A 210844-nucleotide genomic window follows, 5' to 3' on the forward strand; every position below is an offset into this window, starting at 1 on the left:
AAGCTGAAACCCATACCTGGCAACATTATCAAGTCAAAATTTGTGGTTACACAAGTTATAGATGTTAGAGAAGAGCCCATTACCATTGTTCTCTTTACTGGAAATAGTATGAAACTACCTCCAAATTACTTATTATTAAACCTATATAGGTATATCTCAACTATCATAACAGATGCTTCTGTTGCAGGAGATGAAAATTAACACAGAGACTCACAACTAGCCAAGGTACAGAGAATGACTGAAGAATGCTTATTCCTAAATAAACATTTGTATTAAACATCCTCCTGCCAAGATTTGGGGATTGTTGCAGAAGAGAGAATAGAAAGCAAGGAAGGAAGGAAGGAAAGAAAGAAGTAAGGAAGGAAGGAACACAAATAGTGAATGACTTTAAGGAAACTACTTTCTGAACACAGCAGACAGTGGCACTTTTAAATACACAGCATTTGCAGAGGCATGAACAAGCCATAGGAAAGTTTAACTAGACAAAACCCTAACATGGAAAGGGGGCACGAGCACTAAGTACTACCTCTAATCCAGGATTGGCAATTGGTAGCTACGAGGAAAATATATCATGAATCCATTCTAGAGGAGAAACATAGAAGTGGAGAACTGGAGTGGGATGAAGCTGTGTCTGAGTATTACTTTTGCTTGTTTGCTTGTTTTCTATCTGTGATTCTTTTGAAGTAAATAAGCCTCACTAACATTTCATGTGTCACCATCAATAGCATCTCTGTACTGGCTGGTGAATTTATCTTTAATGAGACCACCACTAATTCTCTAAATGAGAATGCTGTTTGTTTTTAATCCATTGGTCGCTGACATTTCGGTCATCATTTCTGTCACTGTGATGTGATGTTCTTACACACATGCAACCTACTGATTCAATGCAATCCCCATGAAAATCCCAACACAATACTTCACAGAACTTGAAAGAACATTACTCAAATTCATATGGAAAAACAAAAAACCCAGGATAGCCAAAACAGCTCTGTACAATAAAGGAACTTCTGGAGGTATCAGAATCACTAATTTCAAGCACTGTTATAAAGCCATAGTCCTGAAAACATTTTGGTATTGGCACAAAAATAAACAGGTTGACCAATGAAATCCTATTAAAAATCTTAATATTAACCCACACACCTATGAACACCTGATTTTTGACAAAGAAGCTAAACTAATACAATAGAAAAAGAAAGCTTCTTCAACAAATGGTGTTGGCAAAACTGGATTCGGGCATGTAGAAGATTGCAGATAGATCCATTTTTATCGCCATGCACTAAACATAAATCCCAATGAATGAAAGGCCTCAACATAAATTCACACACACTGCACCTCCTAGAAGAGAAGGTATTGGTACTCTAGAGTAAATTGGTACAGGAGACTGCTTTCTGAACATAGCACCAGTAGCACAAACATTGAGATTGACAATTAATAAATGGGACCTCCTGAAACTGAGAAGCTTCTTTAAGGCTAAGGACATAGTCAGCAAGACGAAATGCCAGCCCACAGAATGGGAAAAGATCTTTACCCACTCCACATCTGACAGAGGGCTGATCACCAAAATATACAATGAACTCAAGAAGCTAGCCACCAAACAACAAACAATGCAATTAAAAAGTGGGGTGCAGAACTAAACAGAGAATTCTCAACAGAGGAATCTAAAATGGCTGAAAGACACTTAAGAAAGTGCTCAACATCCTTAGCCATCAGGAAAATGCAAGTCAAAACCACTCTGAGATACCATCTTACTCCATTCAGAATGGCTAAAATCAAAAACACCAATGATAACTCATGCTGTAGAGGATGTGGAGAAAGGGGAACACTCATCCACCACTGGTGGGAGTGCAAATTTGTACAGCCACTTTGGAAATCAGTATGGTTTCTCAGGAAAACGGGAATCAGTTTACCTCAAGACCCAGCAATTCTGCTCTTAGGCATATACCCAAAGAATGCACATTCAGACATTAAGGACATGTGTTCAACTGTGTTCCACTAGGTTCATAGAAGCATTATTTGTAATAGCAAGAACACAGAAGCAACCTAGATGCCCCTCAACTGAAGAATTGATACAGAAAATGTGGTACATTTATACAATGGAGTACAACTCAGCAGGCAAAAAAGCAATGGAATCTTGATACTCTCAGGCAAATGGAGGAAACTAGAAGAAACCATCCTGAGTGAGGTAACCCAGTCACAAAAAGATAAACATGGTATGCACTCACTCATACATGATTTTTAGACTTAGAACAAAGGATTATCAATCTACAATCCACACTGAAAGAAGACCTAGGAAACATGGAGGACCCCAAGAGAAGATTGCATAGTCCCTCGAAGAAGGGGAAGAGTTAAGAACACATGAACAAAGTGGGATCACTGGGCATGGGTGGAGAGGTAGGAGGTGGGAAGGGAAGAAGGGGAGGTGAGAGGAGGACAAGAGCACTGTGACAGGAAGGAATACTTTAGGGCAAGAAAGGAGATGCCTTGATAGAGGGAGAAAGTACAGGTATGGAGAGAGGTCTGGCACAGGGGAAATGTTAGGGGATACACAGGGATAACCTCAGCTAAGAATCCAAGCAGTGGTGGAGAAAATGCCATTGATGCCCTTCCCTATAATGAGATTGGTATCTACCTTGGTTACCATTCCTAGAGGTCCTATTTATTGTCGATCTCATTGTCTGTGCTACAGGTGTAATGTTCAGGATGCTGTCTCCTTTACCAGTTCCTTCAAGGGTACTTCCCACTTTCTCTTCTAAGAGGTTCAGTGTGGCTGGATTTATGTTGAGGTCTTTCATCCATTTGGACATAAGTTTTGTGCATGGCTATAGACATGGATCTATCTGCAGTCTTCTACATTGCAGTATCCAGTTATACAAGCACCATTTGTTGAAGATGCTTTCTTTATTCCATTGTATATCTTTAGCTTTTTGGTAAAAAAAAAAAATCAGGTGTTTGTAGGTATGTGAGTTAATATCAGGGTTTTCAAATCTATTCCATTGGTCTATGTGTCTATTTTTGTGCCAATACCAAACAGTTTTCAGGACTATAGCTCTATAATAAAGGTGAAAGTCAGGAATGGTGATGCCTCTGGAAGTTCCTTTATTGTACAGGGTTGTTTTGGCTATCATGGGTCTTTTGTTTCTCCATATAAAGTTGAGTATTGTTCTTTCAAACTCTGTGAAGAATTGTGCCGGTATTTTAATGGGGATTGCATTGAATCTGTAGATTGCTTTTGGCAAGATTGCCATTTTTACTATGTTGATCCTACCTATCCAAGAGTATGAAGGATCCTTCCATTTTCTGGTATCTTCTTTAATTTCTTTCTTTAAAGACTCAAAGGTCTTACTGGACAGGTCTGTCACTTTTATGGTTAGCGTTACTTCAAGATATTTTATGTTGTTTGTGGATATTGTGAAGGGTGATTTTTCTCTGATTTCTTTATGATTGTGTTTATCATCTGCATATAGTAGGGCTGCTGATTTTTTTTAGTTAATTTTGTATCCTGCTACTTTGCTGAAGGTGTTTATCAGCAGTAGGATTTCCCTGGTAGAGTTTTTCCAATTCACTTATGTAGACTATCATATCATTTGCAAATAGTGACAGTTTGACTTCTTCCTTTCCCATTTGTATCCCCCTTGATGTCCTTATGCTGTCTTATTGCTCTAGCTAGAACTTCAAGTACAATAATGAAGAGATATGGAGAGTGGACATCCTTGTCTTGTTCCTGATTTTAGAGGAATTGGATTGAGTTTCTCGCCATTTAGTTTGATGTTAGCTGTTGGTTTAATGCATACATAATTTTATTATGTTCATGTATGTTCCTGTAATCCCTGATCTCTCCAGGACCTTTATCATGAAGGGGTGTTGGATTTGTCAAAGGCTTTTTCAGCATCTAGTGATATGATCATGTGGTTTTTCTTTTTTCAGTTTGCTTATATGGTAGATTACATTGACAGATTTTCTTATGTTAAACCAACCCTGCATCCCAGGGATGTGGCCTACTTGATCATGGTGGACGATTTTTCTGATATTTTCTTGGGTTTGGTTTGTCAGTATCTTATTATTTTTGAATCAATGTCCATGAGAGATATTGGTCTGTAGTTCTCTTTCTTAGTTGTGTCTTTGTGTGGCTTTATTACCAAGGTAATTGTAGCCTTGTAAAAAGAGGTTTACAATGCCCCTTCTGCTTCTATTGTGTGGAACAATTTGAGGAGTATTGGTATTAGCTCCTCTTTGAATTTCTTATAGAATTCTGCATTGAAGCCATGCGTCCCTGGACTTGTTTTGGTTGTGACACTCTTGATGACTGCTTTTATTTTTAGGTTTATAGGTCTGTTTAAGTTACTTATCTGTTCTTGATTCAATTTTGGTAAGTGATATCTCTCCAGATAATTGTTCATTTCCTTTAATTTTTCACATTTTGTGGAGTACAGGTTTTCAAAAATTTACCTAAAGATTCTCTGGATATCCTCAGTGTCCATTGTTATGTCCCATTTTCAATTCTGAATTTGTTAATTTTCATGTTCTCTCTCTGCCTTTTGGTTAGTTTGAATAAAGGTTAGTCTATCTTGTTGATATTCTAGAAGAACCACCTTTTGTTACACTGAATGTCATGGGCTGGCATGTCTCAGCCACAAGCCACAGTAGCCATGAGGTTCAGCCTGAGTGGGGGAGCATGGACTTGGAAACTCCTAGCAATCCAATGGTGATAAAGACCAAACATAAGCATCTGGTCATCTTTAGAGAGCTCTCAGTTCCATGCTGCAAAACTGGAGTCTCTTCTTCATTCAGCATTTTCCTGGCTGTAATCTAACCATGCTTCACTAGCCATGAGGCTATTTCTCTCTCCTCCAGTAGACCCCAGTGTCAGGTACCTCCTAACTCTATCTGTCCCCACTTGTCACAAACACCTAGCCCTCTGCCCTAGTGCAGGCCTATTCAAATGCTTAGTTCTGTAGAGGTGCAAACTAGGAGACATTCTCCACCTAGGATATGCCATTCAATAGCAGATTAGCTAGCATCTGCAAAAGAATTGTAGACCAGAGCTACTGGTTACTGGAATAACAGGAGGTTTGGACCCCGAGACACTTTCTAATAGCACAATATTTAGCTCCAGACAATTCCACTCTCTTAAATTAATAAAAAGAAATGAATGCTTCTGCAATGGGACAGTTGGCTGTGCCTGTCTTTGGTGGCTCCCTTCAACCAACAAGGGGGCCTACCTTGGAGCCATGCATTCCTTCATTTGTGTTCTGTCTTAGGATTCCCTGAAGGCATGGAAAACTCTACCCATCTCTGGCTGGAATCAGTCTCTATCAAACAAATAAGGTTAATGGAAATGGGCCATGATCCAGATCCAAATAGTTCCTGAATCAGAAAAATTCCACTGGCAGGTAGCACCTGAGCTCTTGCAGCCTCAAAAATTCTCCTGCGGGATGGAGAAGTATAAATGTTAGAATGGCCTTTTAAAATCTGTGTGGAAATGCCTCCAGTGCCTCTGGTACAGACACTACTTAAGTTTGCACTCTTGTACATGCTTCTATCCTAAGGCTTGTAAATTACATGTTATATATTCCTGGTAGAATAAACTCTGACTTCTAATTTCTAATAACATTTGCATAACATATATAGCAAGGTTACAGACATTAACAATTCCATCATGGACATGCGTTAGGGTGAGTTACAATACAATCAAAAGACAATAAAATATTCTCATGATCTGTGGGGTGTGAACAATTTCACAATTCTATACCATTTTCCTTTATTCCCTGCCTGGGGCTCCATGCCCTTTGAAACTTTCTATTTTTGCTTAAAGTCCAAAGTTCTGAAATCTGTAAAGTTCTGAAATCAGGTTTGTAATATCATACATATTTTGAATGTTAACTGAAAATTCTTTTGTCCATGTCATATTTAAGCATTCTGAAGTGTAGTGGCTTCTGCCACTCACTCTGGATTATACTAGTATCCAACTGTCCTAAATGGGTCCTTTTTCCCAATGGGAAAACTGGCAAAACAGTTTTGTATGTCTAGATGTGTCAAGAAGGCAAGCTGTTTGTTGTCCAGTTTTTAATTTGCTCCTGGATGAGCATTCATGGATTCAGAGAGGTGGATATAGTCCATCTGTAGGAAAGCTGAGGCTCTGGAAAGCATTGCAAAACTGAAACTGGGTGTCTCCTATCCTCCTCTGGCTGTAGGTCTGATGTCCTCAAAGTTCAGGAACAAGGGTTCAGTATTTAATTCCAGCTGCTTCAGATGGTCTCCCAAGGCCTCAGGTCCAATTGCTCTCTGCTCCATGCATCTCACCAACCTCTCTGGCAGCCAGCATGCCTCATTCTCCACCTCGAGAAAACAAAGACAAGCCCTCGACCCCAGATTGTTATGGAGTTTGGTACATGGATCTCTCCATTTGACCTGAGCAAAATTCACTAGAGTTCCATCATGCCAGAATCTGTCTGCAGCAGATTGCTCACTGGCATCCATACTTTAAAAGTTTAAGATAAATAGTGGAAGAATTAATGCATCATGTGGAGAGCATATCTCTCCCCTTTTTTATCTTAGAAGCTGTGTTTTTAAGGAGATATGAGCATGCTCTAAAATTCCTTGTCCTGGAGGATCCCAAGGAATATCTGTCTTATGATCAATTTCTCAATGAGTACAAAATAACTGACATGCCTCATCATAATATCGATCTCTAATGTCTGTCTTTATAATTTCTGAGACTACCATGTAAGCAAAAACATCTTAAAACAGTGATTTATAACATCAAGATATCTGAATACATGTCAGTTGCCATGTTTACTTATTTTCAACTTGCCAAACTCTGTAAAGAATAACATCCATTTGCTATAGATGACTGGGGAGTATGCCTCGAGGATTCCCCCCTAAATTAGCCACAGATAGATACTATGTAAAAGGTTCAGGCATTATGCTGGCCTGCCCCTGTTACCTGGTGGAACAGGCAGCCCAAGGTTCCATGGGAACTAAGTCTGCACGCAGATACAGAGGACCCCTTTAAAAGATAGGCCCCTACCCATTTACACTCTCTGTTTCCTCTGTTTCCCCGCTCTGCTTTGTCTCTGCTTTCTCTTTACTCTGTCTCCCACCTATGCTCTCACTCTGTCTCTCTATGGTGACCGACCATGGCGGTCAGCCATTACCCTGTTCCTCTTCTTAGTCTCCCCATTCTGCCGGGCCTTATAATAAACTTATAGTCTTATGTCTCATGTCTCAGCATTTCTATTATTTTTAAACAAAAGAATAACATTTTGGTGCCCGACTTGGTTTAGGCTCTCTCCGTAGACCCTCTCCCAAAGCTAGCTGGTGGGATAGTCTTTCTTTGTAACTTTTCCTGCCAGGAGCACGGGAAATCTCGGAGATCCTAAATTCTGAACTCATAGCCCACTTCCATCTCCGCTTTTCCTGGTACTCCCTCCTGCCTGCAGCAGCCTGAGATGCCGGAACTCAAATCGTCGCTTTTCCAACTAAGTATCTCTGGAACTCACTAATCTGCCTACTCACTGCAATCCGGTAAGATACCCAGAACCTTTCCCATGGGGCAGACCCAACACTGTTCACTCTGGGTCCAATTTTTGGTTTTGGGCCGGGTGCTCTCAGACAGGGCAATCTGTGTCATTTTTGGCCTTGCCCACGGGAAATACATTTTTATGGGATCTTTCGGTTACTGGCAGCAAGTAAGTAAATGAGCGGAGTTCTGCCTCCCAGTGGGAAATTACTTTCACCTGGGAATGTCCCTCATTGTTCTGTTTGCTCTATCTCTGACTGTGTTTCTTCTTGGTTGGCAATGTCTGCTTGAGACGCTCTGAGAATTTTTTGTTTGTTTGCTGGTTTTCATTTTTCCACATGAATGAGGTTTGAAACTTTTCTGGAAATTGAGAATGTGCTTACGGGGGTCGCCATCTCGACCATGTGCGCTAAGCTGGAGGCCGCCATCTTGGTCATGTGCCATCCTAACCAGATGATCTAGCTTAGGCCTGCCCACTCAGTTCACTGACTTGCACAGGCAAGCACTGCCACCTGACATTTTGATTTTTATTTCTTCTTTCACTTGTTGGGTGCATTTCCTGAAGGTCAAGCATGGGATCCCGCTCCAGGAGCAGTGCTTTTTTGCTTTTTCAGCTTGGACCGCTGGATCCTATTTCGGTTTCAGGACAGCTGTGTCCCCTTCTGTCGCGACCACCCTTGACCAGCGAGAACGACCCAACACCGAGGAATCTTCTTCTCACAGTTTATTCGGGAAACTTGATTTACAGGGAGTGGCCCCGGGTGGAGGAAGATGGAGCCTGATATAGTCTACAACTACCAATCACCTAACCCCACGTGGCGTGCCAGGATAGGTTGTCTCCAAGCAGAATTAAGAGGATACGTGGCCTTTACCAAATTAGGAGTTGTTTACTACAGAGAGCTCTCGCCGTTGGGCTGGTGGAAGGCGGAGACCGGCGCCATCTTGTAGGCGCGGTACCCTGCAACTCCAAACACCCTTCCGGGCCAGGCCCCTGGCAACTCCCACGGGCAGACATGCATCGTAGAGGAGCTTTTTGCCGGTTTTCCACTTGCCTCACCCATGGGAAATGCATAGAGGAACCTTTCTGCTTTCATCCCACAAGCAGGTAAACAGACAAAAGCAGCTTACGGTTGCCACCGTTTTGGTACTGTGCCCTACCTGTAGACACACCCAGCTCCAGCGGCCTGTGCCAGCAAACCTGCCTGCCAGATTTTTGATTTCTGTCAGATCTTTTTGCTTTTTATTTTATTTTTTGTCTGTGATTTCTTCTTTCACTGGCTCTGCTGTTCATGGCTTGTTTACCAAATACCGTGTCTTTCCAGGGCCCTCTGTTTAAATATACTCTCTCCCTTTAAATCTCCTGTCCATTTGCTACAATGTACGGATCAGAGATTACATTCTGGTTCCCCCTTTACTGTTATCCAGTCCTGCTTGTCTTTGTACCTGTAATTTAATTTTATACTTATCTAGCTCTATATACAACTTAAATTAAACTGTTATGTCTCATATTTCTAAATTGCTATATATCTTTAAATGATGGTAAACATTTAAAGTCATAAAGGTCTAATTTAACTATACTTAAAATATAAGCTAAGTCTATACAACTTAAATTTAACTCATGTATCTTTAAATGATGATGAAAGTTTAAAATCATAAAGGTCTATTTCAAACTAACAAAATATTTATACCACTCAGTCTATCCTGTAAGCCGTTTACAAAGGTACAGCTTTTATTGCAAAAAGGGATTTTTCTCTAACTAAAGGCAAACTTTTAAACAGACGACAGCCCTCAAATGCTCAGAGATCTAGAGAATATGGCATTTAAAATGTTTTGTTAAAAAGCTTTTTATAACAGAGAGATAGGCCAGCTGCTGGCCCCACCCCATTTCCTCCAAGAAGACTGATGGGCACTGAAGAAGCTTCATCTTGAGTCAGTGACAATGCTAGTCACAGAGCAACCCTGCCCTTCACCTCAACTACTACAAAGTATTCCAGACCTTGGACAAGAGGACAACAGAATCGACTTTCCCGAGTTGCTTAGGCCAACGGTAGGTGAGTCTTCCCAAAGTCTGTAATCCACAGGTCACATGCTATCAGCAAGAAGGCAGGTGTCCTGCAGTCCTCTACTATAGATGGAGGACCTTGGGGATGGCTGTCCATGCAGCCTGCTGACAAGTCTCTGTTATTCTTTAATCATTGATTCAGGTAAAATCTTATCCTTCTCAAGAACTCTGATGCTTTTGACGACTGGTAGTCTTGCCAGCTTAAAGCAAAACAGATTCCAGGAACAGGTATTTTAGGGTTTATCTATGTGAAGATAGGAAAGTCTAAGATGTGTGAAGGTCTGAAAATGTAGTTATAAAGGTCTGAGGATAAAAAGGCTTAAGTGATGACAAAGTGAGTTGAGACATTAAAAAGAATAAAATATGTTCCTGATTTCTCTATTTGTCACAATACTGTTCATAATAAATTTCATCAATACCACTATAGGATCATAACTACAAAATAAAGATTAAGATGCTTTTCATTGTCCAAAAAAAAAATCTGTCTAATGGTAATACTTTCAGCCAAGTTGCTTCTAACATGAATATGCTTCTAACATGTCTAATACTTATGTTTCCACAAACTCTAAGGACTCTTGTAAGTTCCAGGGAGCTGAATTGGATCCAAACAAACAGGTCAGATTCACTCCAGTTATTCAATCTTTCCCTGGTTCCAGGACTCCCTTCCCTCATGTTAGGACTCCTCGGGAACCCCTCCCTCATCTTACAATCTTCCCCTCAAGTGACAGGACCTAAGAAAAAAATTTTTTTATAAACTTAACCTTGTCCTCTGCTCTGTCGACATCTTCCTAGGTCTAAGAGGCACCAGGGAGTTCCATACAGCCTGGACTGCAAAGAAACAACCAGCTACCCCAGAACGTGGCAGCACCCCAACCTTCTCGGGTCCCCCAAAGATGGTCAACGCCCCCCACGTCAGCAAGAAGCAGTCTTGAGAATTCGATGCCCTTATTCCTTAACCTGCCGTGTCTAAACACCCCACCTTTTTTTTAAATAATAAGTCGAGGTGGGAATGAAAGGTTCAGGCATTATGCTGGCCTGCCCCTGTTACCTGGTGGAATAGGCAGTATCCTGGTCAGCCCAAGGTTCCATGGGAACTAAGTCTGCATGCAGATACAGAGGACCCCTTTAAAAGATAGGTCCCTGCCCATTTACGCTCTCTGTTTCCTCTGTTTCCCCGCTCTTCTTTGTCTTTGCTTTCTCTCTACTCTGTCTCCCACCTATGCTCTCTCTGCCTGTCTATGGCGACCGGCCACGGCAGTCAGCCATTACCCTGTTCCTCTTCTTAGTCTCCCCATTCTGCCAGGCCTTATAATAAACTTATAGTCTTATGTCTCATGTCTCAGCATTTCTATTCTTTTTAAACAAAAGAATAACACTGTGGACACACTTCATATTGTTTGATGATTTGACTGGCAGACTCTCTGGTTAAGCCAACTTGTTTTCTTAGACTTTGGCTATTTTAATGAGGAAACTTATGAGATTGTAGAGCTCTCTATTTAAGACAAATCAACAAACTTTGTTAATTAATTTTTGACTCATTTCATTTGGCTACTAATCAGGAAAAGGCCTTATTTAATAGGTTCCCCATGTGACCCATAAACCATGGTTATTCTCTTAGGTGAATAATGGTTTGAATTTGCTCAAATAATATTCTAAACTGACTATTACTGGATCCTATGCATAGAACTGTCTCAATTACCTTAAGAGCCTTAAAGACATAGTGACTGTCAGTATACAAATTAAATGAATTATTTGCTAGGATCTGAAAGACCATTGCAACAGCTCTCAATTTGACTATTTGAGCTGAAGCCAGAGCTGTCTGTTCCACTTATTCCTTTCCATCAATAACCTGTGCAATGGCTCTCCCATTACAGGAGCCATCAGTAAAAACTAACAGCATTTTTTTATAGGACTGATTTTTACAATTTAGGGGATACAAGGATGTATCAGAGTAAATTCTAACAGCCTACAAGCTGCAAACTGATTATCAATTTTTCCTGAAAACTGAGCATAGGCAATTGCCCATATATCACTGTTCTGAAACAGTCAACCTGCTGCTTGGGATAAGGAACATGTATCATACTTGGTTCTCTCCTAAGATACCTCCTAGAATCCACATGACATTTCTGCACCATGCAGGCTACTGCTTTTAAATAAGGGTTTAATAATTTGGCTGGCAAGACAGGTAGGTGTAACCATGGTACTGGTTCCCCCTGCCACAGAACAAAAGTCAGACTATGCTTTATGGGGAGGAACTAAGCTTCCAATTGTTTTGTATAGTCAATATAAGATATCTGTTGATGCTGAATCACCTCCTCTAATTATAGGACTTGTCTACCTTCTTAGTTAGCTGTCTGGGCAAATTGGGAACACTACCTCCTAATAGAATCTTATTTAAAGGATTTAAATCATCATTAGATATCCCCCAAAAATGGAGTTAACCATTGAATATTTAACAACTTCTAAAAAAATCACTCAAAGATTGTAAACTATCTTTTCTAACTGCTATTAAGTCTTAATTTCTTTAGAATACAACATATGTGCCAAGCAATTTTTGAAATTTACTTAAAGTTTCTGAGCAGCCTTTTCTAATCTAACCTTCGAAGCTTACAAGCTGATAAGACTTCATTTTGCATTTTATCTGACCTGGGCTAATTTGCATTTACACAGACAAATTCAGGCTGTGAATCTAAAAGGGCGGCAGTCTCCTGAGGCTTTTCCTCACAAACCCTTTTTTAAAATCATGTATCAACTTTTAATTTTTAGATTTTCCTTTTTTAACCATAAAGTTGTGTTGTGGCCCGGCATGTCTCAGCCCCAAGCCACAGCAGCCAAGAGGTTCAGCCTGAGTGGGGGAGCATGGACTTGGAAACTCCTAGCAACACAACGGTGATAAACACCAAACACAGGTATCTTGTTGTCTTTAGAGAGTTCTCAGTTCTGTGCTGCAAAACTGGAGTCTCTTCTTTATTCAGCATTATCCTGGCTGTTTCCTAACCATGATTCCCTGGCCATGAGGCCATTTGTCTCTCCTCCAGTTGACCTCTCTGCCAAGACCTCCTAACTCTCTCTCTGTCCTCACTTGTTACTTACAACCCTAGCCCTCCCGACAACTGAACCTTTGGGTTGTTTTCTTTGTTTCTACATCATTGATTTCTGCCCTCTGTTTGATTATTTCCTGGAGTCTCTTCTCCTGGGTGAATTTGCTTCCATTTGTTCTTGAGCTTTCAGGTGTGATGTCAATTCTCTGGTGTGTCTATTCTCTAGTTTCTTCATGTCAGCACTTAGAGTTATGAACTTTCCTGTTAGTACTACACTCAAAGTGTCCCATAAGTTTTGGTATGTAGTCTCTTCATTTTCATTGAATTCTAGGAAGTCTTTAATTTCTTTATTTCTTCCTTGACCCAGGAATGGTGCAATTGCGCACTGTTCACTTTCCATGAGCTGGTAGATTCACCACAATTTGTTGTTCTTGAATTCTAAATTTAAATCATGGTGGTCTGATAAGACACAGGCAGTTATTCCAATTTTTTTGTGCCTGTTGAGGTTTGCTATGTTGCCGAGTATGTGATTGATTTTAGAGAAGGTTCCATGTGGTGCTGAAAAATAGGTATATTCTTTTGTGTTTAAATGGAATGTTTTATGGATGTCTGTTAATCCCAATTGGGTCATAACTTCTGTTAGTGAAGGGACCAGCTCCCCATTTCAGCAGCCATGACAGTAACACGTGCTTGCCATAACCTTGCCTTGGTCACTAGGAGGTCAGATGCCTGCCTTGTGACAAGGAACCAATCAGAAGTTATTTGGTGGCACTATGCTTTACGACCCTGGGTGTACTTTATGTACAAGCACACATCAATGGCACACAGAGCATAGCAACAACCCTGGGAGGACCTATGGGCCATAACAACCAGTTGACCAATTAACACAGGGTGAGCCCTCCAAGCCTGGAGGCACACCAATTGTGAGCCTGTGCATACCCCTAGACACTCCCCTTACACTGCCCTATTAGATCTCTCGGCACAGGGTTCAAACTGTCCTTTGTAGCCAACCGCCATGGTGGGTGGACAAAAGACCCGAGCTAAGGAGTTAGCTCCTTAAATTACAATGAAGCCTCATGCAGTTTGCAGCAAGCTCTCGAATCTGCCTGGTGATTGGGGTGACCACGGTTGTGGCCTGGTACCCCGGATACCTGAATTTTCTGGGGGTCTAACATTAGTTCTTTTATTTCTTTGTTAAGTTCTGTGTGGTGGTTCTGTCCAGTGGTGAGAGTGGAGTGTTGAAGTATCCCACTATAACTGTGTGAGGTCTTATTGTGATTCAGTTTTAATATTGTTTCTTTTATGAACCCTGGTACCTTTGTATTTGGGGCATAGATGTTAAGAATTGAGACTTCTTCCTGATGGATTTTTCCTGTGATGAATATGAAATGAACTTCTTCATCTCTTTTGATTGATTTTAGATTGAAGTCTAATTTGTTAGATACTGGGATAGCTTCCCCAGCTTGTTTCTTGGCTCCATTTGATTTGAATAACTTGACCCAAACTTTTATTCTGAGGTAATGTCTGTCTTTGAATTGAGGTGTGCTTTTGTATGGAGCAGAAGGATGGATTTTGTTTTTGATCCATTCTGTTAGCCTGTGTCTTTTTATACACGAGTTAAGACCATTAATATTGAGAGAAATTAAGGATCATTGAGTGCTTATTCCTGTTTGGTTTTGATTTGGTGGTGGTGGTACATTTATTATGTGTGGATTTACCCTGCTTCTTCTTTTGGGTTTTGGTAAAGTGTTATCTATTGCCTATGTCTTTGTGAGTGTAGTTAACCTCCTTAGGTTGGAGTTTTTCTTCCAGTACTTTCTGTAGGGCTGGATTAGTGGTTACATATGGTTTAAATAAGATTTTATCCTGTAATATCTTGTTTTCTCCTTCTATAGGTATTGAAAGCTTTGCTGGATATAGTAGTCTAGGTTGGCATCCATGGTCTCCTAGTGTTTCCAGAATATCTATCCAGGCTTTCAGTATTTCCATGGAGAAGTCAGGTGTAATTCTGATAGGTTTGTCTTTATATGTTACTTGGCCTTGTTCCTTTGCTGCTCTTAATATTCTTTCTTTATTCTGTATGTTTTGTGTTTTAATTATTATATGATGAGGAGATTTTATTTTCTGGTCCACTCTATTTGGTGTTCTGTAGGTTTCCTGTACTTTCTTAGGCATGTCTTTCTTTAGGTTGGGAAAGTTTTCTTCTATGATTTTGTTGAATATGTTTTCTTTGAGTTTGATTTTTTCCCCTACTTCTATACCTGGTATTCTTATATTTGTCCTTTTCATGGTGTCTCATATTTCATGGATATTTTGTGTTAAGGATTTGTTGGACTTAATATTTTCTTTGGTCGATGAATCTATTTTTCCTGATGTATCTGCAGTATCTGAGATTCTGTCTTCCATCTCTTGTATTCTGGTAGTTATGCTTGCATCTGTAGTCCCTGATTATTTATCCATCCTTTCTAATTCCAGCATTCCTTCAGACTGTGATTTTTTTTATTATCTCTATCTCAGCTTTCAAATACTTCTCTGTGTGAATTGTTTCTTGCAATTTTTGGTTTGTTTTTTCTTCCATTTCTTTGAAAGATTTTCTCACTTCCTCTCTTAGGGTCGGTCTCTATCAGTTGCATAAATTTATTTTTAGGTTGCTCTCTTCTGCTTCATCTGTGTTGGGATTTTCAGGTCTTGATGGTGTATAGTCCCTAGACTCTTGTGGAGTCATATTGGTTTTTTCTGTTGTTGGATGTGTTCTTTTATTGTGTCTTCCCATCTCTTCTTCCAGTGGGTGCCCATGATGTCTCTTCCTCTCCTGGTGTCTATGGTTCCAAGGTTCTCTTATGGTGGGAGCAATAGGGTTCAGTACTCTAATAGATCTCAAGGTGGGTGTGGGCAGGTCTGAGGCACTCACTCTACAGGTAGGTGGGAGTGGGACTAGCACAGAGATGTCAGTAGACTCTGGGTTGCTTGGTCCTCAGGAGCCATTTGACCTGCCTGCAGACCCCAGGACATGAGTTCCCAGAGTGGGCCCAGGTCAGGAGCTGAAGCAGCTCACCTCTGCCCTGAGTGGGGGGCAGGAGTAGCCCAGCAATCTCAGCAGACTCAAGATTGGTTGGTCCTCAGGTGCCAAGTCGACCTCAGCTATTAACATGTAATTCCACCACATTATCCCCATGTCTAACACACTGTCCTGTACACACTAATCACTTATCACATGCCAGTAATCAACTATCTAAAGAACATTTTGAACCCTTACTGGAACTGCTAGCTGAGACCCGCAGGGACCCTGATGGGAACCGATGGCCAGCAGCAGATGCTGTGATTTTCCTGGTGGCCATGGACCAAGGCTCACCTCTCTTAGTCTGCTATATTGCAGAAGCTGATGGTGGTGCTTGACTCGGGACATCAACAGGGCTGCAGGCAGAGACAAAACAGAAACTGGCACTCCAGGAGAAGATGGTGTTAAACACAAAGAGAAGGAACTGTGTCAGCTTGCTGGCACCACCACTGACCCTAATGTCTTCAAGTGAGAAGGTGAGGGTTAGGGCTTTGAGCTCATACTACCTGCAGATAACCCTCTTCTGCAACTCTCTGATGTGTATACACCACTCTGAAAATGCCCCCACCTCTATATGGATTTTCAGGGCAGTGGACCAACTGACTGAACTCCTGGAGCAGGTGCCTCCTGCTTCTTGCAAGGTTCACTAAGCAAAACATTTGCATTTGTTTTCACAGGATCCTGGTGGACTTGCTAAATCTGAATGTGGCTCTCTTCTCATTCTTACAGGTGTGTGCTGGGCAGCAGCTGGTATTTGGTGCCCAGGAATGAGTCTTCACATCTCCTTCTACATCAAAGGGTAGAGGTGGGTTGAGTGGCAGTGATGGGGAGAAGTGTGGGGAACAACAGGTTGTCTTGGTTCAGAATGGGTGAGCTTTCTGCTGGTCTCCTCCTAGATTCTGCAGATGAATCCTCTTTCCAGTGAGCTTAGTTGGCTCTAGATTTGGGTTTATACTGCTGGGTCAAGGACTAATCCAAGCAGACAAGGATCCTTCTGTCTGGCACTTTCCCACCTCTTCACCATGCCTTCACCCCATGGGTGTTAGAATAAACATGGGTTTCATCTCTGTCTACCTGACAGTCACAGAATTAAGGGTGTCCTCAGAGAACAGGGCAGACAACTCCTTATCTACCCTTTTAAGGCCCAGGTATAGATCACCTTCATTTCAGGCCAGGCCTGCCCACATTCTATCTGTGGATTTTTTGGGTTGCAGGAATAAGCCATCTTACTGCCTTGGGACATAGAGTAGAGGGCCAGAAGAAAGATTAACCCAGTACTCAGGTATAAAGTACTCTTCTGCTCATTACTGGGATGGGGTTTAAGCAGGGTATCAGAGTGTAATAGAGGAATCTCAGGTTCCATACCTACCCATACTACCTATTGAATCTGATCTCTTTGGTTGTTGAAACCCTCTGAAGTACAGCTTGTCCTCCCAAGAAAGTGTATGGAGATCCAGTGCTGCTTCCCTGGTTTTAAGCATAGAAACAACCTGGAAGGCATCCAAGTCAGGTAAAGTGCCAACTTGGCCCAGTTAGTGGAGACAGTTAGGCCTGCAGACACAAATATACCCACTGGCCCAGCCTCTTTCTGCCCATTTTGTGTCTCTCTGGCTCTCTTTTCTCTGCTAGGAACAGAGGCAAAGCCATCCTTTTCCTCTGGCCACAGACTTTTCACTTCTCAGACCTGCTGCCTCTCATGTAACAAGTATGTACATTGTTGACTGTAAATGTTCTCAAGATTCTGGGTAATATTCCCCTGCATATGTGGTTGTACTAGTAGTGCCAGATTATTAAGCACATACTTCATGTTCCTAAATGCAAAACAGGAGCACTGCACTAAACACCTTCTAAGACCCTCAGTCAGCTACCAACATGCCATTGTACATTCCAAAACACTCTAGATGACTAATTAGTCATAAGCAAACAGGTAGCCCAAAGTAAGAATTTCAGGACAGTGGATCAATATGGCACAGCACACAGGAGTGGAAATCCCCTTTCAGTTCATCAATAAGAGTTTCCCTTCTGTGCTGTGGGTCAGCTTGAACTGCTGATGCAAAGGGATTCTTCTCTTTAGTGGTGTAGCCAGCTCTGAATCAGGGCCAACTTGATGCATTCAAAGATGCAAGTGGCTATAGTAGCAGAATTACATCACCAGGCAACAGTTTACTTCTGCCAGTGATCCACAAATCATTGGTTATTGGGTTTTATAACCAAATAAATTACTCAGATAGACACCCATGCTGAGAAATGACTTTGGAACCTGGGGATTGGCTTCTTATCCTGACTAATAAGTATTGTAGGACTAAGCTAAAGAAAAGTATCATACACTTAGGGTCACAAAGTCACAGTGCTGATTGGTGGGAGATAAATCAGACATTTTCTGAGAAGTGCAACTGAAAAGGATAACTCCAGGCATATAAAGCTACCAACCTCAGAGAAAAATAGTTACGTGTCAATAGAAGAGCAGATCCAAGAGGAGGTAGCTCAGTTCTGGTATTCCTGCTTTAGGTGTCCAACAATCTCAGAAAAGTGGCAGACAGAAGATGCAGAGAAACTTAGGGAAAAGTTGGGGAGGGCAAAGAAAGCTTGTGAGGACCTTGTCTGCAAAGTGACATGTAGGCAATCATGAGCCCTTGACATCCATTTCCTCTTTTTAGAAACACCTATGGTGACATATGCTTGGAAGCCCAACATTGGCAAAGAGGAGACATGCTTCTTCCTGAGTTCCAAGTCATCCAGATAATCTAACTTAATAACTGAGACTTTGATATAGATATGAGACCCAGTCTCCAAAAAACAAAGTGAGCATGTCTGAGTAACAAACAGAGAGGATTTTTAGGTGCTTCCATGTGTGCATATACCAAATGTATGTATATATACACAAACTCAGAAGGGTAACTACACACACAGATAGACAAACACACAGAAAGACAGACAACTACACACAGAGAGACACAGAGGGATGGATGGAGGGAGGGAGGGAGGGAGGGAGGGAGGGAGGGAGGGAGAGACACAGAGAGAGAGAGAGAGAGAGACAGAGACAGAGACAGAGACAGAGACAGAGACAAAGAGAATGAATATGTCGACATGCTTGGAAAGGTCTCAACAAATAGCCACATAGCCAGAATGGAATTGTGGTTCAATAGATCATTAGATCACACCATCCAGCTCAATATAGTGTCTATGTTCCAGCAGTCATTCATAAATTCATTGAGGAAAGAAAGCAAAGAGCATGTCAGAAGATATAAAGCTCTCCTATGCTAATGGACTAGTAAGATTAATAAAAATGGCCACCCTACAAAAAGCAATGTACATATTTAATGTAATTTCTATCAAAATCCCATCACAATTCTATATAGACCTTGCAGAGACGATTCTGAACTTCATATGAGAAAACAAAATACCAACTGTAGCTAAAAACTATAGTAACAACAACAAAAACTCCTGGAGTGATCACCATCCCTGATTTAAAGTTGTATTACAAGCCATAGTAATAAAACCATATTTTTTGAATAAAAAAGATTCTTTGATTACTGGAATTTAATTGAAGACTGAGGCATAAATCCACACACTTATAGATGCCTTGATTTTGATAAAGAGGCCAGAAATAAATACTGGGACCAAGACATCATCTGTAACAATTGGTAAAGGTTAAAGTGGATGACTGCATGTATAAGAATGCAAATAGAAAAAATTTTAGCACCCTGCACAAAACTATAGTCCTAATAGAACAAAAAGCCTCAACACAAAATTAAACTCACTGAATCTGATAGAAGAAAAAGTGGGGAATAGTCTTGAACTCTTTTGGCATAGGAGACAACTATCTGAACAAACACCAATAGTACAAGTTCTAAGATGAACAATTAGTAAGTGGGACCTCATGAAACTAAAAGCTTCTGTAAGGCATAGGACACTGTCAACTGGACAAAGAGACAGCCTATGGAACAGGAAAAGATTTTTTTGCCAAACCCATACCCAATAGAGGTCTAATCCAAAATATATAAAGAACTCATGAAATTAGATATTAAAAAACAACAAATGATCCATTTAAAAGATGGGGATAATAAAAGGTGAAAGATTTATAAGATCTGAAGAGAAACCAGAGCATATCTATCACCAGGCACAAAACTTAAGTCCAAGTGGATCAAAGACCTCAACATAAATCCAGCCATATTGAACCTCTTAGAAGAGAAGGTAAGTGGTACCCTGGAAAAAAATTGGTACAGGAGACCGCTTCCTGAACATAACACCAGTAGCACAGACACTGAGATTGACAACTAATAAATGGGACCTCCTGAAACTGAGAAGCTTCTGTAAGGCAAAGGACACAGGAAGCAAGTCAAAACCACAGCCCACAAACTGGGAAAAGATATTCACCAACTCCACATCTGACAAAGGGCTGATTTCCAAAGTATACAAAGAATTCAAGAAGCTAGTCTCCAAAAAGCCAACTAAACCAATTAAAATTGAGGTGCAGAACTAAATACAGAATTCTCAATAGAGGAATCTAAAATGGCAGAAAGACACATAAGAAAGTGTTCAACATCCTCAGCCATCAAGGAAATGCAATTCAAAACAACTCTAAGAAACCATCTTATACATGTCAGAATGGCTAAAATCAAAAACAATAATGACATTTTATGCTGGTGAGGATGTGGAGAAAGGGGAACATTCCTCCACTGCTGGTGGCAGTGCCAAATCATACAGCCACTTTGGAAATCAGTATGGTATTTCCTCAGGAAAATGGGAATCAATCTACCACAAGATCTAGCAATTCAACTCTTAGGCATATACACAAAAGAATCACATTCATATAACGAGGAAACTGCTCAACCGTGTTCAAAGAAGCATTATTTGTAATAGCCAGAAACTGGAAGCAACCTACATGCCCCTCAACTGAGGAATGGATGGAGAAAATGTGGTATATTTACACAATGGAGTACTACTCAGCGGAAAAAATGGAAACTTAAAATTCACAGGCAAATGGATAGAACTAGAAGAAACCATACTTAGTGAGGTAACCCAATCTCAAAAAGACAAAAATGGTATGCACTCACTCATATACAGGTTTTAGATCCAGAGCAAAGAAGTAGCGGATTACAAAACACACCAACAGAGAAGCTAGGAAAGAAGGAGAATCCTAAGAAAGACACACATGGTCCCCCGGAGAATGCAAAGGGACAAGATCTCCTAAGCTAATGGCTATAATGGGGGGAGGTGAGAGGGAGTTAGAAGAAAGAGAAGGGGAGACGGGAAGGTGAGAGGAGGACAGGAGGGAGCAGGAAGATCTAGTCAGGGGAGGAGTGGAGGAGAACAAGAAAACAGATGCCATCATAGAGGTAGCCATTATAGTTTTAAAGAGAATTCTGGCACTAGGGAAATGTCCACAGGTCTAGAAGGTTGACCCCAACTAAGAATCTAAGCAATAGTTGAGAGGCTACCTCAAAAGCCCTTCTCCGATAACAAGATTGATGACTACCTTATAGGCCATCCTAGTGCCTTCATCCAGTAGCTGATGGAAGCAGACACAGACATTCACATCTAAACACTGAGCTGAACTCTGGAATACAGTTGCAGAGAGAGAGAGGAGTGATGAGCAAAGGGGTCAAGGCCAGGTTGCAGAAACCCACAGAAACAGCTGACCTGAACAAGGGGTTGCTCATGGACCCCAGACCAATAGTTGGGTTCCAGAACCCCTGAAAAGGGAGTCAATTTGGAGGTCTAGACAATCTCTGGGGCCACAGATAGTGGATCAGTATTTACTCCTAGTACACAAACGAACTTGTGAACTATCCCTTATGGAGGGATAGTCTAGTCTCTCAGGCTACACACACTGGGGAAGCTCTAGACCTTGCTCCAAATGATATGACAGACTTTGAATATCCCCAAGGAAGGGCTACACCCTTCCTGGGAAGCAGAAAGGGATTGGGATAGGGGGTCGGTAGGGAGCATGGGAGGAGGGAAGCAGAGATCGACATGTAAAAGAAGCTTGCTTCTAATTTAAATAAAAAATGGAAAAGAAAAAAATGGGATACAGAGCTAAACAGAATTCTCAGTAGAGGAAATACAAATGACCAAAACACTTGAAATATTTAATGTCATTAGCAAACAAGGAAATGTAAATCAAAACTACTTTGAGATTCCATCTTATACCTGTCAGCACGGCTAAGACCAAAAACACAAGAGACAGTTCATGCTGGTGAGGATGTGGAGCAAGAGGAACACTCCTCCATTTCTAGTGTAAGTGCAAACTTGTAGAAACACTATGGAAATCAATACGAAGATCTCTCAGAATATTTGGAATAGAACCACCTCAAGCCTCAAAGCCTCTATCCAAAGGATGCTCCATCTTTCCACAAAGACCTTGCATTACTACGTTCATAGTGGCTTTATTCATAATAGCCAGAAATTAGATGCCACCAAGGTGTTCCTCAACTGAAGAGTTGATAAAGAAAATGTGGAGCATAACCTAGCTTTAAGAAAATGACATCATGAAATATTCAAGCAAATGGATGGAACTATAAAAAAAATCATTCTGAGTGAGTAACCCAGACTCAAAAAAGGCAAACATAGCATATGTTCATTTGTGAGTGATAAGATACAATCCATAGACCCAGGTCTGGTAAAGAGGAGGACTTCAGGGTCTTAGAACTCTCTTGGAAGAGAAAATCGAATAAAGTTTATGAGTGTATTAGGGGCAGGTGAAGACAGGAGCAATAGGAGTAATATAAGGTGTGGTAGAAGAAAATTCAGAGAAAGGCAACTGGAATTGGGGAACATTGTGGAGGTGGAAACAGTGCAGTAGAAACCTCCTGGATTCTGAGTGTGACCCTACTTTGTACTCCTAATAATGGAGAATATAAAGTCTGAACTGGCCATCTTTTGCAGAACTTGGAATAGGCAAGTAATGTTTTACTTATCTTGAAGCCCATACCATGAAAGGGAGCCCATGACCCACACTTTGTGGAACCAGAGACTAGATAGCCCAGATACTTACAATAAAAGCAAATGCAAATGGCGAAAAAAATCAATGAAACGATTCCTTACAATACTCTGCTCTACTCATAGATCATTACTTTGTCCAGTCATCACCAGAGAGTATTCCTCTGGAAGCAGATGGAAGAGGGTTCAGAGACTCAGAATGGAGACAGATTCTAGATTGGAGGTCTCCATCAGGTCCCACTCTTAAGAGTGAGGAACCCTGCAGAAGAGGAGGATGAAAATTTGTAAGAATTTGAGGGAATGAAGGACACTAGAAGAACATGGTTACCAAGTCAACTAATCATTCTTGCATGGTCTCACAAAGACTGAAGCAGCAAGCAAGGGGCCTGCATGGGTATGCACTGAGTCTTCTACCTATATGGTGCAGCTGTTAGATTGGTGTTTTTATGGTACTCTTAACAAGAGATGCTGTAATTCCTCTGTTTTTGCTTGCTATTGAGACTCTTACTTCTACATGGCTGCCTAGTCCAAACTCAATAGGTAGCCTTTGCCTTGTCTTATTATATCTTGCTTTGTCCTGTTTGGTTATCAGCTCTTGGAGGCATACTTTTTTCTGAAATGGAGGTGGAGGTGGAATAGATCCAGGACAGAGGGCACTTCATGGGTGGGGAGGATAGAGAAGGGAGGAGTGGAGGGAAACTCTGGTCATGATATATTGTAGGAAAGAAGAATGAATGTTGAATACAATTTCTTCAAAACAAGGACAACTACATGAAGGAATTGATCCATAGGTAAAAGCACACACACACACACACACACACTCACACACACACACACACACACACACACACACACACACACACAGGAGTGAATGAGTGTGAGAGGAGAGAGAGACAGACAGAGACACAGAGAGACAGAGACAGAGACAGAGAGATGCTTGCCAGATCTCATCAATTAGACAGGATGGAATTGTTCCCGAGATAATACCAGCCAATTGAACATGATGTCCATGTTCACAGTGGTCACCCATAAGTTTCCCCTGCCGGGAGTTAGAGTCCTTTTTTCATTTTCATCTTATTATTCTAATGAATGATCATAAACAAAGTGATTCACACAGTCTACCAGGTCCAGACAGAACAACAAACACTCAATTCATTTGCATTCTGGTCTGTGTGATCTACAAAATCCACAAAGAAACTGCAAACCTACAGAAACAGGTAATCCAGTGCCTCAATACCTTTTTGCAAAGACTATTTGTTCACTATTATGGCCGGTCCTGTTCCAGGAGACCTGTCAAGCCTGGTGACACATGGTCTTCAATGTAATAATATGTCGCCCATTTTCCCTGGTTAAAATGCTAAGTCATTTAAGGAGGAACTCCCTTATTTAGGGGATGCCAATACCTCTCACTCCCTGATGGGGATGCTGGAGAGACAGCAATTCCATGATTGGAATCTCAAAAAAAGAAAATGGGGCAATGAAGGGACCAGCTCCCCATTTCGGCAGCCATAACAGCCAAACAAGTATTTGTCTGACCTTGTCTTAGTCACTAAGGCCAGATACCTGCCCCTTTCAGGAGCCATGACAGTAACATGTGCTTGCTATGACCTTTACTTGGTCACTAAAAGATCAGAAGCCTGCCTCATGGCAAGGAACCAATCAGAAGTTAGCTGGTGGTGCTATGCTTTATGGCTCTGGGTGTGCTTTATGGACAAGTGCACAGCAATGACGTGCAGAGCATAGCAACCAACCTGGGAAGGCCTATGGGCCATAACAACCAGTTGACCAATCAGCACAGGGCTAGCCTTCCAAGCCTGGAGGCTCACCAATCCTGAGCCTGTGCATACCCCTAGACACTCCCCTTACACTTCCCTATAAGATCTCTATGCAGCCGCTTTGAACTGTCTTTTGTAGCCATCCGACATGGTGGATGGATGAAAGACTGGAGCTAACATGGGGTTAGCTTGTTAAACAACAATAAAGCCTCATGCAGTTTGCAGCAAGCTCTCGAATCTGCCTGGTGATTAGGGTGACCGAGGTCCTGGGCTAAGACCCCGGAAGCCTGAGCTTTCGGGGGGGAGGGGGGTGTCTTACACCACCATAGCCACCTTGGTTTCATGGTTTAGCAAAGTATTGGCCTCCACCACCATAAGGACCGGAGCTTCTGCCTCCAAAGTTTCTTCCATTCATTGTTCCAAATTTTAAAGACTAATTGTTATAATTGCCAAAATCATTGTAGCTTCCACCACCTCCAAAATTGCTTTCGTCATTACCAAATCCATTATAGCCATCCCCACTGCCAGCATATCCACCACCACCACAGCTACCACCAAAGCCACCATGACCACTGAAGTTTCCCCCTCGACCAAAGTTGTCATTGCCACCAAAACCACCTCCACGACCACCACCAAATTTCCAGAACCACTTTGACCTCTTTGTCTGGACGAAGCACTAGCCATCTCTTGGTTTGACAGGGCTTTTCTCACTTGACAGTTGTGGCCATTCACAGTATGTTATTTCTGAATAACAGTCTTGTCCACAGAGTCATGGACAAGTCATCAAAGGTGACAAAAGCAAACCCTATTTTTCCCACTGCATCTGTCTGTCATTATTTCAATCACTTAAGTTTTCCCATATTGCTCAAAATAATCTCGCAGATGATGTTCTTCAGTGTCCTCTTTAATACCTCCAACAGAGATCTTTTTCACAGTTAAGTGGGCCCCGCGTCTTTGAGAATCTTCTCTTGAAACAGCTCTGAGGTTCCACAACTCTGCCGTCCACTTTGTATGGCCTTGCATTCATAGCGGCATCTACTTCTTCCACAGTGGTGTATATGACAAGCCCAAAGCCCCTGGATCGCTTCACATTTGGATCTCCCATTACCACACAGTCGGTTAGTGTTCCCTATTGCTCAAAATAGCTTTTCAGACTCTCGTCGGTTGTTTCAAAAGTCAGCCCTCCAATGAAGAGCTTCCGCAGCTGTTCCGGCTCCTTGGTTGACTCCGACTTAGACATTACCACAGGGAAATGAAAGCCTTCAGTGATGCTTCCTCTGCCTTGTCAACGGGCAGAAAGGAGTAAGCCAACAAACATATCCCGTCCTTTAAATTCTTTCAGACTTATATTGCACAATAATCTTGGGGGAATTCTCCCATCCTCTTGAAAGAAAAGAGAATATGTTTTCCTAATTGTTAATTGAAACAACTCAGAGACATTTTCAATTTCTCAAGTGTCCTATTTCATTTACACTTTGTCCTTGTCTAGCTATTCTATGTATTGTACAGAGGGTGATGTCAGGTGTTTCCTATGACTTTCCCTATATCCCCAAGTCTTAATGGTCTCACTAAAATGACTTTGAGGAGATGCAGAAGGTAACTCTTACACAGCCAAAGTATATTTTTATAATTGTAATTAGAAAAATTTTAAATTAGAAACAAGCTCCTTTTACATGTTAATCCCAGTTCCCTCTCCCTCCCTTCCTTCACTGGCCTCCAAAGACCCCCTATCCCATCCCGTTTTTGCTCCCCAGGGAGGGTGAGGCCTTCCATGGGGATCTTCAGAGTCTGTCATATCCTTTGGAGCAGGGCCTAGGCCCTCCCCCATGTGTCTAGGCTGAAAGAGTATCCCTCTATATAGAGTGGGATCCCAAAGTCCATTCCTGTACTAGGGACAAATACTGAACCACTACCAGAGGCCCCATAGATTGCCCCTAACTCCAACCTGACATCCTCATTCAGGGGGTCTGGAACAGTCCTATGCTGGTTTCCAAGCTATCAGTCTGGCTTCCATGAGAAACCCCTTGTTCAGGTCAGCTGTTTCTGTGGGTTTCTCCAGCCTGATCTTGATCATTGGCTCATCACTCCTCTGTCTCTGCAACTGGATACCAGAGTTCAGTTCAGTGTTTAGCTGTGGGTGTCTGCTTCTGCTTCCATCAGCTACTGAATGAAGGCTCTAGGATGGCATATAAGGTAGTCATCATTCTTATTATTGGAGTAGGGCATTTAAGGTAGCCTCTCAACTATTGCTTAGATTGTTAGTTGGGGTTAAACTTGTAGATCTCTAGACATTTCCCTAGTGCCAGATTTCTCTTTAAACCTATAATGGCTCCCTCTATTTCCTGCCCTCCTCAATTATTCCACTGACTGAATCTTCCTGCTCTCTCATGTCCTGCTCCCCGATCCTCTTCTCCCCTTCTCTTTCTTCTAACTCCCTCTCTGCTCCCCCATGCTCCCAATTAGCTCAGGAGATCTTGTCCCTTTCCTCTTCTCCTGGGGACCATGTATGTCTCTCTTAGTGTCCTCCTTGTTTCCTATCTTCTCTTCAGCCAAAGTATATTACAGAAGTATATTCAGCACCATCAAGAGTAAAACGAGCAGTGGTCCCAGGGCCTATTGTACAGGAAATCATTCACACTGGAGGTTGACAAGATGCCACAGACCTCTCTGCCTATTGACATAGGTTTCACACTGATTTGTAAAGTGCTCAGAATAGGCAGCTTTCACAAAGGGATATTTCATGTTCATGGGTTAATTGGCCCATTTCAAGGTGCAATTAAGGAAATTTTTCTAAGGAATGGAGTATTTTTCATATTGTCTCAGTCCTGTTGATGAATTATACAGAAAGAAAGCAGAGGATCAGTGTTAAGAGAGTTTATGAGAGAAACAAAAAGCTATATTTACCCACAAGCTGTCTGGACCAGGAAAGAGAAAGAAAGAATTGTGTAGCCTTTGACTTGAGGTAAAGCAATGGGGAAGGACTTTCTTGCAAGTGTAAGTCTGTATCTCAGCATGCATATAGTTTTGACTTTTATCACAGGGATGCTGTAACAGAAGACAGCTAAGGCAGCTCTTCTGGAAGCCAGACCTACATTATGGCTTTTGTTTGGAGGTTGGGGAAATTGATGGGAAACAACAAGCATTTTTCACTGTGATGTGGCATCCTTCTGATGCTCCATCCAATGTATACCACTGGCCTATGGGGACTTTAGGAACCGCTTGGGATTTGTAGATCCACCCAGAAATCTTCCTGCAAAGATCTTTTTAGAGTCTGGACTCCTAATCCCTCTCAAGCACTCTGCAACAACAGCAGGATTTGTCTTATGTTTGTGATCTCTAAGCAGCAGCATGAGCTTCACAGTGGGAAGGTCTTCTCTTCTCATGTCTACTTGTATTTTTCTGTGCATTCCTTATTGGTGCATCCTTAGTTGCAGAGACCTAGAATTTGTCCAAAGACTAAGGATGTGGTCCCTCAATACATCCTACTGAGCTTTTGCATTTCATCCTACCTCAGGTCACTCTTTGATAATTGCTGCCAACTTCAGGTTCCACACTTATATTCTCTGTGCTCCTCCCTCTAGCCTAAATACCTCAAGAAAGAAATCTGACCTTGTGAAGTTTGTCTATGTGTGTACGTATTGTTCATTTAAATGTATATGTGTGTGACAATGAATATATGTGGTTGAATGTGTCTGTTAATACATATTTCGGTGTTTGTGAACACATTTCTACTTACTGAGTTTTCTGTGTATGGTTATATTATGCATTTAAATTTCAATTATCTGGGGACACACACTCTAATATATTTATTGGCAAATGATCAATATCTGAAAACAGTAATTGTTTAAATATCGTCCTATCATGTTTATTCATGAAATGAGAGCTGAAGCTGAAGAAAATTATTGCATCACAATGAGAGGTAGAAGGTGGAATGATCTTTGCAAAATTATTTGACTGAAGTTTTGGGATAATATTATTGATATGTCTGATATTTTATACTCACAATAGAAATAGGAGTTTTGATAATGCAGTGGCTTATTCCATTTTGTGCTAGACACCCATTCTAATTCGTAGAAGATGGGTTTCTAGAAACTCTGACTCTTTGCCCTCTCCCTAGAATTCTAAACTCATATGAAAAGATTAATTGCCAGGCGTTGGTGGCACACACCTTTAATTCCAGCCCTTGGGAGGCAGAGGCATGTAGATCTCTGTGTGTTAGAGGCCAGCCTGGTCTCCAGAGCAAGTGCCAGGATAGGCTCCAAAGCTACATAGAAAAACCCTGACTCGAAAAACCAAAAAAAGAAAAGATTAATCACTGCCATGGTTTCTGTAAACTCCATATGTGATATTACATGGAGAGTGAGGTAGTTCTTTAAGTAACTGTAATGGTTGAAAACTAAGTTGTCACATATAAATAATGAAGTCAGCAGGACCTTATACTTAGTCTAAGGTTGTTAACCACAGGACATTTGGACCAGGACCAGGTCAGTCCTATCAGCAGTTGAGTCTTTACAGCAGTCTAAAGAGACAACTGACCTCAAAGCCCTGTCTTGTTTCCAAAACCTGGTCTCTCCTACCTCTTATTGTATAATTGTTATTCTAAAATATTAACTGGCTGCTCATTATGTTTCTGAACTCTAATTTAACTGATGCTTGCTCAGAAAAAATGCAAACACACACATAAACGAACAAAAACAAAACAAAAATGACAATGCAGAAAATCCCAGAGTAGGAACAATTGTGTTTTAATCCCATTAAAAACGCCATCCTCTGTGATTCCTTTTGCAGCAGCTCTCAGATTAGCAAGGAGACTATTGCACAAGTTTGCTGTAAATGAACTTTTTTTCTAAATTCAAATGTAGCCTGATGGTCTTTGTCAGTGGTCTTGAACTCCACAATAATAATTATTAGATAGAGATCACGTGAGAGCATAGAATTAGTGTACCTCTCAGGCTCTCCTAACTGAGGCTCTCAGGCTCTGTTTTAGGATACAACTTTGACTATCCATAAGTCAAGGTGTGCAATTTCAAGCAATGAACATTGTCCTGAACATTTCATAAGACTTCTAGTTTTCCAGGAATATGACAACATGCATCAATGCCAAATACAATGGTCACCAGAGTGCTTAGGTCAGCATTTTCCCTATCTGATCAAACATTTTCAGTACCAGTCAGTCCCTCTAGCAGTTTTAATGAACACAGTGAAACAAGAAATGGATCTATTTGATTAAAACATACCCTGAGTTAACTGACATTATAGAAATGTTGATAATTAGATTTCTGAGAGCTGAAAACTTTGAAAAGACTCTACATGCTCTCTCTTATTGTTTGTTTCTGTTAGTTTAGTAGTTATCCATGTTTTTACTATGTTCATATAGATTTGTGATACTTGGTGTTGAACAAAGATCTTATATGCCCCAGATAAGTGCTCTACCAATGAGCTATATTCTTACCCTTTATGGTTTCCTTTCTGGTCTTTTTCTTTTAAACGTCATATTTTTATACAAAGTATCTTATACATATCAATTTCTTACTTCTTCACTCTAACTACCCAACACTTTCCCAATATATCCTCCATGCCCCTCCCAATTTCATGTCCAATTAATAATTCCCACAAACACAGTAGGGGTGTCATCCACTTAGCAACAGGCAACCAACCACTCCCAAAGTTTACACACTGCCCTCAAACAAAATTGAGCCTTCAGCATCCTTTAGCTACTCAGGTAGATGTGACACCTCTGGAGCACTCTATTCCATGCTGAAATCTTTAAATGGCTTGCTCTTATGGTGGCCTTATGCAGATAACCACAGTGATAGGAACTCGTGTTTGCAAAACCAAGAGACCACACATTCACAGCACCTGTCCTCATCCTCTGCTATTTTACATTCTTTCTTTCCTTCCTCATTGCTCCTGGATTCTTTTGTTTTTTATTTTTTATTTACTTTTCTTTGGTTTCTCGAGGCAGGGTTTCTCTGTGAAGTTTTGGAACCTATCCTGGCACTCACTCTGTAGACCAGGCTGGCCTCAAACTCACAGAGATCTGCCTGCCTCTGCCTCCCGAGTGCTGGGATTAAAGGCATGCACCACCAATGCTCAGCGCTCCTGGATTCTTAAGGTATGGAGTGATACAGATGTCCCTTGTATAGCTGAGAATTCAGTCACACACTCTCATCAATAAGAGCAGTTCCAAATCTCTGAATTAATCATTACAGTATTAGTTTGAGGACGGTCCCATATATATATTTCTATAGGACTGTCTGGGAAGGATTAGAAGATGTGGCTGTTTTGGAGAATGTGTGTTGCTAAGGGTGAAATATGAAGTTATAAAAGCCTTTACCAGTTCAAGTTAGCTTGCTTTCATCCCCCCTGTTACAATAAATCTTTCTGCAAAAGCCTCCGAGCTTTACGCCAGCCACCTCAGTTAGGGCCCAAATGAATACACAGAAACTTGTATTAGGTACAATGCTGCTTGGCCAATGACTAGGATTCTCATCTGTTAGCTCAGTCTTAACTATCATAAACCTATATATTTTATAAGACTTATCTTATCGGACGCCTTATTGGCATCCCTCCTTGTCAGTGGATCACATTGTGCTGCTGGAGGAGAAAGGGGGAAAAGGGGCCCTTCCTGTTTCTCCTTCACTTAAAGATGAGTCTCCTTGCTATGTCACTTCCTGCCTGGATCACCACTTCTCTACTACATTTTCTAGAATCCTCTTTGACTCCTAGTCCTGCCTAACTTGCTGTTTCATTGGCCAAACTGTATTTTATTCAACAATCAATACGATAAACATACACAGTACATTCCCCATCACACCCCATCCATTTTCTCCCTCTTGTAGTTGTTTAAAAAAGAAAAATTCCAAATCACTGCTCTAGCTTTGTTCCTGCCTGCTGCCATGCTTCCTGCCACGTGGACCTAGACTCAAGCTCTGAAAGCATAAGCAATTCCCAGGTAAATGCTTTCTTCCAGAACATGCCTCCCCTATGGTGTTTTGTCATGAAAAATAAAAACAACTAATATAGACATCGGTACCAGAAACTGAGATGTTACTGCGATAGACTGGACCATCATGTTGTTGGGATGTTCAACTCGAAATTGGAATGAAGTTGAACACTGGAGTAGGGTCTTATGAGCCATCCTGGTGGGAACTTGGGAACAGTAGTTCTGAGCAAAGTGGACAATGGAGGACAGATTAAGATCAAGAGACTTCCAATGGAGACAACTAAGCAACTGGATTAGAGATTATCTTGTAGAATTTTGAAAAAGAATATACCTCTTTTGACACTGGTTATTAGAACTGACCTGAGGCAAAATTGATTAGTTTATGACTGATTTTATTACCCTTGGATATTCTAAGACAACCTAAAATTGGCTATATTGTCTGATTATTAGTGACTACTCTTACAATGGGCTACAGTGTTTGAAAAAGAGCAACCAGAAAAATAAACACAAAACGTAGTTTTTTGTGGAGAAAAATATCACTAGAAATACGATTTTCTCAGTCCGGCTTCACACAGTCTTGGACCCAGTAGTGTATGGGAAGGCTGAGAGTCAGAGAGAGAGAGACAGAGACAGAGAAAGAGAGACAGAGATGGAGGGACAGACTGATAAGTAGATGATAGATAGTTGATCATGAGAATAGATAGGTAGATAGATAGATAGATAGATAGATAGATAGATAGATAGATAAAGAGAGATAGACAGACAGAAAGTAAGTTGTATTTTAGGAAGTAAATGGGACTACTGATCAAAAATTTCCAAAACAAGACAGAATGGCTAGATTTTTCAAGGTTGAAGGAGGTGATGCTCTAAAGAGTTTTTGTCTTAGTTCCCCATAAGTCTGGTTCTCTGTGTGAAATAGCTGTCATAACTAGACAGACAATAGTAGTCACCTTCATCCTCAGGCTGCAACCTGGAGATAGTTAAAATTCCAGAGTTGGAGGAGGTGTCCTTAGAGCCAGAGAACCGGTCTGGAATGCTAGAGGGTCTTTGATCATAACGGTAAATGAGTAGACGGGGTTTGTTTGACGAATGCTGCTGATACCAGTGTACATAATTACTTCCAATGCTTCCACTGCTGCGGGTGCAGGATATGCTGATCTCCTGGCCCAAAGATCCGGACACAGATTGGGGCTGGGTGAACACAACCTCAGCACAAGACCCTGGGAGGATGGAATGAAACAGAGTATTAGTGAGGACCACACAGGGCCAGTTTCTAGGAATCTGGGAAGAGACTATCATTTCTCCTGTTCACACTCTCAGAATCCCATGGAAACAGCCACCTGTGCAATAAGCGAGGAAAGTGAGGAGAACTGGAGCCCAGATCATGATGGAGACACCTAAAACTTCTCCTGGAGCCATACAACATACTGAGAGACAGTCCCTTCTTATCTGTCCCTGTCCTCAGAGAAGATCATTGCTATGCAAATGTCCCCTGTCCAGGAGGCTGTGAAAGTCCCTCCTTCAACAGAAGCTTAGGCCCCATCTGAGGAAAAAAAAGCTAGAGAGAACTTACTTTTTAATGCACAGGAAATGCTGCTGGGCAAGGAAAAATCAGCTGAGAGCCTGTCAACACTAAGCTAATATGTGGCTGGCAGTGCCCCCTAGTGGCTGGAGAAGACATCTATCCTGGGCAGGTGCCAACGCTTAAGGTTTCTGCCCTCCCTAAAACATCTTTGACTCTTACAATCACTAGCCCTGTGGGTTCTGAACAAAACCCAGTGCTTTCTGAACAACTAAACCTTCATTTCTATTCAGATGCACTAAGAGTTACTACTCTTACTCTTTCTGATGTATTTATTCCTTTTGTTGTTGTTATTGAGGGTAGCAAACATCAGAAAGAATGTGAACTCCAGTCTCAACAGTTGCTGTAGAAGATAAGATTTCTGAAGATGGTAAAGTTGAAGGAGACTACCTCCTCCATTAGAGGCTCCAAACCCTCCTAGATCACAGGATAAAGCGATTATTTGAGACTGTTAAAGCACATTCCATACCTGTATTCCACATAACTGGTGAGAGAAGAGGTTAAATTTTCCAGTTACCAAGTAGAGAAATTTGCTAGAACACTCCTAGCTGTGAATCTGTATGTTCCAGCCTGAGAAATAGGATTCTAAGTACCCTGAATAGAGGAAAGAACAGCCTAACAAATAATAGGCTTGGGGGAATTGAGAAGAGTGAGCCCATCTTCTCCATTAGCTCCTACCAGGAACAAATCCAAGTCTGCAGGTTTCCATATATGTTTGTGGAGAAACTAAGCCCCTAGATTATATATTTCCCACTTCATTTTTTAAATCCTAAATTACTTAGAAATGGAAGTTTGTGGGATTCTGAGAACTATTATATGACTCAAGAGACAATCCATAATCCGTAAGGTCGAGATATCTTTATTGAGATAAATACCAGCCAAATGCAAGCCAGAGCGTGCCCAGGGCAGCTGAGCAGCGAGGCCAGGGAGAAGGGGAAGGAGAGGGGCTTCCATGTGCTCGCTGTTCCTTAGGAACCTATCCCGAGTGATTTTGATCTCACCTTGATCATGCCTTGACAGGCGTGGTCAGGCACACCTGTAACCAGCCTCTAACAGGCGAGGCTTACTGTCCCCTACAATTCCCCATTTAGTCGAAAAGAGGATTAAAACATAACAGTGTAAACTTTCCAAAATTAACAATCATAAAGGTGAAATACAATAAGATGCAATAATCTGCTATTGCACATCCTAACTATGTCTATTTCAGCTAAACCCTAAAGTCATCTGAACGATGTGTCCAAACATGAATACCTCCTTCCAATCCCAACCCTAAACAATAGGAAAGTTATTCCTAACTAGGCTTTCACTACCCTAATAGACAATAAAGGGGGATGGGGGCATAGCATCCTCCAAGTTACTTCCTGCTGAAATGGGATGATGGTAGCCTTGTGGGGCCTGTGGGAAGAAAATGTTAGTATAGTGAAAGTCTATAATGGATTATATCCAGTCCATGTTAGATGGGATTTGCTCGATTGAAGATGTAGGTTGAAATCATCAACTTGATTGAATTCAGGACTCGAAGCTCTGGTCGGAGTGTCAGTTGAAATGGAATAAGTTGGATCCAGTGCAGTCTAGGAGGTAAGGCCCAATTCCTTTTCCGGAGCATCCAGGGATTGCATTGGCTGTGTGGGACTCAAACACAAGTCTTAGCCGAGAAACATTTGCTTGTATATGTATGCATGCTGGAAAAGGCAATCATGGAAAAATGATGATTTCGAGACGGTGTACACCTTGAAGGAAAGAGACGAGAAAGACAAAGAAAGTCCCCAAATTCCTTTCTTGTTCTGTATTACATCAATTGGCTTCTTAATATAATACAGAATCTCTAAAGTTTAGTTAAACAATGTGCTTGGATTTTAGGGGAGGAAAGCCAAATCCAACTCTAAATCCAGCATTGATTTACTTGAATAGGGACTAGGAAATAAGGAGAAATAGAGTTATTTGAGAGACAGCTGTAAGTTTACCATATGGCACGTTCCTTTTGTTTGATGGTTATAGCTACCTTCTCTTCTTAAGCATCTACCCATGTAGTGTTCTTGGACTTCTGGAGATGAGTTTTCCTGTGAAGATAGAAACCAACACTTCCCTTTCCTTTGGGAGGTTCCTATTTAGTTTATGAGATATACCTCAGTAAACACCTGTCACTCGTCCTTGTCAAGAGGTTTGTCTTTTTCAACTCGAATCTTGATCAACTTTGATGGTATCCAAAATTTTTCTTCTCCTGTGGAAACAAATGCAAAATCCCTACCTCAATGTAACACATGTCCAGGCTTCCATACCAAGGTTAGTACATCTTTGAAGTATACTGGTTGATTCAGTTCAGTAGTTTTTTTTTTCCATAGCCCAGTGTCTTTCTGCAGCTGTTTGTCCTTTTTCATTGGCATTAAGAAAGTTTAGTGTCAATAAAGCAGTGTGCAACCTATGTTTGGAGGTTTTGACTTAACAGCTTGTCTACAGAGCATCTCTTTGAGTGTCCTGTTAGATCTCTCAATAACTGCTAGTCTTGTAGGATTGTGTGGTATACCGGTGACATGCTTTAGGTTATAATATTTGAAGAACTGTTCCATTTTTGTGGACACATATGCTGGAGCATTGTCAGTTTTTATCTGTGGAGGTATACCCATAACTGTCATCACCTCTAATAACAGAATAACAGAATCAGCTTTTTCAGAGTTGAGAGCAGAAGCACATTGGAACCCCGAGAATGTGTTTATAGTATGATGCACATATTTCAAATTTCCAAATTCTGTAAAGTGAAAGACATCCATCTGCCAGATCTCATTCCTCCGAATGCCTTTAGGATTACAGCCTGCTGGCAGTGGAGTTTGGTTATAAAAAGAACAAGTAGGACAGTTTCTCACTATCTCCTTGACTTGTTGCCAAGTGTTGGAGAAGTCCTTTTTTAAACCTTTGCTATTTACATGATGTTTCTTATGAAATTCTGAGGCTTCTAGCACACTTCCAATTAATAAATCATCAATCTCGTCATTGCCTTGTGCTAGTGGGCCTGGAAGACCTATATGGGATCTGATATGTGTAATGTATAGAGGATTAATTCTGCTTCTGAATGGTTTCTGTAATTTTAAGAACAACGAGGTTAATTCTGTATTATCAGGAACAAATTCTGCAGTCTGAATGTATAAGATGACACTCTGCATATTGGGCATCAGTAACTATATTAAGAGGTTCTGTAAAATCCATAAGCACCATGAGAATTGCATATAATTCTGCCTTCTGTACAGATGTGTACGGACTTTGAACTACTTTACTTACCTCGCCTGCTTTATAAACAGCCTTACCTGATTTGTTAGCATCAGTGTAGAAGGTAAGAACTCCAGAAATAGGAGTTTGTCTTACAATATGTGGAAGAATCCAGACTGTCTTTATTATGAATTTAATTCTGTCAGTTTTGGGATAGTTGTTGCTAATTGTTCACAAAAAGTCAGTAGGAGCTATTTGCCAATATTCATTAGCTTCCATAATGAGGAAATTTCATCATTAGTTAAAGGTACTATCATTTCTGCTGGATCTTTTCCAGTCAGTTGACACAGTCATAATTTTCCCTTTAAAATCAAATCAGAAATCTTTTCTACATATGTCTTTAACTGTTTATTCTGTTTATTTGGCAGAAATATTCACTCCAATATAGTGTCTTTCCTCTGCATCAGAATTCCAAAAGGATATTCTCTGGATGGCAAGATTACCAGAATACAGTCTAAATCAAGGTTTATCCGATCTACAAGGGCATCCAATACTCTGTTTTCTACCCATTGTAGTTCTTTTTGTGCCTCGGTGGATAATATTTGTGGACTGTTTAGGTCCCTATCACCTTTAAGAGCCATTTTTAAATGTTTTAAGTCATGAACTTCTACCACAATAATAGTTTGTAATTGAGAAATTTCTCCTAGCTGCTTTTGAAGACTATTAAGAGCTTGATAATGATCCCTTCTAATTTGCACCTTCTGTGGCCTGATTCTTTGTAAGTCTATCTTATAACCTAAATAGCTAATAGAATATCCTCTTTGTATCTTTTCCGGAGCAATCTGTAACCCCCATCTAGGCAGAACTTCCTTCACCATGTCAAACATATGTTCCAAAGTTCCCTTATTGTAATCTGATAAAAGAATATCATCTATGTAATGATAAACGAGAAATTGTGGAAATTGTTTATGAATTATTTCCAAAGGTTATTTTACAAAGTGTTGACATAAAGTAGGACTATTTAGCATCCCCTGAGGTAAAACCTTCCAATGATATCTCTGAACTGGCTGTGAGTTATTAAGAGTTGGTACAGTAAATGCAAATTTCTCTCTATCACTTTTTTGTAATGGTATAGTGAAAAAAAACAGTCTTTCAGGTCAATTACTGTGATCAGCCATCCTTTAAGTATTAGGGAAGGCAATGGAATTGCAGGCTATAAAGAGCCCATAGGGTAAATTACCTTATTTATGGCTCTCAGGTCTGTCAACATTCTCCAGTTACCTGATTTCTTTTTGATAGCAAATACAGGAGAATTCCAAGGGCTGGTAGACTCCACTATGTGTCCATCCTCTAGCTGTTCCTGTACTAACTTTTCTAGATCCTCTAGCTTCTCAGAGGTCAAAGGCCATTGCCCTATCCAGACAGGTTCATCTGTAAGCCATTATAATGGCAGGGCCTTTGGTTCCTCTGAAGGTCTATCATTTGTATTTAATTTCTGTACAGCCTGGATGGTTGGTAAGCATTTCCCATAGTATCTTACCTGATCTTTTCTACTATCCAGTGACTGTACATAATTCATATCTGACACTGGAGGGATGTTAATTTGAGTTTTCCATTGTTGTAAGAGATCATGACCCCAGAGGTTTATATCTATATTTGCCACATAAGGTTTTAGTCTCCCTTTCTGTCCTTCCAGTACAATGCAGACCACTGAGAGAACAATCTGTTGTACTCTAGATGGTGTTCCAATTTCAAAAATTGTACATTTGCTTCCCTGAGTGGCCATTACTTCAGCCAGGACTTGTGGGTAATAATAGTGACATCAGCGCCAGTGTCTACTATGCCATTAATAATTTTATCATTGGCAGGCAGACTGAATTGGTCCCTGAGGACCCTGGGATACTGACTCTGCTGAGATCGCTGGGCTATTCCAGCCCCCACAAAGTGCAGAGAGTGTAGAGGTGAGCTGCTTTTGGCCCCTGCCTTGGGTGCAACTTCCTCCTGACCACCCTGGCAAATCCTGCCCTGGGATCTGCAGGCAGAATGAATCAGGCCCTGAGGACCCTGGGATCCTGACTCTGCTGAGATTGCTGCAATACTCCGGCCCCCACAGAGTGCAGAGAGTGCAGAGGTGAGCTGCTTTGGCCCCTGCCTTGGCCAACTTCTGCCTGCCCCCCCCCAGGCAACTTTCACCCAGGGGTCTGCAGACAGGAAAAATCGACCCCTGAGGACCAAGCAACCCAAAGTCTGCTGAGATCTCTGCAGCAGTGCTGCTCTCACCCACCTGGAGAGCAAGTGCCTCAGACCTGCCTGCACCCAACTTGAGACCCATCAGAGTATCAGAGCCAATTGCACACACCTGAAGAGAACACCAGACCCATACACACCAGGAAAGGAAGTGACACCACTTGTACCCACTGGAAGAAGAGATGGGAAGATGATAATATAAGAACACATCCAACAACAGGAAAAACAATATGACACCACCAGAGTCTAGGGACTCTACACCAGCAAGACATGAACATCCCAACACAGAAGAAGCAGAAGAGTGCAACCTTAAAAAAACAACTTCATGCAGATGACAGAGACCCTAAGAGAAGAAATCAGAAAATCCTTCAGAGAAATGGAAGAAAAGATGAACTAAAAGATGCAAGAAAGCAAGGAAAGCCAAAAAGCCAAGAAAATACAATTAAACAGATGAAGGAAACATTTCAGAACCTGAAAACTGAATTAGAGACAATAAAGAAAACACAAACTGAGGGAATGCTGGAAGTGGAAAAGCTGAGTAAACAATCAGGAACCACAGATGCAAGCGTAACCAACAGAATACAAGAGATGGAAGACAGAATCTCAGACACTGAAGACAAACTAGAGGAAATAAACTCGGCAAGCAAAGAAAATCTGAACTCCAGCAAATCCATAACACAAAATATCCAGGAAATATGGGACACCATGTAAAGACCACACCTAAGGATAATAGGTATAGAAGAAGGTGAAGAAACACAACTCAAAGGTGAAGAAAACATATTCAACAAAATCATAGAAGAAAACCTTCCCAAGATAAAGAAAGACATGTCAATGAAAGTACAAGAAGCCTACAGAATGCCAAATAGAGTGGACCACAAAAGAAAGTCCCCTCATCACATAATAATTAAAACACCAAATGTACAGAATAAAGAAAAAATATTAAGAGCAACAAGGGAAAAAGCCCAAGTAACATCTAAAGGCAAACTTATCAGAATTACACCAGACTTCTCCATGGAAACTCTGAAAGCCAGAAGGACCAGGATAGATATTCTACCAACTCTGAGACAACACAGACGCCAGCCAAAACTACTATACCCAGAAAACCTTTCAATCACTATAAGTGGAGATAACAAGATATTCCACGACAAAACAAGATTTAAACAATATGTAACCACTAATCCAACCTTACAGAAACTACTGAAAGGAAAACTCCAACCTAAGTAAATTAACTACACTCACATAAACATAGGTAATAGATAATCCCACTCTACAAAAACACAAAATAAAAGGCATGGTAAATCCTCATACAATACCAGTATCAACAACAAATCTAAAACAAACAAGAATAAACTCTTAATGGACTTTAATTTCCCTCAATATTAATGATCTTAACTCACCTATAAAAAGACACAGGCTAACAGATTGGATCCAAAGACAGAATCCATTCTTCTGCAGCATACAAGAAACACACCTCAACTTCAAACACAGACATTAACTCAGAGTAAAGGGTTGGGATAAGATATTCCAATCAAATGCTTCCAAGAAACGAGCTGGGGTAGCTATCCTAGTATCTAACAAGTTAGATTTCAAACTAATTTTGAAATTGATTTTCAAATCAATCAAAAGAGATGAAGGCCATTTCATATTTATCACAGCCATTGATTTAATGGCATTGTCCAATTGTTTAAACCTATCCTTAGTATCCAGACTACAGGACAGATAGGCTATCTGAGTTTCCAGTTGGTTACATATATTCTTTAGTTCATCACGGTCCTCTGACAGCCAGGCCTCTAAAGCCTCTGAAATGGAGCATCTCTCTGCGTTTATTTTATCATAAATGTGCTGCATTTCAACTGGGGTAATAGACAGCTCTGTCCATATCTTATAAAACATAGAGCAAAGCATATCCTATCATCTAGCTTCTGTTCTACATGCTGCATAAATGTATCATGGGTCAGTCTGGTCTCCAAAACCTCATGTAAAGCTTGCATGTCCTTAGGCAGGTGGTGAAATTAGCTTTAACCCTGTTCCTGAGGCCTCTGGCTAATGATAATACGTGTATTAACATGCTAACAGCTAACAAGGCATATAGGCAAATATTCAGCAGGTCAACCTCTTCCTTGAACATTGAATTTACGTAAGAAGTGAAAATGTTACCAATTGAGACCAACGACAGATACCCGGCCATATTCACCAACAGCTTTCACTCCAGATGCGGTAACCACTTTTGACCAGCAGGTGGCGCAGGTGGCAGTCGTTTTGAGTAGGACCTGAAATTTCCTGAAAAAAAATCCTTATAGAGCATGTTAAGAATGGATTGGGGGTGTGTTTTCACTAGGTATGGGAAAACCTTCGAATGGTACCTGGTGGAGACCAAGCTTGGCAGATGTAGCTGGATAGGCTGAGCCTGCGCAGCAGGCAGCACAGCTTCGGGACCGGGAGCCATGTGGCTCTTGATTCTGGGCCCCAGGCATGCACACACAGCTAGATTTGAGTGAGAACATGCGACTGAAAGTGGCGGGCGGTAGGTGCACAGTTTTTCCACCAGTGGCTACAGGCCATAGAAACTATAACGGCCTGCACAGAAAGGGCAAGCCTGTGTTGGTAGCAGCTCAGGGCCACTGGCACATGCACGTGTCTAGCGGTAAATGAACGTGCAGCTGCGGTGCAATATTGCTGCCTGGAGCAATAAAACCTGCAGAGAGGACTGTGGAAGATTTAAACTCTCCTAGGCGGGTGGATGGCGGACGGGAACTGAGTGCGGGGCAGGGGAGATGGTTGGGAAGGATGGTTAACTCACTTTAAGTCTACTAGCAGGGTCGGGCCGGGTGGGCAGGTTGAAGCAAAGTGGAGACTTTGAAATGCAGTGGTATCCTAGGTCCCTTGTCCCTGTGTCACTCAGCTTCTGGGCTGTGCCCAGCAGGCTCATAGGGAGCTGCAGGAAGCCGTAATGGGCCATGGATTTCTGGGCTCCACTTATTAAGTGACTCAAGAGACAATCCGTAATCCATAAGGTCGAGATAGCCTTATTGAGATAAATACCAGCCAAACGCAAGCCAGAGCGTGCCAGAGCAGCCGAGCATCGAGGCCAGGGAGAGAGGGAAGGAGAGGGGCTTCCATGTGCTCCCTGTACCTTAAGGACCTATCCCACGTCATTCTGACCTCACCTTGACCACGCCTTGACAGGCATGGCCAGGCACACCTGTAGCCAGCCTCTAACAGGCATGGCTTACTGTCCCCTACAGAGAAAAATCAGCTTGAGTGAAGTAACAGAGATCCAGATAGACAAGCGAGGCTTGCTGTGATAGTTTAAAAGTAATAGGCCCCCATAAGGTGTGGCAGTATTAGGAGGTATGGCTTTGTTAGAGCAGGTGTGGCCTTGATAGAGAATTTATTTCACTATGAGGTTAGGCTCTTGAGGTCTCCTGTGTTCAAGCAATGCAGATCAAGAACCAAGCTCTCACCTCCTTCTACAGCACCATGTCTGCCTAAATACTGCCATGTCCTGCCATGATAAAGGACCGAACCTCGGAAATTGTAAGCCAGCCCAAATAAATGTTTATTTTTTCTTTATAAGCATTTCTGTAGTCATGGTGTCTATTAACAGGTATACAAGCACCAACTAAGTCTCATGTTTCATCTGTAAATGTTAGCTTTGAATCAGATGTCCATGTTCATGTAGAAAATCCATATAGGTCTGGAAATTAATAAAGAACTATAACAGAGAATTTTAAAGAAGGCATGATAAAACTCAGTGGTATAAAAATTAAAGGGCTTAGGTACTTCTCTGGTATCTGGGGTGAAATAGTATCACTCCATAAGGAATGGGCTCCCAAAGTCCATTTGTGCACTAGGGATAAATACTGGTTCCACTGTTAGAGCACCTATAGACTGCCCAGGCCTCCTAACTGGCTCACACATTCAGAGGATTTGGTTAGGTCCAATGCTGGTTCCCCAGAATTACAACTGGGGTCCCCGTGCTCTCACTAGGCCAGATCAGCTGGTTCTGTAGGTTTCTGCAGCATGGTCTGGACTCTTTGCTCATCAGACTTTTCTGATCCCCCATGAAAGGCCTCACCCTCCTTGGGGAGTGGGTGGGGGTGGGTTTAGGGGGTAAGTAGGGGACATAGGAGGATGGAAGGGAAAGGGAACAAGGGGGATTGATATGTTAAAGGATTGTAAATTATTAAATAAATAAGTAGAAAAAAGATTAATGGGGAATAATAGAGCAGGAATGGCTAAATTAGGTTTGAGCACAGAAAGGCAGTATAGAGGATGGAAAACAGAGAGGGATACATAACAATAAAGGCATTTTGAAAAAGGCATGTGGAAACCTACTACTATAGAGGCTTATGCATAAAGATTAAAAATAGGTTGTCTTTTAACAGGGTGACAATGCTTCTATAAGACATTAGAGACTAACAAATAAGCACCCAAGTTCCAATGAACAGGTTATATGCTTGGAGACTCCCAAACATTACAGGTTATTGCAATTGATTTGTTTCTTTTATATAACATGACAGTAAGACCCTCCTGTGCAACATACAATATAGTTGAGGAATGAAATATGGAGAGATCCAGCTGGTACTCACCTGGAAGGTGTATTCCTACTGTAGCATACATGGTGATTGGAGGTGTTATGTGTGCTACCAGAGAAGAAAAAAAGGCTCAGTGTTACCCATCTGTGAACTCTGAGAGCTACATTACAGACTTGCCTAACTAGACATCTCCCCTAACCCAATGTGGCATGAAATCCTGAGAGTAAATAACCCCTTTGTGATTGATGCTTTCCACAAATGAAACCCAGACCTGGGGACAGTATTAGGCCAAGAACCTGTGACTAGACAACTCATAGGCTCAAAGGGAGTTCCTACTACTATTATTCTATTAAATCATGCTCTGCTTCATGCTCTGCTTCAAATTACAACACAACCGTACATGAGGGAGCTTGTAGTATTTATTTAGTATATAATTACCTAATTGCTCCCTCCCTCTTAACTTCCCATGTTTTCTACCTCCAAACTCACAACCTCCTGTTTTTAAACATTGGGGTAACCCAATCGCAAAAATACAAATATGGTATGTACTCACTCATATGCGGATTTTAGACATAGAGTAAGGATTACCAGCCTACAATCCACACTGCCAATGAACCTAATAAACATGGAGGTCCCTAAGAGAGACATACATGGTCGGTCCCCTGGAGAAGGGGAGAGGCTCAAGATCTGCTGAGCAAATTGGGAGCACGGGAAGAGGGGGGAAGGAGCTAGGAGAATGAGAAGGAGATGGGAAGAGGGATGCTGAGGACATGAGGGAGCAGAAAATATAAGTCAGGGGAAGAATACGCGATAACAAGAATGGAGATATAATAGAGGGAGACACTTTTGGTTTACAGAGAAATCAAGCACTAGGGAAATGTCTGGAGATCTACAAAGATGACACCAGCTAACTATCTCAGCAATGGAGGAGAGACTACCTCAAATGGCCTCCCCTGATTATGAGATTGATGACAGACTTATATGCCCTCATCAGCAGCTGGTAGAAGTAGAAGCAGACACCCATAACTAATCACCAATCTGAACTGGAACCCAGATGCAGATAGCTGGAATACCAGCATGGGACTGATCCAGACCCAAGGAACATGGGTTTCTGTGAGGAAACCTCGGAAATCTACAGGACCTCCTGTAGAAGCCCAGTATTTATCCCTAGCATAGGTGTGGACTTTGGGAGCCCAGTCCATATAGAGGAATACTCCCTGAGCCAAGACACACGGGGGTGGGCCTAGGCCCTACCCCAAAGGAAAGGAAAGACTCTGATGACACCCTATGGAAGGCCTCACCATCCAGGGGAAGCAGAAAAGATATGTGACAGATAAGGTTTTAGTGGGGGGTGGGTAGGGGAGGATGGGTGGGAGAAGGGAAATGGGATTGTCATGTAAAACAATCCTGTTCCTAATTCAAATAAAAAAGTTGGAAAAAATGTAAAAAAATATTGTTATTACAAATATATGTAATGCTAACCACATAAACATAACCTGCTTAGTCTGTTCAGTGTTGCTTGCATGTATGTTTCTGGGGATGATCACCTGGTATGGGGTAACCAATCAGGGCACTCATCCCTGGGGAATGTTAATTCTCTCTCTCTCTCTCTCCCTCTCTCGCTCCCTCCCTCCCTCCCTCTGTCTGTGTATGTGTGTGTGTCATTCTTCTCATTCTCTTTCAGCAGTTGCCAATTGGTTTTTAGTTTTTCATCTAGGATTGAAGCCCCATGAGACTTTCCAAATCTAAAATGGTTTGTCAACTGATAATAGAGCTGTACAGTTTATGTTTACACAGCCATGTTGTTGAGATTTTATGGATGTAACTTCCCTGTCATAGGTGGAAGGCACAATCTCACAGCAGACTTCCACGGCTCTTACAGCCTTTCTATCCCATCTTCCATGATATTCCCTGAGTGGTAAGTGAATTGGTCTCCTTACAAATATATCAATTTGAACTAGGCAATCCATGGTCAGTTATTGTCTGCATTTGGACCAGTTGTGGCTTCCTGTAATTATTTCCTTCTGCTGCAAAAGGAGCTTCTTTTATGAAGACTGGGAACAACTCTTATTTGTGGGTATAAGGATAAGTATTTAGAGTACAGTTAGGAATTAGACTGGCTTAGGAAGATGGAAGTTTTAGTACTGTGAGTCACAACACATATTTCATTTAAAAGGAATAGGGGCCAATAAGAAATGAGTATTAGTGAAAAGCCTGGGAATGTGGATGTGATGAAGTTCATATGGTATAAGGAGCACTCAGTTCAGGAAAGAGCTTTCCCTTTATGAGCTTTCTGTGGCCAAAGTACTGGGATTCAGTACTGACTAATGCTATTTCAGTGGCTTCAGAATCTCCACCTTTGTCTCCTACTTAACTCAAGTACACAGCTGAGCTCAGATGGTGACTGTAGGATCTGACTGTTTCTCTGTAGCCCAAGTAATAAAAACCCAGAGACAGATATTGGGGTTCGAGTTGAAGACCAGAAATGCAAAACAGCCAACTGCTAGAGAGTTCTCATCTCTAGCAAGGCTGGGGAAAACCTGTCCTCAACATGACTGAAGACTGAATACAGACTGAGACCACACTGAGCTCTTGTCTTATATTCCTTTGTAGTGCTGGGGTTAAAGGAATGTCATCCCAAATACTGGGGTTAAAGGTGTGAGTTCAGTTTCTCTTTTAGGATGATTGACTCTCACATAACCCAGGGTGGCCTTGAACTTGAATCTTCAGGCAAGCTTTATTTGTTATATCATAAACAAAATATCACCACATTTCTCAGTACTCTTCCACATGTACACAATTCAAGTCCATGCTCATCATTCTCCACAGACCTCAAAAGGTCCCCTTCTCATCACAAATATTTTCCAGCAGTCAAAATAAACTTTTCTCAATCTGTCATATATTATCATTTTATTATTCTCTAGATGCCTGTATTATTTCTAAAGAAAGGCAGAAAGGGTGTTGATTTTGAAAGGAAATGGGATGGGGAGGATCTCAGAGTAGTTGGGAGAAGTAAAACTATAACCAGAATATATTATATGAGAAAAAAGCAATTTTCAATAAAAGAAAGAGTAGGGGACAAACAAGATTTCCATGTATTTAATTACAGCCAAGATTATTTTAAAGGCCTTATGCTACTTATACTTAACTAACACTAATCCAACTAAAGACCTAGACAATGAACACCTTCAAATTTTCATAGTCTAACATGAGATTGAGTCATGTAAAGGCATTGGAACTTTTCTTACCTGTAAGGTCTCATCTGTACTTTGGAATCTAGGAGGTCCTTCAATGAACAACCTGATGTAGAAAAGAAACTCAGTCTCATTAAGATTTCAGAATTCATGAAATAATGAGCACATCCTCTCCTGGGATCACAAGACAAATATGGAATCAGTCAGAGAGCCACATCTGCTGAACCTCTGCTGTCTGTGCCATCCCATCCAGTGTATCAAGGAAAATTTCAGCTTTTTAAGATGAGGAAAGTACACTTGTATTTGTTGACTATTTACCACTCTAAAGGTGGTGGAAGGTGAAGCTTAAAAATTAGGCAGACTAAAGTCATACACCATAGCCAACTTTATTTGGAGCATCAGACATACCCTGAGAGTTGGAAAAGGTCACACGAGTAAAGTTGTAATGAGTTCAAGTTCACAAGGACAAGCTGCACATGACAAACATATGGGCATTTCAATGAAGGCATATAAATAAATAGCAATTGTCAGTTGTAATGAATACTGTAAAGTAAAATCACCTCTGGAAGGAGCATGAAACAAAATTCCATTTTTTCAGAGAATTGAGGTCCACAAGACATGTGTTTTTATTTTTTTATTTTTTCAGCTTATTCACCAGCACTCAAAATTCCCTTTCCATTACTGCCTTCTTGAAGCATGTTCAAATAGAAAATTCCTATTTTCCTGGATCCCATAGGAATAAATTGAAAAGGTCATATAATATCCTTGTGTTTCAATAACACAAGGGATAGCAGAAGCCTAAACTGTGGGTTTGGTCATGAGCACAGATAGAGAAATTTTGTATTAGACAACAAGGGTAAGGATATTTATCTCACCAAACTATGGATGTCTTTTTGGCATTAAGTATGTAGATATCTATATGAGAGTTATAGTCACTTGTGGGATATTTGTACATTGTGTGAGGATTATTGCTCTAATTGGTGTAATAAAAAGTTGAATGGACAATAGCTAAGCAGAAGTTATAGGCAGGAGTTTTGTGTAGGGAGAAGAGGAGATAACTGAGGTGCACAGAAGAGACCATCTAGATGTGGAATAAGACAGACACCTAGAATGGGAGAGAGGTAAAAGTCGCATGGGAAACTGTAGATTAATAAAAATATGGGTTAATTTATGTTATAAAAACTTGTTAGGAACAAACCTAAGCTACAGGCTGAGCTTTCATAATAAATAGGAAGTATCTGTGTCATTATTTGGAGGCTGGCAATCCAAAGATAGTATGACAAGAAATCACACACAGCCACTCCCTTACTGGAAATGAAGCCTAGAGGTTCTCAAGAATGCCATGTTGTCAAGTGTAGAATACTATAATTGGAATGAATCCTCAATTGTCAATTTTTCATTTCTGAAGACACAATCTTAGAGCTTCTTCCAGTAATCTCTTAGTACCTATTGACATAATAATTTCCCACATTCCTGCTGTTCCTTATACAGAAGAAACTGAACTTGATATGTGATGTATGCTGTCTGCTTCATGGGGTATTTTTCATTTATGCTTACTGAAAATCCAACATCCACTCTTTTCAGTGATCATTGTTGAAAGGCTCCAGTGTCCTATTCCTGACTTGAATTCCACCCCTGGACCTCAGGAAACCCCATCCGCTAGAGTCATTATTAGCTTTGGTGGTGTCAGCTGCAGGAAAATAACACCCTGGTGTTGGATTTATTCAGCAACTCAACTGGCACATCTATGGTGGTCCCTCAACTATGACCTGACACAACTTTCAAGACCACATCTGTGCTGGTCTCAGTCCTGAGCCCTTCTCTTCCCAATACCATACTCACCTCCTTGAAGGTGCATATACCCAGATAGGGAGCTAAGAAATTAACTTTCTCTGGCTCCTGAATCCCCCTCAGAACATATCACATCTTGGTATCTTCCAAGAGCATTAAATATAAACAACTCCTGGATTCTAGTCCATGAAAATCCATAATAAATGTTCTCATAGAAATTGGAGAAATTCTGCATTTTTCTTTTTTCTTCTTGTTTTAGTCTTTTATTTAACGTATTGTATATTTTCAAAATGTTAAAGCATATACTAAAAATAAAAATAATGTGTATATATCATTTTAATTTTTATTCATCTGTTTCTTTATTTGGTACCTCAACTGCAGTTTCTTTTCCCTCCTCTCATCTCACTCCCTCCTCCCATCACCCCTCTGGCACCCACAATCTACTCTTCCTCTGTTTATGTTCATAAAGGGGCAGGACTCACATGGGCATTAACAAAACATGGGATATTAGTCTTACCACACCTTGATTCTTGATTTCTAGAACCAACAGATTCTAACTGGAGGAATTTGAGAATGAAGAGAATAAGTTTAGAAATAAGAGTGGGAAATTAGAGCACTGGGCATCCAGAGTATTATCTGGGTGAATAGGAAGGCAGAGGTAGAGAGAAAGTCTGGTGAGTAGCAATGACTTCTCAGAGTTCTGCTTCTGAGACCAAAGTTGTAATGTGAATGTTTCTGACCTGTAAGGGTCCCATGGCCCTTGAATCACAAATAAACACAAAGATGCTATGTTAATTGTAAAACTCTTGGCCAGTGGCTTGGGCTTTTTATTGGCTAGCTCTGTCTTAATTATTAGCCCATAACTACTAATCTATGTGTTTCTACATGGCCTTATCTTACTGGAGAAGGGTCTGGACCTCTAATTCTTTTGGTGGCTCACATGGTGACTGACTCTGGAGGGCTCTCCTGCCTACCTTTCCCAGACTTCTCCTCCTCTCTTCATTCCACCTATCTTCCTGCCTCATTGGCCATTGGCCCAACAGTGTTTTATTCAACAACCAATAAAAGAAACATATACAGAATGACATCCCCTATCACAAAGCTGACTCTGAGCACCTGTAGGCTGTTTGCTCCCCAATCCCTGAAAGAGTTGTGCCTAAAGCAAATTGACCCTAGTGCCTGTTCACCAATCCTACATAGTGTAGATTTGGTCTAACCTTCTTTGCTGGGTACGCTTGTTAAAGAGTCTTATTGTAAGCAGTCTAAAATGTCCCATAAAATAATGGGTCTCTTTTCCTGAAAAATATCTTTTTTTCTTATATAATATATCATGATTTTGCCTTCTCCTTTCTCTGCTCATCCCAGTTCCACCCCACTACCATGGCCATCTGAAGCCGCACACTTTCTGTCTCTCATTAGAAAATAAACAGGCTTCCAAGTGATAATAAAATAAATAAATTATATAATACAATAAGAAAAACCAAAAACTAATACACTGGAATAGGACAGAGAGACCAAGAGAAAACACCTGAATTGTATATAGATACAGAGACAAACTCAAGACACACACTAATGTAAACATTAAACTGGAAGGCATAAATCAAAAGGTTTGCAAGGTAAAACAAGAGAGAGAGAATTAAATATATATATATGTATGTATATGTAATAAAATCATAAAATGAAAAATAAAATTTTAAAGACAAAATAAAAATGAGCAAATTAATTAATTAAACAAATCAAGATTTGACATTATAAGACAATGTATCTCGAATGATGCCATCATGTTTGTTTTCTTTCGGCCATTTAGTGTTTGACAAGCAGCCTACCATTAATAGTAACTGAAGAGTGATGTTCTATTGGGGAACATTTTTATTTAAAGTGAATATCAACTGGAGATTACTTCTGGGTGAGGGATAGAGGCATGTGCTCAGTTCTATTTCACCTCTAGAACCACATATGGCACAGACCCATGCAAGATCTGTGCATGCTACCTCAGTCTGTGGGAGTTTATATCCAGTTGTGTTACAGGGCCTTGACTTCTTGTTGACATCCATCCACTCTAGCTCCAATGGCTCATTCCACTTTCCTTTCCACAGGGTTCCTTGAGCCCTGAAGAAAGGGATTTTATGGTGGTATCAAATTTAGGACTAAGTATTTCATGGTCTATCATTCTCTGCACAATATATGCCATAGGTCTCTGAATTTGTTCTCATCTGCAACAGAAGGAAGCTTCTCTGATGATGGCCAAGGAAGGCACTGATCTATGAGTATAGCACAATGTCATTTGGAGTCATTCTATTGCTATATTTTTTTCTGTTTTGCTTTTTAGAGAATAGTAGTATTTAACATAGATCGTTGGGTTATCTAGTGTCATGTTCTTTGTTAACCAAGCAATGTTGGGTATGGATTTCATCTCCTGAAGTAGGCCTTCAATAAAATCAGATATTGGTTGGGTATTCTTACAAGCTTTCTGCCTGCATTGTACTAGCATATCTTGCAGTCAGTACACCGTTGTAGATCAAAGGTTATGTGACTGTTTTGGTGTTTATGTCTCTCCTTTGGTAGCATGCATAATACATTTTTATAACAAAGAAGCTGGAACATAGGAGTGAATACTCTATTTGCATACAAAATCAGATTCTCCATGTTTAATGAGTTGTGTGAATATTGTCTTCAGCAATGGGGCCTTGCCATCAGATTGTGAAGAGCAACCTATAGCTTCCCAAGTGTCTGGATTGTTGGGGGATTCCCACAGGAACTCTTTGGCCAAAAATGCAATTGGCTATAATCAATTTTTAATACTGGAAGCTTCACTTGGTGAGAAGAGATATCCAGTTGGGACTCTGTCTCTCCCATTATCTGGCAATTATATTTAGACCTCTGCCATACATGTATATATTTAACAAAGTTTCTACTACAATAGATCTTCATACTATTTATCAAGGGACCCTTAATTTTAATTTTTTGCCCATATTCCCTGCCTTGACCCCTCTTCCTTCCCACTCTGCACTTGACTCTCCCATTCCTGCCTCCAACCCAATGTTCTATAGCTATCTATTTTATCACTTTCCTAGGGAGATATTTATGCCCATACCCTTAGTCCTTTACTCTATATGTAACCTCTGTGACTATAAAGATTGTAGCTTGGTTATTATTGACTCAACAGCTAATATTTATATATAAGCAAAGACAAACCAGATTACTTTTGTGTTAATTTACTCAGGATGATTTTTTCTTCTTTTATGGGCAAATTGCATGATATCATTTTATTACTGGCTGAGTAATAGTCCACTGTTTAAATGTACTACACTTTCTTATCAATTCATCTGTTGTGGGACACCTAAGTTGTTTCCAATTACAGGCTATTATGAATAAAGCAGTGATTAACATGGTTGAGCAAGTGTCTCTGTGATATAATGACACATTCTTTGGGTATATTCCCAAGAGAGGCATAGATAGATCTTAAGGTAGACACCTATCTAACTGGGGAATTTAGCACTGATTTGTATAGTGGCTGTTTCACCCCCACCAGCAATGGATGAATGTTCCCCTTTCTCCACATCTTCACTAACATGAATTGCTATTTATTTCATTGATCTTTGCAATTGTGATTTGTGTAAACTAAAATGTAAAAGTAGTTTTGATTTGAATTTCCATGATTAATAAGGATATTGAAGATTTCTGTAAGTGCTTCTGAGACATGTGAGTTTCTTCTCTTGAGAATTCTCAGTTTATAATTGTGATATTTTTCTTAGTGTGCAGAATTTTGCCTATAGGCCATGTATTCAATGTGGAGTTGGTAAAGCTTTTCTCATTCTGTCCATATTGACCATATGATAGTAACCTTTGTCATACAGAAGCATTTCAGTTTCATGCGGTCCTATTTATTAATTGGTATTCTTAGTGCCTGTGCTGACAAGGTTCTGTTCAGAAAGTATTTTTCTGTGCCAAGCACTTCAATATTATTCCCAACTTACTCTTCTATCAGATCCAGTGTACCTGTTTTTGTCGTTGTTGTGGTCTTTGGTCAATTTGATGTTGAGTTTGGTGCAGAGTGATAGGTATGATCTGCACTCTTCTATATGCAGCTACCCGGTTTGACCAGCACAATTTATTGAAGATGGTGTTTCTTTTTCAGTGTGCTTTACTGGGTTGTTTATTTTAAAAATCAGGCATGTATAGGTGTGTGAATTTATATTTGGGTCTTTAAATCCATTCCAATGGTTAATGTGTCTGTTTTTGTGCCAATATAATACTGTTTTTATTACCATATCTTTATAGTATAAATTGATATAGAAGGTAAAACATGATAGTTCTTTTATTACTCAGAGTTGTTTTAGCCATCCTCAGTCTTTTGCATTTCCATGTGTAGCTTAAAACTGTCCTTTCAAGATCTGTGCATAAATATGTTGGAATTTTAATGGAGGTTTCATTGAATATGTAGATTGCTTTTGATAGGATGATCATTTTTACTATATTAACCCTACCAATTCATGAACATGGGATACCTTTTCATCTTTTTTTTTAATGCAAACTGCACGAGGCTTTATTGTTGTTTAACAAGCTAACCCCATGTTAGCTCAGGTCTTTCACCCACCCGCCATGGCAGATAGCTACAAAAGACCCCTTTTCATCTTTTGATATCTTTTTCAATTTCCTTTTCCTTGCCTTAAACTTTTATCATACAAGTATTTCACTTCCTTGGCTAGAGCTACTCCAAAATTTTAAGTCGTTTAGGCTATTGTAAATGGTGTTGTCTCCCTAATATCCTTGTCAGTCCATTTGTCTTTGCATAAGAAAGATCTTGATTTTTGTGAGTTAATGTTCTACCCAACTACTTTGCTTAAAGTGTCTATCAACTGTAAGAGTTCCCTGATGTAATTATTACGGGTCACTTATGTATACAATGGTACCATCTGAAAATAAAGATAGTTGGGCTTACTTCTTAGCATTTTTATACACTTGATCTCCTTTGGTTTTCTTATTTTTCTAGATAAGACTTTAAGTGCTATATTGACTAGATTAGAGAGAGTGCATAACTTTCTCTTGTTCTTAATTTAGTGGAATTTCTGAGAGATTTCCTCCAATTGAGTTGATAATGGCTATGCAGTTGCTCTACCTGCATTTATTATGTTGACGTATGCACCGTGTATCCCAAAAGTCTCCAACTGTTTTATGGTGAGGGGATATTATTTTTGTCAAAAGCCCTTTCTGCAACAAATGCAATGATCATGTGTTTATTTTCCTTCTATTTGTTTCTATGGTGGATTAAACTTTTAGATTTTCATATATTGAATTACTCCTGTATCTCTGGGATGAAGTCTAATTGATCACAGATGATTCTATTCTTGGATTCAGTTTCCAAATATTTTATTGTGAATTTTTGCATCTGTGTTAATAAGGGAAATTTGTCTAAAATGATTTTTCTTTGCTAGGTCTTTATGTGTATGGATTATCAGGGTAATTATGACATCATAAAACAAATAGGCAAATTTTTCTTTTGTTTCAATTACGTGGAATAATTTGAGGGGTACTGTCATTCAGTCTTCTTTAAACATTTCATAGAATTGCACTAAAACCATCTGGTCTTGGGCTTTTTCAGTTTGTAGACTTTTATCTGTAATCGTCTAGTTCACTGTGTTATAGGTCAGTTTAAATTGTTTAGCTGATGTTGATTTAACTTTTATAAGTGTTATATCAAGAAAAGTATCCATTTCTTTTAGATTTTCAGTTGGTGAAATACCAATTAAAGTATTCCCTTATCACTTCTTAGCATTTTGGCTAAGATCAAGTGTAAAGTATGTCCTTATAATTCTCTGGATTACCTCAGCATCTTTTCCTATGTCCCTCTTTTTACATCTAATTTTATTAGTTTGGATATTATATTTCTGCCTTTTAGTTATTTTTACTAACAGTTCTTCAATCTTATTGATTTTCACAAAGAACCAACTTTTGTTTTATTGATTCTATATGTTCTTTGTTTACATTTTATTGATTCCATCACTTAGTTTCATTATTTCTTGACATCCACTCCTTTTGGTGCAATTTCTTCTCTGTGTTCTTGAGTTTTAAGGTGTGCTGTTAAGTTACTAGTATTAATATAGACACTTAGTGGTATGAAATTGTCCATAAGTTTTGGTATGTTTTATTTTCATTTTTATTTCATTTTCATTCAATTCTAGCAAGCCTTTAATATCTTTTGTAATTTCTGCTTGGCCCAGTTTTCATTCGGTAGTGAGTTGTTCAGTTTCCCTGAGTTTGTATGGTTTTTGTTGTTGATGATCTGCAGTTATAAACAATGTTGGTCAGATAGATGTCAGGCTGTCATTTCAATTTTCTTGTTTCTGTGAAACTTGGCTTATGTCTGAGTATGTGGTCAGCTTTGAAGAAAGTTTCATGAGCTACTGAGAAGTTATGTTTTCTTTTTTTATTTGAGTGAAGTGTTTCTTAATTATCTGTTAGATGCTATTTCAGTTGCTTCTAGCAGTTTTTATTTTGCTTTTCTTTGCATGACATTCATATTGGCAAGATTGGGGCATAGAAGTCTGCCACCATCACTGTGTAAGAATCAGTGTGTGATTTAAGCTGTAGTCATGCTTCTTTTATGGACTTTGGTGCCCTTAGGCTTGATCTATAGATGTTCAGAATTACAATGTTGTCTTGGTGAATTTTTTTGTTAGTGAGTATGTGGTGACTTTCATTGTCCTAATTAATTTTTTGTTGGAAATCTATTTTGTCTGATATTAAAATAGTTACACAAATTTGAGTCTTAGATTTATTTTCTCTGAATACCATTTTCCATCCTTTTACTCTGAGGTGACATCTATACTTAATGTTCTGCTCTGTTTCTTGGATGCAACTAAAATGTGGATCCTTTCTTTCATCCATTCTATTAGACTGTGGTTTCATACTGTGGAAGTGAGACCATGGTTGTTGAGACCTATAAATGAGCAGTTTATTCATTCTTATTATTACTGGTTGTTGTTATTTTGTATTGTTTTTGTGCTTATGTCTATGTCTGTGTTTGCCTTGTTTTGATTAACAAGGGATGGTATGGATTTTTTTCTTTCTTTTTTTGTCTTTGGGACTGGTTAACCCCTTAGGGTTGTAGTTTTTCTCCTAGTGACTTCTGTAGGGCTGTCCTTGTAGTTGGATATTGTGTAAATTTGTGTTTAACATGAAATATCATATTTTCTCTATACAATATAATTGAATGTTTTCCTGGGTGTAGGAGTTTGGTCTGGTGTCTGAAATAGAACATCTGTTCAAATGCTTCTGAAGTCAGGCATTATTCTTATAGGCCTGACTTCATATGCTACTTAGTCTCTTTAATATTCCTTCTTTGATTCATATTCATAGTGTTTTGATAATCATATTCAAAGAGAAATTTCTTTTCTGGCCTATTTTATTTGGAGTTCTGTATACATCTTTATTTTATAGGTGTCTTTTCTTTAGGATAGGGAAATTTTCTTCTATCACTTTGTTGAAAATATTTTCTGTACCTTTAATCTGAGTTTCTTTTCCTTCCTGTATTCCTTCATACCTTGATTTGATCCTTATAGAGTTTTTAGATATCCTGGATGATTTGTGCCTGGATTTTTCCTTATCATCTATCTTTTATTTAAAGACTGAGATTCTTCTTCCATATTGTATTCAGTAGGTGAGACTTGCAAAAATTTTTCAGTTCAGATTTCTCTCAATTTTAGTTTTCTTTATTGATTACATTTCCATATTCAGGTATTAAACTACTTTATTAATTTTTTCCATTGTTTGATTTATTTTCATAAATTTCTTTAAGAGGTTTACTCATTCTCTACTTAATGACCTCTATCTTAAACATAAAGGCTATTTTAAGGTCTTGGCTTTGTGCTTTTCTTATTTTATAATTCCCAGGTACTACTTATATTCTTTTCTCTACCCTACATATACTTTCCAAGAATTTCATGACAGAAACTACTATACAATTGACTTTGCCCTTAAGGAATAATTTTCTATTAGTTTGAGATAGGGAGCATTCCTTTTCAGAACTATTTGACATCTTATATAACAAGGAAGGCAGACACAAATAAGGCAGTGACCGTGGAAAACACTGATGAAAGAGTGACTTCCAGACACACCAATACTGATCTCACAGAGATCGCTTCATCTTTGAAGGATCATGTTCATGTATGCTGCTATGATAGAATTGAGTACCAATATGTACTACGGCATGCTGTCCAGTAACTGTAAATTTCCTCCCTAGTTTTTTCAAATAAATTGTGTTGATACTCTGAGGTTCTGCCTTTATTTGGTATATCCAGTACATCAAGAGAGAAAAGAAACAATATTCCAATCATCAATCATTTGGATAGCTGTGTTTCCCATACATACTTACAATACTGTCTACACCACATAAGTAGTCAGGCTCCTCATCAAGCTCAATATTGGAGATACTTAAATAGAGATTAACCCTGGAGATGGACTCTAAGACATTCAAGGATCTTGTCCCCTTCTCTTAGGTCTCCAATACTCTGAAGACCAAGATGTATTTACTGGAAGCTACTGGGGTCATGCGAAGGCATATGAAAGGTATATGTGAACTTGACTGAGGCTCTCAGTGAGGCAGAGGCATAGGGTAACTTGCATTTACTAGGGTTAAGAACCCTAAAAGTATAGAAAAGTATTGTGTCCCAAGGGAAGAAAATAGGAAGGCATTTTGCGCACATGGCTGTCATATTGTTGTGCTAAGCTGAGGATCAGAGTGTGGGGGACCCTCATAACCCAATAATAAACAAGAAAGAAGAATGACATCCCGGCCTTTAGTACAGATTCTCAGGTTATTCTGAAAGAAACATATGTATTCCTGCAATATTTTTGTCGGTTTCTGGAAGAGTGAGATTAGCTCTTGATTTTCATGTAAAATTTTCTTCTTTTCCTGGCCAATGAAATCCATGTTGTACATCATCTGAAGTCTAGGTGTCATTTTGGGCTGGGTCTCTAAAGAGATCCATGCTTCCTAGCATGTTAAATTTTGAGCTAAGATCTTTAAATTCTCATATGAGAGATTCCCTATTCCTGAGTAGCTGCTCCACAGCAGCTCAAACTACCAAGGCCTATGTGCATTACGTTTGTTTCCACATGATAAATGATCCTGGAAAATCTCACTTAGACCTGACTACTGCCTACCTCTTGACCAAGGACAGAAGCAGGTTTCTACATTGGGAAAGTTTTCTATACTGTCTCAAACTTCTGTTCTTCTGGGGTTGTTGTTTTTTGTTTCTTGGTGGGAACACTAATCAGAATTCATTCCAAATTATAATGATGCCTTCATGGCAGGGATTTCTTATACACAAACACTACCAGGAACATAGGAACTTATGTCATGAATCCTTTCTCATGTTCCTCAGCAATCTATGGCCTCTCTGTACTTGATTCTCCACTAGAGCAGTCTAAAAGGGCATATTGGTAATATCAATGGGCATCTTGGCAGACAAATTAGAGCACTTCCCAACACCCTGAAAGCAATGTGAATGTTTCTGGCCTGGCTAGGCCCCACCACTGCTTCAGCCCCAAGTGATCACACAGATGCTATATTAATTATGAAATTGTTGGCCACTGGTTATGGCTTCTTATTGGTTAGCACTGTCTAAATTATTAATCCATTTCTAATAATCTAAGTATTTCCACATGGTCTTATATTAACAGAGAAAGGGTCCAGACCTGTTACTCCTCCCACATCCTATATGTTGACTACTCACCTTTTCCTCAGAGAAGAGCAAAGGAGAGTGATTTCCTGTTTGTCCCTGCTTATATTCTGATTCTGCCCAGCTATGTCTCTTCCTGTCTGGCCAACCAGCCAATCAGTGTTTTATTCATTAACCAACAAGAGAAACAAATATACACATAAGAACATTCCCCATCACCTGAATTCATTAAAAAAAAATTTTAAAAGATGTAGAAAGAAAAAGATATAAGTGGTTGAAAAATGCAGTAGCACCAAGTTTCTTAATAAGTATTGAATAAGCAAAGATTAAAACATAATAATGGACTGCTGCCAGGGAATCAGGTAGGCTGACTACAGATCTTTAACTCTTCTTCTGCTCCTCCAGTTCCAATCACCCAGATCCACCCCTAACTCTATAACAGAACACCTGCTGTGATCTCCATTTCCTCACTGATCCCATCCCCAATGGATCACAAAAATCTTTGCCACCAACCTGCCTCTGTACCAATTTATCCCATTATCCCAGCTTCCTATACCAGCAGGCATTCCCTAGGAACCCACCAGTTGAGTGGACCAGAAAAATGGGTAAGTTAACTGCAGACCTTCACCAATCCCTCCTCTCTCCCAAACCTAATCTCTCAATCTCATCCCTAGCTCTGCAACAGAACATGTGCTACAGCCTTTCTTCCTCTTCTGCCCACATCTACTGTGGACTACAAAGACCTTCCCCACATAACCTTCTGCTCCCAACTCAGTCCTTTATCCCAGCCCCCAACTCTAGCAGCACTCTTCTTGGGAACCCACAAGCCACACCTTGGAGGGAAGCTGTTGGACTATCTGTAGATCTTCCCCTCTCCTGTTGTTCCTCCATCTCCAATCACCCAGTCTCATCCCCATGGATATAGAAGACCTTCTGAGGTGACCCCACTTTACTGTTTACACCCAAGGAGACTAATCAATCAGATCCTGATTAGATAAGATATTCTGTGTTGATGTCCCAGGCTCCTGTTGATATGTGTCACCACCTGGAGCCAGGGCATTCATTATATGGGCCTGAGCTATGGCCAGTGCCATGTCTGATTTTGTAGCTCTTCCATAGTCAGGGTCTGCACTACTGTCTGAGGCTCCTCTTGTCATGGAAGGACTTGGGGATGTCTGTGATCTGAGTCCACACCTAGGGCCATGTTTAGGTTCTCTTCTATGAGGTTCACCTGATGCAGCAAGGGGTGAGGGGAGGAAGGGCAATTTTTCCTGACTCATGCCACTACATGGCAGATGAGGGGGGAAGGGTCAGTCCTCCTGTTTTCATGCCTTCCAGTCCAATTCACCTGTGTTTCCACCAATAGGGTCATCTTTGTTATGCTTCCCAGGTGAGATGCAGGGCCTGCTCTCCTTAGTGCTGCTACAGTAGTCAGTGCAAATTTTCCCACTCTTATGACCTCAGAGCCAAGTCTCCCACTCACCACAGATGGCAAGGGGCAGGGAAGGGGAAGGTCATCCCTCTGTTTTGGTCTCTGTCTCTGTCTCTGTCTCTGTCTCTCTCTCTCTCTTTTTCTCTCTCTCTCTTTCCACCATATGAAGTGTGAACTGGCTGTTGACATGTAGATAAATGCAAATAGATCCATATTGCACAAAACTCAAGTCCAAATGGAACAAAACCTCAACATAAATCCATCCACACTGAACCTCATAGAAGAGAAAGTGGAAAATACTCTAGAACACATAGGCACAGGAGACCACATCCTAAACAGAACACCAGTAGCACAGACACTGAGAGAAACAATAAATGGGACCTCCTGAAACTGAGAAGTGTCTGTAAAGCAAAGGACATGGTCAAAAATGCTAAAAGGCTGCCTATAGAATGGAAAAGATCATCACCAACCACACATCTGACAGAGGGCTGATCTCTAAAATATACAAAAATCTCAAGAAAGTAGACACAGAATAACCAAATAATCTAATTTTAAAAACTGGGGTACAAAAAAACTGGGGTACAGATATAAACAGAGAATTCTCAACAAAACAATCTCAAATGGTGGAAAGACACTTAAAAATTTCTCAACATAATTAGTCATCAGAGAGATGCAAATAAAAAGAATTCTGAGATACCATTTTACACCAATCAGAATGGCTAATATCAAAAACACTGACGACAGCATATGCTGGAGAGGGTGTGGAGTATGGGGAACAATCCCCCATTGCTGGTGAGAGTGCAAACTTGTACAGCCACTGTGGAAATCAATATGGCTATTTCTCTGAAAATTAGGAATAAATGTACCTCAAGACCCTGCAATTCCACTTTTGGGCATATATCAAAAGGACACACACTCACAAGGACATTTGTTCAACTATGTTCATAGCAACATCATTCAATATAGTCAGATATTGGAAACAACTAGATGTCCCTCAACAGAAGAATGGATAAAGAAAATATGATACATCTACACAATAAAGTAAAAAAACAATCAGTCCTAAAATTTGCATTCAATTGGACAGAACTAAAAAAAAAAAAAAAACAACCTGTGTGAGGTAACCCAGACCCAGAAAGATGAACATAGTATGTACTTACCTATAAGTGCATACCAGAAATAAAAACCAAAGATACCCAGCCTACAATACACAACCCCAGAGAAGCTAGAACCATTTTCCAGAAACAGATGGAAGCAAATGCAAACATCCACAACTAACCATTTGGCTGAGTTCCTGGAGTACAATCAAAGTGCAGCGAAAGTGATAATGTGAACAAAGGAGTCAAGATCATGATAGGGAAACGCACAGAATCAGCTGGCCTAAATTAGTGAATTATCACTGATTGTGGCCTTACAACTGGGGAACCTGCATCAGAATAAACTGGACTCACTGAATATAGATGACAATGGCATATCTAGAGCAATATATGTGGCCACTGGCAGTTTGTCCAAGATCTAACTCTAATGCACAAATTGACTTAGTGGAGCCCCTTCTGTGTGGAGAGATCCCTTGCACAGTCTAGTTATGGGGGGTGGTCCTGCATCAATGAGATGATGAAACAGACCTAGTAGACTTCCTAGGGGAGACCTCACCCTCTCCAAGGAGCAGATGGGAGGTGAGGTGGAGGGAAGTGGGGAAGTGGGAGGAAAAGAGGGAGGGGTAACTGGGATTGGAATGAAAAAATTAAATTAATAAATAAAAAGACAAAATAGGAAATACTACCATTCCCACTAAACTTATTATTACAACATTAGGTGGATTCAGATTTCATATACAGACATGTGATACACATATGTAGTCTCAGAATTCATTAGGTTAAGATGGAAGAAGACACATTGATTACATGTTCTCACAAACCTAGAATAGTAATCATGAATTTGTCATGAAAAAAATCCAATTGGCAAGTATATTCTCAGACAGTTACTAGATGGTTTCTGTCCTTTAATTTCTTAATGCAGGATCATCTTTTTTTTTTTTTTTTTGGTTTTTCGAGACAGGGTTTCTCTGTGTAGCTTTGGAGCCTATCCTGGCACTCGCTTTGTAACTCATGCTGGCCTCGAACTCCCAGAGATCCACCAATGCAGGATCATCTTTAATGTACATCAAGCTCACAAACACACTATTTTCTATTCTTAATCTTTCCCTTTGTTAATTTTTGAAGATTCTGTGATTGAAATGTAAGATAATAGAATTTCACTGCTTGTGTGAGGCTTTTTATTTAACTGATGACCTTATAAACTCATAGCTGAAAATGTTATCTTAAATCTACTAATATCTGTGAATCATTTGGTTTATTTCACCATGAAGCTATTATTCAGGATTTATTCCATCTTCTACTTCATTCATGAGGTTTTGATACTGACTATGTGGTGACTCAGCATTTTCTCTTCCTTTTTTTCTACATGAATCTCTGTAACCTGAGTCATCATATTGGCCATTTTCATACATGTAACACACACACACATTCAGAAATGTGTCTGGCATTATGAATGATTGTGCCCTCAATCAAGTGAGTATAAAACCAAGTTATTTACTATCAGAGCAGCATTAAAAAACACACCATAAGTTCTCTTCTTAGGATGATCAAATTTCCCTTGTAGAAAAGTGGGATGCCTTTGCAAAGTTCAGAGCCATTTCACACTTCTAGATTACACATGCCTATGGAACACCACCCAAACCTTTGCACTTACTCCTCTTTGCATGCAGATGGTGTGAAATGAGTAAAATCCACCAAGACCATTTGTGCATGTATGACAATGTGGTTAAGGGTCAAGTTTGGTAATCTCTATGAAATTATGTGATGCTCATCACTATATGGCACACACACATACACACACATACACACACACGATTAATATGGGGGAAAGTCACCATAGATGACAGCAGGTATTACACAATGAATTAACATGGGGAAATGTCTATAACCTATACAGTAACACTCCAGGAAACTAGTGATTGGAAGTAATAACATGTGTTTATACATAAATTCAACTATTTCAACCAATACTGAAAAATATTTATGCAGATGGGATTATTAAATGTTAATTTCATTTGGAAAATAGAAAATATCAGGTAACATCAAGAAGCTCTGAAAACTCTTAGTAAAGACAATGGGGAAATCAGAGAGCATTGGGCATATTAACCAAGTTTTTGTCTCACTTCCTTACTGTCTGTGACACTGTGGGTTACACATAGTTGCTTCCACTGCCATGATCTGATCCACAGTAATAGACATTCTCATCATCATCCTGGACATTCTGGATGCTCAGATATCGAACGAGTCCAGAGCCAGAGCCTGAGAATCTATCAGGAGTCTCACTTCCTATGGATACTACATTACCAGTAGTGCCTACTCGCATCAAAAACTGTACAGTCTTCTGAGAGCTTTGCTGGTACCAGTCGACATTATACTTATCGTAGCCACTGCTCAGTGTGCAGGTAAGTGTGACTGATTTTCCCAGAGAAGAAGATGAAGATGGTGACTGAGTCAACACAGGATGAGAAACAGACCCTGGAAACAGATATGAGTTAAATATCTACTAAGGAAGAAGGTGAATAATTACTGGACAAAAGGATGGGATGAGGGAGGTTGGTGCTGAGCATTAGTGGTCACTCTGGAGATCGTGACCATTGTCCACAACTGACCTTTGAAAAAAGTAAGGATGATGAGGAGAGGAGTCCAGGCCATGGTGGATATGACCAGTTCTTTAGACACTAAACCTGGGATCCCAAGCCTCTTATGCCCTTAGCTTCAGTGTGTCCAGGACCTAACCTCCCATGCAAATATGCCCACTTCCTACACTTGGATCTCTTAAAAGTTCAGAGTTCATAGAGAAAACCCAGTCTGCTTCCCCCTTGTGGCCAGACATTAACCTTCAAGACTCAAAAGCTACTTTTGGTGTCCATCTGAAATCCTGGTGGTGGAACACAGGGCTGTGTCTTAACTCAATCTCCATTTCTGTTGTCCTCGGAAATCTTCACAATGCTTTTCCCTTCTGGTAACCCTCAGTGGGGTGCTGGAGCTGTCTGTAGCCCCTGTCATGTGGTCTTCCAACATAGACTGGAAAAATCCATTTATTATCGTTCAAATAATAAGGGTGTGATAACCTCGAGCTGGTATCCCGTACTTCATAATGGGAAAGCAGCATCAAGAAGATTCCACACACTTGTCATGGGAGTTTTGTCCTTTAAAGGATATGTCCTTCCCACAGTCAACATTTTTTACTAAGTGTTGCCTGGGGGACCCATGACAGCTTTCCAGGGAGACACTGGACACCTCACCTTGTGAAAGTTATCAAAGATTTCTCAGAGTTAATTTCACATACAACTGTACTGGTGAGAGTCAACCCTGAGAAGAAAATAGGAAAGGCATCAGATATTTTTAAGAAGCAGGTTTCTCAGCTGACCTGAACATCGGGGAACTCTTGCTACCCAGACTGATAGCTAGAATACCAGCATGGGACTGATCCAGACCCCAGGAACATGGGTTTCTATGAGGAAACCTTGGAAATCTATGGGACCTCCTGTAGAAGTTCAGTACTTATCCCTAGTATAGGTGTGGACTTTGGGAGCCCATTCCATATAGGGGAATATTCCCTCAGCCAACACACATGGGGTGGGCCTAGGCCTTATCCCAAAGGATACAACAGACTCTGATGACACCATATGGAAGGCCTCACCATCCAGGGGGAGCAGAAAGGATATGTGATAGATAGGGTTTTAGTTGGGGGGGGTGGTGGTAGGGGAGGATGGGTGGGAGAAGGGAACTGGGATTGTCATGTAAATCAATCCTGTTTCTAATTCAAATAAAAAAAGTTGAAAAAAAAGAAGCAGGCTTCTTTTCTTTCTTCTTACTTCCTTTATCCAAATTACAGTTTGATTTCATTGGTCCTTTATAATAAAATCTCTAAGATGAACTTAACTTTCATTACATGGGAAATAATTACATTAACTACTATATTATTTCATCTTACTCCTGTTGATCCTGAAAACTTACTGTTCTTCAGGTTCATACGTAGTAATGTCATATCAGTGTAAATATCTAGTATAAATAAAATAAGAATAAAACTATAGCAGTGAGGCACACTGTACCATATTGAATAGAACACATCTTGCCCTATCCAGTAAAGTGTGAGTCCACTGGACACATTAATCTGTACCACTATTTACTTAAAACGAGATAACTTGAGAGGCAGAGGTATAAAGAAGTCTGAACATAGCACAACTTCACACTCAGCGCAGGAGGCCAGATCATGTAGTGTCAAGGTGCTTCCAAAAGGTGGGTCTTAAACCCTGCTGTATGAAGCTAGGCACTTCTTGTGGCCTGCCAAGCTGCTGCCCAAATACATAGCACTTCTCAGAGCACTGAGCGATAGCATGAACTTCAGAATGACACATTCTTTGATTCCAGAGCCAGGTGGCCACCATAGCTGAAATTTACTACTACAACTACACCAATGTATGGTATGACTATGCATTCTAGATCACTCATTGCAAGGCTTCACACTGTGACAAGGTAATATACTTCAAAATGAAGATTCTGTGGTAAGGGCTGAGTAATTCACTGATTTATGGATGTAGCAATAAGTTACTGTAAGTCATTTTATGTCTATTTAACAGAATAATACTATTGGGTTCTTTCCAGGGTCCTATGAGCTATTTAGACACAGAATCTTGGCCTGAAGTTAGAGGGTCTATCCTGGTCTAACCTCCTCTTCTGGCAGAGACTCCTTCCTCCAATTACTTCTCCCATCCTTACTACCCGAGGACAAGAGTGGCACACCTCCCTCAGCTTCATGAATCCTGGATATGATATTCCTTTAACTTCAAAGTTTCTTCTCCTGAGCTCAAAAGTTTCACCAATGCTACCTAAGCTGGAACCACTTTTGATAACCTAGTATCCTAGTCAATAGAACATCAACACTGAGTTTCCCCAAGACTGACCCTTAACTCACATAACCACCGTACAGAAGAAATTTAAAAAAAAAAAAAAAAAACTCAGCAGAGGAGAACAAGACATCCATATAAAGAAACAGTACCAATGATCTTACTCAGGAGGACTAGGTCAAGAAAACAAACAACAAGGATAACCAATACAATATGTGTCCTTCAAAATTTGATATGCTTATAATGGTCCCAGACCAAAGCAACTTATAAGGCATAAAAGACATGACTTTGAAATAGTAAAATAAATAGATCAAAAAATTCAAACAGAAACAAGTATTTCCAGAGTGAGGCCTACAAAATATAAGTAGTTGAGTGAAATAAGGAAAATAATTCAAGATATAAAATAGAAATTAATAATGAAAAAGCAATAGATTTTTCTCAAGAAAAGTGAGATATCATATCCAACCTCCTCATCCACCCAGAACTGGTATGTCATTTCTTTTTCAGGGTTGAGAACTGCAAGTCTGACACTCCCCTCCACTTATCCTCCCTAGCATTCCATATCCAGTGTTCCTGCTTAGTCTGGCTAACCCTGACTGCTCCTAGACCTCCACCATGACCTGCACTTCCTGGCACAGACCACTAGGCTCCTACTTTGTTGCATTCAAGCTCTCCACCCAGGCAAATACCCCAGGGTCTATACCATGAGTCTTCATGACCATCCCTGCAAGCAAACACCACAGGCCTCCATATCCAGCCTAGGCCCTACATCCAGGGTTCCTGACAAGTATGAACAAGTATGCACATGCTGAAAACAAATCTCTACTCTACTTCAAGGACATACCTATCCATCTTCCAAAATTGTATGGCCCTCTCATGCCTGCTACATACAACCTCTCCATTTAGGCATAATTACCACTCCCCGACATTATAGGCTATGACAAAGAGACATTCTGTACACCAACCCAGCCAATTACAGACACCTGACTTCATTCCACCCATGCCATTTATTACCTCTAGTCCCAACCCACCCACACATTATATTTTCTGTACCAGTCTACTGTCTATATCAGCTGCATAACCAACAAAGGGGTCCACATGCCTAGATCTAATTGCAAAAAATTAAACACCATGAAAGATAAATTGGGTATGTTCTTTCCAAATACCACCAGTCTTATAAAAATAGTATGTAAGGAGAATTACCTAGATGAACCCAAGGACACCAAAATTAAAAAGAATAATCATAAATTATATCAAAGGATTCAAGGATATTAAAGAAGACACAAACTGATCAATGAAATTGAGATAAAAAGGACTTAAAAGTAATTAACACCTGAGCAATGCCCAAGTAATTGCAAACATTGACTGATAGAAGTGATGAAGACAATCCAAGACATGAGAATGGAATATAAGGAGAAAGAAGCACTGAAGAAAACTCAAGATAAATTGAAGATGGAATAGAAGAAAACACAGTAACCCAATTAGAAAATCAAACAAAACTGACTAGTAAATCAAACAGAAGAATATCAGGACTTGAATATACAGTAAAGGATCTAGACTAAATAAGTAAGAAATGTGAAATAAATTTGCCATTGGATAGAAATGCAGAGGAGATTTAGGATACCATGAAAAGACAAAAGCTTTGAATTATAGTCGTAGATGAGGGAAAATAATTCCAAGTCAATGACACAAACAAGATCATAACAAAACACCTATCCAAATTAAGGAATGACACACCCATATAGATATTAGAAGCACACATAATATCAAATAGACAAAGCCAGAGAAGAAATTCTCCTCTGAAAAAAGTGAAAGTCACATATGAAGACAATCTCACCAGAATGACAGCTGATTCCTCACTGGAAATTTTGATAGCCATAAGAGTCTGGAGCAAGTCATGATACTTCCTAAAAGATGATGAAGGCCAACCTAGACAAATACACCCAGAAAAACTATTCACCATATGTGAAGGAAAAAGAAAAACTTTCCATAGTATAGACAGCCTAGAAAATTATATCAGAGAAACCAAATTTAAAGAATATACAAGAATCAATATTTCAGGCGGAAGAGACAAGTGAGGACTGCAGAGCAATATGGTAACAAATATAAAACCGTAATTATAGGATTAATTACTGATCCTGGGCTGGGAACGAGGTAGATTGTCTTCACTCTTGTTCCTGTTCTGAATTATAATTTCCAGTTCCACTCTCAGCTGTGTAGCAGACAGGTTTCAGGGGCCTGTCCTTCCACTCAACCTACATTCCTTGTGTTCTCCAATAAAACTTGTAGCAGGTCAAGATTTCCTCCTTCCTGTGAAACCCCTAAGCACCACCTTCTGGTCCACTCCTATTCCTTTTGGCAGCCACTAATATCTAGGAATAATTTCTACCTGGGATCCCTATCAGCAACACTAGACCTGCCATCAAGTGGGTGATTTCAACACTCTTTCCTATCCTCCACCTCAGTCTCCCCAGTCATGTTTACAGGCCTGTAGCAGACTGCTTGCAAAGCTTTCTTCCTACCCTGTCCCTACTCCTGAATATTGAGGAGGATACTGTCATTTTCCATCCTCACAAGGTTTTCTGTAAGACACAGATACCTAGAAACTTTCTCATCTGAATCCAGAAGTGGCCACATCAGGCTGGCATGCAATTAAGTGATTTGCACTGTCATTCTTATCTTCCTTTACAACCTTCTTGGCATTATCCCAGGCCTCTTAGCAGCCTGCTTGCAAAGACAGCTCCCTTCCTGCAGAAGGAGGCAGGAATTAAGAGCTTTTGCCTCTGAGGATTTGTGGATATAGGATTGCCATCAGCTGGGTAGAGATTACGATCCACTGGCTTGAATGCTTTGCTTCTCTGATCTTCAGCTTGAAGCTTTAACCACAGTATCTGTTTCTGGGTCTTTTATTTGTCATGTTACAAAACACACAAATACTATTCAAGTCCAAAGAAAAATGAAATTTAGAAACTTGCAGGAAAATAAGTGGACTTAGAATCTACAATAGATGGTAAAGTCACACAACCTCATGTTTTTCTCATATATGGAATCTAGCCAATAATGTATGTATGCACATAAGCAAACATAGATGTGGCTGTAGTATAACATGAAGACAAGAGAAAAAGAAAGACAAAATATTAGGATATGTGGGAGGACTGAATGCAGGCAGTGGACACAAGTAATGAAAAACATAAGAAGGCTAAATGCTTTTCAAATTCTAATTCATCCATGAAAATTTTGGTGTAAGTGGTGGATCAGCATGTAAAATATGTTTGATATTAAAGATGTAAAATGTAGTGTGAAACTCCACAACTTTTGTTCAAAATGCCTACTCTAACTGTATAGAAGGTTTTTGAGTTTGTAGCATATCAAATAAACAAAGCAAGCTGCTTTTCATCCACAAGTCATTCGTTTGAGTGAGCAGGTATGTAGAATCCTGGTGGATGGTATCAGGCTTTTCCTTCTGTTATTTAGGTTGATAGCACCCAAAGTGGTACTTTTCTGTGATCTTGCTTCTTCTATATATATATTTGTAGATTTCCTAACAACCAGGGTGTATAATTTGTGAACCAGGGAGGTCTTTTTTCTCCCTCTGCCCTGCCTACATCTCAGAACCAGAGAGAGTAAGTGCATCTTTCCTAGGCAGGCAACAGCCAATTCCATTTTCTGGGCTTGTAGGAGGACTCTGCATCTGTTCCCCTTCATTCCTCTATATACTAACAGCAGGCTCCCTCCTCCTCTGTGGAGAGCCTGGCTGAAGAAATGGCCCACCTCAGACATGTTTCCCACTGCATAGAGTCATTCACAGTGCTGACCCAAAATAGTTTGCCCCACACACACACACAAGCCAAAAGAATTCTGCAAACCATCTCTTAGAATACATTCTCCACACACTTTATCAAGTGGGCAATGCAGGGAAGGCCTTTGTCTCTGTAGCGCTGTCTCTCTAAAATGATTGCTACCACTGCCTGCAGGCACAGTGCTTATTTCCTTAAGTTCCCTGTCTTTAACCTTGGTTCCTGCTCCCAGCAGCAGGACTTATTCCACAGTCATAGATAAGTCCTCTACTCACTCAGTTTTAAAGTCCTTCCTTCCATCCACACTGTTCTCTTCCTTTCCCTGCTCTTATCATCTCCTTCTCTCCTTCTCTACTGTCTCTTCCACAGAAACTACAATATCTTTCACAGATGCCCATTTCAGAAGAAAGCTCCATTCCAAACTGTCTAGTTTATTCCCTCATAGCCTCCAGCAGTGCAGGAGTATCTTTTGCCTTCCAATCCTTCATACTACAAGCACCTTGTCAGCAATCTGCATGCCAAACATGAACAAAAGTAATCATTTTTTTTACAGATTTTTACATTTTCTGTTTTTTTAGAATAGCCCCGTAGTATCATTTTTTACTTTTTATATAATCATCAAATTGGGTCTAAAGTATTAACCAAACCAAGGTTCCACTGCCCATGCATACCACCCTGTGAGAGTTCCTTCAAATCCCTGACCAAACAGTGGAATCATCTTAGCTTCATCTCTTTGGTCTATTAGCACAGTTCTTCTCCAGGTCATCCTCTCTCCACCCCATGCTGATCCAAAACTGATCTGTTTCCTTATTCTTCACTGTTACGATTTCAACAGAAGACATGTTTTTACATAATCAATTGCATGTTTTACCTAACTAATTCCATTCTTTACATTATAGCCTCAATTTACTCTTATTGCTTTCCTCCCTCTTACCACGAGGAGCTCATTATCTATAGCAGAGAGATGGGAAATATAAGAAAGAGGAAATGTATATTATATTGTTTAGTAATCCAGAAAAATGGAATTTATATAAAACTGAAAAGGTGTAAGGAAGAAATTGGATGAATGAGTAATCCATCTATCCCAATCAGTTGTTGTTTTCATTCTGTTAGTAGAATAACTAAGAGGATATGCAAAAGTTTACTCAGTTTTATTTTTCAAACACCGTTTCATCCAAATCATGTGCAAATGTGATGCACTTTTATTTTGACCACTTTCTGATGTGAATATAGATATTCCTTATGATTTACAGATATAATCCTTAATAATACAGGATTTGTAGTTTTCTTTGGTTCTTTCATTGAGGATACATTGTCACCTTTCTTTATTCCAGTACCATGCTCTTCAGTGCTTCACAGATGAAAGCTAGTTCAAAGTATGGAAGAGCTCTAATACATTTGCATATCCACTGTATGTAGGTTTTAACATTTACTTATAAACTAGGTCTTCCCTTAACATTACATCATTAACCATGGTTGGGTCTTCTATAGAGTTTCATGACTCAGAATTTGTCCTCCTTTGACTATAATCTTCTAATCAGAATAGCCACTTGGTTACTGTGCTATTGTATTGTTTAGCAGTTGAGGACAGACTCTAATGGAGGTAAAACTTCATCCTTATGACATAGTGACTTAAGTGAGAGTCAAAGCTAGGGTCTCCTTAGTAGCTTAGAACAACCTCCTGAAACAGTGACTTTTCCCAAGTGTGCCATTTTTCCATGTTACAGATAAATATGGCAATGGAGGGAAAATAGGAAAATATACAAGTGACTCATGGTCAGAGATGATGCTAAACTCCTCACACATGCAGGGAAGTCTCTGACACAAAAAGTAGTGTTGCCCTCCTGAATTTCTGTTTTTAACCATATCTGCTCCATGGACTTACCCTAAATGTGGGAAGTGGATTCAGTGTGGCTGGATTTATGCTGAGATCTTTGATCCATTTGCACTTAAGTTTTGTGCATGGTGACAGGTATGGATCTATCTGCAATTTTCTGCATGTCCGAATCCAATTGTACCAGCACCATTTGTTGAAGATGCTATCTTTTTTCCATTGTATAGATTTAGCACCTTTGTCAAAAATAAAGTATTCGTAGGTGAATCTTCTACAAAAGAAAGTGGAAATTACCCTTGAACAAATTGGCACAGGAGACCGCTTCCTGAACATTATGCCATTAGCACAGACATTGAGGTCTGCAATTAATAAATGGGACCTCCTGAAACTGAGAAGCTTCTGCAAGGCAAAGGAAACAGTCAGTAGGACAAAACAACCACCCACAGAATGGGAAAAGATCTTCACTGATCCCACATCTGACAGAGGACTGATTTCCAAAATATATAAGGAGCTCAAGAAGCTAGCCACCAAAACACCAAACAATGAAATTTAAAAGTGGGGTGCAGAACTAAATAGAGAATTCTCAACAGAGGAATCTGAATGGCTGAAAGACACTTAAGAAAGTGCTCAAAATCATTGGCCATCAGAGAAATGCAACTCAAAACAACTCTGAGATACCACCTCACACCTGTCAGAATGGCTAAAATCAAAAATACCAATGATAATCTATGCTGGAGAGGATGTGGAGAAAAAGGAACACTCCTCCATTGCTGGTGGGAGTGCGAACTTATAAGACCACTCTGGAAATCAGTATGGCAACCTCAGAAAAATGGGAATCAGTCTACCTCAAGATCCAGCCATTCCTGTCTTGGGTATATACCCAAATAGTGCATGTTCATACAACAAGGACATATGTTCAACCATGTTCATAGCAGCATTGTTTGTAATAGCCAGAACCTGGAAGCAACCTAGATGCCCCTCAACTGAAGAATGGATTGAGAAAATGTGGTACATTTATACAATGGAGTACTACTCAGCAAAAAAAAAAGCAATGGAATCTTGAAATTCGCAGGCAAATGGATGAACTAGAAGAAACCATCCTGAGTGAGGTAACCCAGTCACAAAAAGACAAACATGGTATGTACTCACTCATATATGAATTTTAGACATGGAGCAAAGGATTACCAGCCTATAATCCTCTTCACCAAAGAAACTAGGAAGCACAAAGGACTCCAAGGTATAAATGGACCCCAGGAATGGGAAGTGGCATGAACTCCTGAGCTAATTGGGAACATGAGGGTAGGGGAGAGGGAGCTGTAACAATAATAGCAGGAGAAGAGGAGTGGAGGAGAGGAAATGGAGGGGCAGAAATATTGAGTTGGGGGAAGAATAGAGGAGAGAGAGCAAGATGAGAGATACCATATTAGAGGGAGCCACTATAGGTCCGAGAAGAGATCTGGAACCAGGGAGATCTCCAGAGACCTACAAGGATGACACGATCTGACAATCCAGGCAATTGTGGAGATGATAACCTAAAAGCCCTTCCCCCAAAATGAAATTGATGACTTCTCTTTATGCTATCCTAGAGTCCTCATGCAGTGGCTGATGGAAGCAGAGACAGACATCCATAGATATACACTGAGCTGAAATCAGAAATTTAGTTGTAGAGAGGGAGGAATGAAGAGCGAAGGGGTCTGTACCAGGTTGGAGAAACCCACAGCAACAGTTGGCCTGAACAAGGGAGAGCACATCGACCCCAGATGCTGTCGGGGAGGCCAGCACAAGACTGATCCAGACCCCTGAACATGCATGTCAATAAGGAGGCCTCCGCACTCCAGGGAGCCTCTGGTGGTGGATTAGTATTTTTCCCTGGTGCAAGAAGGGACTTTGAGAGCCCATCCCATGTGAACAGTTACACTCTGGCCCTGGACACATGGGGAAGGACACAGGACCAGCACAGGAAGATTGGTGTACTTTGCAGAGCTCCAGTTGAGGGCCCTACCCTGCCTGGGGAGTGGTGGGTGGATGGGGTGGGGGTAGGCTGGGGGTGGGGAGGAGGCATGGGGTGAGGGGAGGGAGAGGGAGAAGGGACTTACATGTGAAACAAGCTTGTTCCCTAACTAGAACTAATAAATAAAAAAATGTGGGAAGTGATCAGCCATCTATATGTGGGAGGACAAAGAAGAATCTTGCACTGAATCTAGAAGCAATTATGACTTGGAAATCATAACATCAGTACTTTTGTAGGATACATGAAATAATAACAGCCCTTTTCACAGATGATTTCACACTAACACTCTGGAGTTTTTGTCTGTACACACAGATAGGAAGTGAGATAGCTTGGCAGAAACAGCATAAAATAGCAATAGTACTTTTCAGAAATGATTTCACAGCTGGTTCTCTAGAGAGTTTTTGTCTTACTTCCCCATGATTCTCATCACTATGACTAAAGCCACTACCAGAGGACTGACAGTAGTAGTCATCTTAAATCTGCAGTTCAGTGATGGTTAGCAAGGCTGAGTTGGAGGAGCTGTCAATGGAGACAGAGAATCAATCAGGAATCCCAGATGGTCTCTGGTTGCCTTTATAGATTACAGTGGTGGGGGCCTTCCAAAGTGCTGCCTGTACCAGTACATATAGTAGCTTCCAATGTTATCACTGCTACGTTTGCAGGAGATGGTGACTGTTCTCCCTAGAGACTCTTGATGCAGAGTTTGGCTGAGTCAGCACAAATTGGGCGCATGACCCTGTAAAAAAAGATAATAAAAATCAGTTAGGACAAGCAAACCTAATTCGCCAGGAAGAATATAAGCCTAATATCCTAAGCAACAAGCAGTTACTCTCCCATAATTTCTTAAATTCACCCACCTATCAAGTGATGAAGGAAGATGAGAAGTGGAGCCAAAGTCATGGTGAAGTCACCCAGTTTTGGCTACCTTGTTCCAATGGACGGACTATAACAAGGCACCACTTCTTATCTGTCGCTGGGATTCTAAGTGAAGCCTGGCCCCATGCAAATATCCCTCTTCTTGGGGATGTATAAGCCCCCTCCTTTTGCTTCAGAGGGGCCCTGACTGAGAAGTGGCAAGACTAGGCATGGGAAGGATGTGGGCTCCACCAAGTGGCAGGACATAAAACCTGAAAGTGAAGGGAAAACATCAGAAAAGCTGGGGAATACTAGGCAGTGCTTGGCCATGTTGCTCCCCAATTCAACCATGTCCTGTCTTTCTTTGTTATAGAGCTTTCAGGTGTGTTGTTAAGTCACTGAGATCTCTCCAAATTCTTTAGGAAGGCACTTGATGCTATGATCTTTTCTTTCAGCACCACTTTTATTGTGTTCCATTAGTTTGGGTATTCTGTGCATTCATTTTCACTTAATTCTTGGAAGTCTTTAAATTTTTATTTCATCCTTGACCCAGTGGAAATTATGTAGAGAGTTGTTCTGTTTCCATGAGTTTTTAGGCTTTCTATTGTTGCTGAAATTCCCTTTTAATCTATGGTGGTCTGATAGGATACAGGGAGTTATTCAATTTTTGGTATCTGTCAAGATTTCCTTTTTTGCTGAATATGTGGTCAGTTTTAGAGAATGGTCCGTGTGGTGCTGAGAAAATCAAAACAATTCTACTAAAATCATGAATGAGATAAAGCTGTCCACTCTTTGCACATCTGTTCAATATAGTAGTCAAATTTCTAGCAACAGTGGTAAGACAAAAAAAAAGGAAATCAAGGTGATACAAATTAGAAATGAAGAAGTTTTGAAGTATCATTATTTTCAGATGATATGGGTGCATACATAAGCAACACCAAAAATTCTACCAAGGAACACCCACTAATGATAAACACCTTTAGTGAAGTGCCTGTATATAAGATTAACTCAAAAAAGTCAGCAGCCCTCTTATACACAAAGAATAAACAGGCTGAGACAGAAATCAGAAAGCAATACCCTTCATAATAGCCACATATAATGTAAAGTATCATAGTGTAACTGTGACTCAGCAAGTGAAAGTCCTATATGAAAAAAACTTCAAATCTCTGAAGAAAGAAATTCAAGAAGATATCAGGAGATGGAAAGATTCCCCATGTTCTTGGATTGGTATGATTGGCATAGTAAATATGGCATCTTACCTGTAGCCATCTACAGATTCAATGCAATCCTCATTATCAAAATTCCAGCACAATTCTTTACTGACCTTCAAAGACCAATACTCAACTTCATGTGGAAAAATAAAAACAAAAATTTCCAGAATAGCTAAAACAATCCTATACAATAAAAAAAAATTTCCTAAGATATCACCATCCCTGAATGAAAATTGCACTATAGAACTATAGTAATAAAACCACTTGGTACTGAAATAAAACAGAAAAGTAGATCAATCAAATCAAATCAAAGACCCAGACATAAATCCACACACCTACGGACACTTGATTTTTGACAAAGAAACCAAAATTAACAATGGAAAAAAGAAAGCATCTCCTACAAGTGGTGCAATTATGTAGAAGAATCAAAATAGAACCATATCTCTACATAGTTGCTTAAATTTTCAGGAAGAGGTAGCACTTAGTAGTGCTTAGAAGTAGAAGACTTTTTAATGTTTGAAAGAAAGTGGAAAAAAGATTCCTGAAAGTAGGTTTCATTAGCTGTAAGAAGGCAAAGACAGAAGGAGGGGAAGAAGGAAGTCAAGAAAGATAAACTTTGTGGAAACCATATTTGCTATACAAATATAACTATTGTTCACATAGACTCACATTCACACTAAGAAAACACTGATTAATAAAAAATAAGATCCTGAAAGACCTTGAGGAAAAAAATAGAACCATATCTCTATCATCCTGCACAAAACTCAAGTCCAACTGGATAAAAGACCTCAATATAAATCTACATTGAACATAATAGAAGAGAAATTGGGAAATAACTTTGAACACATCAGCTTAAGAGACAACTTCTTAACAGAACAGTAAGAGCACAGACATTGAGATCAACAATTAATATATGGAACTTCATAAAACTGAAAAGTTTCTGTAAGGAAAAGGACACTAAAAATAAGACAAAGGATCAGTTACAGAATGCTAAACGGTCTTAATCATCCCCACATCTGTTAGAGGGTTGTTTTTCTAACTATATAAAGAATTCAAGAAACTAGACATCAAAAGCCCTAATAATCTATTAAAATGGGGTACAGCTCTAAGCAGAGGAATATCAACAGGAGAATTTCAAATGGCTGAAATACTCTTAAAGAATTGTTCAACATCCTTAGCCATCAGGGAAATGCAAATCAAAATGATTCTAAGATTGTAACTTTTACCTGTCAAAATGGCTAAGATCAGAAACCCAAGTGAAAACTCGTGCTGGGGAGAATATGCAACAAAGGGAACACTCAACCAATGATGGTTGGAGTGAAAACTTGTACAGGTATTTAGGAAATAAATATGCCAGTTTCTCAGAAAAAATGGCAATCCATCTACCACTAGACTCAGCTATACCACTCTTGAGCTATACGCAAAGTGTGCCCAATCATACTATGAGAACAATTGTGCAACTATATTCAAAGTAGCTATATTTTTATCAGCTAGAACCTGGAAACAACATAGACATCTGCGGCAGTTTGAAAGAAAATGCCCCCCAAATGGAGTGGCATTATTAGGAGTTGTGGCTTTGTTGAATTAAGTATAGCCTTGTTGGAGGAAGTGTGTTACTGTGTGAGTGGGCTTTGTGGTCTCTTTTGCTCAAAATTTGCTCAGTAACACTAAGTCCACTTTCCTGTTGCCTTCTGATCAAGATGTAGCTAGCACTATGTCTGCATGCATGCTGCCATGCTCTCCACCCTAATGATAATAGACTGAACCTCTGAAACTACAAGCAAACCACCCCAATTTAATGTTTGTCTTATAAGACTTTGCATGGTTATGGTGATTCTTCACAGCGATAGAAATCCTGAGACAATGCCCCTCAACTAAAAAATAGACAAAGAAAATGTAGTACATTTGCACAAAGGAGTATTGCTCAGGTCTTAAAAACAATGATTCCATGAAATTTGAAGGGATATGGATGGAGTTTGAATAAAAATAATCCTGAGTGAGGTGATCCAAACCCAGAAAGACAAACAAAGTATGTTCTTACTTATAAGTGGATAGATATTAATTATAAAGTAAAAGATAACCATGGTACAATCCATTGACCAAGAGAGGCTAGGTAACAAAGAGAGCGGGGGGGGGGGGGCCGGGTACCCAGGAAGAGAAAATAGAAGATATTTCATGTGTAGATTGGGGGAGGGAGGTTGGGATAGAACATGAGGGGTCGGGGTGGGCAGAATACTGAATGAACTGACTGGAAAGAGGTGGGGGCTTTTTATGGTCAGAGAAAAACTTGGTGCAAACAAAACTCCCAGAAAGCTGCAAGGATGAACTAAGCTAAGACTCTTAGAAATGAGGAATATGAAGCCTGAACTGGTCATCCCATGTGACCAGGAAAGACTTCCAGTGGAGTTATTGGGACAACAACCCAACCACATAACCTTAAACCTTCAGTCTGTCCAGTCTATGGCTATGCTGAGGTATAATGGAACAGAGATTTTGGGAGTGGTCAACCAATTACTGGTCCAGAATGAGATCTACACCAGGAGAGTTAACCCTCCCCTACACTGCCTGGAGCATAGACCCAGAGGTTGTATGACCCAGAGGTACAGCTGGAGGAAAAATGTCAATATAATGATGTTTAATGATATTATGCTATACTCCTAGATTGATGACTAGTCCAATGGTCACCAGAGAGGCTTCATACAGCAACTCATGGAAACAGATGCAGATGCAGAGACCAACCATCAAACATTAGGCCGAGCTTGGGGAATCTTGCTGAAGAGAGGAAGGAAGGATTGTAAAAGCTGGATGGTAATCCAGTGTCACAAATATTTGTCTTTTGGGGAGAACCAAGGAACATACACAGAGCAAATCTTGTCCCACAAGATCAAATTTCTTTAGGTAGAACTGGTATCCTGCTCATTTGGGTAACACTGAAAAACATAATTGTGCTTCAGCAGGAAGATCACAACCTGTCTGCAGCCAGCAGCATTTGCCCCAAATGAAACAACACTTCAAGCCTGTTCCTATGTATTTGTTTTTTGTTCCAATATAGTACAATAAAAAGTCAACCATGCTCTCAACTATAGCCTAGAGATGAACACCTTATTCACATGAAGTGTCCTTGTATCTCAAATATCAGGAAAGGACTTCCTATCCTATATGTGCATTTGCAGGTTTTTTTTTGTACATGAGAAGGGCTCCCTAACTTCAAGTGGTAGCAGGACACACCATGGGTACTGACAAAGAAACCACTGCTTCAATGTACCCATGAGTCTGGGAGATGCTCACAGAGATGAAGAGTAGGTTGTTTCCAGAATATCAATAGGGTAACTGAAGTATCCAACAGACACAGTGGTGATGGGCACAAATGATAGAACACTGTTTATTGTATGAACCAAAGGCTCTAATACAGTCTGGATAGAAATCTGTTCTTATAGGTCAATCTCCACCTGTATATATAGGAAGAAGCTGTAGAGAAGTTCAGCCATGGCAGGTATACCTCTCTCATTCCCTCAATTCAGCTGTTTTCTGCAAGACTATTTCCTGCCTTCTGGAAAAGGAGGGCCTGTTTTTGTACTCCCCAACTCTTCTATTTCTGGTTCTTTGAGAACCTGCTGATCACAGATTCAGAATCAGAGAGAGGCCCTGAGGGTACAGAGAATGAGGGAGTGGATCGCAATGAGTGTGAACCAGGGAAGTTGGTAAAGGTTGCAGCTATTAGAAACTTACACGGAAGTCTCCAGAAGACTCTCACACTCACACTGCAGTGTCCATGAGCACAAGTTCAACTCAGCTTCAGCCATAGCTGAAATCACAGGGAAACCTCATTATATGGTCAAGAAGAGCTATCCAGCACCACTGGTGAGACAGAATACAGGGTCACCTTAACATATGATACCAAGAAATTATCCCAAGTAATAGGCAGATACAATATTTCACTTGGTCTCAATTATACTTTTCTTGTCAATTTGTGCCTATGAACTAACTAGAATTTTCTTTACAACTCAAAACTTTAATTTTTCTCTCTATACTGCATCGCAGGAATTAAGATTCTAAGAGAAAATAATAGTATATTATTTTTAACTGGCATGATTCTTAAAAACCTATTATTTCATGTAAATTATTTTTCTCTGCTTCTAATATTCTCTTCAAATCACTCAATCACTATTTTAATTGTTTATTCATATATGTTCATGATTTGAACTCTACATCAACTACTTCTTATATCAAGTATTTATTTGTCCAATTCAGAGATTGGCTTTGAGTCCTTTGGGTTGACAGTGTTGAAGTCACAGCTCTAAGCACAAGCTCTATTATCAAGCAGCACTGAGAATGGGGTATGCTCTGTTCTACTTCACTATCTAGTACCCTGATATCTATTCATTTGATAAAGAGTCTATGAGGTTTTTCACTTCTTCCAATAATTGTGCTGTATGTGCTTAAAATCCGCTAAGCACCTTGTGACATATTTAATTAGCTCCATCACTGGTATCTTAGTTATGTTTCTATTGCTGTGATAAAACACCATGACCACAAGCAACTGGAAGTAAAGGATTTATTTCTTCATACAAGTCTCAGGTCACACTATCGCCAAGGAATTCAGGAGAGGAACTCAAGACATGAACCCAGAGGTGGGAACACATGCAGAGGTTGTGGAGGAGTTTTGCTTACTGGCTTCCTTATAATATTTTTCTATACAACCCAGGACCAACTGCCTAGGGATTATAATAGAGATTGGGCCCTTTGACATCAATGATCAACCAATAAAATACCTCACAAGTATGCCCACAGGCCACTCTTGAAGGGGCATCTTCTCAATTGAGGTTCATCTTCCCAGTTAAGTAGAGCTTTATTAATTTGATAAAAAAAAACAACTAGGACAACTGGGTGGATTCCCTGAAATGTATCTTTAACTGTTCTATAAAATTAAGTTGCCTATAATCTTCAAAATTGTACTGATGTATTTTGAATTGATAAAAAAAATTGCAGTATTTTGATGGTGGGTAAGAATTATTATATTTCCCAACCTTCTGTAAAAAGTAAAAACTGATAATCCCACATATCCTGACTGTCCATTACTAAGTAATAGGATTTTATTCTCCACACAAACTTTAACTTCCTTCAAAAACATGAGAAGACAGCTTACAGAAGTGTCAACATCTTTTCATAAATCCCTTTTCTCCAGATTTATTGTGTTGTCATGGAAGCTTCAGGCTCACTACCCTTTGTTCTTAGACTCGGAGAGTTACTGAGCTCTACTGGAAACTTGCTCTCTGCCAGAAAAACCCTGAGTACAGGCTCAACTACATTCTCTGTTTCTCTTCCGCATGCAGTCCCGACATTGTCTCATTTCTGTGATTTGACACTTGTTTTTCTTTTGGAGGTTAGAGTTCCATTACATTTCTCTCTGCCTTTTCTTCCCTCCAAGCCCTCCTATTCATGTATATATTCCTAAGTATATTCTGTTTAATGTATGTAATGTTACTTGTTTGCATGTTATCATGACTGACCATTTGGCAACCGGATGCTGTGCTCTTCCCCAGGGAGGATCACCTTTGCCACTCGCAGGTTTCCTTGTTGCCTTTAGGGTCTAGGCCTTGTAGGTTTTTCCCAGTATAGCTTGGCATGTTCACTGGTGTTATCCTTGTTCAAAACATGTCTGGTCAATTATGTTGGTGAGACTTTATGGATGCACCTTCTGATATTAATAGGAGACACAATCTCACAGCAAAATCCCCAATATTGTGGCTCTTAACGATCTTTCTGCCCCCTCTTTTCCAATGTTTCCTGAGCCTTAGAGATGATTTATAGATGTATCAAGTGGGATAGTCCAGTTTTCTTGTGATCAAATTAAGTGCTAAATCCTCTCCATGCTATTCCTATTTCATATTGATAAATTTTCCAAAATAGGAGTTTCTGTATATAATATTCTGAAATTTGCATTTTAAGGGTCAAATTCAAACTTTCATGGTGATTTATACTTCTCTTTGGAATTGTTTTGTCTAAAAGCCACATCCCACCTGACTATCCATCATAAGCCTATTTCAATCCTTTTCATGCTTCTGAATTGTCATTTTTTATTTCAACAGCAATTTACAGTTATATTTATAAATTCTTATCAACATCTAATATTATATCTTCACTATTCTATTTTCTTTCTAAGGTGCACTAGAATTTAACATTCTTTCATGTTATTACTAGAAAAAAACAAGTTAACTGCCTGTTTACTAACATGCCTTGAAATATATTGACTATATTAGTCTAGTCAATTAGCACACCTTTTTGTGTGTGATATTAGGGCATCTTATCTATGAATATATGGTGTTTCTAGATGTTTCTAGATGCATCTCATCATCATTGAAGTCATTTAATTTGTGTATTGAGTTTCCTAATGGCTTCCTTGCCAGGTGACTGTGGCTGTACATGTACTTATGATCTGTGTTATTACTAAAGAGGCCACAGTATATGTAGGAGACAGGCCAGGAGTCAAATATTCACCCAAGCTTTTCCTTTCAGGTAATCAAAAGATTCTGAAGCCTCGGGAGACACACATCTACCTTGATATTATGCTCTTGCTGCATGTCCAGCTCAAAAAGAGAACTGAGAGCTATGCAAAGATGAGTAAGGCCTCAGCTCTCAAAGCATTCAAACTACACATAGTTGACTTGTGTTCTGATCATACATGAAAACATGGCCTCCTTTCAACAATTTACTATCTGAACCAGTTTTATTTATCTGCTTTGTATAATTGAGGATGTACTCGGTGGCTTTAGCAATACAAAGTCAGTTCTGGACTCAAAGATTCATGGAATGAAGTAATACTTTAATTTGTTCAGAATGGATTAGATATAGTATAGTGCTTCAGAGACTGCCATTATCATTAGTACATTGAACACAACTGAATATAAACTGAAATGATATTTCATTAACGTTATAGAGGTTAAACTCAAAATAGCAGACAGCATCAAGATCAGTGATAACACAGAGAAATCATGAACCTCATCTTCTCATGGAACTGTTAACTGGCACAGCCACTTAGCAAAGGAAGGAAGCATTTCCTCCAAAGAATGATGATATCTGTGCTCCAGTTATCTATACAAAATACTTGGAAATAGATGCCTGTAGGAACGCTTGAGATTTGAATAACAATGTGAGAATGTAGAAAATCTGAATCAACATACGTTGCTCACCTAACTGTAAATTTATCCAGCCACTTTGAAAAGAATGAATTTCCACAAAACAGTCTCATTATTTCCTAGAAATTCTGGTCCTGATTATCTATTCCCAAAGGGTAGAAATGTATGTCCACAGAAATACTTGAAAATCATAGGCTAACATCTATAATAAAAATGCTTATAAATACAAAATGTTTAAACCAAATGCCCCCAGACTGGTTAGTTTGGGCCACTAGTAGTATATCCATAGATTTCAAATTAGAGATAATAATTACCATCAAATACAAATTTATACTGTCTGATAAGTGTCAAAAACAGCAAAGTAATACAGATTTTCCTAAAACTACCAAAATAATGCAAAAACAAAAAAGTGTAATCACAAGCCAAAATTGTAATGCATTACAGTCCTTCCAATAAATAATTGTTTCTTTCCAGAGCATTATATTCTAAGTTTATGTTATGTGAATTTTGCACCACTCTAGAAATGTGAAAAGTATAATTTTACTGCACGTTTGGCAATAGTTGGTGGCTTGTAAAGTATATCTTAATAAAACATTTAAGATCCAGCCACATGAAGATAGCCAAATATCACTACCACAGAAAGCTTAACTGTCCTCTGAGAATCCGATGTAAGAATGAGGAGGGAGAGAAACTGAGGTCAGTATGTAAAATAAATGAAAAGAGTTATTTAAGTAAATTTTTAAAAGAAGAATGAGGACACTGGTCCTCACAGTCACCCACATTATGTTAGACCGTCATGGCATGGGTAGGGTAGTAAAGGTCAGGGGAATAATTTTGTCTCAGTTCCCCATGCATCTGAAGCACTGTGTGAGCATTTGTGCTGCTATCCCATGTTGAACAGTAATAACTGGCCTCATCTTCAGGCTTGAGGTCCGTCATAGTTAGGTAATATGTATCACTAAATGGTCGAGAATAGCCAATTGTCATAAATTTGGGGACATCACCTGGAATTTCTTTGTGCCAGGATGCATCATATGCTCCAACATCACCACCACTTCCAGTACAAATGAGGGTGACTTGTTGTCCAACAGAACCAGATATGGAGGCTTCCTGACTCAACCTAGGCTGTGCCCAGGACCCTGTAATAGAGGAGATGGAGACTCAGTGAGATAAGTTTTCTCCCAAATAGGAAGAAAGTCATGTTTCTGATAACTCCTTAATCCCTATTGCTTTTTACAAGCAGTTACCTGAGCAGAGAATGAGGAGGGTAAGAAGGATGGGGACCGCAGTCATGGTGGAGATTAGTAGACTACAGCTTCCTGAAGATCTAAAGCTGCATCAAAGACCACCCAGCATCTCTGTACCTACATTAACATAAATAGGACAGAGGGACCTCCCATGCAAATCATTTCCTCTTCTAGATGGCACCTCACTTTGTTTTCTAAGTCTTCTTTTAGCAGAGATGTGCAGAATGTGCTGAGTTCACATATTTGTTCTGGACCCTGAGCATTAGCTTCTCCCAGAGGTGTAAATGGCTGACTTCCAAAGGGACTGGTATACAGCACCCCCTACTGTCTTAGAACATGTCACACAGTGGTGCATTATCTCAGTTAACTCTGGACATAAGCATGAAGGAGCCTTTGTTCAGACACCATAGGAAAAATTTCCTAACTGGCCAGGGCTACAAAATATAAACTAATTTTATAGCCCTGAGAAAGAGTTGCAAGTTTCCCTTCTTGTGGCCATGGGTTATACACAGGACAGAAAAATGTATTTTACAATTTAAAACAGAGGCAGACAGATCTCTGAGTTTGAGTCCAGCCTGGTCTACAGAGTGAGTTCCAGGACAGGCTCCAAGGCTACTCAAAGAAATCCTGTCTTAAAAAATATTAAAACTCTTACAAATATATATTAAAACACTTTTAATGTCACTGTGCCTTGGAGAGTGCTAAATAAGCTTCTATACCTAGCCTCTACCTCCTGCCCTGCAGCTCAGGCTACAAAGAGTCTGAAGACACATTACTCTTTGTAAACAAACAGTCTCCAGTACAAGAAAATCTGTCTTTTATAACCACTAAGGTGATTACTCACTTAACAGTACAGGATGTAACACACAATTTACTTATTTCTCATATTCTCCTTAGTAGTTTAATTTTATAAGGCTACCTGTATAGATGAGATAATAGAAAAGACTCCTCTTTTTGCAGCTTTAGGTTGCAGCCCACTAAGCTGACTGATGGAATATGGTAATTTTTTGTTATGTGCTTATCTGGATTTCTTGCTCTGTGAGCTGTTGGGCTGACACTGTTTCTTATCCTTACTTAATAGATGATTGTGACCTTCAGATGCAATGCCTGAAAAATTTTTGTGGGTCTTTATAAGCTATGAAGAGCAAAAAGACCTGGGCAGATACTTGGGGAACATGACAAGAGAAACATTATGAGAGAAGGATAACATTGTGTATAATAAAATTAGAAGGAAAACTTGAAGAGTAAAAAATAGACATAGACTAGAGATAGAATAGACAAAGCAGAGAATGCAGCAAAAGAATGTCATGAGAGCAACATGGAGAGAATAAAGGAGAAATACATTGAACTAAGTATAAGAATGTTTTTTCTCCTACTCCCCCCCCACGCACACACACACATAGAAAAGGCCAACTCCATTGGATTCCTTTCAAAGCCCTACACTATCTGGAGGCTGGCCCCCTATACAGCAGTATTCAAACTTCTTTTGTGACTTCAGACACTGAGGTCAGGCAGCATATGGCAGAAGAGTCCCTGCATAAAGGCTGTGATACAGCCAAGAGTCCCCAAGAGGCCATAGGTTAAAACTGTGGTAGTGAAGCCTGGGTTGCGCTAGAGACACAAAGATGTTAGGAAGGCCGGAGCCATGAGATTTCTGCCAAGGAGTGTTGCACACAGTGAGTGAAACCAATCCACTAGAGATTTGTGTTGCAGGAAGACAATCTGGGAAGGCAGAGACATATAAGGCAGTTGATAGCAGAGTTAGAGCTACAGAATTTGCTGTTTTCTCTGCTAAAGTTATACCTTGGCTTAGCCTAATATTTCCTCAGTATTAACCTTTTGTTCCTTTTGACAATGATGATTTTGGAAGCAGATATTTTTTAAACAAGGGGTTATAATTAAAAGATCACTGAGAATGTTAGCTACTTTTATGTCAAGTTGATAAAACTGAGTCATTTGGGAAGTTAAAACCTCAATTGAGAAAATGCCTTACCAGATTCATCAGTGGGAACATTTTCTTGATTTTTAGTTAATGTGAGAGGGTTCAGACTGATGGGGGATGTCCTTCTGTATATGTTTCTCTTATTGTTGATGAATAAAACACTGTTTAGCCAATGAGGCAGGAAGATAGGTGGAAATAGGAGATGAGGAGGAATCTGGGAAAAGCAGGCAGTGTCAGAGGCAATGTAGGACGCCAGAAGAGTAAGAGGTCCAGACCCTTCTCTGGTAAGATAAGACCATGTGAAAATACTTAGATTAATAAAAATAGGTTAATAATTAAGACAGAGCTAGCCAATAAAAAGCCCTAGTCATTGGCTAACAGATTTATAATTAATATAAGTCTTTGTGTGCTAATTTGGGGCCCAAGGGTGGCGGGTCCAGCAGGGCCAGAAAACTCATGCTTACTCCAGACCAATGTGCGTGGTGCCACCTCAGGGGAGGTGGTCCTGGCAAATATAAGAAAGTAGACCAAGGGCTAGGCAGTGGTGGTGCATGTCTTTAATCCCAGCAGTTTCGAAGCAGATACAGGCAAATGTGAGTTCAAGGCCAGCCTAATGTACAGAGACAGTTCACAAATAGCCAAGTCTACACAGAGAAACCCAGTCTCAAAAAATAAAAACAAACAAACAAACAAAAAACAGACTGAGCAAGCTATAAAAAAGCCAGTATGCACTTTTCTTCCATGTCTTTTGCTTCAGTTCCTGCCTCCAAATTCCTGTTTTGAGTTGTTGCATTCACTTTATTTCATGCTTACCTATGATTGGAACATGTAAGCTAAAATAAGCCATTTCTTCCCCCAAATTGCTTCTGGTTGTGCTGTTGTATGACATAAATAGAAACCCTATCTAAGATAACTTGAGTCTCAGAAGAGACTTTGAACTTTTAAATGGTATTGATACTGTAAAAATCTATGGGGACTTTTGAAGTAGGAATAAATGAATTTTACATAATGATATAATTCATGAATTTGTTGAGGACAGGAAGTGGAATGTGGTGGCTTCACTACCAAGTGACCCCAGTCTTGGACATTTGAATACTCAGTCTCCAGTTGATGTCATTATTTGTACTTTAGGAGAATTGGTGTTAATGGAATAATGTGTCACTGGCATCAGGCTTTGAGAACTTGAGAACCCATCACATTTATAATTTACGCTCTCTGTTCTATGCTTGCAATTCAGCTTATAAGCTGTCAACTTCTGGTCAAGCTGCCATGCCTCCTACCTGCTACCTCTACTCCACCATCATGGACTCTAGTCCTCTGGAACCATGAACCCTTCTTCCTATAGTTTTTATTGCAGCACTAGGAAAGTTAATAATACACAGGAAAAGGAGGTAAAGAATATATAAATAATAAAAAACATCAAAGTATCCTCATTTACAGATGATATAATACTGTACAAAAAAAAGAGCAAACACTCCAACAGAAAAGTCCTAAAGCTGAAAACAATTCAGCCAAGAAGTAGAATATAAAATCAACACACAAAAATCAACACCCTTCCTATATAGTAACAACAAATATTCTGAGAAAGAAAAAATGGGGGTAAATATTATTCATGATAGCCTCAAAACAAGCAAAGAAAAAGAAAGTAAAAACCTCTGGAATAATTATAACCAGGGAACTGAAGGACTTGTGCAATGAAACTTTTAAGACAGTGAAGAAAATTGAAAAAGATAGGAAAAGATTAAAATACCTCTCATGCTCATTTATTAATACAATAAATATTGTGAAAATGGTCATCTTATCAAAAATAATCTAAAAAGTCAGTGAAAACCCTATCTAAATTCAAACTGAAAATTCACTTAAATTCAAAAGGCAATCTTAAAATTCATTTGGAGACACAAAAGAACCAGGATAACCAAAATAAACCTTAACAAATGAAATGCTGCTGGAAGTATTAACATACCTGATTCCAAGTTAGACAACAGGGCTGTAGTAATGAAAAGAACAAGATGCTGGTGTAAATAATAGGCACATCAGTCAAACAATAAGATTAAAGATCCACATATAACCCCTACAACCACCTGATATTTTATAAGGAGTCCAAAACGCCACATTTCAAAAAGACAGAAACTTCCAAAATATTGGTCCGGTCAAACTTGAAAGTTTTGTTTAGAAGAATAAAATTAGATACTCATTTGTCAGCCTACCAAAATTCAATTTCAAATGGAGCAAGGACATCATCATTAAACACAATACACTGAATCACATAAAGGAAATATCAGAAAAGAATTTTCTGAACAGGATCCCAATGGCACATGTATTAAGATCAACAAATAACAAATGGCGCCTCATGAAACTAAGAAGCTTCTATAAAGAAAAGAACAACATCATCTGAAGAAACATGCAGCCTACAGACTAAAAAAACTCCTTCACCAAACTTATATCTGGCAGAGAATTGGTGTCTGAAATATACAACAAACTTCGAAATTAAAGAAAACAAAGAACCCAATTAAAAATTGGAGCATGGAGCTACATAGGGAGTTCACAAAAGAAGAAATTTGAGTGGTTCAGAATTTTTTAATATGTGGCATTCTTATCTATAAGGAAAAAGCAACTTAAAACTACATTGAGATTTCATCTTTTACCAGAACTAAAGACTAATATCAAAAGTACAAATGGCAACCAATTCTGGTATGGGTGCAAAAAGGAAGCCCTTATAACCTGCTGATAAAAGTACAAACAACTGAAGCAACTAGATAAATCAAAATGAAGACTCCTCGGAAAGCAAGAAATAGAGCTACATTTACATCCTGCTGTACTTCTCTAGGGAATATACTCAAAGGGAGTGCTCTATTACAAAAATATCTGCTCATCCACATTCATTGTTGCTCTACTTACATCAGCCAGGAAGTGGAAACAACCTGGATGTTTATGAACTGATGAATGGGTAATAAAAGTGTGTTACATTTACACAATGGAATATTATTCTGATATTAATAAAAATGAAATAATAAATTTTCATGTAAATGGATGTTGCTAGAACAGTTACTCAGTGTTAGTTGACCAACACCCAGAAATGCAAATGACTCATGATCATACTTATATGTGGATGCTAGCTCTGAATCTTTAGATCTATGTGTTTATGCTGAAGTACTATAGAAATTAAAATATAATAAAAATTAAATAAAGACCATGGCCATGGGAGGGACACTTTAAATAGAAGGCTAATGTAGGTGGTATGAAAAGGGATTAGAGAATAATGAATAAGTAGGGTAAAGTGGACTGGAGAAAGGGAGGGATAACAAGCATCAAAACATTTGAAAAGTCAAGTAGAAACCTACTATTGTAGAAAAGCTTACTAGAATATGAACATATACATATGTAAAAAGAGTTTAATTGTAACTACTTTATAATGGGAAAAATACCTCTCCCAGACACAATAATCCATTAAATAAAATCCTAATGCTAAGAATATGCTAACTCTTTTGAAGTTATTCATTAATGGGATTCCAAAGACTTCCATAAAATACAATTTATTGTCACTGCTCTTGATTTTACTCTGGAACTTGATGGTAGACTTATTGCTGAAGGCACCAATAGCTTGAGTCATAGAACATGGAGAAAAAAAGCTCATACTCACTTGCAAGCTTCAACCCTACAATCTATCTTTCATAGTACTGGAACAAGCTGGGTTATCAAGAGGCTTATGCAGCTATGAACCATATGAGCTACAATAATGACTGGCCCAGCAAGATATGCTCATAAATGCCCTAGTGACACAATGTTAGGGGAGTAACTAAACACTCTGATTGGAATTGAGATCAGCTCCACAGTGGAACATATGCCTCAAATCATTAGTGGAGCCAAGAAACTGAGGCCAGATAAGTGTGCCTCTCAATTCTTAGCAGGGAATCTTCTTTTTTCCATAGATGACAATTAACACAAAGAATCACAAATGGTCAATATGTAGAGAATAAGAGATTATGGATTTCTCAGCCATAAATGGACAGCTATGTCACACCCCCTTCCCTCCAGGTTCAGGAATAATTGCAGCAGAAATTAGAAAAGAATGTGAGACCCAGAGGGAGTATATTACTGCAGAAAACAGTGCTTTCTAGACACCATAGGGTTGACAAGGGTTGTAATTGACAGAGGTTGTAACTTCAAGTACAAAATCAAGTGCCATGAAATCACAGCAAAGAATGTCAGGCAGTCCCACCCTTGGTTGAAATTTTATTTGTTTTCTCACATATCACCAGTTTTGGGGAAAACTCCCAGGAGTTGCTGGAAAGACTTATTTCTTAAGTTTTGCAGTGAAATTTTCCATAGATCATCTGTTGTTCCATGTGATTTGTTATGTCATTCAACACTAATGCTTCTCTGTTTATTTCCAGATGACCTGTGTATTGGTAAGGGTGAGCTATTGAAGTTACCTAGTAGCAATGTATTGGAGCTAACTGGTGTAAATATATCCAGTAGTATTTTGGTTATGAAACTGAGAGGACCGCATTTGGTGCATATGTTTAGAATTGTAGTATCCTCTTATTGAATGATTCCTTTGGCAAGTACTATTATCTCTTCTGACTACAGCTATTTTGTTACATGTGGGAATAGTTATGCCTGCTCCTGCTCATTTCTTTGTTCCATTTTCTTGGAAGATCTTTTCCTTTCCTTTACTCTAAAGTGCTATCTGTCATTAATGATGAGTTGTGTTTCTTGGAGCCAGCAAAAGAGACCATCCCAGTGTCTTTTTGTAATCTAATCCACTACTGTGCCATTTGTTGGGAAATTAAAACTATTAATATTCAAAATTATTGACAGATATATATTGATTTCTTTCACGTAGTTTATTTTGTGATTTTACATAGAATTCCTTTGATTATATGTCCTAGCTTTGTGTGTTTCTTGTGACTCCAGGTAAGATATTGTGACCTCAAGAGGTTGCAATCTTCTTGTTAAAATGAAGTAGAGCTGCCTTAATGCTGATAAATCCTTTTAATCAGTTTTGATTACACAAGGCTTTTGGTGTTGTAATTAAGTAAAGCAGCACATGAAAGAAAGACACCACAGGACAGGGTTCAAGAAGAGGGGGGTTTTATTACAGAAAGGGATCATAAAATGGGGAAAGGGAAGAAAGAGGACTGGCCTCTGGAGACAGGATCAGCAGGAGAGAGAAGAAAGGAAAAGGGGGAAGAGAGAGGAAAGGGGAAGAGAGAGCAGGAGTAGAAAAAGAGAGGGAGAGAGAAGGATGGGAGGCAGGCAGTGGCCTTTTAAATGGGAACATAGTGAATATGCACAGATGGTGCTCTTAGTGGCTGCAGCTGAAGGTGTATCTGGTCAGAATCCCAAGGGTAGGCCAGCACAGATGCCTGAATACTAACATTTGGTCCTCCCTCTACATTAATATGTAGTTTTGCTGGATATAATAACATAGATTAGCAGTTGTCATCTCTCATGACTTGGAATATACCTCTTCAGGTTCTTTAGGTTTTAAAAGTTTCTGTCAAATAATCAGGTGTCATACTTGTTTACTTGCTTTATAAGCTACTTAGCCTTTCTCTCTTACAGCTTTATGAGCCTTTGTTTATTTCTCTGATTTTAGTATTTTAACTATAACATGTTGCTGCAACCTCTGCAGCTTGGGTCCTGGAACCCTACCTAGGCATGGCAATGTAATAAGAAACTACCAACAAACAATGACTGGGCTGTGGTGGCACATGCCTTTAATCCTAGCACTCAGATGGCAGAAGCAGGCAGATCTCCCTGAGTTTAAGGCCAGCCAGATCTACAGAGCAAGTTTCAGGACCAGCGTCAATGTTACACAGAGAAATCCTGTCCAGAAAAAAAAAAAGAGCAAAACAAAACAAACTAACAAACAAACAAAAAGCACAGAGACACACTTACAACGAACCTGGGATCAGGTTTCATTCTCTAATGCTAACACAAAAACTTCAGTGTATTTGTTAGAAACAGCTGGTCTCAGTCGGAGGTCTCTGACTGTAAACACCCAGAAGGAACAAGCTCCAGGTTTTAAGTATTTCCACACAGTTATCAGTCCTCTGTAAAGACTCATAGTTGTACTCCTAAGGAAAGCTTTCCCTCTCTTTTGACACAGGGTCTTGAGCCCGGTCCACATCTGTGATGACTTTGCCAATTTACTGTGGAACAAGTAATCTTAGAGTCTTCAAAAATCCATGATTGTATTAAAATACACATTCATTCAAGACCTCACTGACACAGGGTTTCCTTAGCTCCCTAAAATATTCCTGGTCAGTTTCTTTTCTCATTCTTTAAATTTTTATTCTATGTGTTTCTTATACTTGGATAAGGATCTCTTCTCGGTGCTGAAAAATTTACTTCTATGATTTTATTAAAAAGTATAACTGTGTCTTTCATATGTAGTTCTTCTCTATCTTTTGTCTTTTATATCCATCATCTGAAGTTTAGGTCTTTTCAAGATGTTCCAGAACTCTCCTGTGTTCTATTCATATTTTTGATTTATTATTGACCTCTTTTGAGTGATCTAATTCCTCTACATACGTTGATGTACCATTTACTATATGATTCACTCTATTGATAAGGATTTCCAACAGGGTTTTTATTTGGATTAATTAGTTTTTATATTCTAGCTCCATTTCTATTTGGATTTAATTCAGTAACTCTATATCTACATTGAAATAGATTTTTATATTTTTATTGATATATAATTTTTGTGCTCTTGGAACTTATATTCATGTCATTTTTGAGTTGCTATGGAGGGCCCCACCATCCAGGGGGAGCAGTGAAGATATGTGACAGATAAGGTTTTGGTTGGGGAGGTAGGGGAGGATGGGTGGGAGAAGGGAGCTAGGATTGTCATGTAAAACAATCCTGTTTCTAATTCAAATAAAAAAGTTGGAAAAAAAACAAAAAAAGTCTAAAACTGTCAAAATTAAAATACTAGACTTTTTCAAAAAAATAAAAAAAACATAACTATAATCTTCTTTTGAATTATTTGTCCAGATATTCTTTAAATAATTTCCATGAGGTGCCACTTTGAAGGGATTCATCATTAATACAGGAAACATATTATAGTTGTTTTATGTGTTATTTTGTTTCAGTCTTGGAACTCAGATATCTGGAAAGTATATTTGTTAAGTTACGGCTTCCTGGTTTGGCTTATTCTAGTCACTTTCCTCCTTTCAAAAAATAATTTACAATATTCAGAAGAAAATAATCCATGGTTCATTGTGGGGCTGGTATATAAACTTTCCTGGTGACATATGCAGGTCTATACAAGGAAAATCGTGGTTCCCTTGGAAGCCATGTGGGATGGGATGCTGATGGAAATTTCCCAGGAGAAGGGGGTTCACATGGTATAGGAGACTACAGAGTTCTGGTGCCTGGAATAATGCTCCAGGTAGATGTTATTGGACCTGAACATGTTCAACCAAGTTCCCTTAGTTAGTATAGGAGACCATGTGACCTAGGCTTCTGGATAATTAGGATACAGGGTAACATAGACTGGCATTAGCAAGGAAAGCCAGGGTCCCATATTTTTAACAGGAGGTCATGTGGGGTATTACATGCAGCAAATTCCAGGGAGCAGTAGGCAGGCATGCTAGAGGAATACCTGCTGTCCTAGCACCTGTGGAAATTTTCCTGACAGTGAAGGCTGACATATATTTTAGTTAATTTTTAATTTATTATTCTCTTATACAATACTTGGGTACCACAGTTTGCTCACAGTCCCTTCCTGCCAATTCTCCCCCCACCTCCTCTCTCTCATAGATTCATTCGTCCTCCATTTCCCTTAAGAAAGAGCAGGTTTCCCAGGAATAATAACAGAACACAGCATAACACAATAAGACTATGCACAAATGGTCTTATTGGTGCTAGATGAGGCAACTCTGTAGGAGAAAAGCTTTCCCAATAGCAGGCAAAAGAATCAGAGACACTTCAGTCCCAGTATTAAAAATGCCACATAAACTCCAAGCTAACAACTATATGTAGTGAGGGCATAGCACAGACCCATGCATTGCTACTTCAGTGTCTATGAGCCCAGATCATCCCTGTTTAGTTGCTTCTGGGAACCATATTGTCATTGTGTCCTCTACTTCTCCTTCTCCTATAATTCTTTCTATCCCAATTCCATAGGATTCCCTGAGATCCAAGAAGAGAGATGGGATGAACATCTCTAATTTGGACTCTCTGTTTCTCTGTTTCCCAGATACAGCAAGGAGGGCCTAGGCCATCTTCCAAATTATATGGCAGACTTTGAAGGTCCCTGGAGGACGGTCTCACTATCCCTCGGAATGAGTTGGGGAATGGGTTGGGGGGTTGGTGGGGAACTTGGGAGGATGGGAGGGTGAGGGAATGTGGGGTGGATATGTAAATATAAGTATTAATGAAAGAATTTAAATGAAAATATTGGTCTTATCTTACAGAGTATGCCATACTCATGCATCTTCTCACCCCAGAATCTCTTACTACACTTCTCAGAATCCTTCTTGTCTCCGAGTCTCGCCTATCTTACTTCCCTATTGGCCAACAGTGTTTTGTTCACCAACCAATAAGAGAAACATGTACAGAAGACTTCCCCCATCATCTCCTATTTTCTGTCTAAATAAAAAGAAAGGTTTTAACTTTAACATAGTCAAATTATATATAACAAAATAGTTATTAAGCAAGAAAATAATTACAATATTTAGTCCAATAACATTTAGCAAGATTTAAAGAAAATATTTTATCCATTCTACCTTTGTGAGTCTAAAGCCTTATATGTAACTTATCTTTTATCATAACTATGAAAATCTATAACCATAACTATCTGTCTGCAACTCCATCAAAGACCACAAAAGGATAATATATAAACTCTAGAATTGACAGAGACAAGTGGCTGTGTGGTCAGTCACCCAAAGTTCTCAGATGTTCCATCTTTGGCCCATAGGCCATAGTGGTCTGGAAGAGTCTTTCAGGGATTATTTCTATAGTTCCTTACTAGGAGATCTTTTTACCCTACATCTCTGGACTATCCAAGCCTCTGGTTCCTGATCATCTGTACAGTGTTGGGAATGGGCTCCCTCTTATGGTGTGAGCATCAAATTATACCAGCCATTGGTTAACCACTATCACAGGTTAACCACTATCACCTTCATTACCTCAGCACAGTTTGTGGGCAGGATAGAATATAGGATAAAAGTTTTGTGGCAAAGTTTGTGTTCCAGTGGTGTTCCACCACTGTAAGTTGTCTGATTACAGTAGATAGGCATTTCAGACTCTGTATCCTCCCTTACTTGGAGACTTTGCTAGAATCCTGGAATCCTGGGAGTTTCTACTGCATTAGGTTTCCACATCACCTCTCAAATGCCCTCCAATCACAGTCATCTCGCTGTAATCTTTACTGTGTCTGCCCCAAACTTATTCCTCCTGTTCCCATTCCCATCTGCCCTCAGTGCACCCCTCAAAAACATCCTATTTCCATTTCCCAAAGAGATCCATTCATCTTCCTTAGAGCCCTTGTTACTTAACCTTTCTGCATTTGTGGACTGTGGCATGACTATCATTTAGTAAACAGCTAATGTCAACTAATAAGTATGTTTATATCATGTTTGTCTTTTTGATTTGGGTTAACTCACTCAGGATGATTTTTTTCTAGTTCCATTTGACTGCAGATTTAATGACATATTTTTTTAATGGTTGAGTAACACTCTGTTGTGTAAATGTACCATGTCTTCAGCTTCTTAAACTATTCTTTGGTTGTGGTACATCTAGGTTGCTTCCATTTTTCTGGCTATTATAAATAAAGTTGGTGTGAATATAGTTGAGCAAAATCTTTGTAGTAGGTTGGAGAATTCTTTGATTTCCTGTGTCAACTAGACACAAGCATACAGGAAATGCTTCCATGAGATCAAGCTGTAATGTGTTTTATCAATATCAATCAATGTGGGAGTCCCCAGCTCATGATAGGTGGTGCCAGCCATGGGCTAGTAATCCTGCATTCTATAAGAAAGCAGGATGAGCCTGGCCCTAATTGGGGACAGATGACTCCAGAGGTCTGCTCACAGGATCCAAACTAGGGCTCCAGCACACCCAGAGACTGCCAAGGCATCAGTAACAGTCCCTCCACCGTCCAGGGGCCCAGAAGAGGACAGACATCACAGTATTGGAACTGTTTGTATCTACCAGAAGGTCCCATACCCACCAGGAGAGGAAGAGACTCCTGCTACACCTACCATAAGAAAGGATGGGAAAAAGACAATATAAAAGCATATTCAACAACAGAAAAACCAATATGACACCACTGGAGACTAGGGACCATACACCAGCACGACCAGAACATCACAATGCAGATTAAGCAGAAGAAAATGACCTTTAAAACATCTTCATGAAAATGATAGAGGGCCTCCGAGAAGATATGAGAAAATCCCTTAAAGAAATGGAAGAAAAAACAAACCAAAAAATACAAGATATCAACAAATCTTTCAAGGAAACACTGAAACACTTCAAGACCTAAAAACTGAAATAGAGACAATACAGGAAGCACAATCTGAAGGAGTGCTGCAAATAGAAAAGCTGGATAAATGATCAGAAACTACAGATGCAAGCATAACCAAAAGAATACAAGAAATGGAAGAGAGAATATCAGGAGGTGAAGATACACTAGGAGAAATAGACTCATCAACCAAAGAAAATCTTAAGTCCAACAAAAGCTAACACAATATAGCCAGGAAATATGGGATGCCATAAAAAGACCAAAACATAACAGGTATAGAAGAAGTTGAAGAAATCCAACTCAAAAGCACAGAAAACATATTCAACAAAATCATAGAAGACAACTTTCCCAACCTAAAGAAAGACATGCCAATGAATGTAAAACGAGCCTACATAACACCAAATGGACCATAAAAGGTCTCCTTGCCAGATAATAATCAAATCCAAAGCATACAGAATAAAGAGAAAATATTAAGAGCAGCAAAAGAAAAAGATCAAGAAACATATAAAGGCAAACCTATCAGAATTACACCTGAATTTTCCATGGAAACTCTGAAAGCCAGGAGATCCTAGATAGATATTCTACCTACACTAAGAGACCATGGATGCCAGCCCAGACTACTATACCCAGCAAAGCTTTCTATCAATATAGATGAAAATACAAGATAATCCATGACAAAACCAGATTCAAACAATACATAACCAATTCAGCTCTACAGAAAGTTCTGGAAGGAAAACTGCAACCCAGGAAGTTAACTACAACCAGAAAAATATAGACAATAGATACTTTACCAACAGCCAAAAGAAAAAAAGGATAGAAACCCACATATGATTTCACCACCAACAACAAATCCAAAACAAACAAGAATGAACAATCAATGGTCATTAATATCTCTCAATATTAATGGTCTTAACTTGCCCATAAAAAGACACAGATTAGCAGAATGGATAAGAAGACAGAATCCAACCTACTGCTGCATGCAAGAAACACACCTCAACTTCAAAGACAGACAGCACCTAAGAATTAAAGGTTGGGAAAAGATTTTCCAATCAAATGGACACAAGAAACAAGCAGGGGTAGCAATCCTAATATCCAACAAATCAGACTTTAAAATCAATCAAAAGAAATGAAGGATGTCACTTCCTACTCATCACAGGAGAAATCCATCAGGATGAAGTCTCACTTCTGAACATTTATGCCCCAAATATAAAAGCATCCACGTTGGTAAAAGACACATTAATAAAACTTAAATCACACAAAAAAAAAACTCACACTTATAGTGGGAGACTTCAACACCCTACTCTCACCACTAGAGAGGAACACCAGACAGAAACATAACAAAGAAATAGAGGAAATCATAGAAATTATGGCCCAATTGGACTTAACATATATCTATAGAACATTCCAACTAACACAAAACAATATATATTCTCAGTGCCACATAGAACCTTCTCTAAAATCGACCACAAAATTGGCAACATAGCAAACCTCAACAGGTACAAAAATATTAAAATAACCCCTGTATCTGATCAGACCACCATGCTTTAAAGATAGAATTCAACAACAACACAAATTGCAGAAAACCTACAAACTCATGGAAATTAAGTAACACCAAATTGCACAATTTCTGGATTGAGGAAGAAATAAAAAAAGAAACTAAAGTTTTCCTAGAATTCAATGAAAATGTGGACACAACATACCCAAACTTATGGGACACTTTGAAAGCAGTGCTAAGAGAAAAGTTCATAGCGCTAAGTACCCACATGAAGAAACAGGAGAATAGTCACACTAGAGAAGTGACAGAACAACTGAAAGTTTTAGAGCAAAAAGAAGCAAATTCAACACAGAGGAGAAGACGGCAGGGAATAATCAAACTGAGGGCTGAAATCAATAAAGTACAAACTAGAAAAACACTACAAAAAAATCAATGAAACTAAGAGTTGATTCTTTTAGAAGATCAACAAGACCTCTATCCAAACTAACCAAAAGGCAGAGAGAGAGCATGCTGATTAAAAAATCAGAAACGAAAAGGGGGATATAACAATGGATACTGAGGAATTCCAGAGAATCATCACATCAAGTCATACTTTGAAAACCTATACTCCACAAAATTGGAAAATGTAAAGGAAATGGACAACTTTCTGAATAGATATCACTTACCAAAATTAAAGCAACAACAGATAAGCAGTTTAAATCGGCCTATAAATCCTAATGAAATAGAAGCAATCATCAAAAGCCTCCCAAGCAAAAAAAAAGCCCAGGGCCAGATGGCTTCACTGCAGAATTCTACCAGAAATTCAAAGTACAGCTAATACAAATTCTCCTCAAAATATTCCACACACTAGAAGCAGAAGGGTCATAACCAAATTCTTCTTCAAAGGCTTCAATAACCTTGATACCCAAGCCACATAAAGACACAGCTAAGAAAGAGAACTACAGTCTAATATCCCTCATGAACATTGATGCAAAAATTCTTAATAAAATACTGGCAAATCAAATCCAAGAACACATCAGAGAAATCATCCATCACGATCAAGTAGGCCTCATCCTAGGGATGCAAGGATGGTTCAACATATTAAAATCCACCAATGTAATCCACCATATGAACAAACTGAAAAAGAAAAAACACATGATCATCTCACTAGATGCTGAAAAAAAAAACATTTGACAAAATTCAACATCCCTTCATGATAAAGATCTTGGAGAGAACAGGAATGACAGGAACATATCTAAACATGATAAAAGCAATATACACCAAAACAACAGCCAATATCAAACTAAATGGAGAGATACTCAAAGCATTTCTTCTAAACTCTGGGACAAGACAAGGCTGTCCACTCTCTCCATATCTCTTAAATATTGTACTTGAAGTTATAGCTAGAGGAATAAGACAAGAAAAGGGGATCAATGGGATACAAATTGGATGTCAAACTTTCACTATTTGCAGATGATATTATCATCTACATAAGTGACCTGAAAAACGCTATCAGGGAACTCCTACAGCTGATAAACACCTTCATCAAGGTTGCAGGATACAAAATTACCTCAAAAAAAAAAACAGTATCCGATAGCAGATGATAAATGCAATGAGAAAGAAATCAGAGAAAAAACGATCAGGAACTAGAGATGTAAGTATATCCAACAGGATTCAAGAGATGGAAGAGAGAATCTCAGCTACTGAAGACTCACTAGAGGATATACATTCATCAACCAAAAAGAACCTCAAGTCCAACAAAACCCTAACACAAAATATCCAGGAAATATGGGACACCGTAAAAAAGCCAAACCTAAGAATAATAGGTGTAGAAGAAGGTGAAGAAACACTGCTCAAAGGTACAGAAAACATATTCAACAAAATCATAGAAGAAAACTTCCCCAACCTACAGAAGGATATGCCTATGAAAGTACAAGAAGCTTACAGGACACCAAACAGACTGGACCACAAAAAGAAGTCCCCCCCGACACATAATAATCAAAACACCAAATCTACAGAATAAAGAGAAAATATTAAGAGCAGCAAAGGAAAAAGGCCAAGTAACATATAAAGGCAAACCAATCAGAATCACACCAACTTCTCAATGGAAACTCTGAAAGCCAGAAGGTCTTGGATAGATACCCTACAAGCACTAAGGGAGCATGGATGTCAACCCAGACTACTGTACCCAGCAAAACTTTCAATCACTATAGATGGAGAAAACAAGATATTCCATGACAAAAACAGATTTAAACAATACATATCCACAAATCCAGCACTACAGAGGTTCTGGAAGGAAAACTCCAACCCAACGAACATACCTACTCTCATAAAAAACACTGGCAGTAGTTAATTTAATTTTACCAAACACAAAAAGAAACAGGAGGGCAAAATCCACATGCAATGATATCACCAACAATATCCAAAACAAAGAAGAACCAATGAACAATGGACATTAATATCCCTAAATGTCAATGGTCTTAACTTATCCATAAAAAGATATAGGCTAACAGAATGGATATGAAGACAGAATCCATCCTTCTGCTGTTTACAAGAAACACACCTCAACTTCAAAGACAGGCAATACCTCAGAGTAAAAGGATGGGAAAAAAATTTCCAATCTCATGGGCTCAAGAAACAAGCTGGGGTAGCAATACTAATATCTAACAAATTAGACTTTAAACTGAAAGCAATCAAAAGAGATGAAGAAGGACATTTCATACTCATCACAGGAAAAGTCCATCAAGATGAAGTCTCAATCCTGAACATCTATGCCCCTAATACGAAAGCACCCACATTTGTAAAAGAAACATTACTAAAGCTCAAACCACACATAAAACCACACACACTTATAGTAGGAGACTTCAACACCCCCCTTACACCATTGGACAGAACCACTAGACAGAAACTTAACAAAGAAACAAAGGATCTGAAAGAAGTTATGACACAACTGGGTTTAACAGATATCTATAGAACATTCCATCCAAACACAAAAGAATATACCTTCTTCTCAGCGGCACATGGAACCTTCTCAAAAATTCACCACATAGTTGGCAGCAAAGCAAACCTCCACAGTTAACAAAAGTATTGAAATAACCCCCTGTATCTTATCAGACCACCATGCATTAAAGCTAGAATTCAACAGCAATACGAATTGCAGAAAACCTACATTTGCGTGGAAAATGAATAACTCCCAATTGCACCATTCCTGGGTTGAGGAAGAAATAAAAAAAGAAATTAAAGACTTCCTAGAATTTAATGAGAATGTAGACACAACATACCCGAACTTATGGGACACCCTGAAAGCAGTGCTAAGAGGGAAGTTCATAGCACTAAGTGCTCACATGAAGAAACTGGAGGAAAGTCACATTAGAGAATTGACAGAACAACTGAAAGCTTTAGAGCAAAAAGTAGCGAACACACCAAGGAGCAGTAGACGCCAGAAAATAATCAAACTGAGAGCCGAAATCAACAAAGTAGAAACTAGGAAAACAGTACAAAGAATCAATGAAACAAAGAGTTGGTTCTTTGAGAAGATCAATAAGATAGACAAACCTCTTGCCAAACTAACCAAAAGGCAGAGAGAGCATGCTAATTAACAAAATCAGAAATGAAAAGGGGGATATATCAACGGACACTGAGGAAATCCAGAGAATCTTTAGGTCATACTTTGAAAACCTTGAAAACCTGTATTCCACAAAATTGGAAAATCTAAAGGAAATGGACAGCTTTCTGGATAAATATCACTTACCAAAATTAAATCAAGATCACATAAACAGTTTAAATCGACCTATAACCCCTAATGAGATAGAAGCAGTAATCAAAAGCCTCCCAACCAAAACAAGCCCAGGGCCGGATGGCTTCACTGCAGAATTCTACCAGAAATTCAAACAAGAGTTAATTCCAGTACTCCTCAAACTGTTCCGCTCAATAGAAGCAGATGGATTTTGCCAAACTCTATCTACGAGGCTACAATCACTTTGATACCCAAGCCACACAAAGATATGACTAAGAAAGAGAAGTACAGACCGATATCCCTCATGAACATCGATGCTAAAATACTCAATAAAATATTGGCCAACCGAATCCAAGAACGTATCAGAAAAATCATCCACCATGATCAAGTAGACTTCATCCCAGGGATGCAAGGATGGTTCAACATACGAAAATCCATCAATGTAGTCCACTATATAAACAAACTGAAAAAGAAAACCCACATGATCATCTCACTAGATGCTGAAAAAGCCTTTGACAAAATCCAACATCCCTTCATGATAAAGATCTTGGAGAGAACAGAAATAACAGGAACATACCTAAACATGATGAATGCTATATACACCAAACCAATAGCCATCATCAAAGTAAATGGAGAGAAACTCAAAGCGTTTCCTCTAAAATCAGGAACAAGACAAGGCTGTCCACTCTCTCCATATCTCTTCAATATTGTACTTGAAGTTCTGACTATAGCAATAAGACAAGAAAAGGGGATCAAAGGGATACAAATTGGAAAGAATGAAGTAAAACTTTCACTATTTGCAGACGACTTGATAGTCTACATTAGTGACCTGAAAAACTCTACCAGGGAACTCCTACGGCTGATAAACACCTTCAGCAAGGTAGCAGGATACAAAATTAACTCAAAAAATCAGTAGCCCTACTATATACAGATGATAAACTCAATGAGAAAGAAATCAGGGAAACATCACCTTTCACAATATCCACAAGCAACATAAAATATCTTGGGGTAACACTAACCAAAAAAGTGAAAGATCTGTACAATAAGAACTTTGAGACTTTAAAGAAAGAAATTAAAGAAGATACCAGAAAATGGAAAGATCTCCCATGCTCTTGGATAGGTAGAATTAACATAGTAAAAATGGCAATCCTGCCAAAAGCAATCTACAGATTCAATGCAATCCCCATCAAAATCCCAACACAGTTTTTCACAGACATTGAAAGAACAATACTCAACTTTATATGGAAAAATAAAAAACCCAGGATAGCCAAAACAACTCTTTACAATAAAGGATCTTCTGGAGGCATCACCATCCCCGACTTCAAGCTCTACTATAGAGCCATAGTTCTGAAAACAGCTTGGTATTGGCACAAGAAGAGATAGACCAATGGAATCGAATTGAAAACCCTGATATTGACCCATGCACCTATGGTTAACTTATTTTTGACAAAGGTGCTAAATCTATACAATGGAAAAAAGATAGCATCTTCAACAAATGGTGCTGGTACAATTGGATTCGGACATGCAGAAAATTGCAGATTGATCCATACCTGTCACCATGCACAAAACTTAAGTGCAAATGGATCAAAGATCTCAGCATAAATCCAGCCACACCGAATCTTCTAGAGGAGAAAGTGGGAACTACCCTTGAACAAATTGGCACAGGAGACCGCTTCCTGAACATTATGCCAGTAGCACAGACACTGAGGTCTGCAATTAATAAATGGGACCTCCTGAAACTGAGAAGCTTCTGCAAGGCAAAGGAAATAGTCAATAGGACAAAACGACCACCCACAGAATGGAAAAAGATCTTCACCGATCCCACCGATCTGACAGAGGACTGATTTCCAAAATATATAAGGAGCTCAAGAAGCTAGCCACCAAAACACCAAACAATGAAATTAAAAAGTGGGGTGCAGAACTAAATAGAGAATTCTCAACAGAGGAATCTGAAATGGCTGAAAGACACTTAAGAAAGTGTTCAAAATCCTTGGCCATCAGAGAAATGCAACTCAAAACAACTCTGAGATACCACCTCACACCTGTCAGAATGGCTAAAATCAAAAATACCAATGACAATCTATGCTGGAGAGGATGTGGAGAAAAAGGAACACTCCTCCATTGCTGGTGGGAGTGCGAACTTGTAAGACCACTCTGGAAATCAGTATGGCGGTTGCTCAGAAAAATGGGAATCAGTCTACCTCAAGATCCAGCCATTCCTCTCTTGGGTATATACCCAAATAGTGCATGTTCATACAACAAGGACATATGTTCAACCATGTTCATAGCAGCATTTTTTGTAATAGCCAGAACCTGGAAGCAACCTAGATGCCCCTCTACTGAAGAATGGATTGAGAAAATGTGGCACATCCATACAATGGAGTACTACTCAGCAGAAAAAAGCAATGGAATCTTGAAATTCACAGGCAAATGGATGGAACTAGAGGAAACCATCCTGAGTGAGGTAACCCAGTCACAAAAAGACAAACATGGTATGTACTCACTCATATATGAATTTTAGACATAGAGCAAAGGATTACCAGTATATAATGCTCTTCACCAAAGAAACTAGGAAACATGAAGGACTCTAAGGGATAAATGGTCCCCAGGAATGGAAGTGGCATGAACTCCCGAACTAATTGGGGGCATGAGGGTGGGGGGGAAGGAGCTGCTACAATAAGAGCAAGAGAAGAGGAGAAGAGGAGAGGAAATGGAGGGGCAGAAACATTGAGTTGGGGGAAGAATAGAGGAAAGAGAGCAGGATGAGAGATACCATATCAGAGGGAGCCACTATAGGCCCGAGAAGAGATCTGGAACCAGGGAGATCTCCAGAGACCTACAAGGATGACACGATCTGACAATCCAGGCAACGGTGGAGAGGATAACCTAAAAGCCCTCCCCCTAAAATGAGATTGATGACTTCTCTTTATGCCATCCTAGAGCCCTCATCCAGTGGCTGATGGAAGCAGAGACAGACATCCACAGATATACAATGAGCCGAAATCGGGAATTTAGTTGAAGAGAGGGAGGAATGAAGAACGAAGGGGTCTGTACCAGGTTGGAGAAACCCACAGGAACAGTTGACCTGAACAAGGGAGAGCACATCGACCCCAGATACTGTCCGGGAGGCCAGTACAAGACTGATCCAGACCCCTGAACATGTATGTCAATAAGGAGGCCTCTGCACTCTAGGGGGCCCCTAGTAGTGGATTAGTACTTTACCCTGGTGCAAGAAGGGACTTTGAGAGTCCATCCCATGTGAAGGGATGCACTCTCAGCCTGGACACATGGGGGAGGGCCTAGGCCTGGCCCAGGATGATGTGGTGCACTTTGGGGAGCCCCGTCGAGGGCCCTACCCTGCCTGGGGAGTGGAGGGTGAATGGGGAGGGGAGTAGATCAGGGACTGGGGGAGGGAGGAGGGGAGGAAGAGAGAGAAGGGATTGACATTTGAAACAAGTTTGTTCATAATTTGAACTAATAAAAAAGAATTTAAAAAATAAAAACAAGAATAATTTAAAAAAAGAAACGGGAGAATAATCACACTAGAGAATTAACAGCACAATCGAAAGCTCTAGAATCCAAAAAAAGCCAATATACTCCAGAGGAGTAGACACCAGGAAATAAGCAAATTGAGGACTATATCATTAAAGTGAAAACTAGGAGAACATACAAAGAATCATTGAAACAAAGAGTTCGTTCTTTGAGAAGATCAACAAGATAAACAAACCTTTATCCAAAGTTACTAAACCACAGAGAGTGAACATGCAAATTAATAAAATCATGAATGAAAAGGGGGACATAACAAGAGACACCAAGGAAATCCAGAGAATCATCAAGTCATACTTCGAAAACCTGTATTCCTCAAAGTTCAAAAATCTAAAGGAAATGGACAATTTTCTGGACAGATTTCACTTACCAAAATTAAATCAAGAAAAAATAAGCAACTTAAATTGACTTATTACCCCTTACAAAATAGAAGCAATCATCAAAAGTCTTCCAACCAAAAAAGCCCAGAACCAGATGGCTTCACTCTAGAATTCTACCAGAAATTCAAGGAACAGCTAACTCCAATTCTCCTCAAAGTATTCCACACAATAGAAGCAGAAGGGTCATTGCCAAACTCTTTTTACGAGGCTTCAATAACATTGATACCCAAGCCACACAAAGACACAACTAAGAAAGAGAACTACAGACCAATATCCCTCATGAACATTGATGCAAAAATTCTCAATAAAATACTGGCGAATTGAATCCAAGAACATATTACAGAAATCATCCACCATGATCAAGTAGGCCTCATCCCAGGGATGCAAGGATTGTTCAACATATGAAAATCCATCAATGTAATCCACCATATAAACAGTGTGAGGGAAAAAAATGCATGATCATCTCATTAGATGCTGAAAAAAAGCCTTTGACAAAATCCAACAACCCTTCATGATAAAGGTCTTGGAAAGATCAGGGATAACAGGAACATACCATAAGTTAATAAAAGCAATATACAGGAAGCTGACCACCAACATCAAATTAAATGGAGAGAAACTCATGGCAATTCCTCTAAAATCTGGAACAAGACAAGGTTGTCCACTCTCTCCATACCTCTTCAGTATTGTCCTTGAAGTTCTAGCCAAAGCAATAAGATAACAAAAGTAGATCAAGGGAATACAAATCGGAAAGGAAGAAGTCAAACATTCACTATTTGCAGATTATATGATAGTCTACATAAGTGACCTGAAAAACTCTACCAGGGAACTCCTACAGCTGATAAACACCTTCAGCAAAGTGGCAGGATACAAGAATAACTCAAAAAAATCTATAGCCATACTATACACAGATGATACTTTCATGGAGAAAGAAATCAGAGAAACATCACTCTTTACAATTGCCACAAACAACATAAATTACCTTGGGTAACACTAACCAAAAAGTGAAAGACCTGTACAGTAAGAACTTTGAATCTTTAAAGAAATAAATTAAAGAAGATACCAGAAAATGGAAAGATCTCCCATGTTCTTGGATAGGTAGGATCAACATAGTAAAAATGGCAATCTTGCCAAAAGCAATCTACAAATTCAATGTAATCCCCATCAAAATCCCAACACAGTTCTTCACAGACCTTGAAAGAACAATTCTCAACTTTATGTGGAAAAAACAAAAGACCCAGAATAGCCAAAACAATTTTGTACAATAAAAGAACTTCCAGAGCCATCACCATCCCTGACTTCAAGCTCTGTTACAGAACTATAGTCCTGAATACAGATTGCTATTGGCACAAAAATAAACAGTCAGACCAATGGAATAGAGTTGAAAACCCCGATATTAACCTACCTACAAACACTTGATTTTTTACAAAGAAGCTAAATTTATATGATGGAGTAAAGAAAGCATCTTCAACAAATGGTGCTGGCATAAATGGATGCTGGAATATAGAAGACTGCAGATAGATCCATGTCTATTGCAATGCACAAAACTTAAGTCCAAATGGATCAAAGACCTCAACATAAATCCAGCCACCCTGAACCTATTAGAAGAAAAACTGGGAAATACCCTTGAATTAATTGGAACAGGAGACTGCTTCCTGAACATTACACCAGTAACACTGGTGTCAACACTGAGATCAACAATTGATAAATGGGACCTCCTGAAACTGAGAAGCTTCTGTAAGGCTAAGGACACAGTCAGTAAGACAAAATGGCAGCCCACAGACTGGAAAAAGATATTCACCAACCCCACATCTGACAGAGGGCTGATCTCCAAAATATAAAAAGAACTCAAGAAGCACAAAGCACAAAATAATCCAATTAAACAGTGGGGAACAGAACTAAATAGAGAATTCTCAATAGAGGAATCTAAAATGGCTGAAAGGCACATAAGAAAGTGTCCAACATCCTTAGCCATTAGGGAATGCAAATCAAAACAACTCTGAGATACCATCTTACTCCTGTTAGAATGATTAAAATAAAAAATACCAATGACAGTTTATACTGGAGAGGATGTGGAGAAAGGGGAACACTTTGCCACTGCTGGTGGGAGTGCCCACATGGACAGCCACTTTGGAAATCAGTTTGGCGACTCCTTAGGAAAATGGGAATCAGTCTACCACAAGAGCCAGCAATTCCACTCTTACACATATACCCAAAATTTGCACATTCATACAACAAGGACATATGTTCAACCTTGTTCAAGCAGCACTATTTGTAATAGCCAGAACCTGGAAGCAACCCATATGCCCTTCAACTGAAGAATGGATAGAGAAAATGTGGTACATTTATACAATGGAGTACTACTCAGCAGAAAAAAACAATGGAATCTTGAAAATTGTAGGAAAATGGATGGAACTAGAAGAAACCATTCTGAGAGAGGTAACCCAATCACAAAAAGCCAAACATGGTATGTACTCACTCATATGTGGATTTTAGACATAGAGTAAAGGAATACCAGCCTACAATCCACACTGCCAGTGAACAAGGAGGACCCTAAGAGAGAGATATATGATCCCCTGGAGACGGGGAATGGGAGAAGATGTCCTGAGCAAATAGTGAGCAAGTGAGGTGGGGGAGGGAGCTAGGTGAATGAGAAGGGAGAAGAGGAGGGGTGAAGAGGACATGAGGGTGCAGAAAAGTTGAGTCAGGGGAAGAATAGAAGAAAACTAGAAAGGAGATACCATAATAGAGAGAGACAGTTTAGGTTTACAGAGAAATCAGGCACTAGGGAAAGGTCTGGAGATCTACAAAGATAACACCAACTAACAATCTAAGCAACAGAGGAGAGGCTACCTTAAATGCCCTCTCCTGATAATGAGATTGATGACTGACTTATAGGACATCCTACAGCCTTAATCCAGCAGCTGGTGCAAGTAGAAGCAGACACCCATAACTAATCACTGAACTGAACTGGAATCCAGTTGCAGAGAAGAACGAGTGATGGGCAAAGGGGTCCAGACCAAGCTGGTGAAACCCACAGAAACAGCTGACCTGAACAACTGGGAGCTCTTGGTCCCCAGACTGATAGCTGGGATACCAGCATGGGACTGATCCAGACCCCAGGAACATGGATTTCAGTGAGGAGACCTCGGAAATCTACGGGACTTCCTGTAATGGTTCAGTACTTATCCCTAGCATAGGTGTGGGCTTTGGGAACCCAATCCACCTAGAGGGATACTCCCTGAGCCAAGACACACAGGGGTGTGTCTAGGCCCTATCCCAAAGGATATGATAGACTCTGATGACCCCCTATGGAAGGCCTCACCCTCCCTGGGCAGCAGAAAGGATATGTGATAAGTAGTGTATTAGTTGGGGTGTGGTAGGGGAGGAGGGGAGGGGGTAGGAACTAGGATTGACAAGTAAAACAATCTTCTTTCTAATTTAAATAAAAAAGAAAGCAGTATGGGCAAGTCATGTGAGGCAACCCAGTAAGTAGTTCCCCTAGGTTGCCCTCTGCATTTTAGCTCCTATATCTAGTCTCCAGCCCTTTTTGAGTTCCTATTCTGACTTCCTTCAATGATCAACTATGATCAGAATGTATAAGCCAAATGAACTCTTTAATTCTCAACTTACTTTTTTGTCATGGTGTTATACTGCAGAAATAGAAACCCTACATTAGACACTGGATCTTTAGGTAGAATTACTCCCTGTTGTCTGAGGAACTGCCATATTGATTTCCATAGTCACCTCTGGTCAAGCAAGCAATAGATTTCTGCCCTACTCAGGGACTTGGATATGGCAACGAGGAGGAGTGAGGAGGCTGGTGATAGGGTAGGGTGTATTAGGAGAGTAAGGGGTATCCAAATTCTGGTGACTTACCTTGATTTCTGGGAGTTTGGATGGCCTCTGACATAGCAGGGAACTCTATCTAAGACATGCTATTTTCAGTGCTTTTTATGAACACTTCTGTTCTACTTTCCTTTTCTCTTGCTGTGAAAAAATATCAGGACATAAAAAAAAAAAAACTTGGTGGAGAAAGAGTTTACTTCCATTCACAATTCCAGATTACAGTCCATTATTATGTTAAAATTACAGCATAGGGATCTCTAGGCTTCTGATCACATCACACATATAGTCAGCAACCAAGAAAAATGACTACATAAGCAGTCATTTGCTGGCTTTTACTCAGCTCAACTTCAAATTTATAAAGGTCAGGACAATCTATCTAAAGAATGGTGGTACTCAAAGTGGTCTTCCCACATGAAAAAAATTAAGACAATGCCTCAGGTTATCCCAAAGTAGATAAACTCCACATTGAGACTCACTTCTCAGGAGTCTCAATGTTGTCAGCCAAAGCTTGACAACACCACATCATTATCATAAAATGGATTGAAATAAAACATTTTGTAGATTTAGATAATAGTTTTAATGACCTTCTCTACATCAACAGAGATCATGCACACTGAGCCTAGGGAGATGTAGCCACATGGTAAGAAGACAGCGGTTATAAGACTGTATGAGGGTCTTTATGTTCTACTTCTCCATCTGCATGTGCCATTGTGGAAATGGTCAATGTACCACATAGCACAGTAATACACAGCCTCATCCTCAGGCTGGGCCCCTGTGATGGTCAGGGCAGCCTTGTCTCCAAGCAGGGAGCCTGAGAATCGGACAGGAACACCTGAGATTCTGACGCTGGTGTCACCTATTAGACCAGTGTGTACTTGGTGAGATTTTCTTGGACCCAATTGACACAGTTACTGGTGGTAACTGCCCCAGTTCTTAAGCCACAGATGAATGTGACTGTCCCTCCAGGAGTTGTGGTGAGTGAAGATTCCTGAATCACAGCAGACTGGGAAATAGCCCCTGCAAACAGGTGAAAAATCAGTTGGTCAGTAACAAAGCAGAGACAGTTGTGCACTGTTACACACGCACTCAAGCCTAGAAAGGCCCCCTGACCTGTGCAGTGAGCCAGAAGTGTGATCACGAGAGAAGTCCAGGCCATGACTCACAGTCCAGGTCTGTTCGTTTCAAGATTGCTCAGCACAAGGCTACTATACAGTGCTTACTAAAACTCTTGACATGGGAGTGGGTGTGCCCATTAATGCAAATGAGCTCCTTCCATGCCAATTATATGGTGTCAGGGGAAAGTTATTAAATTGACACTGACTGGTAAAAGGGAAATAGATAAAAGTTTCTGCTCATGAAAACCAGAACTAACTTTCTCATGGATCAATGAAAGTCAGATATGGAGTGGAAAATCCGAGTTAAATCAAGGAGAAAAATGGTTACTGGGCATATCAACATGAGAGGATGGGTGTGGAGAAACATTGACATGGCAGATTGTCTTGAGTTCAGTGATTTGGGAGTCAGATTTGACTTGGGTGTGGACACAGAAAGAGGCTTACCTCATCCTGTGTATAGCATTAACACAATAGCTAAATTTTATTTCTAGGCACCCCTTGATACAGAAACAATTCTGTCATCTAATGGTGAAGTGTTTTCAGAAGTTTCTGTGAATGGAGCTATACTTGAGCAGTGGAGAGCTGGTAAGGGTAGTAACTGCATGCTGAGGTCTCATGGCCTGGGCTTGGCTTTGGATAGGACTTTAGCAGAGTAAAGTACAGATATGGTAGTGGTGGCAGAGTTAGTGATAGTGCTGAGCTTGACAGCAAAGGAAAGATGATGTCTTATGAAGCCCTGAAGCTTGAAGGAATAGAGTGTGACCTCGCTTTGTCACTGATTATGTCTGGCTTCTACTTACTGGTCATGCTAACATTACTGACCCTAGTAGACACTCTTGTCAATGACTTCAGACAAAATGGCATGTGCCCCTCTACTGATTCCAAGTCTTCCTGCTCCTTCTTGTAATCCCTGATGTATCTTTTGTTATAGGTCAAGCTTTTTGTTTCTTTTTACTTATTCCTGAACTTTTTAAAGCCTGGATTCCCCTAGGAAAAATGCCAGTGGAAGACAGTCACAGAATACAGATCAAGTAAATCCAAGCTTTTCCCCTCCCTTTTCATTAACTGAAACAGCATACTGAATATTTATGGGTTGCATTAAGATGAGTTTGAGACTAGTAACAATCAGCCTTGTCCACAGGCTGTATTCTAAATGTAAGCAACACCCTTGTAATATCCAAGGAATCTTTGTATAGAATCAAGTGGCTGGGGACCCCAGAGCCATGAGATAGATTTAAATCTGTCGTCCTGCAGGACACTTCAGAAAGGTCTTGAATTCTCCTTTAACCAGAGACACAGATATCTGACACTGAAGCCACTGCTCTGGCTGCAGGTGAGTGTGACAGATGCTCCAGAGGATACACTGTGAGGGCAGCTGAGTCAACACAGTTTGGCAGAGGGAACCTGGAAACAGTATGAGACCAGAGTAGATGTTCCCATGGATTGCTGGCTAGGATGGACAAGGCTGGATAGGAACTGAGACAGGCTGATGCACATTCCTACCTGTGACTTAAGGGAGGGACAGGAGCAAGAACACTTTCCACAGCATGAGGGACACAGCTCCTGACCCTTACCATGGGGTGTCCCTGCCCCAGGTCTCATTGAATCCCCTCATGCCAGAGAAAGAGCCTTTCCTGAATGTGTTTCCATCCATGATGTCCTCTGCTCTTCCCTCAACCTTAGTGCTGATGTTCAGCTCTCACACACTTAGGATGGAGGTTTTTCTATGCCCTGGGAACCCCTCTGGAGGAAGTGCCTACTGAGGAAGGTGAGGGTCTGCTTAAGGGAGTTTTCCTGGCTGCAGAAGATACAGAGACTGATTCCTGATCATGAGCAAATGTAATCTCTATGCCAAGCTCTTTTAAGTAAATGGTCCTTAGCTTACTAAAAACACAGAGTGCCTCACAATGCCCCCTGCTGGATACAAGGCTCATGGGCACCATGGCCAAGAGGCTATGTTTATCCATAAGTGAATTTCTTAGTTGTGTGATTTATATATGCTGTTTATAATTCTGTAGGTTCTCATCACCAGGAGTGTACTTCCCTGTGAGATCTTTCTGCTGTGGTCTATGTAAACATGAAACGTTAACAGTCTTCTACCACCTGGTCCTCAGCTCTCAGAGCAGTTACACTGCGAGATGCAGACCCAAGGAGGCCCTGTGCTCTGTGCTGTGGATTCCCCCTGGGAGGAAGCAGCTGCTGTAACACTGTAATGGGCCACTGAGCAGCTGTGCAGGGTCCAGTGAATTTGAACACTTGAGTCTCTGAGACTTCTGAGAAGGGTCATAGTCCCCTCTAGTGGCTTCATTATTCTCAGGGTGAGGGTTTCTTTAATTGAAAAAAAATGTTTATTTTTATCAGGTAGCCAGCCATACATTTATTTCCCAAAATGAATTGTAATCATCATCTAGCTTCCTTAATTTTGTTTTGTTAGTATTTCTTATTTTTGAGAAATTATTCCCAAATCTTTGAGAATTGATTTCAATGCTCTATGAATTTAAACTTATTCGAGTGCTTTGAAATAACATAAATAGTGTTTTTTTGACTTAAGATGAGTTTCTTTGAGTGACCTATTTCTAGGTTACTTAAATCACAATCACATTAGGAAACTAAATAATGAAGTGGAAAGAAATCTTCCAAATTTGGGCGTATTGTTTTAATTACCATGTACTGGACATTAGAGCCAGCATTGCATTTTGACCCTGTTAACACTCCAGAAACTGAGCTGACTGAATTCCCTGCTTGGACAATATCTTGCAATGTCCAGCATTGTTGTTAACTTTCAGCATTGTGTGAGACTCTTGAAAGAGACAACAACTTGCCTCAGAGGACATATTGGAAAATCTCACTTCCCTTAAATTTGATAGGGCTTGTTTGTGATATAACACATGAACTCCTCTGAAAAATAACTTGTGTCAAACTGAGAGAGGCTCATGTGTTTAAGATGGTGTGAGAGTCTAAGAGGTCCTAACTTCCCTCATTCTCTGGAATTTCCCAGCTCTCTTACTTGACCTCCACCTCCTAAAATCAATTATGATGGACCCCCTTGGAGAATCATTTTGGTTTTCTTACCACTACTTCCAAAACTACAGAATTGACATTGACATTTGTTTGGCTGGACAGTCACCCAAGGTTCCTTTGTAACATTGGGCATCCATTTTCACCCTACAGGCTTAGAATATCTGACAGAAATTTCTGTGAAGCAGGCATTTTGAAGGACTCTCGTTCCTTGTATTAGCAAAATTTGGCTGCCACCTTCATTTGTGTCCTGCTTGTCCAATTTGTACAGCTTACTGTTAGCAGTCAAAGCAATGGCAGCTTCTTGACCAGTGACTAAATCTTCCATAATAAAAGAAAATTTATATGGAGGTTCTTTGATGCCTGTGATCTGTTTTTGAAGGAACAAATGAGTCTCACTGTTATAAAAGCCTTATTTTATTAAAACTTCTTAAATTACATATTATGTAGGTTTCTAAAGTGTTTGAAGATCACCTACCTACCCAAAGTATATTTCTGTTTAGCCTTTAAAACATACCTAATATTACTACAACTTTGATTATTATAAATGAGTAACTACTATCCTGTATTTTTAAATACACATTTTATTTTTAAATGAGATGCATAGGTACAATGCCTTAACTAAAACTGGAACCATATATACAGTATAACAAAAGCAACCTTAAATTTGTATCAGCATTCAAAAATCTATACCAATGTAAGTTATTTGAGATTAATACCTTTTTATTAGTTTCAAAGTAGATCCAATAATCTACTCTTTTATCAATTCTATAACCCTCCCTTCTTTTCAAAAAGTATTATTTTTGGAGTTTGTTTCACAATGCTTGATAAGGGTTTTTTTTAACCTCTGTAGGTCATTTGCATATGGTTCTTATTTCTTTTTACAATTAGATTTCTCTGTGTTTCTCAGTGTCTGTGTTTCTAGTGGTTTTCTTCAGTCATTTTTCCTGTTTGTTTGTTCATTTTGTCCTATTCTAGTTCATTTATTTTATTTTATTTTATTACATTTAAGATACCTGCTCATATTCTAATGAGAGAGAGACAGAACAGGGAGAGAGAGACAGAGAGGGGGGAAGGGAGAAAAAGGAAGGAAGGAAGGAAGGAAGGAAGGAAGGAAGGAAGGGAGGGAGGGAGGGAGGAATGGAGGAAGGACAAAAGAAAGAAAGGGTATGAATTTGGGTGGGTAGAGAGGATCAAAATGAGCTGGGGAAAGGGGAAATGTAATCAGAACATCTTGTAGAGAGAACTCTATTTTCAATTTTAAAAATTAAAAAAAAATAAAAAGAAATATTCTTTTAAATATATTTTATTTAAATTAGAAACTAGCTTCTTTTATATGTCAATCTCAGTTCCCTCTCCCTCCCCTCTTCCCTCTCCCTCCCCTCTTCCCTCTCCCTCCTCTCTTCCCTCTCCCTCCCCTCTTCCCTCTCCCTCCTCTCTTCCCTCTCCCTCCCCACTTCCCTTTCCCTCCCCACTTCCCCTCTCCCCCTCAGACCACCTATCCCATACCCTTTCTGCTCCCCAGGGTGGGTGAGGCTTTCCATGGAGGATCTTCAAAATCTATCATATCATTTGGAGCAGGGCCTAGACCCTCCCCAGTGTGTCTAGGCTGAGAGAGTATCCCTCTATGTGGATAGGGCCCCAAAAGTTCAAAAAAACAAATATTCTTATCTCAATCATGTACCTGTAGATTTAGCCTAACTGTCAAGATAATCCATCTATATCAAACTTTTGGCAAAATTCTCTTTTGTTTAGTTTCTTTTTCAATGACCAGTAACAACTTGCAACTAACCTCCCCCATAATGACAAACATTTACCAAATAATCAGAATTCACCTACTCCACCTCTAGGGAATGTGGGTATCATATTCTCTAGACTGCTTCCTGTTGTCTAGGGGCAATGGAGTTTTCAGGGGACCATGAGTAAAATGGGATAATGATAAAGTCCTGGGACAGCTAGCTGTATTTTTGTTGTTGTTGTTTAGTCTCTGTGTGATAGAAAAGTATAGAACTTATCTGAAGTCTTGGTAGGCATATTCTGTGAGGCTGAACCATCTCAGCTAGCAGCTTTGAAGTTGTTCTTGATGCAGAATTTTGAGAAAACTGCAACAGAGGCCCACTGAGAAGCTGGATTCCCTGGGCTACTTGTCTTCATTGGTATCTGGTCCTTTTGTTCTGAAAACACATAAACTTTCTAAGGTAGCCTGTATATATATGTGCATTAATACAAGCATGAAATGTGTGGTATATACAAGTCAGCTAAAGATGATTTCCTGTTTTATGTTCGAGCTGGTAAAAGGCATCTGTCAACATTATAAGTCTTGGACTGTATAACCAAATATCTATTCATGCCATATGAAAGGATGGCATGTAATAGTAAGTCATTATGAAGATTCTGTAGCCAATAAGTTTAATCATCGTAGTCAGAGGTTTCTGTTACATCTGGTCCTGTAGCCATCTAGTCCCAAATAAAAAGAGAGGCTTATATTAATTATAAACTGTTTGACTCAGGCTTCTTATTGGCTAGCTTTCTCTTAATTATTACCTCTTTCTATTAAACTTTGTATTGCTTCGAGGCTGTAGCTTACACTTAATGCTCTGTCTGGCATGTTACTCCTTTGGCAGCTACATGTTGTCTCACTGGTGGCTCCTCTCTGCATTCCCCTTCCCAGAATTCTCCTAGTCTTGTAGCCCCACCTATACTTCCTGCGTGGCTATGGCCAATCAGCATTTATTCATCAATCAATAAGAGAAACATATTATCGGCATATTGAAGGACATCCCCCATCAAATCATGTCCCAAATAATGACTTCTTTTTTGTTTTGTTTTTTGAGACAGGGTTTCTTTATGTAGCTTGGAGCCTATCCTGGCACTAGCTCTGTATACCAGGCTGGCCTTGAACTCACAGAGATCAGCTTGCCTCTGCCTCCCGAGTGCTGGGTTTAAAGGCATGAACCACCACTGTATGGCTGGAGACATCTTAATTATGAAAGCTCAGCCTATATCTTAAGCTTTTTCCCAACTAGTTCTTATAACTTAGATCAACACATATTTTTTAATCTGTTCTGACATGTGGTTCTTTACCTCTTCTCCATACTGCCTATCCTGCTTCCTCTGTGTCTGGCTGGTGACTCTGCCTTTCTTCTTACCAGGGTTCTCCCTCTGACTGGTAGTCCTGCCTAGTTATTGACCTAATCACAGCAATACATCCTCACAGAGTCTATAAAGATCCAACAACAATGGTTCTTTTTCCCTTCCAAGTTTTCAATGTCTGTTACAGTATCCTTTCAAGACATACTGATTTACTTATTTTATTTTAAAGGAGAGACAGAGTCACCATAGCTTCTGTGTTTGAATATTTGGTCTTCAGTTGAATTATTGTTATAACATTGGGAGGTGTGGCTTTATTTGAGATGTGTCATGGAGGGGCAGAATTTGAGGGTTCAAAAGCCAAAGACTTTGCTCATTACTGCTCTCCTCTTCCAGCTTATGGGTCAAGTGTGATCTCTCAGCTACTGCTCTAGGGCCATGCCTGCCTGCATGTCTACCTGCCTGCCTGCTTCCATGTTCCCACCATGAAGGATGAAATCTAACCTTTTTTTAAACTGTAAGTGCCCAATAAATTATTTCTTCCTTTTCTTTGTCACAATAACTATTTGTATTACACTGCAATGATTAGGGGCATAACAGCACATGAAAAATATATTAAAATACCAGATTGTTTCAGAGCATATATGACTATAAAAATTTTTATTTTTATTAAAAGTGTGCCCATTTTAAATTTAATGTTTGACATGATCAACGTTCCCTACATCAGCACAACGAAAGGATGGAAAACTACTCAATAATACTGTACATGCCCTACCAAAAAGATAAAAGAAAAGAAAAACATAATGTAAAATGTGCATGTTTCAATTTATACTAGAGAGAAATAGTTTAAATACATTCCAGCTAAACATGATACGTTAAGAAACAGCACTAATAAGAAATTGGCATTCAAAATGCAAAAATGTTTTCTACATGCAGATATGAGATGGTGGGTGAAACTGGAGACCAGAGGAGGTAAAAAAGCACATTGCCCATTCTAGAAGTTGTGCATGGGCACATTTGAATCTGGCATTTCCGCAGAAATCTCTAATTTTCCCAAATTTATCTTAATGCCAATCACCATCCCAAACATGCACGTTAAACTGTTAAACTAAACCACAAATCTGAAGCTAATTAATAGCTATTCTTTGAAAATTAATGTACTTCTTAGAATTAATTTTTATATTTTGATATAATTTTATAGCTATTGGGTATATGAGTTCAATTTTACAATGTAGAATTTATGCTAATTGGTGTTACACAGAAGTTATTAAGTATAAATCCACCTTTAGAGTAACTTTGGGGTATTAAAAATGACTACACAACTATCAATTATGGAGATTACTTTAGAAAATTTTTATTGTCTACATAAACACTACTCCAAATTTGTATTATTGTTTGGGGAAAATTGTTAGAAGACAAACAAATAGAATACAAAATGAGATTAATATGTTTTAGATATACCTTTTGACATGCCTCTCAGAACTCACACACATATTAGGATGAAATTGTGCAATGGTGGCAAAGGTCTTCATAACCTACTACAGCTAGTATTTGAATTCCTATGCAGTTTCACTCAGTAAACAGAGCCCAGAATTCCTGGTTGAAATAAATTTATTCAGGTTGTATTTGTGTGCTCTATTTTTCCCACAAACATGTTAATACCTATCACTGGTGCTCAACTTCAACAAGAACTGTAAGGCCTTGTATGTTTCTTTCTAGGATTCCCTCCCTTTAAAAATTCTCTACAAAACTCTTTTCGTATGAAAAGTCTAACACAATTTGAAATTTACATACTGGTAATTGCCACTACTTTAAATACATGGACCAGAAATTTAAAAATTCAATATGAATGCAAATAGACCCATACTAATTGCCTTGCACAAAACTCAATTCAAAGTGGATCAAAGACCTCAACATAAATCCAGTTTCATTGAACCTGATAGAAAAGAAAGTGCGGAGTAGCCTTGAACACTGGCACAAGAGACTACTTCCAGAATATAACACCAGTAGCACAGACACTGAGATCAATAATAAATGGGACCCCTTAAAACTGAGAAGCTTCTGTATGGCAAAAGACAAAATGGCAGCATACAGATGGACTGATCTTCAAAATATATAAAGAACCCAAGAAACTAGATATCAAAATACCAAATAATCCAATTTAAAAATGGGGTATAGATCTAAACAGAGAATTCTCAACATAGGAAACTCAAATGGTCAAAATACATTTAAGAAATTGTTCACCATCCTTAGCCATCAGAGAAATGCAAATCAATACAACTGTGAGGCACCATCTTACACCTGTCAGAATGCTTAAGATCAAAAACACTGATAAGAGCTGATGCTAGAGAGAATATAGACTGTGGGGAACACTCCTCCATTGCTGGTTGTGAGCAAACTTTTACAGCCACTTTGGAAATCAATATGGTGGTTTCTCAGAAAACTTGGAATCAATCTATCTCAAGACCCAGAAATACCATTCTTGGGCATATACCCAAAGAATGCATAATCATACCACAAAGACATTTGCTCAACTATGTTTGTAGCAGCATTATTTTTAATAGCCAGAACCTGAAAAATACTAGATCTCCCTCGACCCAAGAATAAAGAAAATGTTGTAACTTTACATAATGGAGTATTACTCAGTGGTTTAAAAAAATGACATCTCGAAATTTACAGACAAATGCTTGGAACTAGGAAAAAAACATCCTGAGTGAGGTAACCCAGATCCAGAAAGACAAACATGGTTTATATTCACTCATAAGTGGATATTGGATGTAAAGAAAAGGATAGCCAGGCTACAGTTCACAACCGCAATGAAGCTATATAAAAAGGAGGACCCTAAGAAAGACATGCATGGAGGGCCCCAGGAAAGGGAAATAGTTAAGATCTCCTAGGTATCTGAGGGAGGAGCTTAGAAGAAAGAGGACGGACAATGGTAATGAGGAATCAAGATGACTGAGTTGGGAAAAGCACAACTGGGGGCCAATTAAAGAGATGTCTTGATAGAGGGAGCCATTATGAGGTGAGGGAGAAACCTGGTACTAGGATAATTCCCAAAAATCCACAAAGATGACCCTAGCAAAGATTCCTAGCAATAGTGGAGAAGGCACCTGAACTGACCTTCCCCTATAATCAGATTATTTACTACCCCAATTGCTAGCATAGAACCCACATTCAGTAACAGATGGAAGCAGATGCTGTGCTCCACAACAAAGCACTGGGCTAAGCTCCTGGAGTTCATTTGAATAGAGGAAGGAGGGATCATATGAGCAAGGGGGGTAAAAATCATGATGGGGAAAATCACAGAGACAGCTGACCTGAGCAAGTGGGAGCTCATGGACTCTAGACTGACAACTGTGGAAACTACATGGGGCTGAACTAGGGCTGAACCCTCTGAATGTGGGTGACAGTTATGTGACTTGATTGTTGAGGAGCTGGCAATGGGACCAGGACTTATCCTGGGTACATGAAATGGCTTTTTGGAGGCCATTCCCTGTGGTGGGATACTTTGCTCAGCCTCGATATGGGGTGGGGAGGTGGCTTGGTCCTCCTTCAACTTGGTATTCCAAACTTCATTGACTCCCCAATTGAGGCCTTAGGGATGGGGAGTAAGATGGGAAAAGCGGAGTGGTAGGAGAGGGGACAGGAAGGAGAACTGAGATTGATACGTAAAATGAAAAAAATAAAATATAACACACAGAGGGAAACTCTTTTTTATATTTCTTACCTAAACTTAAACTTTTATTAAATGGATATAATTATTTAAGAGTAAGGGAGCCTATGGATGATGCCCATAAAATTTTCAGAATTCAAAAAGCATACACTCTGTTCTTAGAAGGAAGTACACCAAGTTCAATTAATTACAACATAGTGGCAGTAGAATGACCTCTGTCATATGTTCTATGTGCTAGGATTGAAATAACCCCCTGTATCTTATCAGATCACCATGCTTTAAAGACAGAATTCAACAGCAATACAAATTGCCAAAAACCTACAAACTCATGGAAATTGAATAACACCCAATTGCACCATTCCTAGGTTGAGGAAGAAATTAAATGCTTCCTAGAATTTAATGAAAATGTAGGCACAACATACCCAAACTTATGGGACACCCTGAAAGCAGTACTAAGAGGAAAGTTCATAGCACTAGGTGCCCACATGAAGAAACAGGAGAATAGTCACACTAGAGAATTGACAAAACAACTGAAAGCTTTAAAGCAAAAATAAGCAAACTCAACACAGAGGAGTAGATGCCAGGAAATAATCAAAGTGAGGGCTGAAATCAATAAAGTGGAAACTAAGAAAACATTACAAAGAATCAATGAAACAAAGAGTTGCTTTTTTGAGAAGATCAACAAGATAGATAAACCTCTATCCAAATAACCCAAAGGCAGAGAGAGAGCACTCTAATTAACAAAATCAGAAATTAAAAGGGGATTAACAACAGACACTGAAGAAATCCAGAGAATCATCAGGACATACATTGAAAACCTGTACTCCACAAAAATGGAAAACCTAAATGAAATGGACAATTTTCTGGATAGATATCACTTACCAAAATTAAAGTAAGAACAGATAAGCAGTTTTAAAAGACCTATAACCCCTAATGAAACAGAAGCAATCATCAAAAGCCTCCCAACCAAAAAGAGCACAGGGCCAGATGGCTTCACTGTAGAAATCTACCAGAATTTAAAACAAGAACTAATACCAGTATTCCTCAAATTGTTCCACACAATAGAAGCAGAAGGGACATTGCCAAACTCTTTTTACAAGGCTACAATCATTTTGATACCCAAGCCACACAAAGACACAACTAAAAAAGAGAACTACAGACAATATCCCACACGAACATCCATGCAAAAATACTCAACAAAATATTGGCGAATCGAATCCAAGATCACATCAGAAAAATCATGCACTATGATCAAGTAGGCTTCACCCCAGGTATGCAAGGATGGTTCAACATATGAAAATCCATCAATGTAATCCACCATATAAACAAACTAAAAAACAAAAACCTCATGATCATCTCAGTAGATGCTGAAAAGCCTTTGACAAAATCCAACATCCCTTCATGATAAAGATCTTGAAGAGAACAGTAATAACAGGAACATACCTAAACATGATAAAAGCAATATACACCAAACCAACAGCCAACATCAAACTAAATGGAGAGAAACTCAAAGTGAGTCCTCTAAAATCAGGAACCAGACAAGGCTGTCCAATCTCTCCATATCTCTTCAATATTGTACTTAAAGTTTTGGCTAGAGCAATAAGACAAGAAAAGGAGATCAAAAGGATACAAATTGGAAAGGAAGAAGTCAAACTTTCACTATTTGCAGATGATATGATAGTCTACATAAGTGACCTGAAAATCTCTACCAGGGAACACTAACAGCTGATAAACACCTTCAGCAAAGTAGCAGGATAAAAAATTAACTCAAAAAAATCATTAACCCTACCACATACAGATGATAAATGCAATGAAAAAGAAATCAGAGAAACATCACCCTTTACAATATCCACAAGAAACATAAAATATCTTGGGGTAACACTAACCAAAAACGTGATAGACCTGTACAGTAAGAACTTTGAATCTTTAAAGAAAGAAATTAAAGAAGATACCAGAAAATGGAAAGATCTCCCATGCTCTTGGATAGGTAGAATCAACATAGTAAAAAATGGAAATCTTGCCAAAAGCTATCTACAGATTCAACACAATCCCCATCAAAATCCCAGCACTGTTCTTCACAGACCTTGAAAGAACAATACTCAACTTTATATGGAAAAACAAACACCCAGGATAGCCAACACAACTCTGTACAATTAAGGACCTTCTGGAGGCATCACCATCCCTGACTTCAAGCTCTATTATAGAGCCATAGTTCTGAAAACAGCGTGATAGTAGCACAAAAATTGACAGATAGACCAATGGAATAGAATTGAAAACCCTGATGTTAACCCACACACCTATGAACACCTTATTTTTGACAAAGAAGCTAAGTCTATACAATGGAAAAAAGAAAGCATCTTCAACAAATTATGCTGATACTACTGGATATAGACATGCAGACAATTGCATATAAATCCATATCTGTCGCCATGCACAAAACTTAAGTGCAAATGGATCAAAGATCTCACCATAAATCCAGCCACACTGAATCTTCTAGAAGAGAAAGTGGGAGATACCGTTAAATGAATTGATACAGGAGACCGCTTTCTGAACATTAGCACAGACTTGAGATCTGCAACTAATAAATGGGACCTCCTGAAACTGAGAAGCTTCTGTAAGACAAAGGACACAGTCAGTAAGACAAAACAACAGCCCACAGAATGGGAAAAGATCTTCACCAACCCCACATCTGACAGAGGGCTGATTTCCAAAATATTCAATGAACTCAAGAAGCTAGCCACCAAAACACCAAACAATGAAATTAAAAAGTGAGGTGCAGAACTAAATAGAGAATGCTCAACAGAGGAATCTGAAATGGCTGAAAGACACTTAACAAAGTGTTCAAAATCCTTGGCCATCAGAGAAATACGACTCAAAACAACTCTGAGATACCATCTTACACCAGCCAGAATAGCTAAAATCAAAAGTACCAATGACAATCTATGCTGGAGAGGATGTGGAGAAAAAGGAACACTCCTCCATTGCTAGTGGGAGTGCAAACTTGTAAGACCACTTTGGAAATCAGTATGGCGGTTGCTCAGAAAAATGGGAATCAGTCTACCTCAAGATCCAGCAATTCCTTTCTTGGGCACATACCCAAATAATGCACATTCATACAACAAGGACATATGTCAACCATGTTCATAGCATAGCAGCATTGTTTGTAATAGCCAGAACCTGAAAACAACCTAGATGCCCCTCAACTGAAGAATGGATAGAGAAAATGTGGTACATTTACACAATGGAGTACTACTCAACAGAAAAAAGCAATGGAATCTTGAAATTCTCAGGCAAATGGATGGAACTAGAAGAAACCATCCTGAGTGAGGTAACCCAGTCACAAAAAGACAAACATGGTATGTACTCACTCATATATAAATTTTAGACATAGAGCAAAGGATTTTCCAGTCTACAATCCTCTGCACCAAAGAAACTTGGAAACAAGAAGGACTCTAAGCAAAAAGGCATGGACCCCGGAGAATGGGAAGGGGCAGGATCTCCTGACCTAACTGAGTATGAGGGTAGGGGAGAGGGAGCTGGCAGAATGAGAGGAGGAGAAGAGGAGAAGAGAGGAGGAAATTGAGGAGCAGAAGTGTTGAGTGGGGGAGGAGAACAGAAGAAAGCAAGAGGAGAAATACCATAACAGAGGGAGCCATTATAGGTCCAAGGAGAGATCTTGCACTAGGGAGATTTCTAGAGATCTACAAGGATGACACGACCTGACAATCTAGGCAATGGTGGAGAGGATACCCTAAATGCCCTTCCCCCATAATGAGACTGGTGACTACTTTATATGCCACCCTAGAGCTCTCATCCAGTGGCTGATGGAAGCAGATGCAGACACCCACAGATATACACTGAACTGAACTCTGGAACCCACTTGCAGAGAGAGAGGAATGAAGATCAAAGGGGTCGAGATCAGGCTGGTGAAACCCACAGAATCAGTTGGCCTGAACAAAGGGGAGCACATGGACCCCAGACTACTGTCTGGGAGGCCAGCACAGGACTGATCCAGACCCTTGAATACGGATGTCAATGAGGAGGCCTCTGCACTCTATGGGGCCCCTGTTAGTGGATCAGTACTTTACCCTGATATAAGAAAGGACTTTGACAGCCCATCCCACTTGAAGGGATGATCTCTAGGCGTGGACACATGGGGGAGAGCCTGCCCAGCCCAGGATGACGTGGTGGACTTTGGGGAACCCCTGTCTAGGGCCCTACCCACCCTGGGGAGTGGAGGGGGGATAAGATGGGGGGCAGGTGGGGGTGGGAGAGGATTGGGGGGAGGGGAGGGAGAGTGAGAAGGGATTGACATGTGAAGCAAGTGTTCCTAATTTGAACTAATATAAATAAATAAATAAATAAATGGTTATAGGGATAATCTAAATTATCATTTGATTTAATAATAATAAATAGTATATACATATGTGTATATTTGTTAACATGCTGAAAAATAAGTGTGTTACAGAAATTATAGGTGAGTGCAGTTGCCAAACTTTGTCTCCAACATGGGTATATATTTTATAAAAGTTCTAGCACAATAAACTTGTTTTAAATGTATAACAATAATGTGATTCTGAAAAAGATATTAACACCAAGCTTATATTAGAACTTCTTCACAAAAGATTATTGACAGAAATAGGGCTACCAAAATAGAATAATAATGCAAATCTCCTGCCTTTTGTCTCTGATTAAACATGATATATGAATTATATCTTAGACAAAGACAATATTTGGAGTCATGAACTTGACCTCCGGTCAGGAAAGCACTGACTGGTGGACACGGAAACCCATAAAGGGATCTGCCCTTGACAGCTAGAGCTAACTTTCTCATGGATCAATAAAAATCAGATGTGGAGTGGAAAATCAGAGTTAAATAAGGAAGGAAAATGGCTACTGGGCATATCAACAGGAGAGGACTGGGTGTGGAGAAATGTGGGGATTTCAGAATGACCGGAACTTGGTGATTTGGGAGTCAGATTTGACTTGGGTGTGGTCACAGATAGGTGTCAACCCACTGCTTGTCCAGCATTCACAAGATGGGGAAATTGCACAAAGCATGGAGCATCAAGTTGAGGCAGGACCCAGCTCCTCCTCTCTTATCAAAGTGGAGACAGGTAATCCATAATAGGGAACAGGTTCTGCTCTCACTGCTAGAAAGCTGACTAATAGACAAAGCCACATGATTGTCACACATATGCAGCAGGCTTAGGTTGGTCCCATGCAGGCTACCTTACTGTTGGCCCAGCATCCATGAGCTCCTACAAGATCAAGTCAGCTGTCTCTAGGGGTTCCCACATCATGACCTCCCAGGAAGGTGCAATCCCTCCTCCCATAGGGTCTGTGGATCCCTGTGTCTAATTCCATCAGTTACTGGATAGAGTATCTCGGATGGCAATTAGGGAAGTCACAAATCTGCTTACAGTAGATACCCAGTTCAGGTATCCTCTCCACCAATGCTAGGAGTCTTAGTTGGGGTCATCCTTGTGGGTTCCTGGGGGTTTCACTGGCACCAGGTTTCTTCCTAACACCAAAATGCCCCCCATCAAGATGTATCTTTTGTTACTCTCTCCCTCTATCCTGATTACAACTCCCCTTATGCACCTGCAGCTGCTGGTTTCTAACCAGCAAAACAAAAGGCATTTCCTATATGCTAAGGTTCTTTTGAGTAAATGGTCCTTAGTGATAAGTTTACTGTAAACACAGACTGCCTGCAGTGTCTCCTGCTGCTTACAAAGCCCACAGTCACATTGGCCAAGAGGATATCTTTATTTTCCTGCTCACCTGATCTCTGTATCTGTTGAAGCATCCATAGACTAATTTCCAGGTTGTGTGAATCTGCTATGCTGTGTGTTAATCTGCACCAAGAGTGCTCCTCCCTTTTAACTCTTTCTGCTGTGGGTTATGTAAACATGAGCTAACAGTCTTCCACCACCTGGTCCTCAGCTCTCAGAGCAGTTACAGTGTGAGATGCAGATACAGGGAGGTCCTGTGTCTGTGTTGTGGATTTCCCTTGGGAGGAAGCAGCTGCTGTAACACTGTAATGGGCCAGTGAGCAGCTTTACCAGGTCTTTGAATTTGAACACTTTAGTCTCAATGACTTCTGAGAAGGGTCACAGTGCCCTCTGGTGGCTGCATCATTCTTGGTATTGGGGTTTTCATCCATTTAACCATGCTTTACTAATTTTATCAGGCAGCACTTCAGCACTTCATTTCTTTTCTAAGCTGACCTGTAATCATCACCTTCCCTTCCTTACTTATTTTGATTGATAGGCACGTCTCTCATTTTTGTAAAATTATTCCCAATATTTTTTAGATTTGGAGTTTTATCTACCTGGAAAAAAAAAAACCTGATTTAGAGGAACAATTTGCATGTGGCTTTTGCCAAAGGCTGTGTCATACACATTCAAGGACATTCATCACAACCTTATCTAGTGACTGATAATTGGAATCAGTTGTAACTTGCAATCAAGATAACAAAGGCAGGTGCCTCCTATAGTCATACTTTTCCTCTGATAGATTCATTCCAATGGGGTGTGTGTGTGTGTGTGTGTGTGTGTGTGTGTGTGTGTGTGTGTGTGTGTTGTGAAGAGGATTAGATCTTACAATCTTGTGAAGTTCCCATATTTTCATTGGTGTATAGACACATTTGATTTGTGTTTATTTTTTGTCATTCCATGTTGCTGAAATTATCAGCTCTAACCAGCTTGTGGAGTGTTTAGGGTCTCTTATATGACAAATCATCATCCACAAATAGGGATACCTTTACTTCTTTTCCCAAATCTAGCCCTCTAATTTCTTTATCTTATTGCTTTATCTGAGAACTTCAGAAGTAAATTGAATAGATGTGGGTGTGTAGAAACCCTGGTCTTCTTGATCTTACTGGTAATGTTTTGATTTTCCTCAATTTAAAATGATGTTGACTATAGGCAGGTTTTTAGTTAGTTTGTTTTTGTTTTGTTTTGCTTTGCTTTTAGTTTTTTCTTTTTAATTTAAATTAGAAACAAGCTTGTTTTACATGTCAATCCCAGTTCCCTCTCCCTCCCCTCCTCTCCTGGCTCCCAACAAGTACCCCAAGCTCCCACCCCATCCCTACCCTACTCCCCAGGGAAGATGAGGCCCTCCATAGGGGATCTCCAAAGTCTAACATATCATTTGTGTCAGGGCCTAGGCCCTCCCCCATGTATCTAGACTGAGAGAGTATCCCTCTATGTGGCATGGGCTCCCAAAGTCCATTCTTTTGCTAAGGATAAATATTGTTTCACTACCTGAGGCCCATATACTACCTAGGCCTCCTCATTGACACCCACTTTCAGGGGGTCTGGATCAATCCTATGCTGGTTTCTCGGCTATCAGTCTGGGGTCCATGAGCTCCCCTTTGTTCAGGTCAGCTGTTTCTGTGGATTTCACCAGCCTGGTCTTGACCCCTTTGCTCATCACTCCTCCCTCTCTGAAACGTATTCCAGGAGTTCAGTTCAGTGCTTAGCTGTGGGTGTCTGCTTCTGCTTCCATCACCTACTGGATGAAGGATCTAGGATGTCAAATAAGATAGTCATCAATCTCATTATCGGGGAAGGGCATTTAAGTTAGCCTCTCCACTATTGCTTAGATTGTTAGTTGGTGTCATCCTTGTAGATCTCTGACAATTTCCCCAGTGCCAGATTTCTCTTTAAACCTATAATGGCTCCCTCTATTATGGTATCTCTTATTTTGGTCTTCAATATTCTTCCCCTGACTCAATCTTCCTGCTCCCTCATGTCCTCCTCTCCCCTCCTATTCTCCCCTTCTCTTTCTCCTAGCTCTCTCTCCCCTCCCCATGCTCCTAATTAGCTTAGGAGATCTTGTCCCTTTCCCCTTCTCTGGGGGACCACATATGTCTCTCTTAGGGTCCTCCTTGTTTCCTAGCTTCTCTGGCGGTGTGGATTGTAAGCTGGTAATCCTTTGCTCTATGTCTAAAATCCATATAAAAGTGAGTACATACCATGTTTGTCTTTTTGTGACTGAATTATATCACTAAGAGTGGTTTCTTCTAGTTCCATATGTTTGACTGCAAATTTCAAGATTCCGGTGTTTACTCCATTGTATAAATTATATGGATTTATACTTCTTTCATCACTGGGGTCCCTACAACCTTTTGAAATCTCTAGTGTTGGCTCTGTCTTAATGCATAACTGGTATGACAACTAACCGCATGTGCTGATTACTTAAACATGGGGAGGATGTGAGGACATTAGAATAAAAGAATCCTTTCCAAAAATTGTTTCTACTATGCTATGAAGTGAATGAACAGAACAGACAACCCGACGACAAAATGAGAGATAATCATTGTCCAATATACATGTGTCAGAGATAAGGGTCTAGAATATTTAAAAAGGGAGAAGCAAACATTAAACATCAAGAAGACAAACAAGCCAATTAAAAATGTATTATTGGATGAGCATGGAGTTCTTAAAAGAAGAAATACAAATTTTAGTAGATGTTTTAATTAAAAAAGTTCAGCATCCTTATCCATCAGGGAAATGCAGATTAAAACTACCTTAAGATTTCATCTCATGCACTCTTCCTTCCCTTTCCGACGACTCATCACAGACCAGACCAGGTGAGCGACCTCCTGCTTTTACCCAACTTCTGTCCTAAGCGCCATTCACCCAGATCCCTCCAGGCTTGTCCCTGCTTGAAACCGACACTCCCAGGGAGGGAGGAGCTCCCTGAATCTGGGTACAGGCCACTCTTCCTTCTGTTCCCAGCGACCGATCCGCCAGGAGGTGAGTGATCCACCGCTCTTACCCAACTCTCTATCAAAGCCCCATCCATGCCGATCTCCCTGGGCCTGCTCCTGCTTGGGGTAGACAGGCCCAGGCAGTGAGGAACCCCCAGAGCCTGGAAACACCCCACTCTTACTTCCTGTCCCGCCCCCACACACCCGATCCCTATGGAGGCCTAACTCCTTCAGAGTGAGGAGACTACGAGAAGAGGCAAGACTATCCAGAGCTTCGGACATTGAATTCCTGGCCCACACACACTACAGAGTAACAAGAGGAGATAGAGAGATCCTACCTGCACTCACTGGAAAAAGATAAGGGAAGAAGACAGAATAAGAACTTGCTTAACAACAGAAAGACCAATATGACACCACCAGAATCTGGGGACTCCACTCCAGCAAGACCTGAAAAGCCCAACATAGTGCATGAAGAAGAGATCGACCTCAAAAATTATCTCAGCAAGATGATAGAGACCTTCAAAGAGGAAACAAGAAAATCCCTTAAAGAAATAGAAGAAAAAGCAAGCAAAAAATTACACGAAATAGAGGAAAAGACAAACCAAAAAATTCAAGAAATAAACAAATCTCTTAAAGAAACTAAAGAAACCCAAGATAAAACAACCAAAAAAGTGAAGGAAGCTCTTGAAACAGTTCAAAGCATGAAAGCTGAATTAGACACAATAAAGAAAGAACAGAATGAGGCGATGCTGGAAATGGAAAGACTGGATAAACGATCAGGATCTAAAGACATGAGTATAACTAATAGAATCCAAGAGACAGAAGAGAGAATCTCAGCTATTGAAGACTCGCTAGAGGATATATATTCATCAACCAAAGAAAACCTCAAGTCCAACAAATCCCTAACACAAAATATCCAGGAAATATGGGACACCGTGAAAAGACCAAACCTAAGAATAATAGGTGTAGAAGAAGGTGAAGAAACACTGCTCAAAGGTACAGAAAACATATTCAACAAAATCATAGAAGAAAACTTCCCCAACCTACAGAAAGATATGCCTATGAAAGTACAAGAAGCTTATAGGACACCAAACAGACTGGACCACAAAAAGAAGTCCCCCCGACACATAATAATCAAAACACCAAATCTACAGAATAAAGAGAAAATATTAAGAGCAGCAAAGGAAAAAGGCCAAGTAACATATAAAGGCAAACCAATTAGAATCACACCTGACTTCTCAATGGAAACTCTGAAAGCCAGAAGGTCTTGGATAGATACCCTACAAGCACTAAGGGAGCATGGATGTCAACCCAGACTACTGTACCCAGCAAAACTTTCAATCATTATAGATGGAGAAAACAAGATATTCCATGACAAAAACAGATTTAAACAATACATATCCACAAATCCAGCACTACAGAAGGTTCTGGAAGGAAAACTCCAACCCAAGGAACATAACTACATGCACAAAAACACAGGCAATAGATAATCTAATATTGCCAAACACAAAAAGAAGCAGGAGGGCAAAATCCACACACAATGACACCACCAACAATAAATCCAAAACAAACAAGAACCAACGAACAATGGACATTAATATCCCTAAATGTCAATGGTCTTAACTTACCCATAAAAAGATATAGGCTAACAGAATGGATACGAAGACAGAATCCATCCTTCTGCTGTTTACAAGAAACACACCTCAACTTCAAAGACAGGTGATACCTCAGAGTAAAAGGATGGGAAAAGATTTTCCAATCAAATTTGATCAAGAAACAAGCCGGTGTAGCAATCCTAATATCTAAAAAATTGGACTTTAAACTAAAATCAATCAAAAGAGATGAAGAAGGGCATTTCATACTCATCACAGGAAAAGTCCATCAAGATGAAATCTCAATCCTGAACATCTATGCTCCAAATACGAAGGCACCCACATTTGTGAAAGAAACATTACTAAAGCTCAAACCACACATAAAACCACACACACTTATAGTAGGAGACTTCAACACCCCCCTTACGCCACTAGACAGGACCACCAGACAGAAACTCAACAAAGAAACAAAGGATCTGAAAGAAGTTATGACCCAACTGGGGTTAACGGATATCTATAGAGCATTCCATCCAAACTCAAAAGAATATACCTTCTTCTCAGCACCACATGGCACCTTCTCTAAAATTGACCACATAGTAGGCAACAAAGCAAACCTCCATAGATACAAAAGAATTGAAATAACCCCCTGTATCTAATCAGACCACCATGCATTAAAGCTAGAATTCAGAAACAATACAAATGGCAGAAAACCTGCAAACTTTTGGAAAATGAATAACACCCAATTGCACCATTCCTGGGTTGAGGAAGAAATAAAAAAACAAATTAAAGACTTCCTAGAATCTAATGAGAATGCAGACACAACATACCCAAACTTATGGGACACTCTGAAAGCAGTGCTAAGAGGGAAGTTCATAGCACTAAGTGCCCACATGAAGAAACTAGAGAAAACTCACATTAGAGAACTGACAGAACAACTGAAAGCACTAGAGCAAAAAGAAGCGAACACACCAAGGAGAAGTAGACGCCAGGAAATAATCAACCTGAGAGCTGAAATCAATAAATAGAAACTAGGAAAACATTACAAAGAATCAATGAAACAAAGAGTTGGTTCTTTGAGAAGATCAACAAGATAGACAAACCTCTAGCCAAACTAACCAAAAGGCAGAGAGAGAGCACGCTAATTAACAAAATCAGAAATGAAAAGGGGGGTATAACAAGCGGACACTGTGGAAATCCAGAGAATCTTTAGGTCATACTTTGAAAATCTGTACTCCACAAAATTCCAAAACCTAATGGAAATGGACAGTTTCCTGGATAAATATCACTTACCAAAATTAAATCAAGATCAGATAAACAGTTTAAATCAACCCATAACCCCTAATGAAATAGAAGCAGTCATCAAAAGCCTCCCAACCAAAAAAAGCCCAGGACCAGATGGCTTCACTGCAGAATTCTACCAGAAATTCAAACAAGAGCTGATACCAGTACTCCTCAAACTGTTCCGCACAATAGAAGCAGATGGGATATTGCCAAACTCTTTCTACGAGGCTACAATCACTTTGATACCCAAGCCACACAAAGATAAGACTAAGAAAGAGAACTACAGACCGATATCCCTCATGAACATTGATGCTAAAATACTCAATAAAATATTGGCTAATCGAATCCAAGAACATATCAGAAAAATCATCCACCACGATCAAGTAGGCTTCATCCCAGGGATGCAAGGATGGTTCAACATACGAAAAACCATTAATGTAATCCACCATATAAACAAACTGAAAAAGAAAAACCACATGATCATCTCACTAGATGCTGAAAAAGCCTTTGACAAAATCCAACATCCCTTCATGATAAAGATCTTGGAGAGAACAGGAATAACAGGAACCTATCTAAACATGATAAACGCGATATACACCAAACCAATAGCCAACATCAAACTAAATGGAGAGAAATGCAAAGCTTTTCCTCTAAAATCAGGAACAAGACAAGGATGTCCACTCTCTCCATACCTCTTCAATATTGTACTTAAAGTTCTAGCTAGAGCAATAAGACAAGAACAGGGGATCAAAGGGATTCAAATTGGAAAGGATGAAGTAAAACTTTCACTATTTGCAGATGACTTGATAGTCTACATAAGTGACCCGAAAAACTCTACCAGGAAACTCCTACAGCTGATAAACACCTTCAGCAAGGTAGCAGGATACAAAATTAACTCAAAAATTCAGTAGCCCTACTGTATACAGATGATAAACTCAATGAGAAAGAAATCATGGAAACATCACCTTTCACAATATCCACAAGCAACATAAAATATCTGGGGGTAACACTAACCAAAAAAGTGAAAGACCTGTACAATAAGAACTTTGAGACTTTAAAGAAAGAAATTAAAGAAGATACCAGAAAGTGGAAAGATCTCCCATGCTCTTGGATAGGCAGAATTAACATAGTAAAAATGGCAATCCTACCAAAAGCAATCTACAGATTCAACGCAATCCCCATCAAAATCCCAACACAGTTTTTCACAGACATTGAAAGAACAATACTCAACTTTATATGGAAAAATAAAAAACCCAGGATAGCCAAAACAACTCTTTACAATAAAAGATCTTCTGGAGGCATCACCATCCCTGACTTCAAGCTCTACTATAGAGCCATAGTTCTGAAAACAGCTTGGTATTGGCACAAGAATAGACAGATAGACCAATGGAATAGAATTGAAGACCCAGATATTAACCCACACACCTACGAACACCTTATTTTTGACAAAGGTGCTCAATCCATACAATGGAAAAAAGATAGCATCTTCAACAAATGGTGCTGGCACAATTGGATTCGGACATGCAGAAAATTGCAGACTGATCCATACCTGTCACCATGCACGAAACTTAAGTGCAAATGGATCAAAGATCTCTCCATAAATCCAGCCACACTGAATCTTCTAGAAGAGAAAGTGGGAATAACCCTTGAACAAATTGGCACAGGAGAACAATTCCTGAACATCACGCCAGAAGCACAGACACTGAGGTCTGCAATCAATAAATGGGACCTCCTGAAACTGAGAAGCTTCTGTAAGGCAAAGGACACAGTCAGTAAGACAAAACGACCACCCACAGAATGGGAAAAGATCTTCACCAGCCCCACATCTGACAGAGGACTGATTTCCAAAATATACAAGGAGCTCAAGAAGCTAGCCACCAAAACACCATACAATGAAATTAAAAAGTGGGGTGCAGAACTAAACAGAGATTTTTCAACAGAGGAATCTGAAATGGCTGAAAGACACTTAAGAAAGTGTTCAAAATCCTTGGCCATCAGAGAAATGCAACTCAAAACAACTCTGAGATACCACCTCACACCTGTCAGAATGGCTAAAATCAAAAATACCAATGACAACCTATGCTGGAGAGGTTGCAGAGAAGGAACACTCCTCCATTGCTGGTGGGAGTGTGAACTTGTAAGACTACTTTGGAAATCAGTATGGTGGTTGCTCAGAAAAATGGGAATCAATCTACCGTAAGATCCAGCCATTCCTCTCTTGGGTATATACCCAAATACTGCATGTCCATACGACAAGGACATATGTTCAACCATGTTCATAGCAGCATTGTTTGTAATAGCCAGAACCTGGAAGCAACCTAGATGCCCCTCAACTGAAGAATGGAAAGAGAAAATGTGGTACATTTATACAATGGAGTACTACTCAGCAGAAAAATGCAATGGAATCTTGAAATTCAGGCAAATGGATGGAACTAGAAGAAACCATCCTGAGTGAGGTAACCCAGTCACAAAAAGACAAACATGGTATGTACTCACTCATATATGATTTTTAGACATAGAGCAAAGGTTTACCAACCTATAATCCTCTTCCCCAAAGAAACTAGAAATCATGAATGACTCTAAGGGATAAATGGACCCCAGGAATGGGAAATGGCATGAACTTCCGAGCTAATTGAGAGCATGAGGGTAGGGGAGAGGGTGCTGCCACAATAAAAGCACAAGAAGAAGAGTAGAGGAGAAGAAATGGTGGAGCAGATATATTGAGTTGGGGGAAGAATAGAGTAGAGAGAGCAGAATGAGAGATACCATATCAGAGGGAGCCACTATAGGTCCGAGAAGAGATCTGGAACTAGGAAGATCTCCAGAGACCTACAAGGATGACTTGATCTGACAGTCCAGGCAGTGGAGGAGAGGATGGCCTAGAAGCCCTTCCCCTAGAATGAGATTGATGACTACTCTCTATGCTATCCTAGAGTCCTCATCCAGTGGCTGATGGAAGCAGAGACAGACATCCACAGAAATACACTGAGCTGAAATCTGGAACCTAGTTGAAGAGAGGGAGGAATGAAGAACGAAGGGGTCTGTACCAGGTTGGAGAAACCCACAGAAACAGTTGGCCTGAAAAAGGGAAAGCATATCGACCCCAGACGCTCTTTGGGAGTCCAGTAAGGGACTAATCCAGCCCCCTGATCATGGCTGCCAATGGGAGGCCCCTGCACTCCTGGGAGCCTCCGGAGGTGGACTGGCGTTTTGCCCTGGTGTGAAGGGATGCACTCTGACTCTGAACACATGGGGAGGGACCTAGGCCCAGCACAGGAAGATTTGGTGGACTTGGTGGAGTCCCAGTTGGGGGCCCTACCCTGCCTGGGGAGTGGTGGGTTTATGGGGTGGGGCGTAGGTTGGAGTTGGGGGAGAAGGAATGGGGGTGAGGGGAGGGAGAGGGAGAGGGGAATTACATGTGAAACAAGCCTGTTCCCTAACTTGAATTAATAATAATAATAATAATAATAATAATAATAATAATAATAATAATAATAAAAAGAGAAAAAAAAAGATTTCATCTCACCCCAGTCAGGAGGTCAATCACCAGGAAAAGAAATAGCAGCAAATGCTGGTGTGGAGGTGGGGAAAGAGAAACTTCCACACACTCTTAGTGGGAGTGCAAGAGCACATCAAGCCTTTAGAGATCAGGTATGAAAATTCACAAGAAAATAAAAATGCCCATGTATCCTGGCTTTAACATCAATGCATATACACAAAAACTTTTATATCCTACAACAGAGATACTTGCATATCTATGTTCATTGCCACCTAATGCTTTAACTAAGACATGAAATTAATTTAGCTTTCAGTTAACTGACCATGTAGGGGGCAAGGGAGGAGGGGAGAGAGAGGGAACTGGGATTGACATGTAAAAGAAGCTTGTTCCCAATTTAAATAAAAGTAAAATAAAAAATGCCATGCATGTACATAATTGAATATTACTCAGTTATAAAAGGAAAATTAAATGATGACCTCTTCAACCAAATGAGTGGAATGACCAAAAAATAAAAATTAAAAAAGTATGCTATGTGGGATCATTCAGGACAGAATAGACAAATGCCATGTATTTTTTTTCATAGGTGGGTGCTAGTTTCAAATATTACGATGTGTATGTTTATCATGGAATATATGTGAATGGTGGCTTTAATGACACAACCACCACATCAATTAATAAAGTTATGGCCCATGCTAGTAATGATGTGAAGTACGTTGAAACAAACATTTATCCATCACTGATGTGAACACAAACTCACACCAATATTTTATTCCTCATAGTGTTACTATGGAAAGCAATGTGGCAGTTCCACTAGATGCTGGGAATAGATCTACCTCAAAACCCAGCTATAGTTGCCCTTAGGCATGTAACCAAAGGATGCCTAATACTACTACAGAGATACTTTATTGTTCTCAAATTAATCTAAATGCTAATGACTGTCCCCCAAAGGCACTTCAAGTTATTAAACTAAACAAAAAATGTGAATATAATTAATAAATTTTCTTTGAAAGCTACTGTACTACTTTAGAAATAATTTTTGTGACAGAAATTTACAGCTATCAATTCAATTTTTCAATGAAGCATTCCTGCTACCCAGAGTTACACAGAAATTATTAAGTATAAATCCACCTTTAAAGTAACATTGAGGTTTTTTTTAAAATGACTACAAAATTATCCATTGTGGAGATTACATAAGTAAATTTCTATTTTTGTAAAAACACTCCTCCAAGTTGGTATTATTGCTTTGCAAAAACAGGAGAAAAATCAGTAGAATACAAAATAAGATGAGTTTATGCCAACTGCAACTTTTCACATGTCTCCCAGTACTTCTGTATATGTTAGGATGAAACTGCAATGGAGACAATGATCTTCCTAACTTACAAAAGTTAGGATACAAATTCCCATACAGTTTGACTCAGACAATGGAATGCAGAACTCCCGACTGAAAATATTTACTGAATTTATAGTTGTCTACACTTTTCTTCCCACAAACATGTCATTATCTAGCACTGGTGTTCAATTTCAACAAGCACAGAAAGGACATAGTGACTACATAACACGTTTATTTCTAGGATTCTCTCCCTTCAGAAAGTCTCTGCAAAAGCCTCCTGTTATGAAACAGCAAATACAATTTGAAATTTACATAATGGAAATTACCACACCATGAACACATGGCTCAGAAAAAATTCAACAGTCTTTAGTAAATATTTGATTATGCACTGAGGCTCCTGAGGTCCACCAGTTCCTTTGTGTAGAAAAGATACCACTATCCACCAAAAGAATGCTCTATGAGCTGGGCATTGGTGTCATACATCTTTAATCCCAGCACTCAGGAGGCAGAGGCAGGTGGATCTCTGTGAGTTCGAGGCCAGCCTGGTCTACAAGAGCTAGTTCCAGGACAGCCTCCAAAGCCATAGAGAAACCCTGTCTCAAAAAACCCAAAGCAAAAAAAAAAAAAAAAAAGAATGCTCTATGAACTTGTGCAATTTAGAACATTTAAGAAATCATATACTTATTTTGTTTCTTCTTTTGCAAATAAGAACAGCTTTCTGCTTATTTGAACACAAAGAAAACTTTTAAGCAGTCATTATTTATATCTCATTAATCTTTTAATCTTCTGCACAAATATATTAGGGAATTTCTATTCCTTTAGAAAAATGAAATAATTTATATAGAGTAGCTTGATTAAAGAGTTGCTTTGAAATCATAGCAAAACAATTCTCACTGAACTGAAAGGTAACTGTCATTAAAAAACTACATTTATGTATTTTTCATGATGAGGTCTGCTGGATTGTTTAAGGTCTTGGGAAAGAAAGTCACAGGGCAGTTTTGATGCACAAACCTCAATATATAATCTTCACAGAGTTGTTCAGAGAAGAAAAAAAACTTGAGTGAGGAAAAAGTGAAACATTAAAAGAAAGCTAAACTAACTCAGGCATGTAGGAGACAGTTGCTGGATGAGCATCCTGAAAGTAGAGAATGAATCTGAAATATAAACTTTACCTGTTAAGCAATTTTTCCTAAGACTGGCATGAAGATAATAACCACATAAAAATAAATAGAGATTGTGCTATCAGTATGGCTAATTGCTATAAAGTATCCAGCACTACACTTAGAGACTTTGAGATGATTCATCATTAAGTGAACAGTGATCAACCTGATCTCAGAGTTCTAAAAGACGACATCCAGTCCTTCTAGATCAGTGGTATCTTCATCTCACTTCCAATATTGAGGGAATGATTAAAGTACATTGCAAAGATTTTTTCTGTTAACTTATCTATTCCTAAATCATTAGATGGATATTTTTAAATACATATCACATTTGGGAATTACTTGGGAAATATTTCTTCATCCACAGTTGAGAAACTAGTCAATCCTGCCCTTTCAAACTCTCTTACATCATTGTTTTAAAGAGTTACTTGCCTTGGATCTTCTTACCCCAAAATCTTGACTGATAAACTTACACTGAAAATTATTGTAAATTCTGTCTGGCAGGGAGAGACAGTGTTGTTTTGAAAAACAAAAGCAACATTTTTTATTGGTCAGGAGGACTGCCACATGGTGAAAAGGCACTTTCCTGATCATTTCAAACTCTCCTCTGCCCCATTTTGATCAGTAAGGTAGCCTCTCCTCTACCGCTTAGATTCTTTGTTGTGGTCATCCTTTTGGATTCCTGGGAATTTTCCTAGTGCCAGGTTTCTCATTAACCACACAATGGCTCCCTCTATCAAGGTATTTCTTTCCTTGCTCTCTTTCTCTGTTCTTCCCCCAACTCTGCCTTGCCAATCGCTCATGTTCTCCTAACTCCATCCCTTTGTCCCTCCCCACTCTCCTACCTCTTTCCCACCTCCCCTATGCTCCCAATTTACTAAGGAGATCTTGTCTATTTCCCATTCTTGGGAGGTTGCAGGTATGTCTCTTTTAGGGTCCTTGTTTCATGGCTCTCTGGGGTTGTAGATAGTAGTATGGTTATCCTTTGGTTTATGTCAGTATGGTAAGTACATACCATTTTTGTCTTTCTCTGTCTAGCCAGCATGGTATGGCAACCCAATGGATACATTATTGACACACATATATCAGTGTTAACCAGCAGCCCCATAACTGGAATTATGGTCCACACAATAAGAAGGATATATTACCATACCATATTTATCTACCTAAGTACTTATTGCTATTGAAATCATGGTTAATAGAGGAGAGTCTACAACTACTAATTTATTAAAACAAGTTATCCATAGCACCAATCTATAAATAAGTCTTTATACTCACAAATAAGTGTAGTCTTCACCACTCATCAATGAAACTTTTCTATGCAAGAGAAGAATATCACTACACAAAACATCAATCAATCAATCACAGTCATGGAGCCCAGTCCCAATGAATACATCTACGAAACACTATTGCATTTCACAGAACATTATCTATAAGGAGGTGGAAAGATTCTAAGGGAGTTTGCTGTGAGATTGTGTCTCCTACAAATATCAGAAGCAATTCCCATAAAGACTCACTAAAAGGTCTGGATTTGGCAATGTTCAAGATCTCAAACCCCAATGAAGAACTAAATCAACCAAAGAATGGAGGGAGTAGGAGAGATAGTCCTTTCCATGGAAGAACGTGCTAATTTGTTGTCTAATATCAAATGTTCAAGCCTGAAAACATGTAAGCAAGAAATATTATATAGACTGATCAGGTTGTATATAATGTACATAGGCAAATATATGTAGATGCAAGTATTAATGTAACAATAAGAAAATAGGACATGGCTTGAAAGAGAGCAAGGCTGGGTATGTGGGAGGGTTTAGAAGAGGAAAGGAAAAGCAAAATGATGAAATTAAAATATCAAGAAATATTTTTAACACAGGGTTATCGCAAAGAGATAGCTAGATATAGGGAGCCATTATGGATTCAAGAAGAAACCTGACAATAGGGAAATTCCCAGGAATCCACATGGATAACTCCAAATAAGTATCTAAGCTATAGTAGAGAAGCTATCTTAAATGTCCTTCCCCTATAATGAGATTGATGACTACTTTAAATGCCATCATAGAGCCTTCAACCAGTAGCTGATGGAAACAGAAGCAGAGATTCAAACGTAAGCAATGAGCCAAATTCCTGGAGTCCAGTTGTAGATAGGGAGAAGTGATGGACAAAACAGTCAAGACATTGTAGGCAAAACCCACAGAATAAGCCTACCTGAGCAAGTGGGAGCTCACTGACTCCAGACTGACAGTTGGGAAACTTGAATAAGACCAAACTAGGCCCCCTGTATGTGGGTGTCTGTTGGGTGCTTTGGCAGGTTATGGGGCAGTTGGCAGTGGAACCAGAATTTATCCCTAGTGCATGAACTCATTTGTTGGAGCCCATTCCCTATGGATGGATACTTTCTCCTCCTGGATGCAAGAATGGGGACTCGGCTCTGCCACAAATGATGTGAGAGACTTTGATGATCCCTCATGGGAGGCCTCACCATCTCTGAGGAGTGGATGTAGGGTGGGATGGGTATATGTTGAAGGAAGTGAGAAGACAGGAGGAAGAGGGAACTGGGATTGGTATGTAAAGTAAGATTGTTTTCAATTTACATAAAAAATTTTAAATTAAAAAACACAAGGTTAAAGAAAAGAGATCTGAACTCTGCTAACTAGAAAACTAAATAGTAATTTATAAAATTCTAGATAGAACTGGATCAAAGTAATTAAATCAAGAAGGGATCCAATTTTAAATAAGCCTTTTGAATTTAGGAGGAGATTGAAACAGCATCAAAAATTCTTAAAACTCTAAATTCCTTGGATGCAGATGAATCCACACCAGAAATCCAAAGAAGTTTAGAAGGACTACTTCTAATATTTCTTAATTTCTCAGAATAAATAGAAATGGAATGAACTTTCTCAAACTCCCTCTACGAAGCCAGATTTACTCTATTGTGGAAGCCATGAGGAGACTCAAAAAGTACACAAAACCTTAGTAGTTTGGTAGGAGTAGCAGTTTTTCCTCTATGGTCTACAATGTGTCCAGCCATGGGTTCTTAGATAGGTTTATGGAGCAATGCATGAGTTCCCTAAAGTTAAGTTTATTTTAGGTCTAATTAGGTAGATGTTGGCTGTCCCCAATGTGCATGTGTCTCTATGGCACTGTTAGGGATGGCTTGCTATGCCTTTTGTGTAGTTTTCAAACATTTCACCTGGGTAGAGCAATTGATACCATGTTCCCATTGCATAGCACCTTCAAAATTTATGAGGGCTATCCCTCATGGAGGAATCTTACAGATCAATGACACTTCGACGACTATCGGGTGGGTTGTCTTCATCAATGGATTTCACCCTGATGTTGTAGCAGGTAACAATGAGCAATGGCATTGGCTTCTATTGCTTTCAGGGTCTCCTGAAATATGGTAACAACTTAAGCTATGTTTTACATAGCTGCCACTGGGTGGGTTTAGCTAATCTATGGGTCCATAGAGTGCATTATCCCACTATGTGAGGTAACTTTATTAAACACAATGAGTGTTTCAATGTATTTTAAAGCAAACATAAAAGATAATAGGCTTTGAAATTGTTTCCCCAACATCCTTAGTATTTCTTATGCCCCTTTGTCTCTCCCTATGCATCACTCTTCCTCTTCCTTACCTGTCACTATGCACTCCTGATTCCCCTTCCCTCTACTTCTGTAGTACTCACTTACACTTCCATATCCAAGCCCCCCTACTTTTATTTTTCCATTAAATAGTACCCATGTCCTGCTAATTCTATCTCTGAAGCTATATCTCCTCCTCCCATGAGACTCCAGGTTTCTATGGTTACTTAAGTTTATAAATACAAACCAAGAAGACTTGTTTCTAGAATATAAAAATAAAAGGAAACATGACATTTTTCTTGCTGGACCTGGGTGACCTCACTAAGTATAATCTTTTCCAGTTCCACCAGTTTGTTTGCAGTTTGCAATTTTGTTTACAGCTGAAAAGAATTGGACAATTATATGACATTTTCATCATCCATTAAGCAGTTGAAGGATAACTAGTTTGCTTCAGTTTCTTAGATATTGTGAAGAGAATGGTAATCAACATGGTTGAACATGAACATCTTTAGTGGGATATCAATTCTTTTCAACATATACAAAGGAGTGCTATAGCTCAATCATATAATATCTTATTTAAGATTTTTGAGAATTTTCCACACTGATATACAGAGAGGCTACAACACTTTGCAAGCCCAACAATAGTGGATAAAGATTTCTCTTCTGCTTCAAGTTCACCAGCATTTGTTGTCATCTAGAGTATAGGTTTGATATTTTTCTTTTGTAGTTTACACTGTTTGTCTCTATTATTGACAAAAACATGGAATAAGTTTTCTTTCTATATTAATTTCTTCATTATCTTTTATTTCTATGGTGAAGAATATTATAATGTAACAAAAAACGGAACTGATATATTTATTACAAGCTACAATTTATGCCTACTTCCCCATCTGCCTGTGTCACTGTGATAAGCACTGCTTTCTGAGATGAAACAGTAATACACAGCCTCATCCTCCACCTGTAGCTCAGATATCTGCAAATTTGCAGTATTTTTGGAGGTATCTTTGGAACCAGAGACTCTGTTGGGGACTCCAGGCCCCAGCTTCTTGTCTGAGTCTGAGTAGTAGTACAGGAACAACCGAGGAGCGCTCCCCTCCATCTGCTGGTACCAGTAAATATTTTTACCACCAACACTGATGCCACTCCTCAGGGTGCAAGTGAGTCTGGCTGTTGATCCAAGAGACTCAGAGATGGAGGGTGGTTGTGTCAATATAGACTGAGAAAAGGAACCTGGAAAAGAAGATGCCACAGTGAGAAGCATAGCTTAGGTGCACATTCTTGGGTGTTTTAACCAGAGGGACTGACTCATTGTAGGAGACCTCTGTAAACTCTTCAGCCTGTCCCTACCTGTCAAGTAAGAGAGAATCAGGAAGATGCCAGGAGTCCAACCCATTGTAGGCACAGCACAGCTTCTTTTTAGACCAGAATCTTCTGTTTGGGCTGTTTCATTATTCATTGCCAGGGACCTCACAAATAAAGAGGAGATAAACATGCAAATGAGATCTCACTAACTCCTCACATTGGGTGATTCATATTTTGAGTTCCTACACCAGCAAGCCAGTTGATGTCAATTATTTGTTTACTGGAATATAAAGCAGGTGGAACTCTTCCAGAGCCACAATAACACAGTTTCGGATTCCTCACAAAAAAACAGAGGACTCACTTATCAGGACCCATGTCTGTTAGGTTACCACTTGTGAGCACCTGTCCTGTAGAAACTCCAGAGAGAGACTCAGCAAACTCCTTTAAGTCCCAGAGCAACCATCATCTTTCACAGTTGTCCAATATGTCTGATCTGCTGTATTTTCTTCACCTTATATTTCAGACACATGAAAGGAAAACTACAGGGAAGGTGGTGATGTGTACTAAGGGAGTGATCACTGATAATATTTCTCTGATGAAGGTGAACAGGCAGGGAAAGCATGCATGCAGTCAACCTAGAAAAGCTTGTGAACCATGCTGAAGTGGAGAAGTAATTGGGTGGATAATTACATTTTTCTTGTCATTATTTAAACACAGAAGTGAAGTTGCTCATATCTGGCTGGGCAAACACTTCTAAAATTTAAAGATAATTGGGCTTTTTGAAAGGGACATTTGTGGATTGAGAAATCAGCTGCTTGGTGGTGATGGAAAAGACAGAAAGACGAGGTTTGTTTAACATTTGAGAATTTAATGTTTCTTACAGACTCAATCTTAGGTGATTTTGAGGGGTTGTCAAGTATTTATGAGGGATGGATATCTGACTTTTTGCATCATTGTGATTTAGGGAAAAGGGAACTGATTTTCATGTGCAAGGTGTAGGTAAATCAACAAAGTAAGCAGAAAGAGGGCAGGATGGTGGGAAATGTTACTGTAAATAATAAATACTAACAGATGATAGGTGTGGAGCTGTAGTAAAGTGTTATAGTGATCTGAGCTTAAGAGGCAGATATAGCCAGGGTGACAACATAGCTCATAGGCCTGTCACTACTTCTGCAGGAAGAAAGAAGTCATTCAAAAGAAAATAAGTGAACATAGACCACTGATCTCCACAGGGAGTCTAGGTTGCCCCAGGTCTCCATTCCCGCCTCTGCAGATAAGTTCCTGTTCCTTCAGGTATGTTTCCACTGAGACTGCCAAGGCTCTTTGTGAAGTCTGCTGCAGGAGCTCTGCTCACATAACAGACTAAGGGAGAGATAGTTAGGATTTCAATAGTGAGAGAGTCCTGGGAAGAAACACTAGCTAAGACCAAGCCCCTTTGTCCCTGAACTCTGCCAGGACAGAAGACACCACTGCTGAGTCTCCGTGGTGAGCACAGGGTGAGCTCAATGGCCAGGTTCTTTGTGTGAGAGGAAGTGATGTCACACAACAGTCCCACAGCGCCCCCTGTTAGTTACCATATTCCAGAAACCTCTGAATCCAATTAGAGTCTACTACTCACCAGATCACTGTCTGAACACACATATCCAGACTCTGATGTCTCAATATGAAATGCATCCTTTTTATATTTTATCTTCTGTAAAGGTTGTCACATCCTGAAAAAAAAAATCGTTGAGACCATTATGAAAATATCCAGGAATAATAAAGTGTTAACTCATCTACAGAAGAATGACAGCTATCATATTACTGCATTGCTATGTGATTTAAAATGCAGATATATACTTTAGTTACACAAACAATTACTATTTATCTCTAAAGAAAAATGAAGTTTGCAACATGCAGGAAAATGCACTTACTTAGAATGTGCATGCTAGCAAAAGTCTCACAATGTCATGTTTTGCTCATATGTAGATTCTAGCCAATAACATATGTATTTACATAAAGAAACATACATATGGTTGTAGTATAACATGAAGGAAAGAAAAATAAGAAAGGATAATTGAAGGAGATGTGGGAGTACTTAATTTATGTAGTGGTCTTGAATATTGAAAATGGATATAAGGTTAGTGTTTTCTAGCTCTAATTCTGCTGGGGAAATTTTGTTTTTTGTAGTGGATAACTATAAAAATTATTTGATAAAAAGAATGTAAAATATAATGTGAAACTTCACAGCCCATGTTCAAAATACCTATTGTAATTATATAGAGGTTTGTTGAGTTTGTGGTTATCAAATAAAGGGTGTGAGAGGCTTTTCACCCACAAGTGATTCATTTGTGTGAGCAGGTATGGAGAGGTGGAATCTACCAAGCCTTGCTTTTTGTTATTTAGGTTATTGCCACCCAAAGAGGTGCTTTTGTGTCATCTAGCTTCTTCTATATATAGTCTTATACATATAGATTCCCTAACAACCAGTGAGTTTGGTTTGTGGACCACACTCCCTCTGGCCTTCCTATGTCTCAGAACTACAGAGAGCGAGTGCATCTTTCCTATGCAGGCAACAGCCGCTTTGATTTTTCTGGGCTTCTAGCAGGACTCTGCAGCTGTCCTGCTTATATTCCTCTATATACTAAAAGCAGGTTCCCTCCTCTATGGAGATCTTGGATGAGTAAGTGACCCCACCTATGAGAGGGGTCATAGAGCCCTTCACAGTGCTGACTCAAAATAATTTCCCCCTACAAGACAAAAGAATTCTGCAGACTGTCTCTTAGAATACATTTCCCACAGATTTTATGAGACTGCACAATGCAGACAAGGGCTTTCATTTCTGTAACTCCGTTTCTCTACAATGATTTTTACCGTTTGCCTGGAGGCACAGTGGATATTTCCTTAAGCTAACTGTCTTTAACCTTGGATCCTGCCTTCTGCAGCTGGACTCATTTCACAGTTATAGATAAGTCCTCCACCTACTCATTTTTTAGTTTTAAAGTCTTTCCTTCCCTCAACACTATTCCCTTCCTTTCTCTGCTCCTGTCTTCTCCTTTCTTCTCTATATTTCTGCTGTCTCTTCTACTGGAACTACAATACCTTCCACAGTGGCCCACCTCAGAAGAGGGTCCATTCTAAACCAAAAGGTTTACTCCCTGAGAATATCCAGGGATGTTCATGAGTGCATGAGTGCAGTGTCCTGAGCCCAAATCATGGTGACGATGCCCAGATTATGCTTTTCAGAGTGCAATGAAATGACTCCAGCTAGGCAAGCATCTCAAAAACAGTCCATTTTAGCATTTGTATCACTCTTTCATATGGCTTATCATGTTGCTCAAGTATGTTCATGAAGTAACACATGGAAATATTAATACAAGGCTGAATTACTCATGGTTGAGATAACCCAGATGTGTGTAAAGTAACAAAGAATCTATAGTATAGCTGTGTAATGATGTCCTGCACAGAAACTGGAACGGATCAAGAACATGTACACACAAGCATACAGCTGTGTCAGGTATCTGAAGTTGGTAACTTTGGAGTGTAAGTGCCTAATTCTGAAATGATGGGATGGAGTGTTAAGACACAAAGCATATGACTGGATCCAAGCTTTTTGATGAATATACAGGGTAATAGAGACAAGCTAAATATTCATTTTGTTAAATAATATATATATGAATATATATAAATGCACACATACTCAAAATGAGCATTTTATGTAAATTATATGTGTATACACTTGCCACGTTTTCTCTCTAACATGGGTATATATTGTATACCAATTGAACATCAATAAAATTGTTTTAAATCTATAACAGGCCGGGCGTTGGTAGCGCACGCCTTTAATCCCAGCACTCGGGAGGCAGAAGCAGGTGGATCTCTGTGAGTTCGAGGCCAGCCTGGTCTCCAGAGGGAGTGCCAGGATAGGCTCCAAAGCTACACAGAGAAACCCTGTCTCAGAAAACCAAAAAAAAACTATAACAATAATAAACTTCTGAAAAAGATAGACAGTAAGCCCATTTTAGAACTTCTTCCCCAAAGATTGTCAGTTGACATAAACTTACCAAAACAGAATAATAATGCAAATTGTTTGCCATTTTTGATCCATATGATACATCGAATTATTTCTCAGACAATGTTAATATTTAGAGGCAAGATCTGGGACTCAAGGCAGGAAAGCTCTGACTTGTAGACACAGTAAGAGATAAAAGATATTTCTATGAGAACCAGAGCTAACTTCCTCATGGAGCAAAGAATGGAACATAGGGAATATAAGATATAAGATATAAGATATAAGATATAAGATATAAGATATGGAATGGAAACTCACAGTAAATCAAGAAGGAAAATGACAACTGGGCATAACAACAAATAGAGGAATGGGTGTGGAGAAAACATGGGGATGACAGACATTCCTGTACTCAGTGATCTGAGAGTCAGATTTTTGATTTAGGTGTAGTCACAGATAGGCACTGATCCCATTCTATGTCCAGCATGACCAAGATGGAAAAAATAATACTTTTAGCCACATTTGATACAGGAATAATTCTGTCACCTAGTGCCCTAGCATATACATAAGTTTATTTGAAAGGAAGTAGATCTCCACAGTGGTGTGGTCCAAGGATGAATGACTGCATTCTAAGGTCTCTGGGGCTGGGGCTGGCTTTGCACAGGTCTTTTTGTTGTTGTTGTTGTTGTTGTTGTTGTTGTTGTTGTTTTACTTTTTTTTTGGTCTCTGTGGCTTTGGGGGTGTCCTGGAACTAGCTCTTGCAGACTAGGTTGGTCTCAAACTCACAGAGATCTGCCTGTCTCTGCCTGAAGAGTGCTGGGATTAAAGGTGTGCACACCAATGCCTGGAAACACTCTGCTTTGTGACTCATCATGTCTGGCTTCTACTGGTCACATTAACAGTGCTGATCTTAGTAGACCCAGAGGCAGCCCGGCCTCCATCCGCTGGTCCAGGTAGGCCAGGAACTGTTTCCAATTCTGGTTCGTCATCGCTGCTCAGAGTCATCTGATGCAAAGGACCAACGTGCCAGACCCAGTTCGCTGGCGGTTCTGAACACCACACAGCCAGAGGCAGCCTGGCCTCAATCCACCAGCCTGAGTAGGCCAGGGGCTATTTCTGGCTCCTGCTCATCGTCTCTGCTCTGAGTCATCTGACATAAGCAACCCGCATGCATCAGCGGGATCCGACACCCCGAGGCCCGGTGACAGCTCTGCCTCCAACTGCCAGCCCAGCAGGACTCGACACCCCCGAACACTGCCGAAACCCGGGTAACAGTGACACCTCTATCCACGAGAAGAGGATCAACATCAGAATATTGGATCTGTTTGCATCTACCAGAAGGGAACCACACCCACCAGGAGAACAAGAAACACTTGCTACACCCACCAGAAGAAAGGATGAGAGGAGGACAAGGTAAAAGCACATCCAACAACAGAAAACCCAATATGACACCACTGGAGACTAGGAACCATACACAAGTAAGACCTCAACATCATGATGCAGATGAACCAGAAGACAATGACCTTAAAAACATCTTCAGGAAAATGATAGAGGACCTCAAAGAGGGCATGAGAAAATCCCTTAAAGAAATTGTAGACAAAACAAATCAAAAAATACAAGAAACAGATCAAGACCTAAAAACTGAAATAGAGAAAATAAAGAAAGCACAATCTGAGGGAATGTTGGAAATAGAAAAGCTGGGTAAATGATCAGGAACTACAGATGTAAGCATAAACAACAGAATACAAGAGATGGAAGACAGAATCTCAGTATTTGAAGACACACTGGCAGAAATAGATTCATCAACTAAAGAAAATCTTAAGTCCAACAAATCCCTAACACAAAATATCCAGGAAATATGGGATACTGTGAAAAGACCAAACCTAAGAATAATAGGTATAGAAGAAGGTGAAGAAATCCAACTCAAAGGCGCAGAAAACATATTCAACAAAATCATAGAAGAAAATTTTCCCAACCTAAAGAAAGACATGCCAATGAAACTACAAAAAGCCTACAGAACAACAAATAGACTGAACAAAAAAAAAAGGTCACCTCGCCTCGCCACATAATAATCTACTATATACCCAGCAAAGCTTTCAATCATTATAGATGGAGAAAACAAAGTATTACATGACAAAACCAGATTCAAACAATACATATCCATCAATCCAGCCCTACAGAAAGTACTGGAAGGCAAACTGCAACCCAGGAAAGCTAACTACAACAAGAAAAACATAGGCAATAGATAATCCCAATTTACCAACCGTCAAAAGAAAAAAGGATAGAATCCTACACATAATCTTACCACCATCACCAAATCAAAAACAAACAAGAATGAACAATAATCAATGGTCATTAATATCCATCAACATTAATGGTCTCAACTCCCCTATAAAAAGACACAGATTAGCAGAATGGATAAGAAGACAGAATCCTTCCTTCTGCTGCATACAAGAAACTCACCTCAACCTCAAAGACAGACGATACCTAAGAATTAAAGGTTGGGGAAAGATCAAATGGACCCAAGAAACAAGCAGGGGTAGCAATCCTAATATCCAATACATTGGACTTTAAACAAAAATCAGTCAAAAGAGACCAAGAAGGTCATTTCCTATTCATCACAGGAGAAATCCATCAGGATGAAGTTTCAATTCTGAACATTTATGCCCCAAACACAAAGGCATCCACGTTTGTAAAAGAAACTTTACCAAAACTCAAATCACACATAAAACCACACACACTTAGAGTGGAAGATTTCAACACCCAACTCTCACCACTGGACAGGAACACCAGACAGAAACTTAACAAAGAAACAAAAGAACTGATAGAAGTTATGACGCAACTGGACTTAACAGATATCTATAGAACATTCCACCAAAATACAAAACAATTTACCTTCTCAGCGCCACATGGAACCTTCTCTAAAATCGACCACATACTTGGCAACATAGCAAACCTCAACAAGTACAAAAAAATTGAAATAACCCCCTGTGTCTTATCAGACCACCATGCTTTAAAGTTAGAATTCAACAACAACTCGAACTACAGAAAACCTACAGACTCATGGAAATTAAGTAACACCCAATTGCACAATTCATGGGCCCAGGAAGAAATAAAAAAAGAAGTTAAAGATTTCCTAGAATTCAATGAGAATGCGGACACAGTATATCCAAACCTATGGGATACTCTGAAAGCAGTGCTAAGAGGAAAGTTCATAGCGCTAAATGCCCACATGAAGAAACAGGAAAATAATCACACTAGAGAATTAACAGCACAACTGAAAGCTTTAGAAAACAAAGAAGCCAATACACCAGACGCCAGGAAATAATCAAATTGAGGGCTGAAATCAATAAAATGGAAACTAGGAGAACAATACAAAGAATCAATATAACAAAAAGTTGGTTCTTCGAGAAAATCAATAAGATAGACAAACCTTTATCCAAACTTACCAAACAACAAAGAGTGAACATGCAAATTAATAAAATCAGGAATGAAAAGGGGGTCATAACAACAGACACAGAGGAAATCCAGAGAATCATCAGATCATACTTTGAAAACATATATTCCTCAAAATTTGAAAATCTAAAGGAAATGGACAATTTTCTGGACAGATTTCACTTTCCATAATTAAATCAAGAACAGATAAGCAACTTAAATAGACCTATAACCTCTAATGAAATTGAAGCAGTTATTAGAAGTCTCCCAACCAAAAAAAAGCCCAGGGCCAGATGGCTTCAGTGCAGAATTCTACCAGAAATTCAAAGTACAGCTAATACCAATTCTCCTCAAAGTATTCCACACAATAGAAGCAGAAGGGTCATTACCAAACTCTTTTTATGAGGCCACAATAACCTTGATATCCAAGCCACACAAAGACACAACTAAGAAAGAGAACTACAGACCAATATCCCTCATGAACATTGATGCAAAAATTCTCAATAAAATATTGGCAAATTGAATCCCAGAACAAATCAGAGAAATCATCCATCCCAATCAAGTAGGCTTCATCCCAGGGATGCAAGGATGGTTCAACATACGAAAATCCATCAATGTAATCCACCATATAAACAGTGTGAGGAAAAAAATCACATGATCATCTCACTAGATGCCGAAAAAGCCTTTGACAAAATCCAACATCCCTTCTTGATGAAGGTGCTGGAGAAATCAGGGATAACAGGAACATACCTCAACATAATAAAAGCAATATACAGCAAGCCAACAGCCAACATCAAATTAAATGGAGAGAAACTCAATGCAATTCCTCTAAAATCAGGAACAAGATAAGGTTGTCCACTCTCTCCATACCTCTTCAATATTTCCTTGAAGTTCTAGCTAGAGCAATAAGACAACAAAAGAGGATCAAGGGAATACAAATCGGAAAGGAGCAGGAGGAAGGGCACAGTCCACAGCATGGGGGACACAGCTCCTGACCCTTACCATGGGGTGTCCCTGCCTCGGGTCTTATTGTATCCACTCCTCATGCCAGACACAGAGCCTTTCCTATCACTGTCTTTCTATCCATGATGGGCTCTGCTACTCCCTCAGCCTTAGTGTTGATGGTCAGCTTAGAATGGAGGTTTGTTTATGCCCTGAGGAGCCATCTGGAAGAAGTGCCTGCCGTGTAAGGGGGAGGTCTGCTTAAGGGAGTCTTCCAGGCTGCAGAAAATGCAGAGGCTGATTCCTAATCAGTGAGCAAATGGCATCTCCTCTGTGTGTTGCACCCAGCCCATTATGAACCATGAGGAAATAGTGAGACAACACTTATAGGTTCCAAAGGTTTAAATTAATTTAACTTAGTAATTAGCCACATAATCAGGTCACTGATGAATCATCATGGGTCTGACCTAGGCCCTGTGCATCTGTGTGACAGCTGTGTAGCTTGGTCTTTAGTGGGGCCCCTAGCAGTGGAAACAAGACCTGTTCCTGATGCATGACTTGGCTCTTTGGAACGTACTCCCGATGGTGGGATGCCTTGTTCAGCCTTGATGCAGCAGGGAGGAGCTTGGTCCTGCCTCAGCTTGATTTGTTGAATTCAATGGGAGGGTTAACTTCATCTGAGTAGAAAAGGAGTAGATGAGAGGGGTATATGTGAGTAAGAAGGAGGGAGCAGGAGGAGAGGAAAGAATGGAAAAAGTGGTTGATATGTAAAAATGATGGAAGAAAAGAATTTCATCACATCACACACAGTCAGCAAACAAGAGAATTGTCTACAAAAGCCTTCATTTGCAGGCTTTTACTCTGCTCAAATTCAATGTTTCCAGTCAGGACAGTCTGCCTAAACAATGGTGCCATTTGAAGTAGTCTTCCCACATCAAATAGTTAAAACAGTTCCTCAGGTCATTCTAAAGTCGATGGATTCTTCTTTGAGACTCCCTTTTCAGGAGATCCTATGTTGTATCAAGTTGTCAATTAAAGCATGTCATCACAACATCATCATCATCATAAAATGTGTTGGAATAAAACATTTTGTAGCATTAGACAATAACCCTTAAGACCTGTACTACAAGAGTAGAGATCATGCATGCTGAGCCTAGGGAGACCTGGTCATATGGTACAAAAACAGCAGTTATAAGACTGCATCAGTGTGTTTCTGTTCTACTTCCACATCTGCATGTGCCATTGTGGAAATGGTCACTGTGCCACAGAGCACAGTAATACACAGCCTCATCCTCAGGCTGGGCCCCTGTGATGGTGAGGGCAGCCTTGTCTCCAAGCAGGGAGCCTGAGAATCGGGCATGAACACCTGGGACTCTGTTACTGGTGCCACCTATCAGACCAGTGTGTACTTCTTGAGATTTTTCTTGGACCCAGTTGGCATAGTTATTGGTGGTAACTGCCCCGGTGCTTGAACCACAGGTGAGTGTGACTGTCCCTCCAGGAGTTGTGGTGAGTGAAGATTCCTGAATCACAGCAAACTGGGAAATAGCCCCTGCCAACAGTTGAGAAAGAAATCAGTTGGTCAATAACAAAGCAGACACAGATGTACACTGTTGCATACCCACTCCAGTCCAGAAAGTCCCACTGACCTGTGCAGTGAGCCAGAAGTGTGATCAGGAGAGAAGTCCAGGCCATGGCTCACAGTCTAGGTCTGTTCTTTTCAAGATTGCTCAGCACAAGGAAGTGCCACTATAGTACCACAAGGAGTTACTATAACTCCTAACATGACAGGGGGTGTGCACATCAATGCAAATGAGCTCTTATTCCAGGTTGATTAAATGCTGTCAGGTGAAAGTTATTGAGTTGACACCAGTTAATGATCCCATATTAATAAGAATGAGGGTCAGGAGCATAATTTTTCAGCTGCTTTTGTTTTTCTGGAGCAAAAAGTATCTAGTCTCTAGTGTCCTACAGGGTCTTCAGTAGGACAAACCATGCTCCACCAAGTCTTACTTTATAGACAGTAAGAATCATTGTAATGTGCAGGACAATATAAAAAGAAGTGACTAAGGAGAAATGACCAAAGTAACTCAAAGAGCTCGCAGTAAGTGAGGTAAGAATGGGAAAATGATTTGAAGTTCAGTTGTTTTTTATCACACTTTTCATCTCATTGAAGATGACTGTGTATAGTATAATGAATCTAAGTCATTATATCAAATCACGATGAAGCCTCATTACAAAAGCACAGGAAAGAATTGGTGACTGGAAAGATAGTACCAGAATCTGGCAATGATGTAAAGCAAATGGATTTCTTGTGCACCACTGAAAGTAGCAAGCATTTAAAAAACATTCCATTTTAGCATTAGTATCACTCTTTCATATGGCTTATCATGTTGCTCAAGTGTGTTCATGAAGTAACACATGGAGACATTAATACAAGGCAGAATTACTCATGGTTGAGATAACCCAGAGGTGTGTAAAGTAGCAAAGAATCCATAGTATAGCTGTGTAATGATGCCCTGCACAGAAACTGGAAAGGATCAAGAGCATGTACACACAAGCATACAGCTGTGTCAGGTATCTGAAGTTGGTAACATTGGAGTGTAAGTGCCTGATTCTGAAATGATGGGATGGAGTGTTAAGACACAAAGCATATGACTGGATCCAAGCTTTTTGATGAATGTACAGGTGAAAATGTAGGGTATAGACACAACCTAAATTTTCATTTTGTAAATAATATATATTTATATATATTAATTTATATATATTATAAGTTTATTTATATATTATAAGTTATATATATTATAAGTTATAATATTTTATACATTTATATATATTAATATATATACATACTCAAAATGAGCATTTTGTATAAATTGTACATGTATACACTTGCCACATTTTGTCTCCAACATGGGTATATATTTTATGACAATTGGACATCAATAAAATTATTTTAAATCTATACCAATAATAAAATACTGAAAAATATAGACACCAAGCCCATTTTAGAAATTCAGTCCCAAAGATTGTCAATTGACATAAGCTTACCAAAACAGAATAATAAATCAAATCATTTGCCCTTTTTTTGATCTATATGAGACATTGAATCATTTCTCAGACAATGTTAACACATCAGAAGGGTTTTGAATTTTCCTGGATTCAAGAAGCAGAGCTCCCACACTGAAGCCAACACTCAGCTGCAGGTGAGAATGGCAGATGCTCCACCTTGCATTTTCTTAGACCAACCACAAAAGGCTGAGCTGGTTCCAAAGAAGGGTAAGTGCTGTGCTTGCTGGTTCCCCAGTCTCCTGGGAACCCAGAGACAATCAGACACAGCAGCTGAAAATCTAGCCACCCAGGAACTCCATTATTGCCCACACAGAAAGCATATTTTAAAGCAAAAATTAAAAATTAAAAAAAAACACAACGCAGGGTGTGGACAACAACCAGTCAATGGTTTTAAAGTTCAGCCTATCATACACCTAGGAACCCTACGCTTTACCTAGTGAACAGGAGCCATTCATGCACTGACCTCATCTGGTTTGATCTTAGCAACCAATCACCCTTTTTTGTAAACATTTCAGGACTCACCCTCCTGACTTCCCCACACACACACACACCACCTGTAACTGGCTTGTGTGCCCTTCAGACCTGAGAAATCACAGCTTGGCAGAGGGAACCTGGAAACATGAGAATGAAAGCAGTAGGGACCAGAGTAGGACAGAGCTGTTCTCATGTCTTGCTCGTGAGACCTGCTGATCATGTACATTCTTACCTGTGACTTGAGGGAAGAGCAGGAGGAAGGGCCCAGTCCACAACATGAGGGACACAGCTCCTGACCTTTACCGTGGGGTGTCCCTGCCTTGGGTCTTATTGTATCCCTGTCCTGAGCCAGACACATAGCATTTCCTGTCACTATGTCTCCATCCATGATGGCTCCTCCCTCAGCCTTAGAGCTGATGCTCAGCTCTCACACACTTAAGACAATGAAGGTTTATGCCCTGGGGAGCCCTCTGGAAGAAGTGCCTGCTGTGTAAGGGGGAGGACTGCTTAAGGGGGTCTTCCAGGCTGCAGAAGATGCAGAGGCTGATTCCTAATCAGTGAGCAAATGGCATCTCCTCTGTGTGTTGCACCCAGCCCATTATGAACCATGAGGAAGGAGCGAGACAACACTTATGGGTTCCAAAGGTTTAAATTTATTTATTTATTAGCCACATAATCAGGTCACTGATCAATCAGAGCTGTAAGACAAGACTCCAGAGTCTTATTTTTCCTGACAGCACAAACAAGGATCCAAAGTGGGGTTTGTTACCATAAAATTCACAAACATTTATTGCCAACGTACTGTTACAACTTTCCCCAAACAGGAAAGGAGATTAGAAGCATCCTTGAGCGTTCCACCATTATCAATCAATACACACGCAAGCTTTTCAATCCAACCACTCTGATTCTTTTCTTCTTCTGTTGTCTTGAACAACCAAAATGTTTCTAAAGAACTAAAGAAGCATAACCGATATTTCTGTTTTAGGGAGGAGTTGGATCAGGTATTGGGAAGGTCTAGGCTCCCCTCGGTTTTGGCAACCTAAACTTTATTTCACTCCGAAGGTGAAATCCAGTCAGAAGTCAAAATGGCAATACTTAGACTTAGGTGCCTTTGCCTGCTCACCGCATATGTCAAGGTTTCTTCCACCAAATAGTCCTTAGTGGGCAGTTTTCTGTAAAGACAGACTGCCCCACAGTGCCCCCTGCTGTTTACAAGGTTACAGTCACCAAGACCAAAAGGAAACTTTCATTTTGCTAGGCATCTAATCTCTTAATCTATGGAAGCATCCATAGATTAATCTCTAGGTTGTGTGAATCTGCTATGCTCTGTGTTATTCTGTACCTTCCCACGACCAAGAGTCGTCCTCCCTGTGAACTCTTTCTACGGTGGGTTATGTAAACATGGGCTGTTAACAGTCTTCTAACACCTGGTCCTCAGCTCTCAGAGCAGTTACACTGTGAGATACAGACCCAGGGAGGCCCTGTGCTCTGGGCTGTGGACTCCCCCTGGGAGGAAGCAGCTGCTGTAACACTGTAATGGGCCATAAGCAGCTGTACAGGGTCCGGTGAATTTGAACACTTGAGTCTCTGAGATTTCTGAGAAGGGTCACAGTACCCTCTGCTGGCTTCATTATTCTCAGGATTTGGGGTTCATTCGTTGAAACACTGTTTACTGTTTTCCCAGGAAGCTCTAATTTATTTCCAGAGCTGGCTCATAATGATCACCTTCCCTCCTTTAATTCTTTTAGTTTATAGTTATTTGTCACCTTTTGAGAAATGATTCTCAAATTTTTAAATTGGGAATTTTATCTTCATATTAAAGAACCACGACTTAGAGAAACAATTTACATGTGGCTTTTTTGACAGAGGCTTTCTCAGTACATTGAAGGATATTCATCAAACCCTCATTTAGTGACCAAAAACTGGATTCACTTGTAACTTCCAATCAAGATAATAATGGCAGGTTCCTCCTGGAGTCACAAGATTGTAGATCTTGGTTTATTCCGTGTGTGTGTGTGTGTGTGTGTGTGTGTGTGTGTGTGTGTGTGTGTGTAAAGAGGAGAGTGGATCTCACAATTTTGTGGAATATCCACACGTTAGTTAATGCATAGAAATATTTGTTTGTGTTTATTTTGAATCATTCCATGTTGCTGAAATTATCAGCTCTACAATGTTTGTGGAGTGTTTAGGGTCTCTTATGTAACAAATCATCATCCATAAAAAAGATACCTTTACATCTTTGCCTATTTCTAGCCCCCTTATTCCTTTATTTTATTCCTTTATCTGAGACATTAAGAACTAATTTGGAAAGATGTGGTTCTGTGGACACCCTGATATTTTATTGAACTTAGTGGGAATGCCCCATTTAAAATGATGTTAACTATAGGCAGGTTTATTTAGTTAGTTTTTTAATTTTCTTTTGCTTTGCTTATTGTTATGTTGAGTTATACTCCTTTCATTGATAAGGTTCCTACAACCTATTGAAATTTCTAATGTTGGTCCCGCCTTAATGTATAACTGGTGAGACAACTAACCACATGTGCTAAGTATTTAACAATGGGGAGGATGTGAGAACATTAGAATGAAAATATCCCTTCATACAAATTATTTCCACTATGCTATGAAGTGAGTGAACAGACAACCCCACCACAGAATGAGATAAAATCATTTTCCAATATACATGTGTCAGAGAAAATGGTCTAGAATATTTAAAAATGGAGAAGCAAACATAAAACATCAAGAAGACAAATGAGTCAATTGAAAAATCTATTATTGGATGAGCATGGAGTTCCCAAAAGAAGAAAACATATTGTTAGTAAGTGCTTCATAGCAAATGTTCAACATCCTTAGCCATCAGGGAAATGAAGATTGAAACTACCATAAGATTTCATCCCACCCCAGTCAGGAGGTCAGTAACCCGGAAAGGAAATGGCAGCAAATGTTGGAATTGAGGTGGACAAAGAGACACTTCCATACACTCCAATGGGAGTACAAGGACGCATAGAGACTGTAGGGTTGAGCCCTAAAAATGCAAAAATGCAAAAGATTTCCCATGTATCCTGGTTATGGTATCCATGCATATCCACACAAACATTTAAAGCCTACTACAAAATAGTTGCACATCCATGTTCAATACCACCTAATTGCTACAAACAGGACATGAAATTAATTTAGCTTTCACATAACTGACCCCAGGTTAATGAAATGCCATACATGTACATAATTGAATATTACTCAGGAATAAAAGAAAAATTAAAACATAACCTTTGCAACCAAATGAATGGAACTTGCCAAAAAGTAAAAATAAAAAAGTTATACAATAGAGACAAATGCCATCTATTTACTCTCATAGGTGGATGCTTCAAATATTATGTTTCATGTTTTTATCCTAGAGTATATGTGTATGGTGGCTTGAATGACACAGCCACCAAATTGATCGAAAAAAATTACAGTTCATTCTACTGATGAGGTGAAGTTCAAATGAAGATTTGCTGGTGGGAAAGCAAACTCCCACCAATATTTTATTCCCTGTGTTGTTCTAAGGAAAGCAATGTGGTGATTCCAAAGTATGCTGGGTATAGATTTGCCCTAAGACAAACCTATGGGTGCCCTTACCCATACACACAAAGGATACATAATCCTAATACATAGATACTTCATTGTTCCAAATTCATCTAAATGCCAACTACTGTCCACAAAAATCACTTCAAGCTCTTAAACTAAACCAAAATCATAAATCGAATTAATCATTATTCTTTGAAAGCTCCTTTACTGCTTTAGAAATATTTTTAAATTTTGACAGAAATTTGTAGCTATCAGTTCAATTTTCTAATGTAGAATTGATGCTACTCGATATTACATAGAAATTATTAAGTATACACATCCACCTTTAAAGTAGCATTTAGGTTTTTTAAAATGACTACAAAATTATCTATTGTGGAGATTATATAAGCAAATTTTTATTGTCTACACAAACACTCACCCAAATTGGTATTATTGTTGGGGAAAAACTTTTAGAAGAAAACACAGAATAGAAAATGAGATGAGTTTGTGCCAACTGTAACTTTTGACATGCCTCACTGAACTTGTATATATGTTAGAATGGAACTGGGCAATAGTGGCAAAGGTCTTCATCACCTACAAAGTTGGAATATAAATTCCTATGCAGTTTGACTCCATCAATAGATTCCAGAATTCCTGACAGAAAGATCTTACTTAAGTTACAGTTGTCTGCACTATTCTTCCCACAAGCATGTTAATACCACCACTGGTGTTTAAATCCAATACTCACTGGAAGGCCATAGTAACCACATACAACTATGTTCATTTCTAGGATTATCTCCCTCCAGAAAGTCTGTGCAAATTCCTCGTATTTAAAATTTATATGATGAAAATTACCACCAATTTAAGCACCTAGCGCAGAAAAAAATTAACAATCTCTAGTAAAAATCTGAGTATGTACTGTGGCTCCAGAAGTGCACCTGTCCCTCTGCGTAGAAAAGACACATGCTACAAACTATGTGAAGGCTTAATATCCACCAAAAGAATGCTCTATGAAGGTGTGCAATTTAGGAGAACATTTGAGAAGTCATATACTGATTTTGCTTCTTCTTTTGCAAATAAGCACAGATTCCAGCTTATTTGAAATTAAAGAGAATTATTGTAGAAATCATTATTTCTATCTCATTAGTCTTTTAAACTTCTGTATACATAGATTAGGGAATTCTATTCCTTTAAAAGAATTAAATAATTTATATAAAGTGTAGTTTTATTAAAGACTTGCTTTAAAATAAGAAACAATTCTTACTGAACTGACAGAAAACTGTCATTGAAAAACTAAAATTTAAAACAAAACTAGAATTATATATTTCCCATGATGATGTCTGTTGATTTGTTTTAAGGTCAAGGGAAAGAAATTCACAGAGCAGGTTTGATGTAACAGCCTAGTAAACAACTTTCATGGAGTTGTCCAGAGCAAAAAACTTGATGTAAGAAAAATTGAAACATTAAAAGAAAACCACAATAGACTTTGGGGAGCCCCTTTTGAGGGCCTTACACTGCCTGGGGAGTAGAGGGGGGATATCTAGGGGCAGGTGGAATGTTGGGGGGAGGTGAGGGAGAGGGAGAAGGGATTGACATCTGCAGCAAGCTTGTTCCTAATTTGAACTAATAAAATAAAATAAAAAGGAAAACCACACTAACTCGGGCATGTGGGAGACAGTTGCTGAATGGGAGTCCAAAAATTAGAGAATGGATCTGACATATAAGCTTACATCCTGAAGAATTTTTCCCAACAGTGTCATGAAGAGGATAACCATGTAAAAATGAATAGAGAGTGTGCTATCAGTATGGATAATTGCTATAAAGTATCCAGCACTAAAATTGGAGTCTTTGAGATGATTCATCATTAACTAGACAGTGATCTAACTGAAATCAGAGTCCTAAAAGATGATGTCCAGTCCTCCTAGTTCAGTGATATTTTCATTGCACTTCCAATATTTAAGGGAATGCTTAAAGCACATTGCAGGGATTGCTTTTCTGTTAACTTATCTATTATTAAACCATTAGATAGATATTTCTGAATACTTTTTCAAGACTGGGAAGTACTTAGGAAATGTTTCTTCAACCAGAGTTGGGAAATAAATCAAACCTGCCTTTTCAAACTTTCTTACATCATTCATTTAAAGAGTTACTTGCCTTGTACGTTCTTACCCCAAAATCGTGACGGAGAAACTAACTTAGAATGAAAATTATTGTAAATTCTGACAGGTAGGGCAGGGGAAGTGATATTTTGATAAAGAAAAGCAACACTTTTGATCCTTCAACCAGACTGCAACATAGTGAGAACGCATTCTCTCACTCATTCCAAACTGTACTCTGTCCATTTAGACAAGATAAGGTACCCTCTGCACTATTGCCAAGATGCTTCCTTAGGGGTCATCCTGGTGGATTCCTGGGAATTTTCCCAGTTCCAGATTTCTCACCTTCTCTATCCTTTCCCAAACTCCACCTTATAGATCCCTCCTACTTGATCCCCTATACCCCTTCCCACTCTCCTACTATCCTACCCTCCCCTATGATCCCTATTTATTCAGGAGATTTTGTGGATTTCCCCTTCTCCAATAAAGGGAATGTCTCTCTTAGGGTCCTCCATGTCTCCTGGCCTCTGTGGGATTGTGGGCTGTAGGTTGTTTATCCTTCAATTTGTGTCAAATATTAACTTATGAGAAACTGCATAACCTGTGTGTCCATGTTGGAGTCCCTCACTCAGGATGCTTATTTCCAGTTCCATTGTTTGCCTGCAAACTTTAAGATTTCATTGTTTTAAACCACACAGTAGTACTACATTGTGTAAATGTATCACACTTTATCCATTCTTTGGTTAAAGGGCATCTAGGTTGCTTCCCCTTTCTGGCCATTACAAATAATGCTGCTATGAACACAGTTGAATATGTGTAGTTACAGTATGAGCATGCAACTTTTGGATATATGCCAAGAGTGGTATTCCTGTGACTTGCCATAGAGCGGTTCACAGTTTTCTGAGAAACCACCGCATTGATTTCCAAATTGGCTGCATAAGTACACTCCCACCATCAGTGGAGGAGTGTTCTCCTTTCTCCACATCCTCTCCAGAATAATCTTTCATTAGTCTTTTGTTTGTAGCCACTTTGACAAGTGTAATGTGGTAGCTCAGAGTTCTTTTGATTGGCATTTCCCTGATGGCTAAGGATGTTGAGCAATTCTTAAAGTGCCATTTGGCCATTTGAGATTCCTCTGTTAAGAATTCTGTATTTAGATTTGTATGCCATTCTTCAATTTATATTATTTGGTAAGTTGTTATCTAGTTTTGAGTTCTTTATATAATTTGGAGATCATCCCTCTATCAGGTGTGAGGTGGGTGAAGATCTTTTCTCATTCAGTAGTTTTCTACTCATTTTATTGACTGTGTTCTTTGCCTTACAGATTCTTCTCGGGTTCTGATCCCATTTATTAATTTTTGATCTCAGTATCTATGCTACTGATGGTATATTCAGGAACTGCTCTCCTGTGCCAATGCCTTCAAGGCTACTTCCCACTCTCTGTGCTAAGAGGTTCAGTGTGGCTGAGTTTATGTTGAGATCTGTGATCCATTTGTTCATGGGGATAGATATAGATCAATTGGCATTCTTTTACATGTCAGCATAAAATTATGCCAGCATGGTCTGTTGAAGATGCTTTCTTTTTTCCATTGTATACTTTTAGCTATGGTGAAGGAAACAGCTTGGTATTGCCATAAACAGATATGTGAATCAATGGAATCTATTTGAAAATCCTGATATTAATCCATAGAATTATGAATACCTGGATTTTGACATGTAATTATTCTAATATGAACTTTTTACATGTATTAAGATTGTTTGAATCACCCCCAAAAATACTATGTAGTATAGATATAGATATATTGCAAATGGTAGCTATTCCTTATTAGGTCTGTGTTAGGAGGAAAAGCTATTAGGAATCTACAGTAACATAGTTAAAATGAAAAATTAGTGGACTTACATTTGTTCTTTTCCCCATTTCCCTCTTTTATAGAAAAATGTACGATTTTGGGGTATGGCCATGACAAATATACAAGTAAACATTGAGATGTACTTATTGAACTGCCTGACCATATTTATGAAGAATGACAAACTCTAGGAATTGCTAGATGTGAATCAAAGGGGAGCATATAATTCACTGATCCCACAGGTTGAGTAGAACAAAACATAAGGTCTCAAATGAAGCTGTAATTATTAAGGAAACCAGGTCGTAAGTTGATGAAACACAGATGGGGATGGTTCAAAAGCTTCCTTACTTCAGTTCATACCAACTTTCATAACTGGTAAGAGAATTAGCAAGGGCTCAACCTCAAGCACCAAAACAAACCCTAGGATACAAGGTCTTTCTCACTGGCAGTGCTAGTGTTAGTCCAAAACCCATGGAATACAGGTACTTAGAGAAAAGAAGGTTTCCACTGTCATTTAAAACAAGCATTTAAGATAAAAGCTGACAGTTTGCATAAACAGGAAAACATGGGTAATACTAAAAATAATGCTAATGGTTGTAATGTACAAACTGTACCACTTTTCTTGAGTATGATTTAATTAAAAAGGACAAATTATATTTATATAATGAGATGCTTTGTCTTTGACTCCTGAGTTTTCTTTTTTAAAATTTTTCTTTTGTTTATGTTTTGAATTTCTTGAGCTAATGTATGGACAGTGTTGTCAGCATTCTATCTTCAATTTGCTGTGGTTTCAATAAATGGAATCTACTCAGTCAGAGTTTTTCACTCTTGGTTTTTTCAATAATAGTAAATATCTTCAAGTGATTTAGATTATTTGTGGTAAATGGACAAAGAAAACCCTCTGGTCTTATTATATTAGCCCCAGAATATATTGTATTTCTTTTGAACTGCTGTGCCAAGAATATCCAAGAGACAGTTTTCTCCATCAATTACCACTTGCTTAATGTACCAATCCTCTAATATAGGATCTTATTCATCCACAAAGTGATTCTGAATTAGCTGTATTATAAGGACATGCTTGTCTAGGCCACCAGCTCCTACTACCAAGCTTTTATATTCAGTAATTTGAAGTAGCCCTCTGTGCTCTTACATGTCTCAGGCTCAAGCATCATCCTTAGACACATGTAGCTGTCATTCATGATCCTGATGTGGCTGGAGCAGGTTCAGTCCTAGCCACTAATGCTTTCCTCAGTCACATTGCCTGCCACAAATTATTCCTTCTGTATCTTACCTTGGTCATGGTTTCTTATCACAGCAGTAAAAAAAATAGCTAATAATGTAGTTGGCACTAGAGAATGGGCTAATAGTAGTGCTGACAGGTTTCAATTTCTAATATATATTTGGTTTGAACAGGTTGGTTGATTTGTTGTGGTTTTGCCTTTTCAAACATGAAAGACATTTGGGCTTTTGAGAAGAAATATGGTGAAATGAGTGTGTAGTTCTTAATGGGTCAAACTAATACAGAGAACAAAAGACAGTAGTGGAAAGGAAGGTAGAGGGGGAAAAGGTAAAATAATAACTAAAATATCAAGATATATGTTTATTTAAAAAACACAAGACTAATGAAAAGACATATGAATTATATTAACTGGAAAACTAAATAGAAATTGATAAAATTCTGGATAGAACTGGATCAGAGGAATTAAAACAAGAAGGGATTCACATTTAATTAGACCTTTCCAAGTTATGGAGATTGAAACGGCACCAAAGATTTTTAATACTCTAAAATCCTTGAATGGAGATGAATCCATTCCAGAATCCTAAAAGACTTTAGAAGAACTATAGCCAATAATTCTTAATGTAACAGAAAAAAAGTAGAAATGGGAGGAGTGCTTTCAAACTCCCTCTATGAAGCCAGATTTACTCTACTGTGAAAGCCACAAGAAGACTCTACAAAGAACACTTTAGTAGTATGGTAGGAGCAGCAGTTTTTCCTCCAGGACCTGTGATGAGTTCAGCTACAGTTTCATGAATAGGTTTATGGAGCAATCCATGAGTTTCCTGAAGATAAGTTGATTTTAGGTTCAGTTAGGTAGGTGTTGGCTTTCCCAAAGGTCCATGAGCCTATATGGCACTATCAGGGTTGACTTGCTATTACTTTTCTGTAATTTTTCAACGTTTTCATTTGGATATGGCAATTGACATCATGTTCCCCTTGCATAGTACCTTCCAAATTTATGAGAGTTGTCCCTCACAGAAGAAGCGCCTTCTATATCAATGACACTCTGATGATGACAGGATGTGTTATCATCCTCAAGATCTTACCCTGATGTTATACCATTTAACAAAAAGCACTGGTATTAGCTTCTATTGCTTTGGATGTGTCTTGAAAAAAATAACAACTCAAGGGGATGTTTCTCATACATATCACTAGGTGATTTTAGATAATGTATATGTCCATATGGTTCATTATCCGACTATGTGGAGAATTGCACTAAACACTGTAAGTGTTTCTGGGTAATTTTAAGTAAGCATACAAGATAATAGGTTTTGCTATTGGTTCTCAAACATCCTTAGTACTTCTTATGTCCCTTTCCCTCTCCCTATGCATTGTTCTCCTCCTTCCTTCCCTGTCTCTATGTATTCCTTGTTCCCCATCCCTCTCTATATGTAGTACTCAGTTCCTCTCCCCTAGTCAAGCCCACCTACTTATATTTTTCTCTTAGTGGGACATGTGTCTTGCTGTTTACATTTCTGAAGCGACATCTCCTCCTCACATGATACTTGTTTTCTACTCCCCTGGCTTGTATGGTTACTTAGGTTTATAAATACAACCCAAGATGATGTGGTTCTAGGATCTAAAAGTAAGAAAAAACAAGACTTTTGTCTTGCTGGATCTGGATGACTTCAATAAATATTTTCCAGTTGTGTCAGTTTGCCTGCATTTGCAATTTTATTTACAGCAGAAAAATGTATAGTTATACTGCATTTTCATCATCCATTAACCAGTTGAAGGATAGCTAGGCTGCTTCCATTCCTTTGCTATGTGATTACAAGGGTAAATAAAATGGTTAAAAAGTACAACTTTAGTGGGATAACAATTCTTTTCAAAATATACAAAGGACTGCTATACTTCAATCATATCATATACCTAATTGAAGCTTTTTGAGAAATTTCCACACTGATACCCAGAGGAGCTGTAACACTTTCCAAGCCTAGCAACAGTAGATAAAGATTTCTCTTATTCAAGTTCACCAGAATTAGCTGGCATCAATAGTGGGGGTTTGAGATTTTTCTTTTGTAGTTTACTCCTTTCGTCTCTATTATTAGTGAAAACATGAAATAAGTTTCCTATATTAACTTCTTCATTATATTTTTGAGACATATGCACATGGATATCCAGAGAGACTGTAACACTTTGCAAGCCTAACAGCAGTGGATAAAGATTTCTCTTCTTATTCAAGTTTACCAGCATTTGTTGTCATCTACAGTGTGGATTTGAGGTTTTTCCTTTGTACTTTCATCATTCTGTCTTCATTATTATTGAACATTTGGAATAAGTTTCTATATTAACTTTTTCATTACCTTTAATTCCTATAGTGAGTGAATATCACAAGGTAACAAAAAACAGAACTGATATATTTATCACAAGCTACAATTTATGTCTACTTCCCCAGCTGCCTGTGTCACTGTGATAAGCACTACTTTCCCAGATGGAACAGTAATACACAGCCTCATCCTCCACCTGTAGCTCAGAGATGTGCAAATCTGCCGCATTTTTGGAGTTGTCTTTGGATCCAGAGACTCTACTGGGGACTCCAGGACCCAGCTGCTTGTTTGAGTCTGAGTAGTAGGAGAGGAATAACCTGGGAGCACTCCCGTCCATCTGCTGGTACCAGTTAATTCTTCTACCACCAACACTGATGTCACTCCTCAAGGTACAGGTGAGTCTGGCTGTTGATCCAAGAGACTCAGAGCTGGTGGGTGGTTGTGTCAATATAGACTGAGAAAGGGAACCTGGAAAAGAAGATGCCACAGTGAAAAGCAGAGCTGAGGTATAAATTCTTGTGTAATTGAATCAGAAGTGAATGACTCAGTGTAGGAGTCCCCTGCAGTACTCTTAGCCTGTCTCTACCTGTCAGGTAAGATAGAACCACGAAGATGCCAGGAGTCCAAACCATTGTAGGCACAGCACAGATTCTTCTACTAGAGTCTTCTGTTTGGGCTGTTTCAGTATCTCATTGCCAGGGATTCTCACAAAATGAGAGAATAATCATGCAAATGAGATCTCACTAACTCCTCCCATTGGATGATTCATATTTTGAGTTCCTGACCCAGCAAGTCAGGTGATGAGAATTATTTTGTTTAGTGCGATATAAAGCAGGTGGAAACGCAAAGAGCCCTTGTGCAAGGAATTCTTTCAGATCCACATTAGTACAGTTGCTGATTCCTCACAAAAAGTGGAGGACTCAGTCATCAGGACTGATGTCTGTGAGGGTTACCACATGCAGCACCTGTTCTTCAGAAATTGCAGAGAGAGACTCAGCACACTCCTCTAAGTCCCAGACAACCATCACCTTCCACAATTGTTCATTATATCAGTTCTGCTGTCTTTTCTTCACCTTGTATTTCAGACACATAAAAGGAAAACTACAGGGAACATGGTGATGTTTTCTAGTGGAGCCATCAATGAAACATTTCTCTGAAAAAAGTGGACAGTCAGGGAGAGCATGCATGCAGCCAACCTAGGAGAGCTTGTGAATCATCCAGGAGCTGAAGAGGGGAGAAGTAACTGAGTGGACAGATATTACATTTTTTTTGTTGTTACTTAAACATAGAAATGAAGTTGCTTATATCTGTCTGGGCAAACACTTCTAAAACTTAAAGAGAATTGGGTCCTTAGAAAGGGACATTGGTGGATTGATAAGTCAATTTCTCTGCAGTGATTGAGAAGACAGAAAGGCAAGGTTTGTTTTACAGTATTTGACCAGACATTTGAGAATTTAATATTTCTTACAGGACTCAATCTTAGATGATTCTGAGGGGTAGTCAAGGATGCATGAGGAATGAATATCTGACTTTTTGCATCATTGTGTTCTAGAGACACTGGAACTGATTTTCATGTTCAAGGTGTAGGTAAATCAACAAAGTTAGCAGAGAGACAGACAGCAGGATGGTGACCAGGGAAATATTACTTGCAATAATGGATATTAATAGATGATATGTGAGGAACTGTGGTAAAGTGTTGTAGTGATCTGTGCTTAAGAGGCAGATGTAGCCAGAGAGACAACAGAGCTCATAGGATGTCACTGCCCATGCAGTGAGGAAGAAGGCTTTCAAAAGAAAATAAGTGGACCACTGATCTCCACAGGGAGTCTAGGTGGCCCCAGACCTCCATTCCCGCCTCTGAAAATATGTGCCTGTTCCTCCAGGTATGTTTCCATTGAAGCTGCCAAGGCTCTTTGTGAGCTCTGCTGCAGGAGCTCTGCTCACATGACAGCCTGAGGCAGAAATAGTTAGGCTTTTCAACAATGGGAGAGTCCTGGGAGAAATCACTAGCTAAGACCAATTCCCTTTCTCCCTGAACTCTGCCAGGACAGAAAAACACCTCAGTGTTCTCACTCACCAAGTGAGTCTCCTTGGTGAGCGCAGGGTGAGCCCTAACGCCAGTTTCTTTGAGTGAGTGTTAGCATTGTCATACCACAGTCCCACAGTGCCCCCTATTGGCAAAGGACCCTGAGTTATTATAGTCCAGAGAACTCAGACTCCAACTGGAGTCTTCTACTCACCAGACCACTGTCTGAACACACGTACCCAGATTCTGATGTCTAAATCTGAAATGTATACCTTCTATCTGCTGTAGATTGTCACATCCAGAAGAAAAAGTTTTTGACACAGTTACGAAAATATCCAGAAACACTAAAGTGTTAATTCAGCCACAGAACAATGACCATTGTCAGATTACTTCATTGGTATATGACTTAAAATGAAGATGTATTGTTATTCTTTTAAGCTGCAGTTGCTGATATAAAGAGAGGAAGCTACAGATGAACAACCATGTGGAGTTTATTTACTAGAAGAGGGGAGGATGGAGCTGGGTTGTCAGCCAACCCAAGAGGAGCCAAAGAGGGAGAAGGGTGGAAGGCTGGACCTTTAAAAGAGAAGGCTGCACATGCACACTGGGGTTTCTCTCATGCACAGAGTCCTCACGCAGGCCTTAATGCATGGCAGGTGATGTGGTGATGACTTAGCATGTTTTCCTGTGTGTGCCCCACCTATTGTTAGGGGGGCAGGGTCATCCAGGTTTATGTTCTTACAATCCCAGCTGTTGTTTATTATAAAGGTTGGGGAATTGGGCATGGCAGCTTAGGGAAGTAGGGACAAAGAAATCTCAAGGCTGCTTCCTGCTGACTTGAGGCATTGACCATCTTTTGGGGGATCTGAGAAGGTTGGGGTGCTGCCACCTCTGAGGGTAGATGGTGGTTTCATTGCAGTCTGGGCTGTATGGAACTCCCTGGCACCTCTTAGACCTGGCAAGATGTTGGCAGCAGAGGACAAGGTTGAGTTTAGAAAAAAAAAATTTCTTAGGTCCTGGTATTTGAGGGAAGATTGTAAGATGAGGGAGGGGTTCCTGAGGTGTCCCAAGATAAGGTAAAGGAATTTGGGACTGGGGAAATGTTGAATATTACCTGGAGTGAATCTGACCTGTTTGGATCAGATTCGTCTCCCTGGAACTTGTAAGAATCCTTAAGTTTTGTGAAAACATAAAGATTAGACACATTAGATCATATCTAGGTGGTATGGAATCTTTCTGGTTACCTTTACCCAGAAGGCACAAACATTTGGTGGTCCTTGCATCTTTAGATCCATGGCTTTTAGGCTGGCATTCCTGTAACAACAGCTAATAGGTTGGATTAAGAGTTTTAAGTGAGTTATTGTGGGATACTTAGGAAATTGATCAGCAGGGTGTAATTAGAAGCAGGAGAGTTTAAATCAGCCTTGTAGAAATTGAGCCTTTTTCTTCTGAAATAGGAGGCAAAGTAGATGATTTCAGTGTCCTCTGAAACCTAAGGGAACAGGGTCCTGTTGCAGAAACTGTGTATGAAGGGTGAGTCTCAGGTGGAGAAGTAAAGGGCTTGAGGTGGGATAAGTGAATCCAGTGGGAAAGGCCCTCAAGCTTAGCTGCTATTGGAGTGACAAGAATTACTTTGAAGGCGCCCTTCCATTTAGGAGATTCGGGGAGGGGCTCTGGTCTGGAGGAGAAAGAAGTACTTGATCCCTGATATTAATTGGGGAGGTACAGGAGTATCACGTGGTCGAGATAGAGAGTGGTCAGCAAATTCCCATAAGGGAACGGAGATGATGAAGTAAAGGTGTAAGCAGGTGGTCAGGGAGAAGTGAGAGTTTAGGTGAGAGGCCAGGTGTTAGAGCCAGCCGCTCATACATGACTTCAAAGGGTGAAATGAAAAGCGGTTGTTAGGGAGAGTCCTAAGCCTGAAAAGGGCCAGAGGCAGAATCTTTACCCAGTCAAGGTGAAGTTCCTGTGACATTTTAACAAGAACAGTCTTTAAAGAATGATTAGTTCTCTCTACCTTCCCTGAGGACTGGGGGTGGTATGGAATATGAAAATGCCAAGGAATATTTAGAGCTTTAGACAGGGTTTGAGAGATCTGAGAGGTAAACTCAGGACCATTGTCTGACTGAAAAGAGGCTGAAATCCCAAACCAGGGAATAATTTCCCTGAGAAGGATGTCAGAGACTGTTTGAGCTTTCTTATTAGTAGTAGGAAACGCCTCTACCCACCCTGAAAAAGTATCTACTAATACCAGGAGGTATTTAACTCGCCTGACTGTGGCATATGGGTAAAGCCAAGTTGCCAGTCAGTCCCTTGGAGAGAGCCCCTAGCCTGGTGGATGGGAAAGGGGAGTTACGATATCTGGAGTTAGGGTTTGACATCTGACAAGTTTTACAAGAGGCAGTGATAGTTTTTAAGAAATTTAAGTCCTCAGAAGTAGGTTGGAGGTGAGCCTTGACAAACAGAGAAAGAGCCTTACTGTTAGGGTGGAAGAGCTCATGTAATTAGGACAGAATTTGTCTAATGTCAGGAGGTGGCTGTGAGAATGTGGGTTGTAGTGTATGGACTCCCTGTGGTGGGTGAGGTAGATCTGGGCCTCAGAGAGCTGCAGCCCTAACTGCTTCATCAGCCGGGTTGTTGCCCCTAGATATAACAGAGCTGTCAGTCTGATGTGACCTGCAGTGAATAAAATACTATTTAATTTAGCTCTAAAAAATGAATTTTGTAACATGCAGGAAAACATAAATATACATGTTACATATATACATATATATACATATTACAATGTTAGAAAAAGTAGCACAATGTCATGTTTTGATCATGTGTAGAATGTAGCCAATAATATACGTATATTAGAACATACACATATTATGTATAGTATAACAAGGATGAAGAATAGAGAATAACTAAGGATAACTTAAGGGAATATGGGAGGACTGAATTCGGGTAGTGGTTGAATATTGAAAAGGAACATGAGGTAAATGTTTTTCTAGTTCTAATTCTGTTAGGGAAATTTTGGTTTGGGGATAAATAACTACAAACATATCTTTGATACAAAAATATAAAATTTAATGTGAAACTTCAGAGTTTATGTTCAAAATGCCTACTCTATTTGTATAGAAGTTTGATGAGTTTGTAGCCTATCAAATAAAGAGGGTGAGCTGCCTTTCACTGACTAGTGATTCATCTGTGTTAGCGAGTATAGAAAGCTGGAAACTACCTAGGCTTTCCTGTTGTTATTCAGGTTGTCTCCACCCAAAAGAGGTGCTTTGTGTGAGCTAGCTTCTTCTATATTTATTCTTTTATATGTAGCTTTCCTAACAACCAGAGGGTGTGGAGTGGACAAAGGGGATTTGGTAACTCCCCCTGGTCTACTATATCCCAGAATTAGAGAGAGTGAGTGCATCTTACCTAGGCAGGCAGCAGCCACATCCATTCTCTGGGCTTGTAGCAGGATTCTGCAGCTGTGCCTCTTCATTCCTCTACATACCTAGAGCAAAATTCCTCCTCTTCTGTGGAGATCATGGCTGAGTAAGTGACCCTAACTCTGCCAGCTTTCTCACTTCATAGACCCCTTCACAGAACTGACTCAAAATAATTCTCCCTTACAAGCCAAAAGAATTCTGAAGACCATTTCATTTCTATAGTTCAGTCTCTCTAAAATGGTTTCTACTACTGCCTGGAGGCACAGTGCATATTTCCTTAAGCTCCTTGTCTTTAACCTTGTATCCAGCTCTCCGCAATTGGACTCATTCCACAGACATAAATAAGTCCTCTACCCACTCAATTCTAGTTTAAAGCCTTTCCTTACCTCAACACTGTTCCCTTCCTTTCCCTGCTCCTGTCTTCTCCTTTCTTTTCTACATCTCAACTGCCCCTTCTCCTGGAACTACAATACCTTCCACAGTTGCCCACTTCAGAAGAGGGCCCATTCAAAACCAAAATTTTATTCCCTGAGAACATCCAACAGTACATGAGTGTCATGTCCTGAGCCCAAATCATGGTGAGGATGCCCAGATTCTGCTTCCTGAGTGCAATGAAATGACTCCAAATAGGCAGCCAATGTCATGTGGCACTGTGATTCTAAGTGCAGACTGGCACCATGCAAATACCTCTCTTCTTGGGGAGCTACAGGTGCCTCCTTTTACTTTGGTGTTGGTCTGACTGAGAAGTGAAATGACTATGAATGGGAAGGATGTAGGCTCCACCAAATGGCAGGACAGAAGAACCTGAAAGTAAAGGGAAAACATGAGAAAAGCTGGGGAACACTAAAAAGGTCATTGGCCATATTACTCCCCCAAAGAACTATAAATTATTGGGAGCTTACACTTTCGGAAAGTTTAGAGTTCATGACATTTCTGTTGGCAGCATGGCATGGGGCAGGCAGCCAGCCAGCCATGACCATAGAATAGTAGCTTGGAGCTCACATCTTGATCCAAAAGTAGGAGGCAGAAAGCCCTAATAGACAAGAGCTTTGGCTTTTGAAACTCAAAGCCTGTCCCATGCCATGCAATATTTTTGTATTGAACCATACTTCTTCTAATCATTGCAGTGTAATAAAAATTGTTTTGTGACAAAGAACAAGAAGAAGAAAAAACATTGTGCATTTCAGATTGCTCCAGAGCACATATGTCTATAACAATTTTAAAGTTAATTTTTAGAAAAAGTTAAAATATTAAATTTAATGTTTGATGACCAATATTCCCTAGGTTATCATAATCAACAGATGGAAAACAATTGGATCATACTGCATAAGTCCCAGAAAAATAGATCAAAGAATGAAAAGAAAATTGCAATGTCAAATATTTATATTTCAGTTTATTTTAGACATGCCTCACAGAACTTGTATGTATGTTAGAATGAATCTGTGCAATTGTGGCAAAGTTCTCCATAACCTACAAAAGTTAGGATCAAAATTCCTATGCACTTTGACTCAGTCAATAAATCCTAGAATTCCTGAGTAAAAATATTTAATGAAGTTGTAGCTGTCTATTCTTGCCACATATAAATGTTAATACCTAGAACTGGTATTCAGCTTCAACAAGGTAGTTAAGATTTATGTATACTTCTAAGATTTTATCCTTTTAAGAAATCTCTATGAAAAAATGTTGTTGTGAAAAGTATAACATAATTTGAAATGAACATAATGGTAATTACCATCACTTTAAAAACATGGCCTAGAAATGTTAAAAATCTAAGATTCTTCAGTAAATATCTGATTAGTGAGGTCAGAGGAACACCTGTTCTTCTGTAAACAGAAACATGCTACTAACTGTTTAATGTCATGGATTTACCCATGCCTCCATTTCCCCATTTCCTCTCTTGTCTAAAGAAGAAAGTTTTAAGCCTGATACAAAAACTATATACAATGATAACAAATATCAAGTATATTCCAGGAGAAGGAAATGTAATGATATACACAAATTAAGACAGCCAGCAAGAGCAACATTGAGCAATATACACATTCTACATGTCCAGTGCCAGGGGAATGGTATAACAGAGAATAATCCGATTGTTGTCCTAGTCTGGAATTCTAAGTCTTGTACATAGTATTTTCTCTCTGAGATAAGAGAGGATATTAGCTGTGGCAGTCTAGTCTTCAGTTTAAGGCTTAATGTCCACTTAAATTATGCTCCTGAACATGTATAGTTTAGGAGAACATACAAGAAATCCTATTGATTTCATTTCAATTCTCACAGAGAAACTCACAATCCTGTTTAGTGGAAACCAATATTAGAAGTCAATATTTATATCTCATAAGTCTTTTAAATTACATCCAAACTAGATTAGGGAATTTGTATTTCCTTAGGACTGTTTTAATTAATATAGCTCTACAGCAGAGCTTGAAGTCAGGGATAGTGATACCCCAAAAGTTTCTTTATTGTACAGGATTGATGAATAATTTATATAAAATAGCTAGATTAAGGAGTTGCTTTGGAATCATAGCAAATGAATTGTAACTGATAGAAACCTGTGTTTACTAAACTAAAATCATATATTTCATTACTATTAGTTCATGTGGCATACACCTTGTTGAGGCATTCCAGACCAATCTACCTACCACTGCCCAAGGAATATGTATTTTCCTTGGGGATATCACAACCCCAGTGCATTGCTTAGTGTCCAGGATATGGCAGGCAGTGAATAAATAATGAGCAAAAAATTCTGGTTTTGAGAAATTAGCTTTATGATTGAAACTTTAAACTGTTTTCCACTGTAAGACTGTATTTATTAAAACAATGGAATTCATCACTCACCAGAATGATACCTAGATAAAGATTAAGTTTTCCTTCCTCAGACAATGCTCTGTCTATTCATAGTAAATTTGCAAATTCCCTCTTTTTCATCAGTGGACAAGGCAGCAGAGATGAAGTCCAAAATAGGAATATTAAATTTTCTGTTGTGTCCACCTAAAAATTAGATATTAGGTCAAATCCCAGAATGGTGTCTGTTTAAGCCAATGGGAATTCCCTGATGGGACCATAGACACACATTCACTTTTATAATTTGTTCTCTATCATGGTGAATATCTTCAAATGATTTAGTATTATTTATGGCAAATACACAAAGAAAGCCATCTGGTCCACATACTTCATTGCACCATATACTCCTTGACTTGCTGTCTCAAGAATATCCAAGAGATGGCTTGCTCTATCAATTATTACCTGTACCAAACCTCTATTGTAGATTCTCATATTCATTCACTAAGTGATTCTGAATAAGCTGTATCATCAATACAGGCTTGCTTTGCCAGCTGCTCCAACTACCAAGAGTTTGTTCCATCATTTGAAGCAAGCTTCGCTCTGCTCCTTCATGCCTCAGGCTCCCATGATCACCTTCAAGCCCATGCAGCATGCATTCAGGGTACAGAAATGACAAGGGAGCAAGAGAAGACCTATGCACAAAGTCTGTCCTCATTCATCTCGGCTGTCATCTATTCTTTCCTCTATAAGTTACCTTGGTCACAGATTATTATCCTAGCAATAGAAAAATAACTAATACATAATTTGGTATAAGAGAGTAGACTATTGATAGCTGCTAGAGGCCTAATCTACATTTTTGTTTGGTTTGGTCTGGTTGGTTGATTGGTTGATGCTTTGCTTTTGCAAATGTTGAAGACTTTGGGAATTTGAAAAGAAAAGTGGCTTAATGCTGTGTGTAGTGCTTAATGGGCCAAGCTGTTGCAGAGAACAAAAGACATTGGTGTTCAGAACTCATTCACATTCACTACTGGTGGGCTTACAAATGATCCACTACTGTCAGTGTGGAGAATCTTCAGAAAGCTAAAATAAATCTACCTATATGACCAAGGTATGCTGCTCCATGCATGTGGCTAAAAACTCAACATCCTACTCCACAGAGACCTGCTCCATCATGGTCATTGCTGCTCTATTCACAGTAGCTGGGAAATAAAACAATCAACTGTCCTACAATTGACAAATGTATAATGAACATGTGATAAAAATTCTCTATCGAATACTATATAAAGAAAAATGACATAATGCATTTTGAAGCTAAATAGATGTGACTAGAAAAGTTCCTATTGAGTGTGATAACTCAGATATAGGAAGATAAAGATCACATGTTCTCTCTTATTGAAGGCTCCTTGCTCCAAATCTTTGCATAGTTTGAGTATATACTCTTAAAAATAAAATGGGACTGTTTCCAGGATTGTGGGAGATGCTTAGGGAGCAAGAGAAAGGGTAATGTCAGGGTGAAAGTGACCAGATATGAGAAATGGAAAAGTCTTCTATTTATGGAGGTATAGGGAGATAAATACAGAGGGAGGGATGCAAAGGGAAATGCAGGCCACAAGGGATCTGATAAGAGAAATGGGAAACATGGTGGGGTTTCTTAGAAAAGGGGAGCAAGGTAAATGCAGGAGAAGGATGGAGGTGGATTAAACAACAATAAGGATATTTGGAAATGCCACAAAGAATCATACCATTAATTATTTATCTAAAAATTAGAAGGAGTCATTATAGGTTTAAAGAGAAATCTGTCACCAGGGAAATGTCCAGAGATCTATAAGGATGGTACCAACTAACACTCTAAGCTAAAGTGGAGAGTCTACCTTAAATGCCCTCCCCTGATAATGAGATTGATGGCTACCTTATATGCCATCCTAGAGCCTTCTTCCAGTAGCTGATGGAAGCAGAAGCAGACATCCATGGCTAAACACTGAGCCAAACCCCTGGAATCCAGTTGCAGAGAGGGAGGAGTAATGAGCAAAGGGGTCAATACCATGCTCGGGAAACCCACAGAAACAACTGACCTGAACAAGGGGGAGCTCATGGACTCCGGATTGATAGTTGGGAAACTAGCATAGGACTGATCCAGACCCCCTGAAAGAGAATGTCAGTGAGGAGGCCTCAGAAATCTATAGGGCCTCTGGTAGTAGATCAGTACTTATCCCTAGCATAGGAATGGACTTTGGGAGCCCACTCCACATAGAGGGATACTCTCTCAGCCTAGACACATGGGGGAGGGCCTAGGCCCTGCTCCAAATGATATGACAGACTCTGAAGATCCCCCATAAAAGGTCTCACCCTCCCTGGGGAGCAGAAAGGGTATGGGATAGGGTGTTGGGGGGCATGAGAGGAGGAGGAGAGGGAGAAGGAACTGAGATTGACATGTAAAACAAGCTTGTTTCTAATTTAAATGAAAAAGGGAAGAAAATTAAAAAACAAACAAAAGAGTGTAGCATCTCTAAATAATTGTATAAATGTGCATATAGATTTAATGAGATTTTATCATGTGGGATGATGGTGCTCCCAGAAGAACCAAAGGCCACTAAAAATAAATCTTAATACCAGATATGAGAAGCTCTCTTTTGAGTTGTTCACCAGACCAGTTAAAATATGCCTAAATGATCCAACCTATTGTTGTTGCCCTTTGTTACTTCCCAGAGTGGTAAGTCCTGATTGATGAAGACACCACACACTTCAGGAACAGTTCCCTAAGATCTATCAACTTGATGGACCTGAACTTTCTATGCCTCAAGTCTATTTTCCATGGTAACAGAAGATACCATGCAAGTTTCAAGGAAGGAGACAACCAATTTTCCTTGAAACTTTTGAACCACTAAATAATCAGCATGGTATGATAACCCTAAGGATGCAGCATTGAGGAACATACTTTGATGTAATCAGCAGCTTTTTTATCACAATTAAGACCCACACTACAAGAGGGATACCATACCCTGTAGTGAAAATCTAACTACTCAGTGCTGAAGAAATCATGGCTATTAGAGGAGAATCTACAACCAGCAACTAATTAAACCAGTACAATCTCTCCTCATCCCTCATCAATGAAATTTCTCTTTGTGAGAGATGAAAACCACTACAGAAAGGCACAATCAATCAAACCTCGGAGTTAGGGAGCCTAGTCCCAATGAATAAAGCTGCAAAGTACTCCTGCACCTCAGGGAGCATAGAGTAAGAGAAGATGGAAAGACTTAAGGGCCAGAGTATCAGTGATTTTGCTGTGAGATTGTGTCTCCTAGTAGTATCAGAAACAATTCACATAAAGTCTCACCAGCATTCATGGACTATAAAAAGCCTGAGGCCATACACATTAATAAAGAACTACCTCCACCAAATAATGTTAAATGTGTGGGAAATAATGTTTCCCATGGAAGAACACACTGGTTGTCCACTATCAGATGTTCATCCTTGAAAACATTTATACAAGTAATATTATATGTACTGAGCAGGTTGTATCTATGTATATGAGAATATATGTATGCATATACATATATGTATATAATAATGAAAAATAGGCCATGGTTTTCAAGAGAGTAGTATGGTATATATGGGGGGTGGTTGGGGAGAATAATGGGAAAGGGGAAATTTAATTATGATCTCAAGAAATATCTTTTTAAAAACTCACAAGTTTAAAGAAAAAAGTTTTGAAATCTACTAAAGTGAAGAGGTAACAGAACTTGGTAAAATTCTAGATATAATTAAATCACAGAAATTAAACCAAGAAGAGGTCAATTTAAACCAGTCTTTGAAATGAGGAGATTAAAGCAGCACCAACATTTCTGCAATTATAAAAACCTTGAATCTAGATCAATCCACCCCAGAATTGTAATATATTTTGAAGGAAGAACTACAGCCATTACTGTAAGGATTCAGGCATTGTGCTGGCCTGCCCTGTCACTTGGCAGAATGCACTCAGGCAGTACTCTGGTCAGCCCAGGGTTCTATGAGTACTAGTCTGCAAACAGATGCAAAGGACCCCTTTAAAAGAAAGACCTCTGCCCACTTACACTTTCTTGCTGTCTTTCTGCTCTTCCCAGATCTCCTCTTTCTGCTCTTTCTGTCTCTTCTCTTTCTCTGCTCTTCTCTTTCTGTTCCTGTCTCCCTCTTTTCTTCTGTCTTCCCTCTGTGTCTCTTTACTTCTTTTCTCTTTCTTTCCCCCTCCCTTCCCTTTCTAATAAAACTTATCACTCAAGCTCTGTCTGTCTGGCGTGTTTGTCCCCTGCTTCAGTCACCCTTGCCTGCCACGGAATCTGCCCTGCCTCCCCCTTCCCACTCCCCCACCCCCTGCCCAATACACACACGCAGCACCCCCTTCCAGCTTTATCCTACCATGTGAAGCAAAAGAACATTTTGGTGCAGGGGACTCAGCAGGTTTTCCTGGCATTTGCTCCTGCCTGTGGCAGTCTGAGATATGCCAGGACCCTGTAGCCTTCAACTCTGTCACTTTTCCAATTAAAGATCCCTGGATTCTTCCATCCGCTGCCGCCATGCCTGGTAAGTCCTTCCCTTCCTTTCTACCTTTCCTTGCTTCTGTGAGTTAGGATTCATACTTGTATCAAGACTGTGGTCTCTTGCCTTTTTGGCCTGGTCAAAAATCCCAGTACTGGGTGACCACATGTCTCCTGGGAACCGGGAGCCCTGGCCCCTGATTTGTGTTCAATGGAACCACAAAATCAGTTGGTCCCTTTTGCATCTGATCCTCCCTTTGTCTCCAGGATGCTGGAGACTGTAGGCTTTGGATCTTCTCTACCTCTCTCATGGAAGCTGGGCCCCCCATATCAGACCATGTTCCTACTTATTGGCACCCTACATTCTACCAGTGACCAATAGCTGGGAGTACAGCCTCTGATCTTTTTCACTTGTCTGTTTCCCTCCTCTTCCCAGGATACTAATGCTCTCCCCTGCCACAGCGGTGTCCTGCAGCTTCCCATCATGGCTAAGCCTGTCTCAGGGTGGGAACCTCCTTCCACCTGGGAGTGTCCTGTTTCATAGACCTCTTATGATCCTGTTTAAAATGTCTATCACTCTCTTGTTTGTCCTATCTCTGCTGACCTTCTCCCATGTTTCTTCTCCACGCAGATGCCAGTGGCTCACAGTGAGCTGGTTTGAGACAGCATCTGCTCAAGATGTTCTAAGAATTTTTCATATTCTCCCCATGAATGAGGTTTTTGGGTTTTGTACTGACTGGTGCATTCATTTCTCCCATGCAAGAGGGGTCTCTCAGGTTTTGCACCCTATGACTGTCCATAGATGGAACATTCGTTTCTCAGACCTACAATGTTTTATTTATTTATTTACTTATTTATTTATTTATTTTATTGATGTTGTGCCTCTTGGACTACCAGGTCCAGTTGGTTTCACACATCCTTCTTTCTAACTCCCAGAGAAAAAAGCTAACAAAATAATATCTCAAAACTTTCTAACTTCTGCCATTTGGGAACGTGTTTATGGAGGCAGTCATCTTGACCACGTGACCTAGCTGTAGGCCGGCAAACTCCCTTCCCTCGACCTATGTAGAGGGACAGTCTAGCCCACTTCTGCTGACTTTTGCCTTTTATTTTTGTCTCTAATTTCTTCTTTCACTGGCCCCGTTGCACATGGCTTGTTCGCTTAATGGTATGCATCCCCACTCACCTGTTCCATCTTTAAATGTCCTGTCAGTTTGCTGCAGCATGAGAATCAGATCACACTCTGGTTCTTCTTAATTTTACTCAGTCCTGTTTAATATATCTATGCATGTACATAAATGTAGCTACTCTATGCAACTTTAAATTCAACTGTACTGTCTCAAATATTTCTAAATTGTTATATATCTTTATATTCCAGATTAACAAAATATTTATACCACCCAGTCCATGCTAATTTGTAGCCATACAAATTAATTACAGGAATAAAGCCTTACCTAACCACCTATGTGCTTAAGGCAAGTAACTAAAGACAAATTTTGTCTGCTAAGATATACTAAACAGATGAACAGCCCTCAAATGCTCAGAGATCTGGAGGATATGGCATTTAAAATGTTTTATTAAAAAGCTTTCCATAACAGAGACAGGCCAATTGCTGCCCCCACCCCATTTCCTCCAAGAAGACTGGTGGTCACTAAAGAAACTCCACCCACAAAAGTGGAAATGCAGGAGGGGAGAGGGAACTAGGAGAATGAGAGGGGGAGAAGAGGAGGAGTGAGGAAGACATGATGGAGCAGGGAGGCTGAGTTGGGGGAAGAACAGAAGAGAGCAAGATAAGAGATAATATAATAGAGGGAGACATTATCGGTTTAAGAGAAATCAGGCACCAGGGAAACATCTGGAGAGCTACAAAGATGATACCAACTAATAATCTAAGCAACAGAGGAGAGGCTACTTTAAATATCGCCTCCTGATAATGACATTGATGACTAATTCATATGCCATAGTATAATCTTCATCCAGCAGCTGGTGGAAGTAGAAGCAGACACCCACAGATAAACCTTTGAACTGAACTGAAATCCAGTTGCAGAGCAGGAGGACTGATGAGCATCGGGGTCCATAACAGGCTGATGAAACCCACAGAAACAGCTGACCTGAACAAGAGAGAGCTCTTGGTCCCCAGATGATAGCTGGGAAACCAGCATGAAACTAATCCAGACCCCCTGAATGTGGGTGTCAGTGAGGAGACCTTGGAAATCTATGGGGCCGCTTGTAGTGGATCAGTGATTATCCCTAGCATAGGAATGGACTTTGGGAGCCCATCCCACATGGAGGGATAATCCCTGAACTTAGACACAAGGGGGTTGGCCTAGGCCCTATCCCAAAGGATATGACAGACTTTGAAGACCCCCTATGGAAAGTGTCACCCTGCCTGGGGAGCAGAAAGGGCATAGGATAGGTGTTAGTTGGGGGGAGGGGTAGGGGAGGAGGGGATGAAGAGGGACCTTGGATTACCATGTAAAATAATCTTCTTTCTACTAAAAAATAAAAAAGTGGAAATGCTGGCCACTGAGCAACCCTGCCTTTCACCTCAACTACTACAAAGGACTCTTCAAACATGAGGACAATGGAATCAATTTTCTCCACGTTGCTTGGGCCAACGGTAAGCAAGTCTTCCTAAAGAACCTAATCCACATGTCTCATGCTATAAGCAGAAGGCAGGTGTCCTTAAAGCCTCTGACCTCAACAATTGTGGAGGACCTGAGCGTGGCTGTACATGCAGCCATCTAGTAAGTCTCTGTTATTCTTTAATCATTAACTCAGGTAAAATTTTATCCTTCTCAAGAACTCTGATGCTTTTGACTACTGGTAGCTTTGCCAGCTTAAAGTAACAGCCAAAGCTCCAACTGTCACAATACAGATTTCAGGGTTTATCTATGTAAAGATAGGAAAGGGTAAGGTGTATGATGGTCTGGATATGTGAATTAGAAAGGTCTGAGGATGGAAAGGTCTAACAAGGTGAATGAATGCAAGGTATGAAGGTCTGAGATAGTAAGGTCTAACATGGTAATGTAAGGTGTATGAATTAAAGTTATGAAGGTCTGACCATAAAGAGGCTTAAATGATGACAAATAAAATGAGTTGAGACATTCAAAAGAATGAAATGTTTCAGATTTCTCTCTTTCATTATGCTACTGTTCATAGTCTTAACATTCATCAATAAAGTTTTAATAAGCTACTAATCCAACACTGACAGAGTACCAAACTATACCACTATAGGATCATAACTGCAAGGCCAAGATTAAGGTATTTTTCATTGCCCTAAAGATATCTGTCAGTTTTTAAAATGTTAAAGCTTTCAGCCAAAACTCTAATAGGTGTACTAAACAACATGCTATATCACTGTACAATAACTACAAGGTAAAAATTAACGTGGTTTTCATTGTCATAAGGACATCTGTCAGTTTAAAAATGTTAATGTTTTCAGACAAATCATTTCTAACATAAATATGCTGCTAATGTGTCTAATACTTATGTTTTCACAAACTCAAGTGAGTTCCTCTGACATTAGACACTAAGCTCTGTGAGATGGTATTGAATGAACTTGCTCAGTAGGGATCTCAAAGATCACAGATGCACGTGGCTGATATAAACCAAGAGCAGAGAACTAGGTAGAGGCTGAAATTGGATAGTTCATAGAGGTGCAGCAATGACCCACTAAACATGAGTTGTGAAAGCAGGTGATAGTGCAGTGTAGAAGACGGGTCATCGCCATTGACTTAGGAAATGAAGCAGTTCTGAGTAATCACTTGAGTTTAATTATATGTTAACAGCAGGAAATATGAAAATGTGAAAACATGTGAGGTGATTCAGACATAGAGCTTCACAGAATCATTTTCTGGCAGTAAAATGCGCCAAGAAGAGAATGATATTCCTGTATTTAAGAGAACAATGCCAATTCCAAAGGATTCCCTTTTCAAGCTTGGTTCAATGGGAAGCAATTGGATTTAGTACTGACTATTTGTAGCCAGTGTTCTCTGTTTTATTTGCATTTTATGACCATTTTAAATCATTAAATGTAACCTTAAAGACACTGTGAGCTGAAGCTGCTTCCAATGGCATCAATATAGACACAAACTGTTGCAGATGTGAAGAAGGAACAAGGTCCAAGATGCTGAGAATCCTGCACTGCTCCTCTTGTCTCTGTCACCATGAGAAACAGGGCTTGCCAGACCTGAATGTAATGTTCAGACTTCCACCATCAGGTTGCAACTCACTGGTGTGCAGGGTGCCTATATAACCCGATGCATATTTAGATTCTTAGAAACATCTGGAGTCAGCTGGAAATAGTTCTGAGGACATAAACAAAGAGACGACCACTCCCACTAAAGCATCTCAAGGAAGGAAGTTCTGGTCAGAAGGGTATATGCTCACAGAAAAGGCAGAGCAAGCATGTCTGGACAGTAAGGCCTCTATCTCTTATCCCTAACACAAGGAGGAACATGGTTGTTCACATTAGCTGAGATCGAACTTCTGTGTACTTACCTGTTATAGTCCATTATTGCAGGGAACTCACCACAAAAGGATCTTTAGAATTTGGTCACATCTGGAGAATCCCACAGAGACAGCTGACATGAGCTCATGGAAACTCACAGACTCCAGATGAACAGCTAGGGAGCCAACATGGGTCTGACCTAGGCCCTCTGCTTCTGGATGGCAACTGCATAGCTTGGTTTTCTGTGTGGCTCCTAGTAGTGGGACCTAAACCTGTTCCTGATGCATGAACTGGCTCTTTGGAAGCTATTCCCTATGGCAGCATGATTGTCTAGCCTTGATGCAGGGTGGAAGACCTTGGTCCTGCCTCAACTTGATGTGCCATGCTTTGTTGAATTCCATGGAGGCCATAACTCATCTGAGTGGAGAAGGAGGAGGAGTAGATGGAGGGGTAGAGGTGATGTATAGGGAGGGAGAGGGAGGAGAAGAGGGAGTAGAAACAGTGAATGATATGAAAAATGACTCAAAAAAACTATGAAAAAATGAAATCTTGTCACATCAAACACACACAGTCAGCGAACAAGAGAAATGTGTACATATTCAATTTGCTGGCTTTTACTCAATTCAACATCAATGTTATACAGTTCAGGACAGTATGCCTAAACAGTTGTGCCACTTTAAGTGGTCTTCCCACATCAATTTTTTAAAACAATTCCTCAGGGCTTCCCAAACTATTTGAACTCCACATTGAGACTCACTTCTCAGGAGATCCCATGTTGCTCATATAGTCATCTAAGGCTTATAATCACAGCATCATTATCATAAAATGTATTGAAATAAGCAATTTGTAGCTTCACACAACAGCCTTATGACTTTCTCTACAATAATGGAGAACATGTACTCTGAGCCTAGGGAGATGTAGCCATATGGTAAAAAGACAGCAGTTATAAGCCTGCAGCAGGGGCTTTGTGTTTCACTTCCCCATCTGTGTGTATCACTGTGGAACTGGTCACTGTACCACAGAGCACAGTAATATATAGCCTCATCCTCAGGCTGGGCCCCTGTGATGGTGAGGGCAGCCTTGTCTCCAATCAGGGAGCCTGAGAATCTGGCAGGAACATCTGGGGCTCTGTAGGTGGTACCACCTATCAGACCAGTGTGTACTTGGTGAGATTTTTCTTGGACCCAATTGGCATAGTTACTGGTAGTAACAGCCCCAGTTCTTGAGGCACAGGTAAATGTCACTGTCCCTCCAGGAGATGTAGTGAGTGAAGATTCCTGAATTACAGCAGCCTGAGAAATGGTCACTGCAAATAGGTGAGAAATGAGATGTTTAGTAGCAATTCAGAGACAGATATATACTGTCGCATACCCACTCCAGCCTAGAAAGTCCTGCTGACCTGTGCAGTGAGCCAGAAGTGTGATCACAAGAGGAGCCCAGGCCATGCCTCACAGTCCAGGTCTGTTCTTTTCAAGATTGCTCAGCTCAAGGTGGTGCCACAGTGCTTGCTATAACTCCTAACATGGGAGAGGGTGTGCCCGTGAATGCAAATGAACTCCTCCTCTTCCAAGTTAATTATATGTTGTCAGGTGAGAGTTATTGCACTAACACAAGTTACTGATCACACACAGATATGAACAAAGGTCAGGAGCATAATTGCTCAGCTGCTTTTGTTCTTCTAGAGCCAAACATATCTTCTGTCTAGTGTCCTAGACAGTCTTCATCAGGGCTAACCTTGCTCCACCAAGTCTTACCTTACAGAGAGTGAGAATCATTGCAATATGTAGGACAATATAAAGGGATGACTAAAGAGAAATAACTAAAGTGATTGAAAACAGCTCAAAATAAGTAAGGGTAGGATGGGAAAGTGACTTGAAGTTCATCTGTTTCTTCTTCACACTTTTCCACTTCATGGAAGGTGATTGTGTATAGTATAATGAATCTAACTCTGCATCATAAAATTCCCATGATGTCTCATTACAAAAGTACAAGAGATAATTGGTGAATGTAAAAACAATAGCAGACTCTGGCAAGGATGTAAAGCAAATGGATCTCTGATGCACCAGTGAAAGTAGTTATCATTTCAAAAACAGTCCATTTTAGAGATTTTTATAAGTTTTTCATATGGATTATCATGTAGATCAAGTGTGTCCCTGAATTAACTCATGGAAATATTAAATTCTCCAATTCATGTAAAGTTACAAAGAATCCGTTGTACAGCTGTGTAATGATATTCTGCACAGAAACTGGAAAGGAGGAAGTGCACACAAACATACATCTGGGTTTTGGAATTACCCTGTCAGGTATTTGAAGATTCTAAATTTGGTGTGTAAGTTCTGTTTCTGAAATGATGGGATGCAGGTTTAAAGCAACAAAAAAGATGACTGGATCCAAGCTTCTTTAGAAGACTGTATAGGTGTAAATGTAGGGTGATAGGGAGAATCTAAATTATCATTTTGTTAAATAGTATATAAATGATAGTGTATATATACACATAATATGCTTACATACTCAAAAATAAGCATTTTATACAAATTATATGTGGTGTACTTGACAAACTTTGCCTCTAACATGAGTATATATTTTATAAAAATTGAAAGTCAATAATTTTTTTTAAATATAACAATAGTGAAATTCTGAAAAAGATATTGGCACCAATCCCACTTTAAACTTTCTTCAAAAAGATTATTGATTTAAATATGTTTACCTAAATAATCATACAAATCTCATGCCATTTTTGTTCCACGTGATAAATTGAATTATTTTAAGACAATGTCAGTATTTGGAGACAGTATCTGGGCCTAAGGCAGGAAAGGTCTTAATGATGGGCAGAGAAACAAATAAAGGGCTCTTCCCATGAAAGCTAGAGCTATCTTCCTTGTGGAGTAAAGAAAATACTATGTGGAGTGGGAACTCAGAGTTAAGAAGGAAGATGACTGCTGGGTACACCAACAGGAGAAGACTGAGTGTGAACAAAACTTCCAGAACATAGTGATTTGAGAGTCAGAGTTTAACTTGGGTGTGGTCGCAGAAAGGCACTGACACCATCCTGGGACAGCATTTACCTGATGGAAAAATAATGCTTCTAGCCAAGCCTTGATACAGGGATAATTCTATGTGCTTGGGGCCTGAGGTGATACAGAAGTTTCTGTGAAAAAAAGTACAATCAGAGCAGTGGGGAGGTAGAGAGGAGAGTGGGGGGTCATGCAAGGGTCTCAGGACCTGTGACTCACTTTGCTCAGGATGTTAGTAAAGCAAAACATGGACACAGATGTGGTAGTGGTTACAAAATTAGTGACTGTGATGAGCTTGACAGCTAGGAAAAGGGAGTGTCTTATGTAGCCCTTGGGCTTGAAGGAATGCAGTGTGGCCTCTGCTTTGTGATTGATCATGTCTGGCTTCTACTGGTCATGTTAACATTGCTGACCCTAGTAGACACTCATGGTAATGACCTCAGAAAAAATGATGTATGCCCCTGGACTGATTCCAAGTCTCCCTGTGCCTTCGTGGGAATCCCTGGTGTTACTTTTGTTATAGGACAAGCTTTTATTTCTTTTTAGTTGTTCATGGACTTTTTAAAGCCTAGATGTCTCCTAGGAAGTTTGTCAGTGAAGGAAAGTCAAGGGATATAGAGCAGGGGAACCCAAGTTTTTCTCCTCCTTTTAATTCACTAAAACATTGTAATGAAAATGTATGGGTTGCATTAAGATGAGTGACCAGTAACAATCAGACTCATCCACAGTTTGCATTCTAATTGTAAGCAATACCCTTGTAATGTCTAAGGAATCTTTGGACACAAACAATTGGCTGGGTTCCTCCAGAACCATGAGATAGATTTAAGTCTGTGCGGTCCTCCAGGAGATTTCTGAATGGTCTGGAATTCTCCAGGAAGCAGAGAAGCTGAGCTCCCACTTTGAAGCCACTGCTCTATCTGCCAGTGTGGCAAATGCTGAGTCAGCAAAGCGCTAGGGAACCTGGAAACAGTATGATGATAAATGCAGTAGAGACCAAAGTAGACATTCCCATGAATTACTGGCCAAGCTGGGTGAAGCTGAGTAGGAATTGAGACCTGCTGATGCACATTCCTACCTGTGACTTAAGGGAAGAGCAGGAGGAAGGGCACAGTCCACAGCATGGGGGATACTGCACCTGATCCTTACCATAGGTTATCCCTGCCTCAGGTCTCATTGTATCCTCTCCTCATGCCAGACACAGAGCCTTTCCTATCAGTGTGTTTCCATCCCTAATAGCCTCTGCTCCTCCCTTAGCCTTAGTGCTAATGTTCATCTCTCACACACTTAGGATGGAGGTTTGTTTATGTCCTGGGAGCCCTCTAGAGGAAGTGCCTGCTGAGCAAGGGGGAGGTGTGCTTAAGGGGGTCTTCCAAGCTGCAGAAGATGCAGAGGCTGATTCCTAATGAGTGAGGTAGTAATGGCATCTCCTCTATGTGTTGCACCCAGCCAATTATGAGCCAATTATGAGCCACTAGGAAGGAGTGAGACAACACTTATGGATTCCAAAGATTTAATTTAATTAAATAATTCCCATATGCAGGTCACTGATCAATCAGGCCTGCAGGACAAGAACTCCAGAGCTTTGATTATCCTGACAGTCCCAAGCAGGATCAGAAGCAGGGTTTGTTAGCATAAAATTCACAGATATTTGTTACCAAGTTACAATCACAATTTTTACCAATCATTCATTTAGAGATTAGAGACTTCCTTGAGTGTTCCACCATTGTCAATCAATACACAATGCAAGCTTTTCAATCCAATCAGATTCATTTCTTTCTGTTGTTAGGAATACCCAAAATGTTTCTTAGAACTAAAAATGCATAACCGCTATTTCTATGCTTTAAGGAGGAGTTTGATCAGGCATTGGGAAGTTCTAGGCTGCCCTAGGGTTTGGGAACCTGTACTTTATTTTATCCTGAAGGTAAAATCCAGTCTGAAGGCAAAATGGCAATACTTAGACCTACGTGCTTTTGCCTGCTCACTGCCTATGCCAAAGCTAATTTGAGTAAATGGCCCTTCGTTTTCTGTGAACACTGACTGCCCCACAGTGCCCTCTGCTGGTTACAAGGCCCACAGTCACCAGGGACAAGAGGCTATCTTCATTTTGTAGAGGACCTTTTGAAGCAACCATAGATAGACTGCTTTCTAGGTTGTGTGATTCTGGTAAGTTGTGTTATTCTCACCACCAAGAGTGCTCCTCCTTATGAGCACTTTCTGCTGTGGGTTATGTAAACAAAAGATGTTAATTGTCTTCCACGACCAGGTCCTCAGCTCTCAGAGCTGTTACACTGTTAGATGCAGAGCCAGGGAGGTCCTGTGCTCTGTGCTGTAGATTCCCCCTGGGTGGAAGCAGCTGCTGTAACCCTGTAATGGGCCATGAGCAGCTATACAGGGGCCAGTGAAATTCAGCTCTTGAGTCTCTGAGACTTCGGTGAAGGGTCACAGTCCCTTCTGGTGGCCTCATTGTTTACAGGGTGGGAGGGTTCACTCTTTGAACCACTGTTTATTTTATCAGGCAGCTCTAAAATTCTTTCCCAAGCTGACTTGTAATCATCTCCTTCCCTTCTTTAATTTTTATAGTTTACTTTTGAGAAGTTATTCCCAAATTTTTAGATTGGATATTTTAGCTACATGTAAAAGAACCTTGATTTAGAGAAATTTACATGTGGCTCTTTTGCCAGAGACTTTTTCAGTACATTCAAGTACATTCATTCATCATATCCTCAGTTAGTGACTAATAGTTGGAAATGTGCAATCAATATAATGATGACCGGGTTTCCTCAGCTAGGTTTATTCTCATGTCTGTGTGTGTACAATTTGTTTAATTGGTGTTTATTTTGAATCATTCCATGTTGCTGAAATTATCAGCTCTAAAAGGATTGTGGAGTGTTTAGGTTCTCTTTTGTAACAAATCATCACCCACAAATAGGGTTACCTTTACATCTTTCCTATTTCTAGCCCTCATATTCCTTTCTCTTATTGCTTTAACTGAGACTTCAGGCAATAAATTGAATAGACGTGGTTGTGTGGACACCCTGGTCTTCTTGATCTTAGTGGGAATGCTTTGCATTTTCACCCATTTAAAAAGATGCTGACTATAGGCAGGTTTTTAGTTTGTTTGTTTGTTTGTTTTGTTTTGCTTTTTGTTTTGTGGAGTTATACTCCCTTCATCACTAGGTTCCCCACAACCTTTTGAAATTTCTAATGTTGGTCCTGCCTCAATACATAACTTGTGTGACAACTAACATGTGCTGATTACTTAACCATGGGGAGGATGTGAGAACATTAGACTAAAAGAATCCCTTCCAAAAATTGTTTCCACTATTCTATGAAGTGAGTGAACAGACAACCCCACCACAAAATGAGAGACAATTGTGTGTCAGAGAAAAGTGTTGAGAATCTTTAAAAAGGAAACAGCAAACATTACACACCAAGAAAAAAAAGCAAGCCAATTGAAAGTGTGTGATTGGATGAGGAGACAGTTCTCAAAAGAAGATAACATATTCTTACTAAATGCTGTATTAGAAACACCCAACAAGAAGGGAACTGGGATTGCCATGTAAAACAATCTTGTTTCTAATTCAAATAAAAAAATCTAAAATAAAAAGAAGAAACACCCAACATCCTTAGCCTTCAGGGAAATGCAGATTAAATCTACCTTAAGATTTCATCTCACTCTAGTCAGGAGGTCAATCATCAGGAATGGAAATAGCAGCAAATGTTGAATTAACTTGGGGAAAGAGAAACTTCTATATACTCTTAGTGGGAGTGCAAGGGCACATAGAGCTTGTATAGATCAGCCCTGAAAATGCAAAAAAAAAAAAAAAAGATTTCCTAGGTATCCTGGCTACAATAAACATGCATATACACAAAATATACTTCATAGCATACTACAAAGATACTTGCACATCCACGTTCATTGCCTCCTAATTGTTATAGATAGGTCAAGAAATTAATTTAGCTTTCTGGTAACTATCTCCTGGTTAATGAAAATGTCATATATGTACATTGAATATTACTCATTTATAAAAGAAAATTTAAATCATGACTTTTGCAATCAAATGAAAGGAACTGGCCAAAAAAATGAAATAAAAAGTTATCCTGAGTGGGATCCCTCAGGATAGAATAGAGAAATGTCATATATTTACTTAATAAGTGGGTGTTAGCATCAAATACTATGATTTATGTGTTTCTCCTGGAGTACATATGTATGGTGCTTGCTTGACAAAGCCACAAGATCATTCAAATAAAATTATAACTTTGATACTGGTGAGTTGAATTCAAAATGAACATTCATCCATTGCTTGTGTGAATACAAACTCCCACCAATATTTTCTTCCTCGTGCTGACCCTAAGGAAAGCAATGTGGCAGTTCTGAGGGATGCTGGGAATAGATCTATCTCAAGATCCAGCTATATTTACCCTTAAGTTTGTACCCAAAGGATGCTTAATCCTACTACAGAGAGACTTTTTTGTTTCCAAATTTTCTAAAGGCCAACAATCATCCTCAAGAGGCGCTTCAAGCTCTTAAACTAAACCATAATCATGAATATAATTAATAAATATTCTTTGAAAGCTACTGTATTTTTCTAGAAATAATTTTTATGTTTTGGCATAAATTTACAGTTATCAGTTCAGTTTTCAATGCAAAATTCATGCTACCCAATGTTACACAGAATTTATTAATTATAAATCCACCTTTAAAGTAACATCGAGGTTTTAAAAATATGACTACAAAATTATCCATTGTGGAGATTATTTTAGGAAATTTTATTGTCTACAAAAATAACTCCTCCAAATTGATATTATTGTTGGGGGAAAACTGTTAGAAGAAAAATCAGTAGAATACAAAAATCAGATGAGTTTGTGCCAACTGTAACTTTTAAAATGTCTCAGAGAAATTGTATGTATGTTAGTATGGAACCGTGCAATGATGGCAAAGGTCTTCATAACCTACAAAAGTTAGCATCTAAATTCCTATGCAGTTTGACTCAGTCAATATAACCCAGAGTTCCTGACTGAAATTATTTACTCAAGTTATAGTTGTTTGCTCTATTATCCCAATAAAACATGTCAATATCTAACACAGATGTTCAATATCAACAAACACTGGAAGGCCATAGTAACTATATAACACTTATGTTTATCTCTAGGATTCTCTCACTTCAGAAAGTCTCTACAAAACCCTCCTTTTATGAAATAGCAAAACTAATGTAAATTTACACAATGATAATTACCACCACTTTAAACACATGACCCAGAAAATACACAACAGTCTTTAGTAAATATCTGGTTATGCACGGTGCCTCCTGAGGTACACCTGTTCCTCTGTATAGAAAAGAGATGTGCTACTATGTGACGGCTTAATATCCACCAAGAGAATGTTCTATGAACTTGTACAATTTAGTAGAACATTTAAGAAATCATATACTGAATTTACTTCTTAGTTTGCAAATAAACACAGACTCCTGCTTATTTGAACCCAAAGAAAACTATTGTAGAAGTCATTATTTATATCTCACTAATCTTTTAAATCTCTGTACAAATAGATTAGGGAATTTCTATTCCTTTAGAAAAATGACATGATTTATATAGAGTAGCTTGATTTAGAGTTGCTTTGAAATCATAGCAAAACAATTCTCACTTAACTGAAAGAAAAAGGTCTTTGAAAAACTAAAATTATATATTTTCCATGGTGAGGTCTGTTGGATTGTTTAAGTTCTAAGGAAAGAAAGTCACAGGGCAGTTTTGTTGTACCAACCTCAGTATATAACCTTCATGGAGTTGTCCAGAGCAGAAAAAACTTGAGTGGGAAAATTAAAACATTAAAAGAAAACTAAACTAACTCGGGCATGTGGGAGACAGTTGTTAGAAGGGAATCCTGAAAGTGGAGAATGGATCTGAAATATAAAGTTTACCTATTAAACAATTTTGCCCAACAGTGGAATGAAGATGATACCCATGTAAAAATGAATAGAGAATGTACTATCAGTATGGCTAATTGCTATAAAGTATCCAGCACTAAAGTTGGAGTCTTTGAGATGATTCATCATTAAGTGGACAGTGATCTACCTGAAATCAGAGTCCTAAAAGACAACATCCAGTCCTCCTAGTTCAGTGGTATTTTCATTGCACTTCCAATATTTGAGAGTACTTTGTAGTACTTTGAACAGTACAATTTACTTTGTATAGTAAGTTGTTTTTTCTCTTAACTTATCTATTATTAAAGCACTAGATAGCTATTTTTAAATACTTTTCAGAGTGGAAAAGTATTTAGAAGATATTTCTTCAGCTAGAGTTGAGAGACTAGGAAAACCTTCCTATTTAAACTCTCTCTCTCTCTCTCTCTCTCTCTCTCTCTCTCTCTCTCTCTCTCTCTCTCTCTTTGGTTTTTCAAGACAGGGTTTCTCTGTGTAACTTTGGAGCCTATCCTGGCACTCTCTCTGGAGACCAGCTGGCCTTGAACTCACAGTGATCAGCCTGCCTCTGCCTCCTGAGTGCTGGGATTAAAGGTGTGGGCCACCAACACCCGGCTCAAACTTTCTTATATCATTGTTTTAAGGAGTTACCTGCCTTGTAGCTTCTTACTGACAAATCTTGACTAAAAAACTTACACTAAAAATTATTGTAAATTCTGGCTGGCATGGAGAGGCAGTGTTGTTTTGATAAAGAAAAGCATCATTTTTGATTTGTTCGCAAGACTGCAGCATAGTGATAATACATTTTCATGATTATTCCAAACTTTCCTCTGCCACATTTTGACAAATTAAGGTACCCTCTCCACTATTGCTTAGATTCTTCCTTGGAGTCATGCTTGTGGATTCCTGGTAATTTTCTTAGTGCCAGATTTCTCTTTAACCACACAGAAGCTACCTCTATCAAGGTATGCCTTGCCTTTCTCCCAGGCTCTGTCCTTCCCCAACCCGCCTTACAGATCTCTCATGTTCTCCTACCCATGACCCTTTTCCCCTCCCCACTCTCCTACTACCCTTCTCCCCTTCCCCATGCTCCCAATTTACTCAGGAAATCTTGTCTATTTCTACTTTTCAGGAGTTGAACATACATGGCAAACCTCAACAGGTACAAAAAATTGAAATAACCCAGTGTATCTTATCAGACCACCATGCTTTAAAGTTAGAATTCAACAACACGAATTACAGAAAACCTACAAACTCATAGAAATTGAGTAACACCAATTGCACAATTCCTGGGTTGAGGAAGAAATAAAAAAAGAAATTAAAGATTTCCTAAAATTCAATGAAAATGCAAACACAACATACCCAAACCTATGGGACACTTTGAAAGCAGTACTAAGAGGAAAGTTCATAGCGCTAAGTGCCGACATGAAGAAACAGGAGAAGAATCACACTAAAGAATTAACAGCACAACTGAAAGCTTTAGAAAAACAAAGAAGCCAATACACCCAGGAGGAGCAGATGCCAGGAAATAATCAAATTGAGGGCTGAAATCAATAAAATGAAAACTAGGAGAACAATACAAAGAATCAATAGAATGAAGAGTTGGTTCTTCGAGAAAATCAACAAGATAGACAAAACTTTATCGAAACTTACCAAACAGCAGAGAGTGAACATGAAAATTAATAAAATCAGGAATGAAAAGGGGGACATGACAACAGACACATAGGAAATGCAGAGAATCATCAGCTCATACTTCGAAAACCTATATTCCTCAAATTTCGAAAATTGAGATAGGTCCTAGGCCCACCCCTGTGTGTCTTGGCTCAAGGAGTATTCCTATATGTGGAATGGGCTCCCAAAGTCCACACCTATGCTAGGGATAAGTACTGAACTACTACAGAAGGTCCCGTAGATTTCCGAGGTTTCCTCACTGAAACCCATGTTCCTGGGGTCTGGATCAGTCCCGTGCTGGTATCCCAGCTATCAGTCTGGGGAGCAAGAGCTCCCCATTGTTCAAGTCAGCTGTTTTTGTGGGTTTCACCAGCCTGGTCTGGACCCCTTTGCTCTTCACTAGTCCTTCTCTGCATCTAGATTCCAGTTCAGTTCAGTGATTAGATGTGGGTGTCTGCTTCTACTTCCACCAGCTGCTGGATGAGGGCTGTCGGGTGACATATAAGTCAGTCATCAATCTCATTATCAGGGGAGGGCATTTAAGGTAGCCTCTCCTCTGTTGCTTAGATTGTTAGTTGGTGTCATCTTTGTAGATCTCCAGACATTTCCATAGTGCCTGATTTCTCTGTAAACCTAAAATGTCTCCCTCTATTATAGTATTTCCATTCTTGTTATCTTCTATTCTTGCCCTGACTCATTTCATTGAATTCTAGAAAGTCTTTAATTTCTTTCTTATTTCTTCCTTGACCCAGGGCGTCAATTAAGTATTGTTCAATTTTCATGAGTTGGTAGGCTTTCTGCAGTTTGTGTTGTTAAATTTTAACATTAAATCACGGTGATCCAATGACATACCCAGGGATTATTCCATTTTTTATCTGTGGAGGTTTGCTTTGTTGCTGAATATGTGGTCAATTTTAGAGAAGGTACCATGGGGGAGCTGAGAAGAAGGTATATTCTTTTGTGTCTGGATGGAATGTTCTATAGATGTCTGTTAAACCCAATTGAGTCATAACTTCTGTTAGTTCTCTCACTTCTCTGTTAAGTTTCTTTCTGATAGTCCTGTACAGTTGTGAGAGTGTGGTTTTGAAGTCTCCCTTTATAAGTGTAGGAGTTTTATGTTTGATTCAATTTTAGTAATGTTTCTTTTACAAATGTGGGTGCCTTTGTATTTGGAGCAAAGGTGTTCAGAATTGAAACTTCATCTTGATTGATTTTTCCTGTGATGAATACAAAATGACCTTCTTTATCACTTTTGATTATTTTTAGTTTGAAGTCTAATTTGTTAGATATTAGCATAGCTACTCCAGATTATTTCTTAGATGCATTTGATTCAAAAATCTTTTCCCACCCTTTATTCTGAAGTAACATCTGTCTTTAAAGTTGAGGTGTGTTTTTTGTATGCATAGAAAGATGGATGCTGTCTTTGTATTCATTCTGTTAGCCTGTGTCCTTCTATATTTTAATTGAGATCACTGATATAAGAGATATTAATGAACATTGATTGTTGATTCCTGTTTTTTATTTGTTTGTGGTGGTGGTATTTTGTGTGTGTGTTTCCTTTGGGGGGGTTGATAATGTGTGAATATATATTGCCTATGTTTTGTGAGTATAACTAACTTTCTTGGCTTGGAGTTTGCATTCCAGTACTTTCTGTAGGGCTGGATTTGTGGATATGTATTGTTTAAATCTGGTTTTGACATGGAATATCTTGTTTTCTCCATCTATAGTGATTGAAAGCTATGCTGGATACAGTAGTCAAAGCTGCCACCCTTGGTCTCTTAGAGTCTCTAGAACAGCTATCAGGACCTTCTGGCTTTCAGAATTTACATTGATAAATCAGGTGAAATTCTCATAGGTCTGCATTTCTATGTTACTTGGCATTTTTACTTTGCTGCTCTTAATATTCTTTCTCTATTCTGTTGGGGAATGTTATTCTGTGTATATGTTTATCATATTGGTTGATGAATAAAACACTGTTGGCCAATAGGGCAGCAAGATAGGTGGGACTACATTATGAGGAGGATTCTGGGAAGTGTAGGTAGAGAGGAATCATCATCTCAGGAAGTGAAGTGGCTGGGCAGAAACTGCCACTAGCTAACCATAGAGGTCTGGAGGTCTGTACAGACAGGCAGGAAGTGATGTAGCTGGGCAGAATCAGAATATTAGCAGGGACAAACAGAAAATTACTCTCTTCTTTCTTTACTGACAAGATGCTGAACAGTCTAGATGTAGGACACCAGAGGATTAAGAGGGCCCTGGACCGTTCTCCGGTAAGATAAGGCCATGAGGAAATACATAAATTAGTAGTTTTGGGTTAATAATTAAGTCAGATAGCCAGTAAGAAACCATAGCCAATGGCCAACAGCTTCATAATTAACATAGCATCTGTGTGATCATTTGGGGCTGAAGCAGCAGCAGGGCCTAGCCGGGCCAGAAACATCATGCTACAATCTTGTGTATGTTTGGTGTTTTGATTATTATGTGGCAAAGGGGCTTTTTTTTTCTTCCAGTCTATTTGTTGTTCTCTAAGCTTCTTGTACTTTCATACTAGTGCCCCTCTTTAAGTTAGGAAAATTTCCTTCTATGATTTTGTTGAATATGTTTTCTGCAACTTTGAGCTGGACCTCTTTACCTTCTTCTATACCTATTTATTCTTAGGTTAGTCTTTTCATGGTGTCCCAGATTTCCTGGATATGTGTTAAGGGTTAGATTTAAATTTTTCTTTGGTCGATGATTCCATTTCCTCTAGTGTATCTTCAACACCTGAGATTCTCTCTTCCATCTCTTGTATTGTTTATGCTTGCATCTGTAGTTCCTGATGGGTTGCCAGATTTTCCATTTCCAGCATTCCCTCAATATGTGTTTTCTTTATTGCCTCTATTTCAGTTTTCAAGTCTTGAGCTGTTTGAATTGTTCCCTTCACCTGTTTGATTGTTTTTTTTCTTGTCTTCCCTTGCTTTCTTTGAGATATTTGTTGATTTCTTGAATTTTTGCTTGACTTTTCCTCCATTTCTTTGAGTTTCTCAATTCCTCTTTGTGGGCCTCTATCATCTTCATAAAGTTTCTTTAAAGTCATTTTCTTCTACTTCATCTGCTTTGGTATATTCAGGTCTTACTGGTGTCAAACCCCTAGTCTCTGGTGGTGACTTATCCCTCAATATGTTGTTGAATGTGTTCTTATACTGTAGTCCTCCCATCTCTTCTCCAAGTGGGTGCAGATGTGGCCTGTGATTCAAAGGGTATCTTTCCTCCAATTGGTGTAGGTGGGGCATTATGTTAGGTGGTTGATCTTCCTCTCCCAATGAGGGTGTGGCCAAGGTTCCAATAGTGGCAGGTGCGATGGTGGATGCTTTGGGGCTGCCAACCAGTTTCTGAGTTTTCAGTCCTCCAATAACAACAACAATAACAACAACAAAGGCTGGTGGTTTCAGCGCAGAATTCTAACAGAAAGTCAATGAAGATCTAATACCAAAACTCATCAAATTTTTCCACACAATACAAAAAGAAGGGTCCGACCCAGGAACTAGGTGAGTGAGTCTCTGACCTTACCCAGCTCCCGCCCAAAACATCGCTCACCCAGAACCCCCCCCACCTGTGCCTGCGGGCTTGGGGTAGACACACCCAGGCAGGGAGGAGCTCCCTGCTCCCTGAATCGGCTAGCACCCCACTCTTCAATCCTTTCCGAGACCCACCCAGGAACTAGGTGAGTCTCTGCCCTTAACCTACTCCGGCCCAAAACATCACTCACCCAGAACCCCCTCCCACCCTCACACCACCACCTGCGCCTGCAGGCTTGGAGTAGATACAACCAGGCAGGGAGGAGCTCCCTACTCCCTGAACCTGCTAGCATCCCACTCTTCCATTCTGCCGACCGACAGAATGTCGTAGTGAGGTAGTGAGGAGACTACCAGGAGAGTCAAGACCATCCAGAGTTGTGGACATTGAATTCCTGGCCCCCACACACCACTGGGTCACAAGAAGAGATAGAGAGACCCCACCTGCACCCACTAAAAGAAGATATGGGAAGAAGACAGAATAAGATTTCACTCAACAACAGAAAGACCAATATGACACCACCAGAATATAAGGACTCCACTCCAGCAAGATCTGAAAAGCCCAACACAGTGCATGAAGAAGAGATGGACCTCAAAAATTATCTCAGCAAGATGATAGAGACCTTCAAAGAGGAAACAAGAAAATCCCTTAAAGAAATAGAAGAAAAAGCAAACAAAAAATTACACAAAATGGAGGAAAAGACAAACCAAAAAATTCAAGAAATAAACAAATCTCTTAAAGAATCTAAAGAAAGCCAAGAAAAAACATCCAAACAAGTGAAGGAAGCTCTTGAAACAGTTCAAAGCATGAAAGCTGAAATACACACAATAAAGAAAACACAGAATGAGACCATGCTGGAAATGGAAAGGCTGGATAAATGACCAGGAACTAAAGATGTGAGTATGACCAATAGAATTCAAGAGATGGAAGAGAGAATCTCAGCTACTGAAGATTCGCTAGAGGATATACATTCATCAACCAGAGAAAACCTCAAGTCCAACAAATCCCTAACACAAAATATCCAGGAAATATGGGACACCATAAAAAGACCAAACCTAAGAATAATAGGGTAGAAGAAGGTGAAGAAACACTGCTCAAAGGTACAGAAAACATATTCAACAAAATCATAGAAGAAAACTTCCCCAACCTACAGAAGGATATGCCTATGAAAGTACAAGAAGCTTACAGGACACCAAACAGACTGGACCACAAAAAGAAGTCCCCCGACACATAATAATCAAAACACCAAATCTACAGAATAAAGAGAAAATATTAAGAGCAGCAAAGGAAAAAGGCCAAGTAACATATAAAGGCAAACCAATCAGAATCACACCCGACTTCTCAATGGAAACTCTGAAAGCCAGAAGGTCTTGGATAGATACCCTACAAGCACTAAGGGAGCATGGATGTCAACCCAGACTACTGTACCCAGCAAAACTTTCAATCACTATAGATGGAGAAAACAAGATATTCCATGACAAAAACAGATTTAAACAATACATATCCACAAATCCAGCACTACAGAAGGTTCTGGAAGGAAAACTCCAACCCAACGAACATACCTACACTCACAAAAACACTGGCAATAGATAACCTAATTTTACCAAACAAAAAAAGAAACAGGAATCCAAAACAACAATAAATCCAAAACAAAGAAGAACCAATGAACAATGGACATTAATATCCCTAAATGTCAATGGTCTTAACTTACCCATAAAAAGATATAGGCTAACAGAATGGATACGAAGACAGAATCCATCCTTCTGCTGTTTACAAGAAACACACCTCAATTTCAAAGACAGGTGATATCTCAGAGTAAAAGGATTAGAAAAGATTTTCCAATCAAATTTGATCAAGAAACAAGCTGGTGTAGCAATCCTAATATCTAACAAATTAGACTTCAAACTAAAATCAATCAAAAGAGATGAAGAAGGACATTTCATACTCATCACAGGAAAAGTCCATCAAGATGAAGTCTCAATCCTGAACATATATGCCCCAAACACAAAGGCACCCACATTTGTAAAAGAAACATTACTAAAGTTCAAACCACACATAAAACCACACACACTTATAGTAGGAGACTTCAACACCCCCCCTTACATGTATAGTTTAGGAGAACTTATAAGAAATCATATTGATTTCTTTTTAATTCATGCAGATAAGATCACAATCCTGTTTAGTGGAAAGCAAATAAAAATATTTTAGAAGTGAATATTTATATCTCATAAGTCTTTTAAATTATGTACAAACTAGATTAGCGAATTTCTATTCCTTTAGAACTGTTTGTATTACTGTAGCTTTTTAGGAGAGACTGAGTTAGGAATGGTGACACATCTAGAAGGTTAATATAGTTTGTTTAGTTTCGTCTGGTTGGTTGATTGGTTGATGCTTTGCTTTTTCAAATGTTGAAGACTGAGATTTTGAAGAGAAAATTGGTCTAATAGTGTATATAATGCTTAAAGGGCCAAGCTAATACAGAGAATAAAAGACAGTAGTGCTAGGAACTAATTCATATTCACTGCTGGTGGGATTGCAAATGAGTTCAGTCACTGTAGAAGTTAGTGTGAAGAATCCTCAGAAAGCTAAAATAAATCTACTATATGATCCAGGTATGCTTTCCACGGCATGTGGCCAAAGAATTCAACATCTTACTCCACAGATATTTGCTCGGTCATAGTCCTTGCTGCTCTATTCATAATAGCTAGGAAATAAAACAACCAACTGCCCTACAACTGGCAAATGGATAATGAAAATGTGGCACAAATACTCTATCAAATGCTATATAAGAAAAATGACATCATGCACTTTGAAGGAAAATAGATAAAACCAGAAAAGATCCTATTGAGTGTGATAACCCAGACATACAAAGATAAATATCACATGTTTTCTCTCTCATTGGAGGCTCCTTGCTCCAGATTTTCATGTGTGTAAGTACATACTCTGAAAAATAAAGTAGGACTATTTCCAGGATTGTGGGAGCTGGTTGGGGAGCAAGGGAAAAGGTAATATCAGGGTGAAAGTGACCAGATATGAGAAATGAAAAAATGTGCTCCATATGGAGGGAGAGAGACATAAATACCTAGGGAAGGGAGAAAGGGAAATGCAGAATACAAGCGATCTGATCAGAGAAATGGGAAACATGGGGCTTCCTAGAGAAGGGGAGCAATGTGAATACAGGAGAAGGATGGAGGTTGGGAAAGCAACAAAATTATGTTTGGAAATGCCACAAAGAATTATACCATTAAATATTTACCTAAACATACAAAAATATAACACCTGTAAATCATTGAATAAATATACATGTAGATTTAATGAGATTTTATCATGTGGGATGATGGTGCTCCTCCAAGAGCCAAAGGCCACCTAACAAAAATGCCAGTAGTAGATATGAGAAGCTCTCTTTTCAGTTGTTGGCCAGACCTCTCAAAACATTCCTAAAAGATCCACCCTATTGATGTTGCCCTTTGTTACCTCCCAGTCCCAATTGATAAAGATACCACACACTTTGGAAATAGTTCCCTAAGATCTGTCAACTGGATTGACCTGAACATTCCCTTCCTGGGGTCTATTGTCCATAGAACCAGAAGACGCCGTGAAAGTTTTAAAGGAAGGAGACAACCAACCCAGCTTGAAACTTTTGAACCACAAAATAATCAGCACGGTATAATAACGCTAAGGATGCAGTATTGAGGAACATACTTGATGTAATCAGAAGTTCTCTAATTGCAATTAAGACACACACAACAAGAAGGATATTATACCTTGTAGTGGAAACCTAAGTACTCAGTACTGGTGAAATCATGGTTGTTAGACGAAAATCTACAACTAGTGTTAGACCCCCAGAAAACTCAGGTATCCGGGGTCCCAGGCCACGACCTCGGTCACCCCAATCACCATGCAGATTCGTGAGCTTGCTGCAAACTACATGAGGCTTTATTGTTTTTTTAACGAGCTAACCCTATGTTAGCTCAGGTCTTTCACCCACCCGCCATGGCAGATGGCTCGAAAAAGACAGCTCGAACTGGCTGCAGAGAGAGATCTTGTAGGGCAGTGTAAGGGGAGTGTCTAGGGGTATGCACAGGCTCAGAATTGGTGTGCCTCCAGGCTTGGAGGGCTTGCCCTGTGTTTATTGGCCAACTGGTTGTTATGGCCCATAGGCCCTCCCAGGGTGGTTGCTATGCTCTGCGCGTCATTGCTGTGCGCTTATCCGTAAAGCACACCCAGAGTCGTAAAGCATAGCGCCACCAGCTAACTTCTGATTGGTTCCTTGTCACAAAGCAGGCACCTAACCTCTAATGACTAAGACAAGGTCATAGCAAGCATGTGTTACTGTCATGGCTGCCGAAATGGGGGACTGGTCCCTTCGCTAGTAACTAATTAAACCAGCACAATCTGAAAAAAAGTCTATAAACATGTCCTTATACTTACAGACAAGTACAGTCCTCACCCCTTATCAATGAAATTTCTCTTTGAGAAAGATAGACACCACTACAGAAAAGCACAATTAATGAAACCATAGAGTTTGGGTAGCCAAGTCCCAATGAACACAGCTACAAACTACTCCTACATTTCAGGGAATGTCGATTAAGAGGAGGTGGAAAGATTGTAAGAACCAGAGAATCGGGGAGTTTGCTGTGAGATTTTGTCTCCTAGTAATACCAGAACCAATTCCTATAAATTCTCACCAACATGCATGCACCAAGAAAAGCCAGAGGCCTTAATTCTAAATAAAGAACTACCTCAATGGAAGAGTGTTAAGAGTGGGGAAATAGTCTTTCCCATGGAAGAAGACATGGGTGTCCACTATCAGTCCACTATCAGTCCAACATCAAGTATGTTCCTCAATACTGCATCCTTAGCGTTATTATACCATGCTGATTATTTTGTGGTTCAAAAGTTTCAAGCTGGGTAGGACTATTGGTTGTCTCCTTCCTTTAAAACTTTCACGGCGTTGTCATCTTGAACACATGCATACAAGCAATATTATATAGACTGAGAAGGTTGTATCTATGTATATGGGGATATGTACGCATATACATATATGTGTGCAACAATGAGAGAAGTGGCCATGGTTTTCAAGAGAGTAGGGTGATATATATGGGAGGGTTGAAGAAAAATAATGGGAAAGGGGAAATGTGATTATGTTCTCAAGAAATAACTTTTAAAAATCACAAGTTTAAAGAAAAATGTTGTGGACTCCATTAAAGTAGAAAATGTAACAGAAATTGATAAAAAAAATTCTAGATATAAGTAAATCACTGAAATCAAAGCAAGAAGGGATCAATTTAAGCCAGTCTTTTGAGATACAGAGATTGAACCAGCGCAAACATGTTTGCAACTATGAAAACCTTGATTCTAGATCAATCCACCCCAGAATTCTAATAGATTTTAAAGGAAGAACTGCAGCCAATACTTCTTAAATTATCAGTAAAATTAGAAAATGGAGGAGTACTTTCAAACTCCCACTGTGAAGCCAGATTTCCTCTACTATGAAAGCTTTCTGATGTCTCTCAAAAACAAAAAGGAGAGAAAAATAAACACTTCATAATATGACAGGTATTCACAGATTTTCCTCAATACATGCCATTGCTAAATCACCAGGGGTGGGGGGAGATCCTCTTCCTGTAGACTATCACACCCTATTGTCATCAAAGTGTCATTGATATGGACAGCCATGGGTCATTGCCTGGGTTATGGTACAATGCATGAACTCCATGAAGTTGAGTTAGCACTGTTAGGGATGGCTTGCTATGCCTCTTGTGTAGGTTTTCAACCTTTTCTTCTGGATAGGGCAATTGATAACATGTGACTTTGCATAGCACCTCCCACATTTATGAGGACTATTCCTAAGGGAGGCATCTTCTATATCAATGACACTTTGATGACAATAGTTAGTGTGATAGTCTGCAGCAAGAGGATCTCCCCCTGGTGATTTAGCAATGTCATTAGCTTCTACTGCTTTGGAAGTTATCTGGAATCACTAACAACTCAAGTGGAGGTTTTTCACGTCTGCTACTTGATGGTTTTTAGCAAATCTACTGGTCCATGTGGTGCATTATCCCACTATGTGGAGTAACTTCACTACCACAATATAGGTGTTTCTTTGTATTTTTAAGTAAGCATATATATGCATATATATACATATATATTGATCATATGATGTGCTGTAGATTCTCAAACATCCTTAATATTTGTTATACCCCTTTCCCTCTCTCTGTAATTACCATCCCTCTTCCTTCCCTCTATGTATTGTTCCCTCCCTTTCCTTCTCTCTGCAATACTCACTTCCTCTTCCATAGTCAAGCCCCCCCTACTTTTATTATTTTTCCCTTCCTAGCACCTGTGTCCTGCTTTTCCCATCTGAGAAGCTACATCTCCTCCTCCCACAATGCTCCCTTTCTACTTTGCTGGCTTCTGCAGATACTCAAGATAAAACATTCAGATAGAGAAGAGTTGGTTCTCGGATCTACAAATTAGAAGAAACAGAAGACATTTGTCTTTCTGGACCTGGGTGTCTTCACTATGTATAATCTTTTTCAATTCCATCAATTTGTTTTATTTTTTCATATATCTAAACAGAACTATATATTTACACCACATTTTCACCATGCATTACCTAATTGAATGATAGCTACACTGCTTGAATTTCTTAGCTATTGTGAATAAAATGGAAGGAACATGACTTAATAAGTACACCTGTAGTCGGATATCAAAAGTTATTTTGGCATATACCAAGGATTGGTATAACTCGGTAATAATCTATATCTCATCTAAGATATTTTGAGAAATTTCCACATTGATTTACAGAGGGGCTTCACCATCATGTAAGCCTACCAATACTGGATGAAACTCCCTCTTTTCATTCATCTTCACAAGCATTAACAAATAGACTATAGTGTAGGTGTAAGGAATTTCATTGTTTGACTCTTTGTCACTGATATTTGTTGGAAACAGGGAATAAAATTTCTGAATGAAAATTTTCATTTTGTCTTACTTTAATAGTGAACAAATATTACAAGGTAACAAAAAATCAGAACTGATTTTTTAGTTGAAAAAATTATTACAGATTACACAAGCCTTTCTTTAGATTCCACATTTACAGTAAATGATGCCTATTTCTCTCCTTTCCAAGAAAAAACAGAGGTGTATTAATCTACAACTCTTATTTATTTAAATTGTGAAAAGCTAAAGTGTCTCCCCTTATAACCAGATGGTAGCCTGGATGTTATCTGTAGTAATAGAGGCAGTTGCAACATTCCAGAACTCACAACTTGGTTAAGTCCTAAAACATTAGGTTGCAAAATCCCTCATCTAGTAAAAATGAATTCTGCAAAAGAAAGGGCATGAAAATCTATTGCACCCCATGAAAACATCTTCATGACATCAGCATGGGGTTCATGGGGACCAGCAAGCCTGCAGCTTGAATGGCTGATTGTTACCTCCAAGGAGCTTGGCCTTCACAGCACACTCTCTCTATTCTTTGGAAACTCACTCTGATTCCAAAATGACTCTGTGCCTAAACAAAAATCAAACAAAAAAAAACCACTCTCTTCTGTAGGACTCAGGATCCTGTCTGTTTCACAGCCATTGCTATCATTCCTCTAGCATGCTAGGGCAGCACTGTACACAGGAGAAGGGATACTAGTCCCAGGAGAAGGGATACTGTCTCATTGCAGCCTGCCAAAAGGAACCAGAGACAACAAAGGCAACATAATGCTACAGAAGGGTTGTACTTTATTGTGAGAGTTCTGAGAAAACATGGTTGGCCAGCAAGAGCTGGGCCTTGCTTTTGATCCTGACCACACCATCATGAATAAATAGGGACAGACTCTGCACAGGTTCTCCCTTCAGCCCCGGAACAGGAGCCCACTGTGTTGGGGGCCTCACGCCCTGCCTGACACTAAATTCATCACAGTAGTGCAAGCAATGGGCATCTCTGCATTGGGTGGTAAGCTTCAGTCTGGCTTGATGAGGATGCTATCATCAGGCACCCTTCCTCTTCCTCCAACTACGAGAAGATCATAAGGCTGCTCAACCAGTTCCCATGCCAGCCTCCATTGGAGGATGTCTGCTTTGGCAGACATCTCATCAAAGAAGAGATGTCTAATCCTGTGGCATTACTCTTTGTATGTGTGGTCTATTCTCAGGGGAGGCTGGTACTGATCACACAGCCCTTGAACCCAACCAACACGCCACAGTCCACAGCCAACAGCAGAAACCAGATGAAATTGAACAGAGATTGAAGGATGAGTGGCCTGTATTCAATGGATGGTGGTTCTGTGGGTATATTGTGCCAGTGTACTGTTCTTGTTTATTAAACAAAGAAAACTGTAGCACAGCCTAGGCCACAAACTTATCCACCTCAGTTCAGAAACCTAGGACCTACCTGCAGGATATTTGTGGCTTTCAGGCAAACGCGTCATTTTTTTTTCAAGAGAAGTTTAACCACATCTCTGACTTGTCTCCCCTGGCTACTCAACTGTGAAAGGTGTTCTTGGCTGAACTTGCTCAGAACAGACTTCAAAGATCACACATACACATGGTTAATATAAGACAACATCAGAGAACTAGGGAAAGGCTGAAATGGGACAGGTCTTGGAGGTGGAGTGACCCACTAAACCTGAATTGTGAAAGCAGGTGATGATACAGAGTACAAGATGGGTTGTCGACAGTGACTTAGGAAACAAAGATGTCTGAGAACTGCTTGAGGTTAGTTATATATTAGCCACAGGAGATGTGAAAACATGGGAGATGATTCAGACATAGAGCTTCACAGAATCATTCTCTGTCAATAAGATGCATCAAGCAGAGAAGGATATTGCTATGTTTAAGAGAACAATGCCAACTTCAAAGGATTCCCTGTACACAATAGGCTCAATGAGAAGCATTTGAATGTAGTACTGACTCATTGTAGCCATTGTTGTCTGTTGTATTGCATTTTGATAGCACTTATAATCATCAAAAGGAAACTAAAAGATACTGTGAGCCAAAAAAAGCTGCTTCCAAAGGCATCAGTGTAGACATAACCTGTTGCAGATGTGAAAAAGGAATGGGGTCCAAAATGCTGAATATCCAGACTACTTCTCTTGTCTCTGTACCTTGAGAAACAAAGCTGTGCCAGACTTGAATGTAAATATTCTTACATCCCCTGTCAGGCCACAATTGAAAGGTGTGCAGGGTACCTATAATATCTGATGCATATTCAGATTCATAGAGACAGTTGGCGTCTGCAGGAAATAGTCCTGAGGATACAATCAAAGAGACCACCACTCCCACTAAAGCATCGCAAGGAAAGATGTTCTGATCAGAAGGGTGGATGCTCACAGAAATGGCATAGCAACCACACCTGAACAGTAAGACCTCTATCTTCTCCCTGACTCAAGAAGGAAAGTAGTTTTTCACATTAGCTGAGGTCCAACTTCACAGTGTACTTACCCATTACAGTCCATTATTGTAGGGAACTCACAACCCGGTCACATCCGGAGAATCCCACAGAGACAGCTGACCTGAGCTCATGGGAGCTCACAGACTCCAGATGCACAGCTAGGGAGCCAGCATGGATCTTACCTAGGCCCTCTTCATCTGAGTGGTAGCTATGTAGCTTGGTTTTCTGTGTGCCCCCTTAGCATTGGGACCTGGACCTTGGTCCTGCCTCAGCTTGATGTTCCATACTTTGTTGAATCCCATGGAGACCTTAACCCATCTGAATGGAGAAGAAGGAGGAATAGATGGGGGGGGTGAAGGGGTGATGTATGGGGATGGAGGACGAGTAGAAGGGGGAGTGTAAACAGGGAATGATATGTAATAATTCAAAAAAAGATGAAAAATAGAATCTTGTAACATCAAACACACACAGTCAGCAAACAAGAGAAATGTCTACATATTCAATTTGCTGGCCTATACTCAGCACAGCATCAATGTTATACAGTCCAGGGCAGTCTGTCTCAACAATTGTGACATCAAATAATTAAAACAATTCCTCACATCATCCCAAAGTATTTGACTCCACAATGAGATTCACGTCTCATGAGATTCTATGTTGTGTCAAGTTGTCATCTAAGGCTTGTCATCACAACATCATTAGCACAAATGGTGCTGAAATAAAGCATTTTGTAGCTTTAGACAATAATCTTCATGATCTTCTGTACATTAATAGAGATCATACACACTGAGCTTAGGTAGATGTAGCCATTTGGTATGAAGACACCAGGTATAAGGCTGCACCAGGGGGTTTGTGTTCTACTTCCCCTTCTGTGTGTGTCATTGTGGAAATGGTCACCATTCCACAGAGCACAGTAATAGATACCCTCATCCTCAGGCTGAGCCCCTGTGATGGTGAGGGCAGCCTTGTCTCCAAGCAATGAGCCTGAGAATTGGGCAGGAACTCCTGTGGCTCTCCTGCTGGTAGCAGCTATCATATCAGTGTGTACTTGGTTAGGTTTTTCTTGGACCCAGTTGGCATAGTTATTGGTGGTAACTGCCCCAGTGCTTGAGCCACAGGTGAGTGTGACTGTCCCTCCAGGAGATGTGGTGAGTGAAGATGCCTGAATTACAATAGCCTGGGAAATGCCCCCTGCAAATAGGTGATAAATCAGATGTTTAGTAGCAAAGCAGAAAGAGATGTACACTGTTGCATACCCACTCCAGCTTAGAAAGGCCCCTGACCTGTGCAGTGAGCCAGAAGAGTGATCACAAGAGAAGCCCAGGCCATGACTCACAGTCCAGGTCTGTTTTTCAAGATTGCTCAGCTAAAAACAGTTACACAGTGCTTACTATAACTCCTGACATGGGAGGTGGTGTGCACATTAATGCAAATGAATTCCTATTCCAGGTTAATTATATGCTGTCAGGTGAGACTTATTGCATTGACACAAGGTACTGATCACATATTTAAAAGAACAAAGGTCGGAAGCATAATTGTTCAGCTGTTTTTGTTCTTCCAGAGCAGAACGTATCTTCTGTCTAGTGTCCTAGACAGTCTTCATCAGGGCTAACCTTGCTCCACCAAGTCTTACCTTACAGAGAGTGAGAATCATTGCAATATGCAGGACACAATAATAATGACTAAGGAGAAATAACGAAAGTAATTGAAAGAGCTCAAAACAAGTAACAGTAGAATGGGAAAGTAACTTGATGTTCTTCTGTTTCTTCATCACACTTTTCACTTCATGGAAGATGATGGTGTATAGTATAATGATTCTAAGTCTGCAATATCAAATCCCGGTGATGCCTCATTACAAATGCACAAAAAAGAATGGGTGAAGGGAAAGACAATAGCAGAATCTGTCGAGGAGGTAAAGCAAATGGATCTCTGATGCACTATTGGAAGTAGCAAGCATTTCAACAGCAGTCCATTTTAGAGATTATATAAATTTTTCATATGGATTATCATGCAGATCAAGAGTGTCCCTGCATTAACTCATAGAAATATTAATAGTCCAATGCATGTAAAGTAACAAAGAATCCATTGTATAGCTGTGTAATGGTGCCCTGCACAGAAACTGAAAAGGAGCAAGTGCACACAAACATGTCAGGTATTTGAAGATTCTAATTATGGTATAAGTGCCTGTTTCTGAAATGATGGGATGCAGGTTTAAAGCAACAAAGCATATGACTGGGTCCAAGCTTCTTTGGAAGAATGTACAGGTGTAAATGTAGGGTGATAGGGAGAATCTAAATTATCATTTTGTTAAATAGTATATAAATGACAGTGTATATATGCATATATATGCTTACATCTTCAAAAATAAACATGTTATACAAATTATGTGTATGTGCTTGACAAACTTTGGCTCTAACATGGGTATTTATGTTATACAAATTGAAGGAAAATAAAATTGTTTTAAATATTTAACAATAGTGAAATTCTGAAAAAAAATATTGACACCACGCCCATTTTAAATTTCTTCACAAAACATTATTGATTTAAATACCTTTACCTAAAGAATAATGCAAATATCATGCCATTTTTGTTTCACATGATAAATGGAATTATTTCTAATGCAATGTCAGTATTTGGAGGCAGGATCTGGGCCTAAGGCAGGAAAGGTCTGACTGGTGGACAGAGAAACAGATAAATAGCTCTTCCCAGGAAAACTAGAGCTATTTTCTTATGGAGCAAGAAAAATACTATATGGAGTGGAAACTCAGAGTTAAATCAAGAAGGAAGATGACTACTGAGCACACCAACAGGAGAAGACTGGGTGTGGACAAAACTTCCAGCACATGATGGTTTGAGAGTCAGATTTTAGACTTGGGTGTGGTCACAGAAAGGTACTGAAGCCATTCTGGGACAACATTTTCTGGATGGAAAATAATGCTTCTAGCCAAGCCTTGAATCAGGGATAATTCTATCAACTTGGGGGTCTGTGGTGATCCAGAAGTTTCTGTGAAAGGAAGTGTCTGAGCAGTGGGGAGGTAGAGAGGAGAGTGGGGGCATGCAAAGGACCTGTGACTCACTTTGCTCAGGACTTCAGCAAAGTAAAACATAGACACATATGTGGTAGTGGTGACAAAGTTAGTGACTGTGATGAGTTTGACAGCTAGGAAAAGGGAATGTCTCATGTAGCCCTTGGGCTTGAAGGAATATAGTGTGGCCTCTGCTTTGTGACTGATCATGTCTGGCTTCTACTGATCATGTTAACATTGCTGACCCTAGTAGGCAGGACTCCAGAGCCTTGTTTATCCTGGGAACCACAAGCAGGGATAGAACTGGTGTTTGTTAGCATAAAATTCACACATATTTGTTACCAAGTTACATTCATAATTTTCACCAATCACAATTTAGAGATTAGAGACTTCCATGAGTATTCCAGCATTGTCAATCAATGCACAATGAAAGCTTTTCAATACAACCAATTAGATTCATTTCTTCTTTCTGTTGCCAGGAACAGCCTTTATGTTTCTATAGAAATAAAGATGCACTATTTCTATGCTTTGAGGAGGAGTTTGATGAGCTCTTGGGACGTTTTAGGCTCCCCTAGGGTTTGGGAACCTGAACTTTATTCCACCCTGCAGGTAAAATCCAGTCTGGAGTCAAAACGGCAATACTTAGGCCTGCACCCTTCATATGCCAAGGCTCCCTTGAGTAAATGGCCCCTTAGTGATCAGTTTGCTGTTAACACAGACACTCCCACAGTGCCCCCTGCTGGTTAAAAGGCCCACAGTCACCAGGGCCAAGAGCCTATGTTCATTTTGACACTCATCTGATCTCTTAAATCTATTGAAGCACAGACTGCTTTCTAGGTTGTGTGAATCTGCTATGCTGTATATTATTCTGTACCTTCTCACCACAAAGAGTGCTCCTCCCTGTGAGCTCTTTCTGCTGTGGGTTATGTAAACATGAGCTGTTAACATTCTTCCACCACCTGGTCCTCAGCTCTCAGAGCAGTTACACTGTGAGATGCAGACCCAGGGAGGCCTTGTGCTCTGTGCCGTAGATTCCCCCTGGGAGGAAGCAGCTGCTGTAACACTTTATTGGGCCATGAGCAGCTGTAAAGGGTCCAGAGAATTTGAACACTTGAGTCTCTGAGATTTCTGAGAAGGGTCACATTACCCTCTGCTGGCTTCATTATTCTCAGGGTTTGGGTTTCTTTCATTGAAACACTGTTTACTTTTTTCCCAGGTGCCTCTAATTTATTTCTGAAGCTGACTCATGGTCATCACCTTCCCTCCTTTAATTCTTTTAGTTTATAGATATTTTCTCCTTTTTTGATAAATTATTCCCGAATTTTTAGATTGGAAAGTTTGTCTACATGTGAAAGGACCTGATTTAGAGGAACAATTTACATTTGGCTCTTTTGCCAAAGACTTTTTAGTACACTCAAAATATTCATCATATCCTCATTTAGTGACTAATAATTGGAATCAGTTGTAACTTGCAATCAAGATAATGATGGCAGATGCCTGTTGGTGTCATAGGTGCCCAATATACATGAGTCAGAGAAAGGGTCTAGAATATTCAAAAAGGAAAAAGCAAACATTAAACACCAAGAAGACAAACAAGCTAATTAAAAAATATGGTATTGAATGAGCAGAGAGGTCTCAAAAGAAGAAAACATATTGTTAGTGAATTCTTTATAGAAAACATTCAACATCCTTATTCATCATGGAAATGCGGATTAAAATTACTTTAAGATTTCGTCTTACCCTAGTCAGGAGATCAATCATCAGGAAAGGAAATAGCAACAAATGCTGAATTGACTTGGAGAAAGAGACACTTCCATACACTCCTAGTAGGGTTGCAAGGGCACATAGCATGCCTATAGAGATCAGCCCTGAAAAATGGACAATAAAAAAAAAAAAAGATTGGCCATGGATATACACAAACATACTTTATAGCCTACTACAAAGATACTTGTACATCCATGTTCATTGCTGCCTAATCACTATTGGTAGTGCATAAAATTAATGTAGCTTTCTGGCAGCTGACCACTGGTTAATGAAAATTCCAAACGTGTACATAATTGAGTATTACTCAGTTATAAAAGAAAAATTAAATCATGACCTTTGCAACCAAATGAATGTAACTGGCCAAAAATTAAAATAAAAAGTTATACTGAGTAGGATCACATAGGACAGAGGAGACAAATGTCATATATTTACTTCATAGGTGGGTGATAGCTTCAAATATTATGTTTTATGTGTTTACCCTGGAGTATATGTGTATGGTGTCTTGAATGACATAGCCACCAGATCAATTGAAAAAATTATAGCTCATGGTAGTGATGATGTAAAGTT

General features: G+C 39.6%; 3 protein-coding genes, 1 pseudogene and 2 gene segments (V, D, J or C); all 6 read right to left on the reverse strand.

Moving 5' to 3' along the window:
- Nucleotides 1–22752: 22752 nt before the first annotated feature.
- LOC100753504 lies at nucleotides 22753–25637 on the reverse strand (annotated as a pseudogene).
- Nucleotides 25638–32225: 6588 nt separating this feature from the next.
- Nucleotides 32226–32729, reverse strand: LOC118238732. The segment is given in 2 exon segments: nucleotides 32226–32563; nucleotides 32684–32729. Coding segments are annotated over 2 exon segments (384 nt in total).
- A 29525-nt stretch (nucleotides 32730–62254) lies between these two features.
- Nucleotides 62255–62757, reverse strand: LOC100753806. The segment is given in 2 exon segments: nucleotides 62255–62580; nucleotides 62715–62757. Coding segments are annotated over 2 exon segments (369 nt in total).
- A 19828-nt stretch (nucleotides 62758–82585) lies between these two features.
- Nucleotides 82586–141896, reverse strand: LOC113835365 (probable non-functional immunoglobulin lambda variable 11-55). The gene is made up of 3 exons (XM_035444141.1): nucleotides 141851–141896; nucleotides 141386–141733; nucleotides 82586–82938 (listed from the first exon to the last, which is right to left on the reverse strand). Exons 1-3 carry the CDS (start codon nucleotides 141894–141896, stop codon nucleotides 82586–82588), a joined length of 747 nt encoding a protein of 248 aa, XP_035300032.1.
- A 9476-nt stretch (nucleotides 141897–151372) lies between these two features.
- LOC118238733 (immunoglobulin kappa light chain-like) lies at nucleotides 151373–177532 on the reverse strand. The gene is made up of 3 exons (XM_035444142.1): nucleotides 177373–177532; nucleotides 164908–165219; nucleotides 151373–151722 (listed from the first exon to the last, which is right to left on the reverse strand). The coding sequence occupies exons 1-3, from the start codon at nucleotides 177530–177532 to the stop codon at nucleotides 151373–151375; spliced, it is 822 nt and encodes a 273-aa protein (XP_035300033.1).
- Nucleotides 177533–182762: 5230 nt separating this feature from the next.
- LOC113835357 lies at nucleotides 182763–208723 on the reverse strand. Its single transcript, XM_035444143.1, has 3 exons — nucleotides 208565–208723; nucleotides 206385–206853; nucleotides 182763–183250 (listed from the first exon to the last, which is right to left on the reverse strand). Exons 1-3 carry the CDS (start codon nucleotides 208721–208723, stop codon nucleotides 182763–182765), a joined length of 1116 nt encoding a protein of 371 aa, XP_035300034.1.
- Nucleotides 208724–210844: the final 2121 nt, after the last annotated feature.

Source organism: Cricetulus griseus, chromosome 4, assembly GCF_003668045.3.
Source record: "Cricetulus griseus strain 17A/GY chromosome 4, alternate assembly CriGri-PICRH-1.0, whole genome shotgun sequence".
Classification (NCBI taxonomy): domain Eukaryota; kingdom Metazoa; phylum Chordata; class Mammalia; order Rodentia; family Cricetidae; genus Cricetulus; species Cricetulus griseus.

Bases quoted from the DNA above. Each gene is read 5' to 3' on its own strand.
- LOC113835365 (XM_035444141.1), bottom strand. From the start codon at position 141,896: ATGGGTTGGACTCCTGGCATCTTCCTGATTCTCTCTTACTTGACAG. The intron at 141,734-141,850 runs GTAGGGACAGGC...CTTCTTTTCCAG, and splicing joins GATTCTCTCTTACTTGACAG to GTTCCTTTTCTCAGTCTATA. The intron at 82,939-141,385 runs GTAGGCATAAAT...CCTCTATTACAG, and splicing joins TGACACAGGCAGATGGGGAA to GGTCCTGGGCACAGCCTAGG.
- LOC118238733 (XM_035444142.1), bottom strand. From the start codon at position 177,532: ATGGCGGCAGCGGATGGAAGAATCCAGGGATCTTTAATTGGAAAAGTG. The intron at 165,220-177,372 runs GTAGGATAAAGC...CTTCTTTTCCAG, and splicing joins ATGTTCTTTTGCTTCACATG to GTTCCCTTTCTCAGTCTATA. The intron at 151,723-164,907 runs GTAGTGCTTATC...AACTGTTGGCAG, and splicing joins TTACTGTTCCATCTGGGAAA to GGGCTATTTCCCAGTTTGCT.
- LOC113835357 (XM_035444143.1), bottom strand. From the start codon at position 208,723: ATGATCAGTCACAAAGCAGAGGCCACACTATATTCCTTCAAGCCCAAG. The intron at 206,854-208,564 runs GTGAGTCACAGG...AACTGTTTTTAG, and splicing joins TTGCTGAAGTCCTGAGCAAA to CTGAGCAATCTTGAAAAACA. The intron at 183,251-206,384 runs GTGACCATTTCC...ACCTATTTGCAG, and splicing joins TTACTGTGCTCTGTGGAATG to TGACCATTTCTCAGGCTGCT.